This window comes from Chelon labrosus, assembly GCF_963514085.1.
Source record: "Chelon labrosus genome assembly, chromosome: 22".
NCBI classification, from domain to species: domain Eukaryota; kingdom Metazoa; phylum Chordata; class Actinopteri; order Mugiliformes; family Mugilidae; genus Chelon; species Chelon labrosus.
In genome coordinates this window covers 10,005,668-10,294,025 of record NC_140355.1, presented here as the reverse complement: position 1 = coordinate 10,294,025, position 288,358 = coordinate 10,005,668, and the positions used below count along the sequence as shown (strand labels likewise).

At 41.9% G+C, this 288,358-nt stretch overlaps 9 protein-coding genes across 11 annotated transcripts; 4 read left to right on the top strand and 5 right to left on the bottom strand.

Moving 5' to 3' along the window:
• The first annotated feature begins 1,234 nt into the window (after positions 1 to 1,234).
• On the top strand, positions 1,235 to 45,882 carry nsmfa (NMDA receptor synaptonuclear signaling and neuronal migration factor a). Its single transcript, XM_084572349.1, has 15 exons — positions 1,235 to 1,470; positions 14,522 to 14,583; positions 14,871 to 15,791; positions 16,637 to 16,703; positions 21,284 to 21,352; positions 26,127 to 26,179; positions 28,268 to 28,357; positions 33,262 to 33,392; positions 34,035 to 34,118; positions 34,213 to 34,246; positions 34,824 to 34,894; positions 35,118 to 35,197; positions 36,026 to 36,128; positions 43,524 to 43,599; positions 44,904 to 45,882. The coding sequence occupies exons 1-15, from the start codon at positions 1,400 to 1,402 to the stop codon at positions 44,999 to 45,001; spliced, it is 2,010 nt and encodes a 669-aa protein (XP_084428475.1). The 5' UTR covers positions 1,235 to 1,399; the 3' UTR covers positions 45,002 to 45,882.
• A 9,899-nt stretch (positions 45,883 to 55,781) lies between these two features.
• On the bottom strand, positions 55,782 to 74,111 carry camkk2 (calcium/calmodulin-dependent protein kinase kinase 2). 2 transcript variants are annotated; one of them, XM_084571854.1, is made up of 18 exons: positions 73,776 to 74,111; positions 69,744 to 70,039; positions 69,064 to 69,405; positions 67,858 to 67,905; positions 66,878 to 66,931; positions 65,715 to 65,766; positions 65,437 to 65,570; positions 64,980 to 65,016; positions 64,822 to 64,843; positions 64,598 to 64,686; positions 62,146 to 62,345; positions 61,963 to 62,016; positions 61,803 to 61,876; positions 61,616 to 61,703; positions 60,996 to 61,127; positions 60,202 to 60,305; positions 59,935 to 59,988; positions 55,782 to 58,362 (listed from the first exon to the last, which is right to left on the bottom strand). In XM_084571854.1, the coding sequence occupies exons 2-18, from the start codon at positions 69,972 to 69,974 to the stop codon at positions 58,290 to 58,292; spliced, it is 1,788 nt and encodes a 595-aa protein (XP_084427980.1). In that variant the 5' UTR covers positions 69,975 to 70,039; positions 73,776 to 74,111; the 3' UTR covers positions 55,782 to 58,289. The 2 variants fall into 2 exon arrangements, with proteins under 2 accessions (XP_084427980.1, XP_084427981.1); XM_084571855.1 differs by lacking the exon at positions 59,935 to 59,988.
• A 968-nt stretch (positions 74,112 to 75,079) lies between these two features.
• snrpd3l (small nuclear ribonucleoprotein D3 polypeptide, like) lies at positions 75,080 to 78,253 on the bottom strand. Its single transcript, XM_084571797.1, has 4 exons — positions 78,112 to 78,253; positions 77,243 to 77,384; positions 76,418 to 76,610; positions 75,080 to 75,308 (listed from the first exon to the last, which is right to left on the bottom strand). Exons 2-4 carry the CDS (start codon positions 77,366 to 77,368, stop codon positions 75,244 to 75,246), a joined length of 384 nt encoding a protein of 127 aa, XP_084427923.1. The 5' UTR covers positions 77,369 to 77,384; positions 78,112 to 78,253; the 3' UTR covers positions 75,080 to 75,243.
• Positions 78,254 to 78,518: 265 nt separating this feature from the next.
• On the bottom strand, positions 78,519 to 87,210 carry adora2ab (adenosine A2a receptor b). Of its 2 annotated transcripts, XM_084572135.1 has the most exons (5): positions 86,961 to 87,210; positions 82,917 to 83,439; positions 82,673 to 82,804; positions 81,486 to 81,589; positions 78,519 to 81,031 (listed from the first exon to the last, which is right to left on the bottom strand). In XM_084572135.1, the coding sequence occupies exons 2-5, from the start codon at positions 83,114 to 83,116 to the stop codon at positions 80,052 to 80,054; spliced, it is 1,416 nt and encodes a 471-aa protein (XP_084428261.1). In that variant the 5' UTR covers positions 83,117 to 83,439; positions 86,961 to 87,210; the 3' UTR covers positions 78,519 to 80,051. The 2 variants fall into 2 exon arrangements, with proteins under 2 accessions (XP_084428261.1, XP_084428260.1); XM_084572134.1 differs by lacking the exon at positions 86,961 to 87,210 and having other exon boundaries at positions 82,917 to 83,686.
• A 4,921-nt stretch (positions 87,211 to 92,131) lies between these two features.
• On the bottom strand, positions 92,132 to 181,776 carry bcr (BCR activator of RhoGEF and GTPase). The gene is made up of 23 exons (XM_084572483.1): positions 179,421 to 181,776; positions 128,490 to 128,674; positions 122,795 to 122,899; positions 121,606 to 121,791; positions 116,711 to 116,818; positions 114,725 to 114,782; positions 114,552 to 114,604; positions 113,752 to 113,892; positions 108,156 to 108,277; positions 107,085 to 107,250; positions 106,770 to 106,889; positions 106,406 to 106,481; positions 104,524 to 104,628; positions 104,029 to 104,103; positions 103,729 to 103,826; positions 102,816 to 102,947; positions 99,690 to 99,749; positions 99,246 to 99,355; positions 97,616 to 97,755; positions 97,164 to 97,298; positions 96,866 to 96,971; positions 95,961 to 96,123; positions 92,132 to 95,873 (listed from the first exon to the last, which is right to left on the bottom strand). The coding sequence occupies exons 1-23, from the start codon at positions 181,036 to 181,038 to the stop codon at positions 95,784 to 95,786; spliced, it is 4,152 nt and encodes a 1,383-aa protein (XP_084428609.1). The 5' UTR covers positions 181,039 to 181,776; the 3' UTR covers positions 92,132 to 95,783.
• A 3,583-nt stretch (positions 181,777 to 185,359) lies between these two features.
• On the bottom strand, positions 185,360 to 208,690 carry atp2a2b (ATPase sarcoplasmic/endoplasmic reticulum Ca2+ transporting 2b). Its single transcript, XM_084572186.1, has 23 exons — positions 207,824 to 208,690; positions 207,482 to 207,499; positions 207,279 to 207,361; positions 204,433 to 204,537; positions 202,921 to 203,059; positions 195,906 to 195,986; positions 195,043 to 195,128; positions 194,582 to 194,737; positions 194,319 to 194,460; positions 193,896 to 194,062; positions 191,786 to 191,874; positions 191,547 to 191,649; positions 191,319 to 191,450; positions 191,094 to 191,213; positions 190,406 to 190,624; positions 190,168 to 190,291; positions 189,827 to 190,038; positions 189,427 to 189,647; positions 189,135 to 189,337; positions 188,845 to 188,930; positions 188,616 to 188,749; positions 188,375 to 188,492; positions 185,360 to 187,122 (listed from the first exon to the last, which is right to left on the bottom strand). Exons 1-23 carry the CDS (start codon positions 207,939 to 207,941, stop codon positions 186,850 to 186,852), a joined length of 3,129 nt encoding a protein of 1,042 aa, XP_084428312.1. The 5' UTR covers positions 207,942 to 208,690; the 3' UTR covers positions 185,360 to 186,849.
• A 4,381-nt stretch (positions 208,691 to 213,071) lies between these two features.
• Positions 213,072 to 215,566, top strand: pus1 (pseudouridine synthase 1). The gene is made up of 7 exons (XM_084572248.1): positions 213,072 to 213,232; positions 213,365 to 213,454; positions 213,605 to 213,831; positions 213,919 to 214,056; positions 214,313 to 214,415; positions 214,513 to 215,213; positions 215,305 to 215,566. Exons 2-7 carry the CDS (start codon positions 213,400 to 213,402, stop codon positions 215,335 to 215,337), a joined length of 1,257 nt encoding a protein of 418 aa, XP_084428374.1. The 5' UTR covers positions 213,072 to 213,232; positions 213,365 to 213,399; the 3' UTR covers positions 215,338 to 215,566.
• A 774-nt stretch (positions 215,567 to 216,340) lies between these two features.
• noc4l (nucleolar complex associated 4 homolog) lies at positions 216,341 to 220,942 on the top strand. Its single transcript, XM_084571916.1, has 15 exons — positions 216,341 to 216,622; positions 216,773 to 216,893; positions 217,109 to 217,215; positions 217,647 to 217,754; positions 217,878 to 218,027; positions 218,117 to 218,219; positions 218,320 to 218,354; positions 218,433 to 218,483; positions 218,592 to 218,703; positions 219,483 to 219,543; positions 219,680 to 219,790; positions 219,919 to 220,082; positions 220,167 to 220,249; positions 220,404 to 220,517; positions 220,609 to 220,942. The coding sequence occupies exons 1-15, from the start codon at positions 216,383 to 216,385 to the stop codon at positions 220,720 to 220,722; spliced, it is 1,674 nt and encodes a 557-aa protein (XP_084428042.1). The 5' UTR covers positions 216,341 to 216,382; the 3' UTR covers positions 220,723 to 220,942.
• A 2,857-nt stretch (positions 220,943 to 223,799) lies between these two features.
• On the top strand, positions 223,800 to 285,139 carry rimbp2a (RIMS binding protein 2a; the record flags this gene model as incomplete). Its single annotated transcript, XM_084572086.1, has 24 exons — positions 223,800 to 224,233; positions 233,078 to 233,224; positions 256,752 to 256,841; positions 258,765 to 258,887; positions 262,606 to 262,710; positions 263,742 to 263,792; positions 266,858 to 267,059; positions 267,880 to 268,037; positions 268,201 to 268,280; positions 268,370 to 268,479; positions 270,659 to 271,477; positions 271,717 to 271,740; positions 272,837 to 272,988; positions 273,644 to 274,414; positions 274,580 to 274,717; positions 274,995 to 275,141; positions 278,129 to 278,231; positions 278,643 to 278,771; positions 279,862 to 280,031; positions 280,398 to 280,566; positions 280,682 to 280,782; positions 280,987 to 281,058; positions 281,750 to 281,917; positions 284,912 to 285,139. The coding sequence occupies exons 1-24, from the start codon at positions 223,973 to 223,975 to the stop codon at positions 285,137 to 285,139; spliced, it is 4,518 nt and encodes a 1,505-aa protein (XP_084428212.1). The 5' UTR covers positions 223,800 to 223,972.
• Between the last annotated feature and the right edge of the window lie 3,219 nt (positions 285,140 to 288,358).

Sequence of the window (288,358 nt, the reverse complement as noted above, 5' to 3'; positions counted from 1 at the left end):
GCATAGAGGGAGCCATGGAGAAGCAGTTAGAGAAGCACCTTTGAGACCCTGAGGTCACAGGTTTTAATCCCCCTACGTCCATGGCTGAAGTGCCTTGAGGACGCTCCCAAAGCCCAAAATGCTACCCGGGCAACGCACTGCTGTCAGCCCTTGCTTCGAGTTGGATTGGCGGCTAAATGCAGTGAGAAAAATAACCTCATTAGGGCTCAATAAAGGAAAATCGATTAAATTAAATAATGTAATAAAAAGCAACAGCCCCCCACCCTCAAATACTTCAACATGATTTGTAATATTTTCTTGAGAAATTAATTATACAATTCAACCAAGCAATGATTTTTTCCTCTGTACTGCTTGTATTTATTATCCAGCCTGAACAAGTAAATTATTTCACAAGAAAAAATAACAGAACTGTGAAAACCACTGGCAGGTGAGGTAGTCATCTAAAGGTGGGTGACCACGCTAACTGTACATCTTGTTCTTGAACATGCTCCGAGGTATTTGCCACTACCGTTTCTGCAACTCTGCTAAATTTCAAAATGGATGAACTGTGGATCTGTGACTGAATAAAGAAACGTCTCACAGGAGCTAATCAGCAGCTCCACTGTAACTCCGCTCTTGAGATCGCCCCAGAAGAAACCGGCCCCTTATGATCTTTCAGTCTCCTGCACTCCTCTGAATACTGATAACACTGAAAGCCCTGCCACGGCAACTTGAAAAAAAAAAATCTGAATCTCCTGCTATCATGTTATTGTTTGAAGAAATGCTCCCGGATCACTGCAGCGAATCAACCTCAAAGCTCCTTCTGTCCTTGGCTTTGGATCAGAGTCCATTTAAACCTAAGTGTGTGTGAGAGAGAGAGAGGGTGCATTTACCAAACTGACTGATTATATAATTGCAAACAATAAATAAATGAAGACACGGAGATAACAGTTCAAAAATAGATTAGATGACTGGCACAGGTGGATGGCATCATTGTCCCTCATGCAGGACCTCCACGCCCCCTCCCTTTTGTGAGCATGATGATGGTGATGGTGATATCGCCAACCCTACTATCCTCCCACTGCATTTTTAGATCAATGAGAGAGAGAGAGAGAGAGAGAGAGAGGTCTGTGTATTTTCAGCCACACTCTGACAGCTGTGCAGCTACCCCACTTACGTGCTCATATCTGGAGAGAGACGGAGAGAGAAGGAGGCAGAGGGGAGAGGCTGACGTCCTTCCTTTCTTTTTTTGCTCTGCAGACGCGTGCGTGACCCATCTGATCCCGGATTTCCCTTCAACTTTTTTTTTTTTTGGTTGTCTTTTTCCGTCCGTTTATCTGCTGTTTTCTTCGTCGCATTCCTCCGTCTTCAGAGACTCTGGAATGAACTGCCTTCCTGCCTGCGTCGTTTCCATGTCAGCATGGGAACTGCCGCGTCCAGAAGGAAGAATTTAAGAAACGATGCGATATCCTCTGTGGCAGCAAAAGTTAGGTGAGTGACGCCTCAAGAGCTCTCCTCCTGTATGCATCCTTATTCGTTTTTTGCTTTTTTCATGGCAACTGATGGGAGGTTTGACGGGTATTTTATCCATCAGGTGCGAAGTCGCCAGGTGTCTGTTTCTGATGAATTACTGCTGCGCTATCCCCGGACACGGCCAGCCAGTCTTGCAGTGCGCAGAGATGCTCTTTGCGCTTTTTCGTCTGTGCCCACTGTCCCGTCTGGCTCCGGGGCGTGCGTCTGAGCAAATAAATGCTTAAAATGTACCTTTGTCCTCTCCCAGGTGCATTTTTTTAATCGGAGCATGCGGTTTAGATGTAAAGTGTTTTTTTTCCTTTTTAGGGTTAACACATCTGGATGAGGATGTCTGCCCTGTGGCGCGTCGCTTGCTTTTACTGATGTTTGTGAATGAAGCATCATTGTGTAACAAAAGTCACGCAGAGGCAACGCGGGACTGGCACCAACCCTGGTGCATTTTTTTTCTAAATCTTTGCAATCAAGCAGCGCACGGCGCGTCATGTGCTGCACGATGCCCGTGCCATTTGACTTGTTATTCTCCATACAAACAGCGTCTGGACGCATCGACCCCAGCGATCGGCGCAGGGGATGAGGCGGCTGCCTTCACACCGCCCCCGGCGCGCAAATGAATCCGCTGTCGATTAATCAATCACCGCGATCGATCGATCCGAGTCGTTCGCGCTGATCACCGATCACGGTCAGTTACTGGGTCAGGCACAGAGGGCAGATGCTGTTAAGATCCTGTTAATTTATTCAGACCCGGGGAGGCGAAGGCTGCCTGGCAGGAGTCCAGTCTGATAAAAGCTGTTGACGACTCTGAAGAGACGCATGTACTTTACATTTATAACAGCCACAACCGCATCCAGCTGTTACGGGTGGGGGGGGAGTAATGTCCATCCCCGCGCTGCCTTTACAGCTGAGCTCAAGCTGCAGTTTGCCCGAAAAGCACGTGTGGCTGTGTGTTCATGTGTCTACACATCAAGCGCAGACTGCCAGCTACAACCATGAGAGGGAGCAGAATACAAATCCAGCATGCCTGTGCTTCGGTAGTGGCCTCACAGCAGCAGCAGCAGCAGCAGCATCAGCAGCAGCAGGGGCCTTGCGTGCGATTGCAATTCAGTCAATGAATGACCTTGAGTTGTGCAGACTCCAACATCCACAGATGTGTGCTGATGTGCCATTACGTCATTCTCTCAGTGTGTGTGCGTGTGCGTGTGTGTGACTTCCTTTCATTGCACAGCCCTCGGTGTGTTTTCGTGTCTGTGTGCCACCTTGAAAAGAAGAAGTGATGCTCATACATAAAGGCAAGAGGCGACGCAGGGTGCCCATCGTGTCAACTGTAGCACATTTGACTCAGCTACTGAGGAGGAACCACTGCTCTCAAATACCTTCTCAGTTATTTATACTCTTCATCCGTCTACCTTCATTTCTCGGCCCCCCCCCTCCCTACTTCTCTCTCACATACACACACACACACACACAGAAGCCCAAACACAATTCACAGGTTCATTTTGTTGGGGCTAATGGCAAAATGAACTTCACCTCCGGTACATGGCAAACCAAGCCGAATCACATCCAATATTTATCACCCCTTCACCTGCACATGACCCTATAAACGCATTCTAAAGTGGATTCTTTCCATCTCTCCACCTTTGCACACAAACACATCAATAGGCATATATAGTCCATTTCATCTACATGTGCTCGCCTCTCCCTCCGTTCTGTCATGAAGGATGGGCTGGTCTTCCCTATGCAGATGTAGAGGTTTCAAGATCTGTGGGCTCTTTTCTCCGTTACATTCATTTATGGGAGCAATTTATATTTATTAAAATGATTTCACCTCAAAGAAAAAGTTAGTGGGATTTAAGACTTTCTTCCACTGATTTCAGACCAGACAGCGTTTTGTAATCACATTTGCTGCGGCTGTAAAAACCGAAATTGGTCACAACACGTAAGATGCATAGATCCTTTGTGCTTATTATTGAACACATGTTGGATTACGGCAGGTCAGACAGGTTAATATGCACATCTTTGCACCTGCAGTCTCATTCGACCATATGGCACACGTCCATGTTCCTGCATGCGGGGGAATGATGTGGGTACTAAGGAGAGGTACACACACATACATACATACACAGATACACTGCTGTAATTCCATCGCTTCAGAGGACATTACATTGACTTACATCCATACGCAGGAGACATGACCTTACACCAACTCATTATACTTTTAGAATGTATCAGTAGGTATGCAGTCTGTAGAAGAGTTGGATTTATAAACACAAAGTAGAACGAATGATTTCTCTCTCTCTCCTTTTGCCCTATTTCCTTACCATTAACAAGATAGACGCAAACACCTGACAACACAAGTCGTTTCACCTTAGCTAAAATCGTTTAAATTCAACCCTGTAGGGGCCCTTTAAGAGCCAGGCAAAGACGCCAAATTGTCTTGAAATCTGCACATTGCACAAACTAATTATTCCTCCCAATGACTGCTTCCTGATTCTGTTGCATAGAACATCAGTCTGACAGAAGAGCATGAAACATTTATTAAATAACCTGACTTGTTTGCGGAGGCTACGGCAAAGACTTTGCTCGTTACAATGAAGACTTCTGCATACTGAGAACTGCCTTAATGATCTGAAACGACTTCATACGTGCAGTTTCCAAGAGCAATGCCCTCACCTCCCTTTTTTTTTTTTTTTTACACCATGAAAATGATGACGAATTGCTTGGCAAAACATGAAACAAGAATAAAGTTTCATCCCTGCTAGCGTTTTTCTGTGTTGCTGGAGTTGGGCACGGTAGCAAAAATTTTTATTTTTTAAAAAAATGAGACGGATGCCGATGGGAATCTCACCGGTTTTGTTCAGAAGAGCCAGACAAATTAAAACTGTTGGTGGTTAAATAAATTGATTAGAGACACTGTAAATATAGATTTCACTCAATCACGGTGGCACGGAAGGAAATGTCAGTGTATCACATTTGTGTCCTCTGAGGACAATGGATGTCTGTTTACAGATTCACCATAGTTGTGGACTAATATTTCATTCCTGAGCAAAGTGGTGGACTGACCAGTACTGCCATCCCAATAACCATGCCAGCAGCAAAGCATAAAATGACATCTGGTTTGTGTTTGTCCCACAGGTATGTGTGCCAGATTGGAAACTCATTAGGCTGTTTTTGGCAAGCAGTGACAAATGACCTGTTTTGTCTTGAGGTATAAGGACTTGTTAGAGGACACCACTAGGGTGCATGGCCACATTCATAACAATACGTACAGAAAATACATAGGAAAGAGACAGTGGCTTCTTGCACATAGTGTTCAACTGTTACATCTTACGCATGTTTATGGACTGCTGGTTATGAAACAGGTCACAGTCTCTCCTCCAGCAGCGCACGAGAAGTAGCTAACGACAGAGATCGAGGGGGAAGGGGGGGGGGGGGGGGGTAAGAGAGAAGGGAGAGATTACTTTAAATTTACACACCAGAATTCTGCGACTTTTGAGTGGAAAAGCAAGGCTTTGATGTGTCGATCAGGCTAAGAGGAAGGCTGCGCCGCGGTTCGGCTGAAGGGCAGCGGACAACGGCGATCACAGGGCTGGGAGGGCGTGAAAAATGGCGAGGAAGATGAAAGGCTCGGTCTTTACAGAGGGATGCAAATGACATATTGTGCCTTAGTTTATTCAGGAAAGTCAGGTGCGACTCTGTTGTCGGTCGGTCGGCGTACAGTCACTCCGTTAATGAGGTCCAACGATGTTACATAACTGTTTTTTTGGGAATATTTATTCAGATTTACTCAAGCTCGGCAGAGACAAGGCAATCTTTCCTCTTAAGTTTTGAGAATCTGATCTTTCTTTCCCAAAACTGTCCTTCACTGTCTTAGTTGTGTATTAATATATTCACTTTTTTTCCCCCTTGTATGTTCTGTAGGCTACATTAACATATGAGCAAACTAAATGTCTTCCCATCACAAATATCTCACTCTTCATCTTTTTCCCCTCTTCCTTTGTTCAATCAAACCGTCTCATTCTTTGCCTTATTTATGCTGAATGAGGCAGATTTCATTGATTACAGTCTGAACAATGATTGGGACTCCAGCAGTGCTTTGAGATTGGTTTCTCTCCCCATCTGTCTGCTATTGTGCATATTGATTGTAATTCTTTATTTATCCTTTGATGAATTAACCCGCGGTGTATTTGTTCTCTCAGTTATTGCAAGAACGTTAAAAAACAAATTTTCTATGGTTCAATGGTGAACCAGTTGAATTTAATCAATGTGAAGACCACGTGATGTGCAACGAAAGCGCAAGGACAAGTTTGTATTTTAAGTGAAGTGCAGTTGCTTTCGAGCTCATTAGTGTATTTACCGTGGCAGGAAAAGCAGATGTGTAAGTAACAGAATTCGTTCTGCAAACAGGAACAGAATTCCTAGAAATTCCTAGAAAATCTGTGCATTTTTATCTCTTAAACCATTACCAGTACAAGAATAACTGAGATAATTAAAAGGGCAAACCAAAAGACTGGAAAACCACGCAGACAACGTGACAGAAACATGAGGATCTAAGAAAGTTTAAAGCTCTTCTGTGCTCCACACAACGTCAGTCTTATGTTTCATCTACCGTTTTTCCAGTTGAGAGGAAGCATCTGTTTAAGCCGTGTGCTTCATGTCCATCGTGATTTCTCATACTGCTTCAATTACCATTAGTCGAATTTTTTTTTATTGGAATATTGACATACTACTGCACCACCACTGATGCTATAACATCTGTCTTTATCCTACTGTAAAAATATCTTCTGGGAAAAGTGCTATTGTAAATTAAAAAAGATAAAGATGATGGGCTTGAAGAGGGCTCCTAGTAGATCAGTTGCATCACTTAGCACTGTGTGTGGTCGGGGTGGTTGCATTCAGCCACTGGTGTACTGACATTTTAATCAGCACCCTGATCAGACGCTTGGTTTCCCACATGTCCTATAATGCACCGCACTTTCTAGACTGCAATTAACATTTGCGAGTCCCTTCGGCCCTCAGCACGCGCAACGATCCTCTCAACAGGTCCTCTTCACCCCAGCTGTGCATTTTTTGTGCGTGCGTGCTCCTGCGCACGTGTGTGTGTGTGTGTGTGTGTCTGCAGAGAAACCCAATTCAATTAGTGCATCTGAGAGGAGGATTCAATTAGGGAGAATTAAGAGTGAGGAATCTCTTTTCTTGGCAGCCTGTTGTTTACAGCAGAGAGACACCCAGGGGAGACTTCAGCTCTGATGATATTCAGACCAGTGGGAATGAAGCCAGGGGAGGGTTTTCAGTCATCTTCACCACAGTGTATGGTCACTGTGTTAAATGGTATCAGAATCCACAGGGAAAAGGCATGGGGTGCTTAGATATGGGTCAATAATGGAATGAAATACTGCATGGAGCGAAATTATAATATGTGTGAGTCATTTCTTTAATCCTGTGAGTGGTCAGAGTCTACACCAATCAGCCATAACATTGGGACTATGGACAAGTGAGGTGAATAACACTGATTATCCCATTATCATGACACCTGTGAGTGTGTGGGAGACATCTTAGAAGCAGTGCAAGTGGGCAAGTGGAAGGATTTGAAGGACTTTGACATGGGTGAAATGCGATGGCTAGACAACTGGGTGAGAGGATATCTCCATAACTGAAGCTCTTGTGGGGGATTACCTATTGAAAGTCATCCAAAGAAGGAAAAACAGTAAACCGGCGTCAGGGTCACGGGCTATCTTGGCTCACTGATGCCCACCTAGCTATGCATTGTTGCAGATCACGGAATGAACAAAGGCTGGCTGTGTGGTCTGATTACACACAAGTTGATTTAAGGCTCTGATAGGAAGGTGTGAGAACACACAGTGCATCTCAGTTTGTTGTGTATGGGTCTGCATAGCCTCAGACCAGTCAAGATGCCCATGCTGACCTCTGTTCACCACCAAATGCGGCAAATAACGGGCACAAGATGGCTCAGTCTGAGTGGTCTGCACTACGGGAAGACGACATCCAGCGGAGGCGGTGTGGTGCTTCGGGAGACGCTTTGCTTATTATGTGGCTGTTACGCCATGGAAACAGTATTCACTGACAGTGGAGGCCTCCTGGAGCAGGATAACGCGCCTGCCACAAAGCAAAAATGGTTCAAGAATGGTTTGAGGAGCACAACAACAAGTTCACGGTGTTGACTTGGCTTCCAAATTCTCCAGATTAATCTGGCATCTGTGGGATGTGCTGGACAAACAAGTCCGATCCATGGACCTTGCAACCTGCAGTACTTAAAGGATCCGCTCCTGATGTCTTTGTGCCAGATAGAGCGCATGCATCAATGGGTCAGGGCTCCTTTAGGGCAAAAGGGGAACTAGCCATAATCTTATGGCTGATCAGTGTATTTCATTACCATTGCAATGTCGAATGTACATCTTAAATATCAGGAGCACCAAATTATTTTATTTTATTTATTCATTTTTTGTTGTTGTTGCATTTGTTTATCTAACATTGTATTACTGAATGTATTAGACTGTGTGAAAATGGTCATTCAGTTTGCCTACTGCCATATAAAAAGGATTAGAAAAATATTCTACGTACCAAATTATCGGTTTACCTAACTGTCTTATTGAAACTGAGCGTTTCATATTTGACATCCAATTGAATTAGTGTGTGCATACAATCCACACATTGCATTTACTTTAATTCATCTCCGGTCACTTAGGAGAGTCGCCCGTTTGTTTTTAGCAAACCATGGCTCGCTTGCTTGGCACATATCCAAATGTGGGTGGACATTTCATACAGACGGAGGAAACCCGACCGGAAAGAAAGTCTTACTGACAGGCTGTCAAAAACATATGCACAAAAGAACCTAAAAAAACAGGACAATCTAAAAAAGAAAAGCAAAGACGAAGTGGTTAAAGTAGCAATAGCATACATAATAAGTAATGTTCTATCTTCTGCATCCATTAGTGAGCACAAAGCAGAGGAGAATGAAGAAAAAGGCCATGTTTACGGTTTTGTAATGTTCCCTTCCGTCAAGTATCTAGTTATGCATTGTTCTGTCTAGATCCATTAAAAGAGCTGAAGTGCTGAGGTGTATCTTCTTGTTGTTGAGGGTCCTTTTATGTGTCTGTGAAGTGGTTAGTGGAGTTTGCGGCAGAATGTGTTCAAGAAGTGGAGTGTGTGTAATTGTGTCTGACTCATTCAGCGTGTGAAATGTTAAGTACACTACACTATCAGCAGAACTGTACACGCAGACAAAGGCAAAATACGCTCATACTCACTCTCTCTCTCACCCAGAAGGAAGAGAAAAGATGACCCAACAGCAGTGAGCAGGAGCTTCAAGTTTCATGTTGTATCTGTAGTGCCTTGCATAACAGGATTTGAGCCACTCTTGGAGTTGAGTTCTGTACTCATTGTTTCAGCAAATGTCCAAAAATTGAAGTTCCAGTGAGAAAGTGCTCCGGCAGCCATAGTAAGTATGACTTCTGTCTGTCGGGAGAACAAGAAGCAACTGTGTCTTTTTAGCAACGGCGTCTGCATTCAGAGGAGATGAGGGTTAATGGATGGGTCAACAAAACTTTAACACGGGAGAGTACTGTTTGTTACTCATTTTACACTCATTGTTATCCAAAAAACAAAGCTAAAATGAAGGAAACTGAACTTGAGTTCTGTGTACAGTCACAGTTGGTTGGTCTTTTCACCCAGACCACAGTTGTTACTTGTTTTTTTTAGTATTTTGTAATACTTTAATTTTGGGACTTGTGTATTTAAGAACCGGCACTGGTGTTGAGTTCAAGGATGCTGCAACATCTGCTTTAGAACAGTCAGTATATGGACCTTAGAAATGGTGGTTTCCAACATAAAGTATGACATTTGTTTTTCATCTTTGTGTGAGAAACCCTTAAAGTTCTGAGAAAAATAGAGATTTGAATAGATACAATTCCATGACAACCCTGGTCGTTGAAACTAAACCGATTTTGACATTGACATTGCAATGAACAGTGGATTCCATAAAACATATATAGTGATTTGCAGCATTCTACGTATATCAATATCAATATCGTATATTAAAGGGGGTAATGCATGCAAAATAACAGACATGATCCCTTTAGACATAAAAATCTGCTGTACCTTTAAGGTTAATGGTATCACTCGTCAAAAATCAGTGGAGTTGACGTCACTGTCACACGATCTTATCTGATCTGATTCCAGGAAACTTATCTGGAGCCTGATTCTTCCTGTTACACTGGAGTGCCTGCACTGTCCATTTCTAAATTCATATAATATATAAAATTTATATCAATCAGAATCCTTCACAGACAGCAAACTGAGTGTTTTGTAGTTTGGGGCCACCAGATGACTTTTATAGGTGCAGATGCCCGGAGGAGGAAGGTGTTGTCATTGTTATTGTTGTTGTTTTTACTTCTTCACTGTCCTCCACCTTTCATTTTTAATATGGCCATTTTTCTCTGCACGCCGCTCTTCCTCCTCTCGGCTGTAATCACGTCTCTCCTGCTCAGAAACTCCCCGCCCCAACTCGTTCTTTCCCTCCAAACCCCCGTCACATGTCTTAGAGCATGCAGGACGAATTTTATATCCGCCTGTCAAGCTCTCCCGCTCCCTCTACTCCCTTAATTTTTCACCTGCTAAGAGCATCTCTCGGCCGCCGCCTCACACACCTGTGTCCCTGATGTGCTGTGCTCGCAATATCAGAAATGACGCGGGCCCAAAGGGACAACACAGTGCAGAGATGGGTTCTGCTAAATGGATGGACTGAAAGACGTTTTGCTCTATCCATTTCCAACTCAGTTTCCCCTCATGCATAATGGATGATGCAAGTGTCTTTCGCCATTGTTTGCTGATTTTAATCAGAGGGCCCGGCCTGTTGAATAATAAAACAGAAGGGCAAAATGAAACTGTCTCCGAGCTTCTGAGGGACACCTGCTGATTAGAGTGTAGACTGTATTCATCACAACGGCCCTTAATGGGCATTGTTGCTTATTACATCACCACATGAAGACACACACACACACTCGCACAAAGAGACACGAACATCTTTCTCTTCCTCTCCATTGGCCTTAAATATAAACAGAAACTCAGATCCGCACACATCCATGCACACACAAGACTCTTACAACAAAAGAAGTAGAAGATTTCAGAGCCAGTGAGCAGAATTGCAGCGGCATGGCAAGCTATTTTTAGAAGTGTAGTGGAGGGAGGTGGATGGTGTCGCAGCACGTGCAGGAGCTTTCAGTCCTCAAGAACACCCCCAAACTCTGAGGGAGTATGATTTACTTTGTGTGCGGTCTTCGCCGCTGAGAGTAAACAACGGAGGAGACAAAACGGACTGGCAGGCGCAGAAAAACATTTCAATTTGTAAATGTAGCACTGCAAGAAAATACGAAAATTAGATGGATTTAAGAGCTACGATAAGCTGTAATTTAATGCGGTACGTTTCCAGTTTTACCCAAGGAGGTAATTGAAGATTTACTTATTATGTTTTTTATCCAAGTGGAAGAAACTCATGGTGCTTAGGGGTAATAAGGAAAATTAAAGCATAGTCATTACTTAGATAATGGACTCTTTCAAAGAACCCTCTCTCCCATATAGGTAGATCTGATGACCAACCTGGCGAGGTGGGCAATTTGTTTGTTGTATTCTAATGAACACAGGAGATCAAGTGAAATGATCAGGGCTATAGTATGCGTGAATCTAAGTGACATCCAAGGACAACATGCACAGCCATTCTCTCTGTAGTCTTTATCGCATTCTTCAGTGCTACTTCTGCCACTTATAATGCAAGCAAATAAGAGAAGGCACTATCCAAAAGTGTAAAGCTTTTTTTACCCAATTAGAGAGATAACTGCATTTTGACAATAGACTTCAAGAGTGGCCACGATCTGATCAACCAATCCAAAGTAGGCCCAGTTGATAGATGAATAGTCCTGCATCCATTAGGAAAGAAAAACCTGCCTTCAAGCTTTGTAATAGTAAAGAAAGTAAAAGCATATTGGCTCTAAGTAACAAACTTGAAGATCTTTATAAATAGATTTAAGATTACAGATACAGATTTAAGATAGAAGATTTAAATGAGGTCCGTAGACCTCAGCAGCATCTAATGTGGATGTTTTGTTCTACACCACACTATACAATTTACAAAATTTACAAATCTAATTTTTTTTGTTGTGTCAAATCACAAATGTTCGCTTGCAGACAGTGTTGGTTTTATGCAGCTGGCTTTTAGCTGAGACTCTCCAACACACTTTCTAACAACAACACAGGTACTTACATCACAGCTCGGCCGGAAACACCTTGTGAAGTACTCCCACACAGCGGACATGTTCAGGTTTATTATAAGACACCAAAAAAACGGACGCGAAAGATCAGTTTTGGCTATGTGCTCAATCCAATCCAATCTTTTTAAAATTGCCTTGATTTCCTTGATCGGTCCCAATACCGATCGAAATGATCAGATTGGGACATCTTTAGTTTTAGGGCTGGAGCATAGGGCTCCAAACTTTGCAGGATGTCCTTTGGTCAAATGTAATCAGTATAATAGTGTTTTGTGAAGGTCGTGTAGGTTAATAAAAAAAAGCTTTCTGGTGTATCGAAAAGGAGTAGTTTATTCTTTAGAAACGCATATCTGGACATCCTTGCTATGGAACAGGCTGCCTTGACTCTCAATCCACTAGAGAGGCCTAGTGCTCTGCAAGGCCCCTTGGACTATATGAGAACCTTAATGTATACTTAATGTGTATTTAACTGCAGCTAACCTTCCCTCCCCTTGTCTTTGTTTTGTAATTTGTCTTTGCCATTGTCTTGTATTGTCATTGTGTGGAAAAGCAATAAAATTTAAATAAAAAAAAAAAAAAAAAAAAAAACGCATATCTCACACATAAAGTGTAACCTCGCTCTCAGGGACGTTTCATTAAACACCTCGAGCAGCTTTGTTCACCGCAGATGTCTCTAGAGGGACCTTCTTTTAAACAAGTGAAAAAGGAAGTCTGGGGTTGAGTTTAAACAAGATACTGTGAGAGAGATCGGGAAAAGGGTGCATCAGATAACTGTGGTCTCGCTGCACGGCGAGCGAGAGAGTATGCGTGCGAGCGGCCGCGTGTTTGTGTGCACTCGCTGTGCCGGACGGGCTTTAATAATTGACGGAGCTGCTGGGGATTCTTCGGCACAAATGCGAGTGGCTGCATCTTTTGCGTTTTGTGCCTTCACCTCAGACATTAAGAAAACATAACCACAAGGAGCAGTCGGGCCGTTCTCCTGAATGTACTCAAACGTATAAAACGTTAATTAGACCTTGATAGGGTAACTGCTGCTGTAAACACATCACATTAGTTCTCAAGATATAAACTTTGCCTTCTGCATACTGCCTTTTACACCAAGTATTCTATGTAACAGTGGGCTGTATCACAAAAAACATCAGCTGTGAGTTTTCAAGTACAATTATCCATACATTGAATTTACAAAAGAATTATAGAACGAAAAACTCATTCATCCTGAATAAGTGTATAGTGTGCTAAATTATAAATTCCTTAATATGCATTTTATTGCCATTGGTGGTTTCCATTTCATGGACTTAACTCAGCCACAGCATTAAAACCACTGACTGAAGACTGAGGAGCAGTAAATAACATTCATCATCTTGTGATAATACAATGTTCTGGACCTGGCATTCATGTGGATGTTACCTAGACATGTACCACCCACCTAGAGCAGACCAGGCACCCCCACCCCATAGAAATGACACTTTGATGGCAGCAGCCTGACACAGGCACACACACAAAAATGGTTTAGGAACAACTAAAAAAAAATTATGAAAAACAGCCTCCAACTTCACTAGATCCCCAACTGATCAAGTATCTGTGGGAAGACTAATCCACAGAGGCCCCTCCAATCCAACCCATAGGACCCAAATGCCCCCACTAACAACATCCTGTTGCCAGACACCACAGGACACCCCCACAAGACCCATGTCCATTCTCTGATGAGTCACAACTGTTTTGGAGGCACAAGGGAGACCTACACAGTATTAGAGAGGTAGTTATAATGTTATGCCTGATCGGTGTATACCACTGCAGCATCTTTTAGGAGCTGAATAGCTGCTTTGCTTGTACAGTAAAATGTAAAACTACCACAAGAGTCTACTACTGAAAAACTTAATGCATTAACAGCATGAAGTCTTGTTCCATTCCTATCTCTTCTCATTCTTAATTACAATCACGTATGGTCATTTCTAATAATTGTTTCTGCGATACATTTTCCCCTGCAGTTAATTCCCAGACTGACATACAAAAAGAACCATTTCAGAGCAATGTGTCTGTTTTTCAATCCCCTCTCCCTGTTCCTTTTCCACTCTTGTCACACACACTCACGAGAGGAACATTACGAGGTCAGTGTCATTCGTCTGCGAGACCCGAGGCCAATATATTAAAAGGAGAAGGCCCTCTGTGATATTGAGTTTTTGCTGTATGTGGCTGTCGAGTATTGTAGTCTGCAGAGTGTCTGCTTCTTTGTGGGAGAGAGAAAGACCAAGAGTAGAAGGGAGTTAAGCACCAGATGCAGCACGGTGTTCATGGAGCTCACAGCATCCATTTTCAGAACAGCAATTGTGTTCAGTTGCTGTCAGGGTTAAATAGTTTTCTCGAGACACAGATGTATACAGCTACACATGTGTTCTGTGTTAACAAGCATGCAAGCAGATCTACGGTTTGCTGGTTGCAATTACATTTAACAATCCAAACTGAGGTCGTATTGCGGTCGTTTGAGTCTACCTAAAACAATCCTTCACTCTATCTCCTCTGCTGTCTCATACTATGCCCCTCTCTCTCTCAGTCTGAGGCCGCCTGAAGTGAGGAGATAAAACAGCTACATCTTAATCTGTGGGTGGCACAAGCCTGCAAAAGAAAGCAATTAGGATTATAATTTACTGTTCCCTTGCCCTTCTGTCCCTTCTCGCTCATCCTTCCCTTCCACCCATGAATTAATGTCTTTATGTGTGTCGTGTGTGTCCCCACAGAGCAGCGCGAGCATTCGGAGAGTACCTGTCCCACACACACCCTGAAAACCGAAACGGATCAGGTCAGCGTCTATGCCATCCTGACGTTTGTCCATCTCTCCATCCTGTTCTGTTCGCATATTCCTTTCTTGCTTTTTTCCTTCCTCCAATTGCTTCACCTCACCCTCAATTGAAATTCCAGGTTGTGTTCATTAGTGTGTCACTGCAACAGCCAGCTGATAACCGCAGATGACGATGAGATTGTATTTTGTCACCCTCAGCTCTCTTTATTCTTGCTCTTCAGCACCTCAGTGTGCCTCTCTTTCTTCCACACTCATATTTTTCTTTATTTCCATCCTTCACTTTCTAGCTCATCTTCTGTGTGAAACCGTGGTGGGTCCTGACCCAGAGTCGCCAAGTGACACGATTAGCTCTGACAACAACAACCACCTCCATCCCTGCTCCAACACCAAGGGCTGTGAGGACAAACAGGAGCCCAGCCTAGCGAAACAGCCACTGGGCTTACTCCAGCCACCTCCCCCTTCCATCACCATTTCTACCAAGCCATCGCGGCTGTCTCTCGAACGCAGCTTCTCAGCAGAAGAAGACCAGCAGAAGAGTGTGGAGTGCACCCTGCAGCCTGCCCGCGTGTACACCATCACCACTCAGCACGGTATGCTGATGAACAGCGGCCGGGGCAGCAAAGAGAGCCTAGAACTGGACGTCCTGAAGGAGAAGACGGGGAGCAGTGGGGTGGGATCTCGAGGTGGCTCGATCCAACCCTCCACTTCCCCTTCCTCCGCCACATCGTCTCCAACCCAATACCACCGCGCAAGCAGCAGCCGCGGCACCAGCAGCTGTGGTAGCAGCCACCATCACAGCAACCACCACCACAGTAATCATCACCACGGGAACTACTACCCCGTCTCGGGCACCAACGCGCCTTCCAGCAGCGGAGGAAGCAGCATGGCTAGCGGAAGCAGCAGCAATCAGCAACAGCTGGCTGGAGGGTCCCACTCCCATCATGGATCTCATCACCACTCCCACCACCACCATCACCTGTCCCAACCCCCGCTGCAGACCTCCGTCAGCGCCCACAACATTCGCGGCTGGGGCGAGGGCGGGAAAGGGGAGGCGGAGTGCAGCGGGCTGGCTTGCGACTCGTGCAGCAGCGCCCCCTCACGTAGCCAGGGCTCCCTGGACCTGGACAGCGCGTCCCGAGAGGCAGGCAAGCAGCACCGACGCCTAGAGCGGATGTGGAGTGTGGACCGGGTGACTGTGATGGAGAGAGGTGAGAGGGCGGAGGACACAGAGGAAGGGAGAGGCGCTAAATTCCAAACAAGTTTGGGAAAGGGGGTGGAAAGGAAGCGCTGTGCCTGGAATTGGTATGGACCAGAGATGAAATAACATTCAGCTCCTTCCAGTGCCTTCAAAATCTTTTCTAATTTGGTTTAACAAGAAATACACAGCATGTAGTCACAATAGAAGCAACACAAACATGTTTACCCTGTGATGCAAAAAATGTCAATCATCATATAAGGTATTTTAATTAAAGATTAAGGATCCATTTAAACTCACTCCCACCATTAGTTTACCCTTAATGAAAACTGCAGTGGAGAATGTATATCTTCCCTTCTGACAATGATATACTCTGTTAACACTTGCATATGTATTATTAATGCCTACTAGCTCTGGAGAGAAAGGGCCCTTTACAAAATTAAGAATTTTTAACAACAAGACGAAAGGTAATAACTATATAGTATACTCCAAATAGCTAACAAGTCCTAATGGGTCCTAGAGCAGTAAGTAAAAGTATTTTAGATTTACAAATTAAAACGTAAGTGTCCATTAAATTGAGCTAGACTTCACAGGTCTGGTGGGGGTTAAGGGGTTTGATGTTGGATGTACCGTGGTGGTCTGTATTTCTGACTCTTCGTTTCCCCGTCTCTTCCCTTCTGCTGTCTCTTCCTTTGTGTCTCCCTCTCTCCATTTGTGGAGTGGTGGACTGTGAAGTGCTGGTGCCAGTTTTGTGCTCCCATTTTTCGAGTGTATTTATTGCGACATTTGCCGATATGACACATAGATTTTTCTTTGTCTACTTAACCTTGGAATCTTGATTCTTCTCTCTAATTGCAGAGGACACTAACTGGTTCCCCAAGGAGAATATGTTCACCTTTCAAACGGCCACAACAACCATGCAGGCGTGAGTGTCCACGCTTAACACTTACACAAACATGCACACGTAAACACGCAGTCACATTCGTGGTGGGTCTACAATCTGAAAGGTCAGCACAAACCACTGATGTGTTTGCATGTTTTCAGACCATTAACTACAAATAGACCATTAACTGCATACTTAACATTGCCGTCAACGATCTCCCAACGCATGCTATTGGATGCAGATTGGTTTCCTACCTTGCAGGCTGCCATTGATTTTCATTTCAGCAAGCTATAAAAATCAACTCATAAACCGATAAATATCGCTCGAGGAGGACAATCCATCACAGTGAATATTTTGTCGATTCTAGTTTTTTGTTTTCTTGTGTTAGATAATTGATGTATGATAATGCAGACGCAAGCAGGGTTTTTAAAGCTGCCTTTGTTGGTGTATTGCATGAAAACAAATCTGACCTCCAAGAACATAAAAATAAATTAAAAACAAAACAAAAAAATCATTCTAACCGTGCATAAATAAGTGCAGCTGTGCAAATCTTGTGAACACAACATCTGAGGACAGCCTCGGGGGAATTTATTCAAAATTTGACTCAAGAAGGAAATGATTAGTTAGGTTCAGAAGCTTCGGACAGACGGACGGAAGCATGGGTGTATGTTTGGACGAATGGTCAAAATCAATCTATCGATTATTTTAGGAGTAGTCAATAAATCATTTGGTTAATCACTAAATAATGAAGTCCTTCCTCTATAAAGTTTTTGTTCAAATCATAATGACATATTTTAACCTGGTATGTATAAATGATGAACCCATTTAAAACTTTGTTTAAGCATCAATGACACTATATGACTAAAGTTTAGTATTATTCATGTTTGACCTAATTAGAAAACGTGTTGTTTACTTTATTCTGTTATTAATTAGTGCACATAGTGTTGAGTATCATTTCCTTTAAATAACCTGTGCAGATTGTAATTGGAAAGGCAGCTGTATTGTGTATCTGCAAGTGGCTTACAACCAATTGGGGCGTAACGTTAATGGAAATCTATGGCGAGCTATGGAAGTCTAAATGCACATGAACGGCATAAACTACTCACAACCTGTAGATGCACTGGAAAACAGCCCTGCCATGCTAAGCATTGGCAAGTAAACATTGCTTCAACGCATTCCACACAAATGGATGCATTTACGTAATCAATGGTTGCATCCCTAAATGCAGTGGCAGTAATGTTGGGTATGCAGTTTGTGGTTTGAGGTCTAAAACACACCAAACAATCACTGTTTCTTTAAAGGAAGTAAAAATGTGTACATGACTCTCTATGAGTCTCCTGTATGACTGGATGACAGCAGTTTGCAACAGTCTGTCTCTGTCCATCGCTGTCGTCTTAATCTCTTTTGCATTTTCAACTTTCATCTTGTGTTAGATGCATGTCACGAAAGCCAGAACCAGTAGCGTGTTTAAGTGGAAGTATTCATTTAGCGAATTAAATAATCACAGACCAGCAGCAATTATGTGGCATCCCAAGTTGACTTTTATTCATGAAGGTCAAGCAATCTTTTTGTTCCTGTCTCATTAGGCCTATTCCAGTTCTTTGTCTTTCTGAATCTCTCTGTTTTTTGGACTCACTGCTCACTGGTGCCTAAACTGTTTTTATTTTCTCTTGTCTCTTCTTCTTGCATGCTAATTAATCTTGGGACACTCAAACAGGATATCGTGAGTATTTTTCCACGCTTGCTTTTTTTTCCCCCTTACTTAACTAACTTACCTCTTGTCCTTAACTGCTGTTCCTCAATTCCTTCGATGACTACCATTTAACCTTCATCCTTGACCTACATTTGTTAAGGAAGAGAGAACAAATTACTGCAAGATAGAACCGGGGAGTGCAGAGATATGTGAGATATGTGTGCAGGGTTGGGCAGGAAGTTACAGGCAATCTGTTTGTATCTTTATATGAGCCAAGGAAGCAGATTTCAATGCTATTTCTGATATGGGGAAACCTACATTTAAAATTGCATGTCTTCAAAAATGAATTTTCCGATTGACAGTTATAGACGTCCCTTTAATGTAAGCCAAAAGTGAAAAATTGAGTTACAGGATTTTCATGCAATAGAAGGGATACATTTCAGTTTACTGCTCTGCAGCTGAGTGAGTCTTCAGAACTCATGATCAGAAAATGTCTGTCTGTGTGTTGGCTGACCTAAACCCTTCCAGCTAACATCCACCCAGAAGTTCTGTTAGTTTGGCACATACACACACTCACTAAGGACACGGTAATAGACAGTTTGGCCATTTGAGATTTTTATGGCAGAGATTTTGGGGCTCTGTTCCTGCTCTACAGCCGTTCTAATTATCACTGAATCTGGGCTGGCTGACTATACTGTAGCCATGTTTGGAACAGAGGGTAGAGATTGGCTTTGGGGAAGTTTGATAACAACAAGTATTTATAGTGATAAAATGTGATTTCAGTGTCTTCCGTTTAGTTGTATTGAACAAGAAGTCAGCTATCAGTCCGTTTTAGCCATCTATTGAGTTGCAAACAACTGTAGTAGATCCAGTATCCACTAAAATGTGTTGTGGGAAGATTATTAACATCTGTTAAATGGGTCTTGAGTGTTCAGCTCTTAGACTAACAGAAAGGTATCTTGAGCAATTTGCTAACTAACATTATTAACACTGAAGGTGTGTTACTAAGTCAAACTTTGTCATTTCATACTGCATAACCACTGCTCCAACACAACTTTCCTAACTAAACCCAACTAACCTGAGCTTGTCACTGAATGCTGGCATTTGTTTTCTCTTAAACCAAGCTAATCGCTGGCTGCCAGCTCAAAGAGAAATGTGGGATCTATTTGATCTATGGTTAGGGAATAGGTTACGTGATTCTGTATTCTTTCTTACGCTGATGAAAATGCCAAAACCAGCAATACAGTAATCCATCGTCTGTTTATAAAGACAGGCAAATCACCTGGAATCACCCATATGTTTCCCAAAGAGCGGTTTTGAAGCCCAGTTTGATGTCTGTGGTCATCGCCATCTTGGTTTTGGGTAATTCAGAGGTGGAGCTAAGTTGGACAAGTGACACCCCAGCAGACAGGGAACAACCTGAGAGAGCAATCACCTGTCACTTAGAGCAGCTGCAACCTAAATTATGCATAACTTTAAGTATTGTTATAATTATGATGGGTGAGTTAAAACGCAACTTCCATTTTTCTAACATGGGGTCTAAGGGGATTAATTCGATTTTGGAGCTAGCCTCAACTGGCCATTTGAAGAACCGCAAGTTAGAGCACTTGCGTGTTGCCTTCATTTTTCAGGCACAGAGTTTTTCCACTTGAGTATACCTCTGTGTTACAGACCTCCATTGATGTCCAATTACTATTAAAAACAACCCTGCTGCTCTGTTCCATATTTTGCTTTATTATAATAAATGGAGACACTAGTTTATTTGAAGGTCAATACCACAGACCCCATCCTGGCGCATTAAAAGCTCAGCCGAGGTTTAATTGTGCCTAAATCTCAGCCTCGGTTAATTGAGTGGACTTGAGGGCCACAGTCTCGGTAGTTTTGAGAAATGGACTAAAGAATTGTTGATCTTGGTCTTTTCCTGGAATTAGTTAGTAAAGAATAATGCCAATCTTTTTCATTAAATGGGTGTGTTGGTTGGGGGGAATATTACTTGCAAATTTCCTCCACTTACCCAGAATCTAAGTACCAAAAGCGGGGTTTCATTAAACACACAAACTATTCTATTTTTCACGGCTGGAGATTCTTCATCTCTAGAGCTGTCTCTGATTTGGACAAATGTTAATCAGCTTCACAGAGTTGTTGGGTCACACTTTTTTTGGTTGACAACCATTAAGTCTGTTGAAGAGATAATCACACATTCAAAGTGATGCGTTTCACACCATGTTTGTACTTCGACACATAAAATGTCCAGCTTGAGCCGAGTGGAATCACTTTCTGCTAGTCCGAGCATGTTCAACTTTCACATGAGCTGAAGTAACCAAACAACTGACTTCCGCAACAACTTCGCTGTTGACGGCTTGCTTGAGGATTATAGTTTTAATGTAGAAAATGTGTCCATGAATAATGGATACACAGCAAGCTGCGAAGAGGAAGTACAGTAACCAGACAGCTCTGGAGAACGTGCAGTTTTTAAGTCTAGCAGCGTCTTGAGCCCACATGTCTAAGAGCTAAATTTGGCTATGATAAGCTCCAAACTCAACATAAATTTAAAATGAGGAAATAAAACAAGCAAGCATGACTGATTCTGGGCAACTATCAAAAACTAAAATTCCCCCCAAAACCAACTATTCCTTTAAGAATTTAAAGTGGCATAATAGAAATCTTTTTCTAATCATTTCTATTGGATGATGGGTTCTATCTAGTACAAGGGTGAACAGAAAATAAGACTTGAGCTGGTGACGTGACTTGACTTTCTGTCTTTATACTCAAAGCTATCTGCTGCCTACCTACAACAGCGTCCCCTTCACAGGCAAATGAACCCTGCAGCTAAAAGCCGTGGCATCAGCCTCCCTGCACTGTCCTACCCCCTTGCTATGCCAGCATTCTCCCTCTCTCATCCCTTTAATACTGTGCCACGTCCTGGCAGGGCTTTCCGGGGATTTGTGCAGAGAAAAAGGAGAGAGAGGGAGCAGGATTCGGCTGAAGTCATCCAGAGGTACGGCGCGTGCCCCCGCCAGCCGGTGCTTTGCTCGAGTGCTGTTGGCGCTCACTTCTGGCTATAGCTCCGTTGTTGTTTATTTACAGCCGTATCTAATATGACTAAGCCAAGGAGTCAAAACGTGGCGCTAGCACCTGAAGGTGTGAGGATGTCAGCAGCTTTCAAAGGGACTGAAAAGGATCTGCTTACGGTGTACCAATTTTTAGGCCAGAGCTGCAGTGCAAGCCACGGTGAATCTGTTTTATATTCTTTGATAAAACTGAAAAGATCAAAAGAGGCGCAGGAAATAAAAAGGTTGAACTATATATTTACTGCTATTGGTTGACAAGTCAATTTGCAAGTCTATATGAATGGATTTGTGAATTGATTTGTTGTTCATACTGCGCAAGCGTGGCTGTCGTATAACTACAGAATAACAAATGTGAAGATATTCCCTTAACAAATATTCCAATGCTTCCCTAAAAGTAAAAGAACTAGCATTTTGAAAATCACTGGAAACACGGGAAGAGATTCTGTAACACATATAGAAGTAATGCCTTCAGTGACAAGTTCAGAAACCGACCCACTCAGACCCAGATGCTCTGTCACAAAGGGGCAGATGGTGCATGTGACACCAGGCAGTACATCTCAATTCCTTTGACATCTCAGTGTCATCCATCTGCAGTGTCAACACCATTAACACTGTGTGTTATTCCATCAAAATGACTGATCTGAACATGAGGAAAATACTTTTAGGGACACAAAGTCTCTAAAATCCACAAAAATATCCTATTACAAGAAAATATATATCTTATCACATTAAAACATCTTCATCCTAGGGCACTCAAATTATAAAATACATATCATTCCATTTTGACCTTTTAACACACTAAGATAGGTATTTGACCACTAAAAACAGAGCGAACGGGGAAAACAGGTCTCTAAGTGAATGAAGTAGAAACTGTCAGCCCTGGGTTACAACATGGACGGAGAAAATGATGCATGGGACCTGAAATCTCTTGACGATATAATACTCTGACTTGGTAAAAAATGTTGTTCCTCAGCCTTTTTCTTTCTGTAACAAACAGAAAACACTTTGAAAGGTTCTTTGCACAAAGGTTGAGGCGCCTCTGGCTGGAGATTGAAATAAGAAACCTCGCTGTTTCAATCTGGATGGTACACTCAAAGAAAGTCAGAACAAAAAAAAAAAAGTAGTGCGGAAGGAAAAATGTTTGACACAAACAGAATATAAAAATATCTCTGGATTAGATGGGCCCACACGACAGAGAAATTATAATTCTCTTACACTAGCAGTTCTCAGGCAGGACTTCAGGTTCCAGTCAGGTACCAGTGAAGGAAAAGGATAACACTGCTGTTGAGTTTGTGCTGGTGGACTGAATGTACTTGCATTTGCACCCCGTGTTAAAGGTACAATGTAATAATAATAATAATAATAATAATAATAATAATAATAATGAACATAAATCTTGCTACAATTATTATAGTAGTGATTTTAACATCGCTTCATTATTGTTACCCGTTTCTTGATAACATGTCTTTATGGTTTTTATAAATAGTTCTGCTACATTGTCGAAAGAGTAATTCTAGCTGTTGCTGCATCTAAAATGACATTCTTTAGACCTTGTCTACCAGGGCAGAGATTACTGTATGCACTATGTGCAGTACTTGGTCAAAACAGGGGCATCCAAACAACCATTAATTATTTCTATGATGTTAAATACTTCTGCATTTATGCGAAACTGTAGACAAGACATTCTGGTCAAAGACATACACACATTTCACATTTCAAATATTACTGCATCGACACATAAAACACTAAGGGTGCTTTCACACCTAGGTTGTTGTTCTGAAACTGGTAGCGAATCCCCTCCAGGTCGGTTTGTTACGGCTGGTGTGAACACAGCAATCACACTCCGTCCCGGAACAAATCAACCGAGATGAAGACCGTTACAGAGGGTGACCTGAGCGTTCTTGCAATCACGGCGCAAAGCATTTTTGTTGAACTGCACGTTACCCATGGACCGATATGACTACTCTTAATAAGCTAATCATTACATTACCAAGCAGTTTACCTTGATCAAAGTGAGTAAACAGCGAGAAATGCCAGTGCTCATATTAGGTGCTCAATGTTTGACTGATCTCATTTAACTGCAAAATTATGACCAATCACAAAACGGCTTGCAAGCACGTGGTGCTGAGTGCATTCAGAAACTTCTCTCAACTGCTTTGTCTCCATTTCCTTGTGAACAAGACCCAAACCAAACCAACGTTAAATGAACACTGTACTAATACTGTACCAACGTTCTGAATCGTAACAAAACATACAGTAGGTATGAAAGCCACCAAAGAAAAAGTTCCCATCTCAACAATAGCAGCAAACCTACCGATAGTCGGTCATTAATGCGCGTGACAGTCACGCACTATAACCTCCACATAAAAGGTAGGCATGCTGCACACCCACCCACACCCTCATCCTCCACACTGCAGGTGTGATGACAGATTTCTGCTTACTCAATTAAATATGCAGTCTGTAAATATTGCATTTAAAGTCATTACCCACATGTTGTGTAACTGTATTCACCTATGGAATGTTTGTTTCAGATAGTTTCAGATTGGTAAGGGTAAAGGAACAAGAGCAGGCAGAGGAGAACCAAAAACGTATAAGAGAGATACTGTACATAGGTGAAACATAAGATTGAAATGGGTTACAGAGAGTTACAAGAAGAGCTGAAGAAATGAGTGGGAGGACTTGTCAGATTGTCATTAGTTGGAGGTGGATGTGGTTTCTCACACATTTCCTGTCTTAATCTCTTTAACTGTCTCCATACTGCTCCTTTGAAGGCAGCAGGTTAAAACACTCACTCCATTAGCGTGTTAAGGATCTAAGTACAAAGAAAGTCTTATTTCTTATATGTAATTACTATATTGCCCCTTTTTAGACCACGTGTCGGCATGAAGCCATTAATTTAGCTGACAGAACTAGCTGTGAAATGCATTGTTTGATGTCGCAAGCAAACTGTTGCTCTGCTGACATTGTTACAGAGGTAAGCCAAGGACAAAAGACCTTTCTCCCCCCTTTTATGTTCTCTACAACCAGATAAACATGGATGTTCTTCCCACTCACACATAACCACCTGCAGAGACCATTAAAAATGAGAGTTCACCGGTAGCTTGGTGTAGTGGCAACAAGGGAGGGGCCGGGAAAGATAAAAAGATGTTTATCTGGGGCTCTTGCATAGAACATCATGTCAGGATGAGACAGGAAGTCACAAGGAGAAGCGACGTGAACCCTAGCAGTTTGTTCTTATTAAAGAGTTCAAGTGGAGATGCAAAAATTGTACATTTAATTACCTAGAAACAACAAATCTATAGATTCATGAGAACATTTTACTGTTGCTAGGAGACATTCAGCCTTGTCAACATTTAAAGGGTTGAAACAATACATTAGGAGAACCTTGCATACTAGAAACAAAAGAAAATCTACACCAAATATTCTTTACTGTCTCACAAATTTTGATTAGTGCGTGTGATCCCCTTCCAGACACGTCTAAAGCTCCTCTTATCCTTAAAGAGACAAGACACAACAGCAGCGCCGAATGCTCCTAATTCACAATTTGTTGTAGTTTCCATAATACTTATCTGAGAATTGACTATATTTGAGATTTTAAAACATAATATTTTGCCGAGTGATTGCACTCCAGTATCTCCAATAATCCTTCCTCAAATCCTGTTACATACACAGTAGTCAGCGGAAGATGACTACCTCAGTTTGCAAGAAAAATGAACTTCATTAGCAGGAACATCTGAATATTTGCTCTCCTCCTAATGAGACAAGAAAACTCCCTTTTCAATTTTCTGGCTCACACACTTTGAAACTGGTGGTGAGGTAGGCAAGGCACTGGCTGACAGGTTATGAATTAAATCTTACGTGTCTCGACTTTTGGGTTTGTTGAGTATCTTTTCTGCTGGGAAGGACATCTGTGTGAGTATGTTCATGTTCTTTTGACGCCGGGCTGCCTCTTGGAGGAAAGAATAATCTTAAAGGACTGGCTGTTCCTTAAGACATTAGCCAGGGTACTATCAATGATCCATTACAGCTGGGACATGGTCAGGAAATTCCGTGGAACACAATGCTTGTCTTAGGACGTTGTTCTGAAACTGGGAGCGTTTGACCTCCAGGTTGGTTCATTTGGCTTGTGTGAACACAGGGATCGCACTCTGAACCTAATCAACTGAGCTGAGATTGGTTAGAGAGGGGGATCTTGGCTCTCTTGCAATCACAAATGCGTTACCTACAGACCGATATGACTACCCTCATAATTATATAACGAAGCAGCATATTTAGAAGAGAAACTGACACCTCTGTGTTATCAATCACATAACAGTTTGCAAGCACATAGCGTTGAAGGCGTGTCAGAGCTTTGTCTCGATTGTCCTATGAACACTTGGCTGTTGTTACATGAATGAATATCCTGTGTCTTCTAAATCTACACTATAAAAGGGAAGCATTAGTGCTGTGTGGTACATTACACCTACGCCACTTCTATAACTACTATTTTCCATTCACACTGACAAGGAACTGCATATATTTACCTAATTATCCGTTGCTTTCAGCTCTTTTAGAAACAGAAGCTTGACACTAAAGTCTGCTCTTTTTGTCTTGCTTGACTTTATTTCCCCTCCCACCCCTTCCCTCTTTCTATTCTTTGCATTTTGGTCCTTCCTCTGTCCTCTGTCATCCCTCCTCCGCTTTGATTTGATTTCACTACAGGAACTTCCGGAAGCATCTTCGGATGGTGGGCAGCAGGAGGATTAAAGCACAGAGTGAGTCAGATGTGTGTGTGGTTGATATGTTAGCTGAAATTGACTGTGATGTCGTTCACCCCACCACCATCAGTACCTTTTTGTCAGTGTGTGTTTGTGTTATCGCATGTGTGTGGCACCAGGCACTGTTGCTTTGTTCAGATTTTGTTGAACGCCCTATTGTCTTTCCTTGAGAACTATGTCTATTTATATATATATATATTATCATCAATATGTGAGTTTTTGAGAAGATGTGAGTCTGTGCATGTGTGTATATACAGTATGAGTGTGTACAGTGTACAGTAGGTGGCCTTTTCCCGTTGTATCGCTTTGAATGTGTGCTTTTTGTTTGTTTGAAGAAGAGAGATTATGGGTGATTTAGAACGGCAGACAGCAAGGGAATGACATGCATGAAATGAAGTGTGTACATGTGTTTGTGCAAATAGTGTCAGTGGTGCATATAAGATGCATAAGACAGATGAAAATAAACATCTAAAGAGTTACTGGTCAGGATTTTTAAGGTTTGATGAAAAGTTTGAATGAGGAAAATATGGATGGATACAGTAAGTGTAATCTATAACCTAATGAATAAAGAGGTTATATTTTTATTGTGTCAGCACTCGGTTCATAAATAGTTTGGAAAGGTAAAATAGTGTAACTGTACAGTATGTGTTTTCAGTTTTGGAGGTGTATTCAGGAAGATTCAGTAAGGGAGAGGTTAAAACCCTCCTTTTATTTGTTGGGCAGTGAAACTTTTGTTGAAGCCGTAACATAAAGTCATAACGGGGACGCATGTAAGAATGGCTTATGATAATATCAGGTCATACTTAACAACAAGACGGCAGTTGTCATGGTGCCAGTGTTGGGCCGTCGGCGAGCGTATGTGTCCTGCACCATTGAAACTCGTCAGACACCTGTCTGCAGCTTTTCTACCAATTCAGCAGCTTGATTTAAGAGAGGACAGCTCTGTAGAGGGTTTGTAGCTCTTGCAGTTTACTTCTTTTTAATTGCCAATACAGATTAATGCTGGTATGAAGAGTTTTGCTCTCACGCATGCTCAGAACATCTGTACCGGCTTGCTGTGGTCTTGTCAGATTGTCATTAGTTGGAGGTGGATGTTTAAGTGCAATTTCTGGGTGTAGACACAGGTAAATTAATAAAGTAAATAAAAATTAAAATGTGACATTCAAAATTTATTTTGTACACTTTTAAGACTTAAGTACTAACCCCTATCTCTTGTTGATGCTGACAGTTGTGTCAGAGTTGTTCAACATTTCAGACATCTCTGCAGTGAGTAGGGAGCTGTCTAACTGGTTAAATAATCAACGACAAATAATGTAATGAAATAAAATTACACTGGGCCAAAGCCAGCCAGAGGAAATTCATTTGACTCTGATTCTTAAAAAAATAAAAGAAACACTACATCAAAGCTCACAAAGATTTCAAAGACCACAGTATCTCTGATGCCGAGATAACAAAATAGGACAACAGGCTGAAATGATCACACAAGATATCTCTCAAAGGTAATCTTTTGACAGCTATATTAAAGAAAACCGTTTTGATCATGAGAGGACATTAAAAGGTTGACCTTACGAATGCTTGAGCTGAAAATCAAAAGAAATTTGTACTTGAAAAGAACCAGTTGTTATCAAAAGCAAAATTAATGTTAGTATCCATCAGCCTAGAAACCACAGGAGGCAAACTCTACGGCACCTTGAGGAATGCTGTTGATTAACCGTGTCAAACTCTTTCAAGTGGCCTAAAAATACAGTAAGAGCACAGTGATTACTGTTCAAAGCAGAGCTGATTTTATCACTCAGCTCGGTAAATGTGTGAAACGAGATAAATCCATACTAATGATTGAAGGAACAGGAATGAGCAGCAGTATGTTTGTGTACTCTGTGTGTGTTTACATGTAGGCAGCTCGTACGTCGATGCAGAGGAGGGATGGCATTGTATGTACACTATATTTGTGCACTTGTGGCTGCATCCGCCTTCTGTGTTTTAGGTGGTGAGTGTATAGAGGAAACAGCCAGTTTTGCAGGCTTGCCAGCGCGCGTGTGTGTTTGTGTATGAGTGTGTGTGACTATCTCTCCCCGCCTGCACTAGCATTCGCTGAACGTAGATCGAAGAGTTTCAGCCGTTCCTGGAGTGATCCCACCCCTGTCAAGCCTGAATCTCCTCATGAACCCAGAGACAGTGAGTTAACACAGACTCGCACACGTTCATGTACAAAGACACACACGACCAACAAATGCCGACATGCAGTCCCAAAATGGTGCAAAAAGGCTTTAACTCTGAGGCTACTAAATCCCAATTACAAATACAAACGCGTTAATGTCCACATACAGTAAGTAAAGCCAAGTTTGACCTGTGAATGTTGGGAAAAGGGGGAATTTTATCAGTATATTTGAGCAAGTAGTACATTCTTTACGCTTGATAACTTTTCTGGCATGAGAGGAAACAACTGACCCAGTCCACCCTATAAATAAGATCAAACTGTTTCTCAGATGCTCTGCCAGGTGCAAATGTGTCCTTTTAGAGATGTTAAGCATAAATCCTTACGTTTTTACAATCTATGAAAAAAAGATTGAATGTGGTGGAAAACTGACAACATATTTTGCACAATGGGTACAGTGATACATTTCCCATGTGCCCTCACATTCTGACTGGTAATTACACCAGTGATTACAGCCCAAGCAGTACTTTTGTTGTTAATTAATTTTCATACACAGTCAGCTCATAGGAAGTTGAAAGCCACTCAGTGGTGCCAGTGTTTGTCTGCTGTGAAAAAATGTAATCAACACTTTGATATATGAGCTTGGGTCATACTTACAGTGCAGCTGCAATGAGCCAAAATCGTCTGTGGCCTATTTATGCCGCGTTCACGCTAGCTACAAAAGCTACAAAACGGCCGCTAAGCGTGGCCAGCTACACTGTCTGCGAGTTCCCCCCTAAGTCTGTAAGTCTCAAGCCTTTGTTGAAGTCATTGGTGAAGTCGTCCATGGTTAGCTGCCAAACAGATTTGATTGGTTCATGTGGCACTGAATTATTAAATCAGCAAAAACTTGACGCTGGCTCAACTTTGGTATGTAGCGTGTAACGTAGCAAAAGTGTTTGGTGTCAGTTTGACCCTTCATGTCGTCAGCTTCCATTGAAAATGAATTGTAGCTTGTTGTTCGATCGCTAGTAGTGTGAACGCAGCATTAGTCGTTAGTTGACAGATCTACATTGTAGAGTACAGTGCAACTTCATAGCTACCCTGCACTGCCTGATGTGTACCTTCCCAGAAATGTAACTACACAGTAGTAGGGGCAATCACGACAGCTTTGATCGGTCCGAAATGCATTTCTTTGTGAGGGACAAGTACAGAAAATTCTCCTTTCATCTGCTCAATGACTGTGTGCACCATCTACTCCAACGTCGTCTCTCTTTTGTGAATTGTTGTGGCTTCAGTAAAAGTAACTGCTGTTCAACATTAATTAGCTCCGACTCCAACATGACTTGATCGGTTCCCAGTTGCCATTGGTTTCCAGTTGCCATTGGTTTGTACAAGAATAAAGTACATGAATAAGTTTGACATAGTGAGATAGATATAACAGAGTGTTGCCAAGACACCAGCGAACAAGTGTAAATGCTCACAACAGTGTAGGCTACTTGCCTAGGCCACAATGTAGACTATGCATGGATAATTGCAAGGAAGTACAAACCAAACTTTTAAAAGAAGGTCAATTACAAAAAATGATATTGAAGAATAATGTAATAATAAGATTTTATCCAGGATCCAAGATTGGAAGGCAACCTGATGTTACTTAAGAGTTTAAGCCACTTTTCACTGACAGCGTGCAATTTTGTCTGCAACCTCGCACAGTCTGTGCCGGAGATCTCTCTTTTGCGATAAGGTGACATTTTGTCATCACAGTTTTACAGCTCAGTTCCTGGTTTTGGCAGAACAAGGCTAACTAACGCAGAAAATCGAAATCTGCTGAACACGCGAATGACACCATTGCACGTACAAACTGACTGTCTCTGCTGTTGACTCTGACCCTGTCCATCTGTCTCCTTATGACCGTGGGTCTTTCTTCAACTTTGTGATGCTCTCTCTTTCTGTGAGTATGTCTTCTAGACTGGTGTGTGTGTGGGTGTGTGTGTCCCAGTCCAAGTGTGTCAGCATCTACAAATGTCAATGCAAGGAGGATTTGTGTGTCTCAGTGTTAGGCTTTGCATGCCATGTGTTGTCAGTTTGTGGTTTTATGTTGTTGTTTTTTTTCCCTTCACCTCCATCAGTGTTACAGAGTGCGATGAAAGATTAATGAATTGTTGATGACAGTTTAATGGTGTGGTTGACGCCTCATTCTTCCATCTTTCCTGAGGGAAAGAAATTGTTCTCAAAACCTCTGAAAGTTCTCTTGTGACATTAAATGTCAATCTTGCTCATCGTTTCCTCTTCTTTCATGCTGTTCCACTTCCACTCGCCTTTTCAAATGGCTATTTTGCCCCGGGTATCTATATTGATTTTATTTGATGGTCTACAGAACCATCACTCTGAGAGTAATGGTCTATTGAACCGAGTCTATCAAGAATGACACGGTCCATTACTGGATTTTGGCAGGATATGACAAACCATTTTAATAATAATTCCTTTTATTTGAAAGGGACTGCGGTTGTTTGGGTCATTTCAGTTTTTAAAAATCGTCTCTCTGGTGGACAAACTTACCAACGGGAACTATGTAACGTTTCCCCACCACATTTTTGACATATTGCAACCTCTTGTTACTTATCAGCAAACATATATATGTTGATAGGACACAACGACATAGCTGTAAGGGCTTGCGGCTCCTGTCAAAGAATCAAAAGAGTCCATACAAGTGTGACTTCTAATAATAGCGTATTTATTCATGAAAACATGACAATAGGCCATTTTCATAGCATACATTTTTCATGATGGCTCTTTTCTATCTATTCATTTGCTGGGAAGAGTGTGCATTTGTAGATTGAAAAGCTAAGAAAATTGGACACTGTTGAACAATGCAGATACAGTATATTAACATATTCTACATTAACATGGAGTACTGTAGCCCAGTAGGAGTAGGTAGAAATGATTAACTAGAATACACATATAACCGTAGACGCTGACCTTCCGCTTACACTGCAATTAAACTACAGCACAGAAACATGGCGAGTTAATCAGTGCTCAAATCTGTCATCAATATGGCAGTTTTCTATAAAAGCACATAGCAACATAAAATTGTCACTAGATTCATACACTTCAAGGCACAGAGACGGCATCAAACCACCCACTCAAGTATCAAAGAAGCACAGGGAGCTCGGCCCTAATAAACAACTGTCTCTCATTAGTGTCACTAATCATAAAATTAATATCTAACGATGTCAAGAAATTAAATACATCTGCAAGGTAACAACAATAAAAGATCAAATTCATACAGGTTTGAGGAGTTGGCGTTTCATTTCACACCCACAAGCCCATCAATCATGGCAATTAACAACAAAATCTCAGTTCAACAAGGCCTTCTGATGCAAACACACTGCAATAATATCTGTCAAGACAAATATGGTTAAGCCAAAATATTATTTCCATTGTGTAAATCATGGAATATATAGTTATTTTTCACTGGTTCTGTTGCCCATCTGGTTTTGCATTAACAAATTTAACAACAAATCTTTAAGTGTAATCAATAACTGACCATTGTCAACATTACTAGTTCCACAGGCAATTTCCTAGGACTCATCAGATTACACTAATAACGTTGCTTTCACTCCTTATTCTAGGTAATAGATTCAATCATTAAGATGACAACTGCATTTGATATCACATTATTAACCCCCCCTCTGAATGCCAGCTCTTGATAGGCTTTCAATCACTGAAAAAGAACATTGCCATATAATTTACCCAACTATTATTCTTTTTCTGCCAATACGAAATGAAATTCATGCAGGTTCACATACCTAATATTAAAACTTTCAGAGCAATTTGACCAAAACTGAATCAGTCTGGAACATGAATAATTGGTCCCTAGCTGGAAACAAGAAACCACAGTTTTTCCTTGGCCTTAAGTGCAAACCATTACGATATCAGCGGGCAAGTCATGCGCTACTCACGTTTGAGATTGCGGCGTCTGAAGTCCACCGAGCTCAGCCACTTGGCAAAATAATGAGACGACGATGTAATTTAAGAATGTGAAAAGGCGTATGAAATGATGATCCCATTGGGAATATGAACCTTTTAAGACAAATTATCTACTTTTGAGATCATGAATAACATAAGAGTTCTCATGAAAACCATAAACTACACTACATTTGCAGGCAGCTGATATTGCACTGGTTGGAAAGAGAGAATAGAGAAGGCAACAATGGGGAAGTCAAGCGAGAAATTGTTAGAAAGAAAAAAAACAGAAAGTAGCATGAGAATGGGAGCTGTTGGGACTGTGAACACCCTCAACTGATGAAGCAACTTCGATTACAATGGCTCCTCTCACCAAGGTCCCAAAAATCCTGAACAGTACTAGTTAAATAACCAGAAATTATTCTGTGAAAAAGACCTGTCTGTTGCCAGACTGTTAAGAAACCTAGTGCCAGCAAATGAACATTAAACTTCTGCCTTACTATGGTTTCTGGGAATCCCATCAAAAGTCTATGAAATGTGTAGTACTGGTCACGCAAACGCTGACAAAGTATAGAATAAAATATGATCACATTATGATCACATATTATACAATATTTTTTCATTTTACAATAGCTCCTCTCTGAACCTGGTGAGGTCTGCTTAGCCCTTCTTGTTAGTTTATGCCTGAAAACCTGCCGCCACACTTGCTATCAGTCATTTCTTTCTGTAACTGCCAGCTGTCTCTGCTTTTTTTTTCTGTTCCATCTGCCATTTTCTTATGTCACTGCCATCATTAACAGCTCCATCCTTTTTCACTGTCCTCTGCACTCACTTTCTTTTTCACTTCCTGGCCACATCCTCCCTTCCCTTTGAGACTTTCTCTTTCTGTGTCACATTTCTTGCCACCCACCCCGACACCTCTGAATATACCCTATTATCACAAATCTTTTTCCTCACACTGTCTTATATTCTCTTCTAGGTGGAGACCTGCAGACCTCCTCTGGCACCCTGGATGAAGGAGGCCTTGATGACAATATGGACTGGGAGGAGGAAAGAGAGATGGAAAGGCTGGCCTGTGAGGGAGATGATTTTATACCTCCCAAAATCATGGTAAGTGACTGAAAACCAGGGAACTCCCCAATCAATAGATACATTATACCAATTGTTCACTTTTTTGAAATGTGAAATCCAGACTCCCCTTAGATTGCTATAGATGTTTTGGGAATTTGGCAGTTAACCCGTTGGTGTATAGTCCCCAGCCGCACAGGGTGTGAGAGTTGGATTCGATAAAAGCGTATACCTCTCCTCTGCTGTGTCATGGATGATAAATTTCTGCTCACTCGTATAAAACTTACCAAGGTGGCCCCTTAACATAGGATTGTGTAGAGCCGTAGGTTTGTCTACTTGTGATGTAAAATGTGAAGACCATGAAAAAATAATATTTTGTTGATTTAATGTGTGGTTTTCGCTAACATCTCACTCTGTCTTCATACACAGAAAATAAAGGCAAAATGAAAACTAATCAAAAACTGCAAAAACAGACCAAGATTCTGACAGTTAAACAAAAATCTGCTTAATCTTGTGAGTGAACAACCTGAGCACTGTGGACATTATACAGAGTTGTGCATTCTTGAGAAAACACTGGCTCACTTGGCTCTATTATCTCACATCTTCCACTTTTTCCCACCCCTTACGTACATCCAGCCAAACTTCTCTATATCTTTCCTTATTCTGTTTCTTCTTTGCCTTTAGCTGATCTCATCTAAGGTCCCAAAGGCAGAGTACGTTCCCACCATAATTCGCAGGGATGACCCCTCCATCATCCCCATCCTTTATGTGAGTCAAAAAGCTCTAACGCTAAATCATTTCTTTTGAAAGTCGTCTGATTAAAGACAGTACGAAATTATTATGTGAACGGCTCTCTCCTCAGGACCATGAACATGCAACTTTTGATGATATTTTGGGTGAGTATTAAAGATTTATACTATTTCTTATTCGATAACAAAACAATACCATACAGTTGTCACGAATAAAACATGAGCTTAACAAGTTAAATTTAGCTAATATGATCTTTTCATTTGGAACCAGTTAAATCCTGCAAAAAATACTGTTTTTAAAATTGGTTCCTGCACTCTGAAAATGTTCCTCATAATAGAAGCATTTATGCTAAATGGCCCCCAGAGTTTTCCAATATAATAATCAACTCTGCATGAAATTAAACTCACATAGCTGAAACGATGCCAGTGAACATATTTATACTGACTTCCATTTGACCGTATTTCATTGATTTGTTTTATTTTCCCGTTACACTTCCTGCTGCCTCGAGTACACACTGTTGAGTTCCATTCAAATTGCATCTTCTACTGGTGTCTCTGCCGTCTATTATTAAACCTGTACTTGAACTCACCCTCCTGAGATTTTTTTTCTTTTTTTGTGTTCATGCTTCTCCCTCTCTGTTGCTTGACTCTTCTTTTTCGTTTCTTTATCTTTCTCCCTGTCCCTATTGTTCACATCAAACCCAACCTTTTTTCTCTCTCGCAGAGGAAATAGACAAGAAGCTCACAGCTTACAGGAGAGGAAGCAAGTTCTGGAGGATGCTCATCTTTTGTCAGGTGAGGAACAAGAAGAACTGTGCATTTCACTGGTTAACCCTCAGACTCCACTGCATTGTGTGCACAGTCTGTATGGTAAAGAGTGTTGTACACAAAGGTGCATGAAATCATATCTGGAAATTAGCAAGAGGAAAAAAAGGGGGGACGTAATAGCGTAGCTGTATTTATGTGCAATCACAGTGGCATTTGTGACATATATTATTCTGTTGTGTGTGTCTTTTAGGGAGGTCCCGGTCATCTGTATTTACTGAAGAATAAAGTGGCAACCTTTGCTAAGGTGGAAAAGGAGGAGGACATGAGCCAGTAAGCTGCTGCTGGACTCCTGGGTCCATCTCTGTTTAATGAGTACTTTTTTAATGTGTGTTAATACTTAAATAAAGTAGATATGGAAAACAAAACTAAGAACAACCCAAAATCTGGCAATAAACAGCAAAGCCTAAACATGACTTCTGGGAGTAGCACAAGTTCAAGATGAAGTAGCTGTATTTTTCTGCGAGGCTTTTCTTATTCCAGCATTAAAATAAAGGTTGAATCAAATAAATATTCCTCATGTGACCAACCCAGAAAAAATGTAACTTTATTTTAAAGCTGTGTGTGAAACCTTTTAATAAGGCATTCTAAGGATTAGGACTCCTGGAACAAAATAGCCATGTAAATGGTCTTTGCGTCACTATATTAATACTCTTTCTGTGAACGCATACCCGCTTGATTAAATCAAAGATGTTCCACTGGGAACATGTAAAACATTTGTTTAGCATTTATGAGCACTATCTTCGTCTGCTGTTGCATCTCTCCCAGGGGGCAGGGGGCATGTTGGAACCAGTGACGTTTACTTTCGGAGATACAGACACATCTTCTGTTCCAGTCTAGTAAAATGTATTCTGTCTGTTAAAACAGATGCTACACTGCAGATGACAACAGTAAATCAATACAAAAAGAGATTTGCTTTAGATTGATCTTTTAACTGTTCCAACTGGTAAACTGTTCTGATCGCTTGATGCAGTGTAAATAAATAGGACATGGTCGTTCTACTTTGCTCTTGTGTATTTTATTTCATGGGAAGGTTTTAATCAGGCTGATTCTGAAAGATTAACATTGCCCCGTGTAACTCTATCCTTTGTCTTTGTTCAGATTCTGGAGGAGACTAAGTCGCTTCATGAGTAAAGTCAATCCAGAACCAAACCTGATCCACATAATGGGATGCTATGTCCTTGGCAACCCGAATGGAGAGAAGGTATTCAGACACTCCTGCACATCAACACCAACACAACACAACACTTTCAGTTGTCGTTTTCCTTGCTCCTTATAGCAGGATTCACGGGGCAGGAATGAAATAACATGAAAGCTCATCTTGAAAACCAAAACTGCACACAAGCTAATCTTTTGCACAAAGGTGAACAGACAAATTTGTTCCTATAGTGCCCTATCTAGATAGTGCTAAGGTAGCTTATTAGCTGTGGCACCAGCTACATTGATTTGGCAAAAAATGGAGACAAATGGAGAACTTTTTTATCATGACTGAGCTAACAAGTACCAGTATGTGAACCGTTAGCCCATTAGCTGTGCAACTTTCCACAATGAAGCAACAATGCAAAAACATCTCAAAAGTTACTGTTGTTCAACCAGCCACTAGAAGGTGTGCAGCAGGTCAGCTCATCCTCAGAATGTTGCCTTTTAAGTGTGTGGCATATACTCCTTAAAAATGAATACATGTCAGGACTACTTAACAGAATCTAGAGGGATATTATTGATGACACAAAGGAAAGAGCAGAAGTGGGCCTTAAAAGCCAAGCGTGTGCTTTTATAGGAGTCATTCAGCTTTATAGTGGCAGGCTAATCCACAAATGCTGATTGATGGTCCTTTCTATTTCATAAATGCATCTCCAAGTATTTATTAGGCATACCAACACTTCAGGGAAAACCGCTTCGTCATAAACAGGTTAGCCAGCACTTGGGATGTCCCGATCAATTCTTTTTTTTTTTTTTTTTGTCTCTGATCCCATTCTGATAAATTTGAGTATTTGCCAATTAGAGTCACGACCAGATCACGTGTCAAACACACCTATATAAGACTTGTGGAACTCACCAGCAGCTACTGTGGATATTTCGCTTCACTACTACCACCTCACAAAACATAAATATCAATATCACAATTTACAAATCACTGTCTGGCTGACTTTGTTTTCCAGCTGTCACTTTGCCACTTTGGCTCTGTGCCGTGGTAGGGATACCTCTGATTCTAGGCTAGCTTAGCTTCTGTAGCCTAGTTCGTTGCAACTTTTGGTCTGGACAAAACTCCACAGTGACAAGGGAAAAGGAGGGAGAGTGACACTGTAACACTTTTGTGGCAGAGCCTTACACAGACAGGCAGACGAGCCTACGGCTTTACAACAACATAAAACAATGTTGCTACTTTTTTGGCACAGAATTGTTACCAACAGTGTTGGTTGCATGTGGCTAGCTTTTAGCAGAGTTATCTCTCACACACTTTCCAACACCAACACAGGTACCTAACTCACACACGTCACCATACACTGTATATTAAAGAGCTCCTCGTGAAGTGAAGCCAAAATAAGTAGAGCTCCCCCTGGTGGCTGGCAGCAGTATATGCCATAAGCTCCACCTCCTCCATGTTAGTTGATGGGACTTGTGCCAAACTAAAGGACAAGGATGGGTTCTGTTATTTTAGGTAGTTAATATAATACTGATGTATTTTCAAGTGTCCAAGTTTCGTTTTAGTTAGTTATAGAAACAGGATGTGACATCATAATAACTACCAGTTGTCATGCCAACAGCTCAATAAAGCAGTCACGTAGGACTATGAGAGTAGGAAAAAATAAATAAAAAAATAATTACAGTATATAATACAACGAAATGATTGGACTGGGACATCCCTAGATAGCGCTAACCAGTCTGTATACAGAGACACCAAAAACCATGACAGTGTATGACTGAGAATAATTTTGACAAATTCATAGGCAGACTTTACGTGCCATACAAAATACATTTCTTAGAAGTGTGACTTTTTGTTCTTTGCCTCCCTTTGTCCTGTTTGCTGGGCTCTGCTTTCATATTTATGCTCACTGTGTCTGTTTCAAACCCTAGTCTGTCTGGAAAGCAGCATGCCTTCCTCCTGATTTTCTTCCTTTCTCCACCTGTGCGACTCTTATCTCATTCTGAGTAATGTTACTGCATATAGCCGAGCAGCACACATGCTGAGTGAGGCTGCACCTCTCCCTACCTGATGTGAAAAAACACAGAGACAAACAGCCACATACACACTTACCAAAATCAACACATGCACACAACCTGGCGCTCACATATGCAGACACACACCATAGCCAGCGGTGTTTGTCTGACCTAGCTGTCTGTTCATTCATGTCTGCCAAAAGCTGCTTTGTTATATAAAGTGGATCTCTCCAGGGTTGATGGACAGCCTGCAGAACAGACTGCACATCAGTGATATCTCCACCCCGACAGACAAACAACATAACAAGAGGGCGTGAATGCAAAACAACAAAATTGGTGTTTTAAGGGTTTAGCTTGTTTCCAAGATCCCAAAGTGATATTTTCACATGAGAGATTTGTTTACTGTAGAACTCTAAAATTATAAGACTAGAAATTATAACTGATGAAATCTGTTTGGAATTGCAAAGAACACTCTCAAACACTTTTCTTTGGGAAATTTTATCCACAATTACATTTTTGTGAGTGGTTTTTATTTTTCAACAAACAACAAACCATTTCCTCCATGGAACTACAATATTCTGGGAAATGTATGTGGACATTCATTCTGTGTTCATAGTTCTTTATTTAAGCAATGGCATATGTTACAACTATTCGTAGCCTTGTGATTATTGTGTGATCTTTGTGGATCACATATTTATCTTACATCTGTGGTATTGATTACATTTAACTTGAACTTTACAGCCTATAGGCTACTCTTCTTTAATTAAAGGTAACAAATAACCTTGAGATCTTTGCTGTAAAGACAGGCCAAACAGCTGACACTATCTGAAAAGAGTCTGATGCCATAAGATGAAGGATACCTCCACTTCTCTAAATGAACAAACAGCTCCTGCTATTCATTAATCAGGTCTGCACATACAATTTTTATATACACTGATAAGCCACAATATTAAGACTGGGTGAACAGGGGAAGTGAATAACATTGATCATCTTGTGACAATACAATGTTCTGCTGGGAAAAATTTGGACCTTATTTAGACATTCACACACCTAGACAGCATAAGGTGTGGCCTCCAAATTCACTAGATCCCAAACTGATCAAGTATTTGTGGGATGATCCACAGAGGGCCCCTCCCCTCAACCCATAGGACCCAAAGACCCCCCACTAACAACATTCTGTTGCAAGACACCACAGGAAACCCCTAGAAAGCCCACATCCAATCTATGATGAGTCAGTCACCAGCTTGTTTTGAGAAAGGTCTAAATAAGTGTGACAATCAAAGTGTATTTCCATTTAGCACATGCTCTAAATTGCACATTACGCGTTGCAATTTTGAATTCTCAAGGAGGAAGAATATTAAATTAGCAAGATAAAATTACAATTGCCCCCCAAAACAGCCAGCCATGGCCAGTTAGTGACAGCCTATATATTCATTAAGTCAGCCAACTCTGTTTCAGACAGAACTCAGAAAACAATGGAAGGTCTGCATACATACTATTGGCATATAATTCTAACCATTTATTTACAGTTTTTATAACTTCCTTAGCTTTCCTTATCACAAATAAACAGCATACAACACCACCACCACCACCACTCTGCCCGTGTCATGGAAAGTTTACACAGAGTTAGCTTGAATCCTTTTAAATCCCTTTGAAAACAGCAAGTTAATGTTCCCAAGTGCTGCACTCTAAGCATCAAAGCCTGGCAAACACACATTTTATATTAGTATGAGATACATGGCTTCAAAACAGAGACTGCACAACGCTCATTAACAACAAGCTAAAAGCTTTCTGAGGGCAGATTTGAAGTGACTCAAGTCACATGTTGTAAGTTCATACACAGAGCAATATACACTCACCTGACAAAACATTAGGTACATTAGTGAAAATGAATGCATCATAATGTAACAGTTCTCCACTCAATCTCCCTTCATTGAAACTGGATAAGAAAGGTTGTAATTCAACTGTAGTTGGATGTAGTTTGTGGTGCTGTGAAACTGTATCCAATTAAACACGACGTGTTTCTATAATTTATCCTATAGGCCCTCACTGAAATGGGGCAGTCAAAATACTAGAAACATGCCTTGGTACAACACAATACAATTCAATAGAAATACAAACCACAGCCTCTAAAATGAAATGTTTGTTATATTAGAATGCATTAGTTTTTACAGGTGTACCTAATGAACTGTCTAGCGTATACTGTATATTGAAAATGTGCAGGTATGTTAAGTGCTAAATTTCAGCATAGAAATATTGACAGGATCCTGCGACTGTGCTAGCGTGGGGTCACACCACAAAAGCTGATTTTGTAATGAAACGTTTTCTCTAATTTCAACTTATTGAGCTATTTTTATTGCAATGTATAGGCCATGCTGTCTTCCGTGTAAAAAGCAGTAGTTGTTATGTTAAAACTTTTGTGGCATGGAGGTATGAAAACAGCGGCTGACGATGGAGAGCAGTAGGTGAGCGGGTCAGAGGCCATTTGACCCAGTTTTTAAACGGTGTCAGCCGTATAGATTCTCAGGAGTGTTTTGGTTCTGTCAGCACAAAATCTGCCTCCTCGAATATCTTGCCAACAACAGCTATATAGAGCTAATAAGAAGCCACCCAGGACAGGAGAGTGCACAACGTGCTCCACATTACTTAAGAATTGCCATTTGCCTTCAGCTCTGTCTGCACTTCAGACAAGCCACAGAGTCTGCAGATGTTCTCTCCTCCACATCTGACATCTAGCCATGTTTTTTTATCTTTTCCAAAGGGCCGCGAGCACAAGAGCGAATGAAAGCTGCCTTTTCTTTACCATCTCCATTTTAAGATCATGAAGTGAAAAACAAAGGCACATTGCTCTTTGATTTCTCTGACATGGGAGATCCTCCTCGGCTAAAGTCAAGCAGGAAATCAGTGAACTTCAGTCTTTATGTGTGGGCAGCACTTCTTCAGCGAAGCAAGAAACTACAGGAAGAGGCTGAAAAGCCCAAACTTTCTGCACTTAATTATTATAATGAGGTCATGAGGGCAACAAGTAATTATCGTTTCCATCGTTTGATTATATCTTTTGATCGACTTAATCATCATTTTGTCTGATAAAACCAAAAGTATTCAATCTACCATTGTATAATGCTGAAACAAGCTGGAATGTTTTTCTTTATTAAAACTCTAATATTCAACAACCAATAAGCACAATAATAAAAAGACAGCACCTACAGAAATGTCTATGTGCATTACTTAGAAATGCAAATACAAAACGATCAACACTGTGGTAGGATAATGCGTGGAGCAACATTATCCATGAAAACATTACAACAAACAAAACACTGTCTCCAGTATGCCCTCTTTCACCACAGTGTGTCCATGTGTAGCTGTGTAACACCACTTAAAGGAGATATTCCACTATAATTAAGTGCCACTGCTGAGTAGAAGAAGGTCAAGCTTGTCATTGACTGGCCGGCAACTTAAAGGAAAAAACGACAGCCTACATCAGTACAGAGCCTGGCTGACAAAAGGGGATTTAGACAGCTTTCATATAAGGATTGAGTTTTTTTTTTGGCGATCCAATAGAGAACCGAAGTCCCGCCCCCTCTACTTCCGGGTTATGGGACCTATCGTTCGAAAAAATATGAACGGCAGTCTATGGCGAAAGATAAATTATTTTATGGTCCCGATCGACTTGTGCCTTGGATTATACATATGTTGTTTTTCAGAATAAAAAATGATTTTATATGTCAAGAATGTCACAGTTTGTCGCAAGATAGTTAAGTAAAACGCTATGGAAAATACGTAATTAAACGAACTACAAGTCCCGCATGCTGGCGCGTACAGAACCGACCAAAACTCCCTTGGTGTAACTACAGCTCTCGACATGACCCGATTTATAATGATTGTCACCTCGTTTGATGCTTCTGCCTTCGTCCTGGAAGAAGACGGTAAAGCTCAACAAGGAGACAGACATAGTTCTCAGACGAGAGATGTAGTTCACTAAGCGATCTCATACAAAACCGAATGTTGTTCAGCTTATTTACGTCAAATAATTTATCTCTTGACGTGAAAAATTATCTTTTAAATTCACACACATCATATGTGAAATTCATGCCACAATTCGATCGGGACCAGAAAATAATTATTATCTCTCCATAGACTGCCGTTCATATTTTTTCGAAAGATAGGTCCCATAACCCGGAAGTAGGGGGGCGGGACTTCGCCTCTCTATAGCCACAATATAAACAATAGTTCCTCCAATGGAGATTCATAAAGGCTTTCCTTATCTTGCCTGTATTCTCCTAGACCATGTGTGCACTGTGCAACTGTATTAAGTACAATAAATATGGGAAATTTGGGATATAAAAGTTAAGGTAGTGTCGAGACAGAGACCTCGTACCTTGGCTCCAAGCACCAACAGATGGTGAAAACCTGTGTTCCCTACTACAGAAATGGGCTGGTCATCCAACACTATAAACTTTCTTTGTAATATCTTCTTCCAACGCAAAGATCTGCCAGGCCAATCAAATTGCTTGGGGAGGCTCTATGGTGTGATGGACAAAAGTGCAACAGTGACATAGCCATAGAGTTAAAGTTGTTTACAACACAAGGGCCCTAATTGCATGTAGAGGTATTTTTTTAAGACAGAATCGCAAAGATCCAGCTAAAACCTCTATCAAGGATGTCCCAGTTATTTGTTTTGTCTCCTGATACCAACTTTTTAATATTCATATTCTTAGATGTGTTCTCCTAAATCACATGTGCATAAGGCTGTCAAAGTTAATGTAGCAAGAAGAGGGTAGCTTGTTTTTTTGACTCCAGAAAACCTGTGTTCTCTACTCCAGAAATGGTCCTGGTTTGGGTATTGTTTGGGAGTAAAGATGCTAACCAACCACTACTAACAGAAGAAAAAGAAGCTGTCTTCTTCTTCGCTACATGGACGTGGTTTTGGTTTATGGCAGACCTAAAATAACTACAAAAGATCTGGCTTGTTCCGATACTGATCCAATCTGATCATTTTGAAAATGCCTGGATTGGCCACAATACTGATCTCTAGTTTCTATTAGTCTGACTTTAGTGTGTGTTGTAATTAGAGAAATACACAAAACACTTAGACAGCTACAAATGTTATCAGTTGTCAAACCTAAAACCCTTCTTAATAAGGGATACCATGAACTTTTACAATCTATGTTGAAGAAGAAGAGGTCATATGAAAACCAGCAGGAATAACGAACAGCTTTGCAATTTGTACTCTCATTTTACTTCCTGCTTGTCTTGTTGCCTACACATGTAGAACGTACATTTGTCTCTTCGGCAGTAACAACTAGATTTCACTGGTGTCCTTGTGCGCATGTTTCTGTTTTTGTGTGTGTTGTGTCTAAAGATGGAGACTCCTCTGCTGCAAGCGTATCCCAGTGAAGTAGGATTAATTGGTGTTTGCTTTCTTATCTCGGCCCAACAGCTGTTCCAGAAACTAAAAAATCTGATGAGGCCTTATTCCGTCGAGTTCGAGTCACCGCTGGAGCTTTCCGCGCAGGGTGGGTCCAAACAAACATGCAAACGTGCAGATTACAGAGACTCACACATGCGCAGTGATTCACACGCATACAGACACGTGTTATAAGCAACACATATGCAGTGATGCAGACACATGCCATCTGTTCAGGGCTGACAACTGGAGGAGGAATTTACTCAAGCATATGTACTCTTATTTAAAGATCTGATTTATTTTTCAGTGCATCACTTCCTGTTACCTTCTCATTTAACATATGTTCATTTTATATTTGTGCGAGTTTCCGTCCTTATCCTTGTCTGTTTGGTTGGTGTGTTAATGTTTTGGTTTTTAAATGCAACTGACTCACATTTGTTAGACTTTTTGCACTTTTTCTTCACTTGATCTTTCTAGCCACAGGTGTAAGTAGGGATGACAACAGTTTCTATTCAGAAAAGATTGGAACAACATGTTCTACGTTCCGACAAGAACGAGAACTCTTCTCGTTTATATAGAGATCTAGACTCTTCTTTATCCATTCAGACATCTTCTCTCTCCACTCATCTACCTCCCGGTGATCCAAAAATTACATCTCCTTCTACCCTTTCATTTAAAAGGCACAAACTGAAATCTCATTATTACGAGACCACACATGACATATTTATTCTATGTAAAACAAAGGAAAAATCAATTTGCAGAGTTCTTGCAGGTATAGTAAGATATTGACTCAAACATAAATCACATCAAACTCTCTTTTACAGTGTTGAATCAGATTATCTGTATTCCAATATGAAAACACTATTCAAATCTTTACTTTACACTATATTGACACATAGCAGAAATATATATGACTCACAAATGACACATTCTAAAAATAATTGCAAAAGTCGAAGCAGCAGCGGCTGAGAGTGACTCTTTGTTCATATGAGTCAGGCTCAAAAAAAAAAATAAAAACACACTGATAGCATCTTTCATTAGACCTTTCCTGCCTCCTAAAAGCCAGCTCCTCTGGAAACCCACACCTCTGTTTTGTAACAGGATTTCTACCAAATATATAAACTCTCAAGCACAAGCCAGGATAGACCAGATTTTAGTCATCATAGTTATTTTTTTCAAATTTTAGGAGGCTTTCCTCTGGCGCCGCATACATTATGTTTTTAAAGGCGCACCCTTTGACATTATGGAAAGATTGTGATTATGGTAAATAAACTTTGAGTTGCAGTGTTTCCCCTATCATTCTACTGGGGGGGAGCCCCCCATGTTATGTTTACAATGTGTTTAAGTTAAGAACATGACTGTGCTTCCTAAATGCATCATTCAGTCTTTTCCTGTCCTCTTTTAACCATTTAGGCAAAGAGATGATTGAGACGTACTTCGACTTCCGCCTCTACCGCCTTTGGAAGACACGCCAACACTCCAAACTCTTGGACTACGAGGATTTTTTGTGACAAAGACACCTGGATGACGGGTGCAGCAGACCCCATCAGTGCCACACGGAACCTGTAAAAACTGATCCAGTGACTGAACATTGCTCAACTGTAGTGATCGGCCCATCAACTCAATATAAGTCATACCTGCCTTCATCCCGGAGAGGGCTGGGAGAGGAGGAAAGGCAACAGCAGAACAAACAGGCTAAAGATAAAGTAAACTGTCCTGTGCCTCTGCTCTTCCTCATTTCCAGAGTGACAGTCACAGACTAACAAAAAAAAAAAAAAAAACAGTCCGCATCAAGGAAAATAAAATTGGAAAAAGCTGGAGAGAGCGGGACTATCATCATCATAGTTGCCATACCTGTCTGCTTCTTGAGTTTTAAAGTAAAATTCAAATGTTAAAAAGTAGGAAATACCATTTTAGTAACACTTTTTGAAGCTTGTGTGCTTCAGGCAAGTCGCTGAAACTCATTCAGTCATCATGTGTTTCAGTGTTTTGACTGGACCTCTCAGATAATCTCAGACCCCGGAGACATATACATAAATAACGCATTTGTCGATGTGTGTATATAATACATCAATATATTAGCATAGCTTTAGTCATGCAAATAATACTCTATATGAGATTAATGATGCATCATTTATTTTTGATGTGCATTGTTGTGCAGTTTCATATGGAAATACTTTGGGATAACTCAGGTTTTAGCCATGAAGTAATTAATCTGTTTGTCTATTCTATCAAGATATTGTAATCTTCATCACCATTGCTTGGAATGAATGTATCATCTCTCTAGAGATTTGAGGGACTGGACGTAATGTTATTTTGGGAAAAACAAGTACAATGTGCTGACTTTGTGTGAGTGTGTTTTAAAAAAAAAAAAATGTAAATGTGTGTATATTCTCTTACTGCTCCTCTGTTAAAGCAAAAAGAATTATCACCATCATCCCCGCAATTACTTTCACAAAGATGGCCTAGTATGATTCACGATGTCATGAGGGATGTAACAGCCATCCAAGTGCTCCGGCCCCTGTACGTCAGGAGCTGCCCTATTGATCCCTCCTGCTCTTTTGCAGAAGGTTCAGACCCCTTGGTTGGCCTCCATCACCCGCGCTGGCTGCTCACACTATATCTGCCAACCACTTTAATGGCAGCCAAACGAGCTTCTGCCACCTCTCACTTCGCTGGGCTATGATCCAGTGTGAGGGCCAGAGCTCTCTGAATTAAACAGATCTGCCAGGACTTTAAGCTGTTAACGGCTATCTGCTTCCCTTGCCAGGTGTCAGCTAGTTAAAAGGCCAGAAATATGCACAGGGTGTGTGGCTGCATCCAAGACTGTGGCACTACCCCGAGTGACCTGAGCAGTGTCAAACATATTAAAGATCGCTAAGTGCTCACACATTCAAACAAAAAAAAAAAAAACAGGGCTAGGAAAAAAATATATATTTTAGGAATTAATAAATCAGGGCTAAGTTAAAGGGCCACTCCATAGATACCACCTATGAAGGTCAGCTTTCCCATGAGGAAAACTACTCAGCCTGTGAAAACATTTTATAATGTCTTCTGTGGCACTGGGGGACGATTTCTGAGGAAAATAACCCTGGTTTGTATCAGAGAGATTGAATTACAAACTGGTGGGTGTTGACTTGGAATATTCCTAAACCGGTATCAATGGCAGTTTACAGTGTCAGTGTCTAATTTTTTCTTTCCTAGGCATGTATGAAGTTGCAGTGCTAGCAGTTGCAGTCCTAACAAGACAAGTCCGCATTGAGGGGTTGGAGGTGTGGTGCCGGTGTAAGTTAGACAAATGACTTTAAACACAGAGATTGGGGTTCAATTTCCATGTGGCATTTCTGTTTTCACCTTCTCTTTATTTTAGTTTTGTGTCACTTTCACTGGCTGCATGGGTGGGATTTGACAACTTAAATACTTGGATAGGTCTAGGAAAAGATTATGGTTTGGGTTAAAATTTAGACTTTAACAACGTTTAACCCTGAAAAGCTCAATAGAGCAGCTCATGTTGAGGCTACTAAGTGTTGAACCGTTACGTTTACTTAACTTCAACACAACGATAGCGTTTAAAAACAGAAGGAAGCTGAATTTTCGGTGCTTGTTTGGCAACTCATTTTTTTGCGAGGAAATGCATATGTCACTAAATACAGCCACTGCGATCAGCATCCCTTACATTTCTGGTTAGGTGCACATAAGAGTTCAGTGTGGGCAACAGAGCTATGTTGTACCTGCGGCGTATATCTGATTGTCAAAAGCATTGTCCGTCTTATCTTGTAGCCTTCTGCTGGTATTGCACCACAAGTGTATACTTTTCATGCCCAGACGAGACCACAGACTGTAAGAAAACATGGATGTCATGACAGCTCCTCAAAAGTGAAGCCAAAGCATGTAGTGCTCCCCCCGTTGTTTGGCTGTATGTCATAAACCACACCCCAAACTAAAACACACGACACCATTTTTCTCAGAAGTTTCACGCTATAGAAACAGGATGTGACATCACGATGATTGACAGTTGCTAAGGACAACTGCTCCTGCAGGAACATGACAGCAGGAAAAAAAATGAGTCACAGAATAAGTGCAACACATAATCCAACATTCTTTGTAACTGGCGAAGGTACAGCAGAGCACAGTATTAATCAAACCCAAATGTCAGTGAGTCCAGCAGAAGTGTGGGCGAGTCATCAATAACAGTACTGCAAAGACTCGCAAGGTGGCGCCGCCATGTTTCCAGTATTCTAGAGTCAGTTAGACCAATGCGTCATGTATTTTTTTGTAACGTCTATGGGCGAGACACTGACGTGATATCCTCAAGTTGACCAGTCGGACTGTTGCACACTTTTCTGTAATCCTTGGCCGTGGAGTTTTTGTTTTTCTGGGTGAGTTTTAACCGAATTCATTTAAATAAATTTCTCACAAGGTCTCCGAAACTAAATCAGTTATTAAAATGGTCAAGTTTAAACAATGAAGCTCCAAAAGCACAAAAATCTCAATGCATTGTCCTCAGTTTTTTCCATTACTAGGCTAAAGCTGCAAAAGGCTCTTATGAAGGGAGATTTGCTTTGATGTGTCAACCTCAGAAATAAGCCGAGACCACAGTATTGAGCTTTTGTGCTTCTTGAGTGCCATGTCAGAATGAGAAACTTTCATAAATTTTCTTGATGAAGGGTTGATAAGTGGTGTAATAATGGAAAGGGGAATATCAATCCATCTGCTGAGTGCACACATCAGAAAGCTCACAGTTTTCTGGGGGAAAGCTCTTAAATTAGTGTGGTCGAGCGGTCTCAGTCCTGCATAACATGTACACAAACACCCCGAGGCAAACATATTCTACATCTGTGTGTTAAATACTTTCCCATTTGTCATTATTTATGTGGATGTGTTAATATTTGAGCATAACGTGCAGAGTTTTTTTTTTCGTGTGTGTTGAAGTTAACAAGTCTCACTGGAGTACTCTCTATATCTCTACTAGCAGAACTTTGGTTTTCATTTGCGTTTGCCCTCTCTGACATTGCAATGCTGGCCTACCGTTTTGTCTGGCACAGACAAGTGCTCTCTCTCTCTCTCTCAGCCTGAGTCACACGGAACATGTTTTCACTACAGATTTAAAACTCAACTGTTACACAACCTGTCATTTCAATGAGCCATTTTAATTCCAGTAAAAAGCATTAAGCTGCCAAATTGTCAAAGTTTTTTTTTTTTTTTTTTTTTCTGAATTTCCCTCCAACATATTTTTCCCGGTCAGTAACATGGATACTTTAAATCAAAGCAGCGATGGTTGAATTCAGTCAAGTGCCATAGAAAAAGAAGCATATCGTATCTAGGCTATAAAACGACTTACTAATTCATTTATGATACATTTTGAATTCATTGTGCTGAACTGACCATGATGTGAAGAGCACTCTGACTCAGGAGTTTGAGAGAGCTTTCTTCTGTTTTCTTCCTCAGCAAAACATTTCACCGGAAATCTAATTAAAGATGCAAACGTGTCTATTTGTCTGGGATGCATTGTTTGCCTCTTCATTTCATTTGACATATTTGGAAGATCAAACAGAAATGAGTACGGTGCAGTTTCCAGTTAGAAATGATTTTTCTCCGTAGTGCATCCACTTTGGAAAGCAACACACAATTAATTTAAAGAGCAAGAGCCCGGAAATGTGACCTCTGTTCAGCTCATTGCTTACTTGAATGACTTTCACTCCCCCTGAATATCCAAATGAATACAAACGAACTCCACTATAACGTCTTCATCACCACTGTGTCTTGCATGACAGGTGATTGAACCGAACAAGATTCTTCACCACAGGTCTCTACTTCATTTCAGGCATGACAAATGTGAAATCTTTTTGGCTGAACCTCTTTAAAAAAGACCCCAGTGAAACAATCTATTCCAAACTGCCTGAATGTAGTTCATTACATTTTAACCCCACACTAGATGGCATTGTCCTAAACCAGGTCCGTATTTATCATCATGATTATTGCATGTTTAAAAAGTTATGTTAACATACAACTTTTGATCGCCATTAAAGGTTTTGAGACATTTTCTTTCATCCTTCAATTTCCAATGACTCAGAGCCACCTTACATGCAAATCTTCATGCAAATGGATTCTGCTAAACTGTGGCTGTTCAGTTCAACTGGATCATTGAAAATGAAGGTCTTTCATTTGAAGTGTGCTTCCACTATTGCTAGCAGCGAATCAAACTGAACCACTGATATATATCGAAACAGACCTGGAAGCGATCTGCATACAGTCATTTCTCAGCTCCTTTATCAGCAGCTGAAGCTCTCCTTGCTCTCAAGGATTGAATGCATCCAACATGTTATTTTTCTACTTTCAAGAAGACCACGAAACCCTCCTCACTGCTTGAAGACAATCTTTTTCTCATATTATAAATTTTCACCACAAAGAGAAACATATAGCAGCCAACAGGCATGAAAAAAATTGCCAAAAAAACAGTTCCATGAATGGCCACTTGAGGCTGGATAATAATTTCTTCCTGCTTGCCTCAGTTCCAGTCACACAAAACCTCCTATTTCTGAATTAGCAAAAAAAAAAAGACAGGGTCAAGATGGCGACATCCAGATCCACCACACTGAGCTTCTAATGAGCTTCAGGAATCGTATGGGTGACATCCCTGAATGGAAAAAAAGCTATACCATTAAATCTGCAAGGATGTCTTGTGTTTTGAGAATTTTGCTTGAATAATAACTTCCTGCCTCTGGTCAGAGGGGGACAAATAAGAACGCTTAGATATTAACCAGGTGGAACCAGGTAATCTATATTGCAAGACTTAACAGACTGGACAAAAGTGGGTTGAAAAGACTCATTTGAAAGGAAGAGCAAATAAGCTGCCTATCACAGAAAGATATGGCAACAAAATAACACAAACGTTAAATTATTTTGTCTCACGTGGAACTGAATATGCAAAAACTTAGATAAGACAGTTGTGATTCTCAAAGGAGTAGTTTAAAGGTGCTTTATCTCCCTTTCCCAGAAATGCTTCGGATCTCTAATCGCCATGCACTTCTCTTTCACACACCTCCTCCAACTGAGCTAGAATGGCAAATTAGCATTGAAATTGATATGCAAAACAGAGTTTGCAAATATCAGAGACATATTATTTCCAACTGGAATCTATTTAGCACCATCAACAGTTTGTCCAGAGCTTTTGGAGTCCACTTGTTTCCCCGCATCAACGCAACCTTTTTCCTTACACCAGTCTCCTGTGTTGTACGTGGACGACACAAACAACACTGACTAACGTTGAGCAAAAATGCATAAAAGAGATGAGGAAAAACAGGCCATTCCCCTGATGAGCTTCTTAAGATCAAAAAGCAACTCTGCATCGCACCTCCTGAGGCTATAAGCAGCAGAGTCCATGATGAGTTTGTGTCTGGATTACCATTGAAGACTATGATATATTTATCTAAACCCATTTAAAAATCACAAAACATATAGTTTCAAGAACTTCTTATGAAGAACTATGCAGTGTGGTGAACAGCAGTAGCCTGGAAGCCAGCCTCAAGTTCCCCGACGGGGGAATTTCGATCAGTTATACCCAGCAAAAGATATGCCGGGCCAAAGAAATCATTTGGGCAGGCTTTACACAGTGAGGGACAGAACAGCAACAGCAGCGTGGTCATACACTTAATCTGAGAGCCACTGAGCTGATGATGTTTCCAACAAAACAGATGCTATCGCAGAAGGTTTTTGCATTCTGAGATCTCATCTGTTGTAAAAGATAGTGACAGCAAAATAACATTAAAGGCCGGACATTTAACAGCACATACTTTGTTGCTCTGCCTGATTGTAGGACTGCAGGGTTTTTCTTTTCCTCTGTATCAGTTGAAACATGCCCCATAATGAAATCCAAATGCCGTGTTATCATACTCAATCTAGCTGAGCCAGGCTGGAATAGCAGTATATACTTAAGGTGGCCGTTCTGCCCAGTGTAGAAGCAATGAAGAACCAGAGAACTGAGACCAGGAGTTTAGATATTACGGTATAAAAGGCAGTGAAGCAAGATGACAAAAAAAAACACATTGCCTTTGAATTAAATATTTGCAACCCTTACGTTTGGCTGATAGAATGAAGGTGATATAACCAATGTGATGATTATCATGCTGCATTTCCCATTAAAAAGCCAGCATTGCAGAGAAACGATTACGTGAGCAGGATGCGCACTCCTCAAATCAAAGGCAACAACCAAGATGGAGCGATGCCATAAAACCACTTCACCCTGTAACAATAACACTCACGCAGCAACAACCACTCAAAAATTAATATTCACATTTCCCGACAATGCAAATCAGCAACATGAAAGCCACGAACAATGACCAGAAATGAGCTCAGCCACTCCAAGATGAGAATGAGAAACTATTTCAACAACAAATCATGCGCATGGATCACAGCAGCAGGAAAGCAGAAATCGGAAAGAGCAATTGGTGATACACCAAACAAACAAAGTGGACCATCTCATCTCACAACCAAAGAACTGGTGAAGTTATCTGTGTTTGGCTGGAGATGGTATCAAGCAAACAGCATGTCAACAGCAGGACAGGGAGCAGTAGCTTAGCCAAAATAAAATCATTTTGCAAAAATTATCTTAAGATAAACTGCTTTATTTTATTCGATTTTAATAGTACATTAAAACATTAGACTGAGTATTTGCCTACTATTATTTTAGATACCAGAAACAGGATATTGGCTTTCTTTACGGTTGCTTTGTGTCTGGCTTGGCCTCACCTGCCTGGCTCAGGTACAGTCACACAATTAGCAACATGTGATAGCTTTAATTAATAAAATGGTTTAAATCACAGCACAACTACAATTTGCATAAAAGCAATATAAGGCCAGGGGCTGTCACATCATGTTTTGTGATACCAAGGTAATCACACAATCATAGAATACATCTCTTACCTCTTGGTATTGTGAGTAGTAGTATCCCGAAGCGTGGGCTGACACTGGGTTCGCCATACTGGTTTTATGTTGTTGCTGATGGGTGAAGACCATCGCCGGCATCTTTGTCCAAGTTCTTCCTAGAGGCTCTTTTCTGACTTCCTTAGTCTGTACCTCTTTCCAGATGCATACTATCTTTAAAAGTAGCTGCCCCACAGAGCTTTCACATATTTGCATCTCTGTTTAAATCATTAGTCTAGATAGCTGGCTAGCTAGCTTGGAGTGTTTTGTAGCTAACGCTGACTGAATAAGGCAGCGCCTGCGCCGTATCGCGCGCTTTTGAACTTTGAACTTTTGCCTCTGTGTCTCTGTGTCCATATCTCAATTTTTTAATTTAATTTTTAAACTAGTATAAAATACAACTATAATTTTTAAAACTTGAACATAACCTAACTTTTTATGAAGATACAAAGCGAGCCAAGTACCGATTTTTAGATATTGTCAGACACTTAGCGTGCGGCACATCCGGGTACTCTTGTATCCACCTAGCGAGTGACTCCGAATTAATGCTGGGATTTTTAACTCTTCTTGTAAAAAATAAATAAAATAAATAAATAAATAAATAAATAGATAGATAAAATAAATAAAAATATCTATAGAGTTTAAAGATAGCAAGTTTCCATGTTCACGTGATAACGTGATAATTTGCTATCACGTAATAACGTCATAACTTGCTGTCACGTTATAACGTGATCCGTTTTTTTCAATGCGATTCCGTAAAAAATTAAAAATAAAAGCATTACACTTTAAATTCGGAACAATATACACTTTACCAATATACAAAAAAACGAATATATAAATGAAACAAAAGTGCCAGGGGAAGGATCTAAAGAAAAACTTTTACTTTGAAGTTTTTGAAGCTTTTTGATGCTTTTTTTAAGAACACATTATTAAGAGAATGTGTTGCTTGATATCTTGTTTTTATCTTTCTTGTTTTTTAAGAAATTAAAATAACCTGCCTTCAGGGTGGATTTGATGTTGTGAAGCCTGGTGTAAGTGAATCATAAGTGGAATTTCAAAAGTCCTGCACTGAAAACATTAGGAAATAGGTGGAATTATTAGAAACTGATAGAATTAAGCATTAAGCAGAATATGGCCCACTATTTGCGTTTATAAAAGAATCATCACTATGTTAAAATATTTAGCTACCAATAAAAACTCTTTTTCTTAAGTGTTTCCATTTTTGAGCGGAAGCTGAGTACCTTTTATACCACTGCCATTACTTAAGTTGTAGTTGACTAAGGGGGAGTTCATTTTATACACTGGTAAAGCTGTAGTTTAGGCATCTATACACAACTCTGTTTAACTGAGAGTGAGGAAAAAAAATTTGGTTTCTTATTTCCTCTGTGATGGCTAGCATGGTGACATTTTCTGCTTGAATCGGCCCCTTCATTCAACTTAAGACACTAATGACACTTCTAAATATATGATAAACCTATTCAAAAAACCAAGGGTAAAATACTTAACATTCACCTGCTCTGAATCCCTCCTTGGAAACTTCACATGGCCAGAATTTAAAGAGGGACCATCGGGCATTTGTGCAGAAAGGGCGCTGAGCACAAAGCATCAGGGCCTTTTCACTCATGCAGATCATGATAATCAGTATTGTGTAACACCACTTCCGCAAATACCAGAGGATTAGATGTTGATTAGTATTTCAAACACTGCTCAGAAAGGCAAACTTGACAGATTTTCCAGACCGGAGTGAGGATATTTAGACTGTGTGTGTTTCTGCTTTTGAGATTAGGCTTTGTGAGAAACATTCTTCATCTGTTTTCATTACCATTGAAAACATGCCCGATATCCATTTGTTTAATAGATCCAGTAAGATGACTGACACACATTGATCTAAATGTTTCTTACACTCAAACTGATTATTAGTGAAGCAACAACCTCAACATGAATCAGTAACTCTGATTCTTTCTATAACATTTCCCAAAAAACGTCCATGTCTGAAGCGCCTCATTTGAGTTCTTTCTCACTTTAAAGACATTTCGTTGCATAATTCATGTTGGCATGTAATCTTTCCAAGTGAAGCATTGACGGAAGGTTCATTTGAGTGTTTTGTGACATTTCTTTGGAAGACAGAGACAGAGATTGCTGCCAGCTTTAATTTAGCAAACTAGAGCTGAAGAAAGAGGAACAGGCGCAGCAATAAATGGGCCAAACCCTGTCACCAGCGGAAGATGGACTTTTATTTTACAGAACGCTGATCAAGGTTTTTGTTTATTGTTTGTGTGCATTTTTTTGTATCCTTCAGTAGCTACACAACTAACCGAGTGTGATGAGCAAAGGCCCACGTTCTGTCACAATCAGCACTTCTTGTTTGCTGATGTGGGGGTATTAGGCTCCCACATGTCCCAGGTTCAAGACCTTTACACTGCATCTTACATGACAGACATTATGTTGTGCTACTGTGAGCAATTTGTAAACGGCATCAGCCCAAGGGATGTGAACCATTTTAAACCTGCCCTTTTTATGCTGATGGTTTTTATGTTCAAGGCTGCATGTGGACTGAATGGATGACACTTAACCTCGGTCTTTATTGCTCTTATCTTTAAAATTATATTTGGATTTTTTACAATTACAATATACACCGATCAGGCATAACATTAAAACCACTTTCCTAATATTGTGTAGGTCTCCCTTATGCCTCCAAAACAGTTGTGACTCATGAGGGTGTCCTGTGGTGTCTGGGAACAGAATGTTGTTACCCTTTGGGTCCTATGGGTTGAGGGGAGGCGCCTCTATGGATCAGGTTTGTTCTAGTGCAATCCTACAGATACTTGCTCAGTTTGAGATCTAGTGAATTTGGCAGGTCAACACCTTGTGCTGTTTTTCATCGTTTTTGTGTGTGTGTCTGTGTCAGGCTGCATCCTGCTGGGGATGGCTGCTGCCATCAAGAAGCATCACTGTTATGGGGTGGGGGTGCCTGGTCTGGTCTGGGTGGGTGCCACATGAATGCCAGATCCAAAAGTTTCCCATCAGAACATTGAATTGTCACAAGATGGTCAATGTTCATTTACTTCTCTGGTTTTAATGTTGTGGCTGAAAGTGTATAGCCTCACATTGAAGGCCCAAGTGTCATAAATAGGTTAAATGTTGCAAGAATTAAAAAAAAAAAAACTAATCAATGTGTACAGTGTAAAGCAAAAACCAGGCAACTGCACAAAATGAGCTGCTGTCTGTTGTATAACTGAAAGGAACATAATGTGATATTCAGGCTCTCCTCAGAAATGTTGTGGTACACAGCACACACTAGTGGTCGACATCTGCAACTCTTCACACTGCCTAATTCCAACACCATTATTAATGACCAAAAACATTACAGAAAGGCAATAATATTTTATTCCAGTGATGAACAAGGTACAGTATGTATAGAATAACTCGTTTAGAGGTCCCGCTTTGTCGTCAAGGACCTCTCATGCTATGACAACACGGTGGTATGCATTCAGTATGTTAGCATGCGTTCAGGGGAAGAGAACCCCCAAAGCTCTTAATGAAATGAATTACACTGCAGAATGCAAAACCGTGTGAACAATAAAGGTTAATAATCACTTAGCCCGGCCATTCTGACAACAGTGGGCAGACGTATTGAAGCAAACTACTAGTTTAAATAATGTATGTATAAAATATTTACAGTACAGTTTTTTTGTGGCTTGCACTGTCACCCTGCATTCATACTCACACGCCTGTTCAATTTATTCCTGTTGGTCAGTTAGGGCAAAATAGTCCCACTAATTCATTACCTGACAACAACAGTCTAATATTCAGAACTCTGTCATAATAGTGTGGTAACATTTCACAGTATAAAAGAAATATTTTAACTAATCTTCTGACTAAGGCTTTGCTATTATAATCTGAAATACACTTAACAAGTCCTTTTAATCGTATGTAAATCTAAAAAGAGCCTGTGTCTGTGTGTTGCTCTTCAAAGCCAAGAGCACAACTTAATTAGATCTTTCTGCAAAAAACATGAGCAAAAATAAATTAGCATCAAGCAAACGCTAACAGCCCTCTGAGTCCACCCAGTGTGCACACAGTCCATGACAATCTGACAGGGCGTACATTGCACCATAAGGACACATCATGTGCATAGTACTAGTCTTAAAAACAGACATACAGTAAGTACAGTTGAGTGACATGCAAATAGTTAAGTACAAAAACAAATCCAGTCCCTTTATCATACACTCAACACATAAGTGCTGAAGTAATTAGTGTGTGGAAGCATTAAATGTTGTAATCAATATTGTGTCAATATTCTAAGCTAACTGGAGACACATTAAGAGAATTTATCTAAACTGGCACCGACATCTGAAAACGGGGGAAACAAATGAGTAAACGAAAGGAAGAAAGTGGGTGGGAAAATTGTGCTTTGGGATGTAAAAGCACATCAATAAATAAAAACTAAAACCCATTTATAAGTAGAAATACTTGCAGAGCGGTGGCCTCCGGCCAAAGATGACACCAGATTTCAAGCTGAACGCCTCTACAGATGTGTCATGCATAGATTTGTACATAAAGTCTGCATCTGTACTATGCTTTCATCTCAACCTCGCCTCAGTAGCCAGTTCGAATGGTTCAATAAGGAACGACAAGGTTAAAGTTTATGTTACAAAATTAACATCTACATAATTGAAGTTTTTGGTGTCCTAAAATGTGCGGTTTTAAAATAACATCAGTGATTCTTAGGATGCAAAACAAATCAAACCAGTAGGAACATTCACAATTTTTAACTTGAGGTTAAATTTTCACCGTTTTCTGTTTTCAGCAAAGACATCCATGTGAAACAAATACATGACACTCAGTATCACAACACAAAACATTGTTTGTCTAACAAGACTTTACAGCTTCACTAAAAAAAAAAAGATTTTAACCTACAGAATAACTTAGCTTGGTGCAGTTCCATGAATTAAATAATTCATAGTAAACACACTTTAAATCGTATATTTGGTGACATAAAAAAAGATTCACTAGAAGCATAAGCTTTGCAAAAGAAGAAATCTTGTTTTTTTCTATGCAGTCTTGTATTAATTAATAATGAATCTTCACAAAGCACTATATCAACAATTAAAGCTTTCTATTCATTGTAATTAATGAGACTTAAAAAAAGTGTCAAACAGGAATAAGCGAGTGAATGTGTAGAAATAGCTTATACAATATTTGCATTGGGAAAGTGAACACATGCACTCTGTGAAGTAAACATTTTTTCACTCCTCTTTCTCAATGAGCTGTACAGACCCTTTTTAAATATATTACAAAACTGGGCACTGCTACTCTGCAGCAGAGTGAACCAGACAATCGTTGTCAAGAAGCCTGCTCTACTTAAGAAAATCACGGTAATGGTGAAGATAACCGCCTAAAACCATCTCCATCTCCAGTTCCCAAACCCCGTATACCTGAAAGTATTGTCAAGTTAAGACAAGGAGAAACACTAGCTAGTGGCTAACCTATGATAAAACCAGAAACTGTACAGTTGAAGCCTGAGACAGAGCATGCTATGACTATAAATGCATGCAGGATAGGAAGAGGAGAGTGGGCATGGCAAAAAGGATTGAAGGTCCAATGTTCAGGAGGATCCTCTCCTGGAAGGTTCCCATGTGGGAGTCACAACTTCTATCTGAGCAGTATAATAGGAGAGTAAAAGCTTAGGAAATAAAAGTGCTTAGATAATAAATTTCTCCCTTTTTTTTCCCCAGCGTGCACCTCATTTGTCCACCTAAAAGGAAATGTACGTTAAGTAGGTGTAGGCTGCCAGTACTGTGAGTAAAGGGGCGTCGTGCTGTGTGGTAGCAGGCAGGCAGATGCCAGCGTGCACACTGTATTAAACTGTCTGCATCAGGAAAGAGTCTCATCCTCTCCCACGTAGGGCAGTTCCATGCTTCTCATAGCGTCACCACTCTCCTGTTTCCTAAGTAACACACCAGAGACATAGCATTAGCTGCGGCAATGCTGTGGGCCCACTGTCAGCCCTATATCACAGAATAGAAAAACAAATAAGCATCAATTTAACTGTTATGTAAGGCAAGGCGGGGAAGAAGTTAGTTTTAAAGCACATAGTTTGTACAGAGGAGAAACTCAAGAAGTTAAATGGGGAAACTGGGGAAATTCTTATCAAACAAGTTAATCATTTTCGTTATAAGACACAATGACATTCATTTACAGGGATGCCCTTTCATTTAATGAGAAGAGTGCTTCATGCAAGAGATGAGTAACAGTAATAAAGTTAATAAAGATAAATGGATGGTCTTGGCTCTAAGTGTGGGCAAAAATGATTCTTGTTTTTATTATAATTATTGCTTCATATTTCCTTTTTAAGGTAAACGATGTGTGTTTTGCATGTTGCTGCATTGCATAATAACACTTTAATGCCAATCAATACAACAACACAAAATGTAGTTTCAAGTGTTACTGCAAACTCGTCTCAATACACCTCTGATATAGTGTCAAAACTACACCGATCAGGCATAACATTATGACCACCTTCCTAATATTGTTTAGGTCTCCCTTGTGCCTCCAAAACAGTTGTGACTCATCAGAGAATGGACATGGGCCTTCTCAGGGTGTCCTGTGGGTATAAGGTTCTCACATGTCCCAGGTTCAAGACCTTTACACTGCATCTTACATGACAAACATTATGTTGTGCTGCTGTGAGCAATTTGTAAAAGGCATCAGCCCAAGGGACGTGAACCCTTTCAAACCTGCCCTTTGTTCAAGGCTGCATGCGGACTGAATGGATGACACTTAACCTCGGTCTTTATTGCTCTTTAACTTTTAAATTATATTTGGATTTTTTTACAATTACAACATACTCTGATCAAGCATAACATTGTGACCACCTTCCTAATATTGTGCAGGTCTCTCTTGTGCCTCCAAAACAGTTGTGACTCATCAGAGAATGGACAAAAGCCTTCTTAGCGTGTCCTGTGGTGTCTGGCACCAGGACATTAGTAGCAGAAGTCTTTGGGTCCTATGAGTCGAGAGGAGAGACTCCTGTAGTCTGGGCTTTTTCAGTTTGGTATCTGGGGAGTCTGGAGGTTGATTCTAAACCTTGGGCTACTTTTCATGTTATTTGAGCTGTTCCAAAGCAGTATTTGTGGTTTGGGTGGTCGCATTGTCCTGCTGGATGGGTGGGGGTGCTTGGTCAGCAACAACATTTAGGTGGTTGGTACGTGACATGTTGTGGCTGATCTGCATGTAAACAAACAGATTTTTTTCTACAGTACATGGCGCATGCTTCAGTAAAAGCATCCCCGTACATAAAGCATACAACAGCAGAGACTATACAGTCTCCATTATAGCACAGCTTTCCCAGAAATGGCTGCTTCAACCACCCCTAAACTAACTAGACACACAGGAGTGGTTGACCATCACAGCCATATTGGGAAATACAGCTACTTATATCATGCAAGGGGTCTTTAAGTGTTCTCTCTAGCACTTAAACAGTACTACAGCAGGCAGGAGTTATCCCAGCATCATTTACCTTTTTTGGTTACAATGAATGTAGCAGTATCTCACTTTGCCTGCTCTGCCTTTCCTACAGGGCAGGAGAGAAATAGTAACAGTCTACTAACAGTTTGTCAGACAAACTATTTGACAAGCACTGGGCGGCTACATTGACACCATCGGAGTAGAAGAGTTCCTAGCAGTTCTAAGAGAGAAGATGTGGGTGACAACACATTGCTACAAGACTCTGAATATTAATGCAAAACCTTGTAGTGTCTGTAGTTTGTCTGTAAATAATCCTTACGTGAGCCTTTGCCCTGCAGCACACAAACCGCTGCGGTCCTCCTTGCGGCCCCAGTCAAAGGGGTTCCCAAAGGAGCGCTTCCTCAACATGGTCCTCACCAGAATCTATAAAATAGGGAAAAAAAGCTACCATTTACTTGTTAGGTAAGGTAAACACATCTTCAAATGCATGCATGTATGAAGAAAGGCTACAGTTTTAACTATGCTCTTAATCTTAAAGCCTTGATAATAGAACACAATAAAATGGTTTTATCATTTTTAGAAGAAAAATCAGCAAGCAGCTGACAACTGTGACGACAAATGACAACATAATGGCAGATATGGTGAACTTGAAGGTCTGATGCATCTGACATTTTCAAAACAGTGGAAGGATGTTTTCTTAACTGATGTCCTGTCTACCTAAATATTAAAGTGCAACTGTTCCAAGTTCCCAGTCAGGTTTCTCACAATATTCGGCATTATAATCAAAGTAATCAAACCAAATGAGTCTGAAATCTGCTTTAGAACGTGAAGGCAATACAGTAGGAGTGGTGACTGCTGTGGGTGGTGCTATGTGATTGACATATAGAAAATTATCTCAACATCAAAAGCAAATGTATAAAAAATCAGCTAATACTAAGCTCCAGCCGTGGGCATTCACTTTCAGTTTTCATTCCTCACCCACTGTTGCTGAAACGGTAATAAGCCGAACTCACGTGTGAAATGTCACTTAATGACACCTGAAGCAGAAATAAATTAGATTTGGGTGTGACTGAGGTGTGTGTTAACGTTGATTGGATGACTTCAGAAACTCACCACTGTTGCCAGGCTGGGGATGTGTTTAACTGAATTCTCCACTTCCTCTTCGGTCACCTCTATCAGCATACAGCAGTTGTCATCCTCGGGGGGCAGAGGCTCAGCGCCGTGCCTCGTCACCCATGGGTGCACCTGCACACACGCACCGGAAAAACATGAGTTTATTAAAAACATTCAGTTGAGATACAAATTGAGGCATGCATGTTGCAAGCAAGTCCACTTCATTTATAAATTTAAAAAAGCACCAAATAGGGACACATTTTATAACACTGATGCAACTGAAAAGCCCTATTTCAGTAGATCAGTGTAAGCTCTTCATGCTGCGCATTCATCGTACAAAATGATAAAATAAGAGATGTATTTATAGTTGTGTAAATCATAAATACATTGATGTAAACTGAAACAGATGAAAGTTTATTGATGGACTCTCAAAAAGGGTATTAGGAGCAAAAAATTAAATACTGTAGTGACTCCTGTCCTGATTGGTCATCAGTCTGAAGTTGACACACAGCAGAATTTCAACATATATTTCTCCTCCAAAGTGAACTTCTGCGTTTTACTGCCCTTTGTGAAATATACAACATGATTGCGTAATCGTGGCTTGAAAAGAGAGTGCTTACCTTTATCTGTGGCACTGATATCCTGGTCTCTGGATTCTTGTCCAGCATTTTCAGCAACAAATCTTTGAGATCATCGGATATGTCGGCACTGTTAAAAAAAAGAAAAATCGCAGGGACAGGTTAAGTAATATCTAAAAACTAAATACGTAAGTGGCTTTAACCAAATGACATTAGAGGCAGAGCTTACTGTTCAGGTAACACCACAGGCTGTGTCTTGATTTTTTGATGAAGGCTGAGAATGCGCTCATCCATAAAAGGACACTGTGAATACAAGAAGCGTGTTGGTTTTAAAAGAAGACCAGCAGATTGTAGTTAAGCAGAAAACAACAATTTGTGCACACACTCACCACTCCAAAGACGAAGCAGTAAAGCGTCACTCCCATGGCCCAGACATCCAAAGCCTTTGTGAAGAAAGGAAATGCTAGTTGAAAACTACAACAACACCCAATATTATATAGCTGTGCACAAAGGTTCTTGCATTTCTGAAAAATCATCTCCAGAGGGCAGTAGTCAGCTAAATGTTGCTTCACCTTTCCAGAGAAGTTCTTTCTGGTCTCAGAGAGCGCCTCAGGGGCAAGAAAAGCCGGCGTTCCCACTGTGCTGGTCAGGAGGGCGTCAGCTCCCTCAAACTGGTTACTGACCCCAAAGTCTGCTATCTTGATGTGTCCGTCTTCTCCCACCAACAGGTTAGAAGGTTTGATGTCTCTGTGAATGATCCTCTGGTAATGTACTGTTAAAATAATAACAATAAAAAACACATCATTACAGAAACATTTGTAGAAGATGATGATATTCGTACTCTGCATTATGAGAAAGGGTCTTTAAATAGCATCACATTTAGATTTTCTCACTGTGAACAAATAAGTTGGTGGCTTGACAAGACAAAATGAAAATGGCCTGGACACATGAGGAAGAATCTCTGGCAGCAGCAAATAAATATTTCATCCAATACTCCCATCAACAGAACAGATTACACTGTACTCAAGATGTGAGATCGAGAAAAAATAAAGTGTGTTGTGCTTGAAGTGTATTTTTTCACCAAACTACCTTCACTGCGACTTCAGACAAACATGTTTTTCTTTGGTTATGATTACCGAGAACGAGTGCTGACTATTTTTGTGTCCCTGGGTGCAGAGCCCTCCCTCTACTTTCCTTCGTACTAGTCTCCTAGACGACATGTGGAAAAACCTCTTCTCCTGTGCTGAAAGCATTAAGAGCCTCTGAGAGGATGTGAAATGAGCCTTGTGGGAGGCTAGAGTCAAGAACAGCACAAGGGCTGTGTAAATGGCAGGGAAGAATTATAGGACGAGGGCAGATCTTAATAATACAGTAAAAGCTTCATCTTGTTACCACAATCATGTAATCCTGATTTAGACATTCACAAGCCTTCATAATAGATTTGTCTTTCAATATGGGGAAAGTTTTACTAAATGATTACATACGTACAGTTAGAATGATGTGATATCATGGTTTTAAGCTAGCTTTAAACCACTGTTAATAATTTAATAATAATGTAATTTGGAGGATATAATTATCTTTAAAGGAAATAATTCAATGCTGATATTTCTCTCTGAGAAGGTCACGGCTGAATGGAAGCTCTAATAAATCATAGCTCTGTGTTTTTAAGGCTCAGTGGTAATACATGATATATATTGTATCTATGGAGTGGGCTCAATGTTCTTCTGAAGCCAAACCAACTTTTATTAAACCTGACTGTGTTAAAAATGAAATGGAAACACAGTGTTTCCTTCCATGTGTGAAAATATACATGTAAATGAAAAAATTGCTTATACTAAATAAAAATAGAATTACTGGGTTGAAAATCCACCCGTGGTGAAGGGTTGCACAGTGTGTCACCATTGTGCATGCACAGACTCATGCAGGTTAGTACTGAAATATGGCGTTCTAGCTGCATCTCCATGTAACAGGAGAACTTATAAACAGTAGGGACGGGTTGTTTGGAAAGAGAAGAGGCAGATCTTTGCAAAAGAAAAGGGCAATGAAGCGTAGAACTGCTGTATATCAATATAACAGTGCTATATTTAATGCGCCTTAAATGGTCCATATACTGTCCAGCCATAAGACATAAATGACACATTTTCAGAATCTAGGTTCAACTTAAAATACAAAAAAATCAGCCATAACATTATGACTGATTACACTCACTGGTCTAGTTGAGATACTTTAACCAGGTAGAGATTTTGAAGGCTAGACGACAGGGTGAGAGCCTCACTGAAACTGCTGCTCTAATGGAGTGCCCCTAGTCTGCAGCAGTCAGTACATTTTAAAAGTGGTACAATGAAGGAAATGAGGTGAATCTGCCTCAGGGTCGTGATTCACGGTCAAGGAACGAAGGCCGCATTGTGTGGCAAAATCCAAAATCCAAGCTACTGTAGCTCAGATTGCATTTTTCTGCAATGTGAGCTTGTTAATGCCAGTTCTGGTAGAAAGGTGTCAGAACACACAGTGCATCACAGTCTGTTCTGTGTGGGGCTGCGTGGCTGCAGACCAGTCAAGGTGCCCATGCTGACCCCTACCTATTGCCAAAAGTGCCTACAATGGGCACGTGAGCATCAGAACTGGGCTGCAGAGCAACTGACCATATGGCTGGCCAGGAGGCTTTGTGGCTCATATGTCCGTAACATATTGCACCAGGATGGAAGGAACACCCCCTTGTCATGCTACTGGGTTGTGCTTGGTCTAAAACAATGCTCAGGTGATGGCACATATCGAAGTGACAGCCACATAAATGCCAGGACCCATGTTTCTCAGAAGAACGTTACATCGTAATGTGATCGTGGACGTTACTCACTTCACCACTTGGTAGTTTTAATGTTGTGGCTTAATTTGTTTTGAATTCCAGTATATTGAGATAAGTAAAAAATCAACTGAGAGACATAAGCAATAACCAATCAACGCATTCTTAACACACAATATGGTCACAAGCTGAGTTAAGAGAAACAAGAGGTTTGGGTGACTCACAGTACTCAATTCCCCTGAGCAGATCCTGGAAGTAAAAACGTGCTTGGTCCTCACTGAAAGGTTTATCTGTTGGCACCTCCATCACAGCCCTGAATACACATTAGGGCACATAATTAGGTACACACACATACACTGACACACGCACACACAATTAGCAATCATATCTAATGAGGTTGAGCTCACTCCAGTGTCACATTCATTACCATAAAAGAGGCTTAGCTTACCCTTGCTTCACCAGCTCAAACACTGTGACAGGAACACAGATGAGGTTAGTGACGGAAGCTTTAAAGTTACCGAGATTTTAAGATTACTTTCTTTAATGCTGGCTTTGAGCACAAATCTATGATTGTGTGGTGTGTGAAGGATGAATGCCGCAACGTACCCATGTACAGATGGTCCTCGCTGGGGTCATCCAAAACCTGGCACCACATCACAGAGGAATGGAAATCATAATGAACATACACACATACCTAACAGATCATGTTTTGTCTGAAGTAACATTAAATAAACCTTAACTAGAAGCTCTCGTGACTGTGGATGACCCTATTGGTGCAAGATGAGTCACAGAGTTGATTGAGAAGAGATTTGGTAATAATTAAAACGCTTCCAGTCATTCCTGCTCTCAAACTTTGCTTTACTTTTTCTTTGTGTTTAGAATTAGAAATGCTAATAGATAATAGGTTTGACATTTTTTCCCATCTTTAAGAAGATGAACACTAACCCAAACAGTTCTCATACATGTACTTTTTCCCCCTGAAAAGAAAACCGCTACTTGAAAACATGTTTACTATCATCTCATGTTGCAATTAAAACAGCCTGCGTGTTTCAATATTCCTCACCTCTACTAGTTTTACTACATTAGGATGGTCCAGCTTTTTAAGGATGGCAATCTCTTGATAGACTCGCTCCAGTGGTCCTTTAGGCTGAGCCGGACCTTCGGGGGCTCCCCTGGCTCCACGAGGAGGAGGTCTCCCTGAAGGGAACAATGTAGAAGAGACCGTGTGGAACAAAGACAGAGTGGACTTCAGTATTGACATGCAATGTTCAGGTACCACCGTGGCATTATCACGCTTTGCTTTCTGCTGTGTTAACCATCTGGCTCTGGCTCCAGACTTACGTGGGAAACCAGCCTGCCTCATCAGCCTCTTCTTGGACAAAACCTTCATGGCCTGCAGCAGAGAGAGGGAAATGGATTTGCATTGGAGGAGGATAAGAGAAAAGGGAGAACAGGTGGGAGAGTCCAGCGGGAAAGAGATCCAAAGATAAAAACTGAACAGAAAGCCAGTGAAAAAGAAGAATAAGATCCAGCTCGGTGATATGACGCTTATTTGACAGTGCACCCACTCAAACACCTACAGATGACTGTCCAAACACCTAGAAATTTCTCGCTGACCGGTGTCGTCGGCACATAAGACAAGACTTACAAAAGAAGACACTAGTTGTTTGAGCTGCCAGTCCTGGTGTAGAATTATTGACACATACTCCAAACATGCACTACAAATAGTTTTAGTCCGTGTTTCATTTTTTGTAGTTGCTGAATAAAACTTTTTCCTGCACTAAATGTTCATGTAAAAAAGAAAGATTCAAACATAAAATTTAGCCCCTTATTTTTAGATGCTAGATCACAAACCGAACTGACCTTATTTGTCTCGTCTTCTAACACATTTTAAAGTAACATCTCAGCGGATGCTTGTCAAATGGTTAACATGTGAGCGTCAAGACAGCCTACATTCATGCAGTGAAAATGTCAAGCTGGTAACTAGTCACACATGTCCCTGGCCATTTCTTCAGCTGACACCTATCGAGCCAGTGCTGAAGAACGAGAACAGTCCGTGACAGCTACATTGGATATATTTTCTGTTCGGGTTGGACCAGACTTCTTGTTAAATAGTTTCAGTGCCCTCAGTTATTACGGAAATGGTATAATCACTACATGTGACATGTGGTCTTTGTCACTTGGGAGGAATATTAAAATAATCCGCATTTCATTGTCAGTCACTATCCTGCAGCTTACTGAGAAATGCAACTATAATCACGAAAAGTGATTATGTTACTGAGTGAGCTCAATTATCTGGAGACGTTTTCACATGTGGAGGTTTCACATCACATCACATGGTTAAATGTGACAAGGGGGGTTGATTATTGTGAGGTTAGCCCGTGTGTGTGTGATGTGCGCTTGATAAGTGTTAAAGAACGAGAGAGAAACGAAGCAAACGAAGACAGTGTTAAAAGATCGAACAAAATAACAAATCCAAATCTCTGAGTGAATGAAAAACTCACATAGTATGTGTTGTCATCCTCATTGTAAGCCAGCTTAACCACACCATAGGAGCCCTGGTCAGGGAATGAGTTTCATAAAAAAAGAAGAAGCCAAAGGTGAGATTGAGCAGCTGTCAGTTCTGCATGTGACAAAAAAAATCTTATCATGTGCAAAACAAACATTAAAAATACATATAAATACACACGGGGAGAAATACGCAAACACATTCACACAAGAGATGTGAGTGGGCTGACAGTGTACACTGAAAGAGTACCAGCTGCTTCTAAGTGAGAACAGAGAAATTCAAATCATCTCTTCCTCACGCTTTCATTTGTGTTTCAGGCTAATTAAGGAAACTGGATCTGGTTTGGGCTATCAAGCTCTCCCCTGCCCACACAGGAACTTCAGGATAAAAAGTAGGCCTAATTAGTAGCCCATGTGCACAAATTCATGCACAAAAAAAAACTAACAGCGAGAGACAGGGAGAGAGGGCAGTGTCGGTTCCTGCTGGGGGAGCAGATTGCAGATTGGCGAGGCAGCACAGAGCTCATCCGACAGTCCCAGAGATGAGCTGATATCAGGAGTCTCTCCAACAGTCCTAAAGGGCTTTAATTGTCTCCGCTGGGCTCAAAACCACACACGTCAACATGTCTACCTACATGTGGAAACACACAGATATGCACATACTGACTTGCAAACCCTGTAAATCTACAACATGCATACAGTCAATCACTCACTCACTCTTTCATCCACTAAGCCTTGCACAACCCTTAGAGAGCGCTATTTATACCATCCTCTCATCCATCTTCCAACTCTCCCATGGCCTGGTAGTTTACACAGAGTTTGGGAAATGAGGACAGCCGGGAGAGAGGATATCAGAGGCTGTTACTGCATGTCCTTGATGATGTGAGCTGCTTGACAGACATGCAGTAGGCGGAAGGGAGAAGAAAATGGGAGCGTAAGTGAAAGGAAGCAATCAGTGAGTTGTCTCTGATGATACCTTTCCAATCTCATCTTTCAGCTTGTACTGGTTGAGTTGAACACAGTCCTGGAAGAGAGGGAAAGAGGAGAGGGAAAAGAGAAAAAAGAGATCTCAAATCAACTTTAGCAGCAGTTACATACCCGAGACATGAGTATTTTCACAAAATCTGCTTCTCCTACGAACGGCAAACGAAGTTGTGCACATTGACTATTCCCTTGAATTATTTTTTCTTTTCTCTGTTCAGATTTTCAACATTTACATCTCTGCACATCAGTGTTTTTTAACACTTGTCTTCCAAATCAGGACAGATTAGTTTTGTTTGGAGCTTTGTTTTGGATTATATAACTGTACATTAAAAATACATTTCGAAATGTCACTGATTTGATTCTTGGACGCTATATGACACTTAAAGTAAGTTTATCTCCAAATATTTCACCGTATTAACCTTTATCATCGACAGGTGACTCTGTAAAAGGAAAAAGTTCTTCTCACTGCAGCTTGTTGGTATAGACACACCAAACTGACATCAAAGAACTACCAGCAGTAGTCTGTGTCTGGGCAAAAAAGTTGAACATGATACAGAGACTACAGTCTGCGAGACAGGAAATAACTCTTCAGGGAAACCGGAAGAGTCCCTATTAGCTGGGAGAGTAGGAAGCTAGGAAGCTCAACAAACAGATGGCAGCCGATTTGGTGTATCACGACCCCAAGAGGGACTCCTACATCTACATCTACATCTAACGTGTACCACAGTTCTCATCTATACCTATGTAGACCGTAAGACCTTACCTTTTCATCCACAAACCTTTGTCTCTACCAGTGTGCCGCTGCTTTTAAGACAAATGCACATGTAGTTCTACTTACTTTCATATAAGTGTGATATTATGACACACACTAACAGATGTTCAGAAGGAATGAAAGCGCCTGGTTCAGTGTGAACATTAGTTTGTTTGTTCATCCATGTGTAATGCTTTATGCTGTACACAATCCTTAAGGGAGTGCACTGGGTCAGATGGTGCAAAGATGCTAAATTATATAATCACAATCATTATTAATTTTATATAAAGTGGATTTCCTGCAGTTTCATGATCATCTGATCAGAGAGTAAAACAAGCTTGGCTTTACAGAGGGTAGTATTTAACTAACTTCAGTAATAACTATAACAAGAAGTAGGTTCAGCATTATTTTGAGTAAGCAATATTAATTCAGCCTGCTTGATCATACCTGGAGGTCTGTGATGGAAACACTGTGGGACTCCACAGTGGGCCGGCGGGGCAGGCGTGGAGAGGAGTGCGGCGATGTGATGGGGGAGTAAGGTAATGATGGGTAAATATAGCGTCCATTGAGTCCGGGGGAGCTGCAGGGTGAAGTTGCCGTTTGAGAGCGCTCTTGCAGAGATAGCTTCCTGTCTGACAGGCTTAATCTTCCCCTTTGCTCTTGGCTTTCAGGTAGCAGAGCCTCTGGCTGACCAACAGTATGGGACAGCAGGTCGCAGGATGGAGTCCGGAAAGGTGCTGCCACAGAGGAAGCTGGCTCAGGCGTCTCAGAGCTGTCCATTTCTTCTACCTGACATTTGATATATTGAAATGGTTTTCATTTCCGTTACTGCATGACGGTGTTTGTCACGTCTTATATGATTGTGGTCAATATGTAGTATACATCTGTTTGCTTCAGTTCTACATGAGATAGTGTAGCTTGTGGTTATTTTCCAGCTGACATTTTTAATTCCACTTCAAGGTAAAAATGTAGAATTAATACTGGCCTTTAAAATACAGTCATTTAAATTTTCCTGAGACTGTGTCCATGTTGATTCTACTCATAATTTCTATTCAGTAGAGAGCCACATGTCCAATTAGGCTCCATCTCTTGAACATATAGTGTCAAATGAATATGTTTGATCTTACCTCCTCCTCCCCAGCCTCTCCAGGTGGTCTGCTGGGTTCATACTCCGTGACGACGATGAGGGACTCCATGGGGTCCGGAGAGGGTGTCTCAGAGTGGGTGTTCAAAGGAGGAGCAGGACAGCTGCACAGCAGATCAGGCAGAGGTTGTGATGGTTGCACTGGCGGTGCATGACTACCGCAGGAGGCCGGGGGCTCAGCAGAGGGCCAGGGGGTTACGTGACATGGAAACATGGTGCCTCTTCACAAAGACTGACAACCACTGCTCCATCAGACGGGAACCTCGGGGGGAATTATGCCTAAGGTACAACAGCAAATTGCAGAATAAGACACTTGCATCACATGTAATTTTGGATTTGAGTGTTGTGGAGTGTTCGCCATCTACTGAATTGTTGCTCAATAGTGGCTTGAATTGTACGCCATTTGCACATGGGTTGCAATGCTGCAAAGGAATAAATCTACATATGCAGATTTTAATGTTTGCAAAACATCTAGAAATAATAATCCTAACTATTAATCACTTCAGTGCTCTTAACCCAGTTATTCCATGTCACATTAATGCAAAATAGCCCGAAGAATATTCACAACTTTACTTAGAGAGGCCATAACACATTATATTCATGCAGAAAAAAAAAAAAAACAAATCGACGACTTGATCTATCTGACGCATTACTCCCTCACTGTATGGTGGATTTCTGTGGCCATGCGAGAACTAATTTAAAGAAACTGCGAAGTGGGAGTTGAGACGAATAAATAAAACCAAGGATAGCAGTATCTTTTTAGCCAGGAATAACTAACAGCTGGCATGAATCTTCAGGCAAAGTTTGTATGTGCATGTAAGGATTAATTACCAACACAGCTGGAGCAGCACAAACGAACCTGTGGGTGTAATGAAAAGGTGTGGGGAAAACAATCAGAGATGCTATTTGCTAGCTCTGAAACATAAGCAGATACAGCTCTTTGCATATGAAACATCCGTGGAGCCTAGACTTTTCCCACACATTTTGTTAAGTGCTAATTAATGCATGCAAACACGTCTAGTGTCACAAATTTCGGCTCTAAGTGGACAGATTTCATGCATCCATAAAGGCAACGGCTCGGTCTGCGTTTAATGTCACTCATACAACACGGTTAATTATTATCTGTACAGCATCAAACCGAAACCCTTTTTGCATCATTTCAAGAGGATCATTTCCATCTCTAAGTCCACTCAGCCTATTATCTGCTCATTACCTTTGAGAGGAATGGAGAGAGAGATGGAAAGCCGAGAGGAAACGAAAAAAAAAAAAGGAAAAAGACAGAGGGATCTGCTCGATTTCTTTCGGGGTGTTGACAGGATTGTGGTTCTGCCAGTGTGTAGGAGCAGAGTATATCTCACAGACACAGAAAAACAAGGGGAAGCGATAAAGTAAACAAGGCTGTGGGAGCTTCAGCCAAATTGAGAATGAGAAGAATGTGTGGGAAGAGACACCCACTCCAGGTGGCTTCTCTACCTCCAGTGTGAGCCTACAGTATATACAGCGCAGTCATATAAGAATAAAATCGACTCCTGGACAACAGTTTCATGAGTAGGAGCTTACATCTTTAGTGTTTTATAACAGTCTGGTCTCTTTTACACACTTTAGTGTTTGAATCTTAAACACTAGTTTAAGATTCAATGTCAATCTTGAATGTAACAGGTTCAGCTTCTCCCAAACTGCGCAGTATTTAAATTATTTCTATTCTTAAGTGTATAAAGTTTCATATAAAACGGCTCGAGAAGAATTCATCTGTAATTAAAGCTCTTAAAAAGCACATCTGACTTCTAACACACACTATCACTAACACCAAATTAACACAATATCCCCTTGTAAGACTATTCAGCCTCACTTGAGTACAGAGACACGACCCTGAGTGAAACTTGCTGCTGCAGTCTTCAAGCTTTTTATACCCAGAGACGAGAGACTACTTACCAAGCCTGACCTACTTTGATCTCAAATAAATTGTAAGACCCACATCAGAGGCCTGTTTTCGTTCACACGACAGCGTGACTGGGCAGTTTCTGAACTAATGGCGATTAAAAAGTCTTGACATTATCACTTGGAACAAACGACGACGCTGCAAGGTTTTGGAAATCGGCCCTGACTAACAATCAAACAACAGCAATCAGCAATAATAATTACACTGAAGCTGACAAAGTTACTCGAAATAAACTTGTTTAAAGGTGCGGTGTGTTATTCACGCCTTAAACTAGATTAAAATAGACACAGGCTAATCCTGCTGTTGCTAACAAGGCTAACAAGAACTAAACATAACAATGCTCCAATCTCGGTGGAGTGAGACGGCACAGCCTCCTATCCCATGTCTAACCTGAGATACTACATACCATACATAACTCTCTGATCCCTGGTGATCACAGCACCATGACGAAGAACGGGCATTTACATTTGAGCTCTGTGAGACACCAGCAGATGCCCAGCTCCAGATGCCATAGTGTGCCTCTTATCGTAACAAAGTCACATGACCTGACCTTCGCTATCCTGGCAGTAGGGGAGGGGAAGAGGGGACTTATCAAAGCTCGCAGGGGTCCGAGCCATGTACAGCATTAATAACAACACAGGCGCAGCCCTGCAGACATACCAGTACAACACAGGGGCCATCTGGAGCAGAGGAGGATCCCCAGCTTCATTAAAAGATCAACTGGGTCGCTCTGTCAGCGAACCACGGAGCAGTGCAAGAGATAAGCTCCTGTAAATGGAGGGATGAATGTCCACGGTCAACTTGACTGATGCTTTACAACAAAATCACAGCTGATGAATATTACTGAGGGAAAACTTCATTGGCAGCTCAGATATTTAACTTTAAAACGCACCAAAATTGGACAACGTTGCCAAACACGCCTGCTGTTCAAGGATTATGTTGCACAGATAAACATCAGAAAATATGCCTTAATCTACTTCTTTAATAAGTCCTTAAAGAATAACACTCATCTACAGAATAAGGAACTAAATGTGTCAGTAGAGACTGTTTGGTCAAAGGATTTTCAGTTCTCTAAATCCCCCTTCAGGACTGTTTTAACGTTTATGCTGAAACAGTGTAAGAAAGGCGGTAATTCAATCATTTTGGAAGGGGCAGTTTGTGTTTCTGTCATTTAGCCTAGCCCGCTAACTAAAAATGGGATTGCAAAAACAATAGAAATACAAACAGAAATACAATTTCACGGTACTAGAACTACAACAAAATGAAAACACGGTTCAATCAGCAGCTGTAGTTGTTTTAAACCAAATCTGAATACCATAACCTTCAGTTTAGCTAAGATTCAATACAGGGCTGTTATTTTGCAATGCATATGTTTTCACTAGTGTACCTAATGAATTGGCAAGTGAGTGCAGATCAGCAGCAAGAACAGAAGAGGTGTTTTTCCTTATGTAAGATCGTAATATAACAAGCACATCACAATCCATATCATGTATGCGTGTAATTAATTTTAACCAGACATTTTAGATTTGTCATCTCTCTATTTCTCTTGTGTATTTAACAGTAAACACTAAAAACAAATACTGGAATAATAAAGGAAGGATTTCGCGGGGGTTACAGGATGATGAAAGCTGCATTTAGTTATGTATGATAAACAAATGAAATGCCTTAAAAAGCAACAACGTTACATAATAACAACAGACAATCGTTGTCTGTGCAGTTTCACACAAACACACACACACACGAGCATTGAGTTACACCTAAACGTGCAGCTTCCGTGACAAGGCTTAGCTTTCTCTAACTCACAACGTTTACACCGGCTGTAAACGGTCAAACGGCACCGTCGTTATTGTGGTTACCGCCGAGTCACACTGATAACGAGTGGAAAAAAAGCTAACTTAGCTCCGAGCCAGCTAACGCTAGCAGCTGCCTCATCTGTCAAGATACAGATGTTGCCAGACGCTGGAGTCAAGGATGCTAGTAACGTCCACAGCACGCCCGCTCAAAAAGCTTCAGAAGAGAAGTGAAAATAAAAACGAACAATGCGAAGAAACAAATAAATGCCTTTAAAGCCTTTACCTTAAACGTGTTACTTTAGGCCTGCAAGAGAGATTTGTGAGGGTTCCCTTCTTCGTCTCCGGCTGCGGTTTGAGTGTCTTCTGCCCTGCGACGGCTAGCTAGCTGTTTGAGAAAATGTAGCAGACTGGTAACCGATGTTGTGATGATGGACCAATCCAGCTGAACTCGCAGGTCCCGTGCTTCACATGGAGGAAGTGTTGCTAGCAGTCGTTTCTAAATCGTTATATTCTTATATATACATAAAAAGAAAACTATGTTACAGCCGCGGAGCAGGTGCACGCCGCCCTTTGTTCTCCTTTAACTCGCCTCCTCTACACACTGACTGTAGCTTGTACACACTTAATGTTTTTTTTTTTTTTTTTTGGAGGGGGTATTCCGCAACAAGCACTTAATTGGAAAGCAGCGTCACCTGGTGGCAAATGAGACAATTGCACCCTGGAATTAAAGCAGATGCAGACATATTGTTTTAGCATTAAAAAGCATATGCCACCATAATAAAAAATAAATAATCCATTACACGGAATGAAGCCATCACTTCCGTATACAGACCTTTTTATTTATTATTCCACTCAGGGAAAGCCCTGCTTTCATGCATGCTATAAAACAACCGTGGCTTCCTGGATTATTTACTGGAACTGAGAATTCATCAGTACACCTGTGCTTCCTCGACTGAGACAAATCGAGATGTCTGCTGTGAAAAGGGTCTGCACAGTGGAGGGGAAACAATGTGGCTTCCTTCTATTACTGTGCATCCATTGCTTTCAATCCTAGTCAAATGTCTTCCAACAAAAGGTTTGTTTCTTTCGTGTAGCGTTTTCCGTTTGTTGTTATATCTATCTCAAGCGTGTTACTGTGAGAAAGTTAGCTTCCACTTAAGCAACTCCCAAAAATAATTCAAGTTCAGCATCTCATTTGTTTAGCCTCTATTTTAAGGTATTTTTCAGACCTCAGTATTAAAACCACTGCTCAGGATGTCATGGTTTAACTATATTGCTCTCTTGAAAGTTATGTTTTGGTCTTCAGATGAACAGGAAATGCTCAAAATTCAGGCAAAAGGGAACTACATGCAACAAAAGATGCAGGCTGGACATGAAACTATACCACTTTAGTCTCAACTTATGGGGCACCTGCTACATAGCTCAACTGGTTGAACAGGAGAGGACTAGAACACTTTAATACAGAATGTTACTCTCACATCCTAAACTCTTCATTCATTACCCCCGCTTTATTTAAATGCAAGAAATACACCACGTGCAATCAGTATGAATGCTGTATGGGCCATTTGAATAAAACAGACGACTGGAAAAATTGAAACATGTTTATTTTAATAAAAAACAAAATGAAATCAAAGCAAACTGCAAAGTGTTACGTTGCAAACAATATCCAAGATGTCCAATCCAAAGAAGACGAAATTAAAAATAAGACAAAAAGACTATACAATGCAACAATCTCAACAGAGCTGCAGCAGTTATCGTCTCTTCTGGAAGATGTTGCCTCTTCCGATTCCACCACGGCCTCGTCCTCTTGCAGCCACTGCAGAAAATAAAACAGAAAGCACATTTTAGACACATCAAGCAGAGAGGCAGAGAGTTTCGCTGGGCAGGAGAAGTTATTATACAGAAGTCGCAACTGGGGTTTCATTTTCTAAAAATATAGAAAAAAAAAAAATAATATCTGTATACTTTCTTTTATATATTTTACACTGCTGTACATAGAGAGTTAGAGAAAAAAAGAAAAGAGATAAGGACAACTCTGTGTATTCAACTCCAATACATGGTCGAGTGAACTTCGCAAACCAGAAGCCCTTGTGTTTAGAGTTGGTGGAAATTGATCCAACATTTACAGTAACGGCAATAAAATGACTGAGGAGTCGTTGGAAATGGACTTTTGGCATCGAGTCTCACCCGTATGCGTTAGATGTTACAGGAATATATCCCATAAATCATTTCCAGTAATGAACTGAATCAATATGCACATTCATGCATGCAGAATTATAATGGGATACTTCAAAGCAAAGACAAATCTCACAAAGAACGCCTCTAACCTAATGCATGTTGGTTAAAAAAAAAAGAAAAAGAAAGAAAGCTGATGTTGGAGCCTCCTGAAGCCATGATGATTAAACCAAAAATCAAAAGCCCAGGATGGAAACTCGAAACATCCACCACTTTTGGTTTACTAATTTTACTAACCATATGATCTAAAAAAAAAAATAAATTAAAAAAAAGAACAAGCCAGAGGCAGATAAACATAAGCACAACATCAGTGCGATACAATATCTCTACGAAATGGCATTTTTGCTTTTGTCTCAACTTGGTCAAGAGATTGAGACGAGATCCCAGTTGACAAAATGTTTGGAACATCTTAAAATAGAAGGCAAAATTTGGAATAAGTGCCTTATGACAGGACTGAATGCAATGCACACAAAAGTAGAGCAGTAATTGTGGAACACTTTTATGTCACAGTGGGATATATGCATTAGAAGTTTTTTCCCATGATGTAAATCAGAACCTGTTTATAATGCAGATTCTCTGCAATAAAGTGATTAAACGCCAAATTTCAGAATTTTCTTAACCTCATCAACCGAGATGGTGATGAGGTTAAGATGGCCTCACCGTCCATGGGCCCACAAGTTCCCCACTCACCTTGTGCTTTGAGAATAGCAGCCTTGCCCCTTCCTGCTCCGGATCCCTGGTTCTTGTTCTTCATACTCTTTAACATCGGAGCATTTTTTAACATATCAGGTAGGATCAGAAAGCGGATTTTGCTGCCACGGATGTAGACCTGCTCCAGCTGGGCCACCCGGCCATCACGATAAGTCACTGTGATATTGGACATCTGTGTGGACAGAAAATACACAACCAGTTAAAATCAGATGAAATACCTTATTGTCAGTGTTTTAGTCAAGTGAACATTTAGAATACTAAAATCAAGGCCACAAGTCTGCAGATATTTTTCTTCCTATAAGTCCTGACTGGGATGCCAATACACTTTATAAGTGCTGACAACTCCTGTGTAATGAAACTCACCACCAAATGGGGGAGTTTGAAGACCTTGTACCAACTACAGGTCAAAACACCATTATCTCTACTTGTACGTTTTGTTCAAAAAATACTCAACTGTATAAAAGCATCTGTACAGCTTCCTCCTAAGCAAACAAAATGGCAGTGATGATGCCAGTCACATATTTTTCCATGTATATCTAAAGAATGTAATTAGTAATTCTTTACAGATGTTTTTTTTTTCTATTGCCGTAAATCATCACTTTTATGGGCATTTACCTGAGAGTTCACAACACAAACTGAATAAAACAGTTTCAAATAATCACACACAACACACATAACTGAAAAAAACACTGATTTATTAGCGGTTAATTCCATTCCCAAAAGTAAAGGAAAAGAAAAACAAAATAGCATCATACACCTGTGCATTAATCAGGCTTCCGTCATGTACATTAAGAAGAAACCAACCTGGCAGTTCATGTTGTCCTCCGCTTCAATCAGCTTGCCCCTGTATACTTCTCCAGTGTTTGTCTCACAAGTCACAATGTGTCCCTCTGCCTCATGCAGCACCTTGATTGGCACGCCGATCGACATGTTTCAAATCGTCTTCCTGGAACATAAAACATTTTGTTAGAAATGTTACAATGTGCCACAGTAAATTATGCAGTCCTGTGCAGGACCCATCTTGTCTCTATGTTCTACAAAAGACAAAACAGTTTGGTTGCCATCCTTTCCTCACCATATCATAGTTACATAATTTCTCCATGTATATAGTTCTGATATTACTTACATTCCCAATGAAATTAACAACTATATCAATTATAGATATTATGATCTAGCAATCCATGTTTTCTATCCTCAAATGTACATCCTGTGGTATTATGTTACTTCCTTAAATACTAAATCCCCCTCCATGTAACGATAACCCAATACTTGTTCAGTATTTTGCATTGAGTTGAGCAGTTTGTTTGGGATTCTTCATGAAATGTAATTTCTTAATAGAAACAGAGACCCAAGGCGCTAGCTAAATTTGCTACATTAGCTAGCTAGGCTAATATACAGACATGAAACCTTGTTTTCACATGAGTAAAAGCCTGAGATATTAAACAATAATGCACTGTACGTGCTACAAACTAAACCCTAGCGTAATTTAGATAGACATTTGCTCATTAACATCCGCCTCTTTATTGAAGTAGAAACTTTTGAGTTCAGCAAATAGACGGAGCCATGATGGCACCTGAATGAATGATCTTATTCACGTTACAAAGCCAAACACCAAACACTGGTTATACAAGTATAAATGCTATCGTGTCTAATTGAGTGAGATTTATTTTTACCTTTACTCCTGTCTTGAAACCTTCTTTCTTTGTTATGATCGTTTCTTTTTGTGGGAGTCTGCAACGTGCGTTTGACGCTTTCGCGTTCCTTTTTGAGCCTTTTTCCGCCTACCCACAATGCCGCGCTGCTTCGACGGAGTGCTTCCTGTGGCGTGCCGCGGTGCATCGTGGGGTCTGTATTTTTGAGCTGTAGGATCCCCGATTTCTTAAAAGCTTTACTTTCTTGACGGTTTCACTGTAATTGTTCGCAAACTAGTCAATATAACAGCTGTATATCAATAAAAAATATGAAAAAATACCTGATAAGCAGTACCCACAACAAATGCAGCCCAGAAGACTACTCAGAGAGTACTGTATAATTCAACATAAACGTTTATGAAACAAACATATGCTCACATATAGTGTATATATAACTGTAATTTTAGTAAGAAAAGTATAAATGTGCATAGGCTGTAAAATCGATTTAATAAAAGACATACATCATGTAGGCTTTGTTAATTTGTCTGTTCTGTATATGGGCACACAAAAAACGTGTATGCCAGTTTAATGCTTCCTATGAATATATGACATGCTATATAGCTCCTTACTGGTTGGACTGGCACATCATGACACCAGAACACACCGTTTTCTTTACTTTGAATCATCCGTGACCACAGAATTTTCATACTACTCATCCTGTGCTTATCAAAACAACACGTGCCCGCACACACACATGCATACACACACAAAACAACAAAGCATTAAAGGGAAATGGTTTCATCAATTTTAATACCCCTCTACATGACCACAAAGTATAATAAACAATAGCACGAGTCAGATACATACCCATGTATGTTTATTCCTGGAGACATGTCTCTGGGATCGCTTTAAAGCACACAAAGGTTGCTTAATGCATGTCTTTCCCACATTGGAAGGGCTTTTTAACGAGGAAAGAGAAAGCATAATGGGATAATAAAAGACACCATCAAATGAACCTTCATTTGATTTCCATTGCATTAGGCTCATTGACTGGCGTCAGCAGCCAGGCTACTCTGTAAACACCTCTTGCTGAGTAGTCTGCGGCCGTGTGTGCGCTCATTACGTGTGTGTGATTTTCATGCTGTTTATGTGTGCAAGGCTGACTCTGAAAGTAGTGACATTACAGGCATATGGAGCGATATTTGAATAGATCAAACAAGCTCTTTGTTTTGGATGGCTGGTCACTGGCCTACAGTGCATCGGTGCCTTTGATTCACATGTCATACAGCTGCTGAACCGGCAACGGAGATGTGTTGCCTGGCAGTTATCACATCACAGATCAAGCTAGCAACATCAAGTGTGATGTAGCTATGCAGCACTTTGAGAAATTACGTTTTTAATAGAGCTTTACACGGGAGATGATGCAAGCCTTCTGCTTCATTATTTTCCTCCAGCTTTCGGAGAGGACAATCACATTTAGACCAGAGGTTACATCTCAGCAGAACAACTTCAGCCTGTCTTATACAGTGTATGAATGTGTCATCACTAGCAGAACAGGGCCTGGGTTGTAGTTGGCTTCATAGTAAAACTGTTAAAAGTAGTATTTAGAACTTTAAACTCCAGTGGGTAAAAACATTACAGATGATCACAAAATATTACCTGATGCAACATTAGAAAATGCAGCTCGATACAGAACAATATATTAAAGCATCACTGTATTATATTCTAATATGCAAATTATTTGATCACATACCACCTAAAAAAAGAAGATATATCTTGGATATCGGGCACAGCGTGTTAATATAAGTAGGCTTTTGTCAAATTGTTTTCTTGTGCATCTGAACCAACTCAGACAGAAAGGCAAAAATATCGTCTGGAAAAATATGGCTTCAGAAATAAAGGAAACACATTTGCTGTTTGTGTTGGTTTGCTCAGATATCCTTGTGTTTGCACAATGTTATGTGTGTATTTAAATGTCTTTGTCAAGAAATCTCTGTAAGTATTTTGGAGTCGGCGCAGTCAGTGTGGTTTAGGGAGAGAGCGTGAACGTTCACAAACGCAATGCCACTTCCCCTTTCTGTCTCCTCCAAAGCATTTGTTGTGCCCTCAAGATATGTATCTGAATCTGTTGCATCCTGTTCAGGAAATGCCATGATGCATGGCGGCTGCTGAGCTGCTGGTGCGGTGCTGCTCTTTATTTGCTGACCATTGGGTGTGCGGCTGCTTGGCGCGACATCTAAATTTGACGTCCAGTGGCAGGAGACTTCATCACTAGCTTTTGGTCTAGTTCGGTCAGGATAGGAGTCCAGGACGTAGCTGTTGGCCACTGTGCCAGATGATGACCTATCTTTACTTGTATGGGAAGATGTCCGAATGATACTGTCACTTCCAGTGGATCTGCCATCAGAAATCCCAGCACCAAACCCTCGTCCGTCCCTCTTTCCCAAGATGTGCTGGTACAGGATCCTCCGAAAGGTCTGCCTGAACTCCCGAATGCGGTAGGCATAGATGAAGGGGTTCACAACAGAGTTAGCATGCGAGAGGATGATGGAAATGTTCATCACCCAGATGTGTGGGCGGTCACAGCCCTTACAAAGGTGGTTGAAACAATTGATGATATGCAGAGGAAGCCAGCATAAAGCAAATAAACCCACGATGATGGCCAGTGACTTAGCAGCGTGAACTTCCTTCTGCAGAATGGAACGAGATGTGCCCGAAGACGGGGTTTTCTGCCCGGGAGCAGGTGCATGCGCCACTTTGAGGGTCATCAGTCGGAGCTGCCGTCTTGCGGCCATGAAGATGTGGACATAGATGACCAGCATGACCACCAGGGGAATGAGCACACAGCCAAAGAAATTGAAATATACCATGTAGTCCAAGGGAACCACTCTCTCAAACAAGCACTGGGTCATTCCTTCAGTGCAGCTCTGACTTTGGGCGATAGTGGTGTTGGAATTCCAACCTGTGCAAGAGAGGTAATAATGTCAACCATTGAATGAATTGTCTGGGAGCCATCGGTTTAACTCTTCAAAAATGTTCTCAGTATGAGTAAGAACCACTTAGTCTAACTGAGGCCAGAGCAAAATAGACAGATGTAGAGAATGGGAGGTTCAAACTAAACTGATGCAATTCTACATTTCTCCGCAACCGTATTTCAGATTTTTTTGCCTTTATCTAAATAGAATTTTACAACCGAACATTATAGGAAGCGCAGACATTTAAAAGAGTGTAGCTTTGTAAGACGAGTTTGAATACACTTGATTAACAACTTATTCGCTCCATTTTCCAAAATTCAGACTGTCTGGAATGGAACATGTCTGGGTATTGAACCATTTCCTGGGAAACCTATGGACGATATAATAGACGTTATGTTTTTCAGTTTTTTGAATGAGCTAAATGCATACATGTGCATTTACCTGTGTTCCAGCCAAGCATTGGAGTCAGGCCGATGCCTACTGACAGAATCCAGCATAATGCGATGATTCCCTTTGCCCTCTGCCCTGTCACCAGACTGCTGTACCTGAAAGATTGGACAGAACAAAACAATACACCAATCAGGCAAAACATTATGACTACCTTCCTAATACTGTGTAGGTCTCCTCTGCGCCTCCAAAACAGTTCAGTGAATGAACGTGGGCTGTCTGAGGGTGTCCTGTGGTGTCTGGCAACATCTATCTACCTATCTAACTATAAAAAGCATATACAGTTATCTGATTACCTGTGATTACTGATGATTAAAGATGCTCCACCTAAAGTGTTACAGATTTTTATATTCCATTCTGTTATATTTAAAATCTGTTAAAACAACAATTTTAGAGGCATGGCAATCAGTTTTGTTGTTCCTTCATGTTAGAAGGTGAAGCATGGCATCCTGTTTTGTGACACTTTATAACTCTGCAAGCACTTGTAACAGTCTATTGTTTTGTATAGTGTGCCTTGTGGTGCTGAGTGACTAGGCGTAGCCAGTATTTTTGGTTTCACCCCCTCACGTAAACTGACTTGGAACCGTCCCTGAGGTTTTGGCTGAGATCTCACGTGGAGCTATATTAAGCCCCCTTAAAACTCTGATGAATTATTAGCTAGTCTTTAGTGCCAGCATTGTGGCACCACGCTGCCGTAAGCGCACAGACACACACTGAAGCCGTTATGCAACTGCTTATGCAAATGTGTCACCTGCTATGGCTTACTAGATGCAATAGCCTTGCATGGCACGTGGAAGGAACGCAGCTGTAAACAACAGTGGGTGGACCAGTGTGAGTCAATGGTGTGTTAAAACACCAACAGCATTTATTTTCACCAATGCAAAGAGGCAAAGCACGTTTTTATCCCTCCGACAGCACAGCACGATTAGCCTTAATTGAATAAATTCTCTCGATAATTCACTCTGTTTCTGCAGGCTTGAATGTCACATGCAAAAGGAGCATTATGTTCACAGTGTGCAATAGTCATAGGTCATGGTAAAGCCACAAGTTTAGTTTCATACGGTGCAAGAGGCAACAGTTCACATCCAACAGAAAACCAACGTTGCTAAAACGCATTTTTTACTTTTTCTTTGTCTCCCTGAAGATTATTGCAAAGAATCAATAACGTTTTGCTGTCTTACCTCAGTGGGTTCTTGATAGCGATGTAGCGGTCCACGGCAATAGCCAGCAGGCTGAAGATGGAGCTCTGAGTGAGCACGAGGACGAAGCAAGCGATGAACAGGCAGCCGTAGAAGTTGGCACAGAAACCAGTGCTAAAACGCAAGAACACATGGCAGATTAAAAAGGAAAGATATTGCATCAAACAGGAAAGAATGACATAAAGCTGTGTCAAATCTTCAAAAGTTAATAACAGGGAAATGATACCTAATAGTGATTGCAAAAGGGATCGCCAGCAGCCCCACGGCGATATCAGCGACTGCCAGTGACACCACAAAGAGGTTGGTGATGCTCTGCAGGTTGGAGTTGAGGCAGACGGACCAGCAGACCAGGATGTTCCCAGCCACAGATAGGCAGGCAATCACAATCTCCAGGCCAATATAGACCCCCAGGCTGGGCTTCAACATGGTTGTTTTTTCCTCTTTTATATTTTCTTTGTGCTTTCATCCCACACACTCAGTTGCTTCACATGTTTTTAGACAAAATACCTGCCTGCCAAAACCTCATGGTGTGTCACAGGAGGCAGGAAGTTCCCACCACAAGCATCACGCTTGTGATGTCTTCACTCTCACCGTTTACCGCCACAGCTGCTCTATCAGTCTGTTATTGTTCCTCTTTGACTGTGCGATGATCTTAGTCTTTCCAGATGAGTACACTTTGTCACAGATGGCAGCAAAACATAAAAGAGGGAGCATCCGAGACGCGTGTCCACAAAATTAAGAACGGTGATCTGGAGGGAGAGAGAGAGAAAAAGAGTGGACTCAGTCTCAGTGGTATTAACCTGTGTAAACAGATTGCAGGTCAGAAAAGCCATCTATCTCTGGATGACAGGTGTACTGTTTGTTTACCACACAGGGCCAAAGCAGACAGTCCAACAATGGACCTTTTATTTCAGGAAAAAGTTTCCCAAAACCCCACCTCTTTTCATTCCCGGCACCTACGTGCTTTTCTCTAAAATCACTGATAATTACACAATACAAAACTTTTAAAAACTTTTCAGGGTATCGTGCTAAATTCCTCTATACAGTTAACAGATTAAGATTTACTACAAGAACCATGTTAGTATGTTTACTGGGATAAAACAGCACAGTAGTTAGAAATAATGGGAAGAAACTCTGAGCTACATGAAAGCAGTGAAGTTGTTGAATTAAATTTGTGCACAGGTCCGCTTTGAATTTAAATAAGACATTGCAGACGCTGAGAAGTAGTGTTACCAGAGTTAATCTGGTAAACTGTTCTGTTGTGAGTCATTATCTGTAGTGGTGATCAAGACTGGTACAAGTCAGCAAGCTTATGTCATTTACTGGCAAAGAGCTGATGAGGACACTGATACGTTTTATATCTGTTAAGTATGTAAACTAGTTTATAACGAATACTGGAGGAGTAAACAGCAATCTGGCACAGTCATTCAAATGTTATTTAGATAATCTCGGCACAAAATATAACAATTCAACTTTTCAATTCAACAACGATTTTACAGGAGGTTATGTGTGGTAGTAGCTGTCCCCATTGTCGATATGAACTGACTGTTGCCAAACGACTTCACGCGTGAATAATAACGATAGTCGTCACCATGTAAATTTCTCTGTATCTCACTAAATATTAAAGTTTAGTTGTCTGTGGTGACATTCCAGTGGTGGTGCACCGGTGGCAAAGAGTGGCCTACAGCAACTAGGAGGAGTATGGCAGAGAAACCGGAGTTACTAATGTAACTAAGTCTCCATGAGGTCACAGTCTCTGGAGGTCAGGAAGAATAAAACAGAATATGAGGAATTTCTGAAGCTCCGGATGAAAAGAATCTCGTTCAGAAGAAGGACTAGAGCCTAGAAATATCACTGATCAATGGTGTGGACAAACACAGATTACCATTGGTGTGCTGTTTTTTTTTTTTCATTGGAGAGCGCTGAAAGAAGAGGAGGTACTGAAGGACTATAGGGATATGTCCTATGTCCTGTCGACACAGGTTCTATTATTACTCTCAATTCCAGCTGAATACAACAGGTTTGCACTGCAGCTTTAAAGGATCCTTTTGATCTTGACTAAACCATTTTTTTGTGAGCACTTGTGGTAAAATAAAAAATAACAGACTCTCTTTCTCTTCTTTTAAACTTTAAGTCTTTAAGTTTTATTCAACGGTTAAAAAACAATAATGAAATTTAATTAAAAGTGAATGGTTTTCTGTCTCTCTGTGTTAGCCCCGCAATAGACTGGCGACCTGTCCAGGTTGTACCCCTCGCCTGATGAGAGCTGGGATAGGCTCCAACCCCCCCGCGACCCTCCAGAGGACAAGCAGTTGCAGAAGATGAATGAATGAATGAGTTTACTACATCAGCATGCCATGTCACATGTTTAATATGTGCTGTTCAGTGTCAGTATCATGCAGTTAAGTACCATTTCAACGTCAGTACATGCACAAAAGAAAACCCACTTGTCTCAGAAACGAGTGATTGGGAGCTGACTGAGGGTGGAGTTGTCTCTCAGTGTGAGGAGTAAATAAGTGGCTGTGCAACTGATGAAGATAACATTATCCAACCTAGTTCCCTCTGCAAGAATAAAGAGGACAATTCATTACCAAAATTTCTTTAGGATTTACCACAAGATCCAAAGTCCTCTGAAGCACGGGAAACATGAAAGACCAGGTTGTGGTTTAAAAAAAAAAAAAAAACTCAAAAAAAGGAAGTAGAGTTGTGGAACAAAGTTTTGTTTGACCTTCTCTCAAAATAATGGAAAAAGGAACGGGAAAAACGTATCTGTCAACATGGTGGTCATTTTGTAACCCCTGGCAGTAAAACCGGCACACTATCGAGCAAAGGTAAAAATGAAAGGACACATGCAAAGGTATACAGGAGCATCCTGAGTGCTCATGTTCAACCAAATGCACCAAAACAATCCTAAATATAGAGCCATAGCGACCAAAGAGCCTTTCAGGTGGAAAGTCATCAGCTGAGTCAGTCACCTTATCTCAGTCAGATTGAAAATCTTCATACAATAAAAAAGCCCTTTGGTATTTAAAAAGCCGCGACATGGCACTTTAATGCGGTATGAATGATTTTATTTCAAATGATATGATCCTAAACTGGACAATAAAATGTGTCTGACTGTCGTAATGCTTACCTCAGAAATACAGCACGCGTTAGGCCATAATATCACTAATATCAGCTTAAATTTAGTGAGGTAGAATTTTAATCCTGACAATGAAATATTCTTTATACTTTAAACTTGCTTTCATCTACTGTCAGTGGAGGAACAGAAGGCAACAGACACGAGCTAATGTTGGAAGTTACCGACCACAAAGTGATGACGGTGAATATGACGCAGTTTCTGCCAAGGTCTGTGTGCTGGGTCAGATTTGATGCAATAAGACTGAAGCCAGGGCAAACAAATTATTCTCTGACAAGGAAAGGGGTATGTGGTCGCAAAAGATCTGATCCAAATTACTGGGAAAGCTGGCCGATTAGTCATCGTTATCTCTTATCATGACGATGATCACTGACTTTCTCCTGCTGCTGGAGCTCTGACAGCCACATCCGCTGAATGTCAAATAATTTCATTCTTATCTGAGCTGCTGTCAGCTTGTCACCATCCATTCAACTCAGAAGTTAAAGTGGTTGAAACTACATCATAGCAGCTGTAAGATATGATCTATAGTTAGATTTAGTCATGGGGAGATTCAGATCGTGATACTGGCAATGGAGAGTGAAATATTAAAATGAGTGAATTTGATTTAAATATTGGTTTGAAGGCGTCTGGGGAATTATTTTATTTTAGTTCTACACTTCTAAAATCATTTTCCTAACCTTACAGACCATGGAGCTGCAGCAAGAGAAGAAAGCTTTTAAAACTGCATGTTAGTGTCTTTAACGTGGAAATGTAAAAACAAAAGCCAAACGCTGAAAATATACTTGAAAAAAAAAAAAGCGAACAGTGATTAGATTCCCTTTCAGGCATTTTACATTGTTGGAGGTTTTCAGACATTTTAGGGTCCACATTTCATACCCTACCCTCGTACCTCTGCGGTCCACACCACAATCCACGTATCTGGACCAGCAATAATCCCAACAGGCAGCACATTAGACCAAAGTCCCACCTATTGTTGTGCTAGTGAATGTTTCTCAGAGGCCAAAGGAATTTAAAAACTTGGGTTTATCCCATTCCGGTGGGTTTGGAAAACTACAGCTGCAGACCTCATAAAGCTGCAACAATTTCAGACAAATAAACAGTTCTAGTGGAGAAGGAAAAAAAAGGACTTACATTGCATTTCCCTCCAAGTTTAAAGGCTGTAATATAAGCTGCCCTGGTGAGCTTTCTTAACCTTCTTCCAGTTGGATGTACTCTGGCAAAAAAATACCACTGTCTATATGTGCAGTATGCGCCCACCGCAGCCTTGGAGGAAGTGATAAGAAAAGGCACATCCTGCTGGAAAGGATCTGTCACTGTCTTGTCAATCAATGTACCAGCTCAGCTCCACCAAAGCCAGCGGAAAACAAAAAGAGAAGTAACTGTGTTACTATTGTAGAAAGGCCCTGTGCGTAAGTAATGAGGGAAGTGCTGACATCATGCTGTGAAAAACAGAGAAGAGTAGCCTGGTAAAACATAAACATGACCTGAGGCAATGATGGAAAATTACTCCAGAACAGGGGTCAGTGCAAGTTTCATCTCATCAGTGCCACAAACAGTGAAAAACAACAATAATCACATAGCAGATATTGTGTATTAGCTTTTCTTAAGGATGTTAAGCCCAGTAAATTATCTATTTCATAAGTTCATTAGTTGGCATAAAAACTCTACAGTTCTGCATCTCTGAAAGTTTCAGTAGCCGAACCGCAGTGAAGCGTGCTTTCATGCAGAAAAAAACTCCTCCACAGAGCACCTGTTAATCTCTTCCTATTCATATTGTACAAGCGTACTAGTATTATCAAACAAACATGTTTAAGACACAGTTTGGACGGGCGGGAAACAAAATTTGTTCTCACCTTATCGGTTGCGTGGTGCGTGGAAAAAAAAATAAAAATAAAAAATTAAATCTGCCTCTCCACCGAATCAACGCCTTCAGATGATCACTCCGCTCTGCTGGCAGACTACATCAAAGTGTAACGGGACAAACCTTAGTCTGAATGTGGTGAAATGATAAACTGAGCCGAAAAGATAAAGAGGAGAACCCTCGTGCTGCTCATGTTCGGTGCGCCAGGAGAAGTTTCAAGGTGCGCACCGACGCTACAGGAAAACGCGCGGTCGCAGGCTTTTACCACCTTTCTCTCTCTCTCTCTCTCTCTCTCTCTCTCTCTGTCTCTCTCTCTGCGGTCGGGCTATTAGTCTTGTTGTGGGGACCGCAATCTACACAGATACAGTATGTCAACGTCCACCATTTAACTGAATTAAGCGAACGGATGAACCCTCTGAACTCACCGAGGGCTGTCTTTGTGTGCGCAATTTAATGGGTAATGTCTGGGTGAGGGGTTAGGGTAGATTAAGGTTAATCTATGCAGTCAAATAGGATTGTTAACTGTGTATATACAGAAAGGAGCTGCATGCAGATGTTTTGTATGGCATTGCATCATACTGTCCTCTAAGCTTATGTGTTATGTAAAATACATCAGCCTGGTGCCACTGTTTGCATATACTTTATGATATTTGCGGAATCCGATATATTAGGTCTGGACTTTATCTTTAAAAAACAATGCATTTGTCACGAGGCAATGCAAAAGAGACCAAGATACCAAAGACAAATTCATAGGTTTGTGGTGAAAAGTGATATTTATTATTGGTAGGTTAAGATGAGGATGAGAGTGATGGTTGGTTGTGGCAGGCAAGCAAGGTGAAGGCAAGCTGAAGGGAAGCAGGCTGAAAGTGGAAGGTTGGGAGGCCAGGGGTAAGTGGAGTGGCGCTGACCTGGGTTGGAGATCTGGCAGCTGAGGTGACAGGTGATGTACCTAATGAACTGGCGAGTGTATATGTAGTTCATTTATTTATTTTACTGAATTTTATTTTGGTCTGTTCTCTGTTTCTTTGACTCATTCATTGACATAATACATCCTCTAACCCAGGGGTGCACACACTTTTTTGGCTTGCGAGCTACTTTTACAATGACCAAGTCAAAGTGATCTACCCGTATATATCTACCTGTGGTTTGTGGGACTGTTGATTTGTGTTGTCTTTTACTGGCGCATGTTCCTATTATTTTGGAAAACCCATTTTAGTCAGTAGGCTAGGCTAAATAATGGAAACCCTTCTGTGTTTGAATCACTCCAGGTTAGTAGTACCACAGTCTACATCCTCCAAAATGACCATACACCGATCAGGCATGACATTATGACCACCTTCCTAATATTGTGTAGGTCTCCCTTGTACTTCCTCCAGTTCAGACTCATCAGAGAATGGACACGGGCCTTCTGAAGGTGGGGGGCTTTGGGTCCTATGGGTTGAGGGGAGCGGCCTCTGTGGATCAGGCTTGTTCCAGTGCATCCCACAGATATTTGATCAGTTTGGGATCTAGTGAATTTGGAGGCCAGGTCAACACCTTGTGCTGTTTTTCATGTTTTTTTGAGTTGTTCCTAAACCGTTTTTGTGTGTGTGTCTGTGTCAGTCTGCATCCTGCTGGGGATGGCTGCTGCCATCAAGGAGTGTCGTTGCTATGGGGTGGGGGTGTCTGGTCTGGTCTAGCTGGGTGGTACATGTCTAAGTGACATCCACACAAATGCCAGGTCCCAGAGTTTCCAGCAGAACATTGTATTGTCACAAGGTGGTCTATGTTATTTACTTCTCCTGTCAATGGTTTTAATGTTGTGGTTGATCGGTGTATAATTTAGTCGGAAACGTTCTTTCACTGAACATTATGACTACCAGGAAGGGCGGTTAAGTGCAGTACTATTGTTATTTGAAAGCATATCTGCATTTCACATCATAAAAAGCTATTACGACGTCTGTTCTGTTTCTCTTCATGCGTATCCTACTCCTCACAGTAAACACATTGTAAATTAGTCTGTTTGTAGACCATGCAGTCAAATAGGATTGTAAACTGTGTATATACAGAAAGGAGCTGCATGCAGATGTTTTGTATGGCATTGCACCATACTGTCCTCTACGCTTATGTGTTATGTAAAATACATCAGCCTGGTGCCACTGTTTGCATATACTTTATGATATTTGCGGAATCTGATATATTAGGTCTGGACTTTATCATTAATAAACAATGCATTTGTCACGAGGCAATGCAAAAGAGACCAAGATACCAAACACAAATTCATAGGTTTGTGGTGAAAAGTGATATTTATTACTGGCAGGTTTAGATGAGGATGAGAGTGATGGTTGGTTGTGGCAGGCAAGCAAGGTGAAGGCAAGCTGAAGGGAAGCAGGCTGAAAGTGGAAGGCTGGGAGGCCTGGGGTAAGTGGAGTGGCGCTGACCTGGGGTGGAGATCTGCCAGCTGAGGTGACAGGTGATGATCTTGGAACACAGAGAGAGGCTTACAAAAAGTCAAGCATGGACTCAAAATCCAAATCAGAGATGGCCGAGTCAGCAAGTCATGACACTGGTAGACGCAATGAACTGGCTACTGAGAGACCAGGGTCGATGTACTGCAGAGCTTCATGGATAGGATAGGCTTCAGGTGTGCTGGGTTGACTGCAGAGCAGGATCTCCCAGAGACTCACACACACTCCGAAATAAGACTCTATTGTCCTTTACCTGTGTGAACTTCAGCTCGGAGCTCAAACAGTTAGATCATTTTCAACAAGTATCTTAAGTTTCCTGTGAGTAAAGGAAACAGAGTCAAGTGAAGCTACAACGGATATCAGCATAGGTCGTGCTGTTTCTCAGTGACATTGTGCTTCATCACTTCTAAATGAGATAATTTATTTACCAGTAAACTTGAAATATTTCTACCATCAAATAAGTTGAAATACTTTTTAAGCTGTTTATTGGAGAAACTTTTTTTTTTTGGATCACACCGATGAAGGCAATGTTCCATATACTTCAAGTGTTGCTGGAGTTTTGACCCTACAAATACTTTTGAAGCACACAAGGTTGTGGGAACGTGAAGCAGATAGATCATGAACACCACCAAAAAAAATGGTCACACTCTAATATTTCGCCTTTAGCTTTGATTACAGCACACGTTCACTGTGGCATTGTTTCGATTAGCTTCTGCAATGTCACAAGATTTATTTCCATCCATCCTTGTATTGATGATGGGAGAGTCTGACCACTGTGCAAAGCCTTCTCCAGCACATCCTAACCACTCTGTGGTGGCCAATCCATGTGTGAAAATGTCTCATGCTCCCTGAACCACTCTTTCACAATGTGAGCCCAATGAATCCTGGCATTGTCACTGTCATCTTGGAATATACCTGTGCCACCTTGGTGTCATCTTGGAATATGCCCGTGTCATCAGGGAAGAATAACGTGGTCATTCAGTATATTCAGGTAGTCAGCTGACCTCATTCTTTGGGCACATGATGTTGCTGCACCCAGACCTGACCAACTGCAGCAACCCCAGATCACAGCACTACCCCCACAGGCTTGTACACTAGGCATGATGGGTGCAACACTTCATCTGCCTCTCTTCTTACCCTGATGCCCCCATCAGTCTGGAACAGAGTAAATGTGGACTCATCAGACCACATGACCTTTTTCCATTGCTCCAGAGTCCAGTCTTTATGCTCCCTAGCAAATTGAAGCCCTTTTTTTCCAGTTAGCCTCACTGATTAATGGTTTTCTTAAGGCTACACAGCTGTTCAGTCCCAATCCCTTGAGTTCTCTTCACATTGTAGAAATGCTCTTACTTTCACTATTAAACATAGTCCTGAGTTCTACTGTTGTTTTTCTTCGATTTGATTTCACTAAATGTTTAAGTGATCGCCAATCACGATCTATCAGGATTTTTTTTCTCAAGTATTATGGTTCCCCACTATCCTTACAGCTTTTAATAATGCGTTGGACAGTTCTTAACCCAGTTTTAGTAGTTTCTACAATCTCCTTAGATGTTTTCTCTGCTTGATGCATGCCAATCATTTGACCTTTCTCACACAGACTAACATCTTTTCAACAACCACAGGATGTGTCTTTCGACATGATTGTTTAAGAAATAAGAAGCTACTCATCGCATCACTTGGGGTTAAATAGCTTGTTGCCAGCTGAAAGATAATCATCCATGCTGTAATTTGCGACAATTTGTGACAAAGCATTGTATTTTGGTAACAATTTATTCATGCATGACTCAGTGGCGAATCTTTTCTGTTCTGTTCGTATATATTTTTGCCTGAGCCAGATTGAAGATAAGGCCTCCTTCTCAGTGTATCTCAGACTTTAACTCAAATTTTTATGACTAAATAAGTGAATTGTACTTCTACTAATGACGTTGTTGACGTGAGTAATTGGAAGCACGCTGACTTGTGAATACCTGAAAAGGTGACAAAAGAGAACATCATTCTATGTAGATACAGGAGATTTTATTTAACATTTTTTTTTTGTACAAACATAGGCTGCAAATGCCTTCCAAACATGTTTGCCCTCAGAAGTACAGTATTCCTTTTTACAGTTCTACAGGCAGAGCACTGAATATTTAACAGGAACAAGGGTCCAAATTTTCAGGACTAAAAAGAGAAAGTGTTTGTGGTTGGTTCAGAAAGTCTCACCCTCAGCTGTACATTGTTATATGCTAAATTAAGGTTAAAGTAGCCTAATTTAATGGTAGCATGATATCGGAGGGTCATTTGATTGAGTTAACTATAGTATGGGAACGTAGATAAATACCAGGGTCATGTACAATAAATGCAAGAGATCTGTTACTTTCATATAGAACAATATGTACCATATCTTCAGGCTACTCCACAAAAAAATGAAACCCTCTTTGGCTGGGAGGTTATGGAGGGTACTGTATTATGGACGATACATGCATTTACAGTGACAATCAACAGACCAAAACAATGCAGATTTAGAGTAATATAAGACTCCTTTTCTCTTCTACCACACAGTGACAGCTCAGAAGAGACGAGAGGTGGTGTACCAGCTCAATCTTCAATGATACAGTGGACGCCACAATAAATAAAAGGGGAGCCAAATTATGTATTCTTTAGTATAATACATACTATACAACTCTACGGAAAAGTAGGAGAAGTTTGAATCACGTAAAGTCGCGGAATCTACCTTTTAAATCGACATGATCCTGCACCTGCTATTCAGTTATCTAATTCAGATAGCTAAACAATCACAGTGGCCAGTCTGTTGTACAACACGGATAACTCAAGATGAGCTGACGACGCAGGAGTCGAGGGTTAAAAGCAGTCCTACACAGTGGTTTCCATTCTGGGACATAAACAGGGACAAACAGTTGGAACTTTAACAAGATGTTCGATATACAAAAGCTGATAGAAAGAGTTTCCCCAAAGACCATTTCCAAGATGAATTTAGCTTTAAGTGGCATTCTAACATAAATAAATAGATCCAGCAGACCGTCTTATACCAAACTGGGGGAAAAGAAGCATAAATAAATAATAAAAAAGAAGGCATTACAGGAGATGAAACTTTAAGAGCTAAACAAGGACACGGGCAAGAAACTCCAAAGCCCCAAATAAGACTTTAACAAAGCTTCATTCACAGCACACATAAAGGTGGCAAGTAGAACAAACATGTACAGTATGGGCTAAGACCATGCTTTAAGGTTAAGGTCCTGTCTTAGTCTGTAAGAGATGAAAGATGAGTGGCTGACCTCAGCAAAGGCAACGGGAGAATGGACGTTTCCTCTTGTCAGTGTTTTCACTGGCGTTCAAGAGTACTACCGCAGGCGCTGAACAAAAGCATAAGTGTCGAGGCACGATAGGGTTGAGTAGTGCAGGCAATCGGGACTTGTTATAAAGGTGACACGTGACTTAAGGAGTAAACGAATGAATGGTGGATTCATTCTCTCTCTCACATCATAAAATACCGACGATGAGAGAATGCTACAGCGGGTAAAGATTAGCGGAAGGACACGGTGGCAGTAAAGCAAAAGCATGTGAATACTTTAGGAATCTTGACAGTATTAAGGGAGTTTTATCTCTTATCTGCAGACTAAGTTGACTACAGGCCACAAAACTGCCTTTAAAGGGTAAAGTGGGGGTAAATTTAACATTTGGAGGGTTGATATCATCCTTGAGGACCGTATGAAAGGCTAAAAACAACTTTTGTTATTCATTTCGATCACTCATGTATGCATATCGAGACTATCACGTCTACGCACGTTGGCCTTGTCAGATCAATTCGGCTGATCCATTGGTTTCAGTTTTGTGCCTGCAAAATAAAAGAGGAACCAGTGATATCTTAAACTGGCTTGCTGTAGTAATGTAAACAGGATCCTCCAACATCTCAACTTTCTGATGACACATTTGTGAAGAAGACAGCAGTAACAGGATGGGGAAAAAACAAAACAAAACAAATCAATAAAACATGCCTGCATGTTAAACCAATGACAAAAATGGTAATCGGAATCAACTAAATATCTTACGAGCTCTTCTCTAACTTGGCCAATGAGTTGCGGACAGTGAATTAGTAGGAGAAAAAAAAATAAACGAAACAAACTAATATTCCTTCATTCAACGGATATGCTCTTCAGTGGACATAAATGCGGAGTCAGGTCACTTGATAATACAGTAGTTCTAACATTGCATGAGTGCACTTCTGCAGCCACAGATTACAAAAAGAGACGATGTCATATGTGCATGTGTGTGTGTATGTGTGCCGTATCATGACATTGCATAATGTCTACACTAGACAGGCGACGGTCTCCTGGATGTGAGACGCTCTGCTGAGCAGCAGTTAAAGAGCTTGTGCCTTTTCCACAGCAGCATACAGTATGTAACTACAATGTGTGTGTTACCTTGATAATAATATCTAAATGAATAATCGATAAGCTGGACAGAACAGCTGAGTAGTTTCTATTAGAACAAGGCTAAATCTTGCTTATTTAACTGCAAGACTTGGAGTCAAGGCTAAGACCTACCACTTTCTTATAAACAGAAAATAAGTTCACATAGAAAAACAAACTGATTTCTCCACCGGGCCCCGAAATAAATAACAGCAACAATGATTATACTGTTAACCAAAGAAGAAAAATACAACTTTTAAGATTATGTACAGGTATTGTATCTGTAAATACAACAGTTTCCTTTTTCCTACAAACAAAAAACATATTAATTTGGCAAGACGTCCTATGTTACAGTAAGAAGGACATGTCGTCAGCAAAGATATGAACAAAGACAATTCCTATGTTAGAAAATATATTGCTTCCTACCTTGAGACACAAACACAAACAGAGGAAATTTGCTTTTATATTCAGAAAAAATGATTATTACTAATCACTGGGTTATTTTATACTCTTTTTCAAGCCGTAGCGTTTGACTCCCATCGATTTCTGTTTACGTTGTAAACACTTTAACGTACAGGTGCTGGGTTCCCGTGCCGTCTGTGCCAGTACCGTGGCAGCTCCAGACGATGACTTTCAACTCCAACAAGTGGAACAAATGTCTCCTCTGGTCTGAAAAAATGCACTGGGATTATGTAAGACACCTTAACAGGATGTGAAGCAACGTCTGAGATGGAGAAGCATATTTTGCAAGAGCCAGGACCTAATGATTGTCCAAAATAAACACGAATAGAGAACAATGCCCAAACGCAAAGGTACATGGAGATTCTGATTCGTTGGCAAACCAGTTCTGTAAACCAAGATGATCTGATTTGGATCATTCGCACTTCTTGATTTATGAACCACTGCTGTAAATGTTCAGGACTGAGACCAACAAAAAAGCCAGAAATGCAGATGGCAGGTGATCCCACAGAATAACTGGAGGTACAAGGAATCACACTAACTATGTGGTGATGAGATACAGATGGCAAGGACCTCACATCCTCTGAGCTTCGGAGGCCCAGTGGCACCCTCTTGTGTTCAAGCACGGCAGGCATCGCCAGAGACAATTCTTCCCGGCTGCAAGAGCCGAACCGAATGCAGTCACTCAGTTCAAAAAACATACTACAAAAAGGCTCACTTTGAGCCAACGTCTGTCTCTTTGTCAAACCTTCCTGGTCAGACAGAGTCAGAGTCAGCTCTATACTTCGGTGGAGAAGAGGATGCTCTGTCGTTTACTGTCTGGGGTAGGAATCGTCTCCAGCTGCAGGAAATACAGCAGCACCTGGACCTGGAAGAAAAAAAGAAACAAAGAGCAATTTGTGAATAAGTTAGATAAACTCAGGGGAAGAAATAGAGTAGGATTTGAGCGTCTCACTTGTGCCATAACTTCCAGGGACCAGCTGTCCCCCATGCTGATGGGCTGTGTGGGGTTAGAAGGGATCTTGCTGTCCTTCTCGGAGGGCCTGAGCAGAGTCGGCCCGAACACTGTTGCCAGGTTGTGGAGAGACATCTTGTTGACACACTCCTTCTCTGCCACCCTTGGGATAGGAAGACAGAAGTGCTATTAGTGGCATAGACTAGTGATAATAACGTGTAATCTTGATGTGTGATCATAAGAGACACTAATTGGTGCAGCAAAAGTTTTCCGGGATAGAAAGGAGTGGTTTTGTCCACCTTAGGTAGGATTCAGTCTCATTCAGGTGAATCATGTCTGGCTTCATTTGCATTTACAATTTGGGATAAATGCAGGTTGCAGCACAGTGGGTTGTTGTTGTCTTAAAATTTAAAACATTCATTTGTGCCTGCTATCAATGAAATGAGCTATCTATCTATTTATCTATTCATCTTTTCTATTTTCGGAATATTGGATTTGGAGTATATATGGAATAAATCGCAAACAGCCCAAAGTTGTGCATCTAAAAATAAATTCAATATAAAAAGTACATCTTCAACCCTATTCATGACACACTCGCACAGTGATTTTAAACAGACACGTCTGCATTGTCAGAGCTCACATAATGTTTTAACCTCTTCAACGTCACCATGGTAACGAGAAGACATTTAGCTGTTGCAACCGAACGACACCTCGCAGCCGTGATAAAAACAGGATTGGCAAACCTAATTGTTGTTAAGGCTGAAAGCTGAACACTACATTACAGCACTTTGAGGACATTTTGAAAGGAAATTAAATTAAATTAAAATCTATCTGGAGTCTCAATGTATGTGCCTGTGACTGAGTTTGTGCGTGCATGTATGTGTGTGAAATGTTGTCGCCCGTACCTCTTTAAGTGATCCAATAGGAAAAGGAATGTAACCAGGTTGGGTTCTGGCAGCGACAGCAGCAAGTTCAACATACAGCTCTCTTTGGCAACACTATCAGACAGGGCTGCACAGAAGCAAAGGAAAAGATACCATTACTTATAAGAAACTGATCCCCATATTCGTTTGACTTTTAGAAGACACGTAGAAGTTACAACTGCTATGATCCACTTCAACTCTAACAGCGTGCTTAATCGACGTCTCGATCATTTCTAAGCGACGTCATGTGAGTATAACATCAAAAACTTCAGCGTCTTACTGATGCCGCCTGCAAAATTAGGATAGAGCTCATCAGTGAAGAGTGGCTCTGGCAGCTCTCTGAAGTATAGCTTCAAGGTCCCGGCAATGGCATTGACGTCCATCTCGCTCATCATCACCGACACATCTCTGTTATCTGCGGGACACAGAGGCAAGGGCCACGTGAGGTTCGAGATGAGAAAACAAAGACGGGAAAACACCTTTGGACAGGCAGCGGTTAGTTAAAATGAATTAGTCTGGCTAATGACGTCACATCAGGGAAATGCCTCATCATCTCACAAACCTTACGGTAACGATCAACACAGATAGAAAGATTAGAACGTATTAGAACAATAAGAAGTATCTCGGGTCTCACTAGAGATGTTTACTGACAACACCACAAAAAGATTCAAAGGTCGATCTCGTATAACTTGTGCAAAGGATATACTACATGTGTAAGAAGGCTGCACTCACTGGTGTCAAAGGCAGTCTTCAGGGCCTGAATGTCGGTGGCAACTCCTGATACTCTGTAGATGCCCACCTCCTCCATGCCTCTTCTTTCAATCTCCTCCAGGCACTGCCGGACAATGTAGGGCACCTTGGAGCGCTCTCGTCTGGTTGGAAACAAAAAAACAGCACATTTATGACCACAAATGTACGTAAAGCAGTAAATGGCGAGTAAAATAGGTTCTAAATGTTAAGTTTATTGTGACATAAACACAAAAAGAAAAGGCATAATTGTTGTGTGTTTGCATTGTTTTGATTACAGCAAGGACTACTAAAGCCTCTGGGCCTTTGTGTTTCTGTCGAAATGTTTTATCTGCAAGGCCAATTGATTTTTGCTGGTAAATGTAGTTAACGACTCGTGTTATCTTTACTCCTCATTAACGTCACTCGTCACCAACAACAGCCGTAAACACTGAGGCATCTGCAAGCTCTTATCAATCCCGACCATGTCCCTCTATTTATTTTACCTATTTTGAGCAAAGAAAGGAAAAATATTCACGGTAATGATCATAGCAAGGGGAATAAATGGAAATCAAAAAACTCACATGATTATTTTAACTATGCTAATGACGTCATTCTAGGGATGACCAATTTGATCTATTATTTGGCCCACTACTTTAATCCAGACTGAAATATCTCAACAAATATTATATGTTTTATCTGTTTATTTGGTAAATTTGTTAAAAATGTACATAGTGTCCAGTGCATGATTCATCTGACCTATATTCTTACGCAACTTGCAGGTCAAAGTCCACATATCCTGTATCTTATGACCATTGACACAAATTCTGTATAGGTTCTCAGATTATGTTTATTTCTTTATTTTAATGCCACCATGAGGTTGCCATATCTGTTTTATAGTTAAACATATTGGCAAGTGATGGCTGCATTCCAATGTAATTTGCTACGGACACTAATGGTATTCCCATCAGCCTCAGCTGTGCTTTGCATTTAGCGCTAATTAGCAAATGGTGCCATGCTGACATAGTAATGAGGTGAACATGGTAGGCATTCTGTTGTACTTCTGCTCGTTCGCTGTCAAGTCTTTCACAAACGCTGATTAGCGGTGTTTTGAGCATTTGGTTCAAAGCACTGTCGTGCCAAACCTCAACTTCACATACATCCACCAATATGGCTTATGCTGAATCATAATTGTGTTACCTAATGCTAGTAAAAGCCTGCTAAAGTTTAGTGTAAGACTGAGACACTGTAAGAAGGCTGTAAAGGAGAATTGTTGATGGATTTGGAGAAAGTGTTATAAAAAGCCCCCGTTACCAGATCATTCATCCAGTTGGAGATGCTAGGTAAACATAGAGTGTTTTAATGGTTGTGTTAATTAAATTGAAATAAAGAAAGCAAAAATGTTAAACCACAACCACAATTGTGTGGGACATTAGGAAAGAAAATAAAGATAAATGCAAGCACAAAAGAAGAAGAGGCCCAGAACCAAGCCCTGAGGAATGCCAGAGGATTAGAGAATGCAAACAAAAACAAGACGAACCGCTCTGGGTTTCAAATTACAGGTGGCCAGGTGATTGTGTGTTATTTACAGTATGATTATTAACTCTGTTTGTTTCCCAATTTTAATACAACTCACTTGGTCACTGTGGAGATCTTGACCCCGAACACACCCATGGGTTTCCGCGAGGGCATCCTCTTCAGGCTGAACTCTCTGCTGGTAAACTTCATGGAAAGTTTAACCTCGATCTAACACAGGAAAAAGGGCATAACGTTAAAACAGGTTTACAGAGTAAGACGCCAATAAACAGTCCATCCATCTGCGATAGCTTTCCCGTGATTTTGAGGAAATCCTGCCATGTTTAAACCAGATGTAGACTTCACAGAGAAATTAACTGCTGAACCACATCCTGGAGAAATTGTTTAGACTACCATTCAGTGCTGTGTGCCACTATAATTTAAATGTACAGCTGAACTGAAGCTAACAGAGACATTTTACATAATTATCAGATCTTACAAAAGAGTGAAGTTAGGAAGTACAGGTAAGTAACACAGAAAAGGATCATTAATGTGACGCACTTACTCCGTTCATGGGAATAACTGTTCTCTGCCAGTCTTTGCCTTGGAGAGTCTGAGGGTCAAGCTGAGTGGAGGCAACACAAACAGAGAATTAACATAGCACCTGTGATGTTTCATTACATCCACACCACGATGCACATCTAATAGGGGATAGGGTCACATTCAAATGGTAAGAGACCAATTGTTTTTCAATAGTCAAACTGTCTCCCATTAGCGGTGGTGGAACGCCACTAAGTACTTTTGCTCAAGCAGTACTTCGGTATTTCCGTTTTCTGCTAGTTTCCACTTTCCTCTCACCACATTTCAGAGGGAAACATTCTTTTTTAGCCTGCCACATTTATTTGACAGCTACAACAAGCTACTTTTTATATTAAATATGACATGCTTATAAAACACAACACAATGTTACAGATTAAAATGTGTTGTTTTCCACTTTCTTGAAATGTAGCATAGCTGGTTCAGCCGGTTTGTTAGGAGTTCCACCAATGTGACATTTCCGCAACAATGCCTTACATTTATCCATTAATTAAAAAAAAGTGAAAAATCCAAAGGCAGAGATGTGTTGCATAACTTCGTATCTTCTTCTTTCCTTATTCATTAATTATCCTTTGGAGCTACGCCAGCCATAGCTTTAGAAGCATTTAACAACTAACTGTATTAAAAAACAGTTAAAATGATCTCCACATCAGTTAATTTCTGCTTATGCATTATTAGTCACATCTCTAATAATATGTCTGTAACAATGACATCAGTATTTTGCACACTGAGCTAATACTACTTGCGAACTTTAATTAAGTATGCAGGACTTTAACTTGTTATAGAGTATTTAAATGATGTTGTAACTGGAACTTTTGCTTAGAGAACTTGCCGAGAACAATCTTTCACAATCTCGTACCGGTTCAGGTTCTGGTACTTACAGTACTTGCTGCTGAAATCTAGGAAGCTTAAAGGCCATTGTAAAAGCATTTGTTGCAGAATGATATCTATTTAGATCAGAAAAATCTGTATGTGAAATGACTGAAGGAACACTGAAGGCTTCTTATGAGCCACTGCAGCTTCATGAATTTTCAGTGCTTATTAACTTTAAGATTAAGTTATCTTTACATACTTATGTAATACTTATGTACTGCTCAGTTATGACAGACCATGAAGTTATAATTGCATCAACCCTACAAATCCTCTCTCTGCTGATGCAGAGTGCTGTTTTCAGACTCGGTCTGCAGCATCCTTTCACTGTATTTTTAGCATCATGACAAGCAAATATGGTTAATTTAGAGAGACTAAATCCAAACCCAAATATACTCAGATCTGAAGAGCCATACCATCTGGGGCAAGTGACACAATGAAACACTCCCAGTATACTATATGTTATATGTTTATCTAGCCTAAGTCCCATCTGGTTGCTTAAAAAAAAAAAAAAAAGATCAGATCGAGCTAGATCATGTTTCTCATAACTGAATCTCTTTGGTTTAAGGCCCTTATCTATAAAGGAATGCATTCCACTGAAAAAAACAGCTTTTCTTGCTTTCTCTTGAAAATGTTTTGACAGTTCGAGCGTTTCCTCCCAGATTCTGAGTGAATGCCTGAGGGCTTAGCACGGCCTCTGCTAATAACATATCATTTTCTAATAAACCAGATTTCTTCAACTAAATGACATTACATGTTGAAATTTATTTAAACTCAGTTTAGAAAATAAAGACAAGAGAACAGTTAGCACAGCGCAGTACAGTATGGGTTTCTCTTGGAGATGGGCCAACATAGTGTACTGTACATGAATTCAAATTGTGGATCCGATTTATAATGCACACTATCTGAAAGCACAAAGCTAAATATAAGAGGGGTGTGTATGTTAAAGAAAATGGATAATGAGAATATGCAGCACACTTTACACGTTCAGGAAAACGGTACAACTTTAATTTACACTGGTGTTTGACTGTAAAAGCTGGTGCAATCTATTCTGTTTTTTTCCACACTGCTTTGCCGAGACTAGTTGATTGTTTTGTTTAAAGGCAGGTTTTTTTTTGGCCTTTTACAATAGTGAGGAATGACAGGACGTGATGGGGTCAGAGAGAGATAGCCCCCAATAGCTGAGCTGGTTGAACTCAAACCTACTTTACATTTAATTGTTACACTCAGAGATATAAAGGACGACTGATCGATATGATGCACACAAACCTATTTCTGTCATAAACGTGCAGCTGACCGATGAAGCCTTCAAACTGCGGAGTAAAATGAGGGATTCATCGCCCTCTGTGCCGTTTCTCGACTCGGATTCGTGAAAATGCTGCCGAGCAACTTTCTCACCACTCTGGTGGTTTTCAATGACATCATCCGTCGAGAAGGCTTCATGTGTGAGGACTACCAGAGGAGCCACTAGGTGGAGCATGTGACTGTGTGAAGTTACAGTTTGACAGACAACAAGGAGACTTGTACTGGTGTAGGTAGCAAATGCGTACTTGAACTGGTTTTCCATTTTTCAACTGAGAAATGAAGCCGTTACCGATCGTTCAGGTACTAAGACACTTGCAATTATGTCGGCGGTGGAGTAAAGAGAAGGTTTGTGGTGGTAAATGATAAAAAAAGATCATGGCGTTATTGTGCAGGTTGGTGTTGTGCTGGCAACCTAATCACCGTCTATCACAATCTGCCATCAGCCTACAAACAGTCACTCTTACGGCCAGATTTCTCAGGATGTCATTAATCTGGATTTTGGCCATTTCTTTCTTGGACAGAACACTGTATAGTATTGACGTTGTTTCCACCTGTGCAGGACTGTGATGAATGGTTTAAACGGCTCAACCGCGCTGCATAATGACAGATCAACGGCATGAAAATTACAGCTTCTACTGAAATGCTGCGCATTCTCCCACTAAGGCTGATATTTAAATTGCACTCACCGGCACTGTACTGAGCAGTTTCATCCGTTTCTCTCCATTAAACCAACCATCTATCACATACTCAGTTAATTGATCTAATCAGACGGTCGCTGCGTCGTGCACAATCTGAGCTGTCCGCTGAGCAATAATTTGGATTTCATGCTTTGTGGCGGTGATGGTGACATAACTGCCTATCAGTAATGAGTCACGGTGGGTCTGCAGGAAAAAGGGGGGGGGTTGACGTCATGTCATACCATGATCTGTCCTTTCCCCATGATGCGGTCTGTGCCCTCTCCATCCTCTTTGTTCTGCTTGGTCTTGTTGTAGCACTTCTCGTAGCAGAGCAGCCTCAGGGTCTGAGAGCCCTCCAGCTCAATCTCAAACTCCTTCAGGGATGAAAAAAAATAAATAATAAACAGTGGCAGGGAGATTGTCTTGCACAGAAAGATGTGAGACAACGACGACAAAGATAACACGGAGATTTGAAACTTCAGAAGCACCTGAATACTGTGGCTCTTTCATCCATATGACACACAGTTGTTATTATGTAAGGTAGCACTCTGCATATGGTTTGCACATTGTTCCGAGGCCCACACCGTGCTGGTTCACTTAGCTTTTGGACAGATGTGAGTCATCACCAGCAGCTCCTCATTAGTTAATATTATTTCCACTGTGCTGAGCAGAAACCTCAAAGAGTCTCCGGGTCCAAGATGGAAAATACTCAGACGAACCCAATTCTCTGATTATTGGCTTTTTATGACCTTCGCCCAGCTGTGCCACTACACTTGCATACACGTCTGTTGCATGCATACATACTGTAACATGCACATTGCACTACACGTTTGCAGGGGGCTGCAGATGCTCTATTTGCGTTTTGTTTGGCGTCTTTTTCACAACCCAAACATGGACCGTTAACCTGATTAAAAGACCAGATGTCAGATACATGACAGGCGGCGTAGACGGCGCTAAGAAAGAAATGCAAACGTGCATGTCTGGTATTGTTTTGTTAACGCCAAGAACCACTGAAGAAATAATAATTCAGATGAAACGATGCTGCTTTGTAGTCAACGCACACATTAGTGGGTTATATGTGATTCAGTTAACTGTTAAAAAAAAAGTGTTCAACTATATGATCCGTCCGTCATTTTGCATGCTTGTATCTTTTACCTCGTTCCATTTGGGTTCAGTGGTGTATCGATACACTCTCGTCTTGGCTTTATTCGAGAAGAAGCCAAAGGAGTCCACCTCCAATGTGCAGTAGAGATCTGACAGAGAGGATTGACAGGAAATTACATTTACTCTACATGGACACACAAGCGTTCTCTGCAAGGGTATATTAAATCAGCAAAAGAAGAGACTGTTTGATATTATCTTCAGAAAAACAAATTTAAACCTGAAGCTTCAAGCTAAGGGATCACATTAATTATTTGTAACTAATTTTGCGTGATTATTTCTGTTTCGACTCACTCAAGCTCTGTTTGAGGCCGGAGGCGGAGTGGACGATTACATTCAGGAACCCGTAGAGGCCGGGGGATTCTTCCTCTGGAAAAACAGTCAGCGAGCAGAGACAGAAAAAAAAAAAAGAAGAGGCAGCCAGGAGGGATTAGAAAAGCATGCAGATCTGTTTGTTTTGGAGCAGAATCAGACATGGAAGGAAGAGATAAAACAGAACTGCACTGTATAAAACATGGGCCTTAAACCATCGTCTACTCTTATCCCCAATTTACCCATAATTATTAATGATTATTATTCTAATCCAGGACAGTTTTGTGGTAAATTCCATAGTTTACAAGGGGACAAATGCACAGGAAAAACTCTGAAGTCAAGAAAGCATGAAAATACGACTATGGAGCCCCAAACTCCTCACAGTGGTTCTACTCCATCTTCCAAAAACACACAAGACGATCTGGTACAACTTAATGGCAAAGAAAACAACTTCAAATCCAGAAAGCGGTAACTTACCTTCTTTATTGATACTAAGTGGAATGTGGTGGACAGTTTGCAGTTTAAGACACGAACTAGTCAACATTTGCAGCTCCATGGACGTCAGGGAAGAGGTTTTAAAACCTTGGGGAAGACAACACATTGGGATTTTTAACGATACTGCGAATCAAAAACACCACGGACCACATTTAAATCATTTCACTGTCAGGATTTAGCAGACGTTAAGTGGAAGTTACTGAATGTTAGGGATGGACAGGCACAGTTATTTCTGGCAGCTGGCCACAAAACTTGGGCGAGGAGAGAAAACATGAACCAAAGTCTGAGATAGTCCTTCTTCAGACAATTGCAGTTTTATTTCAGCACCAAAATAAAGCACGTCTTAACTGCCCCCTTGTTATGATCTTTCCTCGACTGCATTTAAATGTTGCCACTGTCGCCCCCAGCTCTACCACAGAACACTCTTCTACTCTTCCTTTGTTTGTCTTTCGATGCCGTTTCCTGAGAGAAACACAAGCGCAAAACCAACGATTACACTCCAAAGTGCTTTACTTGAAGGCAGCTGGACCTAGTTCTCGGTTCTTGATGACTTTTCAACACTCATCCGAGAGGCTTCCTCTCAACAACCACGCAACGTAGGCCACCGCCATTTACACCTTGATTCATGTGAGCCTCCGTTGAGCAACCACAAAAAACGGCATTTAATAATAAAAAACCTGGAATTCCTCATCACTGAGTTAAAATGAGGAAGCTTCTTAGGTGTGAGGTGAGACATGTTCAAGAAAGGGATGTCCAGTTGCCTTGTTCTCAAGGGATTTGAGTTACTATGACCTGGATTAATGAGAATCTAGCCATTACATTACATTAGGCAATGTTGCTCTTTGCTATGTTTTCATATTCTCCTTTGTACAGTAGCATATACCTTATATTAAACCAAATATACACTCAATGTAATTATCTGATCATTTATAATTTATGTTCTTTCTTATTATGTTTGATTATGAAGATGCACAGTAGCAAATGTAATAGAAATTTATCAATCAATACACGTCACTTAGATCCTGCTTTAAACTATTAGTCTATTGAGGGATATATATCGATCAGGCATAACATTATGACCCTCATATTGTGTAGGTCTCCTTTGTGCCTCCAAAACTGTTGTGACTCATCAGAGAATGGACATGGGCCTCCTGAGGGCGTCCTGTGGTGTCTGGTAACAGTATGTTGTTAGTGGGGGCCTATGGGTTGAGGGGAGGGGGCCTCCCTCTGTGGATCATCCCACAGATACTTGATCAGTTTGGGATCTAGTGAATTTGGAGGCCAGGTCAACACCTTGTGCTGTTTTTCATGTTTTTTGAGTTGTTCCTACACCATTTTTGTGTGTGTGTCTGTGTTATGCTTCATCCTGCTGCCTATTATTCACTTCTCCTGTCAGTGGTTTTAATGTTATGCCTGATTGGTGTATGTCATGTGATCTGTACTATTCCTGTGTTCTTTCAGGGGCCTGTGTCTGGGAGCCAGACAGATGGCTGAAAGGAGTGAACAATGTGACCTCCAGTAGATGAGAAGTATAAAACAGATCTACACTGCGCGTTCTTGGCTCATTAGCCACTCTCAATGCCTTGTGCCTTTTCTGTGATGTGAGCCCATCTGCAGATGCTAAATTAAACACATCGAACAACCAGAGTGTTCTGATTTCCTTAATTTCCAACAGATATTTCCACCACCACCCCCATCGGGTCTGCTTTTAATAGAGTGCGCCGCGTGTGTGTGCACAGCAGGTGTTAAAAATACTGGTTTCCCTTCACAGGGCTAATGGAGTAGAAGTGCTTGATTTGGGAAATGAGACGAAGACGTTTCAGATCTTGAGTTGGGTCAGATAGGACCTGTGTGGGACACTTACATTTCTTCTGCTGCTCCTTGATGATCTCCCTCCACTCTGCGCGTTCATAGTCGGACGCGATAAGGAAACTGTAGCTCTAAATGCAAACACACAAAAGATGTCTGAGGAGGGCACTGACATGAGGACACAGGTGCAAATGTACTGCAACACAGTCAAACCTGAAAATCTGTTGGCGTGTGTTACTGAGCTGGGTATGAGGCGAAGGACCAAAAAAAAAAAAAAACCAAAGCAAAACAAACAGCAGAAAATGAGAAGAACAGATGAAATATGGCGAAAAGGAGCAGAGCACAGAGAGGAGGGTGATGTGTAAGAAAAGTCGATAAAAAAGAAAAACGACGCAGCTCAAGACGGACGGTGTCATCACCTTGCCATTCTTGTTGTAGACTCTGATGGGCATGCTTGGAGACGTTAACAGGAGCAGAGACTCCTGCTCGGACAGCTTCTTCCTGAGACGGTCGATGACTTTTGAACCTTTGTTGGCTCTCTGAAATCACAGAAGAAAACGTTGACGCAAATCACTGCTGAAAAACAGTGTTGAAACTCTTCCAGAGGTCAAACTAACATATGCACCGTTCTCAGTCCTGAACAGATATTAATGAAATTAGTCACTGAACTAGAAGAAACATCTGCCTCTGAATATCTGTGTGAGTTCATCAGGATTAGTGCTCATCCACGCTACCTTCTCTCTCTGAATCTCACTGCGGAGGTGCGAGATCTTGACCTTCATGGCGTCTAGCTCTTCGTCTGGGACTTGGGGGATGGTGAGCGGCTCGGTCTCCTCGGGGCCCTGGAAGGTCAGCTCGGAGAGGGGGATGTACCACTTACTGTCGTACTGTTGGTTTTTACTGCAGCCGGAGCAGGATGGGAAAATGCAAAGGGGGGGTTGGACAATGAAAGGAAAGCAGAAATGATGATAAAGGATAAAGGGTGCAGAAGGAGAGAAAGAAAAGGAAGGTTTAAAAAATGATTAGCTGTCTGTCCATCACTGTCCTGCACTACATCTAATCCTTATAAAGGTTATGGTATTCAGATGTTTGAGTGAGAAATGTGAGTTGTGTTGTAATGACACGTATTTATATTATTTTGACAACCTCATTTTAATCAGTGGGCTTGGACATTGCATTAAATTCAATCATGTTTAACAACGCCACAAGCTACATCCCAAAAAAAATCATAAAATCGAGTTACAACCTTTCTTACACTGTTTCAAGGTAAACTGAACATTATAACAGTCAAGAAGAGGGTGAATCAGGCTTGTTCCAGTGCATCCCACAGATACTTGATCAGTTTTGGATTTAGTTGTCCCTGACCAGTTTTTGTGTGTGTGTGTCTGTGTCAGGCTGCATCCTGCAGGGGATGCTGCCATCAAGGAGTGTCATTGCTATAGGGTGGGGGTGCCTGGTCTGGTCTAGGTGGGTGCTCCATGTCTAAGTAACATCCACATGAACGCCAGGTCCAAAAGTTTCCCAGCAGAACATTGTATTGTCACAAGATGCCAATGTATTGACTTCTCCTGTCAGTGGTTTTAATGTTGTGGCTGATCGGTGTACGATGACAGTGTTTTTGTGGAATATTGTGATTCTAGTTTTTCAAAGACTCCCTGTTCATTTCAAGACCTTTATTTTAAACCGTTACATTTGCAATACCCCAAGATCTTCAGTTCTCCCTACAGTGCCTCCTGGCTCCTGGCGATTTTTCGGAAATCTTGTTTGACTGTTGTTTTCTGTGTGCATAAAGATTCATTCCTCACCCTCCGATCTGTTTCTTCAGCTTGGCGCAGAGCAGCAAGTCGGTGAAGAGGAAGACGTGCCGCAGCTTCCTGGCTCCCTCTACCAACTCCACCATGAAACTGTCCTTCAGCAGCTGGCGGTTCTGTGGCGGCAGAAGACAACACACGCGCGTCAGTATGACAAAGCTTTCGACGTCGACGTGTCTGCTGCTGCTGGAGTCGGTGATTGCGTTTGGCTGAATATGCACCGAAACGGCATCAGTGACACACACAAAGAATTAAAGAAATTTTAATAGCACACAACATGTAATATCAGTGACGAGCCCCGCCGTGACAAATGTGTTGTATTTTGTGTAGAGTCAGTTTGCCTTCGAGTCAAAGCTGCATCTAAAAGATCAGGCAAGGAAAGGACGGATCAGAGGGGAGAAGGGAGCGAGGAAGATTGGTGATAAAATGTCTACTTGTCACAATGTAATATATTAACAAAATAACCACTGAACATTTTATTTACATTAAACTACATTTATTGAACCACTTGTTTATATCTGGGTCATTAATAGGCAGCCAATAGAAGAGTGATGGAGGCAGCAGAGAAAAAGGAAGAGTGATATCTGGAGCCCTGGACTTATCACTGATGTCAGACTATATAATGAGATGTGTAATACCGCCACCCACCAAAAGGGGGCAGCGAAGACCTTTTCTAAAGACAGAGACTGGTTTACAAGAATGGATTTAAGACATAAGACCTAACAGGGAGCAGACGAATGTCAAACCGCAGCTCAGTAAGTAAATGGCTCACTTTAGAGCTCATAATCTTGGTCTTACTTGTGGTATAAACACAGCTAGATAGCAGAGGCTCACTCGTGGAGTCAGAGAACACAGTGTATAGTCGATATACAAGTTCATTTTTGCGTTTTGTTTCATTCACATCATTGATTAAACACATTATATTTTGTGTTAGCGGTTTTAAAATCAAAACGTGTCATTTTACTGTCTGATGAGTTTAACTGTTTGAACAGTTTGAAGCTTTCTCACAAATCATTTGCATTTAGTGTGAGCCCATGTCATAAAAACATTTTTGCATTGAGACAAATAAAATAATAAATGAATATTGCTAAATAATAAATGAAAAAATAAAATAAAATGAAGACTGCAAGCTGACAACAGCGAAAAGAAAGCTTTTACTAAACAAATAAAACTATATTTATTAGCTTACACTGTAAGCCAAGTATTCTTTTTTTCATGTGACTCACTTCCAGCGGTCACACCAGCACCCCACCTCCAATTTTAAGCCACAGCTCGCTCTGCAGCAACTCCAGGCAGCATCACACATTACTACATCTTTTCGGCCTCCCCTTAACCCCTCCCCCCCTTCCGCCATGAACACACAGTTGCTGTCACCGCCAGAAGTGGATGCTGAAGTGGAGCTGTTGCTCATGAAAGAGAAGTTCGTGTTGCTTACAAAACCTGACCGGACGTCTGCTCGCAAGGAGGGGGCTCATGCTGCGTCACTCCGCGTTCATGCATGTGAATAATGGAGAGGGGAGAAGGGAGGCAGACAACGTGGGAGGGTGACAGAGAGAAAGGGGTCTAAGAGAGTGTCACTGAGAATGAAAGGGAGGGAAAAAGAGAGTTTGAGAGGAGAGAAGCCAGTGAGGAACAAATGTCATGTCGGAGTTTATTTCTGTAGACAGACACCAAAGCAGCTCCAGATTACAATCTTGTTCTAACCCTTGAAATAAAGATCGACTAGAAATCTAATTCCCACCGTTCGGTGTAATTATTCATTTTCTATCTACACACTGAAGACCGTGACGATGACGGCCTGTGATAGCTAACATCCGGACGCACTGCTTTCCGTCGGCCTGGCGGTTGTCTCTGGCGGCGACTGTCACCTACATCTGTCAGTCCACGCACAACGCGAGCACGAGACGCCTGAAAACCACTCGTCCTGTCCTCTTCACCTCGGTCCAGATATAACATCCTAATCAGGTCCGTGCGGCAACACAGACCGAGATGCGTAGTGACTCCTGCACTGCAATTTCAGTTTTTGTGTCACGTGAATGGCACATCTGTGAAGTCACTCCACATGTGATATAACCCCCTTAGGATATTTCCAAACTAGAATGCAAAACAAAGCTCCATCTTGCTGTACTTCTGCCAGTCTACACGGTGCCATGGCAGGCTATATTTAGGACGTGTTCCGTACAGTAGTCGATGAGGCGTCATTCAACACTAAACTGAATGAGGAATGGGGAATGGTGAAGTTTGAACTATAATCTGAATCTATACACGCATATTAAAAGGCCCCATGGACCATCAATCTGAGTTTTTATAGTTGTGTAGAGACATGCCGATAGCTATGCTGTTTAAAAAGTTATTTAATGTGTTACCAAATACATATAGCATATATATAGAGAGAGATTAAACTATTTAAATAGGTTTAGAAAGATAGATAGATAGATCCTGATCCTCAACCTGTCCGTGGAGCAGGACAGAGACAGCAGCCTGTCACTGAACAAGCTTCTTTGCCTCACTATGGTGTCGTGTAGAGAGTGGTGGACATTTTTCATGATGGACCAGATTTTGTTCAAGGGCCTTGCAATCTGCCACTGATGTCAGGGACTCCAGCTCTGCCCCTACCACAGAGCCCGCCTTCTGTGTCAGCTTGTCCAGCCGCGAGATGCCCTTCTTCTGAGTGCTCTCTTTTCTTTATTCTACTTACTAACCACAAACTTCTCACCCCGTTAACAGCAAATCCTCAAACCATTAAACTGTCTGACAACTATGAAAATCACAACAGCATGTACACCAAAACACAGATTATGGCGAATTATGCACTTCGAGTCTGCTACACACGTCCCTCCAGAAATCATAATAATGGAAAAAGTGAGTGTAGACGGGGGCGGATAGCCCGGCTATAATGGCTCTACCAAACAGAGGCAGCCACAGTAGGTGGAACCTCGGGTGTCTTCTGATGCGAGTGCGAGGGACAGAAAGGGGTTAAGGGTAAGTGCCTTGCCTTATGTCACTTAGCAGCATCGAGTATTATAATTTCTAGACCGTCATTCTATCCTACACACATTCAAATACTACACTGCATCTGTTCTATGTATCTCTGCCAAGTACAATGTTGAACTGTTTGAGTCATTGTTCCAAGTAAAAATGAGAAAATAATAAAACTTGAGTCACCTCCTAATCGGATTCGTTGCTTTTCTGTGGTTTCCTGCAACAAATTAGTGAATGTCTATGGAATGCTGTCTTTTTTTTGTTCAGTCATGATTAACTGGCAGCTAGTCTCTTCTACTAGATCAGTGAAAAGGCTGCAAGGACAGAAAGTACAGCAGCAGATTAGGCTGGATTACTGCCCAGTAAGCACCCTAATTATTGAACGACAACTGCTAACTCATGCAAATCGAGGGTGGGCACGATTCTTTTTACACAGGAACGTTTAGATTTAGCCAAAAGTTGCAACTCCACTGACCATCAGGTCTCAATCAGGCCACTGATCTTGTGGTAAAAACTGCATAAATGGAAGGATAGAAGCTAGATCCAAAAAAGTAACACGCTAAATAATAATATTTTTGTGAGCTCATCTTTTTTTATGTTGAAGTCATATCAATTTCCTTGTTTTGCTGAAGTTTCTTTCTATCTTTGGATGCAGATAAATTGCAGTTAAGACCCCTGATCCCTAAAATCAGAAATCTGATGAACGTCCAAATTTGCAGCCGCTTTGCTCTGCTCCCGAGGAAAACACATCCAGCTGTCTCAGCGCATCAGATGACATTTTCATAAAATCGAACAGCCGGTAGGAGAAATGTGGCTTTCTCTGTTTCTCATGATAGCTGACTGACGCATCAGCATCGCCAGAGTGGAAGGAGAGCGACACGAGGCCGAGCGCGCTGATGGCACAGAGCGCAGATTAAATATTGACCATCTCCTGGAGGAGCCTCGGCGAGAGTTTACAAAGGAGCCGCATTTATATTTAGAATCTGCGTTTTGAGGGGGCAGCTCACGAGGCTCGTGTGTCTCGTTCCGTCTTGTGTACCTAAAGTGATGCGTCTTGTATATGCTTGTGTAATGATAGGAAGGAGTGTGTACATTTCTAGTAGCAACACTCACATCAGGAGCACATCTTTCCCGAAGGCAAACAAAGCAGAGCAAGGACTCGAGCGCTATCATTTGCATTTTAATTAAGCGGTTTCTGTTTGTCTCCTCCCCTCGTGTAAAAGGGGGCCAGGGGCCTCTGGGGGTCACCTGCGCTGCTCTTCTCCTGCATGCCTCCACTGACCAATGAAGAGGTTGTTTTTCTAGTGTGCACGCATGGAGGGCAACAATGACCCCTCAGCACTGCCTGCATCCTTTAAATGGATCATAACATGACCTCCTTCCCTTCTTACCTCATGTGCTATTGCATTAATAATGGAAAAAAACTACAGTGAATACTGAGGAAAGCTTAAACTGTAACTCTCCTCAATGTGTGTTTGCAATTGTTCGCCATATTCAGTCATTATTATACAAATCAACACCGTGACAATGCTTATAAATAGTTTAAACAGTTGCTGTGAGCCCTGTGTGCAGCCAAACAATCACTCAGGCACGTGATGGTTCTGTAAAAACTCCACGAGAAGTGATAAATGTAGTAATCTTATCTGAAACAGTCTCTTCTTTTAAGCCCCATCCTCCTCAATTCTACTGGTGTGAGCGTTGGTCGGGGCTCACACACACAAAAAAAAGGTTTATACTCTGCATCTATTGTGAGGTACAATATAATGAGCCTCATTGATTTCCATGTGCTGCTTTCATATATCCTTGATAAATATTTGATGACTGGTGTGGAGGCCTGGACGGACGGAGATGGAAACTGAGGCCTGCGGGGATAGCAGGGGATGTGTGTGGGTATATACTGTACGTTCAAAGGCAAACAAGAGGGGAGAGAGTGTGTGGAACAGAGAGAGGGAAAGTGTGTGTGTGTGTGTGTGTGTGTGTGTGTGTGTGTGGAAAGGTTGCGGTAATGACCCCCCTGTGAGCGGGAGGGAGGAGCATTTTCCCCGGCTCCCTCCCACCCTCCGTTTATGAATAATTAACTTGAAATCTGCCAGTCAGAGCGGACCGGTGGCTCATTACGTGGCGTTGCGATGTGCGCCAGTGTCACGCAAGCTATCAATCAAGAGGCATCCATTCATGTGCGTCAAGTCATCTCCAGGGAGGGGAGAGACAGCAGCAGGGGGTGGCGGTGGTGGTGACGGGGAGATGGGGAGACGCAGCGCAAACACCGGCAACCCTGCTATGACCATATAAGGACATGGGCTCTGCTTTAGGCTGCAGATTGGCGGCCCCTGTTCAGGCGCTGTTTGGCAGCGACTTCAAGGTCAGTCAGAGGGTGGGGTCATGACGTCATCATGGACAATAATTTACTGTTTATTCAAATCTGAAATAAGTCAGCGTAGGTAAGAGGAGGAAAGAGGTCTTTATAGCAGCTTTGGGTTTTAATTTAACTTAAGAATGGTTCTCTAAGAAGCATGTTAAAAGTCAACCATTGTTACTTCTTGAAAGCTTCATATTACATCAGGCATTACAGGGAAAAGTCATGTTTTGTAAATCTGAGTGCTCTCACCTCTCCCTTCTTGACAGTCATAGACTGGCGGCGAGGCGTCGTCTCCTCATTGATGCTGGACAGGAAGTTCTGGGAGATCCTCAAGGCGTCCTGCAGGAGCGGGTGGTCCGGGTGGCCTGTGGGCGTGTGTTTGAGCAAGTCCTAGAAAGCAGAAGGTGAAGAAATATTGAGTTGCACAGATTTACAGGTATGCACAAAGCTGGAGGACCGTGCACATCACTTTTGGACATTCGCATAAGCTCCTCGTTTCCTCTTTAGGTTTATAAACAGCTCAGCCGTCTATACTTCACATCTGCAAAACACAGTACAGCCGAGGGAACGTATAACACAACCCAATAACTTTAAACATAGTTTGGCTCAAGTTTATTACATTTTCTAAGATGCAATAAACTAAACCCTGACTCTTAAAAGAGTAAAATACATGTAAAGAAGTTTATAACAGTCAGACTCCCGACAATAAACTAAAAGTAATTGCCAGTAAACCATAAAAACAACAGGGCAGTACTAAAGGAAGATCCTACAGAAGGCAAAATAATCAAAAATAAGGTTTACGAAGGACAAAGCTTAACCTTCTCTGCTCTTCTGCAACAACTCTAGAATAACAACAAGTGGCCAAAACCAGGAGTTTAAAAATCAGAAAGGAGCTCGGAGGAGAGCTGCTGTTCCTTCGCGTCTAAAGGGGCTTACTGAACCTCGGGAAACAAACTGCAGGCTGCATTTCTATCACTTATGTCATATCCTCTGGGTTTAATGCCATACATAAGTGTAATAACTAAGGAGCAGTCCTGGACTCTACTTACGTGGAGTACCAATGTGCTGCGCGTCACCCTGTCCACCGGTTTATAAAGCAAAGCTGCAAACGAGAAAAAGACAGAATCAGGCTGATTTTTAATAGAACTGAATAACTATTGCATGGAGTATGTAAATATTTTAAATTTATAAAATTTATATAGTGATTTGACTGAATACTGACCCTCTAGAGAGTTCTTGGCCGTCTCCTTGCAGTCCTTAGGGCTCCTCACCTTCAGATTCTGTTTGGATACCAAACGCAAACAGGAAATTAAAAAACTACAAAAAAACAAAAAAGTCCTTAAGAAACTAGTTCAGTGAGGTTAAGCGATATGAAAACGCGGTGAGGTTATTATCTTTGCTTTAGCTTTTAGGTCATCCACTTCCAAATTAATTATGCCATCCTCAGCAGCTTTTCCCCTCCACCATCTTGCTCAGAAGGCTGAGAGTCATGCATCATTACTTAGTCCATTAACAACCCTTAGTGATGAATTCCCCATCCTGCGCGTAGACACCAGCCTAACTGGTAGACCTCGTAAAAGACACAGACAAAGACTGATGATGTATCAGAAACTGCTTCAAGGAACAGCAAAAAAAGAAAAGAGCTACTAGATTTGGCTGCTCAACATCTACATAATTTAACACTAAATCTAATTTTTATTCCACCTACTGAAAACCAATAAATAAGGAGGTGTACATCTGCTCTTTTAGAGAACACATGCAGAAGCTCAATAGCAGCCCCCAGGAGGTTTTCTTTTAAAAGCCTGCACGTGAACACATCAGCATGGCTACTGTTCAAAAAAGAAAAATCACAAAATGTAATGCTGCTGGAGCTTTTACAGTGCCTTCGAATGTTACACAGCAGGAATAATAACACTGGTGGTTATCTTTGCAATGCAAGCCATTAAAACTAGATTTGAGGCATGAGTATACATGTCTGTTTTGTCCAAGATAAAAGAAAATGAGCTCACGAAGCAGTTATAATAATAAATGCTGTCATAGTTGTCTGGTCAGGGTTGAAGATGCGGCCAAGCTGAGGCCTTGAAGGGAGCTTTAACTAATGGTTATTGACGTAAATTAACTGTTTATCAGTAATAAAGTCTTCTGACATATTATGCTAAGAGATGGAAAAGAGGTAGCATGATGTTAATATGTTCTTATTTGCACATATTTCAGAAACAGAAATGTGAACATTGGGTGTTCAGCCAGGTTCCTAATACTAATTTTGTTGTTGACATATGACAGTCAAAGATTTTTTGGGTATTTTTAAGTTTTTAGTAATAAAATATATTATCCAGGCTATGAATGACACAAACTCCTCTGTAAATACATACAGAAAATAGATGGGAATAACACTATAACGTTTGGTGTCTATACAATGTGTAATACAAAGTATAACAAAAAAATAATGTTATTTGTTGTAAAATTCCAATTCTCCCATTCAGATTTTTTAGAAAACACATTTTAATGTTAAAATTCACTGTGGGATAACTGAGGCAAATTAACCATTACGTTGTATACATTTCCAACGCTGAAAATACAGTAAAACAAACACAAAACAGTGTGTAAGTGGGATGTATTCTTCCCACTGGTCTGACAAAAGACATGCAGCAGAAGCAAAACAGCAGAAAATCTAAAAAATGACGTATGGTCTCACACACACACACACATCGCATTTGTATAGAAACGTCCAGCGGAACAATCAAAATGAAATGCATGCAAAATACGGTACAAAAACTGAGTGGGTGGATAATAGGAGTGTGTTTTGCAAGTACACTACATCAGGGACAAAACCGTTAAGCAGCAGCAAGAATCGACTCTTTGTGACTCTACAACGTCTCTCAGAAACTGTCCTTTCTGCTAAGATGTAATTTAACACTCTGCTGGAAGATGGTGAAGCCCTCCTTTCTCTCAGTTACTGTCTAGAGGCAGCCAGGGTAATGTTAGTGTAATATATACATATTCTGCACACTGTAAACAACATTATAAAGAAATATCAGTAATCAGCACAACTGCACTAGAGATCTGCTGTTCTGAACGGTGACTTTCAGTATCGCATTATCATATGACTTTCAGCAGAAACTGCCACTTGAAATTTAGAGACAGACATGTCCTGTAGGATGCCTGTAGGAGATAGAGGTCTGACTGTTCTTTTCCTTCTCTTTCTTACCTCAGAGATTTCGGCAAACTGTGTGTTGGCCTGGCAGCACTTCTCCGCCGTCTCCACCGCTAGCTCGTAATTGTCCACAAATGCCCGGTACACTCCGAGCTGGCTGGCCTGTAGGGGAGAAGGAACAAAGACGGAGAGGATCAAAGTAAAGCTCGTGTGTCGGTGGAAAGAGGGATCTATTTTATCTACAGTGATGGTAAACTTGTCGAACTCTTGCTGAGTGACCACAGTTAGGCCCGTGTATGTTAGATAAAGGAATATCCCATACCTGTACATGAAATAGCTTTCGACTCCAATTACCTTTGAGCCTCTGGTTGTAATTCCTACACCTTTCCTCCAATTTGGGTATTAATAGCCCCAAATGAACCATGACAAATATCAGTATGTACAGAAGAGCAACGTGACGATTTAGTCACAATCCAGACATACTCCAAAGTCCTCTGCACTACTTCTTAGACAGTTACAACATCAAGTACACTTCAACCTTGAAAATGCTAAGCTGCAACAGTGAGATGCATAATCCTTGAAATTTCATATCTGAACCAGAGATTTAGTCCAGTCAGCTGTGTGTGGGAGACTCTATACGACTCGCAGACAATCGAAGGAAACATCCAGCGAAAGGGAAAAGAGGAGAAAGCGATATCTGTGGTGGTCCTCATCCCAGCGCGTTGCCACGGCAACCACGCGAGACCTGCCCCGTGCCGGGGTGAGTAATTAATGATTGGTGTAACGGAGGCTATGAAAGCACATTTAGGAAGCTGGATGGCTGAATAAAACACCAAACGCTGCCTGCCAGCGCCGCGATCCATCTCGGCGCCGGCGAACAAAAGGACAATCAATTCTCCTGAACAAAAGCCAACGGAGGAGGAAGTACAGTGGAGGCAGGCTCTGTGTGTAACAGTGGAAGCCTTGCACACCTGTAAAACCACTCGCATGAGCATATCTCATTCTTATTTCCTTTAAAGCACCTAGAGCATTGAAAGATTTCAGACCTTTTGGCACCATTTGAACTCATGAGGAGCTTCAATAATCTGGACGGATGTTGAGTCCAGGAATATTACAACCTGGGTACTATTTTCATAGTCCCAGCCATCATTTGTACCAGTTATGATCACTAGGTGTGAAATTAAGCAGATGGATGATTTAAACAGGTCGTAAACAAGAATTCAGTTTGTTCTCATCCTTTTAACAACATCATCAGAAGATAAAACAAAGTGAGTGAACCCAATCTCTGATGGCAGAGAAAAACTATTAATACTGTATAATATTATGTAGGTTTCCCTTGGGATTCATCAGAGAATAAACATGGGCCTTCTGAGGGTGTCTTATTGTATCTGGCAACAGGATGTTGTTAGTGGGGGCCTTTGAGGGGAGGGGCCTCTGTGGATCATCCCACAGACACTTGATCAGTTTGGGCTCCAGTGAATTTGGAGACCAGGTCAACACCTTGTGCTGTTCTTCATGTTTCTTTAGTTGTTCCTAAACCGTTTTTCTGTGTGTGCCTGTGTCAGGATGCATCCTGCTGGGGATGGCTGCTCCCATCAAGTCATTGCTATGGGGTGGGGGTGCCTGGTCTGGTCTAGGTGGGTTGTGCATGGTCAATGTTATTTACTTCTCCTGTCAGCCCTCCCCAGCTGAAGTGTCCATCAGTTTATCTGCCCCAACACCATCGATGTCTTGACTGGGTGGTCTTGTCTTTATCTACCGCCTTCATCTGGGACTCCACTCGTAGATGCTGCTTCTCATCTAAGCCCAACCACCAACATATTCATTCTCATGAGCTCTTGTCACTTCACTAAATGTTGCTCTTTATTTGAAGAGGATCTACGAAGGTTAATGTATTATATTGTATTTCTTTTATCTAATGGACAAATTTTAATTCGCTGCCATGTGTGAATCCAATCCAGTGTTTTAACCCAAACCCAGAATAAACTAGACTATTACACATCTGTGTGCCAGTAGCTATTCTTGTCTCTGACTGAGCTCATTCATTCTCTTCTAGCCTATTTTTAGACAAGTACCCGACTTTTCTGACATGACCTTGTGATCTTCGCTGTCATGGGGTGAGCGACAATCGATTCTGGCAGGAATGTATAGTCACAAGTTTTCTAAACATTTTTTTTTTTTTTTTTTTAAGTATCGCCGGCAGTCATGTCTTCATGAGTGGTGGACTGAGCAAAAACTCTTCAGCTTTGAGGCTGCATGCCGCAAGAAAACATAGCAAACACAGGACTGAAACTGATTGTTGACGAGTAACAGTACTGATTTGTATATTTATATTCACTGCTTAAGATGAATTTCAGGCTGCGAAACCATTTCGAAATGATGTTAAACCCGTATTTTGCACACCAGACAGAAGCAGGCAGGCAAAAGGTAAGGAGCAAAGCAGTTTCTATAATCCTGCAATCCTGTGTCCTGCCCTGGGCCACACAATCTGCACCACAGCGGAGGCCATTCAGAGCGTGACAGTTTCGACTGTGGAGGGAGCCACACACAGAGGCGCGAAGGCTTACCGCGAGCGTACGGCTGCAGTATCGCGGCAGAAAATGGCTTTGGGTGATGAAAGAAGCTGCTCGGGTGTTTGGATTTCTCAGTTTGGGATTTGTCCTGTGTGAGAGTATGTGTGTAATCCACAGCGGAAAACGACATTAAGAAAACAGCCTCATGACAGACCACGGCCATTGTAAGAGGAGGTGGGATTTAGCCTTGGTTTGTAAGTGGCCCTGGCAGATTTTTATACAAAAAGATGAAAAAAGAGCATTTAGTCTCTGATGATAGATTGATATGAACGGAGAGAGGAAGAAAGCTTTCATTTCATTTACAGGCTAAAGGAGGCTATGGCCAAGCTTTGAGCTCAGCGCCAGTACCCTGACATGCTAACAATGCTAATCACACTGACGTTCCAGCAGATCTAATGTTTACCAGAAGTTAGTCAGGACGCGGCAGAGGGTGATTTGATTTGCAGGTGGTCTTGAACACATCAAACAACCTGGAATTTTGCACGAGATGAAACGTCGGGGATCAATTCATCCTCAACGCTTGTACAAAATTTCACTTAGAGTTAAAAAGAAAAATGTCTCATCACGCTTGTTTTTTGTCCTCCATCTGTCAAGAACAACACTCAAAGCCAGTTTATCTGCTTGCTCGTCCGTCTTCGTGGTGCTAAAATGTTCCCTTTCCCCGCTGCGTACGATGAGAAGAAACACGAGTGTGATTTTGCCCTATTTTCAGCCTTCAAACGCTTCTCCCTGACACCCGTGATCATAACCTGTCACTGACGCTTTGCCTCTCCCTCTTTTCTCTGCCTCACTCGCCTCCCTTGTTCCGATGTTTTATGATGTTTTATGATGCCTAAGCCCGTCTCCTCTCACAGATTTCAGAGTCATGGTGAGACAGCTCCATCAGGAGTCTCAGCAGCCTAAATCTACTTGACTAGTCGACTCCTGTCGTCTCTCAGCCCTTCCTTCCCCCCACTAGCCCTCCTCTGCATCGCCTCCTCTCTACTCCCATCTAATCTCTCCCTCCCTCCTCCTCCTTCTCCTCTGATCGGAACGACTGTCATGTAGTATTTTTCCTTTTTTCCCTTTGTGTATGCTCAGTGTCTTCTCCTCCTGACTTTTATGAACTGCTGTCTGGAAAGAGGGACGGAACGGATGGCAACAGCGTGAGCATGTGTGTGACTCTACCAGAGTGCACGTGTGGTGCAAAACATGTGAGTGAACATAGTAGGGAGGAACAATGACAAAGATGGCTGCAGATTGTCGAGGTTGAGAGAACAAGTGTGAAAAAATCATCGTCTTTGCTTGGTTGAGCAAGACAGCGAAAAAAAATTGGGTCAGTCTACGCAGATACTCACTCCACTGTCTTGAATTAAGTTCAAATTAAGTCCAAATATGTTGTCTACTGGTTTGTCACACCACCAGAGTAAACTTGAAGCATATATAATATAGCAAAAGACAAACTGCTCAACAATTTGATAATTACTGGCATCTGAAATGTTAAAACCTAAATTCCGTGGGTGTCTCATTGACATTAAAAGATTCCAAATTAAATCCTAATTTCTTAGCTGAGCCTCAAGGGGAGCCTCCTGAGATAAGTTAATAAGAATGTGTGTGTGTGTGTGTGTGTGTGAGTGTGTGTGTGTGTGAGAGAGGGAGAGAGAGAGGGAGAGAGAGAGAGGCTCCTATTTATAGCGGCTTCTTCGAGACACAAAGCACACATTTCTGTGATGGCCTCAGCTGCCTCAGGCAGAAAGGCGGCATTGTGACTGCACCTCCCTTTATGTGTGTGTGTGTGTGTGTGAGTGTGTGTGTGTGTGTGTGTGTGTGTGAGTGTTCAAGCATAAGTGAGTCTGAGGGGGGAAAGAGAGAGACGGGCCGGGTGAGAAAGACGCCAGTGGGAGACGAGCAGCATTTCTGAGAGAATTAACACAAATGATTCATTGTGGGTTAATTGACCCATTGTGAAAATGATTAAACGGACCCACAGTACATTTGGCCCTGACATCTTTGGCAGAAACTGGTGTAGGACAGAAAGGGAGCGAGCAGCTGTTTTTTTAGGCGGAAATAAGAAGAAAAGGACGAATCAGATTCAGTTTGTTTAAAAGATAAAGATGAGAATCGCTACAAAAATCTAATCTGGCTGACAAATTCGGCTTCTGAAAGCCTGAATATTGAAGAAACAACATTACCGAATAATGTCACTGTAGAACCATAACCTGATTTTCAATTATTGTAATTTTTTTCCAGTGCCCTATGTTGCCACTCTAAATAGATGCAATGTCAGGCAGTTATACTCATGGACATTTGTGCTGTCACAAGTACACCAGCCCTTTGACCAATGTCAAAGGGCTTTTTGCTATGAAATTTAAATGTGCACTTGCGGGAAAGCCTCACCAGTTTCTGGAAGAGGTCCCCGACTCTCTGGTGGTGGCTCCACTGCTGGACGCGGGGCAAAAGTCCGTCGTAGAACTCCTTGTGGATCTCATAGAGCTCGGGCACTTTGAAGAAGATGGTTTCTATCTGAGCAACGGTGAGCACGGGCTGCGACGTCGTGGCGGCAGCTTTCAGAGGCTTCATGGGCTGAGAGGAATGAGCAGAATGGGCATGTTACCATGTGTGTAAATTCAAGGGTCGGGTTCATTTTATTGACTGGCCTACAGCAATCTGACCCGCATCTGAAAATCAAGCTCAACTAGCTTCAGGTAATTTTGGCTGTTCTAAATCTGCTTTTCCATTGTTAACTGAATACCCATTTGTAAAGCAGTAAAATCACAATCAAACAATCTCTTGAATCTCCTCCATGAGCACTCTTGTTGTAGTGTTGCACAGATGGCTGATAGCTGACTAATATGGCATTATCATTGTAGTATAGCATAGTACAACAAGTCTGTGTACAGTAGTGCATAAAATGTATCCTAATTTGCCTAAAGGTCCGCCAGATTGCAGTGGAAAAACCAACGATCTGAAAGAACTTTTTAGTTCCTTTAAAAACAGTTCCTTGGACTAAAAGTTCCTGGTGATATGGGTGGAAACACAGCTCAGAGAACTTTTTTTCTCGACAAAGTTAGACATGATATGAAAATCCACTTTTCTCATTGAAGTACGGTCATAGGTTTGGCTGCTACAGCCTCATTTCAGTTCTGGATAACCAGCATCTCTAATGTTAGCAATCATCAGATAGAAATTATTGAGTGAATCTTCTGTTTTTATGACATTTAAGCATGACAGATAAATACACATCAAGATCTCTAAAAGTGTGTGATATACATTTTCTAAATTGGTGGCACTGGCCTGACAGACCCTTGGCACTGATGCGAAAGCAAAAGCCCGGCTGTAAAGAAAGATATATTCTGTTACCATGCTGCATTCACGTTTTGAAGATTCATCTACAGTCACATCATAAACAAAAAAGGCAACGGTTTCATATGAAACTCCGGAAAACCTATGCCTAAAGGCTTGAAACCCATAACTGGAATAAAACTCTTCTTCTCCATACTGATTCTCACGTTGCCTGGCAAACAGATAATAATAACGGGCATCATGGTAACTTATATGTGATGTGTGTGTGTGTGTGTGTTCTCACCAGCAGCAGTGCCTCCAGGTGACTGAGATATGTTTCCTCAGTGGCCAAGATCCCAGACAGCACCCACTTCCTCATCTCCAAACCTTTTTCCAAGTCACATTCAGTCTGTAACAAACACACGGACATACTGTGTAAATTTAAAGTTTCAACATTATGTAGCAATGCTTTATTATGCACCACAACCAACTAGGCCGGTCCTCTGAGTTTTTACTTATTCTTTGAAATACTTTAGTAGCTGTTTCCACACTGAAAGGACTTTTCTTACATTATGCAATAAATCAGATCTCAAATTAAAGGGTTCCTCGTTCTTTGCTGAGCATGAAACTCGAAATCATCCCCGGCTGCCTCCTCATGCTCACTGAGGAGCACAGACACGAGAGAAAACAGTCAGAGAAACTCCTCAGGCGGCTCTTACTTAACCACAAACTCTCTGAAATAATTCAAACATGCAGGGTGTCCCATGGCAGTAAAAAAAAAAAAAAAAAAAAATGGCTAGGGTTTAAATATGTGCATGCATGAGACAATGCGTCAGTGTCAAGTGCATTTGCTCACACACACATCACGCTTAAGGTTGGGATGTTGTGGGTATCCAGCCCCTCAGGCTATGAGGAGGAGGAAAGAGAGAGAAGTCAAAGAAGAACATTATCAGGATGATTGAGAAAGAGAAGCATGGAGGTGAAGAAGGCAAATTTATGTAAATTAAGAGATGAGAAAGAGGGGAGAAAAGGAAGGGTACAATGAAGAGGGAGAGAAATGGAGAAATCTAGGGCGGGACTAGATTACCAGGAGCTGTCTTGTCATGTGTTATTAAACCTCATCGACAGCACACACCAATACTGCCATGTACTGTATGTCTGCTAATATAGATCTGAGGTGTAAAAGGGCCTAAGGAAAGATCAAGAATGTAAGGTGCAAATGCAGACAGCCTTGGCTTTCATTCGATTCAACTTGGTGGGTTTTTTTGCTTTTTGCAACAGAATAAATTGTGTTTGAGCGTCTATAAGTGTGTGTGTGTGTGTGTGTGTGTTGGTGGTAGAAGATGCATGAAATCCATCCAGGAGACAAGATGAGAGCCAGGCAAATGATGTGAACTCATTAGGAGTATGTCAGTATTTTTAGATTTTGTTCACACTTTTTTATCTCAAAACTACGCATCTATAACTGGACACAGATGGGGACCAAAATGATTATTTTTTTGGACTGGGCTGCAAACATGTTTATTTCCGCTGTAAAGTTAAAAGGACATTTTAACATGGAGGTCTATAGGGATTAACTCACTTTTGGAGCCAGCCTCAAGTGGTCATTTGAGGAACTGCAGTTTTTGGTTCAGATCTTTTTTGCTGCTTCATAAATGACTCAGAGGACGACTGATTCATTACTTTATCACAATCTTCGAGTTTATCAGTGTTTGTCTGTGTGTCACCTGAACTCCCACAACTGCGTGCTGAATTATCAGCAGAATTGTGCATATCTAAATATGCACACTAAATGAATGTGTACACTTGTGAGTTGCATTTACATGCACACATGTGCCTGGATGTCTGTGGGTGTACGTGCATTTATTTAAATGAAGGGGTAAATGGGTCTGAAACCTGTTTCCATGGCCACTGCATGAGCAGATGCTAGCACAGATCTCCAGGGACGGCTACAGCCCACAACATTATGAAACGCTCCGGGTTTATTATGGACTCCATTATGTGCATAGGAGTCCATTACCAGCACGGTTACTGCCGGGCTGAATATGCTTCGGTTTGGCAGAGATCTCTATTGATTAGCCAGTTAGAACAAAAGACAAACAAATTTGCGACTTTAGGTTTAAATAGACCCAATGGACAACTGCAAATTAAATATAACAATGTGTAGATACACTGCCTGGCCAAAAAAAAAAGTCGCCACCAAAAAAAGGTCACACACTCTAGTATTTTGTTGGACCACCTTTAGCTTTGATTACAGCACACATTCTCTGTGGCATTGTTTTGCCCGTACCATGCGTCTTACAACATGGTAGTTTAAGAAATGAGAAGCTACTCATTGCATCAGTTGGGGTTAAATAACTTGTTGCCAACTGAAAGATAATCGACCATGCAGTAATTATCCAATAGGAGGCTCGTACTTATTTCCTTAGTTAAATCCAGGTGGCAACTATTTTGTTGGCCTAACTAATAACTATTACTTATCTGTGGTTCGAATATGTTGTGTAATACGATGAAATCAGCCGTAAAGAACGCATGTGTCCACGATTTGAAGACGATATTAGGCACTTTGCTCTGATTTACTAGCAGCTTAGCCTTTGACACAGAGTGTGTGACCATGTAAAGCTAATTCAGAGCAGCATTTCCTTTATTGACTGATAAATTCTCAACTAATCACAGTAAAAGTCCTGAGACGAGAGAAATGATCACAATACAAAGCTGGAACCAGGAAAAACCTAAACACATGAATCAATCATCTAAATTAATTTCCTGTCAGTCAGCTGATCAATAAACCTACACTGTTCCAACACGGTTTTATTCATTTACATGGTTTAGTGAAATTAGAGGTAAAACTGGAAATTTAAAACGTATGCACAGTCTCCTCTTCATCTGACTTGATGTGGTCTTCAGCGTTGATGCTTTCACTGCCTCTTTTCTCACATTCCTGTCTTTTTAAAGTGGAAGACAAAGGAATTAATCTGGCAGATACTGTATGTATTATGCATCACTCAGAGTGATGTCTGGGGATCTGGGCTGTATGTACAAATATCAGTTTCACCGGAAAAAAAAGCCCTAATTACACACAGGCACAACCAAAAGAGGAACAATTAAAGGTTTATTAATTAATTAAGGTGTACTGAAAGCAAATAAGTAATAAATTATGATTTATGATCGCTCTTAAACTTGATACATTGCACTGCGGCAGGTTTCTTTTCGTCTCCGCTGACTTTAAAAAGGGAAAGCCCGGGGCAGCAACTGAGCCCCCGGAATAATTTTTGACTCGATGAAAAATGAATGAAAATTCTTGCTGAGCGACAAGCGCCGACACAGGCTGAGTGACTTCACCCTCACAGGACATGCCCGCCAGGTAAAGCAACGCGAGAGGGTCTGTCTGAAATAACGGGAACGCTCGACGTGAGTCACAAGGAGGGAACTCGAACATCCACCAATGGCTTAGTGAAGTAGCTTAGGGGAGACATAAAGTGTTTATTCATCGTTTCAGGCCCCAGACGGCTCCCCGAGGAAGCACCCTCATCTGCAGACATATCATCTTTTATTCATCGCCGTGGCAACTAATGAGCCACACATCTCCGGGTTCAGACTGAAAAGGGTGTCTGCCTGCATTCTTGCTGATCAGAAAAGTAAAAATAAAACACAGTCAGCGCTGCTTGGAGTATATTTACCTTTGTGTGTCTGTGTATTCCGTGTCCGGTGTGTACAACAAAAAAGCTAATGCCTCACATTTGAACACATGTTAAAACCCTTTCAACTCACATGCCCCTCAGCTCTACCTAACACGATTTAGGATTTGTTCCTGGACTAATAATGTTCACAAGAGACACACAGGAATGTGTGTTGATTTGACAAGAACACAAATGTTGCTCAGGAGGCTGAGACTGAGCAATTGTAATAACATTATCCTCTCTCTTTCTCTCTCTCTCTCTCCCTTTCTCTCTTCTCCATCTTCCCCATGGTGTGCAGGGGGCGGTCAGCTCATATAAACACTCAGAGCCAGGTTGGAAAGGAGACAATGGTTACGCATGCTCCGCTCTGCACTTTATTAAACCCTTTTCAATTTTCATTTTTCACATTCTAATCTGCTCGGCATCCCGTTCCGCCATCCCTCACCCTCTGAAACGCCTGATGCGATTGCTCAGAGCAGCTCTGCCATGTAATGGAGCCGTCTCCGTACTATCCTGTGCAGCAGGAGCAAGACGGGCCGCTTTTAAGAGGCCGCATTACTTCTGGTTATTTATAGTCATATGTGATAGACGTTAACACTCACAGTGTCTGCGGGGTTTTTCTGGGTATGACGGGCAAAAATCACAACTTTAATTGTAAGGAGGAAGCACTGCGCAGGAATAGAAATTGCCTCGATCATTAGCTTGTGTAAGTGTGAAGATGTTTTGGAGAGGTCCTGGTGTCGCATGGGGTTTAAAGCACAAACCATTAACTGCAATATTTTAAAATTTATTGCATGTCATTTCCCATCGCTGCCTTTCATTTCCTGTCGTCTCTCTACTGCCAACTATATCATAAAGTAATAATAAAATGTTTAATAAATATAAAAGTAAATGAACATTCCCCCCTTCTCTTCTTTCTCTCCAGAGCAGGAAATAATCACATTGCAAGAGGACAAGAGCCACCCTCGATAACTAAATCACCCACATTGCTGATGGTGATGACTCATCACGGTGACGTCATAAAACCATCAGCTTCCACCCGAGCCAATCGGAGCTTGCCTGGACTCTGACTCATCAATTAGCAGAAGCAGACTGGGTTGGAGAGGGATCATCCAAGGGCAAATCAAGGACGACGGTAACTCCATTCTGACGACAGTTATTGAAAGCCTGTCTGGCTGCGTGGGGGAATTCGCTGATGGATAATTGGCGTTCGCAATATATTTACCTGACAATCAGACGACGCCTCTGCCGGCCATAAACACGCAGCGTCGGGCTCGCTCTCTCTAAAAACACGTCAATTACTCGACATATAAATCCCGTCTGCTGATTTGTCATCGTTATGTGAGGGGAAAGTGACGCGTGCACCTGTAAGAGGAAGAACGGGGCTGTGACATCTCGAGCGGCGGAGATGACTTGCGTATAAATTAATATAAGTAAGAGTTAAAACTCACAGGTCAAAGGTTGCACGCAGTCAGGGGACACATAATTTATTAGCAGGTTCAAGCCATCAATCAGACTGAAAGGCGCTCGCTCACCGGTTCTGGCAAAGAGTGAGGGGGCAGAGAAACTGATACAGCCTCACGACCACTGATGCGATTACTTCCTCCAAGGGCACAGTAGACAGAGGCAGCATTAGCCTATTATACTCTCCCACAATGGCCCTCTATTCTAATCGGAGCTACGGCTAAAACGTGTTCATCACGTCTGTGTTTCGCGGGGAACAGTGTGAATAAAACGGACTATATGTAAATGACGAAACTAAATAATCCATGAACTATTTCGTCTCTTCTGACTCCTCGTGTATGTGTGTGTGTCTATGTGTGTGCGCATGTATGCATCCTCTCCAGCAATAACCTTTGGAGAGCGCCAGACATCATAGATCACTGGCTTCCTCTCCGCAGACAAGACAGATCGAAGGAGGAAGGGTAAGAGGATGAAGGCAATGATGTGGTGATAGAGGTGATAGGTAATTCTGCCTAACACTCTAAATGAAAAAAAAAAAGCCAGACTCTTAAGGCGGATGGGTTTCTATGCTGGATGACTGCTTATGGGGTTATGAGGCAGGAGACATTGTACCTTATCAATCCTCTCAAGTAGCAGATATGGTTTCTCAATAGATGGCTGTTTGACCGAGCAGGATTATTGTAAGAGTAGATTAGCCCGCTTCCTGATCGGCAGTGAGGCCAAAGTGTGTACGAACAGCTACTGAAGATTTCCAACCATGTTTGTGAATTCTGCACATTAGTTAGTTCACAGCTTCAGTTTTGTTTTTACCCCAAAAGGAAGAAGAACATTTGGCACCCAAGATGGCGTACTGACCGACTTGGAGGACTCCAGCGATCCAGAGGAGAGGGTGTCCCGGCTGCTCCGGCTCTTCGAGCTGAGGTGCGGCGAGGACGATGGCGAGTCATCGATGTACGGCAGGATGTCGTGGTGCCTCCGCTGCTCCTCCGCTCGGTCTGCGTCGTATCCGTACGTCGGAGGGGTCCCAGTGAAATGTCCATCTGTGCGAGGAGAAAAAAGAAAAAGAAACGTAGGTTGAGGTTTCTGTTTCATGAGACAGTTTGCAGCGGCCACTATTCTACGTTTCTGCAGAGCAGTTCCTTGTCAGTTATTAAAAATAATACGGACACCAATATATCTACAATGAGTCAGCCGGCTGATTAGTGGTCTGGCTTTAAGTTGCAGGTCAAACACATTTGCATATTCCCTATCAACTGGTTAAAAATAACGTTTGTCCTGCCACTGTAAAAACATCCCAATGTCCATGTTTTATTTGCATAGTTGTGATCTGCTAAGTAGTAAAAGATAGTCATTTGTATGCTATTCAAATTCTCTCACTTTTAAACGTACACTCGCCAGACAGTTCATTAGGTACACTAGTGAGCATGAATGCAGTCTAATCTAACAGTCCTGCACTAAATCTTATCTTCAGGAAGGTTATGGTATTCAGGCTGTGGTTTGTAGTAATATTGTGTTGTGTTGTGTTGTGTTGTACTGACACATGTTTCTATTATTTTGACAACCTCATTTTAGTCAATAGCAGAAACACAATTTAATTCAATCCAGTTTAACATCACCACAAACTAGTGGTGAATTACCACCTTTCTGACGGTGTTGCAACATAAACTGAACATTGTTTCAGTGGGGGTTTCAGTGCAGGAGTGTTACATTATGATGCATTTGTATTCAGTAGTGTACCTAATGATTAGGCAAGTGAGTGTAATACAGATGTGACATAGTTCCGATGAAGCTTTCTGCGCAGCACTCTGTGTTAAGACAATGGTATGGACACGTACCTGCAGCACAGTGTGCAGGATCATACATTACATTTGCTGATTGGTCTCGCAGAGTTAATTACCAACGCTAATTAAAGCAGTTCTGGAATCTGGGGCACACCAAATGAATCCTTCCTGCATCTTTCCTTGTGCATTTGCACAAAAACATAAAACTTAACGAGGCAACACTTGAAAAGGACCAACTTAAAAACTGGGTCAAGGTTCAAATTATTCGAAGCGCAGCCTCTCCAGGGAAATTTTCAGCAGCCTCTCTTTGACCTGCTTCTGCGGTGGCCGCCATCACTATCTCTGTGGGAAAATAACAGTGATCACGAGTGCTGCTCTTTTTTTACAAAGAGAGGTAGGGGAGACGGAAAGAAACAACTGAAACAACTGAGCTGGATGCATACGAACTACTGACTAGGAATGACTTGTTTTACAACGTCACACTCAGTGAGGCACCGAAGCTGGGGCGTCCGCTAAACATGCCGAGTTAAAACTGTTCTTCCAGGACGGGAGAGTACAGTCAGCGGTTCGGGGAATGTGGTGTGTAACAGCTGGAGGGAAGACATCATACATCTCTGAATGTCACAGAGGACCTTTTACTCATCTCCTCCCACTCCTACATTCAACAGAGCTGCACTTCTTAGAGAGCTGGCCGGGCCTCCTCTGAGCTGCTGACTCAGACTAATAACATGCCAAGAACCCTGTCCGGAGTCACAAGCACACACACATAGACCACTCTACAGTTCACACCAATTTTGTGTATTTTTAAAAACACATTCAGCTTTGGTTTTGCGAATATTTGGCTTTTAACCGCACATATGCAGGCATGAGGACGTAAAGTTGACGAACACAGGGATGAAAGAGAGAATGCGAACAATGCCAGCGTGTCCGGGGTCTGCCTGACATTCAGCCCACCCACCGCTTGCGCCGCGTACTCACGGCTGCTCGTGTGTGGGTGCGCCTGCTTCGACTAACGGCATCCTGCCAGGCGAAGACCAACATAGAGGCCCTGTGTGTGTGTGTGTGTTGTGTGTGTGTGTTTGGTGCAAACAGTCTCTTCCCACATTACCAAACGTTTCAGCCAACCGAACTTTGTAGTGTAACACACTTTCTTCATTCATTTTAGTCTTAAACACGCTGCTGCTCTACGGCAGTTATGCTTTTTATATGCATACTGGACGTTATTTAGACATGTACCACCCACCTAGACCAGACCAGGCGCCCCCAACTCATAGCAATGACACTCCTTGATGGCAGCAGCCATCCCCAGCAGGATGCAGCCTGACACAGGCACACACACACAAACGGTTTAGGAACAACTAAAAAAAAAACATGAAAAACAGCACAAGGTGTTGACCTGGCCTCCAAATTCACTCGATCCCAAACTGATCACGTATCTGTGAGATGCACTGGAACAAGCCTGATCCACAAAGACCCCTCCCTTCAACCACATAGGACCCAAAGGCCCCCACTAACAACATCCTGTTGCCAGACACCACAGGACACCCTCAGAAGGCCCATGTCCATTCTCTGATGATTCACAACTGATTTGGATACACAAGGGAGACCTACACTATATTAGGAAGGTGGTCACAATGTTATGCTCAACACTTTATACGCCTTCCTTCAGCCTCATTTCAGTCTTGTAACTTGCCATAACCTTGCATCATCTCCAACCTTTCTGGGTTTTACAGCAAAACCCTTCCCATAACTCCAGAAGACAACAAAAAGACACGGCACACTTTTAGAACTGATTCATTGCTCGTCTATAAATACCGGGTGCAGATTTGAAAAACACCAAGTGGGAAATGAGCAAGTTACCATCCTGGCATGTTTTTTTTTCTTTCAGTTTTTTTTTTAACCCCGCCCGCTTTTGCACGTTCACGTTATGAAGCCTGACAACTCGAGCTTGACATTCAAAATAAATCACTCCTCCAGCTGTTTCTCTGGTACACTTTAAAAACTGCAGGACTTTAAAAATAATATCCTACCTTTCCTGCCTGGGAAAAGTGCTGTCACTGAAAACACACACTGAGACTGTGAGTGTGTGTGTGTGCTGTTGTTGTTGTTGGGTGGTATGCCTCCAGTGCCCACACGCTGCCTTGAGGCCAAACATATCGAGCATCCAAGCATAAATGATAAATCACCTCCTGGTTAAAGTTGGCACAGACCTTAGACAACAATCGTGAATAACAACGCTTAAATGGAATGAATTACGGACGCATAAAATGGCAAATTAATCACATTGGTTCTGACTAAACCGGGGAATGTAAGTAGAACTTACTAATTTTGTTTACAGAAATAGTCTTTTGATAACTACTTACACACGTGGGTTTTTTTTTTTTCTTTTTTCAATCTTCACATCTTCACGTATCTTAGCATGTTATTAGGTGCAACAGATTTCTGCACATGTAGACCATGACCTGTGGTTTCCAAATGGGGGAGGGACTAATGAGTCTGTTAATGGGTCACTACAGCCTGTGGACGTTAAACACTAGGTTTCAGTCTGTCCACGTCTGACCTCATCTCGGCCCAGACGCTGCCTCTAACGGGGCCTTGAGTAACTTTCTGTCTGTCTGCCTCTTGCGCGCTTTAGCATTTTTGCTATCAGTTTCTCTTTTCATGTTTCTCTCCGTGGTGTGACCTGGCCTCTTCATCTTCCTCCCCATGCTACTCACAGATCTGCATCTTCCTCCTCTCGCTCTGACCCGCTGCTCTTTCCCCTCCTCCCTCGTACGCCAGACCATCCCCCACAGGAACGGAGCAAGCCGTGTGAGGAAAAGCACCTATGCCTGAGAACCGGCACGAACAGACACGCACATTCATACACGAGCGCGCAGACAGAGCACTGCCTCGCATTCTTCTCCAAAAAACAGTCGACCCATTGATTTGTTCCTGGAGCTATTGGCAAAACAAAACAGCCAAATGCTGCTTTGAACCACAGAAATAAAACACATACACACATGAACATGAGCGCACACAGTCCTGTAAAATGTTTACATGGAAACAGTGTTTGGGAGGGGAACAGGTCTTTTTCCTGCTGCAGGTGGAAAACCAAAATCACATGGGGAATAGCTGGTGCTCGGCTGCCATGGCAACACGAAGGCTTTTCCAAAACAATATCATAGGCAGGGCAGGGGTATCAGGGTATCAGGGTGTCATGTGACACTAATCTGTTGATGGGATGTCCTAGAATAGAATACTACATACAGTATGGGAGATGCTTGCAGATGTTGAATCAGTACATCTTCAGAGTAGTATATATACTATTAGGATTATTATATGTTATTGTGAGCAAATCCTGAGGAGACTACAGCTGGGTATTAATTATTTATATAACAGATAATATCCCTGCTATCCCTGTTTATATGAGCTCAAAAGATCTCTTATGGCTGCTTACATGTACACAGTAATTAACATTTAGGCTTCTTTTCTTAAATGAAAACTGAAAGAGAAATATTTAAAACTGCTTTCTTGAGATAAGAAGATCAGTAACTCTCTAATGTATATATGGAGCTAGACGCAAGCATCTATACGCACAATATACCACGACTTTTTTTTAACCTTAAACAACATTTAATGTTTGTTAATTAATTGGCAGACGGATCCTTCAGCCAGAAACTGCAGTTCCTAAAACGACCACTTGAGGCAGGCTCCAGACACAAGTCAATCTTTCCATGTTAAAATGCCCAACGTTACAGCAGGAATGTTTACACACTGGTACCAAAAATGGTTTTGCTCTTCATAGCTAATTTCTCCCTGTTTAACTGAATTTTCATTTGACTCATAGCTCTCTTCCACCAGCCTCAGCTACACTCACGCTACCCTAATCCTCTTTGGATTCGCCAAGAGTCAGCCGCTGCCAACATGGCGACAGCTGGGGCCACAGCACTGAGCTTCAAAACCGATGGCCGTCAGACTTCAGGAAACCTATGGGTGAAACTATACTGGGTGGCTTCTATCTTCATGCTAAGCTAGGCTAATTGTCTAGCTATTATCTTCTTGTTTTGCTCTTAGAAACAGAGTAAAAGTGAATTTTTGACACAGTAGTTTTAGCACAGTAGCAAAAGAAGTTCATTTCCTTTTTCAGCAACTCTTGCATCCAGATATTTTCAAATGATACCCCACACAGCCAATTTACAATATGATTTCTAGTACTAACATATAGAATAGGTAATCTTATGTTATTCTTCAGTCTATAACACTCCATACATGCACACACACATATGAGGAATTCAAAAGCTTGAATTGAAGGAGAGCTGTGGCCGACAGACAAAGGAAACAATTGTTGCCTGAAGCCCTGCAATGATCTGTGTGGTATAGGAAGCATTTTTTATTTTTATTAAAGAAATTACTAAAAACAGAAAGAAAATGATAAATAACCAATCCAGAGCACAGGGACAATGCGACAGACTGAGAGGCGTGAAATTAAAGAGGAAAAGGGATTGACTCTCGAAGGAGGCATAAGATATCCTCGATAGCGAGCTGCCCTTCCATCCCCCATCAGGCTTTGCACTCAGCGTGGCAGTCATAAATCTGCCCTGACTGCCGACGCCTTTATTGGACCTGGGGTAGAGGCCTGTCATCCCCACGGTGCCAATATAACCACACCTCTATTTCTCTCTCACACACACACACACATGAGTGCCACGCACCTTAGAGCCCCGCCCAGCCCCATAGGATGCTAATGTTACGCTGCTCAGAGCCTTCATTCCTAATCCAGCTATTTGATGAGAGAGGAGAATGTAATCAGAGGTGGATGGTGTGTTTTAATGCCCCCCACCCCAAATCTGATTCGTATACAGTGTGCTACTAGGCCACAGTGGAATTGGGAGGGCTAAGCTTATTGAAGAGGCCCAGTCTGGATACTGGAGATAAATAGGAGGCATTTCCCAGTTTCCTGAACAATGCTGCAATTCTCATTACAGTTAAATATATAAATATATCAACTATATATAGGGAACAGAAAGGGCACCACCTCCCCTGAGTTCCTCCAACCCCTAAATATCCAATTTAGAGACAATTTAGCGCGGGGGAGAAGGGGCTGGTTGACGAGTGAAAAGTGGAAAGCTGTGGAAATGAAAGTGAAGCCTCAGCTACAGCATCGCTGGAGGGTACAGACGTGCCGTCAAACAAACTTGAGCGCTGCGTTTCTCCCGTAATCCTCCCGCGACCGCACAGCCACTTGACAGCAGTTAATTTGATAAATGTCACTGTCGTGTCATTAGAGGGCAGACGCGGTGCCATAAACTGGAAGTGGCTCTATTCTTAAACTCCAGAATATATGCAATTTAGACGCAAAAAGAAAAATCTGAACGTGTGGCTCCTTTCAGCTACTCTTGGAGATGCAGAAGTGTGGGCAAACATTGAATGTAACTAGACTGCAGAAGTAAAGTGATCCTCACAAGAGTCATTTTGCTTCAATAAACGTGTGCATTTGACTGCAAGAATCTACATCTCCGTGGAGACAACGTGTCCCTGGAAGCTTGTTTTCTTTCATGAATTTATTTTTGTATTTCTCCTCTGAGAGAACCCAGGGGGGACCCACACACTCCCTGTATCAAGACCTTACTTTCCTCATCTCGTTTGCCATTACTTATGAATGCTATTTCACCAGTCACAGCCCCCCTGATGTCTATCTGCTGGCGAATTCCTTGTTTCCCGCTTATTAACATACTCGAGTTGAGAAATCATAATAAACCAATTTGTTTGCTGGAGGTAATCTCTTTGCCTCAGAATTGATAATCTCTGTGGAAACACGCAACAGCCGATTTTGGTTACAGAGCTGGGGTGAAAGCCAGGTCCGAGAAGCTGCTCCTTTAAAAACTAACAGCGCCCCCTACAGTGAGCAGTAATCCTCCCTTTGTCTCAGGATGAAAGGGTGAAAGACAAAACCGGGATGAAAGAAAAGTTCTGTGGCCCGAAATCACACAGCGATGAGGAGAGGAATGAGGATATTTGTATATACAGCGTGTTTGCATGCGGCAGCGTCTTGTGTACTCGGTGGCTTCACGGTGTTACAGTTTGTACTATGAGCTATGTGCTTTTGTGCATTTTCCTAAACTGCTCATGGGAACAGATGCAAATTGTTTGTCCATGTTGTTTCCATGTCATAAATCTCTGACACAGAAACAAAAAAAAGGCATGTATGTCAGCCAGGCATGAGTTATTTCACCTGGAGCACTGCCTGAGGCTGCGCTGCTTAGCCAAAAGACAACTTAAGCACTAAAACAGACTGAAGGTGAATCTAACAGCACTGAATGAATACTGACATGAATTATAACATTAAGAACGCTTTGTTTACAGACCATGAACAAGCTTAGGGGACGATCTTGAACATTTCAGTGCAACATTTTGGTGACTTCTGTACTTGTACTGGTGATAGCAAATACGGTTTTAACATTACAAGCCAAACAATTCTGAGGGCAGCAAAACAAGTGCTGGTTATTTGGCGACTTCTGTACTTGTATTGGTAATAGCAAATACTGTTTTAACATTACAAGCCAAAGAATTCTGAGGGCAGCAAAACAAAATGTTGTTACTTTAATAATGAAGTGATCTGATTTCATGCTCCATGCAACATGCATTTAGGGACAGCGCCGCTGAGGAGTTGGAGATGTGCAGCCAGTCGCCTGCAGCTCTTCGTCTAACAGCTCACTGTGGCTGCTCCCTCTGGTTCCATTACTTCCCGCTATGTTTCAAAGGGATAGTAATCACTGACAAACACATTGCATTTCCTGGGACTATTTCATAATAAAAGTCAGCTTGCGTTTCTCCACTTTCATGCTTTTAATGCGAAGCTAAAGTAGTAGGAAATGTTCAGTATACACCCGAATCTCTGAACCCGTCCCACCACTTGACCTTGATTTAGCATTCTGCATTCATGTCCAGATTTCTGTTTATCGAGATTATGAATACAGTATGCACAGTATGAGCCCTAACATCCCCAACATTGACATTATAATTCCAGTTTTATTATACTCCCTACTGTCACAAAGAGATGTATGGTACCTCTCTAATCAGCTATAATTAGGCACAAATTAAGATTAAGATAAAGACATACAATTTGCACAAATACAACACAGTGGAAAGCAACACAGCACAGAAGCTGAAACCAATAAATGTCAGTCATCAGTGTCTTGCCTGATTTCAATAATTTAGACATTTGACATCTTTTGTTTAGTCTAATCCTTGTAGACTTCTGAAGACTTTGCCGCCAGTGGATGCTGTCATAGATTTGGGAACAGGGAGACTAAAAATTCAACAACAAAAAAAAAAAAAAAAGGCTCAGATAAAAAGAAAGACAGATGAACAGAGACAGAGAGAGACGCTGGCAGGTAGGCAGGTTGTAAATAGAGAGAAACGGCCCTGCCGCAGGAATAAATATAATTGCAGTGGAAATAAAGACATGGACACAGAGGTAATTACACAACCAATCATTCAGCCAGTCACTAAGTCTGTCGTCTCTTGTGTGTTCTGTCAGCTTCACTTTGCTGTGTGTTTTACATCCTCCTCGCCTCTCTCCGTCACTCTCGTCTCTGGCTTTCTTGTCTCTCTCGCCGTCTTGCCTCCGTTTCCTTTCATCGCACAAGACTTTCGAGCTCAGCAGACACACACACACACACACACCGCTCTACCCTTATCCTGCCAGACAAACCTTTGATTCCATAAGCGCCTGTCGTGTCTTCTCCGTCAAACGCTAAAGTCATTAGGAAAGAGACTCATTACTCCGACCCTCGGAGCATCATGGGGGAAATAAATGTTCAAATTGCTGCAGAATCACACAGAGACTCTGATTAATAATACAGCAGGCTAAATTACCAGCTACGGACAGCGCTCATTAGAAAGCTACGGGAAAAGATAATGCGCGATGAACAGCAGAAAGACGCTCGGCTTTAGGATGTGAAGTCAGCAAGAGGTAGTCTATGGGAGTTTAATGTGGAGGGGTGATTTATAACGTGTGCAATGTGTCCCTTTGCATTTGATGAAAGTAATCACAGCAATAAGTCATTCTTGTCTCCACACTTCTCTTCATTACGCAACAGAAGAGCTTTCTGTCCCCCCAGCTGTTTCATCCCATGAATACTATCTTTCCTCGACATCTCTCGCTCTCTCTAGATGCGCTTTCATTTCCTTTCCAAGTTGGCCTTTGCAGCAGCCAGTCCGGGATCTCACGATGACGACGGCGGCGGATCTCGCGGGGCGGACCTCAGCCCTGTGACAGTCTCTCTAATGTCTCATGAGCACCGCGGCGATTGCGCTCGTTTCTATGTGGGCGCGGAGAACAGCCTCATTAATTTATATAAACTGAAGCAGGCACTTAAATCTCCACGGCCCTCTGCAAAACACTCCGCGGCCCACCATAAGTAAATGTGTGGGTTTCAAATGCACTAACTGACAGAAATGCTTTTTCTTTGTCTTTGAATGAGCTGTTAAACTTGAAGAATGTGTTAGATCGCTGAACCAGCAAGACAAAGTTTGACAAAGTTTCACATGAGGGAGTGAAAATCCTCTTGGGTAGCCACTTTGAAGATCTGAATTTGAAGTTTGAATTCTCAAATCAACAGACTTGAAAAAAAGGGACGAAGGGACACAGGAAGTGACGAGCAACAATGTGGTGACAATAGACAATAAAATGAAATTCAGCAATGATAAACCTTTGGCGGTGCAAATTCGGCAGGTACCAGGTTGAACTAATCTCATATTTGAGGCGACCAATGAAGGTGAATTGTACAGACATTTACCACAAGGAGACACCGTCCACTACTTTGGGTCCTACCACCAAATTCATGCTGATAGTGAGCTTGGAGCATGTGTGAACCCAGATGGAGCACTGTTGATGGTGTTTTCTTTTTAAATACAGAGCGGTGACAGCAAGAAGAGCTAGCTCTTGGCTCAACGTCCAGCATTGTTCTGCTTGTTTTACTGGAAACATTTGAGGTAGGAAATATACAAGATGGTTACCTAGGCAACCAGAGCCTTGGATTGTCCACTAGTCACCAATTGTCAGCGACAAGTAATCACTTCATATCTGGACAAGGAAAATGCATGTACTGTATCTCATTATGAATATCAGTCATTTGCCAGCACAGGCTAGAAATGCTAACAAGATAAATATTCACTTTGATGATGCAAAGACTTAAATAGAACCTGAATAACACTGAATGTTTGTTATTATGACTTCTCACTTATTTGCTTATTTCAGCCATGGCCATGTATAGGCTGATTTCTTTGTTTTTACCTCTAACTACAGCAAAAATGGGAGTCTAAAGCCAGCCTTCTTTACAACAGTTCATTGGTACAATTGAGAACTTCAATTTAATGCTGTGCCCAAATTTTACCACATGTTTCCTCCAGGTTGAAAATGGTTATTTTCTGTAGCTAGACTTTGTATCAGTGTTCCATAAGCACCTCACATTCAGGTTATTGAGAGATAGACAAGCAAGCTTAGAGGGCCGCATTAGCGCCTAGAGCTATAATTCCCATTGTTTGCTAACACGCTGTAAAGATGTACTTAGAAACAGCTGTGCATGAAAGGCTAATGTTAGCATGCTAACATCAACACATTGTGTAATATTAAACAAAGGCTCCAAGCTGGTAACATTGCGTTAACATTGTGCCGTTTGACCATGCTAGCCATCTTAGTTTGGTGCAGTAGCATGCTAACACTTGCTAATAACCACTAAATACAAAGTACAGCTAATGTAGATGGGACTGCCAATTATTTTGTGGAAACATGATTAAAGAATAGCCACTCTACATTACAACTAATTACTATCATGCAATTGCAGGTGTTTTTTTTTTTTATGTGTTTGTGTGTCTGTTGCTTGAAGCTGGAGGCATTTAAAGCTCCGCGCAGAGCAAAGGTTAGAGGTTAGAGGTTAACGTGCTGGAGGAGCGGGGACAAAGGTCACATGGGTTTTGTGTTACTGTGTCTTCATGTGTGTATGCCTGGAGCAGAAATCCAATTACCAAACAATATTACTGCTTCAATCAATAAAACCACCGGCTAGAAAATGCACAGTGGCCCTTATCAGCTGCACAACCCCCCTTCATACCATAAAATAATAAAAACATCAACCAGGCCAGTAGCTTAAAACAAGTGATTGACTGTCTTTAAACAGAAAGAAATATATAGCTGAAATCTTGATAGTGGGAAAAAGTGTTACAGTTGGCATTTTTGGAGTAGCAGCCATTAAGTGCACTGCAGTTTCTGAAGTGCATCACTATTGATCTCACCACAAAGCTTGGAGCCTTACAATCGGATTCCGCATTTAATGTAAGGCGTTGTTTAAGCCTTTACTGGCAGGAGTGAGAGTTTTCATTTAATTCACTGTGTAAGACTTTAATGAGGTCAAAACTGAAGGGAAACATGCTGAATGATTGCTACAGTCTGCCTGATGTACAGTACAATTTAGCATTTAGATTTGATTTAAGACACTGTGCTGGCAAAAATGAATTAGATAGGCTAGGATAGATGAATAACTTATCTGTCTGACAGGCAGACACTCAGCAGAGGTGTACTTACTCTTCAATGTAATAATATGATATAATAATGTGATGACTGCACTTAAGCAAACATATGGTTGGTTTGGAAAGTAAACCACAGACAAATATTTAAAAAGATTTCCCAGGAGAACTGCTTCTCCAAGTGCTCTGTATAAAGTAGTTGTGAGTCCTATAATGGGATCACGGTATGCACTGTTTATGTGACAAGGAGCTGCAAGGGTCCTGCATAATAGATATTTATTCTGGCTGCACAGCAGATAAAAAAAAAAAAAAAAAAACTACTGAAGGCTGCATCCACATACTGTACTGTTGATTTTCTAAATGTAATCTAAAGCTTTTAAATCCCACATACTGGAGAATAAGCAGGGGTTGGTGAACGTCGATGAAGTATACAGGATACGTTGAAACTAGAAGATTGTTTGCAAACAGGATGGTGATTCATTAGGATGCAATCATTTATACACATTATTTCATACAGCAGGTCAAGATTCAGTGATGTGTTTTCCCGGCATTACTTCCTCTCACATCACATCACCCTCATTACAATCCCCAGAGCACTGTAGAGCAGGTAACGTTATGCTCCTGCTGCCGTTGCTGCTGACTCCGTCTCCAGGAAACCGAATCAAATGCGCACAACCTGCATCAGGACTGCGTGACAAACAACTGTGTCTATGTCACTGGCTCAAAGTCTGATAAGTTTCTGGAATCTGAACTAATGATTCTTTGAGCTGTGGTATTTCCTGTTGAATCACATCCTGAATGAACAATATTTCCTTGTCTGGTTCAAATAATTTGAATTGGAGATTCTAACTTAACTGTTTACACGGTCACTAAATAAAATTATCTGATAAGGCAGATAGAGTGTGTGTTTACATGCTGTAAAATATCACTCATGCGAGAATTTGCTCAAAGTGAATCTACTCGCTGTGGAGCCTCAAATCTCCCAAACAGAATTCTATTGACTACGCTGAGTTTATTCAATAGATTAAGATCATTGAGACAATTTTACAGACCACATGCATGGAGACTTTGTTCATCTTGTCCAGCACTTGTTTGAATGACTCATTTTCTGTCCCTCCTGGAAACTCATCCACCCAAAAAGAGGAACAATCAGATCTAGTGTTTAAAATTAATATTAGGTTCTTAGATTTTTCTATTTAATGCATTATCTAAAAATTGTACCATGCCATTACACCAGTCCGTATTTCGTCCGATCGTCTCAGTCTGTTTCACTTGAGGCAGTTACATGAGGAATTGTTATTATCAGCTGTTAACCCATGAGACCACTGCCTTAGGGATGCATCGTTGTATTACTTCGTTTCATTAAGAAAATCATCAATCTATGGAATCGGTTTGATATTTCAAACCTATTTCAAACAATCCAAAACCGCTGCCACAGTTTACTTCAACCCTGTCCCCTGTCCCCTGTCCCCCGTCCCCCGTCTCCCGGCTCAGACATGATGGCCCGCAGCAGCGCTTATCATCCGCGAACAGCAGAACGAGCACAAAAGGCTCCAGTCTGCCTAATCTCTGGTCAAACACAAGCCGCAGCATCATCGCTGCTTAGGGCAATAAACTGCTGCTTTATGCCGGGATCCGTTCAGGGGACACGCGTTAGGACTTTGCTAAACGGACCGTAGAGATATGCCAAAGCCTGTCTCCGGGGGAACCGTTGCCCAGGTTACCACAGCCAACAGGAAGAGAATTTCATTTCTGATTAGGTAACCTGTCAGGGTACTGAAGAGGCTTTTATGCATGCTACTTAAAAAAAATAAGCAAAATAATCCCAGGTGAATGTCTAATGAATGGTTATTTTTACTAGCAAACTCCCAGCAGTGGCTCAGATTTGTTGGTTTGTTGGATTCTGGATCTAACCTGCCTTATCAGCATAGCTCCACGATGATTCAAAAGGAAAACCATCAATTGAAAGACAGCATTCCAACATATGGTAAATGCCATTTCACAACCATTCAATGCATTTCTCACCCAATCGTCTTCTCCTCCTTCCCCCTCTTTACACTGGCACCGGGCCAGTCTGACTGTCTGCCAGCTTCAAGCGTCCCAGCATCAATTACCTGAATCCAGCACTCACACATTCCCATGATGGCTCTAAAACCTACACACCCTTACAACATACAGTACGTGACTCGCCCACACACAATACCCTGTCAAATACACACTCATCAGATATTAGAATTAAACACGCTTTCAAAAACCTACAGCAGACTTTCAGACATTTTCTTTCCATGGATTAAAAAAAAACCTGAACATTGTCGCTAAATGAGGACAGTGAATAATTAGGCAAATGAAAAAAAAGGAGCCTCCACAGACAGTCATTTCAATTATCTGGCAGACTGGCTGCTGTTGTCTCTTGAAGGTTACGGGCTCCTCTCACCACTCTGTCCTAAGGGACTGAGTCATGAGGAACCAGTTTGCTATATGATGCCACTCCACACGTCCCATGCTAGATCTTGTCAATAACCTGAGCTGATTTGTCTCTGTGCTGTGAGGAGCATCTGTGTCAACACAAGGCCTGAAGATATTCTGTTGAAGCCTTCTCCTCAGGTGTCACAAAGATCGAGGGATTTCCGCCGGATTCCACAAGATATTTCTAATGCTAAAACCAACAATGGCATGCAGCCAATCCAACTGCGCTATACGAACACCTCTCAAACCCTCACTTCCAAATCCCCCCAGGTATTTATATTGGACGTACAGTCTTGAACCAGTCTCCTTGGCAGCAGGACCAATGCTATACTCTAGGTAGACCTACATCCATGCTGCTTTCTCTGCTTCCCTCTGAAACGTTGACACACTGCCCTCCACAGCTCCCCCACAAGAACAAAATAACCCAACATCATGCAGGCAGTCAACACCTACACATAAACATAAGCGAACATAGGAAATATGGTCGAAAAACGTGGAAACAAAAGCAGCATGAGTCCGAGCGTATCCACTTATGTTTGCTTAGCGCACTGGGCAATCGTTGAAGCACCTGCGTGCAGACAGATGCCTGCTTTACTATGGAAGCACGGCTGAAACTAACAATCATTTTCATCAGTTAAATCTGCATTTAAGTGTTTGTGGACCAATAAATCAAGTGAGCGGATACAACGATCAGCCACAACATTAAAACCACTGACAGGAGACGTAAATAACAACAAACTTTGGCATTCATGTGGATGTTACTTAGACAGTACCACCCACCTAGACCAGACCAGGCACCCACACCCCATAGCAATGATACTCCTTGATGGCAGCAGACACCCTCAGCAGGATGCAGCCCGACACAGAGGCACACACAAAAACAGTTTAGGAACAACTCAAAAACACTAACACGGTGCTGGAATAGTACAGTAGGTTATGTAATAAGTGTAGTGGTACAACAGGCGCACTTACAGAAAAAAAAAGGCTTGAAATATATTCAGTTAACTTTACAGGGTGAGATTCTTCAAAGTGCATGACTTCCATCAATCCATCCATCCGATGTGATTTAACAAAAGATCAGTACAGACATGAAATACACCCTAAAGCTTTTAAAAACAGATGAGTTGAATCATTTATTTTTTTGGCCACAGATGAAGATCTAGGCAAAAGAAGAAGGACCGTGGGAACAACAGCTACATCGTTTAATATTACTCTTCAGCCATATAATGCTCCATAGAACATCTGGCGCTAGAGGCACGATAAAACATGAAGTGTTAAGTATAAACACACAGTATGCCTAAATGCATTTAAAGGTTCAAATTTGGAAAAGTTAGTTGAATTTATGGCACGCTGCCCACCCTGCTGGGGTACAATGAATCTGCTCTCCAAAACAAACTGTCCTCACAGAAACGATCTTGTGCTAAAAAGTGAACATGAACCCGGCACAGAAAAAGGGGAGGGGGCCCACGGAAAGCTAGTGAGAGAAACACAGAGAGATGAAAGGAGATAGGAGCCTCTCAAAAGCATTGACTGCTTAGAGAGAGAGAGCGAGAGAGAGAGAGCGAGAGAGAGAGAGAGAGGCGGTATGAATTAGTCTTTCTTCTCCGGCGCCTCGAGGGAGGAATGATATATTCAATTTGGGTTAAAAGAATGCGTTTAGAAAGGAAACAGTCTGATAGGCCTGGAGTGCACGCAAGGCTTGGATTGGAGGATTAATGTCTTTGCCGTGTTTCTCTGCTGGATGGTAATTGAGAGAATCAAGAGTGGAGCTTTTACTTGAGGCAGATCAAGGCTTCAAGCTGTCAGGGAGAACTACAAACATGGCCACGAGGGCAGAGGACTGTCACTCAGCAAAACTAAGCTAAAAACGACAAACTCAGAAGGATTCATTCCGTTCTCTGTTGCTTCATCTTCACCTCCTCTATTCTCTCTCTGTCACGTCTCAAACTTTCTACTAATCATTTCATTGCTCCTCTGGTCCCCCCCGTCATCCCCCCTCTTGTTCTCTCCGGGTGATGACCGATATCGAGGTGCCAGTTACACGGCCCGCTGGGGTAACATTAGCCCTCTTATGTAACGAGACACTACAAGCGAGGGAGAGCGAGGCACCGCAGGTTGTAGAGCCTCATATGTATGCATGGGTGTACGCCCACGGGTGTCATTTGACTTCAGTGCATTATGAGAGTGCAGAGGAGCATATAAACGCATTTAAAGCTTCCATTCCTACAGGCAATCATGTCGGTTTTGCTCGACTATACTTAACGGTTAATTCAAAACAAGCACTTACGTTATGTGAAGCCGCATCCTATTTGATTTTGTGTAGCTAAACAGGGTTTAGTTACACACAAGAAAAGTGTTCAAAATCAAAGTAATGTGACTAAATGTCATATTTTATTGAACGTTTTATATAGCGGCAAAAAAAGTTGGAAAGACAGCATTAAAAGAGATTGTGGTTCAATAGTATGGATAAAAAATGAAAATGAATGTTGTTCAAGTAGTAGTAACATGAGCCATAAGTCGTGAGAACTTCGCTGCTAGGCAACTTTTTCTGTCTAGAAGCCACCCAAACTGTTTAGCATGCTAACAGTTTAGCATGCTAGTCCGCTAGCAGACTGGTAACTTAACATGGGACATTAAAGAGGCACAAAAGAATGAGACCACTAAAAAGTATCAACTCTGCCCTCTGACATATCATCAAAATTACATTAAAAGAAAACTCCACAAAACTAAATTTCAACATATGAACTCACCGTCCACCTTCAGCATCTCTGAAAACGTCAGCGTACACATCACAACTTGTGAATCTGAGCTTTTCAGAAAATGTTTACTTTCAAGGTTGGGAATACCACAAGAGGACTTTTCTCACGAACATGATAAACAGGACCTCATTCGAAGGCTGCACGTGTACACTAAAGCAAAGGATGACTTCATTTCACTGGGGCTACAGTTTTGTGAATGCTAACATTTTAACTGCCGTGTGAAAAGTCTGTTACTAATATAAAATGACAAAGTAGGAAGTAGATAGTTTAAGCTTCTGTTTATCCTAGAATATGGATTGTGAGCCAGTGGAATATTTTCTTTTTAAGCACAATTGATGAAAGAAACCCACAGTGTCTTATAATAGTTAAAGATGAAGTCAGTCAATCCTAAAAAAGACTGCTGGTATTTCAAGTCAAATAGCAAAATAGAGACATCGCCAAGCAATGACACCAACAAGAGAGAGCAAACAATGGCCCACAAAGTGATGCTACTACAACCCACTACCTTTGGTGACCAAGTAATTGATGCTACAGTTGCAGCTGCAAAGCTAACATGCAGAGAGGCCGAGATTGTTTCCCAGATCCAGCTCGACAGAACCGGACAGCAATGCACCTCACTCAAAGACCAGCCCAAAAGTGTCAGCAAGACTTCTTCTTTTTCTGCGAGTCTGTCATTGCAACCCAGGACCCTGAATGAAAGTACTGCAAGTGCATTAAAACTGTAGGTAGTATATTAAAGATGGACGTAGCCACCTGGACTCAAAAGTGAAGCAGGAGAGACTGAAAGTGCAACACCACTGATAGCTGCTAGGGGCTGCCTCCAAAATAGAAGACGCTCACTCAAATATTGTCGACTTCTCTCATGGAAAGCTAATTTCCACAAGCCCCTCAGGTGTCATTAGCTAAATTCACCTCTTTCCATTAGTGGGGTGGTGGCCACATACCTCAAAGGGAGCTATGTTTAAAGAAATGCCTTGCTTGATTGACATATCTGGTCTCAGGGTTCTGATCAACCCCTCGCTCCTCCCCAGCTCCTCCCTCTCCTCCAAATATGGTCACTTGGCTTCAAAAGACAAAAAAAAGATGGCGAAAACCAAAGGCTACACTCCCACTGGCACAGGGTGATGTCACTTAGACTCCATCCATCTTTTATATACATTGTTGTCCATAAAATTTAAACCTTTCCTTTGTATCCTGGTGCTCTTTTAGCACAACAGGGGTTACTGAGGATTTTAAGAACATGGCGTTACCACAATTCGCCTTTCAAACTAACACCTAATTCTGTTTTCTGAACTTTGTCTGAAGCTAACTGATGAAAAAAAACACATGGGATTATTTTTAGAAGTATCCTCCTTTTACTTTTTCTGCCTACATCTATGACACACTCACCAGGACATGAGTGTGTCGCAGAGTGAAGGGAAACATGCTGAAAGCACAGCAGGCTCCTGTACTCATTGAGACAAAGGCAGATTTCCCCACGGAGTGTGGGCGTCCTCCAGCTCTGTGGAAACGACCTCCTTTGGTGTTTGTGTGTGTGTGTACGTACAAAGTGACTGGGAGGGCAACGCAGGTTGGGGGTGGGGCAGCTGTGGGTGGAAATGGTGCACAGCAGCACGGCACGGTCTCTCGACCACCAGACAGATGTGCAAAACTGCCGCAGTCCCACATGCTTATTACACACCAAGGGCAAGGCAGGGGAGCCGTGCACACACACATGCTGCCACACGGCGTGCCTGGGCTAACATGACCTCATGTTGAACAGAACGCAGCGCAAGGACACATGAACGCCATCCATCAACACTGGGGCGGATTTTCACGCAACTGTAGTCCGCACACATCAGGCCAGATGTGCGTGCTTTGCACCAGACGACAGCTTCATCCAAATCAACACTCAGACAGGGAGAAACATTAAACTCCTTATGACCTAAAAAAGAAGGAAATATGGAGCGAGAGATGAGAGAATGAGAGAGAGAGAGAGAGAGAGCATGCGGAACTAAAATAAAGGAACAAAGGAGTCATTTTTGTCATCATCGCTGTGAGGTGTATGACAATGAATCAACTCCAAGAGGGTGTGTGAGCTAAGTGATGTGTATCTTATGTATTGTGTAGTACAGCAGCGTAGAACACTAAGCTAAAAACAGCTTCTTAACTGAAGCCCTAACGTCCTCCTGACCTTGAATCCGAAACAATTCCTGTGAACAGAAAAATGGAAGTACTTGATCTTAACATGCAAGATGTGGAAAGTCTATTTCTGGCCGAATCAAACCAAGACCGCGTGCTGATCAGCTCTGAAGGTGGTAGATCTGGTCACTGCATGACATTACACCTTCTCCACTGTGGTGGGCCTCTGTTCTTGTCTAGATACAGATCTAATTGTAAAACCAAAAAATGTACTTCTCTGTCCTTTTCCTTGGAGCAAGCAAACATAACACATTTACATAAACTCTCGGTCCCTTCAGACTCAGTTATTTGGTCAAAATGGGCAATTATAGGGATTTAATTGAACAATGTTGTCACAGTTTGCTGTTCCTTTATATATTCTACAAGGCTCTGCAGCTGTCCATTTGACTCACTTGTTCAAATCATATTAATAGTTAATATAAACTGCGTTCTGCCCATTGTCTTTTGAATGGAAGGATGAGAATTTCCTCCTTCTAATGTCAGCATAAATCAATCAGTCAATCATTATTTGCACATCATCTTTTATACAGCTTTTGTATAAATGACTGACAGGCTGACAGTAATCCTCAGGAAGCACCAAACAAACAGACACACAATTCAACACGACACAGAGGCGGACACAAAACAGCCCCACATTGATACAGGCTGATGCACAAAGGTAAACGAACTGGGTCTGCAAACACACAAGGGAACGGCGCAGAGCAGGGGAGAGGAGACGGCACAACGCCATCACATTTAGTGTTGTTAACCTCTTTTGGAAATGGAAGAGAACAGCTTGTCTCTACTACGTCTCATGCAGAAACGAGTCTTCCAAATTATATAATCAAATATCATTTCGCGGCTACAGAGGAACAGCACGTGTATTGTTACCACAAACACTACGTCTTTGTTCGCACTTTAGCTCAACTTTGACATTTTGGCCTTTATTGCCCAAACCAGCGCTCGCAGCTCGCCCAGAGGTGGATGGAGGCCGTCGAACAAGCACAACAAGTCTCAAAGCCTGACATGCCGTTTGTGACATTTAACAAAAACATCATGGAATGATAGCACAGTATTATACTCTGCCATCGGGCTCTGGCTATTTCAGTGCTCAAGTTTGGGAATTTGATATTTTTTCGGCAAACCCTCTTATTAGTGCAGTTGTGGAAAGACATTAAACCTCTCAAATGCATCAGTGTTTAATCTTGTCTCAACACAAGCATCCATGGAAGAAGAAAGAATGTCTATGTAAGTGCTTTACAGTATGTTTCTAGTGCAGGTCGCATGCACGAATTTACTGTTAGCCCTATCTGGACACATCAGCGTGTACACAGTGCAGACAATCAAATTACATCGAGAACTAAAATAGTTCTAAAATAGAGCTGTGACCTCCAGAACAGGAATCAAATTGAAGCTTGAGTCTCCCAAAGGTTGTAAACTCTGCAGAGCCACAAATGCAGCTATTCCCCTGTGGGCGTCGTGCGCTTCACTAACCTGCCCCGCTCTGACTCTGAATGATGGAGAGAAGAAGGTAGATGACAAGAGTGGGTGTACACAACTCGTTTCTACATATATGCATAGACACGCATCTCTGCATGTTTGTCGAGAAATATATTATTTTTTTTGTCCACTCGTGGATTTATCCTCTGGATTACTCAGCTATAGTCGGCCTTGTTGTTCTAATGAGTGTTCACATCAGCACCCGGCTCGAACAAACACTGTCAGCATGTACACACACACACGCACGCACACATGATGAGGCTCAGTGGTAGGTAAGCAGGGCAGCGGAGTGTCCCTAGACAATGCAGTGCTGCATGCATGATGTTATCAGTCACATTGCATATTCTGTCAAGCAGCATGCAAAATCAACATTTAGAGCCATTTGAATTGAATACCCAGCAGGAGTTAATGGCTGAGAACCTGCAGATGTTTCACCTCATTTTAAGTATATAATAAATAAACTCAGGAAAAGGAAAACATGAAAAGATGTTGTACTGTAGATAACATTATATTAACCCTTTTTTATATAAAGTATTTGTTTCCTCCATACATTACTGATTCTAACTTACTCTACCAGAATTCGCGTCTTAACTTTTAAATATTCAAGTTCCAAACAACATCTTCCATCTGCAGCTTGGTAAACCCTCACCAGACACATACAATGAGTCATCAGATGTACAGTGTCTGAGTTAATAATACTCCCACGCGCTTAGACAAACAAGAACCACAACTCCAGCCACAAAAAAAGATTTGATCCGTCTGTTTTCTGAGTGGTAAAAGGTTTGAGACTCGATGATTGTTTTCACGTTTCAAGCTCTTGACAACTTCTTTTCTGCGTTTGGATTTGATTCTCGGATGAAGGGCGACACCACGGACGCCTCAGTGAACAGGTTTTAACTTTTTAAATGATTAAATTATAAATCGGGACGTACAACGGCATGGCTTCAAAAGTAGAGTGTGCACAGACAGGAGGGTTTAGAAAAGAGAAACACACAAGCCAGGAACCCAAAAACACAATCTACCTCTCTGCCGACCAAAGGATTTTGTGTCATCAATTGTAAAACACCATATGCTGCCAGATTCCAGCGTGCTATGTGTGCTCCTGTTATCTTTTATCTGCCAAGCAGTGGCGAGCCGTGCATTATCCACCTATCCACCTAGGCCTTCAGTGCCCTCCAACCTTATTCAAAACACAGCTTAATACGTTCGTTGTGAAGCCACTGCTACAGAAACCGTCAACAACATAGGATACGCAATAAAACAGGACGTTGCATCATAGAGGGGTATCTCATACAGCGAGATGAATGCCATTACTATAGCAAGAAACTCATATAGAACAATTCAAAACCAAATCAATAGTGTCTCCCTCCAATCAGAGGAAGAGAAAACACTGACGCTACCGTAGGCCACAGAGAAGGCCTAAGAATACAAACTTGAAATGTGATTAGTTAAAGGAACAGCGTTATTACAAGGTATTTCAAGCTTCAGCCGCTACAGTTTTAATTGTGAAGGCCCAGGCAGATTTCTTTGACTCGCCATAGGAGAAACTAAATGTAGAGGCTAAACAGAAAAGCTAAAGGACTGAGCAAATCGAATGGCTAGTAAAATGAAAGGCAGTGTGAAAATAAAGATGAAAACGTGAAGTAAAAGTGCCATTTAAAATGCCTTCTTAAAATCTGAATACAAATTTAATTAGTGAATTCAGTTTTTTGTTGAATTAAAAATGGACAACAAATAACAGTTAATAAGTGAATCAGTTAACTATTTATCAATGGTTGGTAAATATCTTTTTATTGTTGATCTACTGGATGTCCATTAAAGCATAAAATAATAAATTAAACTCTGTTAGGACTTTTAATTCTACATCACATCAAGTCATGCCTGTTTACACTGTACAATTAATTATTGGTTAATAAAATGTTTTAATTTCACTTGCGGACCTCCATATAAATATGTATGTTTAAAAAGTGTCCTGTAATCCCTGGTCACTGGGCTCATACCATGGTGTATTTGTGTCAAAGGTCATCCACAGGTGTTCTAGAATGTTCACTCACTGGATTTGATGACTCAACAGAGAGAGAATTCCATTCCATCTCATTCTTATCTGCTTCATTCTTCATCTTGAAGTCACTTTGTTCACTCGCGTATCGAAGGTTTCCTGAGAGCTTTTGCACGTTTCGTCCGACTCATCGTAAGACGTTCGTCGTCAGCTCTGTATGCAGACACAGCAGCATCCTAGCCATGGCATTCGCTGAAGGAAGCAGAGGCATCTACAGTCCCATTAGGGTAAGGATTAGTTCAATTGTCTTTAGTTTGATTCTAAACATTTTCCGATGTAGTTAATACAAAATAAGAGGAGAAAACTGATCTAATGTACAGTTTGACCTTATTTCCACAGGTGTTCTTAGACACCATCGTCTACGAGCGGCCTCTCGAGAACTGCTGGCATCTCGGCTCCTACAAGTGCTATGTAAGATCCTCTACATTTTCAAATCTACTATATCGGTCGCTCTATATAATCTAATATATCTGAATTGTGTCCTTGTTTTGCATTAACCCGTCTGGTCTCTTGTTTTTTATTTAGATTGCACTTATTGCCGAACTTTTGAGGCTTCAGCAGAGCAAACAGCTCTCATACAACGTATCGGTTGAAGACATGATGGAGCTTCTGATGGAGGAGAGCAAGAAGACTCTGAGAATCCAGTGAGTACCTGAGAAACACACACGGAACCATACATAACACACCACACTTGACTTCTACTTTGCTCATAGAGAGGAAATGTAAAGATTAAACTCTTTGTGTTTGAAGGATGTGGGAATTCGAAATGGACGGCTTTCACAAGACCCATGCCAAACCTCTCGTCCAGCTGGTAAGGACGCGCTCTTGAAAAGACTGCACACTAGTTTCAATTGATACATATCACTTCACTTTCTCTTTTAAATATGTTCAATGTGGTTAACACCTCTTTTCTTTCCTTGTTTCAGGTGTGGGAGGTTATGAACCACATGAAAAATCGAGATGTGGAGTTTGAAGCCAGAAGGCTCCTCCACTCTTCGGAGGCCATGCCTCCTGACTTTCAGTAAGTTACATCTGCCATTCATATGTTCTCAGTTAAGTTCTCTGGTTATGATGTTTGTGTAACTTCGTGAAGTGTTTTAAAACTAACTCTGAATAACTGTAACCCACAGAAATCCCATGATAATCAGCCAGGCCAAGGAATATGCCAAGAGGCTGACAGAGCAGCAGTTCGTGACCCCCAGCTCCAAACTGCTGGAACCATGGGAGGTGGTGGTGGAGGTGGTCCCAAAAGTCCTGCAGGGCTTCTGGGTGCACTCTCCAACCACTTCCGTGAGCATGCCCTCCAAGAAGCTGTGCAAAATGGCGGTTGGAGTCGCAAGAGCAGTCGAGGAGCGGGTCTACGCTGCTCTGTCCTCCGTATTCCTTCAGGTCACGTTCTCCCGTGCTACCAGAGACAGCATGATCAAGACTATCCAGGAGAAAATCAGACAGGCCTACACCCAAGAGGTCCTGGTCAAGAGTCTCGACACTTTTGGAGCAGACCTGCTCAACACCATCGTTGATGTTGCAGCAGCAGAGATATGTTCACTGTTCCCTCCATCTGTCCTTACCACCACTGCTGAACCACCAGTGCTGCTGTATACCTGCCTGGATGCAGAGGAAGAACAACACAAATCCAGCCAAGAAGAGGAGACCTCTGCGGCTGCGTCACCTCCTGTTCTCTCCACCGATGGATCTCCTTCCATCCCTGCAGTCCACCAAAGCCAGGCTGAACATGAACAGCTAGCTTCGTCCAGCCCAGGCCCTGAGTCTGCTGTGGCGTTGTCTTTGTTTTATTTCTTGGTTATTTGTTTTCATTTTTGTTTCACTGTACATTTACTTGGTTCATTTTTTGTGGTGCATTGTGCGTCATTTCTATTTTTGTTCACTTTATTTAGTTTTATTTCATTTTTGTTTTATACAATTTTATTTCATTTTCATTTTAATCAGTTTTATTTGAGGTTCATGTACAGTTACGTTTTTGTTTTTATTATTCATTTCGTTTTCATTTTGTGTTATTTTGTTTGATTTTGTTGTTCACTTGTGTAAATGGTGTTGAAAAATTTGACTGCAGGTCGCCAGAACCAGCATCTGCTCCGGCTCCATCTCCTCTAGTGAGCCCTCCAACTGAACCCACAAAGAGACTGCTGTGGTTTCACCTCCACTCCACCATTTTCATTTTCTTGGTTGTATTCCAATAAATGTTTTTCTTGGTTCAATTCTGCCTATTCTGAATTGGTTGATTGTGTAACAGTGATTAGTAATTTGTTTTTCTGTGTTTCTCTGTGCCCGGTGATATACTGGCAACCTGTCCAGTTATGAGATCATGAGTAAATTAGACCCTGGTGGGCCGCCATAGTAGTAACACTGTATGCATTTTTTATGTAATATGCACCTGTGTACCAGCGCCACATACGTCATATCCAGCAGAAGAATCAATGTCGACCCAATAAAATGGCAAAAATATGCACAAAAGATGTAAATATAATTCATTTTACTCACCAGAACTTAAGAAACAAGTTAGAGTTCGCCTTAGAGCCTGTCAGCCAAGCTGACTGAAAGCTTTCCTGGCTGGGTCAAGCTAGCTATCTGCAGGATTGGGTGCGCCTTTCCTCACAATATCCAGCTTTTCCTGGAAAGCCCGCCGTGAAAATGGCTTTCTAAGAAGATCTCCAACCAAATCAATAGTGTCTCCTCCTTCCGCCATCGTTAACAGGGACAAATTGGTTGTGCAGCTCGCAACAGATGAACATCAACCACTAGCTTGGCTTAAACTGAGCGGCTCTCTGACCCTCCAATCAGAGGACGCGAAAATGCTGACGCTACTGTAGGCCACAGAGAAGGCCTAAGATCAGTGTATTTCAAGCTTCCTGCAGTTTACGTTGTGAAGGTCCAGGCTAATGCCTTTGACTCCGGCACATGTGACGCCTGAAATACGATTGGATAAAAGCTCTGATGCAAAGTTACACTGCCAGAAACACCACAGTTGAGAGACAGACAAGCCATAAAATGAAAAGAATAGGCTATTGGGAATAATTTAATAAGATTAATGGGAAAATGTTCAAATGTAAGTCTGTAATTTTGATAAAGTTTAGGCCAGCAGAGAAGGCTTTGCTGGCCCTGACGGCCCACCACCGCAGCCAACAAAAGCAACCTTCATATAGCACTGCAGGAGACTTGTCTAACTGACAATAAGCAGAAACAGATAGCAGTGAGCTACTGTTGGGATATCAGTGGGATACAGAGGCCAGGACCCCCTTACAATCACATGTGCACACACAAACACACACACACACTCACAAACCATTGTGTGAGAGGAGGTGTCTGACCCAAATCCTGCATGAGTGTCTGACTGGCAAGCTAGGATATGAGGTGATTGTGTGCATTTGTGTGTGTGTGTGTGTGTCATCAGGCCTGTCAGACAGGCTCTGAGACATGTAGGGCAGCACCACTTCCACCGTGCGCCTGGAAACAATTAATCTAAATTAGTGACAGAAATGTAAGGACATGCAGCATTTACACTCGAGGTTTTGTGAGACAAAGCTAAGCACAACAGTTTCCACCACAGCACTCCACAAAAAGTAGTAAAGCATGACAAATCATCAAGCCATGGGAGCTTTTAGCAGACCAGGTCTCTGGACAGGCATTCATTTTGCTTTGTTTCTACTAACTGAAAAGATATGCTAACAAACAATGTTATTATTAGGTATTAAGTCACTACTAAGTTTTGAGAGAGTCAACTTAGAGCATACTCTTGTGTATTCTGACACACACGAGACATTTGAGAGCAAATAAAAAAGTATAAAGATATATTAATGCATTAAAGACTCTATTTCATAACTATTGTGGAGTCTAAAATGAGTCCATATCTGTTTTGTTTTGACATGTTTATCTCTATTTTTAATCATCCATGCATATACAGTCCTGTTCACAACATTATACAATGGAAAAAGTACTTAAGTTTTAGCTAAATGTACAGAAATTAATTAAATACAAAACAACCCTACACCAAAATAATATGTCTTTCAAAACATTACTACTATCGCCTAAACATTGCTATGTAGGTATTCTTAATGGATTTGATCATGTCCTGGAAAGTGATTTAAAGATACCAGTGACTCATCCTGCACTAGGGGGCGTGTACTAATTTTACGTCCAACAAAATAATTTCTTGTATTTTTGTTTCCCTCCCTGCGCCCCGGCCTATATCCTTCGCAAGAGCACAGCGAGGCTCAAGCATGCATAGGCATTGCCTGCTCAGGCTATTGGAGATGACCAATCAGAGCAGACGGAAGGAGTAGCGTGGTCAGGAACTTCCTAGGGTCCTGTTTTCTAAAGATGTGGAAACAAACACCATTCCTCTGCGTTTTATGGTGATTTCTAACAAAATATACACGGGCTTCATTTTAAATTGTGACATATTGTTACTTTACTGATAAATAAATTGCCAAAAGGATACTACTGTTACAGAAAGATTGGCATGGAGCTGACTGATGCACCTTTAAAAAATAAAAATAAAATGGTATATTATCACTACTCTCCAGTTGATAACATAGATTTGTCTTCATCATGATTATGAAACAAAAGGAGACAAAACTGTAAAACAACTACATGAAAATTGACAGGCACAGACACACTAACACACTGTTGTCAGTGCACTCAGGCAAACATTTGAACGATCTTACACCCTCTTCAACCGCACTGCCCAAAGTAAGTAACCTTTTAGCATGGAGTCGTGAGCCCTTGGCAGTGAGCCTGAGGCAATACTGGGTCAACCAGTGGTTGTCGGAAACATGGAGAGAGGGAGAGAGAGAGAGAGCGAGTGGGAGGTGGAGAGAGAGAGGGGGAAAACCATTCCCCATTGAGAAGGGAGACAAAGGACAGGGGAGGGGTGCTCGCCACACTCGAGTGAGGACAAATAATAGCTACCCAAAAGATGGGACCAAAAGAGACACTTGACTGACCCACTTTTTACCGTCCAGTGATACTTTTGCACAGCAAAATGATCCGCAAGTCACCCATAACGGTGAGGGCGAAGGTGTGTGTGTGAGAGCGAGAGAGCGGTGGGTGGGGGGGAGAAGATGTGCATGTGTCAGGAAAGATAGGGAGGAGCGTGGGAAAGCAGCATGTGCTTCAGTTCATCTTCACCTCTTTGTATCTGTTGGCCGTGCCCTTTCCCCTTTTCTATCTCAGATCGCCTCAAAATCGGTCGTAAATGACCTAGTAATGATTATTTTCTTCACTGGGTAATTGGATGTAGACTGCCAACAAAAGCAACCTTAGTAAATTAATGCATTTTATCTACAGAAGTAGAAAAAACAAGCTGACATTTTGGAATGGTTTGTTTTGTTTGAGCAACAGTTTCAAATAGGGGCTAAAACAAGAATCTAAATTATTTAAAAGACACATTTTTAAAAAATCTCATGAGGACTGAACAGACATCAATGTTTCTTAACAGTGGAACACTTGAAATATCAGCCAGCCTGGCTGGTTTTCTGCCACCTCAGCAGCATTTTACTCCTATCTGTGCATCCGGCGAACTACCCAGGTATGTTCCCCATGAGAAAAAGCTGCCATGGAGAAATAATAAACAGGTATGGCAAGGTGCGAGTGCCTTCTTGGGGTGATTCAGACTCTAATTGAAGCCATCAATAACACACCGCACAGGTCTCACTGCGGTATCAGGGAGGCTGACAAGCTGTCAGAGGCCCACAACCTCTCTTTTATCACACATGTGAATACACCAACACACACACTACCTCCGAGGCCTGTAAGATATACAACTCTGTGCTCTCCTTGATAACCTTGTTGTTGTCTGCAAGCTACTATCAGCTGACGTTAGCTATTGTTAATATCAGACAGCAGTGATGCATGTGTTATTGCAGGGTATTGTTGTTTGTTTTACAACTCAGCCTTAAAAGATTTGAATTTATAGAAAAGTCTGTTAACTCACCCTCTTTCGCCCAATGATTGAGCCCATGACCCATTGATGAATTTAAGTGAAAATCCATCCATTTATAGCACTCTGACCTTGGTGTCTGTGGAGACGTTCAGTAACATGCACAACTAGTGATGCACGATACATCTCTCTGCAGTTATATTTGTGTCATAAAGCGTAGGCAGGGCTAATGTTCAAATGACTGACAATGTCAAACAGGTGACAATTTAGTGTTTACATGTAGACTGGTATTCCACCTATAACTGGAACGATACCCCAATATCCCAATCAGAACCAATATGCCTTATGTAACCATCTCGAATGGAGTTCACTGGTTGGTAGGAAGGACATTTCAATCAGATTGAGAGGGGTGGTGTAAACCTTTGACCTTTGACTATGTAAACACTTCATTCATCATTTCTCTCCCCCCATATGTTAACGTCATAGCATATGGGTTAAACATCCAGTTGATGTGACGGAACATGAAGCCAGAGTCTGAAAACTCCAAAGGAAGCACTAAGACAATAATGAAAAAGCAAAACTTTTGTTTAAACAGTAGAAATAGTAGAAAATGGTAAAAATTCTTGTGACAATGCAGCGTTTTGCTGGGAAATGTTTGGACCAGGCATTCGTGTGGATGTTATTTAGACATGTACCACCCACCTACACCGAACCCACCTCATAGTAGTGACACTCCTTGATAGCAGCAGCCATCCCCAGCAGGATGCAGCCTGACACAGGCACGAACACAAAAATGGTTTAGGAACAACTAAAAAACATGAAAAACAGCACAAGGTGTTGATCTGGCCTCCAAATTCACTAGATCCCAAACTGATCACGTATCTGTGGGATGATCCACAGAGGCCCCTCCCCTCAACCCATAGGACCCAAAGGCCTCCACTAACAACATCCTGTTGCCAGACACCAAGGCCCATGGCCTGATCGGTGTACATTTATATATTCTTGGTAACTTATTTATTGTCTCATACATTTCAGTTACATGTATGTTTGATATTTTTTACATTTGGCAACATCTCTTATTAACTGACGCTCTGATAGACCTGAGCTTGTATTATTTTAACAGAAAAGCCAATAGAGCGGCGTTTTCAAAGGGACAGTCGGGCTTTAATTATCAAAAGTATGATGAGAAGGCCCACTATGGCACTACAACAGATGTGACGGAGATCCAAATTAGTACCTGCATTATCCAGATTGTTTCTTTAACAACCATATGGGACCCAGGCTTGTTTTGTTTGAGTCACCAAACGGCACATGTCTTAAATATGCTTTAACAGACTCGGCCTCCAGAGCAAAATTAATTGTGCTTATGTTGCGTCTCAGTCCGAAAATACTTCACAGCACTCGCGGCGGTCGCTCTTATGGCTGCAAGCCTTTTATGGCCCGTACTTCATTACTCACCAAATGAGTTTATTTAGAAACCTGTTTTGCCCTCTCTTCCTCTGATGTTCCCCGCCTTAAAATTACGCTACCAGGACCAAAATAGATTCGTTCCTGTTCAAGCAAACAAAGTTGTAAACCTGCCTGTAACGCACATATGCCCACTAATATGCGATGTCCCACCCCGGTTGTTCCTTCAGTCAAATGTTCCGCCCGAGATCCGTGAATCAGCCTCACTCAGACAGGATGAGTGACGGTGACATCAGCGTCAAAATATAGCAGCGTCGCCTACGTCTGGCTCGAAAGCATTAAGCAGAAGAAGCATCTCTGCTGCCGTCCAGCTGACCACAAATACACCCATACTGAGGGCGTAACCTTAACGAAAGTCATTAAATCGCCTAAATGACATGAAACCCATGTTACGCGTCTTCTGCACCAATATTCACTATAAAATGTTAGGAAGATGTTTGGCTACGGCAGAAAAATCTCTTGGCACCACCTTAATCAGAACAGCCAGAATCTGTACTTTCAATTTAATTGATAAAGGGGGCCGTAAACCTCCGACAATCCATTCAATAGGAAAATATTAGTGCCTAATAATCATGTAAATGCTTGGCCTGACCGTTGCTCTCCTGGATGGAATAACGTATGACAAGTGACAAATTTCCAGGAGGGACCGAAACATGGTGGCAGCAAAACAATGAGTTGTTCAAACAGGTGTTTGATAAGACGAACAAACCCGAGCGAGAGCAAACTTCTTCTGTTGTATTTCTGGCAGGTTTGACACTCCACACCTGGCAGAACCACTTCGCCCATGTATAAAAAGCTGTGGTTGCACGTAAAAGGAAACAAGACAACATATCCTATCAGACAATAAACAGTTAAGTAAGAATCTCTGGGTTGAATTAATATTGTCCACCTAAGCAGAAGCCTTTAACATTTACCTCTGCAGTTCTTACAGTAGCAATCAACATTTAACAATTGCTACTTAGCATCTTATCAGCTCTAATCTTGCCCTTCTGCCACTGTCAAGTGAGATAAAAATAAGCCTGGGCAGGGAAATGGCCTTTTTGTTTGGCAGGGAGAGAGCGATGATGGCTTTTTACTGGCAGATAGCTTTTCTAGCCCCTCTAGGGATCTGGCCTCGGGACTTAAACGGCAACAGAAAAGCCCACAGTCAATACGAGCCAGTGCACCTGAATCGGATAACACCCGTAAACCTGGATACAGCCACTTTCACATTCGGTTTAACCTCTGCTGAGCTGAAGGGCTGATACTTTTAAATGTGTCACTTTGAGGAGCACTGCTCTCGAGAGGTCCCGCTATACGTTTAATGATCTTTCCATGTCTTCTGAGTGCATAGGGACACACATGTCTGAAATACAGGATCTGGGACTTAGCTCATGGAAAGAGTAGGAAGACTGTGCTTTATAGACCTTAGGATGGAATGCAGATCCAGTTCACATAGTGAAAAAACATTACAAAAATACTTTCATCATTTAGAAGATTTGTATTTCAAAACCCTAAACTGTACTCAAGACTAGGGTTGGGCCATATCAACCAAAATAAACTAAATGACCAAATGTATGCAGACACCAGAACCATATGACGGTTGATCAGCTTATACAAGGAGTTGCAATGAGATTTATGTTGGGCAGAGGCAAACAGAAGCACTGGAAGCAATAAATGTTTGCAAATTCATAGCAAACATCATGTCGAAATCTTCCTCCTTAGCTGGAAAGCGCCGGCAAAATCCAGCTGGTCTCTGATCGCCAGCACGGCGCATCAAAAATGAAACGCTACACTGACAGCTAATTCACTTACATAAGAGCCTCAGCTGAGACATGAATTTTAAAGTGCAGCAACACAGAGAAATACAAAGAGTAAACACTGAGCCAGAGAACACAAGGGGGGAAAAAAGCCTGTGAATTTCAAATCATGCTTTGTACTTGAGCCCAAAAAAAGTACACTGCATTAACACGGCATAAAACATAATCTAGACTGCAGTTATTCTAAAACATATTCCGCGCTTCAGGGGATTTTTGTTTTATATCAGCGGATTCCTCAGATGCGCTATGTAGACTTCCCCCGCAAATCATCTCCAGAACACAGCAACACAGATTTAGGAACTATGATCAACACCCCAGACGACGGAGAAGGGATGTAACTCTTCCACAGTATTTCTGGAAACACGCCACGTCGGATTTATTCTTGAATCGAGACAGACCATTCTGCTCTTCCTCTTTACATGAACAACTGTTTCCAGCATGTATGTTTTCTTAGCTTTGTTCGTCTTAGTCTGAAGGACATAGGAGAACTGCGCACACTCAAGTTTTTCCTAATCCCCGTCGTCACATATTGACTAACAGTCAATGCGCTAGTGCTGCTTTTCGGTGACGGGACTATTACCAGGCAGACTGACAGGCCAATTGACAGCGAAGCAAACAACATCGACTGGAGGTTGATGGATGCAGATGGATCAGTGCTAACAAGAACCTTTTCCCTGATGTGCACACACACTAGAGAATGGGACTTATGTCAAAAAGTGGCAGATCAGTATCTCCTATAACACCTAAACACATTCGTTAAGCTTCTTTGTTGGCGACCAAGACTAACAAACGTGATCTCACATTTAAATTTCACCGTGCTCACACGTCCATGTTCACTGAGAAACAGGTCACATGAGAGAAAACGAAGAGGGCATTTTGAGACTACAGCGTGTTCTGTATTTTACAGTATGTTACCAAGGTAACAGTGAAGCTGAATGAGCTGGGAGTGACAATCATACAATTATTAGTCAAGAGGCTCCTGTTTTCACAGAGTGAATGAGACATGGAGAGACATTTATGGATCCAGGAGTGTATCCAGAGCAGATTTCATGCAGCTTTTGGATGGCCTCTGAAACACACACGATTAAACTGACAGAGGCTCATGGACATAGAGGTTCTGATCCAAAACATGGATTACACACTCGCCCAAACACACTCACACTACTAAAACTAAAACATATTCATCTGTCTGATCTCAAACGCGAGCTACATCAATAATAAATTGCACCGGCAAGCTGAGTTGCAAAGAAGAAGAACAAAAGGAAGCGCCACTCTAACTTTCCTGTCTTTAAGAGGTCCTGCTACACGCCTAATGAGAAGAAGAAGAAGAATGTCTTTCCACTGAGCCCTCAATAAAAGGAGTCGCAACAGTCCAAGAGTGATGAGATGCATGAATGATTTTTTTCCAGATCAGTCTGACATAACTTTGAATGTCTCTGCTATCTGTCAGAAGAAGAAGAAGAAGAAGCACTACTCCAAGTGTCCTGTCCTCGAGAGGCCCTGCTATACGTTTAATGAGTACAACAACTTTGTAATATCATTCAGTGAAAGAATGCCAGGCCTAACCATAACCCTAAACGAGTGTGGATGGGAAAACACCATCAACTGGTCAGTATCCTTGTAGAACAGTTTTTCTTATTAGTTGTTGCAAAAATCTGGATGTAATCATCCTGATGTTCAGTCTTAAACATCAGTAATATTAATCAAGGCGGACCCGATGAGCCTTTGGAGGTTTAAGGTTTAAGAGTGCATCCGTAACCACCTAACATTACCAGCTAATCGGGGCTGAGCCTCAGCAAAGTACAATGTCTGGACGTGATTTCTCCCTCGATTGACAGTAGGGGTGAATCCGAGGATAAATCAACCCAAAACTCCCGTAGTCTGCGCCCAGCATACCACATCTGTTTTCCTCACTGGAACAGAGGCCACGCAGAGCGATACCACGACGTGTCTGCCAGGAGCGAACCTCTTTTTGTCTGCACTGTTTTCACTGAAGCTATCACTACCTTGGCAGGCTAATTCAATTCATTACAGCTAATTGTGTCAGCGCAAAACACGGCGAGTTTCCACCGTGCGGAGCACTGTGTGTCCTCACAGAGTTAAGCCATCTGTTTGGTTTTCTGTAAGCCGTCTCTCTTCCCGAGACAGAGCAAAGTTGGCAGGTAGCTAGATTTCTTTTCATGCCTTTGTTTAAAGCATCCAGTTAGGACATACTTTCAGGTGAATGTACAACCTTAAAAAGGGAAGGGTGAGATGATACAAAATGGAAAATACGAGTGAGTAAAAAGCTATAAAAACAAAAGAGAAGTAGAAGATGATCTATAAAAAAGCTCTTCTGCAAAGGTCCGTTTTGAGGCATGATTTAAAGGAAAGCACTGAGTTTAGTAACGAGTTCCACAACTGTGGGGCTCAGAAATGTCCTGTTTTCTGTGTGTAGTGGGAACCATAAGCAGGGATTTACCTGGCCACCGCAATCTGGGCTCATATGGTCAAACTAGATCTATAATGTAGGAATGTATGCTATGTAGGGCTTTAAAAGTAATTAGTAATAGTTTCAAATCTGTTGTCTATGCAGGTAGCCAATGGTTAAGTCTTTAGGAGTTTCCAGCCGAGTTTTGAATAAGCCTTTTTGCTGAGGGCTGGATGCAAGTAGTTGCAACAACCTAGCCGTGTGATGAGATAAATGCACTGGTGCGAGGTATGAGGCTGGTGCCTGTCATGTCAAAACAAAGCTCAGCGTCAAAAAGACACTTTGGGTTGATTTGGGTCCTCAGATGTTGAGCTGAATGTAAATGCAAGTGATTATTACGCTATTCCTCCAAGTAGCATAACATTTAGTGGTCACATTTGAGGTCAGCTTCCCAAATCACAAGGTAAGCCTTGTGTTGAGTATTCTGCCTGCTGTTGGGAGAGGCTGGAAAAAAAAAAAAACGGACCTCTGTTTTGAACACACTAAACTAGAGGAAATTTCCTGACATCCAGAATGTCAGAAATCCAGCAATGATATGAATTTGTCTAAGCCACCACCAGACAGTGACATATAAAGTCGCATATCGTCTGCATAGTAGTGAACATTTATGCCATTCATTCACCTTTACAAAGCAGCAAGGTGAAAGTTTGTTAAGGCAATGGGCAGTCTCAGCCACCTCTGGGAAACATGGCTACCTAATCGCCACAGATTCATAGTGCAGTCATCTTCATCAGACAGGGTTCAGTTATATTCTGTTGAAAGATTAATGGGAGCCATCACCAGCTAAGGATTCACTTAAAGGTGACATAGAATGATTGAACGGGGTATTTATCCTTGATCTGTGATGTGACATGCAGACAACAAAATTTTGGTTGGGTCTGTAATGCCTTAGAAGCTTCCTAAAAACCTCTCTCAGAAAGCTATATTAGGGTGGGGGATTTTAAACGCGTGGTTTTGCACCTATTTGGCGCCCCTTCGGGCTTAACTGGCAACCTCATTATGAAATGCAAGCACTTGACGCTGATTGGCTGCATTTGCTGCCACTCAAAAGAATGTAAACTTCGCTATAGAGAGCCGAAGTCCCGCCCCTCTACTTACCGAAGGGAGTTTTGGTCGGTTCTGTACGCGCCAGCATGCAGGACTTGTAGTTCGTTTAATTACGTATTTTCCATAGCGTTTTACTTAACTATCTTGCGACAAACTGTGACATTCTTGACATGTAAAATCATTTTTTATTCTGAAAAACAACATATCTATAATCCAAGGCACAAGTCGATCGGGACCAGAAAATAATTTATCTTTCGCCATAGACTGCCGTTCACAAACGAAGTAGCAGTCTGTGGTTGAATGTAGTTGGAATCCGATTATAAATGAACAGCAGCCACGCATCTCGTGCATTTCTTTCGGTGGGAATGTAATGGAAAGTTTGCACACCGCTTGCACAGCCTGGAAGAGCACACCTCGGAACGCGACTCGCCATTTCGCCTTGAACTCCGCAAGCACTGCTGCAATGTACTTCCCGTTGGAGGCGAGAGGGCGGATGTATGCAAATTATTTTGAAGGGGAGGGAATTGAATGAGAGTGGGGGGGCAGTGAGATGCATTTTACGTAATATGTATCCGTTGTTCAGATTGGGCCGTTTTCTGGCTGACATTTCTAAAGGAGGAATTTCTATGAAACGGAGATGTTCAGAATGTCTAGCACTTTTCGTATGTTCGTGAATGCGGGCAGACTACCGTTATTCAACTAAGACAAGGTAAAAACGTTTTTTCATTCTCTGTCACCTTTAAGTAATCAATAGAGTCATGAATATCTCTTGGCGTGGTACAACAGTAATATAATTATTCCCCTTTCCTCTGGCCCGTAGAGCAGACTGTGGGCACCACATGTCCTCATATAGATCACTTTCTGTTTTAATACAAAGTCACTCTGAAGGCAAACTGCCAAGAGCATGTGCATTTACACACGAGGAGAAACACAAGAACATATTTGTGCCCACACATCGACAGCAGGGAGTGGCATCCCTCTGTGGCCAATAACACAGCACACACGAGAAAATGAGCTTTTAGGAGGAAAGACGCAGGAGGCCGTGTGTGTGTGTGTAGAGTAAACAGTAGATCTCTGTGGTGTGTTTGTCTTTGTGTGTGCGCCAGCCAAAGCTTTTCTTGAGACACAGGAATTCCATGAGACACCTTGTCCTTTGGCCCTTGCCCAATCTACTGCAGACTACTCTACAGCATGACAAGGCAGCGGGTCATTCCTCACGGGCCATTCAAATGGTCTGCAGGTGTCTAATAAGAAATCTTTTCTATTCTCTTGCTTTAGGGTTAGTTTAGTTGGTTTAGTTTTCAGGTTTGTCAGGTTTCATGTGACAGCCTGAGCCATGTGACTGAGCATATAGTCTGAATACTGTAAATCATCAGCTGCTACTATACAACCCTTGTGAGCGTGAGCTGAGTCATCAGCCACAAGAGTCTTTACAGACACTTAACACTGAACCTACAGTGTGTAGACTAATCAGTGATAATGGTCAAAGAGGTAAAACGAATGTACATTCACATAGTCGCTGAAAGCTGAAAGAAGGGCAAGTGGGCAAAAAATGTCTTGAAGACGTTTCAAAGATCTATCTACGAGTCCATTTGCCCTGGATTCAGCTGCCCTTGCTTCATACAATCTTTTCATGAAGGGCAAATGGACTTATAGAGTTTCTTGAAGACATTTCACAGAACTCTACAAGTACGCTGTTTCAGCTTGTTTTTTTGGATATACTATGACCCTTATGACTGAGAACCTTTGCAGACATTCACATAGAGGTGTGTTACTCAATAACATGTTTGATATGTGACTCATGGCAGTCTTCGATCCAGTATGGAACTCTGTCAGTACTTGGTACCATTGGTGCTACCCTGAGCTTTGCAGACACACATCTTCTAGACTTCTGCCGTCACTTCTGTCAAAAGTTCTGTGAAACAACCGGAAACGTAGGCTACTTTTATCTGTTTGTACTGCTGCTGGTCTTCAGCTTTAGCAATGCAGCGGAAAAAGACTGGACATAGATTTTTTTTTTTGTATTCAAGTATTCAATCCTTCTTTGATTGGCATTGTCACGCTCATTGTGGTAAACTTCTCCTTTCCAATTCGAGCCAACCTTTCAACCAATCAACATTCAACCTACGTATGGAGTCATCATCCAGGAGAAATGCACTTCAAGCTTCTTGGGTAATTCCCATAATCTTTCACTCTGTGTAAACAGACACAGAACCATAAAAAGGCCTCTTCTGTATAGCAGGACTTTACTGCTTCTGTGGCGTTGGGAGTCATAGGTTTCACAGTTTTCCTTACTCTTCAGTGGCAAGTGTCATGTTCTTGTGATACCAGTGGAAGAACAGGATCCTTATTTGCACGGTAAACATCTTCATGACCTGTTAACATAGTACATTGCAGAGTTAAGAACTGTCCACACAAACACAGTGACGTCAGTGAAGATATTTGTGTTGCTTGAAGTCTAGTACTCCTTAAGTCTGGCTTTAGGCAAGGAAATTTTTCATCTCTACTGAGCTTAAAAGGTTTTTTAAAGGCCGTGAAAAAGCTGCTGTATTTTCATTTAGCATTTGCATGTTACTGCTGCTCACACAAGAGAAACTACTTTTATCACTTAAAGATTACTTAGGGAATTGTTCTTAAACTTTTGCAACAAAGTGTACCTACTAAATGTTTAACTTTATGAAAAACTAACTGGCAAAGCACACTCAAATTCAAATAATCCGTAGCGCCAGGAATAAGATGATCATCATAAATTTATAATCTCTATCACTGTCAGAAAACCTGAGAATGGAGTTTTTATCCATGAGATGACCGTGTCGAAGTTATGAGTATAGAGAACTTGCGAGAACATAGACATCCAACCCTATTTATATAGGAAGTGAAACCCGTTTTCAGAACACGTAGACTAGTGGGTGGGGAACGGGTAACATGACACCCTGTGTGTGGCAATAGTCAGTTTCTAGTTTTACTACTAGTGGGCTCCAGCATCAATAATAGATGACAGAGTAAAAGGATGCAGGAGGGCGGGCAGAGTGATGTGTGCATGCGAACAAACAACCACATGTCTTTAAATTCAGCAGTGGGTTAGTGGATATCCAGCTCTACAAGTCTGCGTCGCAACATTGTTTGTTTAATTATGTGTGGAAAGCAACAACAGAGGCGTGAAGTACTCAGAAAATTGGACACACACAATGTCACAAATTCGGCAAAGATAGCCACTATGTGCCCTCCTTACGGACAACAGCAACAGAGGAAATACGTCTTGAGTTGTCACTCCAAGCCAATCCCAGCCACTAGGCCCTGAGCGCGCTCTGCCATTTATAGGTTTACAAAGTGGGCCAAATGAGAAAGAGAGAGAGAGAGGCAGTGACAATGACACAGGATGATATGTAAAAGTGGAGCACTGGAGGGAGAAAAATGGAAACGCAGAGAAGGAAAGAAGCAAAAGCTGACAATGAGTAAGTAAAAAAATAAAAAAAAGCTCAGTGAAATGTCTGTTTTGACCATGAGGACAGTACTGAGGAAGCTCCACATCCCACAACAAAGCAGCACATATGGAATCACTTGGAAACTCTCTTCCTCCTAAATTCAGACAGCTCTGTCGCTCAGTTCTGTTCTATTAACGCAGAAAAACAGTCAGATAACTTCAGATGAAGTTCTCTAGTCGACATTTTGCATACAATATATATGAATATGGGTTTTTCCTGCTTTCCGGGCCTTGTTTCGACGCGCTAATGTCATAAATGTGTTTGTGTTCGATTCAAATTGCCCACTTGGCCTTTAGCCTTCAAAAACAAAGCAGCAGGGAAAACATTACACACCTTCAGTGTGGCCTTGTTATCTTGCAGTCGGGGTTATTTGCACAAGGTTTCTGTTGAAGTCCGACAGAATCCAGGCCTAACCAGAAAATTGCTCTGACAGAAACTACCCAGAGTGGTTGTTAAGCCATTTTGAGCCTCTCCAACATTGGAAACTTTGCGCTTTAAGTGCTTTGCTGGGGGCACAGGTTGAACTGGAAAAGCAGGAGAGTTGGATTTCTCATCTCCATTTTGCTCCCGTGTAGGTACGTAGGAGGAGAATCGGGCTGAGAGCTCCCTGGCTCGGATTCTGCCGCCTGTCAGAAGAAAAGAGGACGAACAATGGGCTGGAGTGGAAGGACAGAAAGAGACAATGCCGCGGCGAATAAAAGGCTTTCGAATTTCTGACAGGCTGAAAAGACTCCGCATCACACATTTAATGACAGATTTCTGCAGATAAGGGAAATCACCCATTCACATTTCTGTTAACCTGTCCGGGATCACATTCAGATTTATCCAGAACTCAGCTGATATCACCGTGATTGCTTCTGAACCGAGAGGAAACAAATGAAAACTGTAAAGATTAACATCCGCTGACTATCAGCTGTGATGTGTCCTGCATCTTTGCAGTCAAAGCGGTCTCTCCGCGGACTTAAAAATCAGTTGTCATGGCCAAATTGGGCTTAAAATCAACCTTTATACTGTCTAGTGTGCTCCAGGCTGAACAGCACTGGGGGAGAGAGAGAGAGAGAGAGAGAGCAATGGAGGAATGGTCAGGGGGATAGAGAAAAGATATTAAGTGACATAAAAGAGATTTCACAGAAGGAGGAATATTACCGAAGGGCATTTAGGGAAGAGATGGAGGGGGGGGGGGGGGGGGGGGGAGGCAGATCGCAACATGAAATCTGATCTTCCCCGGGAGCCTACAGTTATCCAGTCCCTCTGCAACTAGCGGCTCAACAAATAACAGACAATGAAGAGCCAGAGAAAGACAAAGCATAATGGAAATCAAACTTCTAGTTGCATGTGGTAATACATAAATATACATATATTTTTTTGTCATGCAAGGAGCAAGGATAGATGTTTCCTCAAAATTGTTGAAGTCAGTGTCAGTGAGATTTTCTTCTCGGCTTTTCATCCATCTACGTGGACATCATCCAAACACCATCTTACATGATTTACACACGCATTAATTTTCCTCTGTTACAATAAACATGTCAATATTCTAAATTCGATATATCATGTAAAAACCATATTTGGTTTGTTCCAAATAAGTCTTCATTCCAAATGTAGCATTTTCCAGATAAGACATTCGAGATATACCCGTATTATTTTGGGTTTAGCAGCATTCACTGGAAATATAACACAGTGCATTTGGTATATGTGTCTCAATTGAGTTTTCACTGGAGTTTTACTGAGCTCTATGTATTGTACAAAATCCAAAAGCTCACATTTCTTGCTGGAAGTAGAAACACACCAACTTTCAAACTTTATGAAAGGTTTTTTTGGTTTTTCGATGTGAGCATACAACCAAATAATGGGTGTTTCAAGAAGGTGGTTGAAGAAACAAAAAAGGGAGGCTGCGTTTGTGTAGTGGCATATTATTTTTCATTATCCACGTGGATCGTATCATATCCAAAGACAGCCATAGGCTCTAAACACAAAGGGACTAAAATCAGCAGTTTGAATGGCGCTCAGGGGAAGTGATGGAGGCAGGAGTCAGCTCTATGAGACACTTCAACTGAAACCATTTTGCTGAGCTCATCTTGTCAATCCCAGCAGCCTGGATCTCCCAGTAACATTTGCTCAGTCATGTTGCCATGCCATTGTGTACCGTATCGTTCTGTATCGGACCATTTCATACCGTATCGTATCGTAGATATTGGATAAAGCAGACAAATCTGTGAAAACTGTAAAAGCAAGGAGGCAAAAAGAGAAAATGGTAATTAGACATTTAAAGAAGATTATCTTATTTTCAGATTGTTGTTTGATGTTTCTCAGGCTATGTTGCATTGGGATTCAGATCCATCATCATTACAGGATTAAGGCTACTGAAAACAAACCAGTGTCCAAGCAACATGTCTATAAAAGTAGTCACTGCCTGTCCTGAATTCATAAATATGTTGTGGCAGATGTTCATTCTTTCATTTGACTTTTTTATTTGTCTTATAATGACATTTAAAAGCAAACTTGGACTCGGTGTAGCCCCTGCATTTCCCAAGAAACAAACAAAGCTCCAAGAAAAGCACTTGCCACAGTCTTCATTAATACTTTTCAACACATCTGTGGCTTTTTGTGTATCATGTGTTCCCGCATACTTTCATTCTGACAAGAAGTTTATAATCGTGCTGCCTCATCTGGCAAGAAGTGTCCAAAGATGTGTTGCTGCTGCCTAAACAAATGGATGACGGGAAATATTTGGTTTAGTCATTCTTTCTACTCACAGCACTCACCAGACAGAAGCAGCCAGCTGATCAGCAGCCAGTGCCACTTCACTCATTAGTTTGACAATGTGGTAATTTTACTGCATGGCTTCCTCATGTTGCAATCTCACTGCTGCAGTCATATTAACCCTCACTATCACAGCAGGTTGGCGCCCCAACAACATCGAACTAATAGTCTGGGCAGCTTTAAACAACTGCCATTTATTGAGCAAAACCCATCTAGCTGCCCAGTGCAAGCTAAGTCCAATAACAAAGAGCAGGAGGGAAGGGGGAAAAAAACCGAACACGCTCACATAGAAAGAGAGAGAAAGAAGGTGAAGGTGTTGACAAGCTCGAAGGAAGCAGAAGGCCCATAGTGTTGCAGAACAGGTAACAGAATCAGCTGGTTATGAGTTCTTCGTGTTAGAGTAAGTGTGTGTCCAAGAAAGAGACGGGGTTTGGACAGATGGTTCGATTATGGATCTGTTTTAGATTAATAATACCATGTGTATTAACAAAGTTTAAGGATTCCCAAACAAAATCTCTCATATCGTCTCATGCTCAGAAATGCCCTCTACAAGGTGGTTTACTTGGCCAAAGATAATTTTGTGGAGGAAGAACAAGTCCATGAAAGTCTACTGTATCCGTGCAGTATTGTACCATATCATACCATTCTATATCGTACAGTACCGTACCGTATCGTTATCGTTATCGTATCGTATCGTATCACATCGTATGTATCGTATCATATCCAAAGACGGATATTAGTCGTAACACGCTGTAATGTGAATTTTAGACATTCAGTGTTGTCTGCTGGTCATCTTATTTCCAAGTTTTTCTTAGATGTTGTATTTCTTTGGCTGCAAGTCTATGTTGGGTTAGGATTCATATACAAGGCCACTGGAAAAAAAAAAAGGTGACATATCTCTCTCGAGAAGAGAGACTGTCTCCATCTATACTTGCATGATGGCGGTTTGAGAGAGAACATGTATGTATGGTTTGCGTCTGGTTTGGCAGAGGGGAAGACAAGGTGAAGGATGACGTTCTTAAACATCCGCAGCAATGGAAAGCTAATAAGGTCTGAAGCGCTTCCTCCCTCTTTTCCAGCCTTTTCAGCTTTGCGGTGGAAACAACTTCAGGCGTTTGTCTATCCCTGCAGGAGTGCACCGATGACTCCTATGGTTCTCCACGAGCTAAAAAGGCTTTAAACTACAAGCTATTTAATGAGCAAGTATTTCGAACACTTACATCTTTGTCTGAGTTCTGAACATTTCATCTGTTTCTCTTCTAGGGGCAACGATACACCCAAGCTCACTAACAATCATTATCCACAAAAGGTGCTAAACTAGCTACTAGTGGTCACTAATAGACAATAGAATGGAATGTATGGTGTATAACCATCATTTTCTTGATGTCCCACTCTTACAAGATGTTTGCTTTAAAGCATTATAATAAGAGATTATTTTGTTACGCAATATTACACACATGACATCAGGATTTCAAGGCTATTCAAGAAGTGAAGGACGGGGAATATTGCATCGGTGCACTGTAAGCTATTAAAGTCGGTCCACGCTACCGCTAAATAGATTAAAGATATAAAGCATGTCCAAAGAGTCCACGACAAACAACCAGACATGCAGGCACAGAACTAGCTGGAGGAAGAGGCAGGAAAAAAAAAGACAGGGATCCTAACAGAATAATGGGAATAGAGTCGGCAGTCGAGTCCTGCTCTGTAGCAAGGACGCCTGCTGCTGACAGTTGGCATTGATCGTGTTGTTTTATAGGGAACCGTCAGGTAAACCCCTCTTCAGCGATTGCAGAGAGAGGACTGCTCACCCCTGCAGGGTGGGTGGGGGGTGGGGGGGTCACTGTGACTTTGATCCGGGTCTGCTTTTCCCCGTGCTTGGCAGAAAACCCGCAGAAACAAAGACGGAAAGGTGATGCACCCCTAATTGGCTCCAAGCAAAGGAAACTAGAAGCAGCTGTTTGAATGAAGCATTGCCGGAGAGGAGACAAAGAGAGACAGTAAATGGGGCAAAAGGTAGTGACGTGGTAAAAGAGAAGGGAAGGAATGACATAGGAAATGAGAAAAAAAAGGTTATATTCAGATGAGCTCCGTGTTAATTTTCTAGGTACCTTAATAGTTTTTGCATACATGCCGGTGAAAAACCCTTAGGGTAATGTAGAAAAAGTGCTGTAGGGATGGGTGTGGTGTGATGTCGGATGCATTACACAAAGGGGAGAATATAAATGTTAATCTGATCTTTAGCCACTTTCTAATTCCCCAGACTAAAAAGTGGAGATTAAGGCTTACATGTTTGCAGGACTAGACAGGTTTACATCCTTTAATCCAGAAGAAAGCATCAGCCGGCTTTCAGTTACACATGCATGTAACATGTCTTTAGCTGCGCCTCACATATATGACAAAACCTGCTCTTACTGGCTTCACAAAGGGCCTGCTATTGGTCTGTTTGTAAATCTGCCACTTGGTAGATAGAGGCTGATATCATCAGTGTCACATCAGCCACTTTTAGTACACATGGAACCACATAAGACATTATAAAACTGATATGTAAAATAGACAGAGTGCTCCTTAAATGCCTGAGCTAGAGCTCTAGTCAATGTGGACAAATGAAGCAGACTGCTGTTCTGCACAGCTCCAAGGACCCTGTGAGTCATCGCGATATTAGTCTTCATAGATGCCATATTGTCTTGTGGTCCCAACCAGAAACCATTAACCGGGTCTGTTGTTCCATCCCACCCCCAACCTTAACCAAGTCCCTTAGAGAACTGGCCGTGATTAATAACCCATTCAGTTAACCCAGGATACGTGGAAAACCAGAAAATACACACCAGAAAGCCCTTATACTGCAAGACCAAAGACCTGTGGTAAGCAGTTAGCTGTGGATGTCATAGCACAGTTTCCCTGCGCTGTGGCCAGTCCAGATGACAAGCTCATTGACTGCAACAACAAGGGTTACAATAAAGAGAGCCAAGATGGCCACCGTTCAAAAGGAAGGGCAGTTACAAATGGGGAGAAACAAGTCACCAGAAAATTTATGTGAGGGATTTTCCGAGTTTTTATTCTTTTTTTAATTTTTTTTTTTCACATGTGCCGTCAGTCACCAGAGGAAAGATTGTGGCTTGATTCTTGGCATGGGAAATATACAAGCACACACAAAAAGGAGAAGAAATAAACAGAAGCAGGGAAGGGTAATTACTCTTTGGAGGGCTGCGAGTGTGTGTTTATGTGTGTTTGCATTTGCATGTCTGTCTCCAGTGTCCAGTTAGGATCATCCAATCTGCTTCCCTTCACTCAAAGGCCAGCCCGAATGTCCCAAAGTCTCCTCGGGCCTAAAGCTAACCGACGGCGGACAGACATATGCACATCCTTTAAACTGTTTTTCCGTGCACATCAAGAGCACACAAACAGAGGTCTGTGGTCGAGCGTAGGGCTGTAACTGGCGACTCCAGCCCCACAAACCAAGCCAGGCAGTTTGACTCTCGTTGGGGAGTTGCTGGAGCTGCTCCACCCTGCTGTCCACTGCCAACCCATCAACGCCACGCCGGCCTCAGTGCCAGGCTTGACATCTACTGCAGGAACAAGGGACACTACTAAAAACTTCATCTATCCACAACACATTTACTAAGGTTCATGCATCATTTAGCTGTATTGTTTCCCACACTTGCCAAAGGTTTTTGAAACATGGCCGTGTAGTTTAAAAATGTTATACTGCATATGTGGTGACCGGTTTTGCTTTGGTCTTTCATGTGATGGCTTAAACTTCACTGATTTTCAAGCTAATCCGCAAAATCTGCTGCTTGGTTGTAGTGCAAACAAACTATAACCAACCACAAAAACAATGGAGTCTTATGATATGAGAGCAGACAATGTTATGGAAGACACCACTTTTCAGACAGTACTGGCTGACTCTGAAAGAAAACCAGGGTATTTATTTTATGTTGCGGAGAGAAGAAGAAACAATCGAGCAGAGACAGCTCGGGGCTGCAGCTGCATCAGCATTCCTAGAGGATACAGGATACGGCGAGGACCGTGCAGCAACTGAGATGCTGAGAGCAAGCAGTGACTGGTGGCGCCTTTGCTCGCGTTGCTCTCCGGTGCCGACAGAAAAAAAGACATTCTGCTGCCATGACCGTGGGCTGGTTTTGTTTGACACCATCACTGACTCGAGCCACGTGCGTGTTTGCTAGACACAGCATGGAAAATGTCCTAACTTGGACAAAAATGTGCCGGGAAGCTTCAAGATCGTAAAGACAAACTGGAGAAGGCAGCAAAAACCAGCAGGACAGAGAGAGCATATGAGCACGGAGGGAGTGAATAAGGTTGCTTTGGTAAAGTAATGCTAATTATGACGCTACAAGCTAGGGCGGTGATGTGCTACGAAGTTAAACTCGTGGCTTTCTCGAAATGTTTACACTATTAGCATGACTTCTTGCTACCCAAGTGTAGTGTCATTCAATTTGTGTCATTTTGTTCTGGTCAAAGAGTGACGTAATGTTATTTCAGGCGCCTTTACTTTTTGCACACAGAACTGGTCGGCACACCCAGGTTTGCTCGAGCGCAATGCTTCCTGGTACATGTAGGCGTTGCGATACAGGCTGTGCATGCAAGACAACACAGAAACCTTTTCTGTTAAAGTAGCAACAACTGAGGAATGTAAGCGTAGAACCATTACCATCAACACTGGTCAAATGTCCACATGTAGCATTTAGAAGAGGGTTAAAGTATTATTTTATAAATATATTGAAGGCCTTGTTGCCGAAAGTAGCCATAGTCATCTCAAAAAAGCACTACACACCTCACAATATTATGCGCCCTTCTAACGTCCTATGGTACAAATACACAATCATTCAAATCTTCAATAAGAAGACAGGCCCACTTTTTCTTAGAAAAGGAGTTTTCTTCTTCCATAGCTGATCCCAGTAAAAGGGAACAAAGGGTCAGTTTTCAGCATGCACAATTGGTCTGAGCAGGTTGCACTGGCTCAATGAAAGGCTGGGTTGAGCACCCAGCTGGCAAGAAAGGCAGATCCGCTTTCCCCCCACTCTCCAATTCCACCTCTTCCCCCTTCCCCTCCCATGTTTCTCTCCTCTCCTTCCACCACTCAGGGCTCGACGGCAGCTCCCAAGCGCCGGCAGAGGTAAGCAAGGCTTTCGCTGCCAAGCTCACTCAACTACACACACACACTGAACGAGGCCTTTTAAAGAGCCAACGTCACTCCCCGCCCCGTGTAAAAAAAGGGGGTCATTGTGCCACACAAGACTACTGTAAAGCATTCAGTTTCCATCTTCTGCCCTCTCCCCCCGTACATATACACATGTGAAATGACAAGATGCAAAGGGCAGGACTACACACACGCGCAGTGGCCCAGATATAGCATGTAACAGACTGTCATCTCCACTGATTGCTCGCTTGTTACGGGCAAAGGAAAACCTGTGAGACAGTCAAACACGCACACGCAAGCAGCACACTCCGGTCTGATTTCTGAGGAACAAAGTGCGAGTGTGTGTTCAACATCGTGACATTAAGACATACTCAGAAAAATACCTTGAAATTCACACAGAATGACACTGATGACATAATCAGATCTAACCTGGAAAGGTCTCTCAGGGACGCCGTTATATTTTTTCAGAAACAGTTTTTTTGTCTTCCGCAACACAATCTATAATGCATACATGGACCCAAACACACATACGCTTAAAATGACTTTTTAGACTTCTACAGTCGTCTCAGCTTAGAGTATGTATGGCTGCACCAGGCTTTGAGGTTGAGTGAAATAAAGTAGCTGCTAATCAGCCTTTAAGCAGTCATTTGCAAAATCAGATGGTACTTTCAGAATATTTTAAAAAGTTTCTAGCTAATCAAGAAAGTAATATCTAAATAGGCTTCTAGGCAGCATTTGTAACTCCCAATAATTTCTTAATGTAATTTCTTTTATTGGAGAAATATGCATCTTTAAGAGTTATTTGTGCAGCCAAGAGAGTGAATAATATCTGGTTATGCTGGCGTACCTACGGCATAGATGTGACATCAAACCATAAATCAGGCTCTTCACTTTTCAAACATTTGTGTGTTTACGCAGAATACTAGAGGTAGTTTAACCAGCTCAGGCCACTAGCACATGACGCCAATTTTGTGTTAACAATTGACGACTTTAAATCAAAATTATAGACACCTGAATGTCCTTACCCGGGATATGAGAGAGTCAAATAAGCTAAGGGTACTGGGGGTGCTCAGAAGAAACGAAGGATACTTTTGCATGAATCAAATTCAGGCGTTTTAACCAAGTGGGAGTGCTCCATTTTCGAGCAGTGAAAAAAAAAAATGAATTATGTCTTTCAACATCGAATGAACTGAATGTGCACGTAAGAGCATCGAAATGCATTCTGTAGTGGTCACTAGCCACATCAGAGTTTATCATGTGCACAGGAACGTGCATCACGAGGTTTCTCCAGAAACCTGCAGATACATTTCATCCACAAAGTGATTCAATAAATAACCCTTGGGCCAGAGAAGCTGAAGCAAAAGAGTAAGCCTAAAAACACAGTCGAGGCTGAGGGAGTTGGAGTTTGCGGACAATGCAGCCATTGAAGCTCTGCTTTGGTATCCCCCGTCGCCAGAGACGCAAATCCGCAGGTATTCACTAGTTTAGACGCAGATTTCCACTCACGATGATTAAATGGAAACAACGTACGGAGAGTCATCCCACATTTTATTACGGAAAGGCGGTGAAAGCTCCTTTTCTTCGGCGAACTGAAAACACTTTTGGTCGGTGAACTTGCACTGCGGGTTAGGCCACCGGACAGGCCTGTCGCTGCTGCGAGACGCCCACCTTTACACAAACCGCATATTGATTCCCAAATCTTCCGTGTGCACGTTGCTTGTTTTATTGTATTGATTCTGTGGTCCTCTTTTACGAAGAACTTCCTTCCCCAAATTCACTGCGAGGCTAAAAAGAGACATTAGTCATGTAACTCTGCATGAATGATCAAATGTTTGACGTAAGACTGCTGTGCTCCCGTTTGTTCAGTTCGGTTAAAAAAAAAATGACGAGTTGGCAGCTGAAGCCTCAGCCTCTAAACATGTCTGGCTGATTTCTTTCTCGTGTGTGCGAGTGCCAGGCTTTTCCCACTGAACATCACTCAAAGTAGAGATATTTATTTTAATCTTTAGCTCATGTTATTCCGACTTTCTGAACAGAGTTTCTTTAAATGAACAAAACAAAGCATGAACAAATTATGGGGAAAAGAACTGCTTCTCCTTCCTGTACTTCTGAACATTGTTATGTCAGGCTATAACACGGGAGCGCACACTGTACACCTACTGCCGAAGGCGTAGCAGCCTCGAGGTGGAAGGGTAAACATCAGGCATGTGCGTCTTTGTGCTTGAGCCCGAGTCTGTGTGTTTCTGTTACACAACGGGAGAGAGTTCTTCCCATCTGTGCCTCTTTGCAGCCCCCGCATCCCTGACCAATGAAGCGAGAAACGACAGCTCTGCCTTGCACTCTGCCTCCCTCAGTCTTCCTCACCACACCGTCCCACTCTTCATTATTATCATCATCAGGCGCACACGGAAAACACTCTCGATTCATCATCCTTTGGTTGGCAAAAAAAAAAATAATTAAATAAAAATCTAAATGTGCACATTGATGGAACATTCATTGTTCTCATCCACTGTCAACATCAGGCCCATCTGCCCGCAGCTTAACCCTGACCAGAAAACAAGACCGCTCTGCAGGGTGTCTAACCAACATTTTACGTCTTATGCTCAAATTCCAGATTATCCCCACTAAATGCATCACCGTCTGCAACACATACCCCCGCCCTCCGTCTCCATCCGCGCTCTTCCGGCTCGCCTAACTTCCCACAGGGCTCATTGTTGTGGAAAAGATGTTAAAACAAAGAGGGCAGACAGTGCAGCGATAATCCTAAATGTAGCAGTTGGAGAATTAGCTAGCCATTTGCCGGAGAGCCCGCTATCTGGGCGTGCAGCTAAAGATGCACAATCTTAATTGCTGCTGGGGCAGATAATTTGACGTGAATTGTTGATGACGTTTGACTATTGCTTGCCATCGGGGGAGGAAATGTTAATTAAAAGCGTCTTTCACTTTCTCTTCGAGCGTTTCCAGTTTTCCAAACAGGATGGTCGGAGCACAGGAGCGCATTCAAGTCTGGAGAAGCGTTTTAGCCGATTCCACCAGGGCCTCTGTGTCAGTGCTTCCATTCAAATAAATGAATTATAGATGCACAGAGACCTGTTCACCGTTCAGGATATTTAGGCAATGAGCAGTATTGGGTTGTGGACAGAAGTGCTACCAAGAATGGCGGTGATGTGCTCAGGGCTGAATCACATATTGGAACAGGAAGGTTAATGAGGGATTCATGTTACTTACATTAGCTTGAGTTTTTTCTGCAGGTACAGTTGCCAACTTTCTTTCATACTTCTTTATCTTTGACTTCTCCCCATCCCCCCATCTAATACTGCCTGTGTTTCTCTCACTCTCACTATCTATCCAACTGCCTCCTCCCTTCTTTCCAGTCCATCCTGGCACCAGTAGCGGGTGCGTGATGCCAGCGCCCTGCTGCCTGTCTGGTCAAACATGGCCCCGGTTCCAAATCTGTTACAACACAGCGGCCTGTTAAAACTCTGCTCACTTCCGCAGCAGAAAACCATTGAGGGACGACGCGCCGAAATGTGCACGGCCGCGGTCCCAACCGCGCCTTGATAAACAACACTGTGTCTAAAAATTATGTCAAATATTTGAACTACCCGAGCAGTGTTTGGTTTTACCTCTTGTGACCTGGCACGCCGTTTACAATGGAAACTTTACTGAGTAATTATGGTAAACTAAAAAAAGCCCCGCTAATGTGCTTTTCCCGAAGCACACTCCGCTGTTGTTGTGCTTCACCCTGGTAGCCCAGCTAGCTAGTGTCCATGGTTTTAGCTCCAGGCTGCACATGTTCCTGCTGTAGTATTACAGGTGGCATCGCTCAAAGGCTGCAATTTAGTGGTTAGGTGTACTGCAGATAATAGTTTGGAGAGGACAGCGGATTTCTTTTGTTCTGGTTTGTGCTGAAACTTGTGAAGGATTTTTACTTGTGGTTCGGGGAAGAATACTTTGCATCTCACCAAGACATTGAGCGAGCCAGTCAGACACCTGTGATTTGAATTCCATACCAAGAGCCGCGGGAGTCTTCTGAGAAAGACTAGACCTGAAGTTCCAACCCAGACTGACCACATGTATTGTTCACCCACCCGACTGACATTCCAGGAACAAGCAGAGGTGGATCTTTCATCCGTCTCCCACGCGAGGCCGTCCAAAGGACACGCAGCTCTGCATATTTGCGAGCACACACACACACACAAATGCACACGGTATCAATCACTTGAATAATCGGCTGCTTTGTGGTTTTCAGAGAGAGCTTGCAAATTGCATGAGGTAGGGTCTAAAAATGAAAAAGAACAAATGGAACATAATTCCGGCATGACTAAATTACATTCATTCATTATTCCCTCCTCCACGCACAACAGGCAGACTCTCTGTTTCTGTGCAGGCTCTAGAGCGTCCTTTGCACTTCAGCCCGCCTGCCTTCCAACACAACACAGATTAAAGACAGCAGTCAGCACTCACCTAGGTGGTCTCCATGGAAACTGTTGTCGTGGGATGTTCTGCCATGGGGCATGAGGTCATGGTGGGCAGCAGGTGGCCAGATTTGACCAGTCTTGCGAACGCTCACGATGGTGGCCTCAGACATGACCACATGGCCTCCCTGCTGCCGGTGGTGACGCTTCTGGGACTGCGGCGTCGGAGGGCTGCTGCTGTCGAAGGAATGCTGAGAATTCTGGGAGTTCTGGGACGGCGAGCGGCTCTTCTCCCTGAAGGGGCGACGGAAGGCCGTGGTGGGGCTGGGTGAGACGTGGCTGGACTGGCCTGAGGAGAAGTCCTCCTCGCTAGAGGTCAGGTTCTCATTCGAGCTGCAGTCTGGTGTGTAGCCACCACCTCCTCCGACATCCTCGAAGCTACCCGGGGAGTAGGAGCGGCGTGGCCAGGTCAGGAGGTGGTCATCAGCTCCCCCATGGTCTCTCATTGTGACTCCGCTACCACTTCCACTGCCCCCTCTGCCATCTCCACTGCCACCTTCACCCATCATCACCCCGCCAACATAGACGCTGGAGTAAGCCTGGAACTCAGAGGGCTGCCAAGGAGGGGGCGGAGGTTTGCCCCCATTGGCCCTGCCTGTATGTCTTTGGTTGGGCTCTCCATCCTCATATTCTGCATCATAGCCGCAGGTGCTTTCAGTAGACCGTCCTCGATACACCGGCCTGGCACGGAGCTCCCCTGCCACTGTCGCCAGATTACCTGGGAGAGAGTGTAGAGATCTCTTTCTCTCCATCTGCATGGCCTGGCTGCCCAGGGAGCTGATCTTATCGGACACGTCGCGGTCGTTAACCCTGACCAAACCCCTCTCGTGGTGGAATTCCATGTTGCTGTAGAACGGGGGCGGCGGCGGCGGCAGCTTCTCCTGGCCTTTAGCTACATCACCCGCAGAGTGAGAGTTGGCACGTTTAATCCTCTCGAAATTCGATCTGAGAGCTGCCACGCCAAGTCCCATCCCCAGCTTGTCCTTGGGGTCAGAGGGCAGCTCCTTGTCTGGGGGCGGAAGGGTGGGCCTCCGGGGCGACACGGAGACACCGCCTCTCTGCTTGGACGGCGAGAGGCCGTCTAGGTTATCGCAGGACGTCGACTCGGCCTGCTGGGGTATGTCAAACGCAGACTCCAGGCCGTCGCCGTGGGAGGCCGACTTCCTGGCCGGCGGAGGCCTGGGTTTGGACCTGCTGCCTCCATCTCCTCCGAGAGGCTGAAAACGATTCCTATCCCCAACAACCGCACTGCCACCACCATATCCTCCCCCACCTACTCCAACTCCACCAGTCTCCTGCATGTGGGGCTGCTGGGACTGCGACTCTGCACCCTGCGTGGCTGCAGGGTCCATCCCCTCATTCAGCGGGGTCTTCCTGAAGCCCCACCGCTGTTTGTCATAGCTCTTCCTCTCTTTGGCCAGGAGGGTCTGCAGGTAGATCATGCGGAAGCGCTCCTTGTTCACCTCCTGCTCCAGGCGCCTAATGGACGCTTTGCACTTCTCCAGCTCCTGCTCGATGCCTCCAACAGACCGCAGCTCCATCTTGGGGGGTTCAGACTCCGGGAATTGTGCCTTCCACGCTTCAATAAACCCCACCGGCTCCACCATATTGTGCCTAATTATTTCTGTGGCCGAGGCTGGTTCACACACACACAGACACACAGATGGGAAAGATGTCAAGTGAGCACAGTTCTTTTTTTTTATTATTATTATTATTATTAGTCCAGCTCTCCACAGACTCTTTGTCGACAACAATGGCCACCTCCAGATGAAAAGCGGTGACAGTGATTATAACAGGCCTTTGGGTAACCCGTTCACTAACACACCGTCTAATTGCTGACACTTGTCGTAGGTTGCGCAGTCGCAACAATACATCCCATTCTGAACAAGAGAAACCGGCTGTTCAGTCAGTGAGAAAACAGGGAATGTGCCAGAGATAAAAAGCAATAAGAAGGTGTAGCACATCTCATCTTTTTCGTGCATTATTCCAGAAAAAGGCCACTTTGAGAAAAAGACTGAAGGGAAAAAATCGGTATGTCTTCGTGGGGTGACAGTGGGGGTCTTGTTCCCAGGGAGAGAAAGAGAGAGAGAGAGAGAGAGAGGGAGGAAAAATAATGATAATAAAGTGTTTTAATCCTTCTTGGTCTACTCACTGCCTGTGTCTATCATCCAGGGCTTGTCAGTGAAAGCCTGTCCGTTCACTCTCACCCATTCATATGGCTGTAATCCCAGGTGCTGCTGCTGCTGCTGCTGCTGCTGCTGCTCCGGACCGAGCGCCTTTGTACCAGCAGCCAGGAGAATGGATAAAAAAGCGCAAAACGCAAAGCGGCGGCGACAACATCTGAGTTCCTCACGGGGAAGCGGGGGGGATCCGGTGCCGGCCAAAAGATTCGTTATCCCATTTTGTTTGTTTTATGACTTCGTTTTGTTCACGGCGCCTTCGCTGTATTGTTGGTTTTTTTCGCGATACCTTCCAGATTTCGCGTCGGCCGTGATGATGGTGCCGCTGCGTGCGCTCCCGTCTGATGAGGCCAGCAGCGCCGGAGTGGGCTGCGAGAATGGGAGGGACCAGAGTGACAGGGAGTCTTGCTGGTTAAAGAGACAGAGCATGGATGCAGTCACCCCTCGAGTGATTGTTAGTCCTGATTTGCTTTCAAAGTTTTGCACAAGTCCCAATTTAATCCATCAGATTGGATTATTATTATTAGGAGTAGTTGTTTTGGCATATAGTGAAGTCTACAACCTTAAACAAATCCTTCCAGATGTGTGCATAAACATAAACTTGCCAATACTCCAGATACCCCCACCCTCTAATATTTATTTCCATTAACAACTATCAATACAGATCATACATTAATACTGTGCATCGCTACTACCGAGGGGCCCCTGTACTTGTCAGGCAGGTGTTACTCATCATGGAGGTGTGCTGCAATCTTAACCCAACACTGCCCTCTAGTGGAGAAATGTTATACACGGTTAACCCGAAACGTGCTTGCGCAATTTCATTTAGCAGCCTGTCACAAAATATCGAGATTACAATTTTATAATAACTATGTGCTAAAGGTGCACATTCTCAGCTTTAATTTTTGGATGGAAGGTGTAGGAATTACAACCGTTTGTTTTATGCACAGTTCCCCGCTTTTAAGGAGTCCATATAAAGTCATATGCCATGTTCGCATAATGATTAATAAAATGTTTATCTGTGCGCATCTTTGTTCAGCATCTGGAAACAATGGATGCCAGCTAAGAATGATCAGGTTGATATAACACTGATATTGTAAAATATTCCATATCCTTACCTTCAAAAACTTCTTGGTTGTTTGCTCACTATGCTTTAGGTCCTTGATCTTCTCCCTACATTTGATCCTGGTCTCATCCATCCAGGCTTCTGTTAGATGTTTTTGTCAAAGTCTAATCTGGTCTTTGTTTTCTTAAGGCTTAGAAATGGTTTCATCTTGTAATGAACCCTTTGTATTTGTAACTGTGGACTCTTCTCTGTACTGTAGACTTCGACCATATGTCTTCCTCCTGTAGTGTTCTTTACTTGTTGTGAAGGAGTTTTTCTTCACCTTGGAAAGGATCCTGTGATCCTCCATCGTCATTGTCTCCTGTGGACATCCAGGTCTTTTTATGTGGTTGAGATCACCAATGTGTTCTTTCTATGACTGTACCCAATGTTCCTATCTCTCTGATGTATTAGTCACCTAAAGATGGACCGTTTCTCATGAATTGAGAGCTCCTTTGAGATCACAGCAAGTCCCTGAAAGGAAATGCCACAATTGGAAACAAGTCCGGACCTTTTACGTGCTTGACTGATCAAGAATTAACAAAGGGATATATTTCATCTGTGTGGGCGGATGTGTGTGGTTGCAGTTCCTATGCATTGCCTCAATTTTGGATGCAAGTACCCTCAAATAGAAGCTCGGAGTCTGCACTCTAAGCTCATATTCATCACGTAACTGTAATTTAAATGTGTACATTTTGTTAAGCAGCTAAATAATCAAAATGTGTCCAAAGATATAAGGGCCCACATGTATCATTTGATGTAGATTTCAACAGACATATTATGTCTATAAATGTCTAATATTGTGTTAAAGTTGCAAGAAAAAAAAACAGAAACTGGCACAATTCAAATACTATATTTTATTTACCTGAAACCACAACCTCAGTAATGCATGTACAATCATTATTAACCACCAATAACGATCGTCTTTTTTTTCCTTTTACATATGGTTACTATGGTTCTTCGACCAGGTGTCTCTGAGGAGACCGTACGGGCCCCCCCTCTCACATTAGATCACAGTTTTACAGCAATTGATAAAGATACAAGATGATAATAAGAATAATGCAGAGGCAATAAGGAAACAGAACACTGTTGTATTGCAGGATTACCAATGAATCAGTGTCGAGTCTGTTCTACTCATTGCGAAGGACTAATTCATGAAACGGATCAATGAACAGCCTATAGTAGATAACGAAAGGAATAAATCAAAATATAATAATAAAAGAAAAACCTCAAGTAGAGCACAGTCAAGATCAGCATGTCTCCATGTCTAATATTGTGCAAATTACCCCAAACCATTACAATAAAAACAGTGATTTCCCAATATCTATGATATATCCATCTTAATATGTCATTTGAGTATTATACATTAGAATCTATAAATACAAATCGCAAAGCCTACATACAGCTGAATCGCATGCATGGATGTTTTTGTACACGGATGTACAGCTAAGACCATTCAACCCAGTGTTTTTAAAAAGTTCTCTACGTGACAATAAGCTACCATGGACGTCGAACTAAGGTCTTCATGCAAGAAGGATCGTTGAGCGTGTTCAGAACTTCCCTGCACACAAAACCGGAACAGTGTTGTATGGATTTGTCATCTGCACAGAGGTATAAGTGTGTCGAGAAGCGTGTGTGTGTGTGTGTGTGTGTGTGGTCGTGTTGTGGTGCAGCGGGCAAAAGGAACTACTGTGAGCTCCTAGCCCAAAACCTTTTTTTTTTTCTTCTTTATTTTTTTATTATACCCATAATATATTTGGTCTTATTGTGAAAACATCCTTTTTGCCTGTGCGTGGATACGTACTGCTGGTCGTCATGGTGTCTGAGGTGATGAGCGCTGCATCATTAGTGGAACGGCTCCAACTTTTGAGGCAGCTCTTAAATTATATGGAGCTTTTTTACGAGAGCCAACCTAAAGAAGGGGGGAGAAAGACAAAGTTAGGACAAACTCTTAAAAGTTATATATTTTCCCCAATTGTACATTTTTCTACCATAAAAATAGGTGTCGTGACTATAAGCAAGTGTCAGAGGGGTGAAAAGAAGAGCACACGGTGGCATTCACAGTTGTGGCATGTGATCGACATGAAGAAAAGTTTCCTTTGGTTCTCTCTTCAGATTATTGGTAGCCAATAATCACTTCTTTCCTTTATATATACATTTAGACCTTTCGACCTGCTGTCTACAAAGTGTCTGGGCAATGTTATTTCTTTAAATGTTTCTCAATTTACTGGCAAATTTCAGAGTATTTCTCTAAAACTAAGCTCGTCTTCTTGTTTAATAAATTCGTCTGTAGTATTTAGTAATAAAATAAAAGAATACTCACTCTAGTGACAGGGGAGCCAATGGAAGGCATTGAGGAAGAGAAGCACACAGTTGTTAAAGGGGGGGAACACAAACACACCGTGCGAACAAACCCAGGCTTCTACCCAGAAAGCATGCTTTAGATGAGGCTTTCCTCACATGGAAATATCCAACACGCAATGATGCTTAAGGTTGACGCGGCTAGGCTCTAATCCAACATGTATACACTATTGTTATGGTTTATGAAACACAAACTAGATCATTAAGCCTGAAAGAGTCAAATATACACACGATCACCTCCTGCCTGCCATGGTATGAAGAAAATCAAAGCATTCGTATGTCTGAAATGATCTGTATTCAAGTATTATATGAACATACAAAAACAAAACCCAAAAAACACTGGATATGAATCATGTCTATAACCACGGGCCTCAAGTGTATTAAATAAAGACAGAAAACACTTGATTCAAAGGGTTCATGAGTGTATTTTTCCATGAAGTAAAAAAACAAAAAAACATTTTGGGGTTTTATTTGTAATTCAACTTCATTTGGAGTATTTGCTGTATTAGTATTTTGTTTTTTTTCCCCATAAATTTTAATGTTACTGTCCTTTGAATCAAACGCCATGGAGATGGTAATTACAGCATCCCCACCCAGTTCTGTCTCCAGAGCAAAACACAAATAAAGTTAATGAATGTCACAAATCAGTACAAACAAAATATATCCTTAAAAATGTTAAGAGGGGCGAGGAAGATTTTGTTCTTCATTTTCTGCACAAGCAAATAGGGGGGCACACCTCAGATGTTACGCTTTAGCAAGACTGTTGAGGAGCATCCAGAGATGAGCAAACGAAATCTTTTATCATATTGAGGTAGCTGTGCTCTGCCCAGTGCAGAAAAATTGACTTATTCTCAATCAAAACAGCACAAAAAAAAAAACATCCAGGAAGTTAATTTACGCTCTTAACATGGGGCACATATACAATTAAATTAGAAATGAGAAACCACATACAGTTCATGCTTGGTCACAGGACATGCGGCTTTTGCTTTTCATGATTTTTTTTTGTTTTTTTTTTATCTCTCTTTTGTTTAAGCTGAGCATCCCAAACCTTTTCCCCGTCCTTGTCTGCCACATGGAGCTTGTCCTCTCTGTAAGAGTTCTGAGTTTATACTGAAGACACAATGGTAAACATTAGAAAATAAATGAAGGCGGTATGTCTAAGCCACGCTGGTCAAACAATTTACAAAGCCTTAAAAAAAAGTTGCATAAAATAGTGTTCAATCTCTGTACAGATCAAATGATTTTTCAATATCTTAAATTTACTTGATCGACTCATCAAGAGGGAAGCTGAACAGAACAATTTTGCTGTTGTTATTGTAGTGACATAGGATATTCCCAACATCATTAAAAATATAAACCTTAAAGGCAATATTGACATTAACAGAAAAAAAGAACTGGCAACAGTATATTTTCTTTCAAACCAGCAACAAAATCCACAGCTATGGGAGTGATGGTCTTCTAACACTCACATTTAAAGCCTCACCCATTCACAAGTCCTAACCCAACTGAAAACAGGCAGCATCTCAATGTTAACATCTTATATTATTCGTTACGTTTCATGTGTTAAAGTTGGTCCTTCTCGTACGCACGCAGTAGGCACGCACAAGCACACACACTAACTCTACAAACGCGCACACACGCTAGCTATGCACATTTAGGAAGGCAGAGAGAGAGAGAGATAGAGAGAGGGAAGGAGGAGAGGAAAGAGGGAAGTGATGGCAGTGGGTGGGGAATGGGGAGAAAACAAAATATCGAGGTTGTGCTCAAGTCAGTCAGGACCAGAACATGTCGGCCATGTTAGTGTCGGTGCTGTAGATCCAGAGGACCAAGGGGAGGGCAACGGCCACGAAGGGCCAGGAGATGCCCTCCATACATGCAGACAGGGGGCAGCATTTGGAGCCGCCAGGCTTCTCCAGCTCTTTACCAGGCTCCAGGTAGTTCCTGGCAGCAAACTTGAGAAATTCGTCCAGGAGAATGACGGGCAGCGAGATCTTAAGCACCATCAGCCACTGTGTCAGATTCAGAGGGGTGATCTGGAAGATGATCTGAAAGGAAACACAAAAGATGAGTGAAACTGCAGGTCAGCTGCTGTCACACTAGCATTTCCCCATAAATCTATCATCATAGCAACACAAGACATGAAATATGCCTGTGAAAGTTCTCAGTCATCCAGGTCATGGTAGCCTAGCACAACCAACTCACTACTTACCAGACTACGAGTCTGGTAAAACACCTTTTGGATTTCATTATAAGGTGTTTTAACTGATGCAGAAAGAAATGCCTCTGCACACAATTAGGATAGCCCTACCATTAATCAGAGCCAACTATGTTGCAATTACTCTTCTGTCCATCACCGCATAAAGCCCTCCTAGAAAATATTGGGCCTGGCAGCTCCTTACAGAGTGACTCCAGACCAACTTTCCACCTCAAAAATCTTGTGGGCAGGCTAAGTCATGCTTTGCATCCAGGCTAAGGTCGTAATATATCCAAAAACAAAGTTGAAACAAAGGCAAATGGACTGAGTGTTCTTGAAGATGTTTGGCAAAACACTCAAGCTGCTTCTTCAGCTGTTAAAACTCATGGTAAGTTCAGGTGTTTATTACGGACAACGACGGGTGGAGCACACTTCCATTAAGCAGATATTCATCTGCAACTCAAGGAATTTGTTGTTTTTCTCAATTAATGGTTCTCCAACAACACATTAGTGGCCAGAAAATCCAGAGTCAAGGTGTGAATGGAGATGAGACCTTCTGGGGAACAATGTTAGGACTGTGCTTTAAGTGGCTGATATGCAGTGTCTCAGTCCACCTCCTCTGATCAAGGATGGGCTTTCCAGTTTGACATATACGGCTTCCTATCCCCACTGTGGGATAAATTAAAGGATTATCTCAACTTAAACCATTTGTCTACTCTGACTAAAATATGTACGTTGTTGTTCTCAAAAGAGGAAACATCTTTAGTTTTAGGATATTGGTCCAAAATGCATTTTCTCGTTCACGTCTCAGAGGCCAAGCAAGCACATAAGATTCTCCCTCAGTAGCTTAAACGTTCGTACACATCTACTCTGGCATCTTCTCTCTTTTCTTCATTGCAGTGATTTCAGTGTTTGTTCGGTATTTATTAGTTCATACAGAAGTTACTTTGTTCTAGTTGCCTGTGGGAAATAAACGCAACATAGCATATAAATATAAATGACACCGTCGAGTAGCATTTCAGCAGTGTCGTTAAAGAACGATGCCAACACACCAACGCACCCGTATGAATGCTTAAATGAAACACTAAAAAAATGTTTCTTACTGGAAGAGGCTCCACGTAGAGGATGAGGAAGTGAAGGGACATGGAAAGGCAGATGGCTCCCAGCAGCCACACGTTCTCCCAGGGAGGCATCCTCAGCAGGGACTGGTTTTCTGACACACTGAGAAACAACAAACAAACATGTTTGTTAAGAAGTCGCAAACAGACATCAGAGTCAGAACCCTGATGTGATATTATCCCCCCCACATAGAACACAAGGTCTGGGGTGATGCTGTAAACTAACCTGTTGAGGGCATTGCACATCTCAATGGTGACCAGCACTGACAGAGCCATGGTCATAGGGTACGGGGACTCAAACACCTTACAGTCCATATCCTGGAAGTCTGGATTTTCTGGACCACACTGCAGGAAATGGCTCTATAAGAGGAGGGAGGAAAAAAAACAATTAAAGCTAAAAGCAGGAGAATTTATTCTGTGTACTGAATTAAAATAATGAAGTTATCAAGCTCTACCAGCTGGTAAAAGGTGATCCTTGGTCCATCCTCAGCAGCAACGAACCACCAAGCAGCAGCACCAACAGTAGCAGCACCAACATAACCTTGTGACATGACCAAAAACATGCCATTCATAAATTACCCCTAATCAATCGAGTAATATGTGAGCATTTTAAAAGACAAAGCCGATTTCAACAACATTAGCCGTGTAATGCTAGCTTTTGTAATGATTCGGTAGCATCACCCAAACATATGTCACGAGTGGACCTACCGGTACACCCACTCTGTCAACATATATTCCAACTTACATCCAATGGCTAGGTATCTGAAGAAGAGCCATCCTGAGATGAGGGGCTCACGAGCATTGCGAGGAGGCTTGTTCATGATGTCCAAGTCTGGTGGGTTGAAGCCCAAAGCTGTGGCAGGCAGACCATCGGTCACCAAGTTGACCCACAGCAGCTGAACAGGGATGAGAGCTTCAGGGAACCCTAGAGCTGCTGTCAGGAAGATGCTACACACACAAGAAGCATGCCAATGGTTATTATAAAAGTTAGTGCTGAAGGGGCGAAGTGTGTGTTTGTATAAACCAGTTGTACGTACCAGACAACTTCGCCCACGTTTGAAGAGATGAGGTATCTGATGAACTGCTTCATGTTATTATAAATGGCTCTGCCTTCCTCCACAGCAGCTACAATGGTGGAAAAGTTGTCGTCAGCCAGCACCATCTCAGAGGCCGTCTTGGCCACAGCAGTGCCTGAGCCCATGGCAATGCCGATCTCAGCCTTCTTTAGAGCGGGGGCGTCGTTTACTCCATCACCAGTCTGAGGCGAGAATGAAACACAGGACATGAAGTCAATCAATGTTTTACAACAACAATGTGATAAACTATCCACCTTTAATTTTATCTAAACTTAAAAACAAAGTTCACTTATGTTGTATACGGTAAAGGTTGCTTTTAGATGTTATTATGCAGGATGAAAGGCATGCATTTTTTTCTTACCATAGCAGTAATCTCATCATAGGACTGCAGATACTCAACGATCTTGGATTTATGCGAAGGCTCAACACGAGCAAAGCAGCGGGCCTTAACCACAGCATCCCTTTGCACAGCTGGTGACAGATCATCAAACTCTCGGCCAGTGTAAGCCATGCTGGAAACGTCATCATCCTCTCCAAAAATACCAATACGTCTGCAAATAGCCACCGCCGTCCCTAAAATATGAAATTCAAGTATACTGAAATTTAAAAAAAGCCAATTTTTTCATTGAGAAAGAATAAATGAATAAAAGTTAGAATGATTCGTGCCAGTTTTATTTCTCAGATGAAACTGTCTCTACATACCTTTGTTGTCTCCAGTGATCATAATTACTCTGATGCCTGCAAGACGACAGAGCCTAATAGAGGCAGCCACCTCTGCCCTGGGAGGATCCAGCATTCCCACACAGCCCACAAATGTAAGGTCAGTCTGGAAGACAAAGTAAAATAGAAAATGCAAGTGATCAAAAACCACAGCAGATTAAAGAACCTGGCTTAGCTTGAGGAGAATCCAGTGAGTGTATCCATCTGTTTCAGCTCTTACCTCATACTCAACAAAGCGAGTGGAGTCCTCCAACGCCAGATCATCTTTGTTCATGGGGTTATCCCGTGTGGCCAGAGCCAGACAGCGCAGGGTGTCTCTGCCAGTTCCATACTCTCTGATCACAGACATTAGCTTTTCCTTGATGCCAGGGGTCATGGGCACCTTGTTATTGCCAACACGGACATGTGTGCACCTGTCAATCACTCCCTCTGGGGCACCCTGTAACCAGAAAAGACCAACATTAAACAAGAGGAACAAGCAAAGACTTTGATTAATACCAAACACTGTAACTTTGCCTTGAAAAGAACTATTTAAATAAAGAAGAAGAGGATGCAAATTGGAGGTTTTCAGGTTTGGGAAAGTTGTTCTACTTTCATGTCAGCTAGTGTTGGCCAAGAAGAAGACAAAGAAATGCAATAATTGTCATGCACACAGCAAGGACATGACATCACGAGGTGCTGTAGACAAGGGAGAGACTCTTCTATTCTCCTCTAGCTTAAACAGCTTATCAGTCAGATGAGTTAATGTTGGTCAAGTCAGAACTTATTCGTACAAGGTGTTTCTCTTTATTAAAAAGGAGGTTAAAATCACTTCAAGCTAGTTTATGATGAGTGATCACTCAAAATGGGTGATTCATACATAGCTAGTGTCATCCTCAAACTCTACAGGCAGTGTGAGCAGTTCTTACCTTTACAAACATCTTGCCAACAAAGGAGCGTGCTTTATTAGGAGTGCAGTACACAGACATAGATTTCCTGTCTCTGGAAAATTCCAGTGTAAACTCTTTCTTCATCAGCTGCTTGATCACCTAAACATATGATAAAACAAAGTGTGTAAGTATTTAAGTTCAAAGTAACTTAAAAATATAACTGTATTGCAAGTTTTTCACTTGGAAAATTTTAAGGTTGCGTACAGAATTACAGGCATTGGCTCGCTCGATCTTGGAGAGGCCTTTCACGTCTGTATCGAACACGTTCATCTTCTCCACCAGGCATGTGAGAGCCGTTTCAGTGGCCTCGCCCACCTTTTCATAGACACCTTTGGTCTGGACAAACGCAGACAAGTGATAAGGTCAAACATGAGAAAATGTAACCTAAAACAGCTGGCACTGAAGACATAATCACCATTTAACACTACTAACCTCATTGTAGTCCAGTGAGGAATCATTACAGAGAGCACAGATAGAGGCCAGCTCCACCAAGGCATCATACTGGGAACATTTGACTGGTTTTCCATCATGGAACCTGAACCACAGAAAGAACTAGAGTCAAGTGTGCAGTTTTCATAGAAAAAAAATAGACAGTAACATGCTGGATCTCCTCATGAATGCCTCTACTTTGCTTTGATTTTATCACACACAGTAAGAAAGTGAATACTCACACTTCTCCATCTGGAGCATAGGTGGAGCCAGTGACAGTGAATTCCTTTAACGAGCATTGATCACGCTCAACTCGATCAATGATAAACATCTAGAAACACAAAAATTGTAAAGACAAACTGTAAGTATTTGATGCTCAACACACCTGTTACCTGGGGGGAAATGTCTTGTAACACAGCTCTGGCTTAATTAATATATTTGGTGGCATGTGTTAAATGACGTTTCCATTAAATTATTGTTCGTGTGTCTAAGCGTGAAGTTGGTGCATCCAGCAGGTGGCGGCAAAGTACAATTAACATAAAATCACACACAAGTCGACTCTTAACATAGAACAGGGTATAATAATGAAACACTGAGTCAAAGCAGACACTGAGCACTGTAGTGGGGAGTGTTCATAAATGTCACCTTGCAAGCACAGAATTTCTCTGTGTGCAGTCATGTCACACGAATGTGATCACTCTAGAAAATTAATCACTCGAGGTGGAAGTACTATTTTCATGTTTATTGAAGGCTTTAAAAACAAACTGATTACTAACAACTAAGATTAAGCATAACATGCGAGGGAAAAACAGATGGTATAAGTCTGAAACAGTGTCTAACGTATGCAGTTATTCATACATAATACATGCTTAAGACTAATGCATCCCCTTTGCCCAAAATAGGGGTGGAACAGAGATGCAAGAGGGATGAAAATAGAAACGTATCTGAATAAAACGATGAGCTAACATTCTAGCTGCACTCCCCTCAAGCATCAGCAAGGCTGCAAAAAGCAGTGGCGGTCTTACCCAAAACACAGGAGCAAGTAAGAAACTGAGCTGAACAGAAACATTCAGCCACCTGGGGCAACTAATTTTAGCAATGCCCTATTTGGACAGGGAAGACTCGGATGCTGCAGATGCTGCTTCAAATACATTAGACACATTCTACTGTATCTCATTTAAAGGTCTTCTCAACATAGCTTTCACTCTCAGAAAATTGTGCGGGATGATCAAGGCTTGGATAGATAGAGAGACAGCAAAAGGAGACACAAGGTCAGTTATGCAACTACTGGTTTTGCTGCAACTGACTAACTACTGCATACTGATCAGCATGCTGCTTGAAAGGAGGGTGGGAGCTGATGGAAAACCATGATAAAGACTGAGGGGTGAAAGAGGAGAGAGAAATTCATAATTTGTTTGTTACAATGGAAAGTAAACAGAAAACATATAACGCACGCAGTGTAAATACATAAACACGGATTTCTGAATATCTGCTTGTGCACAGTCTAATCCATTATTTAATATTTGCCATTCATCATAAGAAAAATTCAGGGCAAGATAAATCAAAACTAAATGCACCATTGACCTAAGATGATGTAAACATCCATATATGGCCTCTGTGACACACAGTGCCGACATAACATGTATGATGTACTCTAGATTTTGGATATTAGAATTAGCACTAATTGCTGGGTTCAGTTTGAGAGTTACAAATGAATGGAAGTACACACAGGAAAAGATCAGCAGTGATATTGTGACAAGAGATCACGATCAAAAAAAAAAAAAAACTCTTTGGTGATAAGAAGTGGGCGGCTACCAAGTCATATCAACTATGACGGCAGTTATAATAATAATATTAATGTAAAAAGAGTTCCCCAGACATTTACGGGAAGGAAGAAATCTATTTTGATATTCATATGTTCCGTCTCACTCTGAAACATTTGAGGCAGGAAATACACAAGCAGCAGCAAGCATTTTTTTTTGTGTGGAAGGGGTTAAGAATACTTTGCATTATAAAATAGCTCCTTAACCAACAGGAAGAATTTCTGTACCAATTCTAAAGGTCCATCCATTAGCTATGCCCCTTATCCACAGAGGGTTGAGGGGGGCTGGGACCTTTCTAAGCCGTCTTTAGGCAAGGCGCGGGGTACACCCCTGACAGGTCGTCAGTCTATCACAGGGCTACGACAACCATTCATACTCATATGCACACCTCCACCCAATTTAGAAGCACCAACCGATCAAGGGAGGAAGCCAGAGAACCCGATTTCACTCACTTTAGATGTCATTTACATTTACGCATGTGAAGAAGGCTAGTAATAAAACACTGTAAGTGGTTTCGCTGCTCTCTTACCCTGCACACGGACATCTGATTTGTGGTCAGTGTGCCAGTCTTGTCAGAGCAGATGACAGATGTGCAGCCAAGGGTCTCCACAGAAGGCAAACTGCGGACGATGGCATTCTTCTTGGCCATGCGGCGTGTTCCTAACGCCAGGCAGGTAGTGATGACAGCAGGCAGACCTAGGCAGCAGCAGAAACAGGACCAACAAGGGAAAAGAGGATTCTTCAGACTTATGGTAGGATGAACAATTCCAGAAAGAAACCGAGTGCCATTGACATTATTTACTCCAGTAATGGAGACACCATCTTGTCCTTCTTTGTCATTTTACCATGATGTACTGAAAAAAAAAAAAACAGCCCATTGGAGGATTTTCCATTGGACCCTTGCAGACTGACAAGCGCGTCAAGGACATGACTGAGTAACTCTCCGGCTTACCCTCAGGAATTGCAGCAACTGCCAGAGCCACTGCAATCTTGAAGTAATAGACGGCGCCTCTGATCCAGGACCCTCCATGGACAGGATCGTTGAAGTGTCCAATATTGATGATCCACACAGCAATGCAGATTAGTGTAATAACCTTAAATTATATATCAGTTTAAATTAATCATGCATGAAATTAATTAATTAATAAGTTACAGCTCATTACTTTATGCACATTTAATGCAAACAGCACTAATGTAATGTATAACTTAAATGACCTTGGATAGTTGCTGCCCAAATTCATCCAGCTTCTGCTGCAGTGGTGTGCGCTCCTGCTCTGTTGATGCCATTTCATCCCGGATTTTGCCAATCTCTGTGTTGCCACCTGTGGCCACCACCACACCAATGGCTTTACCAGCTGCAATGTTGGTACCCTGTGGAGTAGTGGGGAAAAAAAAAGACATGACTAAAAACATTAAGCACCAAGATTCTGCTAAAGGGGTAAAACTAGTTTTACAAGAAGGATGTAAAAGAGTCACTTAAGTAATTTTACATGAATGAACATGCAGAGGTTTTCAATGGAAGCAAATATAATCCTTTGGAAATTCTTCCAAACAGATACACAAGTAAAGACATTGATAATTCAACATTTTAAAGCATACAGAAAAAAATGGATAGAGTTTAAGACCAACTGTAAAGTAAAACTGAATAGCCTTAAATGGTTTTCAGAGTGACTCACAGAAAAGAGCATGTTCTTCTTGTCCTGGTTGACAGCACGTGGGTCGGGCACCGGGTCTGTGTGTTTGATCACAGACACAGACTCTCCTGCAGGAAAAGACAGCAAATGAGAAGGAGAGAACGAGAAGGGTTCTACATAGCAGAGCATGAAGTGATAGTTTGTTGACAGTTTGGGCTGATATGCGTGGAAAACACTTTGCAGCTGACTGAGCAGGCTTGACGATTATCAAATGCTGCGCTGCCACTGTCTTTCAAACCCTTCATCCAGGTTTGTGTGCTTACGCTGTGTGTGTAATCAGCTGTATGAGGACTGCACGCTTCTGATGGAGTAAGGCAGGGAGCATTTGACAGACGGTATGGCCATGAATGGGGAAGGGAAGAGAGGAGGAAAAATAGCTCAAACACTAAAATATCCCATGGAATTTGCTACCAATTAAGGCAGCAGAACAAGACAGGAGATTTAAAGACATGATTCACATAAACCTCCTCTCTTGTACATTAACCATCCTTCAGTGTCCTCCTATTCTAATCTTTCCCATCTACTGCATTGTCCGATTACCAATCTACTGATTCATTCATATTTCATCAGTTTCACTCTTATTTCTTGATGTTTTGGTATTAAGTGAGAAAAGATGACTACTGGGAATGAAAGAATTTGCCTTTTCTTCTTGTAATGTATCTGGCTTATTCAAAAGAGACCAGACAAGTGCAAATGGAGGCATAAAAAGTAGTTAGCAAAAGAAGGAAATAAAGTAAGATATGCTTAAAAATACAGATGTTTGGTACTCTGTAAGCACACGATACACGTCAGGGTTGAGGACACAAGAGCTAACACTGATGAAAACAGCTTTGAAATGGCTTTACCTGTGAGAATTGACTGGTCTACTCTGAGTGTAGTTGACTTGATAGAAGTCAGCCTGATGTCTGCAGGAACTTTATCGCCAACTGTGAACAGAAACAACAAAGCACAGGACACACTTAAGTACCTCTTAACAATTTAAATACAACTGTGAACTGTGTTGGCAACAGCTGGATGGATATTTTGAATAAAATAAGTTATGAAAGTAAATGTGCTGCAAATTTGATGTATTGTGCCTTGTGAATAAGGCATGTATCAAGATATCTACTCATAAAAAGAGAAAAAGCGATAAACAAACACAAATCACTTCACACAGACACTAAACACTTGGATATAAAATCTGTGTCATCCCAATTCGTACTCCTTGAGAGCAATAAAATAAACTCAAACTGAAGTTTTTTGCTGGAGAGGCTCGGGGAGAGTCAAGCGTTCAAAAAAGATTAATGTTCCACTTATCTCCTGAAAATAGATTGCTGGTCATACTTTCCACTAACAAGGGGCTTTAGTAATCCCTTGTAAAATAAATGCAAAATGTAAATACACACCAAATTGTTTTCTCTGTATACAGCCAGTAAGTACCATCAAAGCTACGGACATTTATTAGCTTTGCCTAAAAGGGTAGGAACAGTTTGACTGGATTCATGTGCAGCTGGGACCAACTTGCACAGATAAAAGTGCTGATAAATGAACCTTTCAGCTTTGTGGGAAGGGAAAAAAAAAGGGTATTTCAAGTTTTCACTTGTTCTGCAAGCAGATACATTATCTGCTTTCAAGTGATATTTTTCTTTGCATTTTCCGTCACTTTGGGACGGGACTAGAAACCTAAACATGCAATATTTAACATTTAAGAAGGTCAAATCCATAATAATAATGTGAAATGTGTACTTCAGAGTGTCCCTCAAACTCTTTGTCAGGTAATATATTAATATAAGCCTGTCCCCTGTAAGAAACTATCACAACAAGACTATGAGACAGTTATGGGTCCCTATAGCAGCCAATATTGATTCCTGACATTTTAATGAAATTCTAAATATGGAAGGCATAGTGGAAAATGCCAGAATACAACTGAGACATCTTACTTTCAGCTTACAGTAAGAAACCGCACAGTTTGAAAGGGAGAAGGTAAAAGCAATGACCCAGAAGCTATTAAGAGATCCTTTGTGGACAGGAGAGTGGTGACAGACATGTAAACCAACCCTTGGGCCTCTGCAGTGCCCTTCTGAGTAGAGAGGAAGAGAAAAGGGATGGAGGAGAAGAAAGAATGGGAAGAGGGATTAGATGAGTCTTGCAAAACGCACGTCCAAAAATGGGAAAACTATTTTTGATCGGCTGAAAACATGCTGCGGGATTTGGGGGGAGGGGAAATGATAAAAAACTTTTTAAGCAAGGAGAACCCGCACAATGTCATGTGGGCTGAAATAGAAACAGTATGACGTGTGCTTGTGTACAGACAGTTCATTCATTCTGACCATTCTCATGTGTTTGTGACAGATTTTAGCCGTCAGGCCTGAAGAGAGCAAACTCTACTCGAGTAACCAATTAAATAAACAGCACTGTACCATTAATTCAAAAATCTTTTTACTGCAACACGTAGTAATGCCGAGTTATGGTGAGTGATAATGCTAGTGGACTGAACCAGCTGCACTACCAAATTTGGTCCTTCAGCTGAGTACAGACAGTAAAAACACTTCATCATCACCTGCCTGCCTTCAGACTAGATCCCCCTTAACAGACAGGAGATAGTGGCGGAGATGAACCAGCCCAGTATCAGGAAGGACACCAAGGAATTGAGGAACTGCAGTCACCGGAAATATTAAAGACTCAAAGCCTTGAGGGAAGGTTAGTACAAAAAGGCACTAATTAGAAAACCTCCAACCTCGGAGTAATAGCGAAACCCCTGCTATTTTTTACCCATTGGTTTACAGTGGGAATAAAGTCACATCAAGGAGAGTAACCCACTTTAACAGGATATGAGAAAGTTTGGAAGGAAGAAGACTTTAAAAAACTTTTTAAAAGAAAATGAATTAATGACAAACATAGGTTTGTTAGTGATATTAATGTGCATGTAGAGTATATCATGTTCAGTATCATGACAGACAACCTTCTTCTCCTGGTATTATTGTATCAGTTTATTAATGTTGTTTCAAGTTTTATAAAACTTGATGGTAATTATTTACGACATAACTCTTTGGCACTGACACAAAAACTGGCAGCTGTTTGAGTTCGAGTGACGTTATCTTTCCTTTGATCTCACACAACGCTCTTTTTAGCTCTTTTTTTTTTTATGGGAAAAAGTGAACAGCCTCTGGGATAACGACCTTTCCCGGTCCCTTGTTAACAAAGGACTTTATCTGCGTTATCTGTTCCCCTGAGTGAGGGACAAATGTCAGGCTGCATACACTTAACTGATAACTCTCCATCACTCTGTTAAGACTGAAGCTGTCTTTCCAGGGTCTGTATCACTCCTTTTCCCACCTTACACTAAACAGGACACAAACCCCTGCCCCATTTGAGTGAAAGCTTGGACTCTGAGGAGTAATCTCAGGAAATGTGACTTACATAAGAGAGTCACTATAACAGTGTTTGAGAAGTCAGCACCACCCAATTCACTCAGCGTCACCCAACCATTCATCATGGGGGGTCCAGTGAAGGTTTAGAGGCCTTAAGGGGTTGTATATTTTCTGTCCCAGTGGCTAAGCCTCTCTGGTGTGTTAACACGTAGGCTAGCAGCCTTCTGGGACCCATCAGTAGTCCCAACAGCCCTCCAGGAAGTCCTCTAGTCTTCTTATGAATGGGGAGAATCACAAGACAAAATCTTAACATACACAAACACATATGACACTGCGCAATCCAAGTAAAGTTTTAGTGTGTTACCATAATACCTTGAACATATGAGAGGGAGAGGAATGATGTTGAACAGCAAAGCAGTAAAGGACAAATGGCTAGAGTGATGACAATAGGCAGACTATCCTACGCTCTTAAACACAAACGAGGAAATCTGGCCATGTGGCCATCTGGAGCACAAATTATTTATCGAAGTGAATCTGTATCCTTTCTACAAGTTACATCCTGCCTTGCTGTCTCTTCCCCAGGGTAGAACAGCATTAATGGTGATCACTGTGCGCAGACTGTTTAGAATAAAACTATAAGTCAGAAAGCACAAAGGTGATCAATCTTAAATGTCCAAATATGTGAAACAAAAGCAAGCCAAAATAGACTGCTGGCAGTGAACAAACCCAGGAGACTCTCTAAGGGATTTTAATGAAAACTTCGACAGTCAAGAGACCAAAGTGAGTGTAAATGGCTCAACTAAGGAAGAGTAAGTCAATATGATATATGCGATACAAAACTTGAGGTGAAACTGAAAATAACCGGGTGAGATAAGAACCCTTTGTGAATTCACATTTCAGAAGTGAAATCGCACCTTTAGACCTCTGTAAGCAAATTCAAGGCACACAGAGGTTTGCCTCGATTCCTGTCTGTCATATCATGGCCCTTGTAAATGACTAAAGCAACAATTTCTGACATTCAGCTTTCAGACAAGGAAATGAAAAGAAGCAGTTACGAAGATTTCATGTTGATGTAAGGGGTACATCTAATATAACTGCCTTACAGGACTGTGTCACGTTAGTAAGAGCTATTCAAATGTGACGTCAAAGAAAGAAATACACACAAAATCACATTAAACTAGAATTTTTTTGTTTACTTTCAAAACACTGAAAATGTCTATGTGGGCTATGATGACACTGTGGCATCTAACCCCAAGCTGCATGCATCTGTGACCGTAAACGTGAAACCAGTCTAGAGTAAAAAAGCTCTCTTTTCTGCGCTCACTCAAAATCTTCAGAAGCAGCATTGCATTGCTGTAATTCAAATGTTTGAATTCATATTGACGTTCATCTAAAATATCTTCACTGAATGGTGGCTGTGCTACGTGGACATTTTTCCATTAAGCTGGCAGCTCAGCTCTATACCACTGATGTAAAAGTAGGTAGGTGTGTCACTGTAACTGTGGTCAGTGGTACCAATTTTGTACTGCAAAAACAAAACAGCCAAAACACTAAACACGTCCTCGCTATCAGAACATGTCCTCTGAACCTCAATGTCTTCTAGGACATGGCTAATGCTTATGCAAGGCAGAAACATATACTGTTTTCTGACAGGGAGAGAGCGAATGGGAATAACCTTCACTGTGTATACAAAGACAGGACTAGACAAGTATGTTCTCAACACAGAGAAAGACGCACAACTGCAGTAGTTCACACACTCAAAAACCAGACTTCAAGTAACCACTTCACAACAATTGCTCTGACAAAGCATCTGAGACTGTGACGACAAAAACAGTACTTGAAGGATATAAACTGTACGCTTGGTCTAACAGGATACTTTGCAGCCTGGCATGGCACTCGTACATCATGAGCCAGCATAACACTCACTAGCTGGTCTCCTAAACGCTGCTAATAGAAACACGAGCACCAGTGCTTCCCATACAGTGTTAATACTATGGCAGCCCGCCAGGGTGTAATTTACTCCACCATGGTCTAATAAAGAATCGGAAATATTTTTGCATATTTCAAACAACGTTGTGCTTGGGTTATTTTCCTTATTGCTCCCGAAAGCACCCTCCCAAAGCCGCCTCCCTGCAGACCTCCCCACTCCAACACACACACTAGTCGCTCACCTGCTCTGCTGTAATGAATTTTCTCCTGATCGAAGAAACGGCACCGACAACTCACCGAGCATGTGACGCTATTTGCGTTGTTCATTAATAATAATAAAAATTAAAAAAAATCATTACTGTTACTTTTTAATACCTTATGTTTGTGCTCTTGATTTTTTAGACCATGGAGATTTAAAATTGTTTAAAGAGATTTGGTCAAAATGCGAAAGAAACTACTCCAGATGTAACGTAAAGTAGCTTAACTTTATAAGCGCTAGCTAGCAAAGTTAGATTGAAAGTCAACTGTGTACCATAAATTAGATTTATTCGCCGATACTTTTTTAATCTTCATTACATGTGTCCACAGAAAGCTGCGTCTCAACAGAATTTGTCTAGTATTCCTGTAGATGAACTGCACAGGCTGGCTACTATTTGTCACTAAATCCAATATGCGCATTATTGTTGGACTGACACAAAACGCATGCTCTTATTTTAAGTACCATATACTGTTTAAATGGTTTTTAATAGTTGGGATAGGATCACCATTAGGGGCTTTCATTTTTAAATAGTGTACCTTCCTTCCCCTAATATAACTTGATCCATAATGTGCAACTTAAATCTGTTAATTAACTTGATCCTGAACATGGTTCACTAACAGTGGTTTCACTTGGATTAATGTAGCAGCGGCTCATGTTGAGATCTACTGTAAAAATAAAGAATTATAAAGGTGGTGTTAGAAAAAGAACAGTAGCTTGAGATATAGCTCTCACAAACTAATCAGGTTAAATTAAGTTTGATTGCAAAAGGCAGTGTTAGACTACAGGAAATCAAACCTTCATCACCCCTCCAAAACAGCAGCCTACAGATAGCCAGAATGATCAAAATGTCAAAACATCTGGCGATATTTGAGAGTGGATAAAAATAGCATCAAATCAGTGCAAAGACTGGCCTACTGGCAAATATCCAATCCCGCCTTGTAGCCAGTACTGGAGGGCTTGCTATGCACATCAGAACAACTCTACCAGAAAGCCTCTAACAACCTAGCACTAATTCTATTAATAAAGAGATTTGACATATTTTCTTAAACACAAAGCGGCTCCATTAGTTGCATCACAATTATACCATGCTGCAGAAACCGCTTTGTCACGTTAGGCAGTTAGGAGTAATTACACTTTGTTTTATCTATAGTTCTGTTATGCTTCCAGACATTGATGTGTTTGGAACTTGTGAAGCAGTCAGAGGTTCAGCAGGGCCAACCACTTTCAGTAATCAGCAAGCAGGAATTGGACACTGGCCATACAATTCCATCTCTCGTTCGAGAAAAGCTTTAATCCGTCACTCCTTGTCATTTTTTGGAGACAGCTAAGATTCAATTTTAGGAAAAAAAAAAAAATATATATATATATATATATATATAAGCTGAAATTTTATTAGCTGTGCTGCAGCCTCTGTCACTATAAGCCATGATGTCATGCCAGGCAATTATTTAAGTGTTGATTTTTGCCCCCACTGTTGCCTTATTTTCATTTAAAAATAAAAGTTTTTTTTTTGTTTTTTTACACAAAATAACATAACAAATCAATCCTGCTTTTATCCTTGAAAAATAATCACTTAATTTAGCTCTTGTCAAGGCTATACACAAATATTTTCTGCGACCTTACACCACCAAGATTTCTTTTAAAGAAAATAAATTCCGAATGGAAAAATACATAATTAACAGGACTGAAACAATCCAACCCAAGAAAGATGAAAGGAAGCTTTAGAGAAGAGAAAAAAAAAAAGAGGCCAAGATGAAGCCTCAGTAAGAAAACACAGAAAACAGCCGAAAGGCAGAGCAGTGACGTAAAACGCATAAACATATGTGGCCCTGTCCGAGTTGAGGTTAGCCAAGAAATGTCCAGAAACAGACTGGATCTCCACTCTTGTATTACATAACAGCTTTACTTTATACTACCTTTATTCTAAAACAGTGAAGATGAATGAAAAGGAAGTAGGATTAGCTGTGTGTCTGTGTACATTCTCTATGGTCAACAAGAGCATCTCTTCGCTGAATTACAGCCATTAACCACCCTTTAATCTGTTGATATGAAATATCAGCATCACAGCATCAAAGCATTGCAGAGACTCACAAGTAGCCAACAAGAATTAATCTGACATATTTGATGTTGTTACTTCGCATTATGCATCAAACATCTTGCCTCCTCTACACATGTTGCATGGCAACGTCAAAGCAAGCGACAAAAAGAGTGATTCAAGAATTTTCATCATATCAAGTATATTCTGCTTTTTTAATTTATAAGCAACAAAGAACACAGAAGTGTATTAAAGTATGTCCTGTAAGTGTAGGTTTTTCTCCTTACCTGCCACCTCCACAATGTCCCCAGGTACAATATCCTTGGCCTTGATTCTCTGGACACTCTTCCTGTCCTTTCGGTACACCTTGCCCATCTCCGGCTCATACTCCTTAAGCGCTTCGATGGCATTTTCTGCATTTCGTTCCTTAATGGTAGAAACAGGAAACCACGTTTAAAAAAAATAACAAGCGAGGTTTCAGACTAACAACAAATAAATTCACAGAAAAATGGACATGTACGTCAGTGTAACACTATTATGGGTTGGACTGGAGTTATCATTATGTAATCCAAACGGACAAATAAGAGCTATAGTGCCCATGAACAGCAAACTAGGAAAGGCAGTGGAGCAGAATTATGTAAACACTGGGGTGTGCTGTAAAAGGTTGAAGTAAGTAGTTACATGGTTTGATTTTCAGACTAAAAACAATACACCTTAGAGGTGCCCTCTCTAAATGAGATTATTCTTTACCACAAATATTGTGCCCCTAATTTTAAGACTGTAGTGTCATTCTGAAACGAAAATGTTCTTGCCATGCTTGCTCAGTTCTTTTCATACAGCAGCTCACTTCTACTTTCTGTTACATTTCCTTGTCTGTCCGAAAGGTTACAGTTTTGGTAGTTTTAAATTCAGTCAGTGTTTGTATAGGCATGGCAAGACAGGGTACACAATCCCAGGAAATCATAGCCTTTGTAAGGGCAGGCAACTGGGACACAAAGATCTTAAAATGGCTGCCAGCAAAGGTGAGATTTCACACGATTAAAGAAACCCATAAAAAGGCAAACAAAATTAGACCTGTTTTGAATTCAGTAGAAGAGTTCCCAACCTTCACAACAGGTAGGACGAAAAACAAAGCAGCAGATACAGCCTCCTCCCCCCTCTACACCATTTATAGTGGCTTTGTATGCATAAACAAAGGCAACGACACATTTACGCAGGACCCTCAACAAGCATTTACTTCACAATCCAGAGATCCAACTAAAATACCACACGTCTTCTTCGAACTATCCTATATTATGCTATGGTATGATTTAGATAGAAGATATTTACCCCCTCACAGATTTAACAACCACACATGCTGTTTTAATCAGGCCAACAGTATGAGTAAGAGAACTAGACTTGCAGAAGCCTGTCTGATCTTTCATCCCTGATGTCTGGGGAGAGGTTAATCCACATATTAACCACAATTTATGGTTCCAGGCCGAACCAGCTTGTTTTTTAGATCTGTATAAACATGTGTTGTGAAAATAAATATGATATGAATACAACAGTGAAACATCTTGTCTGATAAGGCAAGATTTTTCCCACTTCAATAAGCATCTGCTTACATCTTACAATAAAGCTAACAGCAGACATAAATCTAATCTAATTTAAAGATGTCTCAGTAATTAATACGAGGTAATAAAAGGTGTGTGTGGAAGGGGGGGTCATATGGAGCAGGGATATAGAGCATACAGAGCAACAGAACAAGTTTTAATGACCCATAACAATATCAATTGGCATCTGAATCGCGTGTTTACCTGCCAGACTCCTACAATGGCGTTTGCTATGAGAATAAGTAGGATAACAAAAGGCTCCACGAAGGCTGTGACCGTTTCTTCTCCTTCTTCAAACCAGGCCAGAACCTGCATACAAAAAAAGACAAATTAACGGCAATATACATTATTAGCTGCACCCCCAAAACAAACAGAAATGAATACTGCATGTCTAAGGGTGTTTACACAACATTAAATTTGGTGGCATCGTAACTGTGGCTTCTTTGTTGTAGATAATATTACACATACGGTAAAGCACCATTATTTTTTGCCAAAACCAAACGCACAGGCTCATCTTTGAAAATGTGCTGATTCGTTTCCAAGGAACCCAACTCATTAGCCACACACACCACCACAATACGCAACAGAAAACATCAGCGTGGCCTGCCACTGCGTGAATGGAACAAACAGGAGGTGGAAAGGTCGAAGCTATTCTCAGCTGATTATCTATTAAGTCGACTAATTTCCAAGCATTTGTAGCTCGTCTCCGGCCTCATCTCATTTTATATCCCTCGTGCTTTTTCATATTGAAAATATTATGAAATTGATTAAATGATTAAATGGCTTAATGATTCTTTGCCAAAACAGCGGTTTCTATTTACAATAAACAAACTATGTGAAAACAGTAAGAGCTTAAGAGGGCTCTAATTCCACTGTGTGGCTATTTTACTAACACATTGATGCCATTGAGGTCTTTCTAACAACTTTATGCACAATGGTAACTGTCCCATTTGTTTAGGAATTTCCTCCCACTCTCTTTTCCGTACACCTTTAAAGTTTGTGAAGCTGTGCCAGAACCCCACTTTGACTTAAACATATTTGGAATAATGAGGATTTAAACATCAACATTGAATAATTCATGATAAAAAGTTTAAGAAAAGAAATTTAAGCCAGCTTCTTAGAAACTGGGCCAAGCGTGTTCGAGTGTAGTAACCACTTTCTCCTCTTTTAGAATCTGTGCCAGGAGTGAAGTGTGTCAAATGAGATGCCAACTGCCCCCCTTTTCTCCTACTCTAACCTATTTAGGCATGGACAATCAAACATCAGTTTCAATACTGTGCAAATAATGTCAGTTATGTCGAAAGTCTAAATATGAAGTCTAGTAAATGTTTTGCCTTTAACTTTGCTGTCAAACCTCTTCACATTTGGCCATATTGAAATAAACGGAAATGTGTCTGCATGTGTGGTGTGTTTAAGAGCACACTGTGTAATACAGCTGATGATTTAAGAGCTTTGTAAGCCTAGCTGGCTGTTGTCAACATGCCTTGGTGACTGATGATATTTGGGGCCGGTGGGCAAACAGCCAATCTTAGAGTAGAAACAGGACCACGGGATAGTGATCCTACCACTGTAGCGCACAAACACTATGCTAGGAATTGCCACTCACTGGTGACGAGAACATGAGTACCGTAAGTTATGTCTGGCCATTAACGGATCAGTCATGTTGGATTCATAATGACACCATAAATACCTAACAAGTAATGTAGAGGCCTTCAGTTATAGTTTTAGCATAGCAACATGTTAGCGCCGTGAAATTGAATTGCTGGAGAGGCATGCCGGCTTCTGAAGGTGTCTGTTGCTTTCACTCTTTAACAGCCAAACACGTAACATGCGGCTGCTCAGTAGACATATAGCATAATCATCAAACATTCCCAATCCCATAGCATATGTTATTAAATGGACATAACATAGGCTATGGGACTATGGGTTTAAGAAAAAAAATAGATTTTTCCAATTAAAAGTGATCTTTGAAAGCTCCAATATCAATTTATAAAATCCTTGGATCAATTTTAAAACATATGCCACATCTGACATCCTACTGTTAGAAAACTAGCCGCAGTCTCAAGAGACAACGCAACGAGATTAGTCGATGTGTGAGGGAGATCCAAAACATGAAGTAGCTTCAACTTTGAGAGCATTGTTGGGCCTCAAAGCTAATGTGTGGCAAAAGCAAAGCTATATGCCAACTAAAGGTAAAATATTGTGGAAATCTCCAAAACCAATGTCACCAATAGTTTGAAAATACTTTGAAAATCTCTTTCATAATTAAGCAAAATTCTTTCAAAGATGAAACGTCTCGAAAGCAATCCATGTTTTTGTGAATCGCAATCAAATTACTTCAGGAAACCAATAGTGACAGCAATCCATTACCAGATTACCTCCATGTCATCGCTCCTAACTATTGTCGTGTTAACAAAATCTTTATAAAACAACATGCTCCAAGAGGCTGCAGTGATTTATGATTTGCTTCAGTAGGAAAAGCAAGGTTTGCACTGATGTTATGACACCTTAAAACAGAACTGTGAAAAAAAAAGTTCATCTGGGTTGTGTCGCCAGACACATTCTGGGCGCCTTTCTTTTCCACTTTGAACAGCCTTCTTTCAAAGCTGTGATCTGCACAGACTCAATCAGAAAATGACTATATACAATGTGTAGGCCGACAGAGCTGTACTGAGAAAATAACCCTAGTGAACTCATCACTGAAAGATGGTGGGAGATATTAACACACTCACTGACAGTATGCCAAGCTTATCCATTTTATTTTGTCCTTGACACTAAATATTCAGATTTGAAGAAAAGTAAGAAGTTACATGTATTTGAGAGCTGAATTACCCTCTGGCAATAAAATACCATCTACACTCTACTTTATCTTGAGTATTGAACTCAACAACCTGTTCACAGATTATTCTCGATATTTCCATAACATAGAAAAAAGGCGCCTGACTGCACACAGGTCACATAAGAGCTAGTGAACTTGTTTCACCATGTCATCTCAACCTGGTTATTACTGGTTGTATAAACACTGAACATTGTGTGTGTGTTATACTTACGAAGGATATGCAGGCAGCAAGTAAAAGGATCCTCACAAGCAAATCTTCAAACTGTTCAACCACCAGTTCCCAAAGGGACTTACCTAGAAAACAAAACAAAAAGGTATGGATGTCAGCACTTCACTTTCACTGCGAAGCCAGGATTAAGAAATTCAAAACACATACAGGTGACTCATTGCTTGAATAAACAGTTGTCCACTCACCCTCCTCGGCTGGCAGTTCTGCAGATCACCCCATTCAGGCCGCAGACAAAAGAGACGGACATGCAGTTAAGTAACGTCAGCAGCTACTTCATGTACAATTATAGCATGTTGCTGTAGCAGCACTGAAGCACATATACACCGATTCACTGCACAAAAGAGGATGACGAGTGTAATCGCCCGGCTAGAAAACTGATGCTTGCCGGTATTTCAACATACAGCTCGTGACGTCAACCAGCTTCCCTTTTCGTTCGCCTGGTACAAACCTGGAGCCACGGGCCATACATGGAACCGGGAAAAGAGCTACTTGTTTTAGGAACAAACCCATGTAAAACAGCTCCTTACCGTTTGGTCCATATCGTTCCCGCTTTCTCTTCACCTCCTCTAAACTCAGACCCGTGCTCTCATTCACGTCAAAGAAGGTGTAAACTTCTTCAACGGTCTTTGTGTGTGCGTTGTCCATGGTGAACGGCCACTTGAGGACACCGCTTGTTCCGCTGGTCCCGACCTCTGCCTGTCACGGTCCTCTCTTCCCTCAGTGTCGCCGTGTTATTTAAAACTAAAACGTTGGGGGATATTACGGCGGAAGGCCACGGGAACCCCAAGGTGTTCACTGTTACCGGCTATAACACAGGACAGCGCTGCGCGCAGGTGTACGGCGAGTGGACGAATTAGCGGTTGCCGAGCTAACGGGTAGCTAACAGGCTAACGCTAGCTAACTGTTCTTTTGCTCCTTTTGGCTCAGCTTGAATTCGCCGGCTGTGCTCCGCTAGCTTTCTCGTGGGACCTTGAAGGAAATAAGCGCCACACTTCACCGCAGTCTCAACTGGCTGTCGGTAATGCCGTCCCCTCGTTTTTAAAAACTGCGAACCCGACGGTATTCTGTCCAAATGGATGATTTAGACATGTGGTTAAGTTGCACCTCGGCTCCCTTCGCTCGCTCTGCGTGTGTGTTGCGGAATCACCAGCGTCCTGATCGGCACCAATCGCGTTTCTTCGTCGAATGCGGTGTTCAGTGTCCGCATGTGGAATCAGCTCATTGGTTGAAGATACCGGAAGTCATTCTCTCTCTCTCTCTCTCCTTCTCTCTCTCTCTCTCTCTGTGTATTTGCATGGAGCCATAGAGCCCAAACAGACAGCATTTACGTTATATTTTCAAATAACAAAATACTGTCATATCACGGTGTCATTATTTTGAGCAATGGTAATGATATATATCAAAATATGCATGTAATATTTATTTTATATAATTTTTCGGATTAAAACGAATTTTTTTAGGGAAAACAAAGAATGAACAGGCTTACCAGGGACTGATTCAGAATATTCATTGTTAATGGTTGACCTATTTTTTTTTCTCTTCACATAAATATATCGAATAAAGATAAAGAGATAGATATAGAGCCTTTATTTGTTATTATATTATACAAGTATCATATAACGAGATTGCATGGTCAGACATGGAGGGTTTGAAAACGATCCCGGAATTTGCCCAGTGTGGTTCCTGTTAGAATTTATCTTGTGATAAATTTTCATGCAAACCTCTGACATTTTCACTTCTTAAAATTGCAGTGTAGCGCAGCTGGTAATTTGAATGGTTCACAAGAACAGAAAGAGATTCCTCTTTCTAGATTCTATCAAAACCACAGTTGTGTTTTCAACTCATCCAGTGTATATTTTATTATCTAGTATCTGTTGCTGTGGTTTGATTTGTCTGAGAAAAATCTGTCTTTGTTTGAATGACAGAGCAACCTTACAAGTGATATAACACAGACGGCATTTTCTTTTGCACTCTGGCATTGTATTATACTGCCAGAAAGTATTAAAAGTAGTCCTACAAGCTGTCTTTGAATTGAGACTATACAGCCCAGTTTTTGGGCAGTGACACGTCTTAAGGTTTTTTTTGCAGAGGGGAACTGGTTTAGAAAAGACTACTTAAAGCTGCTAAAATCTAAATCCCCCGAAGACAGTCAAGTGGCTGTGTGAAATGGTTTGCAGACTTCAGTATCTGCTGTCTATCTGGAAGACAAGTTATTTTCAGCCACAGAGATTAATGTGCGTTGCCACAGCGAGGTTTCTTGTTTGAGTGAAAAAGAAAGGCTAAATCTGTGAAGCTGAGATTGCCTGATAAAAAGAAAGATCTTCTGTCAATCAGCTATTCAGACACACAACAGACCGAGATAAAACCGAAGAATAAAGTCCAGCGAATGACTTCCAGACTGTCACAGACTTTGTCTAAGTTTACGACTACATAATAAACTACAGTTTGATCTGCATTTGACCTTGAATACTTCATATTCAACAAATAGCTTGACTTAATTAATTATAAAAAAAATGCAACAAATAGGCCTATGATCACAAGACTTTAATAAGACTGCTTTCCTCAAACCAGAAACCACCTTCGTCATTGTTAGCATTTGTGTGTGCAATTGTCTCTCTTCTCAGCACACTCACATGTGTTTGAATGCACATAGTAAAACTGTAATTGTTTGTCTTCTATGACATAAAGAAAAAAAACTAACTGCAGAACACTGTGAAATGAACTTACGTTACAGCAGGTACTGTGGATACCTAAAGTGACTTCAACCACAAGAAAGTGGCATGGTCAAGATCAAGATTAAGCTGTCACTATAGTACCATGAACTTCTAAAAATAAACTGTCTGAATATACACTTAGCAGCCCGGTCTATTTCACACAGAGCTAAAAACTGATCACAGTATCTCAAGCTGTAGAAGGATGGACAGTTATCACTTGGCAGACTGACAAAGCATCTATAATTAATAGGCTTTAGTTGTCAAAATGTAAAACTTTAAGAGACCATGTGGTCCTTTAAAGTCTGACTTCCGTTATTATTCTTTAGACATGCACTGAGTAAGAGTGGCTGTCCGATACAGCACATTTAATTATCTTCACGTTTAACAGATACAGTATGGGATGTCTGCTTTTATCAACATCTTATACAACTCAGATAGCAGTGTTAAAGCTGTTGATGTTTTTTTGCAGACAATGAGGATAGCTTCTCTCTTTTTTTTTTTTTTTGTGTGTGTGTGAATTTCAGTCCAGAATTTGCTTCAGCCATATTCCAGTAAGTACACATCATGTGTTACCAGTGGAGGGGGGGGGGGGGGGGGGGGGGGGGGGGCAGGTGAGTGTGGGTGTGAACTGCTTAGGTCTCTTTTCACTGTTTGTTTAGTTACAGGCTGTGAGGGCCAACCGAGTCTCTTTGGAGACTGGAGAATCCTTTTATCATCAGATTGGTGGTTCCCCTTTCTTCAGATGAAGCGTCTGAGGACACAGAGGATAAGAACAATTGCTGCTTTGTTTTTGTCTGACTCCAGGGGATGGATGAACTTCAATGCTAATTCACAAACAATGTAATTAGCATGTCATATAAGGTTTTCTTGTCCAATAACAAAATGCATGGTTGTTTGCAATTATATATGCATATTCTGATTTACCTTATGTCATGTTGGTATGACATCTGAAAATGCTAAAATATATTTTGAAATGACTACTACTCATTTTAAGTTTTTAATGTTAGGATTTAGTACTGAGTCATGCCCCTGTTTGACAGTGTCATAATTTTAAGCCATGATAATGCATCCAAAAAACACTCCGGGCTGCTTCATTAAGTAAAACCTTATCGGCAGCATGTCAAATCAGTGTTAAACGCTGAGGATCAGAGCATCCAGTAAGAGCTGCGTTTGTTGGAAAAACAGGCACGTGTCTTGTGTGATATGGGATTGTGGAAAGCAAGGCCCTTTTCCCACAGCATGCCTATGTTTGGCATTAAGTTCTGAGCAGAAAATGAGTTGATCACCTTATAAGGTGCTATGAAAAAGTGTGAAGAGACAGTTAATTCGGCTTCTTGGAAATCTTACTGTGGTGTCCTTGAGAAAGGCATAAACACCTCTCTGACCTTGAAGTGCAAAACCTGTTTGCTGCCTTTTGTGTTTATCCACATGTGTAACAGTTACATGAGTCAGGGCACATTATAATGAGTAGCGAGAGTGCATTAATATAGTCGGACTTCTTTATAAAGAATGGCTTGTTCTACAGTATACGCAGCGTATTTGGTTTATACATATCAGCCTGCCTACAGTGTGTGCTGTGTTAATGGGAAATCTGGAAAATGGTGATCTGAGCAAAGGAGAGGTCTTTGTAAAACCTTTGACACAATCAGCGACAGGAACAAGAACATGTTCTATTTGAACACAATAAATTGTAGATTTCCCCAAATAGAAATCATAAAGAAATCACAAGGGAGGATTCTACAGGCAAAACACGGCTGTGTGATGGGGTCACCGGTGTCACCGATAGTGGCCAATCTCTATATGGAGGAGGTAGAGAACTCCTTCACATGAACCACCCCCACCCACTGGTTCAGGTATGCTGATGACACCTGGGTTAAAATCAGGACACAGGAGGTGGAATTGTGGGGTGTGTCACGGGTGAACAAGAAAACAAGTACAACAATCTGATGAAAAACTTATGGCTGTCTTATGGTGCAGAGCAACTTACCTTTCAATCAATACAGCTAAAACCAAGGAGATGGTAGTGGATTTCCAGAGGCCCAGGCCCCACCTGCAGCCTGTAACCATCAAGAGACCAGGCTCTGTGGTAGGGGCAGAGTTGGAGTCCCTGACATCAGTGGCAGATGCAAGGACCTTGAACAAAATTTGTACCATTGAGAATAATGTCCACCACCCTCTACACGACACCATAGTCAGGCAGAGAAGCTTGTGCAGTGACAAACTTCTGTCTCTGCCCTGCTCCACGGACGGGCTGAGGAGGTCGTTTGTCCCTCAGGCCATACGACTCTACAACGCCTCCCAGTGAGGAAACAACTGGACTGTGATCATTGCTGATACTACTGTACCAGACGAGGAGAACAACGAAAGGAAGAACACTGTCATCCCCTACGTGGCTGGTGTAACGGAAAAACTCAAGAGAATTTTCAGAGAAACACCGCATTCCAGTTTATTTCAAACCCGGTAATACACTTAAGCAAAAACTTGTCTACCCCAAAGACAAAACACAGAGGCAAAAACGGAGTAATGTAGTGTATGCCGTTCAGTGCAATGAGGAATCAGAGGTGGTGGACTGAGATATAATCTGCCATCAATTTACAATACAGTCCTAACTTCTATCACTAAAAAGTTTCAACCCCTTTCACACCTTGAGGCTGGAGCCTCTGACTGATAATGGTCCTCCAACGTATCGAGCTGTTAATGGAAACTAGCGGTGTCAAGTCAAGCAAGTTTCTGATGGGTATACGCACAGATGTTCCTATTTAAACCTCAACAACCCACCAGCCCCTTACAACTGAAGTCCAGCTGCCTTTTTTAAACGCTCTTTAGATATACCATGACCTGGATGCCCGAGAACCGTCACAGACATTTGCATGTAAAAACACATCCTCATGATTCTGTTTGTGTCATTTTGCTGCACTCAAGTGTACAAAAATATTATTGCACATGGCGTAACAAATACAAATTAAAATATAATTCAAAAATCGATTGGGTTAACAGACTTCATAAGACATTGTGACAAAATTCTTTGAGAAAGAATTAAATTTCTCTTATTTAAATGGATGTCAATGTACTGCTATGACGTATGAAGAAAAGCGAGAATGGCCAAAGTCTCGCGAGATTTTACTCAGAGGTCAAAGTTGATGTCGCCATGTGTGGGTACCGCATCTACTACAGAACATTTCAGGGACAAACAGCTACAGTTTTTCGTTTGTTTGTATAAATGTATGTATACGGGTGTTAAAATTAAATTGCTTTATATAAAGTCCGCGGACTGTTACTACGTTAATTGTATTAATATAGCTTGTGCTAATTAGCGCTAGCATTCTCAGTTCAGTTGCTGTCTGCATCTTTTAGCTGCCGGTGTCCTTCTCATGATGGTTTAGCGTGACATGTTTAGACTCCGACCACTGTTGAGTGCCTTAGCTAACCACAGACAGAGAAACGGTAAGCCAGCCTAACTGAACATTGTGTGGATTTCTTAAGTCTTCTAGCTGTTGTTGGGGACTCTAGCTGTCCTGGTTTTGCTAGTTTTGCTACCTTATATACAAACTGTTGTGTGGATGTACACTGCTTATGTGCTTATTCTTTTTGCAGGAGGCTTTTACAAGTTGTTTTGCACCATGAGTGAAGGCACCACAGATCAGCAGGCAGCTAAGCTGTTGAAAAGAGCCAATGAGGAAAATGAGGACTGTGCTGAGAACGTGCAGGCCACAAAAAGAATGAAAGCAGATGAGGAATCCGCTGAAGATGAGAAGAAATATCCCAAAAAGAAAGTGGCCCTCCTTTTGGCATACTCTGGGAAGGGATACTACGGCATGCAGGTATCTTGTGAAGCCTGATTCTTCCATGCCCTTGCTTCTAAATGTTTTATTTTTTTGTTTAACCCCAAAATGATTTCTGTGTTTCAGAGGAATCCCGGAAACTCTCAGTTTCGGACCATTGAAGATGATCTGGTTGCTGCTCTTGTTAAATCCGGCTGTATTCCTGATAACCATGGCGACGACATGAGGAAGATGTCTTTCCAGAGATGTGCCCGAACGGATAAGGTATGTGTGAGAAGACCGTTCATAGCACAGCCAGAAAATATTTCAGTATGCATCAAACCAATAACACTTTTGTTATTTGAATGTTCCTGTTGTAATGTATCTACGTCGCCATGTTGTTGCTTACAGTGCTAATGAACACTACAGGACTTTTAAGATTTAATGATATGGTGTGTATAAATGGGCTGGTGATACTTGTGTTGACATACATTTTTTATATTTTATTGGTATGTCACTGACAAAGTATATTGGTGTTTAGGGCGTGTCTGCAGCTGGCCAAGTGGTGTCACTAAAGTTGAGGCTGATTGACGACACTGTGGCAAAAATCAATGAGCATCTACCTCCACAGATCAAAGTTCTTGGTGAGACACTGGTTCCAGAAATCCTTTAAAATTTGCTGAAGCCCAATGTGATTGAATAATGAAAAAAATAAATAAATCTTTACGTGTGTTCCCTCAGGACTTAAACGGGTGACCCAGGGTTTCAATTCAAAAAACAACTGTGACGCTCGCACATACTCCTACATGATTCCAACAGTAGCCTTTTCCCCAAAAGACTATGACACTGGGAATATAGCAGCCTATCGCCTGGAACCAGAGACACTTCAGAGGTTGAATCGGCTTTTTGCCCTTTATAAAGGCACGCATAACTTTCACAACTTCACCTCTCAGAAGGCTCCGAATGACCCCAGTGCCCGCCGCTACATCATAGAGATGTCCTGTGGCGAGCCCTTCATCCGCAGCAATTATGAGTTTGCGGTGATCACTGTGCGGGGCCAGAGCTTTATGCTGCACCAAATCCGCAAGATGATCGGCCTGGTGATAGCAGTGATCAAGGGCTACGCAAAGGAGGAGGTGATGGAGCGGAGCTGGGGAAAGGAGAAGGTGGATGTTCCCAAAGCTCCAGGGCTGGGCTTGATTCTGGAAAGGGTTCACTTTGACCGGTACAGCAAACGCTTCGGAGGGGACGGGCTGCACGAGGCGCTGGAATGGGAACGCGAGGAGGAGGCGATCAAGGCCTTCAAGGAGGCTCACATCTACCCCACCATTGTTGAGACAGAATGTCAGGAGGGCTCCATGGTGAGCTGGATGTCCACACTTCCTATCCACGACTTTGAAGCCACGGCTACTGTGACACAAGACAATAAGGATCAGAAACAGGTATCTATGAATTAAGATTAGAATAACGGATGTTTGACTCTGAAAATCCATTTTATAACACTCATGAATTGTTGCTCCCTTTTCCCCCCAGGACAATGCAGATGAAGGGAATGACTCCGATTAGGCCACCCTGCAAAAAGAAGATTATTATCTCGCCAAAACATCCTCTGGAATTATCTTTTTGTACTCTTTGAACATGACAGTATCTGCTTTTTCAGTGTGATTAAATCCCGTTTGTCTTATCCAAATGTCTCTTATACAAGCAACGCAACAATAAAAACTTCTGTTCTTTATTGAAATCGGGCTGTTTCCAGATATTCATTTCACAGAAATAAATGTAGATGCCTGGTTAAGTTGGCTGATGTGTCATATATGTTTGGAAATATTTAGAAATAATGAAGTTGATTATTACATGCCATGTCTGTTCAAAATGTTCATGACTATTAGGTGTACATATTTGATAAAATATTCTCTTCTCCAAATGTATTGGAACACTGAGGCCAATTCCTGATAGATGAATACGAGACGAGATCACCATTTCACCTTTTATTTTGAGGTATTTACATCTGGATCTGATACATAAGGTGAGCAAAAGTAATGGAACGGTTAGACTAAACTAAATCAAATTAAATAAATTGAGGCCGGACTCTGTACTTCTGTACTGCTTTTGTTCATGAAGTCTTCTGCTAACAACAACTTGTGATACTTTAATTCCTGCCCTCTGGAGGTTGTTGTGGATGTCACTAACAGTTGTTTTAGGCCATAAACGAGTCTGTTTTCTTAGTTGTGTGCCACATCTAGATTTAAATACCTGGAAATTAAAAGCTGAAATGCTGATGCCTTGTCTACATATTCATCCTTTAGTGTCAAACCCAAAAAAATTTAAGTCTACAGATAAAATAAATGAATTGACATCACTGTTGCAATACTTTAGGAAGGGTTAGGGTTAGGTGCGTAGTAGCTGTGAGAGCAACTACACCCTCCCGTCACTAGGAGGCGACACTACAATTAAGTGTTTGGGACTAATGTTACGTTCAATAACCTCTTTAAAATAGGATTCCCAGGTTTCAACTGATTTTATTTACAAAATGTCTTCTAAGTTATGAATATACTCCTGTATAGCATAATGTATACGATATGTAATCTACTGTGAGTATGCTGTTAAATTGATGCAAGATAATCTAGGATGTGTGGTTTTGGTGTCTGTTTTTCCGTATTCCTCAGATGGCAAGCGAACGCCGCATCAGTCAGTAAACATGGCGCCTGCCAAAAGACGCAACGTGAGTTCGGGAAAAACAACCAAACAAAGTGGAAAAAAGGCTAAAATCGACCCCAACAGCAGCGTCGAGCGTATAATTGAAAGCAAGAAGCACGCCAACGACGTGTTTGAACTTCTCGAGCTCCTTCAGGTATCGGTTCAACCATTTGTTAGCTCACCGGTACAGTATATGTACCGTTTAGCTAACGGTTAGCATTGTCCCAACGAAGCAAGTTGTGTCTCCTGAGTTAGTAAAGCATTTGACGACATGTTTTTTTTTAAACCCTACATGTTTTTGCAGTCAGAAAAGGAGAAGGATGTTGTCAATGCAGCCAGTGCCTGCTGCAAACTCTTCTGCACGTTGTTGGAGAGGAAAGAGATGTTCAGGGGTAAACTGCCTGAAGAGGACGAGGCGTTGACTGGTGAGTGAAGACTGATAATATAACATATAGTGACGAGGTCGATCCTGCACCTACAACTCATGACACTAATCGTATAACAATGAAACAACCCAAACCAAGTCAGATCTATTTATCCATTGCTCTGGGTCTGTTCTCGGCTCTTCTATGTCAGACTGCTCTGTTGTCACTCAAGCTGTAAATCACATCCTCAGTGTGTTCTGTGTCCTTTGGTCCAGGAGGGTACAGCGCTGAGGAGAAGTACCAGATGTTCATGCGACACCGCTACAACAGTTGTGTGGAGATTCTGCTTGAACATCTCAACCACGAGCTGCATGTCGTCAAGGTGAAAATAAGATTTGGATAAAGCGGTGCACAGAAGAGCAAGCAACTTAGAAAAGCCACGCAGTTCCTTTACTACACTTCTATCTAAGTTAATGGATGTCTATTACGTCAGTAGGTTTAGTCACTCTTTGTATTGCACAGATGGATGGCAGGTGTGATTAGGGTTCAGTGGTGTTACACTTCTGCAACTTTATGTTGAAGCTGCATCTGATCTGATGTACATGAGTCAGTAACTTCTGTTGTAATAGCAGCTGGTTAAGCTTAGGTCTAGACAGGTTTAATATTGCTAGAATCCTTGCCTTGCACACCATCTCAGGTCTGCCAATGCCATTTTACATTTGTCTTCACTGTTGCATATTTGTTTTGAACTGTATTTCACCATTATATAGAAATGAATGGATTCTTTTTAAATAAATACCTGTCTAAATACAGGAGAGTGCCCTGTGCTGCCTGATAAAGTTTGCAACAGCAGAAGGACGGTATCCTCTGGAGGACTTGGACTGGAGCGAGCATTACAGCTTCCCCAGGGAACTGATCCTGGTAGGATTTTTGTAATATCAACTATTTCTTTTCATTAAATCACAAGTTTAAACGCATTTTAAATGATCACATTTTTATGTCATGAGCGGCTCAGGCATCGTCTGGTTTTCCTTCTGTCACCAGGCAGTGGTGGAGAGACTTCTGTCTAAAACCGTGGACAACTCGCTGCTGATCTCCAGGTTCCAGGAGTTCCTTGAGATGGAGGATTTGCGGTATTATGTAATGAGCGCCATCCGCGAGAACGTGGGCCAAGTCATGGACAAAAGCAAGGGGGTAGGGAAACGCAAGATCCTGCAAATCCTGCTTTCTGTATTGTAAAATATCACTTGCCGTGCTAAATACAGCCTGCTCGTCCCTCCCAGGCGGTGTTGCCCGTATATCAGAACAATGCGTTCACCCTCATGTCTAACATCAGTATGCCGAGCCAGGAGTCGGAGCTGACGAACTTTATGGTCACACAGGAGGGTGAGATGTTCTTTTAAGTTGTCATAATGCTGTTGCGTGATTATATTTATTGTGACTGAGATGCTGAAGTGTTACCCTGTGTATGTGTGTGTTTTTTCAGCTAAGCATGAAGACTGGAAAGCTGCTAAACTGAATGTAAGTGAACTAGTTTTTATTCACATCTTCACATTAATGCTTGCTGATCAAGTGGTTAAATATTTCATCTCTCTACAGGAACACAAGCGTGTCTTTGAGAGGATGTGGCTCGGGTTCCTTAAGCATAAGGTAAATAATATCTATATTGAACAGATGATTTCTTGTCTGTTCACATCTCTGACAGTGTGCTGTTAGGTTTGAGCTTTGTCTCATTAATATTTCATCTCTCTACCGTAGCTGCCAAGCAGCATGTATAAAAAGATCTTGGTGATCCTCCACGACTCAATTTTGCCGCACATGAGCAAACCCACTCTGATGATTGACTTCTTGACTGCTGCCTATGAAGTCGGTAAGTTATGCGCTTAGCCCTGTAGTGACAAAGCCATGAAGGCATTTTCACATTTGGTCTCCGGAAGAAATATTGTTACTCTGCTGCCCTCAAGGGCCATGTTGATGGAAAGACACATTAACCTGTGTCTTTCTCTGACCCAGTCTGGAACCATGACACAGACAACGTGTGCTTTATTACAGATTGATGTAAAAGAAGAGCAAAACTGACTGAAGTGGAATTAATTAGATTAAACTTCACAAAGAAGCAAACAGCCCTTTTCTGCTGTACATTACGAATGTAAACACCCATTTTAAAGGCCCCGACACACCTAATTAACATCCATGAACTAGTGGAAACCAGGGGTAACATAAGTCTGTATTCTTCCTGCAAAAGAACCCACCCACTGGCTTTGACCGCCGATTCAGAATGCTCAGTCAGGCGAAAAAATCTGCTGACAGACTAGCGCCAGTGGTGTGTGACACACTACAAAAACTACGACCACAGACGCTCGACAATGGCCTGACATTGGCTGTCAGGCGACTGTCGGCTTAATGTCACGGCCTTAAGAAAATAAATGATATAGTTCTTGTGTATAGACTTGGGTTGTAAATAAATGTGGTCTGAGATGATCAATAAAAATAAAACCAGAATTCAGTTCTAGTGCACTAAGAGGCGTGAAGTCCTGCATTATTTAAAAGAAGGGCTGCAGTTTCAGTATTTGAAAGGTGGGTGAACTGCCTCTACATCCGATCAGCCTTTTCCGCAGCCCTGATATGTCATGTGTTTTTATTGGACAGGTGGGGCAATCAGTCTGTTGGCCCTCAACGGCCTTTTTGTCCTCATACATCAACACAACCTGTGAGTATCCTGTATCCTGTATATTAATTACAGTAAAATGTAGAAGAGATGTGACCACAGAGGCTCCATCTGGCATCTGTACTGGACAATAAAGATGTGTTGAATGACCTAAACACTGTGTGCCTTGTGCTTGCAGAGATTATCCTGATTTCTACAAGAAGTTGTATAATCTTCTGGAGCCTTCTGTTTTTCACGTGAAGTACAGAGCACGCTTTTTCCATCTGGCCAACATTTTCCTTAGCTCCAGGTAAAATTCACTGCTACAGATACTACCCATTGACGTCTGTATTTGCTAGCATAACCCCACATTGTGATTGCTGGTTACACAAAATCAAGTCAGCATTACGTTAACTGTGTGTTTCCGTTTGCCTTTAGTCACTTGCCCGTTTACTTAGTGGCTGCCTTTGCCAAACGCCTGGCTCGTCTGGCCCTCACAGCGCCACCTACAGCCCTTCTCATAGTGCTGCCCTTCATCTACAACCTGATCCGCCGCCACCCGTCCTGCAGAGTCCTTATTCACAAACCCAGCACGGAAGATGGTGAGTCTCAGTCAGATTGTTGTTTATAACAATTCAGGTAAAACCAGAATATATAAAGATGTTTGTTTGTGTTTGCTGTGACAGATCCTCTTGAGGACCCGTATCTAATGGATGAAGAGGATCCTACTCAGTGCTGTGCCTTGGAGAGCAGCTTGTGGGAAATTAAGGTGATGCTTTTGGATTCACAAATGAATTGTTTGAGACTCGGATGACCTCTGACCTATTAGTGACAAATGATCTTTTTTTCTTTTTGAAAGCAAGATGAAGAAATGTGACTTTGAACCTTCAAAATAACACCTTCTCTTTTCGCCTTTTCTGCAGACGCTGCAGAAGCATTTCCACCCAGACGTGGCCAAAGCTGCCATGTTGATCAACAAACCCCTGTCCGATCAGGAGGATGACATAAGTGAGGTGCTGGAGATAACAACATATGAGGTAACGTTACACTTTCACTATCTACTTTCCTCCTCTTGCTCTTCTTGATTCTTCTTAATTTGAATAAAACGTCCCACGTTCTTATCTACAGATAATGGAGAGGGACCTGAAGCCGGTCAAGCGTGTCCCACTGGAGTTTGAAACTGCCACACAGTTACTGAAAGGAGGGGGAGATGTGTTAGGGCAGCACTTCTGTCTGGTTTAAAACAAGTAAAAACAAAACTTTTCTCAACCAATTCAGGCTGAATGTTTATAGCAGCTTGGACTTATCACTCACGTCTGTTCAGGAAGCGACAGCTACATCAACAGCATCAAGAAGAACAAAAGATTTGTGTTTTTATGTTTTTTTTAAAGTGTCTTTCTCCGTGACTGTCGATGTCCTTGATGCGTCCTTCAACGTCAATAAAAATCTTTTTCAGATTTGATTGGTTTTGTTTCTATTTAGCACATTTATTTTTTTATGAAATCTGTCACAGTTATTATTAAATGTAGACATTGAAGCTTTTGCTCCGTTTGCAGTCTCTTTGTTGCAAGCCACAACATTAAAACCACTGACAGGAGAAGTAAAAAACATTGACCATCTTGTGACAATACAATGTTCTGCTGGGAAACTTCTGGACCTGGCATTTGTGTGGATGTTACTTAGACATGTACCACCCACAATAGACCAGACCAGGCACCCCCACCCCATGGCAATGACACTTTTTGATGGCAGAAGTAGTGTCATTGCCAAACTGGTCAAGTATCTGTGAGATGCACTGGAACAAACCCGACCCACAGGAAGGTGGTTTTAATGTTATACCTGAGCGTTGTAGATCACCTTTTCACATAGCCTAGACTCTTGTTTTGATTTTTTTTTATGTTAATTACATTCATTTTATGCTATGCCTGATCGGTGTAAGCAGAAACCCACAGGGGCTTCCATTTATTGCAGTGTCCTATAGTTCACCAGCATTCCTCAAGGTTAACTACTAAACGGATGCGGCCAAGATCCCTCCCCATACAGGTGAGAGGCTGGCCTTAAATGCTCTTTTTCCATCTCCCGTTCATATTTCATCCTCTCGTTAAATGTGCCATATGGCCACGCAGCAGGCAGCCCTGGGTACAAGAACGCTGCGAGAGAAAACTCTGAATCATAACTGACTTCTGTTTCTAAAGAGCAAGCCGTAATGGGACGAAGCTATCCAGACATGTACCTACAGACGGGCATGCACGCACGCTCCGAGTGACTACAGAGTCTGCAGTGAATGTCCCTGCTTTTTTTTTTTTTTTTTTTGGCTCAGTGTTATGTATGTGTTTTTAATTTTTGTATGCTTTATTACTGAGGAATACGAAACGGGAACGACACCACAGTTTGGTGAAAGTGGGGAAAGTGAGAAGACTGCAAAGCAAGATCTCTGTGAAGAGGATGAGAGAAGCTGAAGGCCATCTGTTATTAAGGTAAGAACAGTGGAATTAGCTTCTCTGAGATGCTTTAAAGTGATGCTTGATGGGTGACAGCACCATACAGGTTTGGTCATAATCTTTTTTTTTTTTGAGAGACAAAAGTTTTCTCTGGTTGCTGAAACTCTTCGGCAGGTACACAGGAGGTCAACATTGCTGAAACTCTTCAGCAACCACAGCTGCTACTGTTGTAAAGCATTATTTCAACTATTACAATGAAGCCGAGTTGTTCATCAATCTTTTTTTTTTTTCTCAGAATCAAGATCATCTATTGTACATGCAGTCACAGTAGTAGTAAACAAATGTCTTCCTCGGAGTAAGATGATGCTTTGAAATAAAGCAGCGATATCATAGAATTAATCAAAGTAATGGCATGATTGATTAGTTAATGGGTAGATGGCACTGAGAACCCCCATCCAGGCCTGGGTTGTGACGTAGACGCAGCTCTCCCCTTGTCATTTTGACAAAGCTCTGATAGGGATACTTTGGCATCGGCGAATGTTCGCAGAGGTCTTGGCAGGACGGGACATTTCTGCACAAAATCTGCTGGACTCCAGGGCTTTGTGGGCTGTTGTTGTGTCTGTCCTCCGCCTCCACAGTCCCCTGTGAGGAAATAGAAGCTGTCCAAGGTGAGTCAGCGCAGAGAATCTGTTGGAGCATTTGGCCGGGCCGGTAAGGAAGACACATCACTAAATGAATCACACTCATGCCGTCTTTGTGCACTAATACTGGCACTGTTATGTAGGTCGTATCCAAAAAGCACCTTTTGACCATATCTTGTTGTGCAGTTGCTAGTTATTACCAAAGAATCGCATTAATCTAAAAGACACAAAAAACCCCAGATGAAATCAGACACTCCGGCTTGTATTATGAAGCCGCATTAGCGTCAGATAAGTCAAATCTCCAGAGGCACAAGGAGCATTAACCTTCTCAACCCCTACATGTGTCCGCGCTCTGCATTGTGGTCACTGCGAATACAGTATCCTCGTGTTGCAAGTAAGAGTGTGTTTGCACAAAGGTACACAGGAGGTCAACATTGACGGGGATTTAGCGGCAACTGATAAAAGCTGATGTTTTTTTCCATGCCGCCCCTCCCACCCTCCCACACACACGCATCATTGTGTTGCTGTGATACAGTAATCCTCTCTTATGTAACTGAGTGGATCCCTCTCTCTCTCTCCCTCCCTCTCTCACTGAACCCATACACATGCACATGGGCACACTCACACGTACGTATCAATCACACCAGTCAGCAGCTACATGTGGACGAACTGATGCAGGCAACAAAGTGAAACTGGGATAGTTCAATTTGACTCTTGAACATGTTGACTTTACTGCCAGTGATTGATTATGTAGCTAAAAATGAATGGACAGGAAGCAAGTTATGTGCTTTTTTTAATGAAAGAAGATGAAAGAGCTGTACAGTAAGTGCCAAAAGTTCATTGTTAGATTTACCAGTGCTCGTAGTGTGCAGTATACATTTTATTTGTTGTTTTATGCAAAAATTTCCAGTTGCATGTTTTTCTTGGTAATATGTGGTAATAAAATAGAATTAAACATTCTCCATGATATACATGTTTATTAATCACAGTTTCTGTTATCATTTGCTTGAAATTTTTGCTATATTGGTTGATGGATCTAGTGTATAAGGTATATTGTTTTGGGAAAAGTGAAGATGACACACAGGAAAATAAGAATAAAGAATAAATGGTAAACAAACAATGCTAAATGTGCTCAATGTCCTGCATTCAAATATATTGTTCTGCAATGAGCCAGAAACTTTACTGAATAACAGAAATATAACAACAGTATTTAATTTTCATGCATTATATTCTGCAAAGAATATGCAAAAGTTTGCATGCAATGCTTTCCTGTGAAAGTTTGTCAAAATAAAGTGTGAATCTGATCCAGATTCTGATGTACCTCTAAATTCTCAAGTAAACCACCTGTACAAAATATTCCTTCCCCAAAACCACAGTAAGTGTTGTGTTAAGTACTGAGTGTATTTCATCATGTTCTGTGTATCTGCATATGGCGTATTTGGTGTATTAATTACAGTGTGTTGTTTTGAGGTGCGAGTATCGTGTGAGGTTTGCGTTCAGTGTGTAACCTCTGATTGGTTTTTGCAGGTGATAATGCGGGATCACACGTCCGGCCCTAATGTGGAGGATCTGCTGAGACGGTCTCAGATGGAGTTACAGTGGATCCAGAGACAGCTGGCCATGATCGCTGCCAGGAATATACACCATCACCACCTGCACGCCAAGGGCAAGGTAACGTTGTACTGCTTGCTGTAGGCCTGTGTTCTTAGTGCTGCTATTGCCTCCACAGTAAACCATAGTCTTAGGGGACGTCAGTCTTAACCTTTGTCTTGGTAAAATGGGGTCCATGTTTTTGAATATTTGATAAAATCTCATTGGATCATTGGATCTGTGATTTTAGACACCAACCTTGCTCTGAACAACTAGTGAAACAAATATGCTATGCAAAAAGTACACAGGACAATGAGGGCGAGCAGTGACTTAGGCTGAACTTCCGCTCTGTATTGTCTGTATTGCTGTCTTCGATGGATGACTCACTGAGCCTTGGTTGATGGACTTATCATACTGCAAGTTACACATGGTGATTACCTATTGGTACTCAAAGCACTGTACAGTTACAGTGACACATCTACCCATTTGCCACTTGGAGCAACTGCGGGTTCAGTGTCTTGCTCAAGGACTTTCGGCATGTGACATGTTCCGGGGATCAAACCTCTAAACCTCTGGTTTGTGGACATGATAGTTACTCTGAACTGGGTTGTATTTCATTATTTCTTTGTACTTTCCACATATACACTAGATTTCTAAATAACATTAAGAATATCACTCTGTACAATAATGCTTATCCTGCCTATAAAAAATCATATTCTCACCCTTTTGATGAAAATATTCTGTTACCAACATAAAATGGACGCATTTGTTATTACTTCGCTGGAGAGGACGTCTGAGAATAAAGCACAAAATTTAAAGGGGACGTATTATGCGCATTTCCAGCTTTACTTTTTTTCATTCCGTTACTCCATTTAAGTCGCTTTGCATCATCTGTAGTCCAAACTAAATCCATTTTTATCTCATAATGGCCTTTTATACAGCCACTCACTCAACGATGTTGAAACTGTCTGAAACAAGCAGCTGCTGTCGCTTTAAGGCCCTCCCCCCTTCTCTAAAAGCCCACTTTCTTCTAATTGGCCATTGTTGTGGAATCCTTTGCTTGTGAACACTCGCCCACTTGTTGTTGTGGAAAAAACTGAGTAAAATTATTTCTAGTCCTTTATTTTTCTGCTAGTGGCAACCTCTCAGATCCATCTGTACTTATCTGAGCATGAATCCCATGTGGAATATAAGAGAAGACGACAGGGGTATTCACAGCAACAAAGATTACAACAGGGTGTCTCCGTTTGGTAAATATTAAATATCATTACTGCTTATTATGTGACATTTAATGATGGTTATTTGTACGCCAGAGTAAATTAAATGACTGTAATTTAGCTTAAGTGCACTGTTTTGTGCAAAAGTGTGGCTACAAGAACCAAGAAAACTGTAGCATGACTCTACTGTGCTCTACCTGGAGCAAATGACTACTGTATATAAAGAGAAGAAGAAGTTATTTGAGCGGACTGAATCCTCAACTTTTGTCTCAAAGGGATTACTTTTTTACCACATTATATAAAACTTGTTTAAAATCTGACACAGTGTTATTTATCATTTATGAGAGCAAAGCTTTTAGATCTGATCCAGCTCTAACAGAGCTCCATCTCTCCCTTCCTAGTGTAACATTAGATGAATGTTTTAATAGTTTTTTGCCACATTTCTGATGAAATATTTACATTATATAAGCGAGACCATGAGATGCCATTAAACAGAAACTTTGACCAGACATTTAGCTCATCATACACTGTAAAAATGTAAAAACATCCAACTAGAATTTTAAAAATGTCAACCTAATTTAAATAGCTCTGCAGTGGTGAGTTTTTTCCCATTTATTTCCTTATCCGTGGAGCACATGAGCAAAAAGTTAATGTAAGACATGATCTTGACATTTGTGTTCACTCTGAAGATTGTTTAATCTCATTCCTGCTGTGCTCTTACAGCCGTTACACTTGTTAGTTAACAAATGCACACGTCTGCTGCTGCGTTTTTAACTCTTCTTCTTAACTTTTATTGTAACTGGCATGCCATTGTGATTTAGACTGGCTGCCCTGCACTTACAATTTAGAGACTGCATCTTAAGCTCTCTCATCCTGTAGAGTTGCTGTTTCAAACCTTTAATAAATACGGCCAGAAGAGGACAGCAATCCAATTGCAAATATTAGCTGAGAAAGATGCCGGGCTGTGACGTGGTTTGAAGGTAGCAGCTTGTTTAAATAGTTAAATGACGCCGCCTTCAGCTATTTGCATATTTAAAGGGGTCACTGCCTGTTTCTGCCCAATCCGGTTTCCATCTGTTCCCGAACCGCTGTCTCGCAGGGCTTCATGTCAGGCCTGCAAACCAATTCACTGCAGGAGTAATGCGTCCACGGCGAAGATGGAGCAGACAGTGAGCAAGTGTTGCTAGGCAACAGAGTGGAACGGCGCGTACGTTGTGCTTTCTCCTCTCACTCACGCTCACTTAGTGTCTCCTTCTTTCTGTCCTCTCCTCCATTCTGTCCTGCGCCTCGGCCTCTGTGTTAAACACAGTTATCGACAGGATACACCGAGTTCCCTGCTGCTGATGTAACCTCACTAAAACCGCAGCGCTCATTTAATTTGAGCCCTCTCAGGGATTTAGGGGAGGCGAAGAGAGCAACGGGATGCTTGTGTGTGAAAAGTTGCAATGGGGATAGCTGGACACAGAAATAGCTGAAGCATTATGACATACTGTACATGTGATATAGTATTGTGTCCTGTGTATGTAAGGCTGGGCCATAACCGTAAAGTCAGGGCCATTTTTATTTAGTAATTAACTTAATACAAGTAAAACAAAATGTCTTTAAAACATCATCAGTACTGTTGTTGTGCTATAGAATGACTTGTGCATAAGAATTTAGACATTTAAAGTGATTTAAACACTCTTGGGAATTACTTCATATCTACATACACTGATCAGCCACAACATTACAACCACTGACACAAGAAGTAAATAACAGTCATCATTTTGTGACAATACAATGTTCTCCTGGGAAACCTTTGAACCTGGCATTCGTGTGGATGTTACTTAGACATGTACCACCCACCTAGACCAGACCAGGCAGACCCACCCCATAGCAATGACACTCCTTTATGGCAGCAGCCATTCCCAGCAGGATGCAGCCTGACACAGGCACACACACAAAAACGCTTTAGGAAAAACTAAAAAAAAAAACATGAAAGACAGCACAATGTGTTGACCTGGCCTCCAAATTCACTAGATCCCAAACTGAGGTCCCTCCCCTCAACCCAAAGGACCCAAAGGCCCCCACTAACATCATTCTGTTACCAGACACCACAGGACACCCTCAGAAGGCCCATGTCCATTCTCTGATGAGTCACAACTGTTTTGGAGGCACAAGGGAGACCTACACAATATTAGGAAGGTGGTCATAATGTTATGCCTGATCGGTGTATGTGTGGGAAGGAGTAATGTATGTTATTCCTCCTGGCAGCAAAATAGAAAACTATTACAGCCTGTTTGTTATAAAGTAAGACGCAGATCAGACAGTGATGCTGGATCATGATCTGCTCTTTTCCAGGAAGGGCAAATATCCAGAGGTAGAAAATGTCCTGTCTATGATGCAGTGTTTTCTGCTTATCAGATTTGCACATCCCATTTAAATGAAAGCTGCTGGGCACCTCAGTCATATCTGGTGTTTTTGTTCAGTTCAGGGTGTGCACACGTTTGTGAATGACAGACGGAGACAGAAAAAGAGGTGGAGCTTGCAGCACAACTGAAGGAAGGAGCAGGAATGGTTAACAGGTTCAGGGATGGGACAGACAGAGTGTGTGTGTGTGTGTGTGTGTGTGTGTGTATGTGTCTGTCTGCCTGTGTGTGTGATAAAGTGCCAGCAAGGTAGCTGTTTGCAGTTAGGCTTTCACTATTAGGCTGATGCCATCAGCCAGCTGCAGCTGCGCACAGACTGGGCCGGCTATTAAAGCTGCAGATTGGAAACGCTCATTGCAGCTGAACACACATGCACTCATGCATACATGTGTACACACGCGGACATGTCGCCTCTGCCTTCGCTGCCAGTTTGTGATGTGATGGGAACGGAGGACAGTCATTTTGGGACAAAGAGGGTGCTGCCTTTAAGGTAGGGACATTGGTATTACTAAATCTGCTAAAACACAATCTCTGCTGACTAGCATTGATGTCTCTCTGAAATTATATATTATGGATAGAAGAATACCTTTTAACAGTAGTGAGTAATTATGAGTTATTTCTTTCTGAATCCCCCTTCACTATAAAAAGCAATTGCTAGGGTGGACAAATGTTGCTTAATGGCCTTGAAAATACTGGTTCCCTTTTTGAAAATCTCTTTAATGCTAAGTCTGTAGCTGTACATCCACGACAGACATGCACCAGACACCACTGGTGCAAGTCTTACACTCACACACCAGATGGCGATATGACAATTTATTTAAATTACTCCTGGTCCAAATAAGGTTACCTCTGGGTATCCTGGCGGCTCGGTTGACTGAGCACCTGCCACTTAACCACAGTGCCCTTGGTTCAAATCCAGCCCCTACCATGCTGCTCTCCTAATCCACCCCCCTGCGTCCTTTTAACACAAGTCTTCCCACAAAGCAGAAATTCCATAAATGAATCCCAGAAAGTTTGCTTTTATTAAACGAACCCGTGAATGAAAGCACGCAACATCTGTTTGCGTCGTGGTGAATTAAAATCGTTAGCTATTAATTACTGGACAATGGGAGGGGAGGCAAACTGTGCAGGACAATAAAGTCGTAAAAAGCCCCTATTACATAATTATATCCTGCAACGTCTTAATAGCCACCCACATTATCTGCTTTGGTTAACTAACAGTCACTCCAGCCTCCAGTTGCTGTAGGGTTTATAAATGGATAATCCGTTCGCTTTATACTTACCACTGGCGTTGTCAGCACTTTTGTGCAGGTCTGGCAATCCATAGAAATTAAGTTACCGCTATGTTTTTTTCATTATAGAGGGTGAGAGGGTTCCACATTTGACGTTGCTATGAACAATTTGTTTTTAAACTGTTATTTTACTGAATTTCAGAGTAGTGCGTGGCTCCTGGTCTCTGTCCCCTTTTAATGCGAGCTTCAGAAGGCTTTCTGAAATGTGTCCAGTAAATCAAGGTTAAATCTCTTGGTTTGTTGCAGTGCACACACGCATTACAACACCCTTGGCACACTTGGATTCTCAGTATCTCAGCTTTAAAAAACAAAGCAACTGCATTTGCTGGAGTATCTTCACAAAGTCTAAAAAATCTAAAAAGAGACTTATTCATGAAGCTGTTTGGCTGAGAGATGAAGCCCAGTTGATTCGGCTACATACTTTGGTGCACTTCCATCTTCCCTAGTTTTGGCCATGGGGAACTGTGGGACAACCCCGTAAGCTACGCACCTAACCTACGCCGGTGCAAGTCATTTATAATTGTGCGCTGGTCAGTCTGGCTTGCTCTGTAAAAACACAACCCAAATGCTAGTTGGCACTGTGTCTTTTTTGTGCAAGCTAGGTTAATTTTGGTTTCTACTTCCTGCTTCACTTTCATCAATGGCGACTGAAACCCTTTACAGAAGACAAGTCATAAAAATGTTTGTATCTCTGAACCTCCTCAGTGGTTTCCTAAAGTGGAAACATACTACTACCAAGAGGAGCAAACACAGCTCTTGCAGTCTGCGTTGCTGTGGCGAGCTGCACGTCGGCACGCTAGGGTCTGCGTATGCGTCAAATTGAGACAGAAGTCTAAACCGTCTATAATATGTACTGTGCTTGTAACATCTGAAGTCTAAGTATCATACGCTCATGATCAAAAGGTCCGCTTAAATGAACCAAGTTGAGGATCCTGGTCAAAGCACTAATTGAGGCTGGAAGACAGACCTCTTGCTATCCCTGACTTTACTGAGATATATTTTGTTAAATTGAAATATGTCTAGTCTTCCTCTGAGCATACAGTTTTTATGTGTTCCCAAATGTTGCTATGCAGTACTCAAAATCACTTGATAGAACAGAGGAGACATACAGCATACTGCTGAGGGGAAGCAAGGCTGATGAACACTGATTATATTAAATAAGACTGATTAAATAACATGGGAAACAAGAAATTGCAATACACTGCTTGGCGCAGTGAGCTACATTAACACACGCTGTAAACACTTGGAAATGATCATTTTAACAGCATAGATACAGATCACACAGTGAAAATCTTCACATTTCAGAGTAACTGCTGCAAGATCGAGACTGCCTAGTGTGCAATTTTTCTCTACTAATTAGTTCCTTTTGCTCCTCTACCACCCTTACACATTCCCAATGTGCTGATTTATGTAGTATTTATATTTTTTGGGTACGTGGTTGTGTGATGTTATCCGTCCTGGGTACAAGTACGATGCCTCCCAAGTGGACATCACAACTGGGCTCTCGGTATCCGCCAGATCTGAGCCATTTCTCATTCGGACTGAGTGATCAGGAGTCAGTCTGCATCATGTAGATGTCTTTCCTACCACTGGTTGTGTTTACTCCAGTCAACCAGATGCCACCAATGTTTTTTGTATCTAATAAAAAAAGGGTTCCATAATTTTCTTGGCACGTTACCAAAGTACAGTCGGTTTTTACACAAGCGGTTTACTGGTCTAAATGACTCATAACTGAGCTCTCGCAGTGAGGTCCATATGGCCTAATATCTCACTCTAAATAGACTGTCTTAATGTGTTGGACTTTCTGTCTGTCTGTTTGCAAAACCAGCAGTACTGGTTGGCAGGTTTAGTCATCTCACTGTCCGTTCTTGGAAAGTACACCATATTACTCTGGTGGGTCTGTCAGTAGGTTTGTCTGCTTGGCAGCGCCGCTGTATTAGCAGGTGGATCTGGCTGTCTATCTGTCTACTTGGCAGGTCCATCACACGGGCTTCGGTAGCGTTCGCTGTCTGGGTAAACCGACAACTTTGTTTTTAACATTTTCCTTTGTGGAGTATAATAGCTTGGCTTCCAGTCAACGGGGGATCTGGTTATTGTTTGTGCGTGAGGTTCTTTTGTGTGCCAGATACCAAATGTTCTGCTTACATGCTAATTGATATATTAGAATAAAATAAACTGATGTTAGAGCCATCTGTTGGTTGGTCTGTCAGGGATTACTGCAAAGAAAACGTGCTTGAAGAGAACAAGGGGTTGACATTTTCACCCCTGCCTTACCTTGATGATTTAATGATGATTTTGAGAGGGATTAAATAAGATAAAAGTGAACAGACCTCAGAGTAATGCTGCAGAAGGTTTATGTTTAGGGAGGTAATGTTTTCTTTTTATAGCTGTGCTAATATTGGAGTAGCTGGTAGCAGCTAAGAGTGCTTTTTTAGGAGGCAACTCCGAAGACTACACCCCATTTGGGATTTAGGATTTTACCTCTCCAGCATGTTTCCATTTCATACATCTACTGTACATAACCCCCGGTAAATAGACCGAGGTAGAGCATCACATCCATTTTTAGATGAGCACAGAGGAAGATGTTATTTCTTCTGATGCACACCACAGCTGAATTCATCCTCCGATCTTTAAAGTGTGTTTAATTTCAGGAGGCACATGTCCTTAATCAGCCTCCCTCTTACCTCAGCCAAACAGCTGCTTACTTCCTCTGTTATCTGCAAACCCTCTGGCGGCCTGGAAAGTGACAGGAAAATTTGAAAACCCTGAAGACTGACAGCATAGCAGTTCTGTGCCAAAACAAGACAACTTGGAGCTCAAAAGTGCTGCCAAATGTTCAAATCGATGTCTTTCATGAGTGAAGACTACCTGAGCAGTACAAGAAACTCTCTACAGATGTCAAAGGAAGATTCCTGGGCTGCTTGTTAAAGATATGAAGTATATTTCCAAGCGAATAAAAATTTGATTTCAACAGCTATTCTGCAGCACCAATAAAAGGAAGGAGTGTTTTTTCCTGTAACTGAACACATGAGGTGGAACTAGTACTTTTGCTGTAAGCAAGATTGACAGTTGCGTAATGTCCTTTTTTCATAATTTATATGTTGTTTCCTCTTTGCTATTGTCCATGGATATTGTTTAGACTGCAGAGTTATATATCTCAACAACTGCCCTGTGAATCACCAGATAAATCTTCACATAAAATTGTACGCTTTATGTGAAGCCTACTGATTTTGGCAGTCCCCTGACTTTTCCTGTTGTGCAACCATGAGGTTGACATTTTCTGTTTTTATTAAAGTACGTCATCAACTGCTCAATGAATTCCCAGTAAATTTGGTATGGATATTTAGATGCTTACATGTTAAATCCTGAACAGTGCTGATGCTCCTTTTTTCCTCTAGCACCATCAGAAAGTCAAGGTTTTAAATGACCCCATGACATGTTGCTGGTTGGAGGATGATTTTTGATTTTAATCTCCCCATCATCATCGTCCCCATTTCGCCCCATCAAATCCACCATGGGGTTTATTTTTCTGTTTTTGTGTGATTAAGTCAAAACCCCAGAAACACTTGTAGTACATGGATCTATTTGTTGCTGGAGCTTTGACCTCTTCATACCCCTTTCTCTCCTCCTGTTGGAAGTAGGCAAAGTTTCACCAGAATGACTGACATCAAATGTGGTAGACATATTCATGTCCCCCTTAGGATGAATTGTAATAACATTATTGGTACAGTGACTTTTTCTTTTGCAACATAATGAGAGTTTATTTCAGTTTGTCCGGTAATTTGGTTTGGCACCAAATGCAAAAGTATGATGGTGGACATGCTAGCATAAGCAAGCTAGCATTGGCGGTATGAGCATATTAGCATTCTAATGTTAAACTAGAATCTCACAGAGCTCTTGCCGTGGCCTTAGGCTCTTGGACTAGTTAGTCCAAGACCTACTAATACTGCTATTACTAACTGTACCACTGTTGGTAAATTTCTTCTTTTTTTTTTTTTTGCCTTACAGTCAAAATTTGAGGCGTCATCCCAGCAAACTGCAGGGCACTCTACAATCTACAATGTGAACCGCTGTCGACTGCTGGAGGAGAGGAACCGAGCTCTGAAGCTTGAAGTAACCACACTTCGCCAAGAGAAACAGCAATATAGGAAACTGGTATAGTTGCTACCCTTTCCACTCTAGTTTTCCTCTAGTTTTTATATACATAACCCCTGGGTTTCGCTGCCACTTTTCGTTGCTAACACACTCATATTTGAGGTGACATTTTTTGGCTGCAAATACCAAACTAAGTGACATTTAATAAGCACAACGTACTTATATCTCTCTCCCATAAGCAATGAAACTGATAAGATGTTATCATAGTGGTACTTACTTTATGTATTTAGAGCATGACGGTGAGTTCATGGAGTTATAGTCCCTTATTGCAGCTTTTATTGTTCAAGGATGCAGCTGTAGCGGCTGGATGACTCACATAGCCAAATGCACATATAGTATTTATTCCATCTGCTGGGTGACGGTTATGCAGACTTATAAGTATAATGGGGTGTCATAAAGATAAAGAGGGATCAGGGTTAGGCATGTGGTTTGGTGTGTGTGTTTGCAGCAACATGCACGTCTTTGTTTGCATTGTATGTTCATGCATGTATCTGTGTATTTAGCAAATTTGTCCTTTGGAGGCTTCCTCCAGGTGGTCTCAGATGACAATGTGTGTGAGCCGTTGCCTTGGCAACACGCCCATTTGCAAGAGTGTGGACATACTGGCAGAGGTGAACTGTCAGAGCATGATGGTTGCTTCGTTTATAAGCCTCAATGGCTTGGAATTAGTTTGTAAAGTAAAAGTCACATGCTGCAGTGTGCGATTGGAAACCTTTTGTTGACAATTTTTTTTTAATTTTCAGTGTAGCTTTCAGGTTAAAATAGTTTGTCACATAATGTGTGTCCATATCATATCTGAAAGCGAGATACTGTAAAAATGACAACATAACCATCCTATCTACCATCACTTTTTTCCTGCGGAGGGGAGTTTTTGAAAGTGTAAGACTTTCACAGGAACCACTGAGCACTTTCTTCTCATTATATGAGCCGACACAAAATAAATTTCCTCTCTGTTATCTTAACATGCACCTTCCTTTAAGAATGTCGAGAATCATGACACGCTGGGAGGTTTGTGGGAGGTTTCTGTCTGTAACATAAACCGGTAATGTTACGTAATTATGTATGTATCTGTGTGTTCTTTTTATTATTTTTTTAAATATGGAAGATACTGTTAGGAGGCAGGCCAGCTGGGTGCCCGGCAGTCTTTTCACTGACACTGCTGACAGCTTCACTCACACAGACTTCATCATGGTCATTCATGCAAAGACAGACTCAGCTACGGATCAGTTCAACTGAGAGAAGCTCAGCTACGAGAGCTGGCTCATTCTTACACATTTACTCAAGCAGATACACTGTGGGCTTATACTTTTTTTTAGGGTAGTGGAAGTGAAGAACAAAGAAGGCAATGGCCTATTTTAAGGTTTTAATTCTCAACTCGCATTCATACTTTAAAAGCACCTTGTGATAAATATAAAAGGCACACAGTACCTGGGCTAAAGGTAGTGTGTAATGCTTAGTAATACATCAAGATGAAACACGCACGCACGCACGCACACACACATACACACACACACACACACACACACACACACACACACACACACACACACACACACACACACACACACACACACACCGGCTTTCTGATTAGTCATGATTTGAATGGATGGCTTCACCAGCAAAGCCTGGTCTCCTGGGTTTTAGGTTCTTTAATGTTATCTCTATTCTACATTCTCAGAGCAGCATGTATTACTGGTAAATGTAAAGCTAATTAGTTTTTAGCATGCAAGTCTAATGATTTCTGAATCCTTTGCAAAAGTGTTGAAGTTTAGTTTATTTTCTCTCATACAATACCATCAGGGTGACCTTTAATCAGTCCCAAATTCATTATGCACCATGAGAAAAACCCCAAACATAAAGCCAGGCCTATCTTTAGTGTCTGGGATTACATGAAGAGACGGAGGTAAATTAAACTGCATGGTTTTATACAGTACAGTGGCTGAGTAAAAGGCAACTGCAACTTAAAGGGATAATTCAGTTTCTTTGCAGTGTGGTTTTATGAGGTATTTACATGCGTACTACTCCATTACTTATAGTAGACAGTGGTACCCATGGTCATTGTATTACCTACAGTAATTGACTGACAGTGGTCAGCGCGGGTCCAGTTTGGAGAAGCACAGAGACATACTAGCACAGAAGACAATCAAATAACTGCTAGACAGGATCAGCAGCAAAACAAGGCCCACCTAAAAAAATCAATATCGGGTTAAATGTACGCTATATTTAGAATACTATCCCCACTTTTCCTGGCTATCAGACAACCTTTCTTCATGGTCAACTGAAGTTGTTTTATTGATCTTTTCAACGTCGCCAGACTCCAAAGCTACAGCCTACAAAAACAGTAGTTTAGCAATGCAACAAGAGTTGCTGGTCTGCTGCTGTAACTGCACTACTTTTGTTTGTGGTATCGGTATTGACTTTGGTGTGTTGTCACATTATTTGGATCTCTAATGGACCTGTTAAAGTTTCAAAGTCACATAATGGTAGATCTGCAACTTCTATATACTGTTTTTCAAAAAGTCTTTCTCAGATAGGATAAGGGTAATAGTATTATAAATACAGTATACACTATATAGGAGGCTAAAATACGTTTTGTTGCTGATAAGCCTGCAGCAGTTTGTTGCTTGGCTTTTGTGTTGGTACTCCTTTCTCCTTCTCCAAACTCCATCTACTGTAATGCTCTGACCATGGATAATTCACCATATGTAACCCTACTTCAAATAAAACCATCTACCCTTTTAAAATGGCAGTGTTGCATTCACTGCTTGTCATTGTAGTTTAAATTTCATGATTTTGTTATGAGGCGTGTTTCAACTGATCTAGAGACATGTCCTTGTAAATGAAATCGACTCAACAGCGTTCAAATGACGTGTACGCATAAAGCCCATCCAAGGATTTTGATTGTCCCATCAGACATTCACTACACATAATGAATTCCATATAAAGCACCACCAGACTGAAAATATTTGCGGGCGGCCTCCAGGCTACCGGGTTTCAAGACTGAATTTGTCACGTCCTACTTTCTCCCTGAACCACCACCTACGTCACAAAGTTTCCTTGTAGAGTTGTTTTGTCAAGTTTGATGTGCAGCCATAATCACGCAGGAAAAGTGTTGAAAAAGGAAACACTTGAATAGTTTTCAGGCATCCAGTTTTTTCCAACTAATTCCCCTGTTATGTAGGTGGTGGTAAACTAGGTGTGGTCAGTTAAATATGTAAAATCCTCCTCCCGATTCTGCTGCATTCAATTTTTGCTGTATCACTGACAGTCAATTTTACTTCAACTAGATTCTCGGGTCTGTGTTTCATCTTCCTCATGCGTTATTTTTCTTTTATACATAAATGGCAGGAAAACATACAGAGAAGGCAACTTGTTACCTAGGACAAAAGAAAAAAAAAAACTTTGGACTGGTTGCCTGGAAACAATCTGTGAGGGACAATCGGAGAAAGGTACCCTAGGTGAGGAATGACCTTCTGTGTGCTGTGTGACTGCTGCTAAAAGGCCACAGCTGTCTCTCTGGACACCATCCCTATGGCAACAATTGTGTACTGCTAGCAGCTGGCCCGCTCAGACGATAGCCCTCAGGGTGATATGGGCTGCCCCAGTGCAAAGAAGAACAACGTCTTATCAATAATCTCTAATAGATGTGTTGTCTCAGCTGACCCTGTAATCTCCATTGTAAAGTTCCCCTAATCAAAGATACGCAGACTGACCAAGGTTAATAACAGTCCTGTACAATGAGCTAGAATAACATTACCACCACCCACAGGATACTTGTAAAACGCACACAGTTTTGATTCACAAGTCTGTGTTAACCGCTGATACTAAAGTGGTGTGTTTAAGCCGAGGTTTTCATTACCTCCTAAATTGAATTTATCTCAGATGGTGTTCTTTCAGGTGTCCCCATATAACTGGATTATCCTTTTTTCCCAGTCGCCCCCTAGTCTTGTTATTAAAGTAAACCTTCTGAGAGCTAAAACGAAGCACAATGAGCTTTAGAAGAAAATCATATTCAGGTTTATTTTCTTACTGCACCACTTACTATACACAGAGCACAAACATGGAGCTCTACAACGAGCAGGGAAATGTTTAAGAGATCACCATACCACCATATTCCATGAAGGGCGTGACACATCAAGCTAAGGGTTTCCTGGGCTGTCCATGAGTGTACATAACCCTGACCTTTGCTAGTCGGGCCAGTGGCAGCAGGTTTTCATCCAATTCAATGTATTGAAATGGCGGTGGACTGTGTTGGTGAGAGAGAGAGAGAGCTGTTCAGTTAAGAGAACCAAGGCACAAGATGAGAAATGGCCAAAGTAATGAAATGAAAAAGATCAAAAGGTCACAAATAGATGGTCTGGATTACAGACTGCTGCCACCTGCTGTTATGGAGCGTTATTTCCTTTCAAGTAGGCGCAGAATGTACATGCTAGCTGACCACTGGCTGTAGTTTTTGTGATGTAATCAGTGCAACTTTTTGGTCCAGACACAGGTGATGTGAGGTGATGTCACAGTCGGCCTCGTTGCCGCAATTTCTTTGATGTCCCTTTTGGTGTGTCTGGGCCCTAAGAGCTGGTAATTCAGTGTTCACAATTTGTTTCCACTGCCCACCAAGTTGTAAAAAGAAAAGAAAAAAAATGTTGTTTGTGTGTGTTTGTCATCCAGGGAAAGACAACCAACTCTGTTTACAATGTTTGGAGAAATATCTGATAATGACGAGTGAACAGCTCACTGCAGTTAAGCAGAAGTTAAGACGTTTTAAAAAAACACACACATGCACATTGTATGGCTACCTTTGTAACCTTAACAATCACAACTGAGTGGCTAACCTCAATCCTAACATAAGTCTAAACCATGTCTAAACCCAGGGACCTTGTCCTCACTTTGTTGGTCTGGAACTCCAACTGGTCCTTGTAAAGATAGTTGCATTCCCTAGCTCCTTGCCCTAACCCTTTACATAATGTGTAAACATAAACATTTACCCTTTGGGATGACCAGCTAAAATGTCCTCACAACGTTCTTTCAAGGATTGGTCCACAGAGCTACATAAAGACAAGTATTCACACACACACACAAACACACACTTCCTGTACTAACTTCATCAGTGCCCACACCCAATCAGAGAGGTTGACTGAGGCTGCTGGCCTGCTCTGTGCAGCTTCCTGCCAGCAGTTATCTAAGCAGATCTGATGTATATCTGGTAGAGCCATGCCTGGCCGTGATCGAATTTCAGACATTTTCTGAGATTTCATTCCAGACACAAATTTTGAAATGAGTTACTTTCCTCCTAGTGGATCATATTAACATCATGACACAAATATCATTTGAACTTTTCTAATCATGAGGAGGATGATTAGGAGACTATGAGTTTGATATAATGTAGCCTCCCTTTCTGATCTCACCTACAATGAATCCAAAAAAATCTGTATTGTTAAAAAATGTAAATCTGTGTTTCATGAACATACTATATAATAGAACTATTCCAGCCATGTTGAAAACTATATCTCTACAATAATAATAATTTATGTTGTATTGATCCCACATGGGGAAAATATTTTCCAGCATTTGACCCATCCATTGGTTGAGCAGTGAGCTGCTACCTCTTTTGTGTAGTGCCCGGGGAGGTGCTTACTCAAGGCACCTCAGTCATGGATGCGGGGGGAAGTGAGCCTGTGACCCTTAAGTCCCGAAGCTGCTTCTCTAACACCTACGCCACAGCTCCCCCAAAATAAATAAATTTATCCAGAGATTTAAAGTAGTTTGACAACTTTTCTTTGTGCAGGAAAGTGGCCGCCACTCATAACTGACATAACTAACCACAATCAATAATGTATCTCACAATGCTGCTTCCAAAGAAACGATAGCTTTTACGAGTTGAAGCTAAATTGTATTCTAACTGAGAGCCATGGAGACAAATAATTGCCAAGCATTGGCTTGATTTCAGAACACACACTGACACAAATGTCCAAAACAAATTTGAAACTCATCTAGTGAGAGCGCTGAATCACATTACCCTTAAAACCGGAAAATAAATTCCGTTGCATTAGAAGGAAAATGTGCTAAAAATACTGTGCAGCGCTGTCGAAATGTAGGGCCCTCTTGGATTAATTGAAAATCCCCTTAAACGGATTAAATAATTCTTGGGGCCAACTGTGGCATACGCACGCTCTCACGTACACGTGCGTGGACACGCATGAGTCCCCACACATAAGCCCATGTCAATATGATATAATTACTCATTGTGACGAGGCAGTGTAGGCAGTGCGATAGCAAGTGTGTGCTGTGTTGGAGTTAAATGCTAAAAGCTGTGAAGCTGTAAGGATTTCACTTGCAACAGGCAAAATGTAGCCCCTCATTTTGTACATTTTGTGTTTAAGTTATGTTTTAGTAATCTATACAAGAAGACACCTCAGTAAATAAAACCTGAAGATCTGACCAACTCAAGCCCAGAAATGTAGAGTAAAGAAACACTCACTCCTTGTGTTCTTGAAATGTGATTGTAAACTGTTGGTCGCTTACTGGATACTGAAGATAGAAGGCTGTAGTCATTTTGGTAGATTTGTATTGTATAAAATAGCTGGTGACATATCACCTATTGTAAATGTTGTTAATGGGGGCCTTTGAGTCCTATGGGTTGAGGGGAGGTGCCTCCGTGGATCAGACTTGTTCCAGTGCATCCCACAGATACTTGATCAGTTTGGCATCTAGGGAATTTGGAGGCCAGGTCAACACCTTGTGCTGTTTTTCATGTTTTTTTGAGTTGTTCGTAAACCACTTTTTGTGCTGCATCCTGCTGGGGATGGCTTCTGCCATCAAGGAGTTTCATTGCTATGGGGTGGGGGTGCCTGTTCTGGTCTAGGTGGGTGGTACATGTCTAAGTAACATCCACAAGAATGCCAGGTCCAAAAGTTTCCCAGCAGAACATTGTATTATCAGAAGATGGTCAATGTTATTTTTTACTTCTCCTGTCAGTGGTTTTACTATTGTGGCTGATCAGTGTATACTGTACATGGACTCGAAGGGTAACAAGGGACAGGTGGAACTAATGAAAGGAGGAGCATGCTGACAGAAACGACACTAGGCAAGACAGGTGAAAGTAATCCCAGGGGTGGGTAAAGACAAAGACAGGAAGTACAAGTAACTTAAATGCAAAGAGAAAACACATATGAAGTCACATGTTGTCATAAAGATAAAAATAGAGTGCACTGTCCACAGAAAGAGAGCTGAATCCCTGATACATGAACCACAACTGCTGAAGCAGCCCCTGATTTGTTCCCAGGCCATGACACTGGTGTGTGAATGTATGTGTGTTTGAGTGAAAGAGTGGGTAGATGCGTCATTGTGATTGCGGATACGTGTGCCAAGATACCATGAATTGGCACAATTTAAGCGATGTCAATTTGTCTCTCGACACTAACTGCCATACTGACTAGTGTGTCCTAAATAATGCATGACGTAATAAACCACGATGGTGAACATCTGCTAAATATCGGCAGGTTAGCACTGTGTTAGCATGCTCAAGTTAGCATTTATCTCACGCACTGCTGTGCACTCCTAAAGAAAAGTCCATTTCTCCTCTGTCCACCTCTCTCCTCAGTACTGTCCAAACCAGCACACCTTTGCAAACACATGGTAAATTGCTGTAGCTTTTGACTCTTTCTACAAAAAACAAATCCTATGAACAAAATGTAGATTTTCTGAATACCTAATTAGGTATTAAGCAATATATTTAAATCTATTGCTTTTCGTTCTGTGCTTAACTCATTGCTTACAGAGCATTTTAGGGAAAATGTTCACATATCATATTTAGCCAGCATAAAATAGAATCATCTCAATTTGTCCTCTGCTTACAGCAACTGAGTAAAAGCCCATTAAAACCGTACTGCTGCAATTGCAATGCCATGAATGTTAAATGGCTTAAATACATCAACACAGAGCAAAATAAACTGTAACTGCGCAAGATATAAAATCATCATCCATGTGCACACATATAACTTAAACGTAAAGTGCTAATGGACACTTTAGATGAGTTTGGAGACCCGAACCCCAGTATAAAAGCAAACAGAAAGACATAAATGTAATATGCAGGCTTGTGCACAGCCGTAAATACAGGACCCCGTGAAATGAGTGTTATGACTGGAGACATAAGCAGACGAGAGGAAGAGAGTCTGTACAGCAGCAGCCTTACTACAAGCCATCCTCATTTTCCAGGTTCCAAGATGTCTATTTCCAGTTGCAAGTGATACCTTTCCTCCTAACTGTGGCCTACTGATGTAGCTGATGGTTGTAGCAGTGGAGCTGGCTGATTAATTCAACAGAGTGGATTTCTGCAGCTCGCTGCACACACACACATGGCTCGAGAGAGAGAGAGAGAGAGAGAGGGAGAGAGAGAGAGAGAGAGGAAAATTGAGCAAAGGAGGAGAAAGAAAGAGAGAGAGAGAGCAGAAGAGAAAAGGAGAAAATGATGGAGGAAGGGTGTTAAGGAGGAGGGTCTTCGGGGGTGGGGAGAGAGTGAGAGGAAAGGGAGTAGAGGAAAGAGAGCGTGTGGAGAGGGGGCGGAGGAAAGAGAGGGAGGGAGAGAGAGAGAGAGAGAGAGAGAGAGAGAGAGAGAGAGAGAGAGAGAGACAGGCCCCCGAGCTGCTACTGATGCTGCTGCTGCTGCTGCTGCTGCAGCCGTTTGACAATTCCCCACCCATAGAGAGCACGGAAGAAGGGAGGAGATCAGAGCAAGGAGGAAGAAGGAGTAAGCGACACCTCAGTAAAGATGCTCCTGTGCTAGCCAGCAAACACGGTAAATACAAATCCTTTGTCACCACTCTGCTTTCTCATCACCGCTGCCGTTTACCTTTGTCTCTGCATCACTGTCTCGAGTGTGTTTGATTTAGCTCTGCTGAGTCCTATATATAGTGCACAGGGTTAGCCTAGCCGAGCAGCTGGGGAAAACCTGTCTGTGCAGTAACTGCAGGAGGAGACAGATGTGCACATTTTGAGGTGGAGAGGAGAGAGGAGGATTTGTACATTTTTTTCCTCCCCTGGGATTTGATGTTGAGAAAGCAAATCCAGCTTCCCCCTTTTCTTGACTGAAGCAGAGCCACCTGTTTGGAGATGTGTGTGTGTGTGGAGGTGTGAGGGGTGGGGTTACGATGCATGAGGTCTAATTGTGTGAGGGTACTATGTTCATGTGAAAATGTGCGTATTTGCACGGGTTGCTCTCACACTGACGGTCAGTGCAGCCTTTTCACCGCTGTCAAATGCTGAATATCCTTTTTTCCCCCTACTGTGTGTATGTATGCATCTGTAGTCACATGTTCACATGATCACTTAGAGACACGGGGACAAACGTGTGGTGCTTTGTCAAACAAATTGATTTTCTGTGTGTGCTTTGCAGTTATTGGCTCTAGTAACCTGATCTTTTCCTGGTTCCTGCCTGCTAAAGGGTTGCCAGGTGTTGGTGGTGAAAATTAACCCACTCGTGGCTGATTGATACTTGCTCTCTGCCGGTTTGCGTGCGCAATATAATGTATACACTCCAGGGAGTAGCAAAATCTTGCAATTAATTCTACTTCCATGAATGTCCAGTCTTGGCTGAGCCAGCTTTAAATTCAACTTCATAGCATTTTGGGAGGCTGTGATTTGTCAGACCGTTGAACAAAACTGCCTTGTATGGAGAAGTGTTTCTAATGTTTTGGCTACCCAATATATAACAGTATAGCTGGACTAAATATTCACCTCAGAATGAATGCAACAGGCTTTTCATTTATGCACCAAATGATCAAGAATAGGTGGTTTTGGTTATTATTACAGCATGCCACACACAATAACAGCCCAGTATTAGTATTTGCTTTCATAAATGTAAAACATAATTTTCAGAGTAGTAGCTGCCGGAACTAAAAGATTATAAAACATTTATGGTAAAAGTTTGAAATAGTTTGGATAGGTTGTCAGCAATTTAAATGGGCGGGGACGGTCTAATGTTTGCTTTTGTTCTTACAGTTAAAGACATTAAAATGCTTCTTATCATATCCCTTTGTTTTAAGGGTCCCACGTCCTCAATAAGTTGCATGGACGCTTATTTCATCAGGTCACTTGTTGAATCAAAAGTAGACTTTAACTACCCTCCCTTCCACATAGCAACTCCTCTCATTTCTCTGTTGCACGTGTGTCAGTTGCAACACATGCTCAGCGTGTAGGTTAGACTATTCGCGGTTCACATGTCTCCGTGATGCATATGTTTGAATGTATGGCTGCGTGGGTGGGTGACACACTAAAGGATGAATACTGTATGGCAGAGGAGAATTGGTGCGCAGACGGCTCTGCTTAAATCTAATTTTGCAGCTTTGTGCAACTGGCATCAATCTCCTTCTCTGCCTATAATGTATTGTCTTTTCTCTTCGCGAGGAACCAAAAGAAAAAAAACAGGTTCTCGTTCTCCTTGCACCATACTCCCCATTTTTTCCCCCTCTTCTTCTTCCACTTATTCATCTCCATGCGGCATACTGGCTGGCTGTGCCAACTGACATTCAGTTGGGTGCCAGAGGGCAAAAAGAAGACAGATAGGGAAAAGAAGATAGGGGGAAATGAAACATGTGTTTTGGGTCTCATGGCTGATTTTCCCTACTGCTCCTCTCTTGAGATTATTAGGGAGTCTGGCAGCCAAAAAGACAGCCCCCTTAACTAATCGAAATGTTCCTGCGGGCGCGCGGGCGCCTCTATAATCCCCACAGTGACAGCCTTGGAGGGGTGTGGATGCACATATCAGTCAACGTATGTGTACTCGTGCACACATGGAGACAGATTGCGCCAGCAGAAAGTGCAAACGCAGCCACAGAGGTGTACATCAGCGAACCTTAAAAGTAATGTAACCCACATTTCCATATTTATTCAAGATGACTTCATCTGCACACTTCCTCACACTTCACTGTATCATTAACAGAGGTCCAGTGTGTTCTCGGCGTTCTCACTCCACTTGCAGCGTCTTTGCTATACGCCGCATGTTTAAATGGAAAATATATTGCACTGCTTTTGTTTGCAGTGCAGTTCAAAGGGCATCAGATATGCCGCATGTGATAGTTCATTTTTTTTTATCACTCTGACACACCATACCTGAAAGAGAACAGTTTCTATAGCAACCCAGTCACCCCCCCTCCCCTCAACCCTACCCCTGTCGTGTGCGTACACACAATGCGCGCAGCTCAGGACGTGAACGCACGCCTAAATATGAGTGAGCGGCGTATTGATCGCCCATCGAAGTGTTGTCACTTAACTGGAGGGAGGGAGGGAGGGAGAGTTAGAAACAATAAAGGAACATTTCCTCCTTGCATTTCCTGGCGGCTTTTCAAGATACACAGAAGTTGTATCAGAGGAAAAAGACTGCAGAGGGAGAACGCAAAAAGGAGAGCAGGGCGAGGCTGACAGCGAAAAGTGAGAAGAGATAAGGGAGAAGGAATGATATCAGTAGAAGATGGATGTCTGATGTCTGAAGCCTGAATACCAGTCAATTAAAAGCAATGTGAGCCGTGCTTAATTCATGCAGTAGTTGTGCAGGTGGTGCTCCTTCTTCAAATGACTCCCCATCTCGTGAGATAAATAGGTGCAGATTGAGCCGTGATTCCCCTCTGTGACTGATTTACTCTGTGTGGTTAATATTCACAAAGTTAAAAAACAAGTGGGTTTTGATATTTTTCGGGACTCTGAGGATTTACCGTGCCGGTTTCTCCTTCGTCTGCAACAGCATCATTTTTACTCAAGTGTAGATGTGTCCTCTGAGTAACATCCCTAAAAGCCTGCGTGGCCCTGAACAAGGTTATATGATGTTGTATGTATTTTTGGCATGTGAGCGGGGCACAGCAAAGCGCCCTCTCAAAAACGCAATTTTGTGGCTTATGTGGTTTTAGTGTTGCTGCATAATCCCAGCATGACACTTACAGGCTAGGTGAGCCCCTGGCAAAGGAACATGCTGTTAAAAGCCTGTTAATTCCACATCACTAATTGTCTCCCACTGTCCCCTGTTTCTTTTTTGGAAGACAACCTGTTTTTTTTTTAAAGGTTGTCTTCTCACCCTTTTCCTCCACCCTTCTTGTTCTCTTCAGGGCCCTTTTCTTTCCTGATTACGCTTCTCTAAATAACTTCTTGATTGCTTCCCTCACCTAAATCGCCCCTGCCCCGTGCCTCTATCATTTGCCACGTCTTCCTCCGCTCGGCCCTTCTATTACTCTCCTCCCTTTCATTTAGTCCCTGGTGTTTTGTGTCTGGGAGGGCTTGAATGATTAAACATAGGGCAGAGGCCTTCGGTGGACTGAGCGCCAAGGGCAGCTGGATGGAGAGACGGAGGGAGAGAGGAAGGAGGGATGGAGGAGTGCACAATGTCAGACAGGAAGGCATGTTCGGATACGGATGACATGACAGGAGCGGTGCTTGTGTAACTGTCACCTATCGCTCTGTGCCACTGAGTCCTGCTCAGAGGAGACCGAGAACTCGGACATATTACGGCAGCCATGATGGAATTCTCCATATTCGTGTCAATGAATAGACACACATCAGTCTGTAAAATTACAGCCCAGATGTGAACCAGATGTTACATTTTTCTCAAAACAAGCAGAAGTCTGTGAGAGTTTTGCTTCGCATGTTTGGTTTAAATACTAAATAGAATTGTTTTAGGATCAGTGCTAATCTTTTTATTTTTTTTTCTACATGTTGCTCTGCTGCTTCATTGTGCACTGTTGGCAAACTTGACCATCTGGTAGCTTGTGTGTTAGCAGCGAACACAATAAACACTGAGGAACTACGCTAAGGAAAGATTTTTCAAAATAAAAGACATTCTTTGCAATAAATCTAATTCACAAAAAACAAACAAAAAAAAAAAAAACACAACACGACATACAATCACAAATCACATAGGATCTGTATTTGAGGGTAAAGGCAGCCCAAAGCTTGATTTCCCTTTTCTAGGAATCCGCCGGTAAACTCTTGTTTGCCGACATTACAGCCTTTATGTTTCTGTAGCATATGGACACAACAATCCAGAAATCTACTCAAGAGCTTCACCGTGTAGTGCATGACAGGTAAAAAGTAAAATATGGTAATGAATTCGAAGCTGTGCTGGCAGTGGAAGGAAGCCAGCACTAGCGTAGCATTCTTTTTCTGTGTTAGAAGCCGGTCTGCAGCATTTTGAAGCATCTGCTGATGACTATAAAAAAAAGTTTTGCACGGTTTACCATTGCACAAGTACCTTACTTATGTACTATGGCATTTCTGTGTGCTTACATTCCTACTGCATACTAGGGATGTAACAGTGTAAGGTTTCGACAGGGGTGAGAGAACCTCTGCTAAGGTCCTCTCAGTGTATTTCCAGCATACTGTACATTTTAGCAACTGTGCAATGGGGTCACGTGTAAATTATTTAGCACTTGTGTGGTATGTTTTGCAGATTGAGGTCATGCGAGAGTGGGTCCGTGGATCTTGTGTGCGACGCATAGAAGCATGTGGAAGTAGGTGGAAGTATGTGCATCCCTGGCCTTGTGTGTGGCAGAGAGAGTCTGTGGATTTTTTGTGTGTGAGTTCATGTGCTGGATTGTCTCTCCGCGTGTGTTTGTGTGCAGTCTGAAGGTCCATCCGAGCATTATGCGAGCATGAAGGTCCATCCAAGCAAATGTAATCCCTAACCAGCTCCTGGGCTCCTCATTAGCATTACACTGATCTTCCTCAGAACTTATTTTCCGGGCCTCTGATATTCTCTGTGTGGCCTGAGGGAATAATAGGTCTTGTTCACATCAAATGCGTTATGTCATCAGTGTGACTAGAAGCTTTACTGCCCACGTCAGTGGAGCCCAGTTTCTATCTCACTGACTGCACCCAGAGTTTGTACATGCAGCACACACACAGTTCAGTACGCACATTCCCATGTCCCTGATTCTTCCCGCGGGGCATGGTTATTCTTAAGGGAAGACAGTGTTTTCCCCCAGAGGGTCTTCCAGCTGGATCACCTCTACATATCAAATCTACACGTAGGCCCTGTCTGTCTGTCTGGCTAACCCTAACCCAGTTCAGACCACTTTCAGCTTATGCAACTGGGGCATGTTGTAATTCACATCTACCATCAGTTTGCTGCTTACAAACTGCCACTAACATTAAAACAGTCCCTTTACACAGTGTGATTTCTGCCTGCTCTGAAGATTTAAGAACGTTAGTGACCAAAGCTTGCTTATAAACTTTAAATCATAAGCAAGCTTATGATTTAAGCCTTTCCTCAGGTTCACAATCTCCTCCTTCTGTGAGGTTTTCCCATACACTGAGGTGCACAGTAAGCTTTTTATTATAGTCACAGTTTCTTAATAGTTTTGCTATAATTCTTGGACCCGAATGCTAAATTTTACTACACACACCTCAGTTTGCAATAAACTTGTGCGATTTTTAGGATTTTCTGTATGGATGACTTCTGTAGCTGCCTATTCTTAATTTTATTTCACTGAAAATGGCAGAATTATATATATATATATATATATATATAAAATAATTTCTAGACTCCCAATGCTGCATTTTCAAAAGTTTTATCTTGTCTGACAAACCACACAGAATCCTCAAATATGAGGAACCAAACCCTTCATCAAAATCTTTGGTGATCACCTTTACCTTGATTGACATTGTCATGGCAAGTTCCAGTTATATTTTTGAAAACTGCAGCTTATATGTTGCCTGAGAAGATCTGTAGCCAGTTGTCACCTTGCCTCAAGTGCAGGCTTAAAACCTTCGACATGGGTAAATCAGCTTTGTAGCTGACTCTAAAGCAAAAAACAACAACATAAGAAGCGCACATGCAAGCAACGCATATGCAAGCGCAAACAGCACAGTTTACGGTGTTAACTCGAGCTGAGCCGAAGGAGTAAAGAGAGAAGCGACAAAGCGAGGTTAAACAGTGACGTGAATGAGGATGCGCTCTACGTGGAGGAGAAGTTAATCTCTCCTGACGGCAGCGCTGGCCTCTCCTCTGCCCTCTCCCCCCATAAAACTCTGGTTTGTCTCCTGCTCTGTCACAGGCAGGCAGCGGAGTTCACATGTGCGCACACACACACGCACGAACACACGCATAAAACAGGATGTAGAGCAGCCAGGGTGTTAAAAAAAACATTAGCTGTATGATTCTTGCTTAAAAGGTGAGATTTACATCTTGGCACCCTTGAGTATGTGCTTTTAGACTGTACAATGATTAATCCTCTTCTTAGAAAACTTTGTATGTGCTTAAAAATTTTGGCAGCCATACAGACCTGACGTAGGCTTGTTAATATTAAACGTTTGCGTAGGTTTCCATTCCAGCTCCGCTTCATCCGCAGCACTAAATCTGCAGGAGTGAGTCACTCACTTCACATTCAGACGTTTTCCTCCAAATGTATTTACATACTCACCAACAACAAGGGGGTTCCCTCTAATTATTGTTGTGTTACGAGAATGCTTTTAAGCTGATGCAGTGTGTGTGTTTATTCAGTGAGGTAGTTCTTTCGCTTTGAATAATTTTGAGGGGGATTTTGAATGCGTGGGATTCAGATGAAAGGTCTGGAACACTCTGGGTGCAGAGGAGCTTAAGGCTAATATATGCTTGGAGATGCTAGTTATGCAACCCATTCATGCTTGCATGCACACACACACTTTAACTCACGCTTCACTGTATTGGTTTTACCCACTGCCATCTGTGTCCACAGATTACACGTAGTAGAGACGACCTCTTGTGACGGTGAACACAATATTCAAACCTTTGACAGAAGAAGTAAATAACATTGACCATCTTGTGACAATACAATGTTCTGCTGGGAAACCTTTGGACCTGGCATTCATGTGGATGGTACTTAGACATGTACCACCCACCTAGACCAGACCAGGCACCCCCACCCCATTGCAATGACACTCCTTGATGGCAGCAGCCATCCCCAGCAGGATGCAGCCTGACACAGGCACACACACAAAAACAACTCAAAAAAACATGAAAAACAGCACAAGGTATTGACCTGGCCTCCAAATTCACTAGATCCCAAACTGATTAAGTATCTGTGGTATGATCCAAAGAGGCCCCTCCCCTCAACCCATATGACCCAAAGGCCTCCACTAACAACATCCTGTTGCCAAACACCACAGGACACCCTCAGAAGGCCCATGTCCATTCTCTGATGAGTCACAACTGTTTTGGAGGCACAAGGGAGACCTACACAATATTAGGAAGGTGGTCATAATGTTATGCCTGATCGGTGTATGAGCACACATGCCCTTGATTGACATGATTTATGAATGAGTCACCTGTAGAGACACATTAGCGGGCCACCAATACAGAAATTTAAAAGTGAATATTTTAATAGCACGTTGATAAATAATCTATTGATGACATTATGGTAACAGTTAGCACGAGCTGCATTTCATGAGAAGCACAAAGAAAAGGCGAGCGAAGCAAAAGGTCGCAGTCCACGTCTGAAGGGCAGATTTTCCAGATAACATGACACACACGAACGACGGCTGACTTAAAGGTTAAAGGAAGCCACGGTTCGTGGAGGTAGTGCGCCGCTACTATGAAGCAGTTGTTCCGGTGTCATGTCTGTGTTGTAAACCAAAAAGTAATGCACAGTATTAACAGCATTATAAACGATTGATCTCAAAGTGCTCTTGAGACTTACTAAAGTCTGCCAAGCGGGCTAATGTTTGGCAGGAGATCAAGTCGGGCTGGAGTCGCACGTTCTCTTGTGAAAAAGGCAACACCTGCTAAGCCCTTCATAGGACAAACTGTTATATATCATCTTTTATGCCGTAGAGCGGACCATGCTAATGCTGCACAGTAAATCCTCCAAAATGTCCCTCATTTTCATAAGGGATTCCTTAAGTGGGGACGTAAAGTGTCAGTGTACAGCCATCTTTAAGTTACCATCAACCTTGGAAAGTGTGTCCTCTTCTGGATACGTTGGGTTGCCGTTGAGTGGGGTTGATTTACAATGAATGATCACACAAGGTTAATATTCCCTATTGCAATCAGTCATTGGTTTCCCTTGTGTTTGAAATGGATAATCAATCATTGCATAAATGTCCCTATGTCTGTTACAACAACTTTGCAACCAATCCACCGTATGTTTAGCTACTATTGGTTTTGTGATCAAAATGCAGTGTATGTGTCCTTGTGGCTTAATAGGATTGTTGGGATTCTTTGAAGAGGGGCTGTATCAAGTACTTATCAACCAGTAGGTACATTAACTATAGTCCAAGGTGGTGGACACTCAGAATGAAGTACATCCACAGAAGCCATGTAATGAACTGCTGTTGCGTCATTCTGATCTGTGCGTCATTTGTCCTTGCAAGACGTGCAAGTTGCTGGTCTTTCACTGTGTGACTCTTATGTGTTAACACCTTCATTTGTGTCTGAACAAATGTGTTAACACACCAAAGTCACGTAATAACAGAAACAAACTAACCACTTGAGGCAGCAGTAGACCAGCATCTCCTGTGTTCTGCAAGGTAGAATTGCTGTGGCATCTGGTGGCTTGTGCAGAGCATAGATCAATATAATGGCTTCAGTTCAGTGATAGTATTCCTGATATAGCATACACTCAAACTCATATTGATTTCTTTGAGGGATTCCTTGTTTTCAGTGGCTGAAATACTTTTTGCCGTTGACCCCTTGTCCACAGCAGTTTATTATGTCCCTGCCACTACTGCGATTTGCTTCTCCAAACTGGATATCTATGAATCTCAATCCCACTTTAAAGAAACATTCATTAAACATTAAAGATTACTTAAAATAATACGCTTAACCACATGTTTTTAACAGCATAATTGAAGCTCCTCTGCCTCTGTGGGCACATTAATGATCTTCTACGTTATCTCTACCGACTGTTTATCTGTAGAATAGTACAAAAATAGTGATGAGACGATGTCTCATTTCATGTACTCCAATCAGACAATTCAATGTTCTGCTGGGAAACTTTTGGACCTGGCATTAATGTGGATGTTATTTAGACATGTACCACCCACCTAGAGCAGACCAGACACCCCCACCCCATAGCAATGACACTCCTTGATGGCAGCAGCCATCCCCAGCAGGATGCAGCCTGACACAGGCACACACACAAAAACGGTTTAGGAACAACTAAAAAAAAAACATGAAGAACAGCAAAAGGTGTTGACCTGGCCTCCAAATTCACTAGATCCCAAACTGATCAAGTATCTGTGGGATGCACTGGAACAAGCCTGATCCACAGAGGCCCCTCCCCTCAACACATAGGACCCAAAGGCCCCCACTAACAACATTCTGTTGGAACACCCTCAGAAGGTCCATGTCCATTCTCTGATGAGTCACAACTCTTTTGGAGGCACAAGGGAGACCTACACAATATTAGGAAGGTGGTTATAATGTTGTGCCTGATCGGTGTATGTGTTTATACAAGTTTGCTGATGCACATGCGTCATGCATCAGCAAACTTGCAAAAACCATTGCTCCATGCAGTAATGCTTTTAGTGATCAAAAGAATTAACATGGTACTCAAGGAAAATCACAGTTGAACTGAAACCACTGGACCTCTATGGAGGTCAAGACATCACTCTAAAACCTGATGGCAGATGTTCAGGAGTTTTTAAAGGGTCAGTTCATTCACATGTTGCCAAGTCACGAGACGCTGAAATGTAAAGAGACAAGAGCCGAGGAGCTGTCCGTGGTCCTGTCTGCTTCAGATATTAGTCTGTGCCCGGCAGCCTTTTCCTGCTGCGGTGATTCAACCATCAAGACTCCATTTGTCCATTTTCCAACCACAAATGCAGAACAATCTCTGAAACACATACACACTTATCAGTTGTTAGGCACAAAGTTGTTTGCATACACACACATTGACTTTAGCCGTCCTATTAAACCACTCAGCCTTTTGTGGAGAGAGTGTCTTTATAATATGAAATGTTTTGTTTGAGACTCAGTCTAAAGAACATGTCAGGGCCAATCTAAATCACGTAACAAAGGAAAACAGGGAGGGGATTATTTTTTAGGGAAATGGAGAAGAACAGAGAATAGAGGCTTTGTATTAAGTGCTTTTGTACAATGAGCATATCTTCTTTAATTTACTCCTGAACTCATGTTTAACTTTTGCTTGCTTTTACTCTTGTGAAAATATTCTTGGAATTTGCACAACGGATTATATATTTATTTTTATACAGTACATTTTATGCGAAGGTCATGTCTTCAGTAATTATTATTAACTGTTCGTGACTTTACTAGTGCCCACACTGAAGGCAGCAGACGTTGTCAGTGTCTTTCCACCCACAGTTAAGTGGAACAAAGTGTTTCCTCCGTGACATCTAATTAATGACAATCCTCCCAGGGAAACGGTGACAATCCTCTAGCCACAAAAATCCCATTTAGAGTCAACAGTCCCCATCCTGCAAATCTCTGTGCTCATGATTACATCCTTTATCAATTCTTTTTGGTAATTCAAGAGCTACTGGCTAATTCTCTCAAAAATTGCAGTGCAATATTTGAGCCCATAACCTGTATGTGTAAATTAGGAAAATCCAGTGTAATCCTCCTTGCAAGGGACAGCAAACAGTTTCCATTAATGGCTATTTATTTGTTCCTTAAATACATTTAAATGAAATAAATGACTGTAAAACCCAGCACGTTTGGGATTTAAAACCATAACAGCTATGAAATTGATTTGATTGAACATAGCTGCTCTGAAATGAATACAGGGAATTATTTTCCCATTCATATTAAACCAGATTGGATCTATTTGAATAACGTGGATGTATGTACATTAAATGTAATCATTCTGATTACATTTCTACATTTCTGTAGCCTTTAAGCAGTAGCCCCTCTGCAGAACATTATCAGTTCAACAGGACTCAGTAGGACAAGAACATACTTGGAAGAAAAAACGAGATGTTCATTCACACTTGTTGGTCTGACTCTAGTGAAAGTGCTCACATGACAAAACATATGATGCAGATCTAGTGATGTACAACTTTATAATTGACTGAATCAATAATTATATCATGATATTATTTATGAGCCACTCCAGTGACAATGTCTAGTATCAATTCAGTTTAAGAATATTGTCTTGGTGGAGACACTACAAGTCTAAATACACCGATCAGCCACAACATTAAAACCACTGACAGGAGAAGTAAATAACATTGACCATCTTGTGACAATACAATGTTATCCTGGTAAACCTTTGGACCTGGCATTCGTGTGGATGTTACTTAGGCATGTACCACCAACCTAGACTAGACCAGGCCCCCCCACCCCATAGCAATGACACTCCTTGGTGGCAGTAGCCATCCCCAGCAGGATGCAGCCTGACACAGGCAGACACACAAAAACAGTTTAGGAACAACTCAAAAAAAACATGAAGAACAGCACAAGGTGTTGACCTGGCCTCCAAATTCCCTAGATCCCAAATTGATCTAGTATCTGTGGGATGCACTGGAACAAGCCTGATCCACAGAGGCCCCTCCCCTCAACCCACAGGACCCAAAGGCCCCCACTAACAACATTCTGTTGCCAGACACCACAGGACACTCTCAGAAGGTCCATGTCCGTTCTCAGATGAGTCACAACTGTTTTGGAGGCACAAGGGAGACCTACACAATATTAGGAAGGTGGTCATAATGTTGTGCCTGATCGGTGTATGGAGTGATAACCCCCCAGACATCAGTTCTGGCAATTTATGCAGATTAATTAAAACTCATTTCAGTGTTAAACCTGTTTTTACCTTATTCACCTGTAGTGGTGAATAGCTCCACCACACTTCGTGCAAAGCTAAGCTAATACTCATGCAGGCGCATTAATTTGAATTGACATGCCTCGCACATGTGGATGCAGAGAACATTCTGGGACTCCAGACGCTTGGTGAAAGGCTTGCCACAGTGATCAGAGAGGGGCCAGCAGCTAAATTAGTGGGTTTGGGAAGAGAATGATAATCAGGCTGGTGATAGAAGGGAAAGTGCATGCATCAGTGTGTGTGTGTGTGTGTGTGTGTGTGTGTGGAAAGACGTAGATAGAGAGGAAAGACAGAAGAGGAGGAAAAAAAAAGAAGTTGTCAGAGTGAATTAGTCATTAGCGGTGTTGAGGTCTCTCCCCCTAGCCTGTCCACTCTCTCTGCACGCACATATAGATCTCAAATTTCACAACGATGCAAAGATTCACTAGCGCGCGCCACACTTTTCGACGTGGCTCTGCACAGATGCAGTTAATCCCCTATCAGAGTTGTTTTTCCTCAAGGAAAGGCCTAAGTAGCATATCCTTTATGTCTTCAAATCAGATTTCTCTGTTTATTTGTGCATATTGAAGGTTTAAATTGGCACAGAAATGTGCGTGTCCCTTGGCTTCGCGGCATAGCACTGTGTTTACAAGATGTTACGGAGTGTTAAGCCGAGCTGTGAATGTGTGATTCACTGGAAGTGGGAGGAAGTGGAGAAGCAGGCATCAATTCTGAGGCCCATAAAAAGCAGCCCTTAAAAGGTCATTGTTTTTCAGTGCCTCCCTCTTCCTTTTGTTTCAGCCCAGCACTGAAGTTTCTTTCGTTCAAGGGGCAGGTTGAGCTGAGGAAAGTTTCAGTCAAGGCTGACAGAGCCTTTTTTCCAGTTAACTGTACATCCCTTCCCTTCCCTGCTTCCTTATGGTGCCCACTACAAGGCCATTCCCCGGGGGGGGGGTCAGTGCAGAGGACGACTGCAGCTGATGTCTCATGATGCACCGCGTCTACTTCATTAACAGTCAGAGGAAGACGAACAAGAGATCATTTGTGGCTGCTACTGTAGCTAGGCGTGGTTCTGGACTGGCTCCGACAGTCTTCAGCGATGTGGTGTGGAGACGGAGTTACACAATAAAAGCAGCGAGTGAACTCACTCACCAGTCTCTGCGTCTTCCTGTCCTTGTCTGTTCCCTATCCGTGTCTCGCTTTGATTGTTTCTTCCTCCGACATCCCTGGCTGTCTCCCTGCCAGCACACAAAGAGGTGAACGAATCTGGCTGGCCCCCTCACTCTGCCGGCTATTCCCTCTCCTCCTCTTGGCCGGGATTTATTGAGTTGCTCGATTCGTTCTGATAAATTTGATCATAATCCTCGGAGCTGCGCAAATCTTTACTTGTGGAGAAGTTGACAAAGCTCCTTTTTGGCTTGAGTGTACTGTATGACAGTCAGGCTTCTAAAGCACAATGCCCCACCCATTTTTTTTTTTTTTAAATACTTGCATTTACTGCCATTGAAACATAGTAGAAAGAACAAAAAGAAGATTTTAAAACTAGTCTTTATACACTGTCAGGCTTAACATTATAACCACCTTCCTAATATTGTGTAGATCTCCCTTGTACCTCCAAAACAGTTCTGACTCAACAGAGAATGGACATAGACTGTGGGTTGAGGGTACCAGGCTTGTTCCAGTCAGTTTGGGATCTAGTGAGTTAAGTGGGGTGGTTTCTATTTTGCCCCACATTCTACCACCCACTCGCAATTCTTTTTTTGGGGAGGTAAAGCTTTTTTGGGGAGGTTAAGCTGGTCTGGTTTCCACACATATTCAAACGAATCATTTACGGACTATGAACTGATTTCTTTCTATTTGGATGCACTGTTTCCTGAGATAAGACAAATCCCTGCTAGTGAATCCTAAAAATGAAACCTGTTATCAGCTCCTATTGCTTTCTGTTCAAAGTCTATTAAATGAAAGGCCTGACTGCCATTATAAATGACTTACCCATATTTTTAATGATAGCGAACTCAGAATGACAACAGTATGAGATCAGCGCGCCAGCATGAAGTGGTATTATGTGCCAGGATGTGACCAGTCGCAGTAAAGTCACTCTTGAATGCTCGGAGCGGTGATAGGAGGAGAGCATTGGCCTAGTTTGAGTCTGTCGTAATTATGTAATGCTTGAGTACCTGCAGCACCGGCGGCATGACAACTTCTGAATGTGAGTCTTGACTGAGGAAAGAGCAAACAGGAACTGCACACCTCTCTTCTTCAATCCTTTTACCTGGTTTGCAGCTTAATCTCATCTGGAGCTGGTTTTACTGCCAAATACAAATGTGCCCGTTTGCTTATTTAGCATTCCTCCGGCGCTCCCTCGTTTACAACCTCTTCTCCCCAGTTTGTTGTTTCTGTTTCTCCCTCAGACCTTTTCTCGCTTCCTGTTGCTCTTTCTCATCATCCCAGTTTCCGTCCTCTAACCATCCATCTTCCTGCTCCCACGTCTTTTTCAGCTCTCCCGCTCCATTCCTAAAGCCACATGCCAAATGGAGGGTGACAGTATGCAGCTGTGGGTTTTGTCCTCAAGACAGCATCTTAGAGAAAGGCTTATCCACACACACACACACACACACATGTGTGTACAGACGGAGGGAGGGATCGGCACTAACCTGAGTCTTTCATCTGTTGCTTATATAATAGTTTTAAGATGGAGTTGGGGCTGTGTGTCTTGTACACACGACGCAGTCCAGCGTAAAAGTCTTTGCAACGAGGACGCCCATGTATAATAATGTAACACCACACTGTTTGTTTTCTCTCTCTCTGTCCTCCAGAAAGCAAAACTCCATGCTGCCTTGCAGGAGAAAAATCGTCTGAACCTTGAGCTGATCAATCACCACCTGAAGGCGTCAAAGTATGACCAGGCAAGTCACTTACACATGTAGTGTGTTCAAACACGTATGGCAACAAGCACGGTGATGATCAATGTTGGACCAGGTGATGGTCAACGATGAAATCGATTTTATTCTGCAGTGTAAGTGATGCGGGAGCTACACGGCTCAGTCACGTGTCGCCATAAATCAATACGCCAGCAGCCGCGTTATTGTCATCATATACAGTATATAATGTGTTCATATTTTTTATATATTGCTTCTCCACGCAGAGAATCCACGTGTGTATACTGATGTCACATCTCATACACACACACACACACACACACAGATCAATGCTATATTTCCTGTCCTATTATTGAGTCTTTGCTGGGGAAGCCTGCCAAGTAGTCTTCACAATGCACGCATGCATGCATAAACACACGCACAATGACCCAGAAGCAGAGATGATGACCGTCTGTGATGGTAGGCGATTAGCTGCTCTGGTGGTAATAGTGACTTTCACAGACGGGGAAGATCTGACACGTGTCCAGGGACTCTGCTCTGAGCTTTCTCTCCAAAGTGCCACAAAAAAAAAAAAACCCCGATGCCATCTGTGCAGCAACAAGGTGGGGACGGAGATGAAAAGAAAATGGGGCAAAAGCATGTCCAGTCCCGAGTGCGACTGGCTTGTAAGGGCAGAGGCGCATGAGTTATTGAAAGACAGAAGCCGAGAGGGAGAATTAAAGAGACGGGAAACAAGACAGTGGCGATGTAATTAGAGTAAGCAATCACAGGAGATAAATTGCACATGCTTTGCAGGATGTTTGTTAGCTTTCAAGAGAATTACACAGCATTTTACTGACTGTTTGAAGCCACAGTACATTATAGACATAGTATAGAGGGGCCACAAACAATAGGACCTTATTCTGAAGTAGTTCACAGCTTATTGCAAATATGTTTTTGTTGGTAAGATAGGTAATTCGAGAAACCCAAAATTAGCGTAAGTGGAGTCATCATAATCATCATCTTTCTCCACAAGCTCCCCAGATCAGATGATGATCAAGAGATACAGATAGCTAGATCAGTACTCTTTTAAATGAACAAAACAGTGTAATAATGGGACTCTGCTTCTCTTTTGACTTTATCACATGGCTTTTGTTGGACACAATGCTGTGTATGGCCCTAAAATGCCTTTGGTGAGTCAGGCTTCTGAGTAATTTAGATTTTGAAGTAATTTATCCTTAAAGAAGACACTAAAATGTTTGATTTTATATAACTGGCACTTACATTGCATTTTAAATTTCGATTATCTAGAGAATCTAGATGACCGCCCCCCAAGATGCTTGAAATTCTGATTCCGCAAAATGAATGCTCTCATTTACTTTGCAGCAGTCTAGTTTTGTGAAGTCAGATCAAGCGAGCTTATCTATCGTGCGCTCATCTGTTCTGTTAATTAATGCGATGACGGGTGAGGATGGCCGAGGGACGGTTCAGCTCGATCCTACGAGGCCACCTTTGGAGGAACCAGCTTAGCTGGAGGCCTCTGACTGATGAGGGAACGGGAGGCAGAGTGCTCAAGTCAGCAGCTCTGTCTCATCAAGGCTAAATGGAAATGTGCTGATTAATTTCTCTTCAGATTCTGAACTCTCAATCAACCCTGAAGCTAAAAAAAAAAAGAAAAGAAAAGAAAAGAGAAAGCAGCCTTTATTCATAAATGTAAGAAGTAGATCTACTGCAAGAACAAACCTCATAAATATTGCAGGCTTGTTTTCCCTCTCCATAAAAAAAGAATAATGGCTGCATTTTGAAATTCTTCAAGTTAAACAAACAAGGAAATTAAAATGTTTCTTGTTTTCTCTTTTTGCCTTCAACAGCCTCTAATATCCACCTTGCTTAAAAGCCTCTAAAGCTACTCTTATTACTATTTCCTTTTCTCCCTTGACTCCCTTTGACTTGTGATTCATGTCCGTGCAGGTGCGATCTGACTATGACCAGCTGAGACAGACCTTTGCTGTAGTGAGCCAGGAAAGAGACGCGGCCCAGGAGCAGAGGAGCCAACTCCAAGGCAAGGTGGATGACCTGGAACAGGTCCTAAAGGTGAGACATCGCTGGATTTATGTTTACTTTCGTCCCAAATACCCCTAAATACAAATGTCGCATTAGTGAAATTTGGAGAGGATTCTGGCACTTTAAGTGCATCAGTGCTCAGTATTTCAGAATCTGAGGTTCCTTTTTCCTGTGCATTTCCTTCTCTACCCACATTTCCCACAGAAATTAATTTCTTGGGTATTGGACGAGGCTAGAAGCTAAATGGACTTTCCTGCCCTCAAACTTGTTTGTGGCAGAACATTGGTCTGGAACCCCTCCGTTGGGATCTGATTATGCTCAGGGCCGATCAGATTATTTGGGTGGGTTTCATGCGGTGATGGACAGAAGAGTAAGAGCAATTTAGTCATACATGGTATCAGTTGAAACACGCTCCATAATAAAAATCCAAATGGTGTGTCCATAAACCAGTCTGGCTACACTAGGTTGTGACATCTTGTGACAATACAATGTTCTGCTGGGAAACTTTTGGACCTGGCATTCATGTGGATGTTACTTAGACATGTACCACCCACCTAGATCAGACCAGACACCCCCCACCCCATAGCAATGACGCTCCTTGATGGCAGCAGCCATCCCCAGTAGGATGCAGCCTGACACAGGCACACACACAAAAACAGTTTAGGAACAACTCAAAAAAACATGAAGAACAGCACAAGGTGTTGACCTGACCTCCAAATTCACTAGATCCCAAACTGATCAAGTATCTGTGGGATGATCCACAGAGGCCCCTCCCCTCAACCAATAGGACCCAATGGCCCCCACTAACAACATTCTATTTCCAGACACCACAGGACACCCTCAGAAGGTCCATTCTCTGATGAGTCACAACTGTTTTGGAGGCACAAGGGAGACCTACACAATATTAGGAAGGTGGTTATAATGTTATGCCTGGTTGGTGCATGCACTTGAACACACAAAAAATACTACAGCCAATGGCTACCTGGCATATATGTTCCATACAAGAAAATAACTGCCCATACAGCAGGTGGCAGTAGTCTGTATATGTCAAACAGTACAAACACATGTACGAGGCTTGAGTTGTCCACCTTTTTCGCTGACATACTACGTATCTCACTGCATTTGTCCAGCATTCCCGTCTTCACTCTGTTTATGCATCACTTCAGTGGTTCTGTTTGGCTCACACCGTTCATCTTGTGCAGAGATTTTTTTTCCAGGCCCAGTTTCTGCTGACTCTTTCAAAAAATATTCCCACTCCCCCGTGTGTTTGTTTTCTGAGAAAACTTCAGACGGAAACTGATGCGACACATGATTTGAAGTGTCACTGGTTTCACAGAGAGGCTCTTTTTTCATCGTGTTCTGGTCTGCCAATAGTAATCAGTCTCGCTGCGCTGCGAGAGGCGCTCTCATTACAAATCCTCGCCTCCCCGCATCTCCTATCGATTGTGTGTTTGTCAGGATGTTTGAGAGAGAAATGTGCTCATATGTGAAAAACTGACCCGCTCCCCAATACAGCCGGTTTGTCACTATCTCATTGTGCATTGATTATTCAGACAAAGGGACTATTTAGAGAAAATTACACAGGGCGATGCGAGTGGAGAGAGAAGAGATGGCAGAAGCGCAGCATAAAAACAAAAACAGAAAGGATTTACTTGGTGCCTTTAAAGAATGAGAGGCAGTGCTGTCAATCTTGTTTTCAAAGTTATATAATCTGGTAAAAAAAAAATAAAAATCGTTGTGTCTCAGCTCCAAGTGGGAATAAGGTTGGAACAGAGGGCGCCATGGGCAGTATATAAGATAAAGTCGCTGCAGTTGTCTTTGATGCAGGCAATCCATTTAACCTGGCAGTAGAGCTGTTTTCACATGAAATCTCCTTCTCATAACCATGGCCATTTTGTGGACTATGGCACATCTTAACTCATTTGAAAATAGAAACCTCCTGAAATGAAGAAAATTGTGTCAAAACCCGCCCTATTAATCTGCATCAAGCATACAAGTAGGGCTTGACTTTTGAAACAGATTAAAACGACCTATGTTTACGTATGGAACATGCTGCGGCCGTGTGAAGGAAGCTCATGTAAACCCCCTGCTGCTTAGAAAGACTTGATATCCTGGTCACTTTGAAAATGGCGGAGAAGCTTGTGGCAGATTGGAGAAGTTTGCCTTCCAACATGTATTTAACATAAATTAACTTAGTTGCTCTTTATAGCAAATGAATTCGTTGTACGTAGCTCGGATCATTCACATCTCATCCTGAATTTTTAAGTCCGGCATCAACAAGTCCAACTCCTTGCAGCAAATCCTCACAATTCTGAAGAAGGACATTGATGTTTTCAAAGACTGTGTCATCCCCACAAACCTCTAAAAGCTAGGATCTGGTCAAGTCTCGAGTCCTTTGACAATTTCAAGTCAAGTCACAAGACATAAGTCTGTCGCACCTTTGAGTCAGTCGTGACATGGGTCAAGTCCCGTCAACTGTTGAGTCTTTTCTTTTGTAGCTTAAATCTGACCTTGTCCAAGTTTCAGGGAGCGGAGTCACAGCTTTGCAGTGAATTTCCACCACTTCGTGTTGCTCTTCTTTTTGCTGTTAAATCACCCAGTAGTCTAAGTCCTAGAGTTTTTGTATGCTTTTGTATTGATGATAGTTGGAAACTCAGTCAGTAAAAAAAGAAATCAAGCTGCTCTAGTGAAACTTTTAGGCCCTGTTTCTATTTTAACATCACAGGCTGTTAATTGTGACCATCGGGTCCTGTCTGGAAAAAGATGCAAGCATTAAAAAAATGAGTCTTGACTAGGGCTCCGGTGACAGACTCTCCGCCACCCCAGTTCTCTCCAGCTTAGAGCTGCTCCCTGATTATGCAAAGCAGTGGCTGCCTGCTCAGGATACCTCGAAGAGACTCCGGGAGGTAAAGAAGCTTTTCTTTTTTCTTTTTTTTTCCATGGGAGAGGGAACACAGAGAAAAAATAGGAACGTCGGAGCTTTCTAAGCCCTCTTTTCTTCTTAAAACTAGCAGAAACATCTTGTGGTCTTAACTCGGTTTCTCCAAGATGTGGCAGCTGCATGGTTGTGACTTCGTGGCGAGATACTGTATAGTCATGACTCGGGTAATTTGACAAAGGGTAGATATTGGATCAGTGTGGGTGACTGTGTGTGACAGCTCTGTGAGTCAGTTCAGAGTATAGAGTAAGTTGGGTGTAATATATATAGCAGGTTAGATAACAGAAGCCAGTACTCCTGAACTATCTTGACTCTTTACCTCTACAGTGATATTACATGGATGTAAAGCGGTTTTGCCCTACTTCCTGTCTTTAAGCTAAGTGGCTGCTGGATGTAGCATTGGATTTAATGGTACATTGAGTGGTATCGATATTCTAATCTAAATCTTGGCAACCTTTCAATCAGATGGCATGGTTTATTTTGTAATACTTTGTTTTAATTTGTGGAATTTACTTTGCTGAAGCTGAAGCAACCGAGCTATTGCTTTGGTGGCATAATCTAGAATAATGCTGAAACAAGGGCAACTGGCCTTCTAGAGTGCCTTTGTGGCAGTCTTTCACACTATGTGCTTTCTCTTCCACAAACGTTAGAATGCAGTGCTGCATTCAGGTGGACTGGGTTCATTTTCAGGGTGGTTGTAGCCTGCCCACTGCAGAATATACCCACCTTTTAGTTACACAGCAATTTTTAATTTTGCTCAAGGTGTTCGCTGGTGCCATTAGTACATGAACGCTTTCTTTATGTCCACAGCATATGCATGAGGCTGTAGAGCTGAAGCAGCAGTTGCAGACAGAGCATGAGCGAGCCTTGGTGGATCTTCACACCAAGCAGAGGGAGATCAATCAGCTGCAAAAGGTAGGATCATTTGTGTAAAAGCAAAAGCCAAAAATGAACCCTTGAAAACAATTTTTACGTGTGTTCTTTTGACAAATCCCTTAGCTCACTGATTGATTTTGTGCTGTGACTTCATGCCAAAGCTCCCTGTTCAGTTACTGATGTGTCAGTAGCCGGTTTTATGCTGAATCACCGTCACATAATCACTGCTACTCTGTCAGAAAATGTAAAGGCCTCAGATTCATGTCCAAATATCAGCAGATTCTATAGGAAATGCAGATTCAGCCTTTGATGAAGAGCTCTCTGCTAAATATGCCTGTCTAGTTGATGATACATTTATACACCTTGTGAACAAGTGTGCAAATGTGTCCTTTTTTTTTCTGGGTACGTTTCAAGTGTGATGTACGTGTTTTTACGTAGAAAATAATGAAATCACACTTCAAATATTACAGATGGATACACAGATTTAAATCACAAGGGCTTTTTGATGCTAATGAGATAATTCAAAGGCTTGAGCCTGTGCCATGTTTGTGGCTTACTTTAATGATTGTATATTTAAAATGATCATTTTCCTTTTACCACATTTTGTCTTAAATACACTCATTCAGCCTACTGAGCAACACTTACACGCTTTGAGATGATATTTAATTGTTGAATGGACATAAAACAAATGGTAATTATTTGGCCCTATATTTTGATGTTGTTTACTGAAGGGAGAGACAATAATTAAAAAGACATAAATCACCCAAACAGTGTCTAAGCCGTGTGTACTACCACATAAAGGGGCTTTTAATGTAGAACACTGTGCTTTTACCTCCCTCGGCAGCCACTATTTGGACACTAATCTATGCTAAAATAAATCAGCTCTTGTTCATCTGAGCTGTGCCATCAGGAGTAGGCCTCTCTCTTGAAGTGCCAGTGCTGTTATGAACCAGTGAGCGTCTGCCAGGGTATTGCGTTGACAGCGTGTCAGCTGTGTGTTGTCTATTGTACCTCATGGACCGTGATCACAGTGTCAGCTGTCACTGTTTGTTGCTGTGTGTTGCCTGCAGGCTTGGGTTCAAATTGACCAAGAGCATGAGGAAGCAGTACACCTGTTAGAGGTACAGTATCATCACCAAACACACATGGCCTACTGTCCGCACAAAGCTTTACCTTAGTGTTTAAATTTGGTTTAAGCAGCAAAACAAAATAATACTAACAAAGCATATTAACAAAGAGCCAGTGCACTTCTTTTAGAACACTGATTTTATATAATAATAATTATTTTATTTATTTAAAACAGATGGTGGGAGAACCCTCATTTTCAGTGGTGACAAATAACATACAATAAATTAAAGAAATAAAGAAAATAAACGATTGTACATTTTTTATAAGCATGCAGTGTGTAAAAATATGCTTAAATTAATACTTTAAGAAGAGATAAGCTAAGTAGTCATTATACTATCCATGCTAGTGGCTCTGTGCTGCTGTACTTAGTGGCACAATGGCTAAATGCCAGCAGTGACAATGATAATATGATGTTGTTTAGCATGGTAATTTAGTGAGTTTTTCTTCAGAATTTGCAATATGTTTGGGGATGATGTTAGTATTCCCAACAACCTCATCCTGTCATTATGCCCTTGCACTTGCTTCTCTACGTTAACCGCATGTTTGCTAAAGTGTTAGCCTTGCTAAAGTGTTAGCTGACAGTCGCTGCTAATGGCAGCGTTCTCAGAACTAACGTTGCCTTCAAATGGAACTGGTGGGCTTGTGGTCACAGCATGGGAAGTAGTGCTCACAAAAAGCTTCGCTGGTTCAGCCATAAACTGTGAGAAAGCCGCTGCCAAGCAACAGTGTAGCAAGCTAACAACCGGTAACCATTAGTGAAGGAAATGGAAAGGCATAATGAAAAGATAAGGCCCTGACACTGGGTGTAATGGTGCCTTCAAATTGTGTTGTGTTTACTGTGTGCACAAGAAAAAGCATCCATCTTTCGTGGTATTCACAGCTGTGTTACTGCTGGAAATGTTTGGGTGTTTGTGTTCTTGTGACATGTTTTCAGAAAAAAGGAAGCCAGCGGTAAATGAATATATTGAAATTTAGACGATAGAGGTGTCTTTGCACTTTTATAATACTGATATTTCTAATGGCCTCATCTTTTCGTCATGCCTTTACACTTCCAGCAGTGGGTTAATCCACCGTTAGCTTGCTAAGTGTTAGCCTGAGTGGCTTCTTGATGCCGATAGATGCCAGACAGCGGACTCTTCACAACTTACAGCCGATGTTACCATTTGAATGCCTAGGATTTTGTGTACCCGACTTCCCCTGTCGCATTCACAGCTTCACATGTTCCATTTAAAGGCAGCAACAATCATGAACACAGGAGATACACTTAAAGGCGGCAAAACTGACAAAATTTCCTGAAAGTCCATTATTTTAGTCTAGAGTGCACAGGCGAATGCTGCCATTTCTTGAACCATGCCGCAGGCTAAAAAAGATCCATTAGTCATATAAACTTTGCACCTGATACACCCACACAGTCATCAATAATCTGAGCTGATTGCTCCTCTGCTGAGACTGAAATTTGGCAGAGCAATACTGAGAATTACACCGAGTCAATAAGCTGTATTTACCAATAGCAATGTTAAAACTGTGAAGCGTGCTCAGCATAATTGGTGCAATGAAACTAACGAGAGTCTGCACACAGCCCTGAGAGGAGGTCTAATCAGACTAAATAAGTTAAAACAGCTGCGTGGGTGGACAAACTGTTTAGGGGCTTTAATATCGAGCAATTTGAGGCAAACCAAGCCTGAATGCATGCAACCCTCAAAATCTTTTTCTGCCTTTTGCAGTAAGATAAAATGAAATTTGAATTCTCCATACATTAGACTGGCCTTCACAGAAACACTCATGAACCAAGGCTGTAACACTGTAGGTTATTCAGCCAGTTTATAACTCATACATCAGTGTATTCACACAATAGCTTGGCTTCTGTGTTTGCAGTTATAATCCAACCTCCACGTTTCTCCTCCTGTCGATTTTCTCCGCTGTCCATGTTGTCTTTGCGGATTCTCACGTTCCAGGACGACCTCTTCCCTATGATCAAATCACCGACCTGCTGTGTTTCATCACAGTCTTTAAGATGCTTGTCACTGGCTCTGCTACTCAAAATTATTTTCTCATTTTACTCTAAATCCTTTCGTCGCAACAATAGGTTGCGACTCCTCTGAGTGTAGTTCCAGTGAGGTCATGTTATAATCCACGGGAAGCACTTTAATACGATTTTACTGAGCAAGCATCATGGATTTGTCGCAGACAAACAGTTTGAAAAGTATTTATTTTCTTCCAGACACTAAATCAGTTTACACTTTCTACACTAATAGGGAAGACGTAGCTGCACTAAGCAAACAAACCTCCATGTGTTTTCCATCTGTCTGTCGTTTTGTGCTTGCAAAGCCTTTTCAGTTTGACAAAGTTAGTCTTCCTTTCTTGGGCCTTTCTGTCTTCATTTTGTGTTGATTCTTCTCTGATGATTAGTTTGCATGTACTTTGCTTTCATCAATGTTTGGTTCTATCATCTGAATGTTTTTTCTTTTCGTTTTCTTCACCCTTTTTCTCTGATTTCCTGCTTTTTGTTTGAACAGAACAATAAGGACATAATGTTTCAGGTATTTATTTTCCTCCCTGATTAGTTCCATCTCTCTTCCCTTCCTTTAAGACTTGAAGCTCACAATGACTACAGTCTGCATTTTATGCACAATGAGAATCCATATGAACACTGAATGCGATTAAGTACTACTAAGCTCACTGTACACCACTTCAGATCTCCCTTGACTTCCTTTGATAGCATGTGTATGATATGACGGCTTAAATCCTTGCTGCCTCAGGCCTTCTTATCAGAATAGCTCTGTTATGTATCAGCAGATGACTCTACTCTTCCATACGGTTTGATTAGATTGCGAGAGGTTTCAATATAACATACTGCTAAAGCTTGGAAATGACTCTTTAGGGATCATTTTCTAATTAGCATTATCAGATAAATCAGCTTTTCTTTAGAGGACTAATATCTACACAATTACATGTGATGAATTTCCACCCTTTAACTCCAAGCCTTTTTTTTTTTTCATTACTATCCCTCCTCTATGGTCATCACCACACTTTCTGCTCTTTTCTTCATCTGTCAAAGGTCAAAGTTCATGACCTGGAGCAGAAATGCAGGTCACACAGTGAACATTTCCATCAGCTGTCCAAAGAGCTGCTGAATTTCCGTTTGCAATCAGAACCTGTGGACATCCTTAAAGTTAGCCCCACCTTTGGATCCCGTATCCACTTCTCACCGGAGAGGATCTCACAAGTTGTCGTTGGATTTGAAGCCCAGCCAGAGACAGGTGGGTCAGTATTCTCAACGCTGAGCCAAACATTCATGATTTGATCTATTTACTAAATAGTTTACTACCAGTGGTGTCCGCCCGATTTTAAAATATGGATGGCCTCTAGACACCTCAGATAAAAGCATCTACCAAATTACATGTGATCAAAAGGCTTGTCATCAGATGAAATGGGAGTCGGAGACTTCTAATCCCCAGACGGCTCACATAACAGCTGGATCGGCTCACTCTTGACCAGAGGTGGACCCCATTAATGGCGATAGTACTTATGCAAAATCAATATCTACCCTAATTGATCACAGGCCTGGCATATGACATGAATGTAATTTAACACATTAGTATTCCAGCGATATATAGTGCAGCCTGCAGAGCCAGCAGATACAGCCCTATCAGTGATGTAGATTTATACAGTCTGGCCCAGACCAAGGGTCTTTGAAGTGCTGGAAATCCTGTTTTATCTTTCTCTTCACTTGAAACAGAACCCACTGGTGCTTTTGTGCTAATGCATAATATTACTTAATGACCAAAAGAACCTAGTGATGGAGCATATCTATGTTGTTGAATTATTATAATGTCCTCAAGGAATTCAGCTGTTTGTGGTCAGACACTGCAATTTTCTATCCTGTTTCTCTGTCATTTCTAAGTGTTTTCTCCTCCCTGAAGACTGTTATTTAAGGAAATATGCACTGCAGATGGCCACCAGGGCTGTTAGCTGTGTGCTCCCTTCAACAGGCGATCAATAGCTGTGCAATGAGCAGCAAATGAGTGCAGAGGCTATGACAGTTGTTCTTTATTTGCTATGGTGATCAATGTCTCCCAGGTGATGAGAGCGCGGCAAACACGCCGCCGCTGATCTCCCAGTTCTTGCCTTGCACACTGCAGACTGGAGACAGACAGCGAGCAGAACTGCTGTCTGTCAAATACAGCACCGTGACGACGGACCGCCCCAGCAGCCCTCGACAGCTTACCCCATCAGAGGTGTGTCTGAGTGGTGCCACATCAGTAAATATCAAAGTAATAACATAACACATTTGACGTATGTTGAGACTATTTTGTTTATTATTTTAGTATGATTTGTGAATGGCGTCTCTTTTAATGTGAAAACACCTTTAATCCCTTTAATCCTCTCATTAATTCACAGATGGAGGATGAGGCCAGCCCATCACCCAGGTCCAAACCTCGCTACACAGGCCAGGTCCGCCTTTGCACTGCCCGTTACAGGTGAATAACACAAGCTTTTGTAATCTTAAGGAACTAACATCTTCTTTCACAAAGACACCGTCATGAAAACAAATATTTTCTTCTTTAAGTTATAACCCCTACGATGGACCAAATGAGCATCCTGAAGCAGAACTCCCCCTTGTGGCCGGAAAGTATCTGTACGTGTACGGAAACATGGACGACGACGGCTTCTATGAAGGTGAGAAGTAAAATGAGATAGTAGTTTATCCTTGAGGCGTAAAATAATATCGGCATGCTCTCACATGACATACATAAAGATGCATCTTAGCTGACTGAAGAACAAACATTTCTGTCTAGGGGGTGGTGCCCTTTCAAGTCTGTGTCTGAGTCCTCGTTTGCTGTAGCTGACAATGCTTGACAGTGACTAATAAGTGTGTGCATCAACATGTATTGTCTGAAAATGACACAAAATGCTAATAAGTGCTCAAAAAAGTTGCAGTTATACTTACATGCTCATTCTCAAAACATTCACACACCGATCAGCCACAACATTAAAACCATTGACAGGAGAAGTAAATAACACTGACCATCTAGTGAAACTTTTGGACCTGCCATTCATGTGGATGTTACTTAGACATGTAGCACCCACCTAGACCAGACCAGACAGCCCCACCCCATAGCAATGACATTCCTTGATGGCAGCAGCCATCCCCAGCAGGATGCAGCCTGACACAGGCACACACACAAAAATGGTTTAGGAACAACTCAAAAAAACATGAAAAACAGCACAAGGTGTTGACCTGGCCTCCAAAATTCCCTAGATCCCAAACTGATCTAGTATCTGTGGGATGATCCGTAGAGGCCCTTCCCCTCAACCCATAGGACCCAAAGGCCCCTACTTCCAACATTCTGTTGCCAGACACCACAGGACACCCTCAGAAGGCCCACGTCTATTCTCTGATGAGTTACAACTGTTTTGGAGGCACAAGGGAGACCTACACAATATTAAGAAGATGGTCATAATGTTATGCCTGATCAGTATATGTCTGAGAACTAATGATTTGTGTGCATGTCCCGTACACTGTATATTGTGTTTTATATAAAAGTTTGATGAAGTGTATGTGTGCAGTGAAATGTGATGCATTTTGACCCTTCCTTGTCATTTCACATTATATCTTGTTAACTTTGTACTATATGTGCAAGACATGACGATGCCGCACAGCCAAATCTTCCTCTTAAAACAGCTATAATGCTGATGCAGTCATCACTGTAAACACGGCTACAGAGATAGATGTTGTTATGTTGCATAACAGTTTGACTCATGTGTCACTTCCATTCTGGACGTGTCCATCACGGGCCTGCTAGCTATTTTCATCCTGTGACCTCCTGTTTGTCGGCACCAAGAAAAGTTTCTGTATTCTTTTTTTCATAACTGGTGATTGGAGCGATTCTCCGTCTAATCTCTTACAAATTATGAAGGCTTCTCCATCAGAGGCAATCCTAATCCCCCCTCGCTAGCAATCCAGCAGCCAGCACAGCCTGTCACCGTCACAGTAGTACTCAGCTGCAGTGATTCATTAGCTGTGGGCGGTCAGATTGCATGGCATTGTGGAGGAGCCTTGTATTTACCACACAGGAGGGAGACTTGGGCCTCAGACCAAGCTGTTGTCAGGATGGGACCTTGGTCCCTTTTAGTTTGATGACTAATCCAGCAGGGCTCAGCTTAATCATCGGCACACACAAACGACGCACACACACTCACACGTACACACACGCACAGACACACGCAGATGGTCTTAAGGTCTCTTAGGCCTCTGTGGAAAAAGGGATGGAAGGACAAGATGATAGGGAGCTTTGTCAAACACAAACTTCTTGCCTTTGGGGGAAAAAAAACAACGCTGCAAATCTGAGCTGTTTTTTCCTGCGCTGACCGCAGCCTCCACATGCTCTGGGTTGTTCCTGGAAATGGTCAAAAACTGTGAACTAAAGTTCTTCAGAATGTTGGAAAGGAGTGTTTTCTTAGATATGTGTTTACAGCAGGGAGTATTAAAGATAGCACCATGGTAAATCTTACATCTTAGGGAATAGTACATACTGCATGTTTATTCATCTTCCACCTCTCACTCAGTGACTCATTCCCACTCGGCAAGGAAGAAAGCTCTCACAGATTATTATGTGTATTCAAGTTATTGCTTTTCCTCAGTCTATCTCTTGTAAGGAGCCATTAGAGAAGCCTATTTTTAATATTTGCAGGATGCATCGCAGAAGAATGATGCTCCTCTCTATAGAGGACTTTATTAAAGCCTAGTACTTTCATGTGGCTAGTATTAGGCCTTTTGTTTATCAATATCAAACATGAAGAATGAGGCAGAGTGTTGAGTTACTTTCTGTGTCTCTGTTTCTTTTCTGTGTCACAGGGGAGCTGCTTGATGGCCAAAGAGGACTTGTTCCTTCCAACTTTGTGGAGTTTGTCCAGGACAAGGAAAAACTTGCTATTCAGGCTGGGGAAGGAGGGGAAGACTTGGGACCACTGGACCCCACACCCCTGGCTTTGACAGCTGTGGATGGAGGTGCCTCCCAGGATTGCCTCCTGGGCTCATCTAACGCCTTGGTTCCCTTTAGCAACGGGACGAGTGGGCCCTTTGATCCTGAGGACCTAGCTGAAGACGTTGTGCCTTACCCTCGAAAGATCAATTTGATCAAGCAGCTGGCACGTAGCGTCATCGTGGCCTGGGAGCCTCCACTAGTGCCTTTGGGTTGGGGGAACATCTCTGGCTACAACGTGTTAGTAGATGGGGAGCTACGTGCCAGCATGCCATATAGTGGCCGGACCAAGTGTTTGCTGGAGAAGCTGGATCTGGACGGCTGCGTTCACCGCGTGTCGGTGCAGAGTGTCACCGACCGGGGCTTGTCAGACGAGCTGCGCTGCACCTTGCTGGTGGGAGCCAATGTGGTGGTGGCGCCGTGCGGCCTGCGAGTGGACGACATCCAGCGCGACACTGCCGAGCTCTCTTGGTTGCCTAGCAACAGTAACTATGGTCACACTGTGTTCTTAGATGGGGTAGAGCATGCAGTGGTAAAGCCAGGAAGGTATAGATTACGCTTCTTCAACCTGAAGCCCCTGACTGTGTACAAAGCGACGGTGGTGGCACAGCCACACCAGGTGCCATGGCAACTGCCACTGGAGCAAAGAGAGAGGAAAGAAGCTGGTGTGGAGTTCTGCACTCAGGCAGCAGGTCAGAACAAATCATTTCTCTACATAGAGATAGAATACTGCATGTGCACATTACCACAACTGACTGTTGCTTTTACGTGGAGTTTACAAACTGCTACTACTCTGTTTATGACAGTTTATTCCAATTTCAGCTATATAACATTATGTGATTTCTATTCTTTGGTTATTGGACTGTGCTGTAGAAGAGTACAGTACCACATTTCCTCACTATGCCATTGTTGTGTATTGTATTTCGTCTAGGTCCACCACCATATTGCAGAACAGGTCAGGATGAAACATCAGTCTTGGGATGGATTTCCCACATCTTTTAGCATTAAATTATCATTTTTCCATTGAAACCAATGGGCATTAGTGCTATGATTTTTTAGGGGGAAGGGGACTATAGTCATGAAACTGAGAATTATTATTACACACTGTAAAGTATGAGCAATCTGCTAAGGGATTCTGACTAAATGGCAATTTGTTACGGTCCGTAGATTGAAACGGTGCCCTTTCAAATATAAACACACTTTGTTGTTTGAAACCAAATTTCCATTTGCCATTTTGCCCAAGTTTGCTACACAGAGCACATCGCTAATTAGAGAACAGCCGAGCATCATAAGATATGATCAGTTATTACTGTGATGAGTCATTTCCCTCAGCCTATAGCCTGGCCTGGAATAACCAGTTCTATATAAAGCAGTGCCCCTCCACTGCTCACTGAAATTACCATTTTGTATCAGTGTGCATTTGCTTCTGCTCGAATGCAGATGTGCATGGTTTATACAGTGATCCAGGAGAGTAGGAGACAAAGAATGAGCCGTAGATCTCTCTGGATTGTGTCCTGCATGCGGAGACAACATCTGTGTTTGTAGTGTGAGGTTATGGTGCAGTATCAGTGCAACTAATACGTACATATTTATCCAAACAATTACATCACCAAATGGATTTCATGTAGTATTTAAGGTTAGAAAGTTAGCCTTAATTATTTATCTATATGATAAGTAATTAAGGCTAACTTTTTTTTTTAAATGACGTTGTTTAAAACACAGCACACAGTGTCTTGTGAATGTCGCCCGCCAGCAACATTATACTATAAAGTGTCCGCACGAACCCTGTATCACTACAAAGTATAAAAAAGGCGTTATGTTATCATTTAAGAACATAGATATGCAAGAAAAAATATGAATGAACCCGATTCCCCCATACCACACTCCCCACCCTCCTACACCCCCCACTCCCTTTTTTGTATCTGGATTCCTGTGCATGGCCATATGTGTACCCATTTATGCATCTGAAGAATGCTTCCCATCCTTTCCTCTTTTGTATGCTAGGTTATATATTGCATTTCTTTTCTTAAGCCCGTTCTCTCACCTTCTAGGCCCTCCGCTGCCTCCCCAGGATGTTCAGGTGCTCTGTGGGCAAGCTCCGGGGGTCCTACAGGTCCGATGGAAGCCCCCCGTCCTCTCTCCCACAGGCACATCTAATGGGGCAAATGTCATTGGCTACGTAGTCTGCACTAAAGGGCAGAGGGTAAGCTAGCGTGCCTCAGTATTACCGAGCAAGACTGCGTAATTATTTCATCTCTGTTAAAAGGAGCTCTAGTGAACTACGGTGCAGACACCATCTGTGTTTAAAAGCATCCCCCATGATTTAGAGGGAACACATGGTAAAACACATGTAATACACATATCAAAGGCCTACATGCAGCGCACAGATACAGTATTTAAAACACCGTGAATTGTTTAATCATGTTAAATTCAGCTGAAACATTACAATGTGCATCACAGATGGGAGGGTAATAGCCCCTGTCTTTGAGTTTGGCATTATGTCATCAGTGTCTTCAGTGCACACAGCAGTGCCATCTACTTGTGATTCAGCTGCAGTGCAAGACTCCCAGTCTAAGACCTGTGAATGTCTTGGAAAAGGTCTCTCACTCCCTCTGGTGACTGCCAAAGTAAATCAACACTCTGTTTCTGAAAGGGTATATCAACATTGAACTTTCCTCTGAGCTGCTTGCTGTGGGTTGTAACCTAGGACTTGTTCAGACTTGGTATTAACATGTGTCCTGAGTGATCTGATCACAAGTATCCAGCTTTAAGTAGGTGTGTCCACAACTGACATTTAGACCTTTCCTCCTCAAGCTTTCTGTTGATGATAGCAATGTATTTTCTCTTTTTGAATCCAGATAGCTGAGGTGTTGTTCCCAATGGCAGACTACGTTACTGTCGAGCTGAACAGGATTCAATGCCTGGAGGCCAGGGAAGTCATCGTTAGGACATTGTCAGTACAGGGAGAATCCCAAGACTCCCAAGTCGCCTCCATTCCAAACAACCTTCTCGTGCCTCTACCGCCTCTTCCCCTGCCGCCGCCCCCGATGCACCCTCACGCAGGTCCACCTCAACACCCGCATGCTCAACCCCACCTCCAGTCCCCTCACCTACCCCATGCCCCACCCCAACTCCCTGCTCCACCTCATGGACAACCACTCCAACCCCATCCTCCACACACTCAAACCCATCCCAGACTTGCCCATCCAGGTGGGCCGCCACAGCCCCAGCTTCGACCACCACATCCCCAGCCCCTACATCTTCAGCCTTGCCCACCCCACCAGGGTCCCAGGCCCCAGCACCAACTGCCTCTGCTGCCCCACGCCCAGCCCCACCCTATACCTCAGAGACCAGTAAGTGCCAGAGACCTGGATGCCAAAGAGCACACGGCCCATCACGGGGGAGCTGTTCCACCTGGCCAGCCTGGCTGGGACCTCACACGCTCTCCCTCTTCCCAGCCTCCTGTGCCGATGCAAGGCCACACCCTTGAGGCACCTCCCAGCGCCAATCCACGTTCCCCCTCCCCACAGAGGATTCTCCCTCAGCCCAGAGGAACGCTTATCCCGGACACCGTGGCCAAAGCTATTGCTCGAGAAGCAGCACAGAGGGTGGCAGCAGAAAGTGGCAAGGTCTGATGGAAATGCAAAATCTAATCATGCAATATTGTAGATACCTTATGGTTAATGAAAATGAAAACGAATGTTTATGAACTGTGTAAGAGTTATCATCACAGTACAGTTTTCACTGTCATATCCCTGTCACACTCTTTCCTAATTCTTCATGCACATTTTCAGGGAAGGTATGGAGAGCAGGGCACATTTCACCAGCATCACTCTGATGAGGAAGAGGAAGATGAGGAGGGATTTGCACGTGGCCGTCGAAGAGGACCTTCCGTGGATGAGTTCCTGAGAGGCTCTGAGTTGGGGAGGCCGGTAAGCACGATAAGTCATGAACCATTTGTTTTTTTAACTTAAGCACCAATGTGTTTCTTAGTGGAAAAACCTCTTACGTACGTGTGGATGTGTGTGTGCATGTACGTCTGAGTGGTTGCATGCATACACTCCTTTGCCCGCGTCTCTGTGTGTGTTCATGTCATCCATGTGTGTTTGGTGTGTGCATGTATGTACGTATATACGTACGTCCGTTTGTGGACTTTGAAAAAAAAAATTGCGTCTGTATGTTTGTGTTTGTGTGTGTAACTACCAAAAGCCTCACTATAGTCACAATGAAGAATATCACAGCGAGAGCAGCCGGGGCTCTGACCTGTCTGACATCATGGAAGAGGATGAGGAGGAGCTGTACTCTGAGATGCAGCTGGAAGAGGGACGTCGGCGCAACTCGCACAACACACCCAAGGTGCAGTTCTTTGCACTTATTCTAAAACCCAAGAAACATCCACCCAAATTTATTACTATTATTTAGCGAACTGCACAGGCACAGATACTTCAACTGAGACTGCTGCCTTGAATTGCATTTGATATGTGTTGTTAGTGTGTGTGCTGAGTTTAATTTTAATTTGTATGGAAAGGGTGAAAGAAGGAGGGAAAATGGTATTTAATGTTTCAGCCCATTAACAGAAGGGCAGAGGCAGTGGGTTTGACCATTGGAGAGGGACAGATGAGGAGAAATAGCAGTTGCAATCGCATAGTCAAAAAATTAGGACCGATGTAACATGCCTTCAGTGGAAAAAAAGTGGATGAGCATTTATAATGACTTAGGAAATGACACTTGGGGTCAGAAGAGAATCCAGCTTCAATTATACTAGACTACCTCATAGTGGACTACATGAAGTCCATCTTGGATACCTATGCTCAATGGATTGGCCACCACAACAGATGTGCACAGATATGCACACTATGTACAGTATATCCAGTGAAAAATATTACTTCAATCAGTGGTGGGCCGTGCATTTTCCACCTCGGCCTTCAATGCCCTCCAACCTCATGCAAAACACGTCTTAATACGATCGTTATGTTGCCACTGCTATAGAAACCATCGACATCGTATGGATACGCGATAAAACAAGACATTGCATCATAGACGGGTACCTTAACCCCAAAGATTCTCAATGGGATTAAGGTCTGGACTCTGTGGTGGCCAATCCATGTGTGAAAATGATGTCTCATGCTCCCTGAACCACTCTTTCACAATTTGAGCCCAATGAATCCTGGCATCGTCATCTTGGAATATGCCCGTGAACGTCAGGGAAGAAAAACATCCATTGATGGAATAACCTGGTCATTCAGTATATTCAGGTAGTCAGCTGACCTCATTCTTTGGGCACATAATGTTGCTGAACCTAGACCTGACCAACTGCAGCAACCCCAGATCATAGCACTGCCCCCACAGGCTTGTACAGTAGACACTAGGTATGATGGGTGCATCACTTCATCTGCCTCTCTTCTTACCCTGATGCCCCCATCACTCTGGAACAGGGTAAATCTGGACTCATCAGACCACATGACCTTCTTCCATTGCTCCAGAGTCCAATCTTTATGCTCCCTAGCAAATTGAAGCCTTTTTTTCCGGTTAGCCTCACTGATTAGTGGTTTTCTCAAGAGTACACAGCTGTTCAGTCCCAATCCCTTGAGTTCCCTTCACATTGTACGTGTGGCAATGCTCTTACTTTCACTATTAAACATAGCCCTGAGTTCTACTGTTGTTTTTCTTCACCAAACGTTTAAGTGATCGCCGATCACGATCAATCAGTATTTTTTTCCGACCACATTGCTTCCTCAAAGACGATGGTTCCCCACTATCCTTCCAGTTTTTAATAATGCCTTGGACAGTTCTTAACCCAGTTTTACTAAATCTCCTTAGATGTTTTCTCTGCTTGATGCATGCCAGTGATTTGACCCTTCTCAAACAGACTAACATCTTTTCCACGACCACAGGATGTGTCTTTTGACACGGTTGTTTAAGAAATGAGAAGCTACTCATTGCATCAGCTGGGGTTAAATGACTTGTTGCCAGCTGAAAGATAATCACCCATGCAGTAATTATCCAATAGGAGGCTCGTACCTGTTAGCTTAGTTAAATCCAGGTGGCGACTTTTTTTTTTTGACCAGGCAGTGTTGTAGTTCTTCAACCGGATTGAAACCATTCAGACTGGACACTCTAAATCAAACTGTTTAATAAAATATATGTGTTTACATATACATTTTTTGACATGTGCAAAGTTGTTGTACTGGACATGTAACAGAAGTTTTTTTCCCACCGTCTTTATTGACAACAATGAATCCATTTGATAGAAAAAGCTGATTTTAATATAATAAACTTCATTTACAGATTTGGACCCATGTTATAAAGGGCTTCACACAAGGCTCATGATAAGCAGATTTTACGACAGTAATGTATTGTAAAAAGTTAGAAACAAACAAACACGGTATAAGTTGTAAAAACACAACAGTAACTTACACCAACCAGCCACAACATTAAAACCAGTGACAGTAAACAACACTGACCATCTTGTGACAATGTTCTGCTGGGAAACTTCCAGACCTGGCATCCATGTGGATGTTACTTAGACATGTAGCACCCACCTAGACCAGACCAGGCACCCCCAACCCATAGCAACGACACTCCTTGAGGGCAGCATCCATCCCCAGCAGGATCGGTGTCTGTGTCATATACACGAATGTTTCAGAGGTTGTGTTGATTTCATTAACAAAAATGACTATTCAACTTCAACTTTGGTTTTGAGTTGCTTTCAGACAGCGAGAGATTGCTGCATTGGAAAACTTCATTGTTTCACTGTTTTTGGTGCCACTCTCACACAGCGAAATTATACTGTAGCAACATCTTGTTGCATCATTCAGTCTAGACCAAAGATGCCATAAAATCTCTGTTGTCTAAAAATACCTTAGAGAGACGAGGACATAGAGAGAGACGTAGACTGGGTTTGACTAGATTATGGTTGAAAGCTTCAAAGTGAGGTAGACTTCATGTGCCTTCCAGAGACAGAGATGACAGAACACAGGATAGAGACTTGGCTGAGTTTTTCTCCTACAAAAGGAGACATGACTCTCAGTGGTGTAACATAGACTGTCCTTACCATTATCTTTGCCTTACGTTTACTTATTTTACTAATTATACTTCAGCAGTATGCTACTAGTAACTTTGGAATGATAAAATTTCCAATGGGCTTGTGTGTGTTTGAATGTGTGTCTATGCGTCTGTGTTTCAGTGCCTGCCTATGAGTTTTGCATGACTTTGTTTACAATTTGTACAAGTATGTCAACATTTTTTTTTCACTTGCGGTTATCGAGTGTGGCCACGTTTCTGTGAGCAACTCGCGAATGCTTAATGTTTGTGAATGCTTCCTGTGCTTGCTTGTATTTCAGATGAACGCTCCCGCTGGAGGCCGCCACAACCGGGACGCTGGGAGACAAGTTCATCACGGCGGCCCCCAGCCGCAGAGACGACCGCTAATGGTCCCCTCCATTGGTCAGTATTTGCAGGTGGCTTAGGAGAATGGAAATTGTTTAATCATTTTTAGATTTTTTTCTGCTCCATAATACAGAAGTGTTTGTTACTCTGTTAAAACCTCCATGAGCTGCTTTGTGTCTTCAGATCACCTTTGTGTCTATGAACCATGTTCATGCCTTTCACTTCCTTATCTTCCAGAAATTATTATGATGCAGTTCTCTTAAACTGCTCTGAACTCATGCCCTACGCAGTGATATATAAATCTACTCTAGTGCTGATAAGTCATAGATTTGCCATAGTGGATTTCCAGTACCTTTCCTGTGTGTACTTGTTGTTACCTTGTACGTTTTAGGAGTAACTCAAATATTTAGTCAACAAGTTGGGAGAAAGTTGTAACCTACGTCACCTTCTAACCGGTGTTTCCCATAGAGGTAACCTCTGAGAATAACAGTGAGGGAAACCTCTCCCCCATCACCGAGGATGTTTACTATGGCAGAGTAGCTCGGCACAGGACGTGGCCATCCCGCAGGCACATGGGCGGCAACAGGTCTCCCCATGGTATGTGCCTGCAGTCCTGTTTGTACCACCACAGCATGGCGACAAAAATGCCACCAGCACACAGCAAATGGCAAGAAGTAGCTGTGGACACCTGCAAGTGCCTGTTTCCTTGTCTTAAAGAATAATAGTTATTATTATTATTGTGCTTTCAGTTGAACAGCATGACTGCACTGCACTGAAACGGTGGACCCTGTGGTAACCCATACCTGGGCGTCCAGGATGAACGTTTGCACACTTGCAGACTACATATTGATTGATTGATTGTTCGGGGAATGCCTCACACACTGCACTGAACGCCAGACACCTGCTAAGACACTTCCCTTTGTGGTAGAGACACACCTAGGACACATAAATGGGACCAATAATGCATGAGACTTTGAAGATAGTACAGTGGCAGACTTCTTGTTTCTTTAGATGCTTTCCTCCGAGTATTACTACCAGCTTGTATTGTCAAGCATCGAACACTAGCCCAGTAGTATCACTAGCTATTGCAGTTTTCTAATTTTACAGTGGCACTTACTGGAAGGTTTTCAGTTTTCAGTTTAGGGTTTTTTTTCTAGCATGCACATCAGAGTCTTGTCTGCCACAAATCACATTTTGTCTATGTACTGCACCATGATCTGTATTTGTCTTGCTCCCCATTTGTCTCTTAAAGTGTATTCAAACGTAAAAACAAAACAACAGAAAACCTACAAATACATGTGGCGTGTATGTGTCTTTGTGTCTGTGGATGCATGTGTATGTGTGTATGTGTTCAGTACTTCACAGATCACAGATTTCTACCTGCATGCTGACAGGCACAAATCAATAAGACTGGTTAAGACCAAAAATCCTCTCATTGATTTCCTTTGACCGAAGCATGGCACTGATACATCACGAACACAGTAAAACATACACGTATGTTTTTGTCAGCAGATGATTTTCAAGTTTAGTTTGGCGAGCTCTGAAAGCTGTGACCAAACATGACAAAACACGGGGGCGTCAAGTCTCCCACAAAGTGCCTGTTTTGCATGTTGGGTCACATGTATTGGATTACCAGCTAGCGATGCACGGTGACGGGATTTTATTTTTTGTCTTTTGTTTGTTTAAGACGGCTACAGGGACCGGGACCGCCGCTCTCCGACCTACTACGATGAGTCGGAGGCCGAGGAGTCCTTTCGGATCTTTGTGGCCCTCTTTGACTACGATCCTCTGTCCATGTCCCCCAACCCGGATGCAGCTGACGAGGAGCTGCCCTTCAAAGAGGGGCAGATCATTAGGGTGGGAGTTTTCAAATTAAGATGGTCAATATATACTGTTGTTATTATAAATGTAGCGTCTGGCCAATACTGGATGTTTGGAGCCGATGTAGATCGATATTCTTTACATATACTGATCAGCCACAACATTAAGACCACTGACAGGAGATGTAAATAACATTGACCATCTTGTGACAATCCACTGCTCTGCTGGGAAGCTTTTGGACCTGGCATTCATGTGGATGTTACTCAGACATGTACCACCCACCTAGTCAACTAGTCGGTTCAACCCCTAGATGACACCCATCTAAATACCCCAAAAATCAATTATATACGCTGAGTTACAAATGACTTTTACACATTGTTCTTTCGCTCTCTTACCTACCAGATATATGGCGATAAGGATACCGATGGGTTTTACAAAGGAGAAGTGAGGGGCAGGATGGGGCTGATCCCCTGCAACATGGTGTCGGAGATACGAGCAGATGACGAGGAGACCATGGACCAGCTCATCAAGCAGGGCTTCCTGCCACTCAGCACCCCTGTGGACAGAATAGGTATCACACGATAACGCTCACGATCATGCACACGTTATCGTCTGTGCGGTTCAACCATCGTTTTATAGTGTGTGGGGTTGAAAAGGGTTACATCGCAATTCATTATCGCTTCCAGAGCAGAACAGAAGATTCCTCCGCCGAGATCAGGCCTCGAGAAGGATGGTGGCTCTGTACGACTACGACCCCAGGGAGAGCTCGCCTAATGTTGATGTTGAGGTATCACTATCTATGAAGACACAGAGATGAATGCACAAATACTCACACATGCTAGGACGGCTAACCCATTTAGGATATGTGCTTTTGGAATATATCTATCTTAAGAAAATACAACATGCTTTCTATTGAAAAAAAAAAATAAATAGCACCTAAGTCAGACTTTACTTGGATTGCATTCCTGTCTGTATGTCTGTCTTCTGACAGGCTGAGCTGACGTTCGGTGTTGGCGACATCATTGCTGTGTTTGGAGATATCGATGAAGATGGGTTTTATTATGTGAGTGCTGTTTGTCCATGTTTCAGAAAATTAGATGTGTTCATTTCTGGCAGATACTTTCCAAAACTTCTTGTGCGCAGTTTCTTCTTCTGCATCAATTTGACGCATTAGCTACGGCGGCAGCCCAGACCATATGCAGACCCTAACGCCATAGTCTAACATGCACCTCCCCAGAAATGTAGCGACGCAGACCACAAGAGCTGTGATTGGTACTCTTGGTAGTAGCATATTTCCGCTTCAGTATTTCCGTCTGCTTCTCCATCTCTGCAATTTTCGAATTGATTGTTTTGGATTAATAAAGATGGAACACATCCAGGAATGGTTAACTGAGGAGGTGTGGAGACACAAACATTTGTATGACTCGTCTTTGGAGAAGTTTTGGAGAAATTTTGGCGAAATTTCTGCGCTATTGTTGAAAGTGAGCCACACTGATGTATGTAGGTTACGTCGTCTATGTACCACAGAGGCATAAACCACGCTTTACAGAGCATGTCGTTCCCCTCATTTACATTCTTTATGGTAAGCTTCGATAACCACTCACTGATTGTAACTTCATCTACTCTACTGACATAAAAGGATTGATCTTTGGTGGAAATTTTGGCTTTCTTAAAACGTGTAACTGGCCCTTTTAATGCACATGTGATTCCATGTGAAATAGCAAGTCCTCTCCTCTCCAATCTACTGCCCGCAGGGTGAGATGAAAGGCCAACGTGGTCTGGTTCCCTCCAACTTCCTGGAAGAAGTGCCTGATGACGTGGAGGTGTATCTGACCAATACTCCGTCCCACTACCCCCAGGAAGAGCCTGCCAACCGGGCCCCCGCCAACTCCGCCGCCGCTGCCGTCTCCGAGAGCAAACGGGTACACCATCATCGCCGCTCTCAGCGCTAGGCCCTGTGTTCATCCATCCTCCGTCCTCTCTCTTGATTTCCGTCTCTCGCTTCCTCCACTTGCCGTCTGTGTGCTGTTCATTGTGTGTGTTTGTCCATGTGGTGACAGTGGTGACTCTATACAGACTAACAACCCGCCCTCCCCCTCCAACCCTCACCCTTTTGGAAAAGGGGACAAAAAGAAACAAAAAAAAAACAACAGTGTTAACACCTTTCTGAGTCTCAGAGAAAGGAAGAAGCAAAGCCTGACATGGACAGAGAGGGGATAGACTGCGGGAGCTCTGCATGGTTAAGGAGGACTTGAAAAAGGCTCAGCTCACTCCTTACACAAGATAATTTGGTACCTCTTTGCACTGAAACACAAAATCAAATTGTGGTTATTGTGTATAACTATAACAAGTGCTTTATTAACACATAACAATTGCTACCCAGTGACACTGAAAGAAATCATTTGAGACGTTGAAAAAGAGAGAAAAGCATGCCTTTTTCAAACTTGATACATTTTATAACAACTTTCTTGGCTCGACTGCTGTATTTCCTTAAAGAGGCTTTGTTTCTTTATGTATATTGCACACACATCAAATCTATTTTTCAGCCCTGTTGACAATGAATATGTCATGTTTGCTCTGAGCCCAAGAGACAAAACTAACCGCAGCACTGAGACATCCATATTGTATTGTTACAATGGAACAATAAAACGAAAAAAAAAAAAAAAGGCTATTTAAAACATTCTTGTGTTCATGTGTGTTGGTGTTGTTGTTGTTGCTTTCAGTTGTCATAGTGGCGTGGAGTTGTTTATTTTTTTTTTAGCGACAGTGACAATGCTGCCACATCTGATTTCTTTTTTGTTTTTCCTCACCCGCTTGGCAAAACAAAACAAAACAAACAGAAGAAGATTGTTCATTTCACACCATAAATGGCTCTGTCTGCCTTGTACAGTAAGTTGGCAACTTGAGATGCCAGACTCGCGGCTCTAATGCACAAAGCTCGTGGTCGCAGCAAAGGCTTTTGCGCGCCGACAGGACAGAATCGTCAAGTCGTTCCTGTAATGCCTTGTTCCACGACTCAGATCAGTTTCTCTTGCTTGAATTTTTCCCAAAACATTTAGATATATTACTGTTGTTCCCACTATTTGACTCATAATACTGAATTCCATTCTTCGTCTTCTTTCTCCTCACTGGGAAGTTATTAGACAAAAAAATCTCTTTAAATCCAAAATTGAATTGAAAATTAAATTATATTTGTCTTGTAAATCCCAAGTGCATTTCCAGCTGCTGCATTAGATAAGAAGTCTGGTATCTACAGTTGTGTCCCTGGGTGTTGTACTGTACATGACTGTACTGTATTTTCCCTCCTGGCCTTCTGGTGGTGGACTTCCCTGTCTCTGTAGTGTGCTGATGTTGTGCTCAACATTTGGTGGCTTCCTCCTCAGTGTTTCTTCTATATGTACTGTGTGTGTGTGCGTGTGTTATTTCCAGTGTTTACCGATTCGCTTCTGTTACCAATTAAGAGACTGGCGGACAGTAGCTTTACACTAAAATTGTTATTATAATTACTTAGTGTGTGTAGATAAATGTTGTATTTAGTGTTAATATGACCAGATAGTTAATATATACAGTAAATACTATAAATAATGTCTTAAACTTCCTGAAAATGTAGATATACACTCTGGACTGTAGAATATATACGGAGGACCAGACCTGCCAAAATAAATAATATAGGTAATCTGATATAGTATATACAGTATAAGATAAATAAGTAAATAAAAAAGATGCCATTAAACGCAGCAAGGCTAAAATAAATGGAGGTATAAATTAATTTATAACATATACATTTTTTAAAATGTATTTATATTTCTATTTTAATGTTTTTCTGTATTTATTTTTATTTTAATTGATTCCCCTAGATGTTTTGTTGACTGTTTCATTTTATTTACCAATTCAGTCATTTTTAAAAGCGTATTTATCTACCGTATATCTATGAATGTTATTTTTTTCTTCGCATTTACTTTCCTAAATTTGTTTAATTTGCATATTACTATTATTTATATTTTAAGCATTTATTTATTATGGAAATTATTGGGCTGTCATTATGTAATGTGGCCATTTGTTTTTATATTATGTTTTGTTATTCTTTTTGATTCATTTGATTTATTGGATTTTTTTATTTTTATTTTGGCAGGTCCGGTCCTCCATAAGATAACAACTCTCATATGTGCCGAATCTGCTGTAACTTATTTGACAAAGTGTCCTTCTTAATATTTGATAGCAGTAATCTTATTACGGACTTGAACACGGGATGACTTTGTAATTTTTAATTTGATCGATGAGTGGTAGGCAGTCATATGACAAATGTGTCGTTAGAAACGTTAAAGGCCCTGAAAACTCACATCATAACTCGTATTCTACTGTGAGTGATAGGATCCAACATAAACCCCGCATCTTTGGCTACTGTACATCTAAAACTCTCTGGACTATTTCTCTCTGGTTTGAGGCAAGCAGGGGTCAGTTGGATAAAAGGTGACATCAGACGCATCCATGTACTAATCAGGATTTAGCGGTATTTGAATCTCATGAGTGGATTGTTTGGTTGCTCCCAATCAAATCTAATCCATTAAGTTGCCCCTGATGAATATCTTGAGTAAGTGAAAATCCATTTTCATTTCTGATTGTGCCTTGTCTAGTCATACACTTTTAATGTTTCAGACAAATGTTTCAGGGCCTTTAAGAAACCCTCCACAAATTTAACTCATCTAACTAATTTCACTTTAAATGACAAAAGATCAAACTATTAAAATAATCAAATTTACATGCATTAGGAGAAACAAATCAATCAAACGCTGAGCGCCGTGTTTTTGTTTTAGACTTCGATGAAGGACACAGGCAGACAGACGTATGAAAGTGTTGCTTCAGTTGTAATATGCTGGCCCATGCCTCCACCACCTCCCCATCACCTCTCTCCCCAGGTCGCCACAGAAACCACCGACACGGTCAACAACGACACCACGCCGGTCCGGGCCCCGTCCCCGATCGTCCGCCCCCTCCTCCCGGGCACCATGAGACCCCTGAGCCCGGCAAGGGGTCCCCACGTTCCTCTGGATCCGCGAGACCCTCAAGATCTGGCGAACAAGAAGAAGAAAGGACTGCTCTCCAAGGGAAAGAAACTGCTGAAGAGACTCTCACCTGTGAAATAAAAAAAAAAAAAAAATGTACAATGTGTGCACATGCTGGGCTCTGTATATTGCATCCATACAATCAACTCTGGTCCAGACAGAGAGGATGTGTCTCCAGGGGTATGTGAGCCAGTCTGAGTGTTCTACATGTTCAGTGATGGATATGAATTATGTACAGTGCAGTGCCAAAATCAAGAGCGAGGTCACTTGCAGACACAAAAACATATAACTGTGATGTATTTTAAAATCAAGGGATGGTGAAAAAAAAAAACAGCAACAAAAAAAAAAAAACTAGGATTTTCATGACATGTATTTTTCTCTTTTCTTTATCATGAGGCAAAGTAAACTTTACATTTATTTTAAACAGGGTAGCTGTCAAATCGAAGCATTTGGTTACATTAAAGTTTCCAAAAGGCTTTCCTCTGCAAAAAAACAAAAACAAAAAAAAAACGTGGAAACAGACGCCACACTCCTCTTGGAAAATGTCAAATAGACTACACTGTTATCGAGGCATTCTGTGACGCAATGCTGGCTGCTAACACAAATTCTTTATTCAGTGCAATATCACGGAGAGCTGGTAGCATACAAGGGAGGGAGAGGAGGAGCGTTTCCACTTGCTGGGGGAATTTTCAGATTGGCGACAGGGCATTAACGTCAGAAACACCGGGCGAGTTCAGCTGCCTCAGTGGCCTTTTTTTACGAGAAACAATACGAGCGCGACATTCCTCGTTTGATTACAACCAGGTTTTGCTTTTAACGACGGGGTCGCTTGTGCTTTGTCAAGTCGGAGCAGTGATGTTTGTAGTCTCACGCCGTCAGACTGTCATGAAACGCCTAGTTCAAGACAAAGTTTTGTGTCTATCTTCCTTATTGCACAAAAAGTGGGGTATTCTGTGTGATGATTGCTTTGTGTGCCTGTGTGTGTGTGTGTAAGGCAGTATGTGACGCATTCATTTTTTGCACCTTTCATTCTTCACTTCTGTTTGTTTTTTGTTTGTTTTTTTTTCTGAAGGAGAGGCCATGTAGTTATTGGTCCTGTGATCTAGTGATGTGCTGCTACCTCCATTGCCCGTGCACTGTTAAGTTTGGTTGTCTCATGTTGATATACAGCTGGCGGGACAAGCTGAGGCCTCGTAAAAACTACAAGTCAAAACGTCAAGGTGTGCATTCTCTTCTGTTTTTTTTTTTTTCTACCTGATATCTGTGGAGTGAAATGTTTAACACATTGTTGCACTGCACACCGATCAGACATAACAGTATGATTATTACATTATAATTTGGACCTGGCATTCCTGTGGATTTTACTTAGACATGTACCACCCACCTAGACCAGACCAGGCACCCCAACTCCATAGCAATGACACTCCTTGATGGCAGCAGCCATCCCCAGCAGGATGCAGCCTGACACAGGCACACACACACAAAAACACTTTAGGAACAACTAAAAAAAAAAAAACATGAAGAACAGCACAAGGTGTTGACCTGGCCTCCAAATTCGCTAGATCCCAAACTGATTAAGTATCTGTGAGATGATCCACAGAGGCCCCTCCCTTCAACCCATAGGACCCAAAGGCCCCCACTAACAAGATTCTGTTGCCAGAAACCACAGGGCACCCTCAGAAGGCCCATGTCCATTCTCTGATGAGTCACAACTGTTTTGGAGGCACAAGGGAGACCTACACAATATTAGGAATGTGGTCATAATGTTATGTCTGATCAGTGTACATTGATGCCCTATACAGTATATAAGGACTACACCATACAAAGTTAATTTATTACACAGCTTCAGTTCTTCAAAGGGAATCTGGAACACAACAGATATTCTACTTTATTCCAATAATCTTGAAGGATTTAATTTAAAATAGGGAGATGAAAGTCGGTGTTCAAAGTGTGCAGACTCTAATCGATAATGTTTTTGGTTGCTTTTGTTTGTTGACTCTTATGCAAACGTTTTCAAGTCTACAGAAGTAAGAAATTTACTGGCGTAAACCCACAAAACGAAAGTCTGATTAGATCAGCAGTAGTCACACAGACTGTAATCAGTCTCTGGCTCTTTTAGTGTAAAAAGCTCCAAAAATGACAGAACAGGCTGCGTGGAGAAAACACAACCGAATTGGAATAAAGTGTTGGCCTGATTAGTGAAACTGAAAGTTGACTTCTTTTTTTCAAATTCTTCCAAATTTTTTTTCCACTATTTGTTTTTGGTTAAAACATTTTAATCATCTTCTTCTGCAGCCACTTGCGTGAGCAGAATTTAAAATTCAACTCACAAAACTTTTATTTAGACAACCTAGTTAACTGGAAATTTGCATAGCTTGGAAAGGAACTCAAATTGACAGTGAAAGCCCTGAAATGAGGAGGTTAAAAACCTCAATGGGAAACAGTTTCGGTTTTATTTCTTTTCCATTTTCTCTAACACTTACAGTCTCACAAAACACAAATCAGACGTATTTATGCCTGAACGCAACTAAACTCAAAGTCCTACCTCAGAATTTTTGCTTTTGAGGAGACAAAAGTTGTGTGTTTCAAATCTGCAAGATTACAGGAATAATACTTTAAATATAAAGGGTGAAGTACGAAAAGAAAGTGTCTGCATACTGTACCAACATTGTGTGTGTCGTGGAGATGACTAGAAGTGCTCAAGACCTCGATTACTACCTGGAGGGATAGTACGACTCAAAGCTTTAATAATCTGAAAAATGTCTGTGTCGTTTTAAATGTTCGTTCTATCCTATTTATCTCCAGTTGCCCCTTACGTAATTTTGCACTCGAAAGATGAGTCAGAGAAGAGTTTATTGACTGAAACAGGGTTCCCCTCCTCATTATTTATTAATGTTGTTGATGACATGCAGTGACAAGAGAGGGTGGCTAAAGCTGAATGTAGGAAACGTTTGGTTGGCAGCAGGTTTACATTGAATTCATTTTGCTCCAAAGCTGTTCATGTATAGTTTCTCTATGGTGTTCCAATACCAAATCATTCATTTGTGAATGGGTGTAGTGTCTCTGAAACGCTGTAGCTCTTTTGTACTTGGGTCCATTTGTAGATAATTTCTAAATGTTTCTACTTGATTTTACGACAGCCTTTTTTTTAGTGCACTGAGATTTCCTCTCCCTGTAAAAGACTGCAAGCATTCTCCATAGTGTCCTTTGAAATCAGATGTATTGGTCCGCCGTATGTGCTTGCTTTGTGAATCAAGGTTAAAAAGTGAAAAAAAAAAAAAAAAGAGAAATCGCTGGACA

Bases quoted from the DNA above. Each gene is read 5' to 3' on its own strand.
- adora2ab (XM_084572135.1), bottom strand. From the start codon at position 83,116: ATGTTGAAGCCCAGCCTGGGGGTCTATATTGGCCTGGAGATTGTGATT. The intron at 81,590-82,672 runs GTAAGACAGCAA...CCAATCTTTCAG, and splicing joins GCTATCAAGAACCCACTGAG to GTACAGCAGTCTGGTGACAG. The intron at 81,032-81,485 runs GTAAATGCACAT...TCTCTTGCACAG, and splicing joins AATGCTTGGCTGGAACACAG to GTTGGAATTCCAACACCACT.
- bcr (XM_084572483.1), bottom strand. From the start codon at position 181,038: ATGGTGGAGCCGGTGGGGTTTATTGAAGCGTGGAAGGCACAATTCCCG. The intron at 99,750-102,815 runs GTATGACATGAC...GCCTCCACTCAG, and splicing joins TGGGGAAAGGACAGATCATG to CTTGACCCTCAGACTCTCCA. The intron at 97,756-99,245 runs GTGAGTTGTATT...GTTTCCAACCAG, and splicing joins AAGATCTCCACAGTGACCAA to ACGAGAGCGCTCCAAGGTGC.
- snrpd3l (XM_084571797.1), bottom strand. From the start codon at position 77,368: ATGTCGATCGGCGTGCCAATCAAGGTGCTGCATGAGGCAGAGGGACAC. The intron at 76,611-77,242 runs GTTGGTTTCTTC...CTGTCCACACAG, and splicing joins AGGACAACATGAACTGCCAG to ATGTCCAATATCACAGTGAC. The intron at 75,309-76,417 runs GTGAGTGGGGAA...TATTTTCTGCAG, and splicing joins TGCTATTCTCAAAGCACAAG to TGGCTGCAAGAGGACGAGGC.
- noc4l (XM_084571916.1), top strand. From the start codon at position 216,383: ATGCAAGATAATCTAGGATGTGTGGTTTTGGTGTCTGTTTTTCCGTAT. The intron at 216,894-217,108 runs GTGAGTGAAGAC...CCTTTGGTCCAG, and splicing joins AGAGGACGAGGCGTTGACTG to GAGGGTACAGCGCTGAGGAG. The intron at 218,355-218,432 runs GTAAGTGAACTA...ATCTCTCTACAG, and splicing joins GGAAAGCTGCTAAACTGAAT to GAACACAAGCGTGTCTTTGA.
- camkk2 (XM_084571854.1), bottom strand. From the start codon at position 69,974: ATGTTTCCATGTCACGTAACCCCCTGGCCCTCTGCTGAGCCCCCGGCC. The intron at 69,406-69,743 runs GTAAGATCAAAC...ATCAAATGTCAG, and splicing joins GAGAGGCTGGGGAGGAGGAG to GTAGAAGAAATGGACAGCTC. The intron at 65,017-65,436 runs GTGAGGAATATT...ATGTGGTGCCAG, and splicing joins ATGTAGTAAAACTAGTAGAG to GTTTTGGATGACCCCAGCGA.
- pus1 (XM_084572248.1), top strand. From the start codon at position 213,400: ATGTTTAGACTCCGACCACTGTTGAGTGCCTTAGCTAACCACAGACAG. The intron at 213,455-213,604 runs GTAAGCCAGCCT...TTCTTTTTGCAG, and splicing joins TAACCACAGACAGAGAAACG to GAGGCTTTTACAAGTTGTTT. The intron at 214,057-214,312 runs GTATGTGTGAGA...ATTGGTGTTTAG, and splicing joins GATGTGCCCGAACGGATAAG to GGCGTGTCTGCAGCTGGCCA.
- nsmfa (XM_084572349.1), top strand. From the start codon at position 1,400: ATGGGAACTGCCGCGTCCAGAAGGAAGAATTTAAGAAACGATGCGATA. The intron at 26,180-28,267 runs GTGAGTCAGATG...CGCCTGCACTAG, and splicing joins CAGGAGGATTAAAGCACAGA to CATTCGCTGAACGTAGATCG. The intron at 34,247-34,823 runs GTGAGTATTAAA...TCTCTCTCGCAG, and splicing joins AACTTTTGATGATATTTTGG to AGGAAATAGACAAGAAGCTC.
- atp2a2b (XM_084572186.1), bottom strand. From the start codon at position 207,941: ATGGACAACGCACACACAAAGACCGTTGAAGAAGTTTACACCTTCTTT. The intron at 194,461-194,581 runs GTCATTTAAGTT...ATATAATTTAAG, and splicing joins TTGGGCAGCAACTATCCAAG to GTTATTACACTAATCTGCAT. The intron at 188,750-188,844 runs GTAGAGCTTGAT...CTCCTCTTATAG, and splicing joins GGATCACCTTTTACCAGCTG to AGCCATTTCCTGCAGTGTGG.